The 273,525-nt window shown below is 45.6% G+C and overlaps 13 protein-coding genes across 20 annotated transcripts in view; 12 read left to right on the top strand and 1 right to left on the bottom strand.

Moving 5' to 3' along the window:
- Positions 1 to 9,673, top strand: part of CCAR1 (cell division cycle and apoptosis regulator 1) — a 28,256-nt gene extending 18,583 nt beyond the window's left edge. For 3 of the 6 annotated variants that reach the window (XM_068416579.1, XM_068416576.1, XM_068416577.1), the window contains 11 exons: positions 412 to 597; positions 2,205 to 2,396; positions 2,876 to 3,109; positions 3,448 to 3,559; positions 3,818 to 3,859; positions 5,261 to 5,343; positions 6,423 to 6,569; positions 6,977 to 7,100; positions 7,672 to 7,857; positions 8,243 to 8,448; positions 9,223 to 9,673. In XM_068416579.1, the coding sequence (XP_068272680.1) occupies positions 412 to 597; positions 2,205 to 2,396; positions 2,876 to 3,109; positions 3,448 to 3,559; positions 3,818 to 3,859; positions 5,261 to 5,343; positions 6,423 to 6,569; positions 6,977 to 7,100; positions 7,672 to 7,857; positions 8,243 to 8,448; positions 9,223 to 9,282 (1,572 nt within the window). In that variant the 3' untranslated portion in view covers positions 9,283 to 9,673. The remainder of the gene's footprint in view (positions 1 to 411; positions 598 to 2,204; positions 2,397 to 2,875; positions 3,110 to 3,447; positions 3,560 to 3,817; positions 3,860 to 5,260; positions 5,344 to 6,422; positions 6,570 to 6,976; positions 7,101 to 7,671; positions 7,858 to 8,242; positions 8,449 to 9,222) is intronic. The other 3 variants (XM_068416578.1, XM_068416583.1, XM_068416580.1) reach the window with 3 other exon arrangements.
- Positions 9,674 to 31,830: 22,157 nt separating this feature from the next.
- On the top strand, positions 31,831 to 37,384 carry STOX1 (storkhead box 1). Its single transcript, XM_068416698.1, has 3 exons — positions 31,831 to 31,977; positions 33,909 to 36,231; positions 37,345 to 37,384. Exons 1-3 carry the CDS (start codon positions 31,845 to 31,847, stop codon positions 37,382 to 37,384), a joined length of 2,496 nt encoding a protein of 831 aa, XP_068272799.1. The 5' UTR covers positions 31,831 to 31,844.
- Positions 37,385 to 38,884: 1,500 nt separating this feature from the next.
- On the top strand, positions 38,885 to 54,774 carry LOC137672363 (nucleolar RNA helicase 2-like). Its single transcript, XM_068416523.1, has 17 exons — positions 38,885 to 39,026; positions 39,585 to 39,848; positions 40,191 to 40,457; positions 40,798 to 41,064; positions 42,361 to 42,436; positions 43,150 to 43,328; positions 44,573 to 44,690; positions 45,598 to 45,783; positions 47,056 to 47,201; positions 48,206 to 48,355; positions 49,327 to 49,488; positions 50,250 to 50,369; positions 51,274 to 51,347; positions 51,545 to 51,704; positions 52,017 to 52,151; positions 53,517 to 53,561; positions 54,417 to 54,774. Exons 1-17 carry the CDS (start codon positions 38,922 to 38,924, stop codon positions 54,618 to 54,620), a joined length of 2,658 nt encoding a protein of 885 aa, XP_068272624.1. The 5' UTR covers positions 38,885 to 38,921; the 3' UTR covers positions 54,621 to 54,774.
- A 495-nt stretch (positions 54,775 to 55,269) lies between these two features.
- LOC137672361 (nucleolar RNA helicase 2-like) lies at positions 55,270 to 69,361 on the top strand. The gene is made up of 15 exons (XM_068416518.1): positions 55,270 to 55,650; positions 55,829 to 56,101; positions 57,566 to 57,641; positions 58,649 to 58,827; positions 59,996 to 60,113; positions 60,780 to 60,965; positions 62,356 to 62,501; positions 62,759 to 62,908; positions 64,185 to 64,346; positions 64,925 to 65,044; positions 65,375 to 65,448; positions 66,601 to 66,760; positions 67,600 to 67,734; positions 68,555 to 68,599; positions 69,108 to 69,361. Exons 1-15 carry the CDS (start codon positions 55,279 to 55,281, stop codon positions 69,300 to 69,302), a joined length of 2,391 nt encoding a protein of 796 aa, XP_068272619.1. The 5' UTR covers positions 55,270 to 55,278; the 3' UTR covers positions 69,303 to 69,361.
- Positions 69,362 to 69,988: 627 nt separating this feature from the next.
- On the top strand, positions 69,989 to 84,654 carry KIFBP (kinesin family binding protein). Of its 2 annotated transcripts, XM_068416711.1 has the most exons (8): positions 69,989 to 70,336; positions 73,097 to 73,195; positions 77,014 to 77,093; positions 77,205 to 77,388; positions 78,539 to 78,623; positions 80,105 to 80,134; positions 81,039 to 81,148; positions 81,863 to 84,654. In XM_068416711.1, exons 1-8 carry the CDS (start codon positions 69,989 to 69,991, stop codon positions 82,739 to 82,741), a joined length of 1,815 nt encoding a protein of 604 aa, XP_068272812.1. In that variant the 3' UTR covers positions 82,742 to 84,654. The 2 variants fall into 2 exon arrangements, with proteins under 2 accessions (XP_068272812.1, XP_068272813.1); XM_068416712.1 differs by lacking the exon at positions 80,105 to 80,134.
- Positions 84,655 to 95,520: 10,866 nt separating this feature from the next.
- SRGN (serglycin) lies at positions 95,521 to 98,154 on the top strand. Its single transcript, XM_068416705.1, has 3 exons — positions 95,521 to 95,635; positions 97,433 to 97,580; positions 97,761 to 98,154. Exons 1-3 carry the CDS (start codon positions 95,545 to 95,547, stop codon positions 97,966 to 97,968), a joined length of 447 nt encoding a protein of 148 aa, XP_068272806.1. The 5' UTR covers positions 95,521 to 95,544; the 3' UTR covers positions 97,969 to 98,154.
- A 415-nt stretch (positions 98,155 to 98,569) lies between these two features.
- On the top strand, positions 98,570 to 110,262 carry VPS26A (VPS26 retromer complex component A). The gene is made up of 9 exons (XM_068416552.1): positions 98,570 to 98,653; positions 101,912 to 102,061; positions 103,791 to 103,866; positions 106,141 to 106,297; positions 106,780 to 106,944; positions 107,411 to 107,517; positions 108,596 to 108,664; positions 109,219 to 109,361; positions 109,946 to 110,262. The coding sequence occupies exons 1-9, from the start codon at positions 98,651 to 98,653 to the stop codon at positions 110,057 to 110,059; spliced, it is 984 nt and encodes a 327-aa protein (XP_068272653.1). The 5' UTR covers positions 98,570 to 98,650; the 3' UTR covers positions 110,060 to 110,262.
- Positions 110,263 to 111,951: 1,689 nt separating this feature from the next.
- SUPV3L1 (Suv3 like RNA helicase) lies at positions 111,952 to 130,864 on the top strand. The gene is made up of 15 exons (XM_068416609.1): positions 111,952 to 112,177; positions 117,466 to 117,543; positions 117,812 to 117,919; positions 119,549 to 119,663; positions 120,257 to 120,425; positions 121,878 to 121,989; positions 122,280 to 122,357; positions 123,464 to 123,555; positions 124,461 to 124,641; positions 125,048 to 125,141; positions 125,803 to 126,022; positions 126,393 to 126,473; positions 128,000 to 128,176; positions 129,771 to 129,919; positions 130,312 to 130,864. The coding sequence occupies exons 3-15, from the start codon at positions 117,856 to 117,858 to the stop codon at positions 130,805 to 130,807; spliced, it is 2,028 nt and encodes a 675-aa protein (XP_068272710.1). The 5' UTR covers positions 111,952 to 112,177; positions 117,466 to 117,543; positions 117,812 to 117,855; the 3' UTR covers positions 130,808 to 130,864.
- A 5,938-nt stretch (positions 130,865 to 136,802) lies between these two features.
- On the top strand, positions 136,803 to 156,660 carry LOC137672488 (hexokinase HKDC1-like). Of its 2 annotated transcripts, XM_068416733.1 has the most exons (18): positions 136,803 to 136,865; positions 140,788 to 140,950; positions 143,469 to 143,617; positions 143,709 to 143,828; positions 144,619 to 144,714; positions 146,059 to 146,158; positions 146,789 to 146,972; positions 147,540 to 147,695; positions 148,465 to 148,698; positions 149,382 to 149,686; positions 149,995 to 150,143; positions 150,232 to 150,351; positions 152,046 to 152,141; positions 152,230 to 152,329; positions 153,296 to 153,479; positions 154,182 to 154,337; positions 155,088 to 155,321; positions 155,976 to 156,660. In XM_068416733.1, the coding sequence occupies exons 1-18, from the start codon at positions 136,803 to 136,805 to the stop codon at positions 156,118 to 156,120; spliced, it is 2,754 nt and encodes a 917-aa protein (XP_068272834.1). In that variant the 3' UTR covers positions 156,121 to 156,660. The 2 variants fall into 2 exon arrangements, with proteins under 2 accessions (XP_068272834.1, XP_068272835.1); XM_068416734.1 differs by lacking the exon at positions 144,619 to 144,714.
- Positions 156,661 to 173,169: 16,509 nt separating this feature from the next.
- On the top strand, positions 173,170 to 212,636 carry LOC137672490 (hexokinase-1). Its single transcript, XM_068416736.1, has 18 exons — positions 173,170 to 173,276; positions 179,890 to 180,052; positions 184,944 to 185,092; positions 190,842 to 190,961; positions 193,581 to 193,676; positions 194,936 to 195,035; positions 195,127 to 195,310; positions 195,529 to 195,684; positions 197,685 to 197,918; positions 199,478 to 199,782; positions 200,323 to 200,471; positions 200,572 to 200,691; positions 201,947 to 202,042; positions 203,039 to 203,138; positions 205,483 to 205,666; positions 207,760 to 207,915; positions 208,464 to 208,697; positions 209,428 to 212,636. Exons 1-18 carry the CDS (start codon positions 173,214 to 173,216, stop codon positions 209,570 to 209,572), a joined length of 2,754 nt encoding a protein of 917 aa, XP_068272837.1. The 5' UTR covers positions 173,170 to 173,213; the 3' UTR covers positions 209,573 to 212,636.
- A 2,458-nt stretch (positions 212,637 to 215,094) lies between these two features.
- Positions 215,095 to 223,663, bottom strand: TACR2 (tachykinin receptor 2). Its single transcript, XM_068416669.1, has 5 exons — positions 223,168 to 223,663; positions 219,830 to 220,024; positions 217,102 to 217,258; positions 216,571 to 216,767; positions 215,095 to 215,290 (listed from the first exon to the last, which is right to left on the bottom strand). Exons 1-5 carry the CDS (start codon positions 223,569 to 223,571, stop codon positions 215,095 to 215,097), a joined length of 1,149 nt encoding a protein of 382 aa, XP_068272770.1. The 5' UTR covers positions 223,572 to 223,663.
- A 5,180-nt stretch (positions 223,664 to 228,843) lies between these two features.
- Positions 228,844 to 246,422, top strand: TSPAN15 (tetraspanin 15). The gene is made up of 8 exons (XM_068416682.1): positions 228,844 to 228,939; positions 233,443 to 233,628; positions 235,403 to 235,477; positions 237,877 to 237,972; positions 239,486 to 239,602; positions 243,016 to 243,063; positions 244,438 to 244,554; positions 245,604 to 246,422. Exons 1-8 carry the CDS (start codon positions 228,844 to 228,846, stop codon positions 245,754 to 245,756), a joined length of 888 nt encoding a protein of 295 aa, XP_068272783.1. The 3' UTR covers positions 245,757 to 246,422.
- Positions 246,423 to 259,243: 12,821 nt separating this feature from the next.
- On the top strand, positions 259,244 to 259,795 carry NEUROG3 (neurogenin 3). Its single transcript, XM_068416713.1, has one exon. It carries the CDS (start codon positions 259,244 to 259,246, stop codon positions 259,793 to 259,795), a length of 552 nt encoding a protein of 183 aa, XP_068272814.1.
- The last annotated feature ends 13,730 nt before the right edge of the window (positions 259,796 to 273,525 follow it).

Genomic DNA, 273,525 nt, shown 5'->3' with positions numbered 1-273,525 from the left:
TATGTGATACACTAACTGGAAAATGAAAGTTCTGCAATAATCTGGTTGTACATACTTGCATTAAAAAATGTGGGGTCTAAAATCCTTTAATGTTAGTTTAAAAAGGCAATAATTATATAAAAATGTATGTCAGGAGACATAATTTTGAGAGGATTAATAGTAATAAACTATTTTACTCTAGTAAAATGCTTTCCCTGCCCCTGTGAAGTCCCTCAGAAAGGGGTTCTTTGAGAACACAATTTGAAATGTAGTATGTTTTCTATCAGTAAATATTAGTGTTTTTCAGTACAGATTTAAAAAATAGAGTTGACTTTTCAGTGCTCTTACTTAATTTTTACTTCACCTTTTCTGCTAATCACATGTTTTGCAATGTCATTGGTTGATACCACTTACAGAGCTTTTATTTACCAGGTAAATGACCTTCGCAAAGAATTAGAAAGTCGAACTCTTAGCTCTAAAGGACTGAAATCTCAGTTGATAGCTCGACTGACAAAGCAGCTGAAGGTAGAGGAACAAAAAGAAGAGCAAAAGGAGCTAGAGAAGTCTGAGAAGGAAGAGGAAGAGGAGGAGGATAGGAAATCTGAAGATGACAAAGAGGTTAGGCTTTGGACATATTTGGTTTAAGTCTTATTAAATACACATAAATAAAATATTATATATAAAATTTGTATAAATATATATATAAAAGTATAAAAAGTACAGGAATATGCCTAGTTGTGTTGGGATTTTGTAGTTCTCGGATGACTTTACTGGGAACTCATGCTGTAACTTGAGCAACTGAATTGGAACAAAATCTGAAATGTGCAACTGCACTAAGGGTGTCTGGATTAATGTCAGACCTTAGATGGAAGGAAAAATAAGTCCCAGACTCCCTGGAAAAACTGTACTGGAGAACAGGTGAACACACTTAACAAGATCTTAACTACTTAAACTTACATGAAAAGCAGCTGCTTAGTTGTACTGGCTTTTAGTGGTATGCAAGCCTAGGGGAATTATTGTGGAAACGGGGGGGAGGGCAGGTTCCAGTCTGTAGAGGGTTATAGTGTCTCAAACAGTCCAGTTTCTTCACATGGCTAATGGTTTGCTTAGGTTTGTTTTCCTTTATTATGAAGCTTTAATTTTTGCTTTTGGATAAAATTCCTGTGTATTGAAGTTTCTCAGTTTTGCCATTGGTAGTTTCAGTATGACTTAATCTGTTGTGCTGTTTCTTGAGGATAAACAAGATCTGTGCAATAAAGCCAAAGATGAACCACAGAAAAGGGGCATAAATGTCTGGAGAAAGTACTGTGTTAGTTGCCCTTAAACCTGCCTTCTTGTGTATTATGTGCTAAACCAATGTGGGATGATTGGAAATTCTATATATCTGTGTAAAGCTTGTTGAGGGAGCAAAGGCCATGTGCTGGCTAACTCTGTCAGCTGCTGCCTTCTCCCACAGCTTGGATGGGCTTCAGCTATCTTAGGGTTTCTTGCCACAGCTTTTTTTAAGGTTAGGGGAGGGAGCTTTGATTGTGCTTGCTTTTTTAAAATGCACAAGCTCTGCCATGACACTTTTCCATACTCAGACTTTACTATTTCTCTCTTGGCAATCAGTAAGCTGCTTGGTATTTTACCCTTTTTAACCTTTTGTTTGATTTGCAACAGTTGTACCCATAGAGATTGCATTTCCCGTAATCAAAACAGCCAAGTAAATTGTCATCTGGTAATTGTTAAAACTGTGTTGGCTATCTTGGAGAAGGTGGTGTACAAAGCCTTTACTCTTCCTGTGTAAGGAACAAGACAGCTTACTGTACTATAGAGTTCTAAAAACACCCCTAAACAAACAAAAGCCCAGTCAGGAGTATTGACTCCTTTGCTAGCTTGCATGCCATTTCTTGAAGTGAACTCGCTTGAGTCCTTCCAGTGTCAAGTAAATACGCTGCGGTTAGCACCATACGGTAGTTGGAAGGTGCTCGTTGCTCTGGGGGCTAAACAACACTGCCTGTCCTGCTTTGTGTGGCTCGAGTTGCTCGTTGTCTTAGGCGAGTGTTGGGACTGGACACAGTGCGCATTCCGGAAATTCTGGTCTGTGACTTGTGTCTTCTGCGTTGCATTCAGCAGCTTAGGCTTTCCTTCACTTTCTTCAAAGCAGTGAGTCCTAGAAACTAATATATAGGCTGAAACTTCAGCTTTGGGATATGCTGTATGTTATATTTTTGCCTCTTTAGGAAGAGGAAAGAAAGCGTCAAGAAGAAATGGAACGTCAGCGGCGGGAGAGACGATATATCTTGCCTGATGAACCAGCAATCATTGTGCATCCTAACTGGGCAGCAAAGAGTGGGAAGTTTGACTGTAGCATTATGTCTCTTAGTGTTCTTCTGGACTATAGGTTAGAAGATAATAAAGAACATTCCTTTGAGGTAATTTAGCTATGCTACTTACAGTTAGCCATTCTTGTTTCTTTAAATTCTTTGTAATAACTGCAGTATTCTTAAGTTCTAACAGTTTACGATAGCGTGGCAAAATAAAACTTAAATAAGTTCATTACTTTGTGCACTATGTAGGAAAAAATTGTCCAGTCTTTGGTACATGGTTTACAATAGCAGTGTAGTCACTGATGATATCCAGAAGAAATGTGCAGGTTTTCAGATATGGAACTGAGTTTATGGTTTATACAGGTCCTAAACTAGTGCAGTACAGGAAAGAAGCATTTTTATAAAGTTGTTTAAGGTTTCTGTATTCAAAGTAGATAGTAAGAAATCTGACACTACATAAAATTCTGTCATGGTGAAAGTTGGTAAGATAGCACCTCATAGCTGTTTAATCATAAGTGTACAGATTTTTAATAGACATTTGAAAACTTTTTGTCAGTTCTCTTTTCATTTTTTTTTATGTACAGGTATCATTGTTTGCAGAACTGTTCAATGAAATGCTTCAGAGAGATTTTGGTGTTAGAATTTACAAAGCACTGATTTCTCTCCCAGAGAGGGAGGACAAAAAAGACAAAAAAAGCAAAAAAGAGGAGAGAAAAGAAAAAAAAGAAGAAAAAGATGATGAAACAGATGATCCAAAACCTAAGAGGAGAAAATCTGGAGATGATAAAGACAAAAAAGAAGATAGAGATGAAAAGAAGGTCTGCAGCTAGCTCATATGAAGTATTATCCTGTCTGGATCAATATTAAACTGTTTCTATTTGAATGTTAATTTATTGCCTTTGAAAAGTCAGGTCTTGTAGTGTTAGTTAATTGATTTGATTCGTTGATATATTTGGAAATGCTTCAATCCTACTCAGTAATTTAAAAATTTTACAGGTGTATTGGGGGCATTTTAACATTCAGCTGTATCACATGGATTTGTATTTGGGTTTTTAAGTGACTAAATATAAATTATGCAAATTTTGAAGGAATGGTAGTGAGGTTTTTATTTTTCTGTTTTCTAGACTGGATAAATTTTTAGGAACTTTTGTTACAGAGGGAAGATAAAAGGAAAGATGATTCTAAAGATGAAGAAGAAACCGAAGATGACAATAATCAAGAAGAATATGATCCAATGGAGGCAGAAGATGCTGAAGATGAAGATGAAGGTATCTTGAATTATGAATTTTGTGGCTTTCAGAATTTATTTTTCTTGCCACTGAATATGTTCTTTCAAGGTAGAGAATGCACTGGAACTAGACAATTTAAAATTGCATTATTAGACTAATTTTTATTTCAGTAATTTGACCAGATCTGCTTAAAATGTAAGTGCCTTTATGCTAGGCATTGTATGAACGTAGTTAATATAAACTAGCTGTGGTACTCAAAGTAAGGCATGCATATAGAAGTGGTTTTATTTTTTTCAGAATGCAGACCACTCGCAACTCCCATTGAAGTCAGTAGGAGATGTGAGTATTCAGCACCTCTGAAAAACCAAGCCACTTTGAAGTGCCTAACTTCCTATTCCTCTGCAATGTCATCCTGTCTGTATTAGGCCAGACTGTAGCGTGGGGTGCTCCTTATGTGATGTTACGAGGAGTTGATTTCTGTTTGGGTGGAGTTCTGTTTGCCTGAAGAAATGGGGAAAGGGGCTGGGGAGCTTTCCTGTCTCCAGGGAGCAGCAGTAGCTCTCTTTCCCTGCTCAGAGATCCAGAAAGGCCTAGGACATGGTGTATGCTTTCTGGTTTGCACTTCTTCGGGGTTTTTGTCCTTCTGTGGAGAGTTTGTGCTAGAGATGTGGGTTTGAACTGCTTAGATATTGCAGTCCCTGCATTTTTAGTTGTATTTTTGGCAGAGTACTGCACTAGCCCTAAAAAATTGGTGCTAATCTGTGGTTTCCAAAATAACTATTATTTGCTTATAATCTGGCTGTGAGCATGCCCTGGGCTGGTTTGTTCTGTACAAGTGCTGCTACTTCCCATAATCTGTCCTTGTGCCATTCCCAGTCAGAGTTGCTGAGAACAACCCAACAGGCCATGGAGGTGCAGGAGAAAGCTATTTGGTCTCAGAAATGTGTTGGCAAAATTAGACAAGTGTTGTGATACCATAGTTTTTTCCAAAGTTTTCCTCACAAAAAAAGGTGAGCTTAAAGCTGAACTTGGCATGTGATTCTCTGACCAAAGACTTGCACATAAGGTACAGAGCTGCATGCCATAATCTGTCCCTGCAGTTGTCATACTCCTCTTTCTCTCTTGATTTTAATTTAGTTTTACTGTACTGTCTACCTTTAAACAAAAAGCCTGCACTTTGTAATTCACATCTAATCAGCGATGTGATCTATAACTTCTTGGAGAATCTGAATCATAGCATCAGTAATATCGCACTCAGACATGAGTATAAACACATGCTTTTGATCACATGTGCTACGTTTTTTATCATAGAAAATACTTGAGAGTAAACAGACTAATTTTGTCCTAATAGGAATAACCATAGCTGGACGCAGACTCTGCCAAGCCTCGTTAGGGAAAATTGTGGTAATTTTCCTGCACACCACTGAAATAGATGGTGGTGCTGGTGGAACTAATTTTGGCCTAGTTAGCATTTATTTCAGCTCTTCTATGCTGTGTGCGTGAAAGAAACACGGGGGAAAAAATTACAAAAGGCTTACGTTAAAATAAGACCAGAGAAAAATCAAAATTTAACAGGACTCACTTAAATACCTTTTTTTTAAAAATTATTTTTCAGCGAAATATATTAATTTCATATATTTGGGGGCTTATGTGAACTTTTTAAATGAACATGAGTATTCTGAGATAACAGTTATAGAATCGTTTGCTGTGGGTATGTTGAGTTTTCTTTCTGTTTTACAGACCGGGATGAAGAGGAAATGAACAAACGGGAGGACAGAAGAGAGGGAAATAGGCATTGTAAAGAGAGGTCATCTAAAGATAAAGTAATTAGCACCTTTCTTAACAACTACATGTAACCTTGTTGGAGGTGTCCTAATTAGAGCTTAACTTTATTTTTATTCTAAGACCAATTTTTACTCCTTGATTCCTTCAGCACTTCTGGACTGAAAGAAACATGAAGTGTATCTAGAAGTTAGGGAACACGTGACAGCTTTGGGTAAAGTGATTACAGCCTACTTGCAGTTACATTTTAGAGTTCATTGGGTGAAAGCTGTTGGAAAAACTTTCTTATATGAGATACTGATCTGTCTGAAAGATGTGAGGACTAACGCTGTATGTGCATGTAAGAGGCAGCAGATGTGATTATTTTATCCATTATTTTCAGCTGCTGTATTCTTACATAAGAAAAGCAGAAGCTTAGCTGGATTGATAAACTGGCTTTTCAGTTGTGAAGCTTGGAATCATTATATGATGTTTTTACATCCCCCTGCAGGAAAATAGATGCTCTGTGCGTAATGAGGCCAATAGCTTCCTTCCACAGTTCAGATTAAGGAACAGCATAAGTTTGATTTGTTACGCTTCAACTTTATAAATGCAGGAATAAGTTTCTGATTCTCTTCATTTTTTTCTTCAAAGAAAAATAGGAGATGTAGGAATAGGAATAGGAATAATGGGAAAACACAGACTGCAGAACTGTTGTAGCTGTGAGAGCTGGATACTCATTCATTACGTGTTTAGGGGGATTTCACTTTGGGAACAGCTGTTCAGTAAAATACTTGATTGGGAGGAGAAGGGATGTTCACTATTACTTGTTTCATTAGGTTAATTCTTCAAATTTTTTGATATATTAGCATGAACAAAAAGAAAGTGAGTCTAACAGATGTTACTGTGCATCGTGCTGTAATTATTTTAAATATTTGAAAGATTACTTGTCCTAAATAGCTTGCTTATGTTATATTTGAGCTCAGTAGGTAAATGCTAGTTGTATTAATCACTCGACTGAGAGTAACAATAAAATGAACAGAGAAAAACTTTTGTTAACTGAAAAGTTCACTTGTTTTTAGTAGATGATGAGAAAATGATGATTTAACTTCCTAATGGTCCCATAATGAATTTCCTGTAGGAGAAAGACAAGACGCAGATGGTAACTGTTAATAGGGATCTTCTGATGGCTTTCGTTTATTTTGATCAAAGTCATTGTGGATATCTTCTGGAGAAGGACATGGAGGAGATACTGTACACTCTTGGACTACACCTGTCACGTGCTCAGGTTTTGTATAGTCCTAGAAATCTCTTTGAAAATATGACAGTGATGTTGTCAGCGGGAGGAATATATAGTTTAGCTTCTAAAGGCTGTTGCTTACATACTTTATCCCTGATTTTTATGTAGCCACTTCATATGTACAATTAAATACTAGTTTAATCTTTTGTAAATTGTCTTGGAATGAAAAGGTGAAGTTTGCAGCTTCTAATACGCCCGTATTGTATATGTAGCTTTTCTCTCAAAATTGTATCTCTTTTTTTGCTAGCTTCTTGTCATTTTAAGCCCCTGTGTGTTAACGTTCAAAAAGCTGTGCAAGTTCTCTTTAAGTTTTCCAAGTTAAAATGTTCTTGTTTAGGTAACATAATGTCTGTGTGTTAAGTAACACTGTATTTCTTTCCATGGCTGTGTTTTAGGTCAAGAAGCTACTTAATAAAGTAGTGCTTAGAGAATCTTGCTTTTACAGAAGACTAACGGATACTTCTAAAGACGAAGAAAATCAAGAAGAGTCTGAAGAGCTACAGGAAGATATGTTAGGTGGTGGTGTTTAGTTTTTTTTTAATGCCACAAACTTCCAGTGAATTAGTTGTGTGCAAATGATAATGAGAGTTCAGAGATACTTGCTTTCTTGCAGATAGTAATTCAGGTCTGCAGGGAACCTGCCAGTTTGGAAAAGTAAATCTTGGGCAGTTCAAAAGTTACAGTATTTCTGGCTTCCAACACATCGTGTTGCATCTATAGGATAAATCTTAATATCTCTGAACAGGAAGGAGAACAGAGGTTAATGTTGAATATTGATGAACAGCATTTCTCATTCACGGCAGTTTTGCAGTCAGGAGGATCAGGGCTGTAGGTAGTAGAACGGAGCCTGATTTTTGAAGACAAATGACTGCAGAAAGGGGACGTAGAAGAATGTAATTAAAGAGCATGCTCCTTTTTGAGGGGGGGAGTTGGGGTAAGGAGGGAGGAGAGAAATGGGGGATAGACCAGGAAACTTGAATCTATATTAATTCTTTTAGGAATGTATTCTTTTAAGAAGTTTTTGAGGTTGGTCACTAGAACTGAAAAATGACAGAATTATTATTTTCTAATGCTACTTAATCTAACACAGGAAACAGATTATTGTTACCATCACCTACTATAAAGCAAGAATCAAAAGCCATAGAAGAAAATGTTGGCCTCATTGTGTACAATGGAGCTATGGTGGATGTTGGGAGCCTTTTACAGAAGCTGGAGAAAAGCGAAAGAGTGCGGGCAGAGATAGAACAAAAGCTTCAGTTACTAGAAGAAAAAACAGGTAGGACATTACTTTGAAGGTGGTACTTCTATGGATGCAAAATGCTAAGACTTTTTAAGTAGATAAACCAATTTGAGTAATATTTGTGATTACATTTCTTAGCTATTTGCTTACCATAAACTTTTATTTTCCATTTCCCAAGCCCTTTGAACTTGCACACCAACTGTTGTTGAGTACCATTGTCACCATGCTGAAATGCTTTTATCTTTTTTATTCAAGTTGACTGTAAGACTTTCAAATGTAGTCAGAATCGAGTGTTATCAAATGGTAATGCAGCTTTTAGTGTTCTTTAAAAATTAATAGTTATGTCGTTGGCATGTAAATGGAATATTAAGATGCAAAGTACACAGCCTTGGAAGTGACTGACCTTTTTTGTTTTCCTAAGATGAGGATGAAAAGACCATACTACAACTGGAGAATTCTAACAAAAGTCTATCTACGGAGCTCAAAGAAGTGAAAAAGGACCTTGGCCAACTGCAAGAAAATTTGAAGATCTCGGATGATAAAAAGTTGCAATTTGAGAGTCAGCTGAATAAGACAATCAAAAATTTAGCTACTGCTATGGATGACATACAGAGTGTTCTTAAACAGGTTAGAATTGTTTAATTCCATTTTTGATTATTGTGTGCAAGCTTCTTGCAGACTAAATTATTAGAATAAAATAGAATTTTCACATGAATTCAGAGCAGTAGTATCTTAATATATGTATAAAAAAGCTGCTCAGTGTGATACTGATTATTTAAAGATGACAAATACAATGTATTTTTCCAAAGCTTGAAACACAGGTTCTTGACTTAAATGTTTTTACAAATCTATAAAAATTAACGTAATTCTCAAACCATTTTAATGTTTTCCTGTCCTGATCTTGTCCATCCCCAACAGTCCAAATCTGCTCTTCTGTTTGATCAGTTAGGAGTAATTTTTCAAGGCAGAACTTAAGTATTTCACTTTATGTGGGGGTATTTCAGTAAAATTAGTTTTAAGCAAACCACCTAATGCTCCAGCGAATTTCTGTCCCTGTACAGAAAGATCCTGTCATATTCCTTAGGAATGCTGTGGGGGCCCATTAAGTAGGGCTGAATAGAAGTAGGCTGTGAAGGCTACTGAGTGGCGAACTGGTGCTGTGAGGGAGCCTTGCTCTTGCTTCTGTCTACATTGATTTTGAAAAGACAATACAGCATCTACAAAAGCTCTAAAAACAAAACCACACACGCACACAAAAAAAACTAGAAAACTTGACAAATGTTAGAACACTTTTTCCCCCTTGTAGGACACAAGTGATGATGTCTCATGCTGCTTTACATTTCACAGCAGAACTATCACTTCTAGAATGCATGTTATCCTCTCACTTTCTTTCTTTTAAAGGATATTGTGAAGATGGAAGATAAAGATCAGAAATCCAAAGAAAATGGAGCAAACGTATGATAAAACTGCTGCTGTTTAGAAGAATGGTGTTACATAATGCGATCTAAATCATGATACCAGAATGTATGGGAAGTGATGCATGTTTGATTTTAGTAGTATAAATATCTTAGTTCCAAAAGATGTATAAAGTTTTATGAACGTGAGTGTCGGCTTCTGAAGATTGCTTGTAATTCTTAGCATTCAATTTGAGACACTCCTCAAGTGAAAATAATTTTGCATTGCAAAATGTTTTAGGATGAACTTTATTATAGTTTTAACCCTAATAAAGTTCATCAACGTAATGAACAGTAGCAAGTATTTAATTACCAAATGTTTTTCATTAAAGTCTAGTGAAATCAAAATTTTCATTATTTATAGAATTGCCATTTTTAGGTTCTTATTTTTATTTCGGTCTGATTAGTCTTTTTAAATTCAAATATAAATCACAAAATAGCATGCTGCTTAATTTTGCAAGTAAAGATTTTTTTTTTAAGAAAAAAGCTTCTTGGATTTTTTTTTTTTACTTGTCACAACTTTCGTTTCCCTTCCAAATATAACTTTTTTTCCCCAAAGCTGCTTGTATTAAAGCCTCATAATATACAGTAGTTCAGATGAGTTAAGAAAGCAATAGAAACCTGCCAAAATACTGGTAGGGTTGTGAAATTTATATGAAAATACATGGGCCTGTTTTAAATGTATGTCGTTTGTGTTCCTTTAACTGTTCTTATCTTTGGATTAATATATATGCTCCTTTTTAATAACAAATGCAGTGTATTAAAATGTGTGGTTGGATACCAGGCCAGTAGATGTCAGAATAATGCCTTACATGGCAAAAAAGCTACCATTGTGAGCTGCCTTTAATTAAATTTGGACTTCTTTCTTAATATGTGTAATTACTTCGGAGACCTTAGTCCAACAAGAGAATGGATACACAAGTATCAATACTCCGTGTTACTAAGGAGCAGGCCACAACTTGGTTTGTTGAATGTGGGTAAGATGGCCTTCCTCTGTGTTCCCAGATCACTGGAGATATAAACTTAGAAGTTAACGTGACATCATTCTCAAAGGCAACTTATATGCAAATAATGTGAAATATGAAAAGTTGGGGTTTGGTGCAACTTCCAGGAAAATTAAGGGTTTTGAAGGTTGGGACAGAAGTGTTTTCTTACAGAAATGGTTGATTTTAGCAGACCTTTTCTTTTTTAGCCTAGATGTCCTAGGTAACGTGTTAGGAGAGTCCAAGTGCCATAATATGTATGAATAACCTACATGGAAACTCATGTAGCTTTACTGAGATCCACATTAAAATGCCTGACTTGATGTTCAGAAGAGTGTAAGCTGGTGCTTTTATCACTTACCTTTCTTGGCTCTTTTGGAGCTTGACAAGTAGAATATCTTTTCATTAAAATAACATGCAGAAACTTCCCCCTCATTCATCTCAGTTGAGTCACTGTATAATATCTTAACTGTTCACACTAAAGTAGGAAGTACTATAAAAACACTAATTATTGCATATAAGTACACAGAAAATGCATGCTTTATGAATTAAGAGATAACATTTCAGAATGAATGAGGATGGTGATAAATTTATCTTACAGAAAGTGTTATGTGTGGTGTACAGATGGTGTTAACAAATTCTTTTGTAACCAAATTATATTTTTTACCTTTACCTTTGTACAAATTGTTGACAGCATGTTTCATTTTTGACGTTGAGCACCGTTTATTTAAATGGACTTGAAAGGATTGCGTTTGAAATACTTTGTTCATTAATTTCAGCAGTGCATATGAACATACAAGAAAATAATTCTAGAATTCAAGATAACATCTTTTTAGGCACACTGAAACATCTGTCGAAATATTTTGCTGGGGTGTTTTTACCTTAAACTGCTGAGCTACAAGCAGGCCTCATCTTGTGTTTCAGTGAGTAGCCCTGAGATAGTTGCTAGAGTGATACAGATTTTTACAGTATTTAAAAAAAAAAGTATTTGTTAGAATGGGTATAATCTTTCTCTATATTGCTTTGATGTAATAGTGTTTCAGAGACTATGTACAGTCTGCATTTCCGTTGGAAAGGAAATTAAAAGGGTAAAGAATAAAGGAAAAAAAAAAGGAAAAGTTTTACAACCTACACAGAGCTTGACCAGTCTCCTGAAGCACAAATAATCTGAGGAAGAACGGACACCTCTACAGCCTGTTTAAGTTGCTTTAGCAAACAGCACAAGGTTCTGTATATACACAGCATCAATGCTGATCATTAGCTAAAGCTGCTTGGTAATATTCCCAGAACTGTAACTAATTCTTAAGAAAATTGAATAGAGTATCAGTAACGGAGGTTTGGAGAAGCAATCTTCTGTCAGTTTTTTTATGAACAATGTTTTTGCATTTTGTGTCCACACTTCCCACCTCATGGGCTTTGCACTTCTAAGTCTTGCATTATGTATCAGTTGCTGGTAAAAGTGAGCCTAAGCTGGTCTTACTCTGATTCCTCAATGTCCGATTTGTTTGTAGTTTTAAAATCATCATAGATGCTCTATAGAAAGTAGTAAATCTCAGACTGCCTTATTCTGTAGAGAAAGCACTGCTACAGCAGGCCAGTGAAGGGATTCTGATCTCAGTTTAGAGATTATTTCCCTCACGTTTTGTATTTTGTCTAATATGGGGGAATGAATGAGTTAAGCCCTTACAAAGTGATATTCAGACTGGTGGATGTCTGTGAATGAGGCTAGGAAGAAAGTTACACGTGATACATCTACATGCAAAATGGTTTCTCTTGAGGCTCTCTTGAGGCCCCTTTGCTTTTGCTCTGGTAATGAAAAGGCAGCAGTATATCGTTTCAGTGCTACATAGTACCAGTGGCAAATAGACCAATAGTGAATTTTTGCCAAAGTTTTCTCAAGTGTTGAGGATTGCATGCGGGATAGTGGAGCTGCTTCCAGCACCGCTGCATGTTTTACCATGATGAAAACACATAATGTGTTCTTGACTCACCCAGTGCTTGCTGCTTGTGCCTGAAGCACCTGGGCACTGCTGCAGAATCGCTTCCTGGTTGTTGCTTGCTTTATCCGGTGTCCCCTGGCTCCATCTGGGGCGCCCTGAAGTGTACAGTGGAGAAGGTGGAATTCTCTGTCTGGTGCCTGTGGGTTTCCACAGATCCAGCATTTACAATTGATTTGTTTCAGAATCTAACAATATGACACGTAGTCCTTTAACATAATGTTTTTTTTCAATGCTTAACTGCTTTGAGAGAGATGAATGGCTTTCAGTCCATCTTTCTGCTGAGTAATGTACTGTGTGAATATGTTTGGACTTATGTAACACAGTTAATTTTCACTGATAATTTTATCAGGAATGTGCACAAAATGTGTTTTTTTTCCTCTTGCTTCTCTGTAATCTTTGTGTACCCAAGTCAGGTTCTTACCTTGAATGCATTTGTTCAGTGCAGTTTATATTTAAAAATATAAAATGTAAAATAATTAATTTTGAGTGACTGAGTCTTACAGCCAGCAATAGATTGCAAAATGTGTAGGTAGCACAGTCAGTACGCTTATGCTAACATTTTCCAGAAAGCAGAAATGGTTCAAGTAGAAATTCAGCTGGGACTTGTATATTGCCACATAGTGCGATAATAAAAATGGCATAAATAATTAATACCTCTACTCAGCTATCAAAACAGCAAGTGTTTTCCCACCAAACTTACGTTTCTGCATAGTGGGTCTCATTAGATTTATTGCACGGAAGTAGTTATAGTAAAAAGCTCTAATAACAAAATGCATCACTTTCAAGCAAAAATAATTTTCCTTTTTTTATTCATCCACTATATAATTCATGGTGTCATGATGCAGAGTATAAATTTAGAGTTTTGGAACACACCAAATATTGCCTGAAGTAATCTGTTTTGTAGTGTTTTAACTATGGTTAGGAATAGTTAAATGAATTTTTAGGTATCTGATACCTGAATTTGTACTGAAAATGTGTGACACTACAGTTGTATGCTGCTTTTGAGTTCTTCTATTCTGCTGGTTTTTAAATTGTTGTTCTCTTTGAGTGAATTCTAACTTGTTTGAGGATTCAGGTCAAGTGCCCTACAGTACATGTAAGAACGAGTATCTTTACAGGTGTGATTCAGTAATCCTGCAAGCTGTTGTATCCAGCCCCATATTAGTTCAGTTCTCTTTATTCTTCTCTCTAAAGTGACAGCAGGATAGTGGTGCTGAGTGATTTGTTTGTTGCGTGCTGCGATTTGTTTTTCTGGCGCAGGGTTATAAGGTGAAACTACCAGAGTTTTTCTCTAGTTCCTGCAGTACTTCACTACACTCTGGCCATCTACAGAGCATGTTAAGCCACAGGTGCATGTTGAAATACTTTGTTGATTGAAATTGTTCAGTGATGTCCTTCTGTTTAGAACTAGTAGTCTTCTCTTCTGTATCTCCCTCAGGCTGAGGAAGGAGGGAGCTAGCTAGCTTTTATTCTTGCTAATAACTTGGTCTGCGGTGTCAAGGCATGTTCGTGGGAACTTCCCATAGGCAAGCAATCTCCCAGTGTGGTGAGGTCTGACCGTTTCATTTCTTTGTGGGAGGCAGTTGATATGGTCCACGTGGTGCCTCTGAAAGTCTCCTCTCTCATATGCTCTAGAATCTTCCACCTTAGCAGATACTGGAGCGTTGTAGTGATCTTTTGGAACAAGTAGGTAGTGATAGTCCTGTGAGGGGGCTCTGAATAGTCGGAGAGAGTACTTGAGCTGGATTTCGGCCAGAATGACAGGTTCCCAAAGCCACATGTTTTGATGGGAAATCGATTCCTAGATTATTTTCCCTCAGTCTAGTGAGGGGCACAAGTAAAAGTATCCTGTTGACTGAATCATTGTTCACATTTCATCACAAACGAAACAGCTGGGTAGAGGGGAAGAGTGGAGAGGAGGAACACCGCAGAGAATCCCAGCCTGAACTCTCTCCACTCTGCTCTTCAGCAAATATTTTTAGAGTACTAATTTGCTTTATTATTTGCTTGCAGCCTTTTTAGTGGTATACAGAAGGATTTGTTTGAGTGTGAATTGGTTTTTCTCCCTGTGTTGCTTAATTCTTTTTTTTCTTCCTGACAGAGGGTCATCCAGTTACATTCCCGTTTTGTCATGCAAGGGGCAGAAACAGCTGGAGAACAGCAACCTTCTTTTTTGGTCCCTTTTTAGCAGAGCTGGATGGTAGCCAGCAGATCTGCATATAAAAAAGCAGAAACTGCTGCCACATGTCATGTCTTAGAAATGAACAGTTGGAGATTATAGTACCTTGCAATGCTGCTCTCAAAAAAACACTTGTCCTGCAGACCAGCTTGATTTACTGTAGAACAGTCCATTGCATGTGTGCAGAGAAGTTAAAGGAGAAGTAAGCAATTTAGAAATGAATTTCAGAAGTTCTCTTAAACATCTGGAAAGACTCCTGTCCGTTTCACAAGAGTTGGTCTCAGTCTCCCATAGGAGACTGTCCTTTTCAGCTTGTCTCCTAATGCCTTGTTTTATCAAAGTATTATTCAAGCAAATTAAGTACTTCTACTAAGTCCATTACATTAAATGTATCTATTAGAACCTTCATGTTACAAGTTGTAAAATCTTGAGGGAGAGTTTCCAAATGCAACTTGAGAGTATTCTTAAAATGTTTGTTTACAGAGAAAAGCTTGTACTTGTCAAGCATCTCCTCTGATATAAGGAAGCCATGTATAATGTGACTAAACAGATGAAAATGAGGATTAGCTGCTTACCAACGTTGAACCTGATTACCTGCCTTAGTGTCTTTCTTGAAATCAAGCTAATGACCTCTTTTTTTTGCAGGGGGGAGTGAGGGGTATCTTTTCATTATACTGAGGAGAGGAAAAATAGATGACCTTTAGTACTGGGACACAATACTGATTATCCATGGGATCCAGTAATATGCTTGCAAGGAATGTGCAGTCAGCGTTTTCAGTCTTGTGATTTGGGCGTGTAATGATGGACAGCACAAAAGGGGACTTGTGGGGGTAATACAATGTACAATAATTGTGATCCATGGACAAAAGCAGAAGTTGTATAGCATGACCTTTGGGTAGCAGGGACTCAGAATAGGTAGGATTGGTAAGAGGTGGCTGTGTGGATACTCTGAGCAGTGAATTCATTCAGATATCTACTTCACGCTGAAGTTTAAAGAAAAGGAAAATTAATCCACTTCAGGTCTTTTTTTTCAATTAAGACAGTTTGAAAAAAAGATTATTCAAATGCAACCTGCAATTTAAGAACCTACGCAAATTCCCTGAAGAACACACTGAATTGGACGCAAAATCGCTTTGTGAGCACCAGGTTCCAAAGTGAGCAGTGCCCTTATCTTGTCTGTCAAGGATTTTCCACAGTAAATGAGAAGATGCCCTCGGTAGCTTTGCAGAATAGGAATGAACTGCGCAAGTAACATGTAAAAACCGTGCAGAGCAGTGCTAAAGCGTGGCCTTTGCACTGGTGCCTCCCCTGCCAGCTCTGCCAGGGCCTCACTTCATGAAAGTGTAATCTGAGACAGGGCAAGAGCCCTGGTCCTGGGGGAGGAAAACACCGGCGTGGGGTGGGGTGAGGAAGGGAGTCTTTTGTCTCTGTGAAATTTTAGTGCAAAATAGAGGCAGGTTCTTCCAGCCCAGAGCTGGATCTTCTGGAGGGAGAGTGCTCCATCCTGGAGCAGCAGGGATGGGAGGGGAGAGCTGGGGCAAGGCTGACCACAGTGGCAGCAGCACATAGCCAGTGCTGGAGCCCACCAGTGCCATTGAACTTATTTGTTTTCATCTTGACTATTTATTACCTTCTTTGCTGCCTGCCTGTGTGATCCCGATGGTGAGATCCTCTCTGTTTTCCAGAGCTGCTGGTTGATTCAAGCCGGGTAGCCTGAGCTACCATCAGAGGCTTTATCAGCTGGAAGAACCAAACCACTCTCTCACGGCAGGTAACTTCTACCTGTGGCATTTTGTGATTAGTGGTATCAGTGTAAATCCTGGCAGGCAAAATTCCTGCAGCCTGGCTGGCAGAAAAGTGGGGATCAAGCAGGACATCACCACCACAGCGTTCTCCAGAGGCACAGCCTCCCTGTCAGTACGGACACTGGGACAAAGTGGGTTTCAGCTGCTGGTGGTCTGGTTTGAAGTCAAGTTGGTGGTGACCCGGTGAGTCATTGCAAGGTAGACTGGGGCACTCGATATTTATGAAAAATGTGTCTAGGAAGCAGGTGTGCTGGTTGGCTTTGGTGTTTTGTTGTGGGTAATGTTGTTTCCTGGAGGAGGCAACTGGATATATGTGTCCACAGACTGATACTGCAGTGACCTGGAAGGTGCATTCATTATGGGGGAAGACCAAATTAGTTTAATTCGTTGTGAATGTTTTTAGATAAAGGATGATGTGTAGAAAGAAACGCTGGGGCTGGATGTTATAGGTCGACTCAGTGCAAAGTTTTATCTGAGAAAGAGCTACAGAACGTGCTGCCACTGGAGAAGGTAAAGGTGGAGGGCACAGCACTGTGGGTGGGGGTGATGGCTGCCTGGGAGGGAAGGCACTTTGCTACCTAACGCAGACATGATGGTGTGAAATCAGCAGCTGCTTTGAGTCCTAATTTCTCTGGAAATGTTGACCAAAAAAAGAGAAAGCTATAAAGGGATCTGTTAAATCTTTTTCTAAAAATGCATAAAAGTGAAATTGATGGAAGATCTAAGAAGAAATCAGGCTCAGACAAGTTCAGATTGCTACCTTAAATATGTAATTATTCACACAAAAAATTTAGAAGATGACAATTTTGCAGAAGATTACATATTGCAGCATTGTCTTGCTTCCTCCCATCATTTGAATGCAATTTATTAACTGTCTTGGGATACAGAGAAAACAAGCTATCAGATCTGGCAGTAGTAACAACAATGACAAAACAACCGCAAGGGAAATCCTTTGAGTATTTTAACTAGATTGTACTGATGGGTATTTAGCCATCATTTCTGTTTGCTACCTGCAATTAGTTCATATTCAATTAATTGTGCTAGTGACCTCTGCAGTCTAATGAGGCCAGGCTGCAATCAAGGGCTTAGTCTATACATAAAAGTACAGCTGCTGGATTATTGAATGCTCTTAATGTAAGGCTGCCACAAAAAGTCCTCTGAAATGTTAGTGGTTGCAGAATACACCAGCCAGCGTGATAATTGTAGTTCGTAAGCAGAGCAGATTGAATTTCTGCTCCTAGTATTGACTGCTGCCTCACAGCTCTTGGGCTTTTACTCAAGGCATTGGTTTTGGTCAGTAAATCCCGTTACTGTTTGCAGTTCTGGAGGAGGGGGGCAGACTTCGGTATGCTGGGGTCATTAATCCTTGAGTCTGTTTTACCCTGGGTCAGTATGACCTGTGGAGCATCCTGGAAAGCTGCTCTTTTCTGACTGACCTTTAGGGACGAGACAATACCGTAGCACTTCTGAAGTTCTTGCAATTTTCTGTGTGGTTTTGACACAGTTAATTAGGATTGCTCTCTGTTGAAAGTGATTATAGGGGATACCAAGTTCTAATTGCCGAGCATAACACAGGTAAGTGATAAGTGAGCAGTGTAGTCCTTGCTTCGTGTCAGCTCAGATGTCTGCTTTAACCTTTTGATGTGAACCGCTTGTGCTTTAACTTTCCCAAAACGAAAGGACTGGAAGCATTAGCAGCCAACCCAGGAATGCTGCTAACAGACTAAGTAGAAGATGCTGAAGTGAAGACGTACAGCTGTTCAACCCTGTAGTAACTACTAGGTACTCGGTGAAGTGCAAACAAATCCCTTTTCAGTTGGATTTCCAAAGGTTAGTAGGGATTTTTTAATACCTGTTGTTATTTGAGAGGTTTATTGTTATTTTTCCCTGCGTGTAGCTCTATAATCCTCTCTGTCCAGGGATGAATTATGTTTAAGTTAGAAGTACATTTTACTTCAGGCAGAACTGGATATAATTAGATCACAAAAACTTTTTGTTGAAGCTAACTAGCAGTTCTTCAAGTAAAAATGCAGTTTTGAATTCTTTCTCAAAGTAAGAAATTTGTCAGCTTTTGGAAGACTTGAGGAATTCTTAATGTTCTGTTTCAAAATTTTTAAACAGGAAAATTTCTGATGTCTAGCCTGTGTTGTCCTTGGCCAGCTCAACCTCTTTATGCTTTTCTTAACACTGGCTTTAGCTTAAATCACATAATTTTTTTTTCTATTTCTGGTATTTACCCTTCTTTCCCACTAATTTGTACAGAATAGCCACTCCCTGTTGCAGCCCCATTTTCTGACTAGAAAATTGATCTCTTCATGCAGTCTCATTTCTCAGGCACTCTGGTAACTTTACTAAACTGGTAAAATCTGCTCCAGCACAAGTTCATCTTCCCTGATCACAAGTAGCCTGCTGACCTCTCAACTCTTAATCCAGGGGAGGTATTTTAAGGAATAACTTACTGGTCTCCATCTAAAAAGCAGTAATATCTCTAGGTATGTTGGGAATGGTTCAAGTTTTCTATCAATGGCGAATATTGATATGTTACTTGCCGGTCTCCTGGGGATGATTTACAGAGAGTCCTTGACTCCTTTGTTTTTTACCTCCTTGCTTCCCAGTAACCTCTTTTCTGATGCATAGCATGGCTGGCTGAATCCAAATGTAAATTACTTTGGTAAATGAATTACATAATTTCCTCTATCACCTCCTCTCTTGCTGCAGTAACATCCAAAGGGGTTTCTAACAAGTTAGAGTTCTCCCACAGTTTAACTGAATGCCTCTGAAACAGCTTCTTTCTGAATTTCACTTTTGCAGACATTTGATGTTGAAGCAATGTTTTCATGGTTTCACTTCCATTTCTGGAAGCTTAGCTGAAACCAATTTGCAATTTCAGTGTCTTTATTTAGGTAATTTTTCTGGTTAAAATTGATGTATTCTGCACCTTCTCTTCAATCAGTTGTCATAATGACCGTTTTCTGCTCTGGAAGACTTTTCTCCCATTCCTTGTATGTATTTTGCTCTAGCAAAGCAAGTGTCAAGTTAAACAACTAAAATGCAAGGGACAAAGGTTTCTTGGTTTTTCTTTTTTAAAAGAATTTACAGTATTTTAAAATGAAGCTATTGGTATCACATTTGCTGTCTTTATTTTAGAGAGAGAGATTTGACTGCTTTTTCTTTTTCTTTTTTATCTACCTGTTCCTATGTTGTTGTTTGCAATAATGTGGAATTCAAGCCACTTGGGTTCCTCATGCTCCATGACTGATGGCTGGGATGTTGGGAACCAAGCAATGTCCTAAGTGATTCTTATGAAACATTTCCTGCAGCACGTAGCAATAGCAGTGTCTGCAAACTCCAGTCGTGTTTGGTGAATTTTCACAGATATCTGGGGGCACCAGGTGTCAGGGGTGGGGATCATTTGGCCTGCAGTATCTTTATCCTTGGCCATGGTACATGAAAAGCATTGAGAGTGAATTTTCAGACTCATGAAAAAAATCAGCTAACTTTTTTGAGTTCTTTTCCTTTTTAATTCACAATTTGGACAGTAAGTGAGAAGCAATGGGCATGTAGCACTGCAGCACTAATTTTGCATTTTCACATTTCAGTGAAGAGTTATGCTAGGGTCTCAGCATGCTCCAGTCCCTGTTGCACACTTATTAAAGCCCTCCGCACTCCGGAGTCCTCCTCACTGCTGTATTTCAAGGCACTTTCCTGGTAATTACTGGTCATTAGAAGACACTGTGGTCCCACAGATATTTGTGTTGCTCTTTATCCCAGCAGTTCAAATGAGGTTTGTTCTAGAGAAACATGTTGGAGTGTTGGAAATCCTGGCTTTATGGAATAGACCACACTTTGACTGATGTCTTCCCCAGGAAGATTAATCAAATAAAGGGAAAATCCAGTCCCAAAAACTTATAAAGAATCACCAACTGTCCTGCTGTATTTATTCCTAGGTAAAATCCAAAATGTCTTTCTCTTCCCTTCTGATGGGGATCCCAGCTCTGGTTTGCATGGTACACCCAGGACTGGGTAGGAGCTGTTATTTTCTCCTCCTTGGGGGATGAAGGAGAAGAAGAAGGGAAAATCATGGCAATTCAGATCGCCCTGAGAGGGTGAAGTAGGGGCTAGTTCAAAAAAACTTTTCCTCTTGATCTGATAACTGGGCAGTCTCTGTCGAAATGCTAACACCTCTGTCGGACCATCTCCTGTGCTTAGCTGAGTTGTTCAGTCAATTGTTAACCAAATAAGGGGCAAACTGTTCCCTCCCACCTTTCCTGTACAGCCAGGAGGGATGCATGCTGGGCAGGTGCTGGGAGGAGGGTAGGGGACTCTTAACTGAGATTAGATACAATTGGAAATACTCAATTTGAGGGCACTGACCTCCAGAACCTTTGAAGAGAGAAACAGGGGTGATCGGTCCAGGAGAATGCATCTCAGTAGCTGCTTGCGTGTTGTCCTTGGTCATAACCAGCTCGTTTCTGCCAACCCAGCCTGCCTTCTCCTTTAACAGCAGCATTTTCCATGTGCCTGAACTGCCTGTCTCCCGTTTTGTGGTTCCTGTTGGGTAGAAGCGAACAACAGAAAACTGAAACATTTTTGCGTAGCCTTTAGGGGCATTTAGAGGCTGAATTTGCTGCTGGTACAGGATCTCTGCTGCAGGGCTTCAAATTACTCACAAGGAAAGCTAAGAAAGCCCTGCACTTTCCAGTTAGGCTGAGGTTGGGATTGGCATGTAGGCTGTGAATTTTCTGTGGTGCCATAACATGCTGATCACCTCTCTTAATGACAGGTCTGCTTGTTGGACTCTACTGAGCCTTTAAATCCCTACTACAGGCTGCAAATTTACCTCACTTGGAAAATACACTATTGAAGAGTGACACTGAAAGGACAGTACTTTTCTGTGAAGTGTTGTTTTATTCATTTTTGCTGGAGATATTGACCGAACTGGAATGAGATCAGACAAGGAATTGTTCTGTGTTCCCATTATTTGTGCATTTTGTGGAGTAATCTGATAGGTCTAGCTCCTCACTTCTCTTTCCCTTGTGTGAGTCTCTCCCAGAACTTAGGGAGAAGTACTCAGAAAAGGAGCTAAAAAATGGGCAGAGATGATCTCTGAAGCTCCTTGATTTTGGGTGGGTTTAGTGCTAATTTGATATTTAGACAGAATCCCTGTGATGGTAGAGGGGTGGATTTGAATCTCCTGAAAAAAGGTTCAGCAACAGCTTGAGGAATAAGTAGTAAAACTTCCATTACAAAAACTTCCTTTACAAAACAGTTACCTTCCGGGGGTGGGCAGGGGGGGCAGTTTTGGGGAACTATATTTGTTCCTGTGTGATGACTCCCAGGTGTAACTTATTTAGTAACCTCTGAAGTGCTGACACGTGGCTCTCCAGGCACTGGCCACCTCGCTGTGGAGGTCCTCGCATGCTGAGCCTCTCTGCATGTTTGTGCCAGCTTTCAGGAACAGTTTTGGAGTGCCACCTGCAGAACCAGTACACCTGGAGTACATCTATAACTGCGTACTTGAGTATTCTCTACTTCTTAGCAATTCTCAACCGTGCTTAAAATGAGAAGCAAATTATTTTCTAAAATGGACCTGACATGCTTTTAGGACAGATTTATTTTCATTTGAATAATCTAAACTTGTTCACAGCAATTAATGTCAGTATCAGCATCATTCTGCTGCGTGTCTAATGAAGCTACAGATTAAATTGTGTGAGGCTTGGAGTAGCTGATTCCTATTTTGCCTACAAAAGGTCGTGACTGGAGGGGATGTTGTTTGGCAGGCACTCTGTAGTTACACACAGGAACACACACTCTTAATGAGGGTGGCAGCTCAGCAAGTGGCTGGGGATGTGCTTCGTGGGATTCCTTTCTTTTGGAGTCCCTTTCTTCCAGCCTCTTTCATCCTGCCTCACAAACAGGGATGTACGTTTGCAAGTCAAAGGAGAATAATTTTGTACTTCAATGGTGCTGGCTTCTGTGAAGTGTAACTCACAGTATGTGGTCATACTTTGTATTGGACAGTTTAGGATTATTTAGAGGGTTTTTTTTCTTTATTCTCTTCAGGCCTGAAAAGAGTGGATGACCTAAAATGGTGCTTTATTTTGCACTGCTTTGTATAGGCTGCCAGAACATGAAGAACAGTTTAATTGTGTTTTTAACTGTTTTATTCTCAAACATTACTTTTAAAGTTATTTTCAGTATGGTATCTGATTCAGAACTTACTAACTTGCATATGCTGTTGTAATTGGGTTTTCCTGCTTATCACAGTTGTTCCAGTGGTGACTCAATATATTTTCAGGAGGAATAAAGGAAGAAAACATTTGTACTCCTCGAAGGACAACTTTTTATCTACCTTGCTATTATTTGCTTATTAAGTTAATTCTCTCTGTGTAATGGCTATGTAAACCTTATATTATTTCATAACACTTAGCACCTAATTTTAGCTGGCATTCAGCCCTTACCACTGACTTCAGAGGAGATGATACCCCTGCATGTTTCATGCATTTCAATATCAAAGTCTTACTAAGGTATTAATCCTTCATTATAAAAGCCTTTTCTCAGTTGAATATGTATTGCATTAAACCCAAATGCTATATTTGAAATACTGATTGAACTCACAGCATCAAGGTACAAGGTACCGTAACGTTCTTCAAAATCCTGATGCATTTACCAGATCTGCTCAGATTGAATTACCTGAAAGGTGTAATCTGCAAAAGCGTTTATGCGTGCAATTTTTTTCACTGTCTCAGCAAGTAGTCTCTAGTCACACTGTTTAACAAGTACCACTGAACAGGACTGTATAATTTTTTTCTAATAAGCTCCATTCTGTTTAATTTACTCTGAATTTTTCTAAAAATAACCTCTAACAAGATTAGTTGTGAAGAACTTGATATATATTGTGTATTTCTCAGTGCTAAAGATTTTCAGCAGAAGCAGCTCTTGCTTCTCTCTTTTGAGTGAGAAAACAAAATTCAAGAAAACAAGCTGAGCTGTGCTATCCTCAGTCTTTTGAATTCTTGCACCTTGAATCCTGAATGGCAGATCTTAACTGCCTTAATGCTCTTTTAGGATGAGGGTGATTTGAACAGTGCTAATTTTCTCTCTGTCTCAGTCAGAAAAGACAACAGTTTGTGTTAATATCATGTAGTTAATGAAATAAATTGCATTAATTAGTAGTGCTTCCGCTATGGTCATTGATATAGTTTCAAAATCAGATATTTCATTTCAAGGCTAGTTTTAGCTTTTCTATACTGCCATCTTGCTTTAGGATACGTCCACTCCATCACTGTGGAGAGCACCAGCTCTAACAACAAGCCTGTGCAGATGGAGCTCAGTTAGGAAAAGATGTTACAAAACCAGTAGCTATTTGTTTGAAGGTTGAAGTAAAACCAATAGTTTTACCATATGGACGCTGTTTTGCATGGCCTCATTAGCAGCATGATGCAAGTGTAACCTTTTTTCTTTAACTTGGTGTAACCCGAAGAAAACTTCACAGCTAGTGGAGGTCAAAAGTGCTGTTGCATTGGGTTACAGAAAGCAGGGTGGTCGAAGTGGGGGGTAAGAGTGGCTGTGGGAGGCACAGGTACTGGCGTCCAACTAAACCAGATGACCGGACTACTGTTTTATTCCTGGGAGCCTGTCCTACCTTCTACTCAAAGCAGGGTCAGCTATGGGGTCAGACCAGGTTGCTCAGGGCTTTATCCAGTCACATCTTGGAAACTCCCCAGGACTGGAGACTGCACAACCTCTCTGGGCAACCTGCTCCACTGCTGCACTGTCCTTAAAGGTAAAAAGGTTTTCCTTATAGCCAGTCTGAACCTCTCCTGTTCCAACTGATGCCTGTTGTCTTTCATCCTCCCACCATGCACTGCTGTGCAGAGCCTGGCTCCATCTTCTCAAGGGGCTGCTGTCAGGTCCCCCCAAACCTATTTCTCTTCCAGGTTCAACAAGACCCATTCCCTCAGCCTTGGCTCACCAGGCAAGTGTTCCAGCCCTGACCATCTTGGTGTCCCTCTGCTGAATTTGCCCCCATTTACACATGTCTTTTCTATACTGGGCACCCAAAACTAGAGTTAGTATGCCAGATGTGGTTTAATAAGCACCAAGCAGAGGTGGATAATCACTTTCTTTGATCTGCTGGCTCTGCTCCTGTTAATACAACCCAGGATGCTCTTGGCCTTTGTTGCTGTGTGAGTAATACGAGCCTCCTCAATACTGTTAAAAGGCTTGCTTTCATTCAATATAAAATAAAAATTGATTAGAAATATCAGCAGAAAGATGTGAGTGGCTTTATTCAGACAGCTTTGCTTCTTGTTTCATACTTAGAGAGCTTTAGTGATCTTTTGATTATACAATTGATGAGCTAAAAATTTGCAGAATGAAGCATGACGTGCACAGAGAACCGAGGTTGATGGCAGCGTGGTTTTCTTTAACCTGATAAAATTGCTGTGGTACTTGCATGAGATTTTTCTTGCTATCTGCTTGGGTTTTTTTTTTTTTAAACACTAGGTTAAAGAAATGTAGGTATCTGCATTTCTAAACCAACATACATCCCAAGCCACTCTGCCAATTCCTTACGATGTTTTATAAAAACACTCCTAGGAGAGCTAAAGTAAAGAGATGCTAGTAGTGTGTATCATTAACGTGACTCGCACAGTGCTATGAAACTGCTAACAAACAAAGCTCGATATGCAAAACCCAACAAACTGCCCTAATTGGTGAGCATACAGTGAAGCCCTTGGGAATAATTAATATATGATGTGAAACAATTTTTCTTCCCTAGTATGCTTTATCTTACGCTGATGCATCAGCAGCAATCCGTGTTCCAATCCCTGGCGGTGCACAGCTGCTCTGTAAGCAGCCTGGTTTGTACTGAAGCAGAAAGATTTCTGGGCAATGAAAAAACTGAAAGTGCAACTGCTGTTTGTTTAGCAAACTCAGTCTGTTTTGAAAGCTGGAACACTGTTTATTTGAAAAACTGAAATAAACTGAACCTCTGTGCACTCTATTCAGCTTTTCTAAAAGAAAAATAAGAAAAGAGCGAGCTTTGTGTTTTGTCTTGTAGCAATGTTGTTTTTCTGGATACTGGATTTCTCTTTTGTGGGCTATAGCCAGCTGTATGCTGAGTTTCCAGGGTTGAAAACTCCATTGAAATTATGAAATATTTCTCTTGTTCCCAAGAAAATATTGCAGCAAAGTTAGCCTGTCATTCAGATCACTTGCTTAGGTACTTCATGAATTGCATCATTTACTTTTTCCCCTGGAATCATTCTCCTACATTTTCAATATCCCACAGGAGCCTGCACATCTAATTTCTGTTGGAGGCTTCACCTTGGTCTGTGCGATCCAACAACTCAGTATTTTCATAGTTAAGATTCTGCTAAACTGGCTGTTGAAAAGATATTGAGTCTTCTGTAATGCAGTGGAGGTGCTCAGTTGCTCTGTCTTCTGTCACTTCCTTTTGGCTGAAATCTAGATTAACTGAAAGGGTGTTTAATAGTGCCAAAGCCATGGAGAGAGGTTTGGAAACTGTGAGCTAAGGTCCTCAAGTCCAAACTAGTGCTGTTTAATCTGCAGTGTCCAAACAACTCCTCTGAGACCTCCTGTGGTGGTAAAGATGCTGCTTTTCATTTCTAAACTTGTTTTTTATTTTCTGTGTGTTGTTTTTTTTTTTTCTGTGGGCCATAAATTCCAGCCCAATGAAACGGTGCAGAAACTTATTTTCTTGCATAGGGAACATCTTTAAAGTTGAATATCCGTTTAGGGAGAGTGGAAGGGAAAGTGACTGTGCACATCCATCAACATCAGGAGCTGCTCAGGCAGGTGTGAAGTTGCCCACATACCATCAAAGCTTTGTTCTCAGCTGAACGAAAAAAACCTCCCTGCAGTGGGATATGCCCTGAAACAAGATCTGAGGACTGCTTCATTCCACCTTAGTGTGTGATGGTGGCTCCTGTCCTGACTGCAAGCCAGGGGCCTGGGTCTGAGGGAAGCTACAACTGCATCAAGCTCTCTGACAGCTTCTTCTGCAGTGGATGGGATTTGGCCAAGTGTTGCCTGGGAGCGAGTTGGACATAATAGCTGTCATGTGTCCCCTGATTCCTGGTTTGCTGGAAACCCTCTGCAGGGGACTATGTTCTCTTTTGAATAGCTCTGTGGGTGCTGTGTCTCTGAAAGACGTGTGTGACTTTCCTTGGCTGAGGTGAATGTGAGCTGAAGCCCGGGAGTGTGCAGAGAAGTGAATTTTGGTCCATTCTGGGGAGGGGAGACATGGCTGTAGGTATCTCTTACTCCCATGACTGTACCTTTATATTGTATACTTTCTGTGACTGCCTTCTGTGTGACAGCACATTTCCAGGCAAAGGAGTCAGCCCTGGGAATATTGCAGCAGTTGGGGTTGACCTTTAGCTGAATAGGCACAGGAATGCACAACTGCATGACGATGTTTTTATAAAAAGTCTTTACTGTTTAGGTGAGTACCTAACGAACACCCAGTAATGCTGTCTGCTTAGAACAAAGTTTTTGACATTAAAGAGCTATTTGGATGGTCTGAGATTTATTGCAGAAGAGAGGACAGGGCTGGGAGCCAAGGAAAAGGCAGAGGTGTTTTAGTGGAGAAATGCCAGGGTTGCGAAGAGGCTTTTTTTGGACCGGTCCAAGTGGAAAAGATGTGCTTGTGTCAAATTCCTGTAGCAGTGGATGGCAACACCTGCAAACAGTTAAAGGAGCCAGAGATGTTGCCAGTGACTAGTTTATTCCTGTTCTGTTGCTTAGCTCCATGGGCTAGTCATTGACAGTTTTGCATCTTACCTGGGACCGTTTCATTTTGTGTAATTTTTATCTCCCTGCAATGAAGCTTTTGAATAAATTTGTCTTTTACGATCAAGCCTGATGCTGAATGCTGAAATGCTTAAAGATGATCTTCCTTGCTATCAGCCGTGCTAGATATGTTCAATGCCTTATGTGAATTGACTTAAAAGCTATCGGCATGCTAAAGTATATGGAAAATAATTATCTTGAGTGAACAGTGGGACTGCCCCAAAGGCAGATGTGTTTATATGGGTTTGCTTGTTGGCTATTTTGCCAGCTGCTGCGTGTGAAAACAGATCTCTACTGGACAACTTGCCTGCTAGTCTTCAAGCAAGCAGAAGTGCTGTTTTCTTTTAAACAGTCAATTTGAAGCTGCATGCTTGCTCATGTGTTCAGTCAGCACCTTTGGAGTTTGAAACCTGCTCTCAAGATGTTCTTGGCGCATTTAGGTGGACATGTCAGTGGCCTCGGTAAGTATTGAAGGGGTGATCTCTCTGAAGGTCAGAGATACACGTTTCAGTGGCAAAAACTTTCCCACTGTGCTCAGCTTAAGGAAAACTGTGGCACACTGAACATGTCTGCTGTGTAACTTGTTCCTGCCTGGGGGCTTGAAGCCAGATTGCAGGAGAGAGCTCTTGCCTTTCTTCTTGAATCCTGCTTTGTTTTCAACATACCTGCCTGTGGGGGTTTTTTTATTGCTGATGAAGGAAAAGATGTCTGTGGGTTGCCATTAGCTCTAAGATTAGAGTAAGGATTTCATGGCTCTTGGCTAGGAACCTCAGAAAGCATTTATAGATCATATTTTTAAAAGTTCATAGCACTTGCAGCTGGGACTAGACTTTTGGGTGTTGTTGGGAAGGCAGAAAAAGTGGTTAGTTTTTGTTTGGGGTTTATTTTTCAAGTTGCATGGTATCATCCTCTGTTTGTGAAAACCAGCAATTGAGTCCAAATGGAGGACGTTGTTTGCCTAACTGTCCTGATTTGGGAGTGTCTGTTCTTGCAGGAATCAGGAGGTACAGAAGTCTGACATTTTGATGTGTTTGTAGCTGCTTCTTTAATGTCAACTGAAGAAGTGTCAGTGACCTTAATTGTTTTGTTTCTCTCTTTGAGAGTTGTACAAAATAATCAAGCAACAGAAAGATATTGCCTGCTGTTCCTGAGAGCTTTTGTTTGTTTCAGTAACAGATTAAACCTTACAAGATTTGACAGTTTTAATGCAATTGAACTGTTTACTCTTTGCTTCAGTAAAAGGATGTTCCTGAAAACAGGATCTAGTACACAATATTTGTGCCAAATTTTCCCTGTTATACTTAAAACTGAAAATGTTTTTAATGATTTAACTCTTGTCTTTATAATCTATATAGAATTTTTATTCTTTAATAAGAAAACATCTTGTAAAATCTTCATTAATGTTCAAAAAGTGTTTTGCTACATTTCCCAACTTCCCATGACATTCTTATTAACTCTTTGTTCCTTAAAATTCTTTGTCTTTAATTATAAAACGTAATTTTTGCTATAAAATGTGACCATGATGCACTCTAGGCTATAGAAAAGCAGACGCCTCGCAGTTCTAGCAGGACTGTACTTGGTTATCACTTGCCTGGTGCATTCCTGTGAAAAGTGAAGTAATCAAACATCGCAGGGCTCTCATGCAAAGAGGCACAGGATCTGTGGGATCTTTTGGATGGTCAACTTCATAGGGCAAACAAAGCAATTCCAGGATAGATCTTTGCAGCTACAAACCAGAGAAGTCAATCATCTTCTATTTCCACGTACTGTGTCTTCTCTGTCTCAACAGATGTAAGTGGAAGCATATAAGGGAGTTTATTCTTGATTTGCATTTGTTTTTTTTTAAAATTAATTTACTGTTAACCCTTTACTGTTATATAAATTGTTTACCTGACCTTTCAAGAAGTAAATTGAGTGCTATTGTAATAAAATGCCTCTCTGTTCACTTCGCCAGAACCAGTCTGGTTTTTACCCAGATAAAACTTGTCTGGTATGTAATTTTTCTTAGAGCCAAAAGATGCAAAAATTCTGCAACTGTTAAACAACTCGGTGAAAAATGGTAAAGCTCACATTGCAGAGCTAGAACAAAAAATCACTTTGTGCTAGTCAAGAATACCCAGAGGCTTTTCTGTGCACTGAGTTTTGTTATCCGATGCTCGTATTACAGGTGACTTCCCCACATTGTGACCGATACCTGCTTCAGACGGGTATTCTTGGGTTTCAGGTGTCCAGGTAATGAGCAGAGTTTGAACAGACAGGTAAACCAAACTGAAGGATAATACTACATGAGTACTGGCAAGCTGCCTAGATTGGCATTGGTAAGCGTGATTCTGTAAGAGCTACGGAGCGTGAAAGGGGAACTGTGCTCTATTTAAATGATCAAGAGGATTAGCCCGAGTTCCTTGACTGCTGACAGGTACCTTGCACATAGGCATAAGCAAGTCCTTTGTCAAAACTATGAAGAAACCAGGAAGATGATTCTCATCAGATGATTTGTGTAGAGTAGGGAAGGGGGCAGGGGATTCTGCAGTCTTTTTTGAGCTGTAAAGGGACAGATACTGAAGAACTTTAACGAGCATGGCGTTTTGGTGATTTGGCATCAGGCCTACAAGACATAGCTTGCACAAAGCGTTAAGACCGCTCCCTGTGCAAATCTAAGCGATGCAGTTTTTGTGTATTTCCATCAAACTTGGGAGAACTTCTGAAGTGCAACCGCAACAGTTATTTAGCTATGGAAAGTAAACCAACAAAGTTTTTAATAAGAAATTGATACACTTGTAGGGTGCTGCCTGGGCCTTTTCCCACATTGCTTATCAAGGTTGCCAATGATCTAATTCTTGCTTTCACTATTTCAGATTTTATCTCAAAGTCAGGAGGGAACGATATCTAATTTTAATGTTGTTAGCATGGGTGTACTCTGGTGCTATTGGTTTGCATCAATCATTTTAAACAGATTTGCGTTTGAACACGATTTTAGTGTTGGTTTTTTTTTCCTTCAGTAAGAAGCTGGCTTTTGCTTAATGCTTTGTTTTAATTGTTCTGAAAGGGCCTTCCCTGAATGGAGACATGAGATTTGAGGCTGTGAGACAGATGCGGACAATGATAGCAAGATAATAATAATAAAGATAATGAATAAATTTTAATTACACTTGGTGTTTTACTCCTTAGCAGTTTGGTGCTCTGCAGGAACAAATGGTAGAACTGGCAGCAGCAGGGTGTGCCTACAGCAGAGACTTTAGACAGCAAACTATTCACAAGAGCTGTTACTGAATGCTGATGGTCTTTTCCCATACAAAAAGAAAGCTTGCAATGGTTTCTGCACCTGCAAGGAGTATCCTAGCAACATCACTGAGGAAACTGTGTGCCAGGATTTTTCTCTGAGTGCTTTTTGTTGAACATAGCAGCAGTTGTAAAACAAAGGTCAAGAGCAATTTAAGCTCTTAAAAGCGCTGTTGCTTAATTCATTTATTCAGAGAAATGTTTGTATTGTAATTTTCTGCCTAAAGGATAAATATCAGGTTACAGAGTCATCCACCAGACTATCCAATTGAAGTTTAGTTGAACGTGAATATCACTTAATCTGTCACTTCTTGCTGGAAAATTACTGTTAGCATTTAACTCTAGTTTTTGCCTTACGAAGTAACCAGGAGTCCCTGCTGCCTTCTGCCTGCTCCGGTAGCTGAGGATAGCCGGGGGCTTTCTGTGCAACACAGAACAGGGGAGCACAGAACACTACCAGGTAGTGGGAACAGACCATTGGTCTAATTAGAAAAAAAAGAAGATTTTTTTTGTCTGAGAAGGTGTATGTGGTCATTGTCTTACTGTATGCACAGATCTCAGGTGAGTCCCTGCTTCGTGCTTTGTCATCAGCTTTCAGGGAAAATATATATTTCAGGTTTTCCTACATCATTTACTGGTACCGTGTCAGAAGTACTTGCTGGGCTTGCTCCTACGGCCGTGCCATCTTGCGAAGGGGAGAGGGCACTGTTTATCTTTGTGTTTATGGGTGGGGGAGTTGAGATGAAAGACTAAGACTCTTTTCAGCCCCCTGGGCTGGGGCTGCAGAGTTACTGCGGGAGCTGGGCCATGTTCTTAGCCCTTCTGAGCTTCTGCTTTCATCATGGAGAACAGGGACGACACTACTGTCTCTCACCAGGAGAGATGGTGATGTAGCCCCAAAAATGCATGCAGTTGTAACAAGTTTTTGCCCTCTGCCCAGTCTAGTACATAATCTCTAGTTCTAGAGCCGGGTCTAAAAATGGAATTTTTACCATTTCTGTTCAATTTTGTGTGCTAGACAAGGGACAAAGCCTGTTGCTAGTCTTTTTTCCCCTGTGTTCTGAGTCGGTAAAAAGATTTTGTACTTGATAAAGGTCAACTTCCAATAATCTCTTAGCTACTTAGAGAAATACAGGTTCTGCATGGTTTCATATGTAAACAGTCACCTAAAAAGTAGTAATCAGAAATAACTCTCTCTCAGCTCCCTGCTTATTAAGCTAAATGATGGTTTAAACTGGAATACCAAACAAACTAACGTGCTTAAGGTAACCTTCTGTTTCCTTCATTACAAAGGCACTTGAAAAATGCTAGAGCCATTCCCTTCTCTAGGAAATATTTCAGAAAGAAAATTAGCTGAGGATAAGGTGCTTGTTCTGAGGCAACACAAGACATCTTCAGTGAAAAACTGTCACAGCTAACAGAAAAAATGAAGCATAATTCCATTCAAACAATCTTTTTTTTTTTCTTCCTCCTTCTGGACTTCAGGTGATGTGACCCTTGTTCTCATGAATCCTCTCTCGCAGTCGCGCTCCATTTCTCTGTCAGAAGGAATATGCCGTACCATATCAGACATGAATGCGGAGCATGTGATGGTCACGCAGGGAACTTTAACAGAGCAGCTGGTGAAAAATTATCCAGGTAATGTGTTCATTCCTCCCTCCTTGTAAAAGCAGCTGTATCGTCAAGCTTGAGTTTCTGATGTTGAGCAAGTGATCACTGAATGTTTACAAGCAAAGCTGGCAATATGAAAGAATATAAATTAACAGGCAGCTGGTAGAATATATGAATATGCATACTATCCTCATCAGTCTGTGAGTGTCACTAACATAGCTTTGAAAGTAATCCTTTTTACAGATTTTAATGAATCTTCTTTGAGAACAAGAGAGGGAATTGAGCGCATTTCTAGAGGGTGGGAAAGCATAGATGAGGTATCTAGGTGCCATTATGGAACAGCATAACATAGACTGTGTGTCAGATCACAAAGACTTTGAGCCCTCCTTAAAGAGACAGGAACATAGCTGACTTTGATGGCAAAAGAACTGGGTAGGAGTCTACATCTGGTGTTTACTTTCAAAAAATACAACCGACCTCAAATTCAGATTCATTGGTCGATTCCAGCCCCTTCCTTCCTGAGAGCAGATTACTTATGCTAAAAGACCTTTATTCCTTCTCTTCTGATGGGGTAGCAGCCACTTCCCTTAAATGCTGCATCTTCTTTTGAATCTGAAAAATGTTCAATTTCCCTTAGATATGCAACGTTGAAGAGTGTGTATGTGCATGTGAGACTTTGTAAAGGCTCGTTACGGCCCTCTGCAGGAGGTTGCTGGTTTGATACTGAGCTTCCTCTTTTGAGTCTCCATAATATTATAGCTCTGCAAATGTTACAGGCTGATCTGGTAGGCATTTTCACTAGGGGGAACATTTTTAAAGCAACCTTATAAACTGGCCCAGAACTGCCAAGAACGTGATGTAGTCTGTATGTGCACTGAGACAACCACAGGTAGCATTTTTAAGTCAGCCAGAAGTAGCACCCTCAAAGTCTGTAGGGAGAGGGTGTATTTCTCGCTGTTTTCACCTTGCTGGAAGTTTTCATTCTTGTGGGCAGGAGATCAGAAGAAACCTGGGGCAGTAGATCAGATGTCACTAGACTAATGACTCTGGGACTGTGACACCTGAGGGGAAACTAGCAGCTGAGACCAGTCTCAGTGAGGTAAACTTTGGTAGCAATTATCATTTGACAAAATTATACCAGAAGCTTCAGAGAGACTGATAAAAGCCACTGTTACATAACCTGCCAAGAGGGAAATGCTTTGAACAACACATTGTTTGGCTTGTACCTGGCAGAAGGTCTCTCTCATGAATATCATATCCTGACAGACACAAAGAGAACATCTTTGCTTATTCGAAGGAGAACATCCTAAGCTCCATCACAGCAGTGCTGCAGTGACAACCAGAAACACCTTCACCTTCTTCCTCAGGGGTGACCTTGCCTCATCAGTGAGGAATGGCCCTGGCAGAGTTCAAAGGGGTTTTACTGATCTGTAAGACACCGGCAGGATTGCACGTACCAGAGCCCTCGGCTGGATGATGTTTCTGTGCTGCCCTCACCTGGCTGGCCCAGGAGGGCTCTCCCTGACTCAGGGCTGCAGCCTGGGCTGAGTCCAAGATTTGGGGCAGCCCTCGCTGCCCTCCCCGTGTGGACACCGCTGCAGGGTGGGGCTGTCCCTGTTGTGCAGGGAGCCCAGGGGTGTGGGTGGGGGACAGCTGGATGCAAACACAATTGCTGGCTCTGCAAGCTTAGCAGTGTGTGATGTATTAAAAAAAAAATCCTGCCTTTTGTCCAGTCCTTTTGTCCAGTGATACTGGACACATTCATGTTGAAATTGAGTGTGCCCTACTCAAACTTCAGTTGCCAGGTGAGTTTCAAACTCCTTTCAGAATTCTGTGAATTAAATACATTGGGTATTTCATGTTCAGTTGCTTCCAGATCTGTTATATGTAAGTTATTTTTTGGCTAGCTCCCATTTTATTTGAAAACTTATTTCTGATTTGAAATATCTTTGTTGTAGGCATTGCAGTTCCTTCCCACAATATCTTATATAATATCCTTGGCACTCTAATTAAAGAAAGGAAAATCTATCATACGGGAGAAGGATACTTCATTGTGACTCCCAACACATACTTTATCACAAATGATGCCACAGAAGACAACAGAAGGGTCCCACTGGAGGACAGTTGTTGCTGTACATCACATTCCATCATTTACCTTGTAAACACTGAGCGCTGTGCAGACCTAGTGAAAGAAAACATTCCTACAGCATCCCATTACAGATCCTGCCATTGTTTCCCTGACCAGAATATGCTCTGTGAACGAAGACATCGGCAGCTAATGAACCATGAACCTAATGGAGGAGGTAAGAAAGGCTGCAGTGAATTGAAGCCTTCAATGCAAACTCAAGGGATCTCCACATCTGCTGAAAACCATTCCTGGGACACCATCAAATCCCTGACATCTGTGAAAAAGAAACTGACATGCAAAAGGTTTGGCCTTGGCTTTTTCTGGAGAAGTGCTTCTAAGAAAGAAAAACGTAAGAAGGAGTACTCCACTTTTTCAGCCCAGTTTCCTCCCAAGGAGTGGCCAGTCAGGGATGAAGATGACCTAGGTAATATTCCCCGTGATATTGAACACGAAATCATCAAGCGTATTAACCCTACTCTTACAGTTGATAATTTGATTAAGCACACAATATTAATGCAGAAATTTGACGAGCAGAAAAAAGGTATTGGTAAGGGTACCTTGGCTGAAGTGTCAACAGTCAGGCAAAGCCATCTTTCAAAGGATTGTGTTCAAAAGACACAAAGTGAAACAGCAAAACACACCAGGAAAACCAAATCAAAGAAAGAGAAGCAGATGAGCAGAAGCAACAGGAAATCTCACGTACATGAGCTAACATCCCAGAAAGAGAAACTGGAAGAGAACCTTTCACTGCCTATCAGAAACCAAGAGCCATCTGATGTAGCAGTGGAATCCCATGTCATATATAAAAAACAAATTAAGAACCCTTTTCAGGGTCTGTCATGGAGACACAACTTTTATGCGAAAGGGTACAAAGGTACTATTAACAGTCAGCTGAAGGCCAGGGCTCGGAAGAAAGGAAGGGCTTTACAAAGGTCATGGTCCTTGGACTCCTCAAAAACCTTTGAATATGAAACTGAACAGCTGGCTACTGAGACGCAGGCTGACAAAGCTAGGCAAAACAAACTACTCCATGCTAACAGGTCTTCTCTCCGACCAAAGAAAGGTAGTTTAAGTGAAAACTTTAATTATCCACATGGCAGTACTTCGGAAATAGATAATAAATGCAAATACTTTCTGGAGAGTAATATTTCTGAAGAAAACATGAACAGAAGAACAGTAAAAAAAAATACTGGGGGTATTCAAAAATCCCCTCACTCCTACACTGGAGATAATGGTGTGTGCAAAGAAGATGCAAAACTTTCATTAAATCTGAAAGATGAGTATTGCAGGTGCAAAGCTGACACTACATGTGAGTTATTAGATCAAACAGCAAATGAATTTCAGAATGTCCGTCTTTCAAATTATACAGCCAATGTTAACCTGCTAAAAAAATCTGGTGTGAAATACAGACAAAAGACGGACAAAAAGAGTGAACTTATATTTAAATATGACTGTGCCAGCCATCCTGGATCAACGAAGCTGGAAAGCGAAGGATTTACTGAGAACTGCCATCTTCTGTACCAAAAAGCACATGATGGTGACACCTGTAGCTCGTTCCATCGGGATGACAGTTCTGAACGCAGTGAACCATCTCACCTGCTTCCTGGCCATGCTTTTTCAAACACAAGGGACTGGAGTAAACCTGTGCAAAAGCTGGGGACAGCTATGTCCCTAAAAAACTCTAAGGTTAATGTTTATGCCGCCCAGTACAACACAACTGTAAATAAACATGACTCTGGACAGCATGGATGTAAGGAAAGTGCTAGTTTTGCAGAATCACTAGATGGCTCAAAAGAGCATCCAAAATCAGATTTCACAGAAGAAGGTTGTTTGTGCAGTCAGGTTCTTCCGACAGTTCACAGAAAGGAAGAAGAAACTGGCCTTACTGAATGTGCAAAGGCTGCAGCTGTAGCAGATTTCTGCCACCCTGATGAGGCTGGCTCAGATGCTGACACTTTGCAGAACTCTGCCTATGAGACAGGTGAAGCAGTGGCATGGAGTGGTTCGGGCCCACAAGCCAAAGAAAGAAGAAACTCTCTGGGAAAAGAAGATCTGTTTTTTAAGAATGCATGTACTGTGACATCAGGACAGAAACACTCTGAAAGGGCAGAAAACCACAGCATTACAGGAGACAGTGGAATTGACTCCCCAAGGTAAGAAAACACATGTAACTATGTTAGATGTTTTATCTTCAAATTAACAATCAGATTTAGGCAGAAATGTTGCTGTAAATTCTAACCCCCCCCTCCCCAACAACAAAATTCTTATTATCTTTAAAAACTTCAGTGTTATGTCCTGGCAATACTCAAACTGTGTAGTTCTACCATTTCTTTTTACATGAACATTCCCTCTACATCAGCTATACAAATGCTGCTGTTTATATTTTGCATTTATTTTCATGAGGCAAGAGAATAGTATGAGCTCTGCCTTGCACATGGAGATGGCCAAGTGCAGAAATGTTAAGAAACATGGTGATTGATAAACTCAGTGTTAAACACGGGGATTGATAAACTGCTGTTAGCGGGCAGGTTCAGCTCGCTTTGATCTTGCCATATGACATTACTGGTATTGTCATAGTTTCCCCAGTTGTAGATGAAGAATAAAAAGTGCTTTATAGAGGTGTTCAATCAAAATTTAAAGTACAAAATACCATCTGACTTGCTTACAATAGACAGGAGAACCTGTACATCACTTGAGCTAGAAGTTTCTGCTTCCTTTCATAGGGTACATTTTGCCTGTAACGACACTTCAAAAATCCCTTAATGGAAAACAAATTCATATGAAACAATTTTTTACACAGTTGCATGTGGAGATACACCTACAAAACCGTTAACTAAATTGGCAAGAACATAAGTTAAAATGCTGTGAGGGAAAAATCATAACCATTTTTTTAATAGCATCACATATTAAGATCTTAAATGACTGGTATTTAAGTCTAATTAGACGATTGGAGTTCTCATTAGATATGTACTGTCACCTTGAGAAGCCAGTGTATGAAGGAACAAATCACATACTACAGTTTTTAAGGAAGTTCTACTGATTTTTTTTTTTTTCCCCTTAAGCAGCTTTTGGCTGTGCACTCTTTCAAACATGTTTCTAGTGTATTACATGAACACTCGAAATCTGTTGGATGCTCTTTAGCAAAATATATTTCAAAGGGTCATTTTGATTGTTTGTATTGATGCCATCTGTGGTACCAGAAGCTAAGCCAACTCAGTTTATTTTTAGAATGTGAAGTCTGATGTGTAATAATTCTGTTATTTTAGATGGACTGAAAAGAAAATGAAGCTTCCTGCCAAATTCTGAAAGCATAAATACTAATGCAAAGAGGAGGACAAAGCAGAAGGACAATTGCAACAAAATTCCTTGCTTCAGCTAACTCTGGTCATGAATATTTGATCATTTTTTTAATGAGCTTTGTGAACTTTCCCTTTGTAACAAGATAACCATACTGTAAATAGGCAGTAACATCTGTGAGGCTCTCTCTAAATCAAAGCTGTTAGTTAAAACTTTTGACCGTAGTATTTGGAGAGCTGATGTATATTTCTGTTGCTCTCACCTTTAATTAGTTTTTGAGTCCCTGTGAAAATAAAAGTGAGAACTGATATACTTTATTCAAATCACACCGTTAACCTGGAAAGGGTATGTGTTGCTCTAATAGGAACTGTATCAATTGGACAGGACTGTTTTAGACCGTAATTCTTAAAAGTATTTCCTACTTGTGCCACAGAAATAACAGCACGCTCCATCTCCCCTGTCAGGAAACAAAGCAAATGAACTAGATTGGCACGCACCTTGTTACTACAAAAATTCCTTCAATCCCAAGGTTCTCTCACTGTGTCCTGAAGAAATCTCGGCTGTCCTTCCGAATCTGCTTGGTGTGTTTATATCTGGCAAGCAGGATTTAAGTCTTTGCAAATGAAAATGGGTTGGTGCAGGAGACAACAGGTAAGGTCAGTGGCATTGCTTTGAGAGAAACCCTGCTGCAGGCCAGCATGCTTCTGCTCTGCTCCTGACCACCCCCTTCCTCCTCTTAAGGAAAAAGCATCCTGGCAGCCGTCAGGACCACTTCACAGCTTTTAGTTCACAAGACTAACTTTGACTTCTTAATCCTGATTTCTTCCTGTAGCTAAAAGCAGGCTCCACCGGTTTCATGATGCTAGTCATCAAGGGTTTGTGGTCCTTTTAAATCTTACAGAGGGACTTGCTCACACTGTTACCAGGTTAGGCCGTTGCTATTGAAAACTTGTCTCCAGTAGTTACGGAGACAGAAGGCTAAAGTTGTAGTTATCAGTTTTTAAAGCTATTTGAGATTTCTTTTAAGGAAGGTGTCTCTGGCTGTGAAGAAGTGGAAGAAACTGCGTTAGTGCCGGCTGGGGCTGAGCAGAGCCCCGCTCTCTCCGTGTCAGGCTTCAGTCACGCTGGTACCGGGATTTCCCCCTCAGGCTTCTCCAGAACCTCTCTGCCCGCGGCGCCTCACGCTGCCACCGCCTGCCAGCAGCTTAAAAACCCCTCCCAGGGGCTTACACGCGCAGCGCGGGTACGGCACAACGCAAGCCCTGGTGGGAAGCCGGTGGATAATCAGCAACCCGCCGCGCCCCCGCCCGCCGCCGTCATGGCGGCCGCCTGACGGCGGAGGCGCGCGGCAGGCTGGGGCCTGGAGTCCGCGCGGGAGCCCCGGGGCATGCTGGGACTTGTAGTGCGGCGGCGGAGGCGGCAGCCTATTGGCTGCCGGGCGGCCCCGCCCCGCCCTGCCGTGTCAGTGGGCGGGCCCGCGTCCCGAGCGTGGCATACCGCGGCCGGCAGCGGTACCGGCGGCGCGGCGCGCTAGTGGCGAGCGGAGATGCCTGAAGCCGCCCGGTTTAGCTCAAGCAGCGGGACCGAGTCGGATTCCGAGTGCCCTATGGAGAGCAAGTCAGCTCCGGAGAGCAGCCGGCGGCAGCCCAAGGTACCGGGGAGGGCTCCGGAGCTTCCCGCGGCCGCGTACGGCGGCGGCACGCCGGGGCTCGTGTCCGGCGGGTCTTGCCTCGGGTTTCGCCCTTCCGGTGGCGTGGGTCGGGGTGGATCTGCGCGACGCGGCCACGGGGCGTGCCCGGCCGACCGGCCGGCCACGTGCGCGGCGGCGGCGGGCTGCACGGCCTGCGGCGCCGGGCCGCGGCCCCCGCCTGGTGTCGGGGCGGCCCCGCCTGGCGTGATGGGCCTGATGGAGCGGGCGTGTGGCCGTCCTCGGCGCGCAGCGGCCCGGGGAGCGCTTTGGGGAGCGCCCTGAGGGGGGAAGAGTCCCGAAAATGAAGGCCCGGGTGTCTCGTGGTCAGGAAAATGCCTCCTGGCGGCACCTGCGCCGCGGCAGGGAGGGATCTGCTGCTTTACACGAGCCTCCCCCCCGTCGATAACTAGAACACAGACTTTTAGTTTTAACTGTTCTGCAACGTCTTCTCTGTTTTGTATCGCGTGGATCATGTGCGTGTGTTTTCATTGACCGCTGTGTTGCTCTGTGCCTTACCAGAAGGAGAAAAAAGAGAAATCCGGACACAGTGACAAATCTCGGAGGAGAAAGACTGAGACAGATGAAAGCGAGCAGTCAGAGGATGGGGATGATTCCCCAAAACTCAAGAAGTCGAGGAGTGTAGTTAAACAAAATGGTGCTATGAGAGAAGAAAGCCCGGGGAAAAGGAGGTCGTCTTCCTTGAAAGTTAAATCCAGCCACCGAAGGCAGTACAGTAATTCTGGTGAATCATCAAGCGGTGACAGCGACAGCGAGCGAGAGCAGGTAAAACTAGCATTTGATGTAGTTGTAGTGATGTACAACAAGGGTGGTGGGCCTGCTGGAGCCGGTGTGTGGCTGTCCTCTCATGCAGCAGCCCAGGGAGTGCTTTGGGGTGCACCCTGAGGGGGGAAGAGCCCTGAAAATGAAGGCCCAGGTGTCTCGTGGTCAGGAAAATGGCTTCTGACGGCAAGGGAAGATCCGTTGCTTTACACGAGTCCTGCCCCGTCAATAACTAGAACAGAGACTTTTAGTTTTAACTGTTCTGTGTCATCATCTCTGTTTCGTGTCGCATGGATGCTGTGCATGTATTTTCATTTACCGCTGTGTTGCTCTGTGCCTTACCAGAAGGAGAAAAAAGAGAAGAAATCTGAACACCATGACAAATCTCGGAGGAGAAGGACTCGGACAGATGAAGGCGAGCAGTCAGAGGATGGGGATGATTCCCCAAAACTCAAGAAGTCGAGGAGTGTAGTTAAACAAAATGGTGCTATGAGAGAAGAAAGCCTGGGGAAAAGGAGATCGTCTTCCTTAAAAGTTAAATCCAGCCACCGAAGGCAGTACAGTAATTCTAGTGAATCATCAAGCGGTGACAGCGACAGCGAGCGAGAGCAGGTAAAACTAGCATTTGATGTAGTTGTAGTGATGTACAACAAGGGTGGTGGGCCTGCTGGAACCGGTGTGCGGCCATCCTCTCGTGCAGCGGCCCAGGGAGTGCTTTGGGGTGCACCCTGAGGGAAAGAGTCCTGAAAATGAAGGCCCAGGTGTCTCGTAGTCAGGAAAATGCCTTCTGACGGCAGGGGAAGATCCATTGCTTTACACGAGCCGCCCCCCATCAATAACTAGAACACAGACTTTTAGTTTTAACTGTTCTGCAATGTCTTCTCTGTTTTGTGGTGCGTGGATCATGTGCGTGTATTTTCACTGACCGCTGTGTTGCTCTGTGCCTTACCAGAAGGAGAAAAAAGAGAAGAAATCTGAACGCCATGACAAATCTCGGAGGAGGAGGACTCAGACGGATGAAAGCGAGCAGTCAGAGGATGGGGATGATTCCCCAAAACTCAAGAAGCCAAGGAGTGCAGTTAAACAAAACAGTGTTATGAGAGAAGAAAGGCCAGAGAAAACGAGATTATCTTCCCTACATGTTAAATCCACCCATGGAGGACAGCACAGTAATTCAAGTGAAATGTCGAGTGATGATGGCCGCAGTGCGCAAGAGCAGGTAAAACTAGTATTTGATTTAGTTATAGAGACGTGCAACAAGATTAAATTTAGAACAGGTTATCTTTCCTTTTTTTTCCCTCCTGATCAGTGGAAAGACTGCTGTAAATTTTCAGGGTTTAAAACTACTTGAGTTGTCCCTTCTGTTGATTATTTGCAAAAATTGTAAATTATGAAAGTCCTGAAGTTCTACATCAGCACATCATGGTTTCCTCACTTCAGCAGTCCTGTACTGTGGTAGCTGTTGGCAGACAGACAAGCTGCAGTGAGATGGTGCTTTAATGTGGATCAGCATCATTAGATATGATTGTAATTGCCACAAATATAGTTTAATTGACTTCTTTTTGGTATTAGGACTGCTTCTTCAGTGAAATAAGAACTATTTGGTTTTAGCTAGTGTATGTAAGTTATGTATTAATATGCTTTTATGTATCATCTTATTAAGTAGTAGTTGTTAATGTGATAAGATGATCCTTAACGTAATAAAATATCACACTGTGACAGTTTTTTAAGTCTTTTTAAGCCTTTCTGTAAGAATGCTTTTATTTTGTCTGACTATTTATATTTGATTTAGGTTCCTTTAAACTTGTTTGACATGAACCACGTTTTGTTTTGAAGGGAAACATGCCTTCTTGTACCCAGGATTTATTCTGAAAAGTTTGTACACCTGTATGTTCTGCTGTTGCTTGGTTTTGTTTCGTGTTCCAATTGATGCTTCACAAAGCATCCAGGTTTTCCATGGTTTCCAGGGTTAGCATTCTTTCCTCACACTTAGTATGTTAATCGCAGTACTATTAAAACGTGTATGGGAGTGATGCGTTACTAAGTAGGTGCGTTTGATGCTCTGCCTCACAATGTTATTCTTTTGGGGGTCAGTTTCTGTATCTGTAAATCATGGTGCTGTATGAGTTGTGAAGTAGGAAATAGGCTAGATACCACGCCAGATTCTTGTATTTTACAATGTAATCTGTTAGGCCATTGGTAATTATTTAAAATAGAATGTTAACATACTGTAATTAAGAGTTTTCAGAGGTTTAATTTGGGTGTTTTGTATTTACACGGTTATGCCATTAGATATGAAACAGTCTTATAATGGAAATTACATATCACTTTTGTCTAACTGAAATATGGTAGTAAGTAAAACAAAGAAGGCTCTTGAGCTGCAGCTGAGATACTGTCACTGAAAATTTGACCCTTGGGTATGACACCAGTGCCTATGCCATTACGTTGAATTTTCTGGTGGTCAGATGATATTCAGGCACGTGGAACGCTATCTGATTTATTGTTTACCTAACAGGGGATGACTGAAGAACAGAAAGAGGGTGCTTTCTCCAATTTTTCTATTTCCAACGGGACTGTTCAGCTTCTTCAAGGTAAATTTCTTGGCATGATGTGACCACAGAAAGTAAATGATCTCTGTCATGTGTTTTTATGCTCAGCATATTCAATCAATGAGCTTTGAGATGTGCTCTGCTTGTGCGTACGTGAGCACAGATGCTATACGGAAGGCATATTATTGCCTACTCTAAATACATCTTTGAATGTAGACTTTTCTGTTTGCAGTATTGCTCAGTTCAGCCTTTACAGTAGAATTTTAAATGACATAAACTCAAAAAAAATATAATTCTGAGCAAAAATTTTTCAATTAACAGTTATTTCAGTGTGAGTAAAGGAAACCCAGTTATATTTAGTATCTGACGTTAGTTTGTATATGACTTAATATGAAATTAAGAGTAGAAGTGGTTTTGACATGTGTTTTATTTGGAAGGAAGAGATTTTCATAGATAGGTGGGGAGTATTGCATAAATAAAGCCACAGTACTTAAAAGCTTTCATTAAAGGCTAGCAACTTCATCTGTCCCAGCTAGCACTATGTCTGGTGGTATGAAGTGGGAGAATAAAATGCGTAGTCCCAGGGCACTCTTTACAGATGACCTCTGTGATTAAATAAATCAGAGGAGGTGATGATATAGTCCTGACTTACTTTAGAGTTGATGGAAGTTCTGCTTGGGATAACTTCCTCTGAAGAGTATGCAAGAACACTTGTAAAATGATCGTATTAAGGAAGTCTGTTGCAATTGTTACAGCTCGAGGAGTGACATACCTGTTTCCCGTGCAAGTGAAGACCTTCAACCCAGTATATTCTGGCAAAGATGTAATTGCTCAAGCACGAACTGGAACAGGGAAGACATTCTCTTTTGCTATTCCCTTAATTGAAAAGCTTCAGGGAGACTCACAGGAAAGAAGAAGGGGCCGTGCACCAAAGGTAACTGTGCTTAGTTAGAATGCTGACTTTGCTTTGTCTTATGTCCGAGTGATTCAGATTTTTAACCCGCGGGAAAAGTTCTTCAGGTTTGTGCAGGGATAAGCTAACCCACGTTAAAGATAATTTGGAAGCTGTGTTCGTTGGGCTTTGCCTGCATCCAGTGCTGCTTCATCCCCACTGATCGAGAGTGGAGCGCCCAACAGCACTATCCACTTGTCAGTTCCTTTTTCTGCTTACAGGGGGACCGAAACTACAGGTGTTCAATGTGTTCCTGTTCAAATTTGTTCAGTCACCTTACCTGTTCAGGTCTGGTGGTTACTAGATGCTTGTTTTTCTCCCAGATTAGTAACAGATTAGTGACCTTTTCTGATTGATAAAAGCTGTCTACTTAAACATGTTTGTTTAAACGTGTTTGGAGTGGAACGTTTTAAAAATAGGCTGGGACCACCTCCAGATATTGAAGCTTCTGCTCCAGAGAATGCAGATTCATTATGAGCTGTCTGCATTCTGCTAGGGAATACCACGTATGTTTTTGCACCAAATTCTGAAGATGCTCTCCCAAACTAGATAGGCCAAAGCTTATTGTATCCCCATTAATAGTGGAATTTTCTTTGTCAGTTTATTTCACCTTGTCGCCCATCTCATAGATTACCAGAAGCTCACTCCAGAGCTAGTACTAGCTGTTTTATTTGCATCTGCCCATCATGTTGGCTGTCTGACTGAGAATGCTGGCTCTAGATTTGGCACAGCCTTGCAGAGAAGGGAAAGCTTTCTTTGAAGGAGTCACAAGTCTTCAAATTGAAAAAGATTTCAGGCCTCGCTCTACCATAGTACACTACTACTTTCTTTTTTGTAATGTGTTTCAATGTTGAAAGAAGTAACAGGATAAGGATTTTAAGGTTCCTTTTGTCAAGCCACTGATGCCAAGTTTGAGAGCAGTACTACAAGAAAACTGGTAGCTGATCTGTTCAAGAGCTAAAGTTAAATAAGATTTAAGTACCTCCCTTCCATCTCGTTTAAAAATAAGTTAGCCTGTCCTAAATGAGTATGCACTGAAGGAGACTAATGATGTTACAAGAGACGTAAGCAGTGTGTTTCTCTAATCTTTGCTTAGATAATTATTTAAACCAGATTTTTAAAAAAACTTATGTAAATGGTCAGACCTAAACTAATGATTAGAAGTCTAGTGATTTCTTGGCAGAAGCCATGCTGAGAGAACATCTGTTTGTCTGCCTTCTGTCTAGGTACTAGTTCTTTGTCCAACAAGAGAGCTGGCAAACCAAGTTGCCAGAGATTTCAAGGACATCACAAGAAAGCTAACAGTAGCTTGTTTTTATGGAGGAACTCCATATAATGGACAAAGTAAGTGAAACTTACTGCTAATAATTGAAAAGTTGATTGACTGACATATTTGAGAAATGCTGTTGGGTCCTTCCAAACACACACTTTTAACTCAAGGACTGGAGAGTATTCATGGGGAATTCAGCAGCTCAGAATATATCTTCTTCTGGTGAGAAATAACCGTAGCTCTCAATTATATTCTTGGTGTTCCTTGTCTACTCATGTACTTTAAATTAAAGTGAAAGAGATTATACTGTGTGTATACAGCGTATTTGGGTTTAGGTTCTCATAAACATTTATATTTTTTTAAAAAATGTTTAGTCTCAGAGCTGTGAGTGAGTGTGGAGTTTTTGGTGTGATATGGGATATCTAGAGGGTTTGTAAAGTGGAGAAGAATTTCTTTATTGTGACAGCATAATTTACCATCTTGGTAGTTACAAACAAGGCAGATGAGAGCAGGAATGACAATAAGCTCTTTCATCGTACCATATCTTGAGATATTAGGGATGATTTTTTTTCCTGCAGAACTTCAGGAAGGAGGTGATTTCAGTAATTTGGATAGTCAAAGTTTTTTTTAAGTTTCCGATTAAGCTAGACAATTTGGGAAGAGCTAACTATTTCCAGAGTATGTTAGAAGCAGCTCTGTGTTTGCCACTTTATTTAAATTATGAGGAGAGGGAAGGGAGATGGGGAATCTTTTTTCCTTCAGGAAGAACAGAAGAACTTCTGCCTTACCAGTTTTGTGGGTTTTTTTCCCCCAAGTTTTCTCTTCCTGTTCATCATTTGTTCTCACTTATATTTGTAAGGAGAGTACTTATGAATGTTTTAAGAAGCTGTTTCTTTATTATTTAGCTACCACGTATTCCTAATGTAGATAGTGCTCCCTAGTTCACTGCTAACTCCTCTACTGCTCTTTTCTGTTTATCAGTTGATCTCATGAGAAGTGGCATTGACATTTTGGTTGGGACACCTGGTCGAATCAAAGACCATCTTCAGAGTGGCAAGCTGGACCTTACCAAGGTGAAACATGTTGTACTTGATGAAGTCGACCAGATGCTGGACATGGGATTTGCTGAGCAAGTGGAAGACATTTTACGAGTTGCATACAAGAAGGGTAATCTCAATATTTAAACAAATAGTAGGAAATATTACTAATAATGTAGTTTGCTAAAATTCAGATATATTTTTCTGAAAGTCGCAAGGTGGCTTTGTTTAGAAATGACTGCATACTATATATTGTGGGGAGTGTACTGTGAACGCAGTACATGAGGAAGTGTTGAGAAAGTGGGAATCATTCATAAGATCTTTGCAAAGCTTAAAAAAATACCTAGGGTTCTGTAAATCACTTCTTTGACACCTATCTACAACTTGTAGTTGGATTTCTTCCAGTTAAAAGGAATTAGAAGCTTTTTACCCTTTTCACCACTTGAAAATAGACTGGATTTTTAGTCATAGTAACTTTTTTCCTAATCTTGAAAATATTTAGACTTTCTAGAGTATTTTTTCTCCAGTTGTCAGTAATGTATAAATTTTAAAAGCAGAATTGCCTTCTTTATGTTATATACTGATATTTGTGTTTTATACATATATTTTATATATGTATAAAACATATATATATGTTTTATATATATATTTGTGTTATATACTTATATTTTTAACGATTTGAATAATCAACTTGTGTACATCTGCAAGACCACAGAATCACAGAATCAACCAGGTTGGAAGAGCCCTCAGGGATCATCGAGTCCAACTGTTGCCCTGACACCACCCTGTCAACTAGACCATGGCACTAAGTGCCATGTCCAGTCTTTTCTTAAACACCTCCAGAGATGGTGACTCCACCACCTCCCTGGGAAGCCCATTCCAATGTCTAATGACCCTTTCTGAGAAGAAATTCTTCCTAATGTCCAACCTGAACCTCCCCTGGCGAAGCTTGAGGCTGTGTCCTCTTGTCCTATCACTAGTTGCCCAGGAGAAGAGGCCGACTCCCACTCCACTACAACCTCCCTTCAGGTAGTTGTAGACTGCAATAAGGTCACCTCTGAGCCTCCTCTTCTCCAGGCTAAACAACCCCAGCTCCCTCAGCCGTTCCTTGTAGGACAGACCCTCCAGACCCTTCACCAGCTTGGTCGCCCTCCTCTGGACTCGCTCCAACACCTCAACATCTTTCTTGAAGTGCGGAGCCCAGAACTGGACACAGTACTCAAGGTGTGGCCTCACCAGCGCCGAGTACAGAGGGACGATCACTTCCCTAGACCGGCTGGCTACACTATTCCTAATAGAGGCCAGGATGCCATTGGCCTTCTTGGCCACCTGGGCACACTGCTGGCTCATGTTTAGCTGATGAAACATATGAAGTTTGTGAAACATTGTTCTGTGTTTTAAGATTCTGAAGACAATCCCCAGACACTACTGTTTTCTGCAACTTGCCCAAACTGGGTGTATGATGTGGCTAAGAAATACATGAAGTCTAGATATGAACAGATTGACCTTATTGGGAAAAGAACTCAAAAGGCTGCTACAACAGTAGAAGTGAGTAATCTATCTAATGTGGAATGTTTTCAAGCCTCTTCCCTTTTCCTTTATGCTACAAACAGTCATCCCATCCTAAGGTACATTATCAGGGAGATGTTGAAAGTTGTTTTGAGTATTATTGTTTAAGCATAAGATACATTACAGCTTCTCAAACCGTTTCTAGGTTTAGGATCTGTCTGTCTTCTCACAGCGTCCAATAGCCTTATAGACAGCTTGGGTAGAGTGAGGGTTCAGTTATCAGTTAGTTTTGTTGGTTTTCAGAGAAAAGAGGTATCTGAATTTATCCGAGTTGGAAGCAAAAGGCACACATTAACATCAACCTGGCCCTTTTAGATCATCACAAACATCACAGTCAAATTCTGCTCTTCTGTGTACAGGAGGTTTTTTCAAACTTCCAGTGGTATCTCACCTCACTAGGCCTTAGCTTGCTGCGCAGTAAATACCATAGCAAGGAATACAGTACATACATGCTAGAAGCTTGAATGAATTATCTTTATGTGATAAAATATTATATTGTTTCTGCTTAAGTACTGCTTAGCGGTTACTTTGACAAATCAGTTGGCCACATCATAATTGTATCAGTGGGATTGAAAGAATGTTAATCTTGTGCTTGAAAAAAAGCTTTTAACACACTGTATTTGTTTCACTTTATCTGACATAAAGCTTTAGTTGATAGAACTGTGATAAAATCTTGCACCCATGATTGTCCTCCAGAGAAATGGTGTAACATCTCCTGCTTTTTTTTCCTTGCTTTAAAAAAGTGATTTGTAGACTGTCATCTTTTTTTCCTCTTGCTGTAATTATTTCGATGAAGGTTAGACTAATCATGGTGGACATAAGAGCCTTATGGATTTTGCATGTTCCAGGAACATGAGTTAGCATATTTTGCCCATCAGGAAACTGTATAGCTCTTTAGTATTACTGGATTTCACAGTTTCAAATGTATTAAAAAAGAACCTTGTGTTTTTATGGAAGCTAAACACTGAAATTCTTTTCCATAGCATTTGGCAATAGAGTGTCACTGGTCTCAGAGAGCTGCAGTTATTGGAGATGTCATTCAGGTCTACAGTGGCAGCCATGGGAGGACCATTGTCTTTTGTGAGACCAAAAAGGAGGCAAATGAACTGGCTCTGAATGCTTCAATCAAACAGGTATTTTATCATCTGTATAGAGTAACAAAACCTGTCAGAGATGTATCAGCTCTATGTTGATACCAGACCTATGCTGAGTAAGTTTTAAAGAGAGACTTTCAAAGTCGATAAGGAGGCTTTTGCAGGTGGTCAGATAGCTTGAAAACTGCCAAAAAGAACCTTTTTTTAAAAAAAACAAACTGGTTGAAAGTTTACAGCATTATAGTCTTCAGGACTGGGCTGCACTAACAGATACTGCGCTACAAAGGATTTTTTTCTTTAAAAAGAGTTCTCGTTGACATTAAATGAAACAGTTGTGAATTACTTTTTCTGTAGAGAGGACAGTCTTGGATTAAAAAGTGGTGGTACACTTAGAGAACTACTAGGATAACAGGTCATGGTACTGGAATAGCAGTTACTGAGCTGTGATGCTGACATTAATTAGGGTTCTTGGGGAGGGGGCAATTAGGGTTTAGAGCTGTAATATACGAGAAGCTATATCTGTATTTTCATTAAGGTGTTTATTAGGTGTTATGAAGAGTTTAAAGATGTTTTAATCCTTTAATTCATACTGAGGGAAGTTAATATATTAAGGGAGATTAAGAAGCAACACTGTCTTGGAGAAGATGCCTAAATGAATACTAAGAAAGCCTGAGAAAATTGTCGATGACTATTTTGAAACAGCTAAGCCTTGCAGAGATGGTGTGGATGGCAAATTACCACATTGATTAGGTCACAGTAATTAGAGGTGGAGATAACACACATGTTGCGATTCTGTTTTCCTACTTTTGTTAAAGGTCTTTGAGGTATATGAATAAGAAGTAGTGAGTAAATGTTGTAAGACACCTAAAACATAAACTCCGGTAATTCAGTTCTTCTGTATCTTGCCATACAGTATCTATCAAATATGAAGATATTGTACCCGAAACTGACCATATAATGGAGTATTGTCTTGGATTTTGGTACAGTCCTATAATAATACTGTTTTTCAGGATGCCCAGTCGTTGCATGGTGACATTCCTCAGAAGCAAAGAGAGATCACACTGAAAGGTTTTCGAAATGGTACATTTAAAGTTATGGTTGCCACCAACGTAGCTGCCCGTGGTTTAGATATCCCTGAAGTTGACCTGGTTGTACAAAGTTCTCCACCAAAGGTAGGAGAAGGGTATGTTGGGTGTATTGTAATAATTTATAGTTTTGTTTTCAAGTAGTAAATGCTATCAGATGATGGTATTCAGCACACAAAGTGTATCAGCATTGCATTTAAGGGTAAGAAATGTCCTGATATTGAGAAGTAGTTTCTTAGAGGATTTTTTCAGAGCGTGTCAGTCCCTAGTATGTTTAAAGATGGTCTCCTTAAAATGCCTTATTTTAAGGCTGTTCAGAGCCTCTCCCTTCAAGGCCACATATGGTGATTGCCAGTCTGGAAGCAGTGGGAAGTGAAGAAAGGCTGTTTGTCTTGCAAGAACGATTCGCTAAGTAGGGGCATATATAAGGAGGGTACCCCAACAGTGAGAACATTGTCTGAGCTGAGAGCGTTTAAAAGAAACAAGATAATTTTTCAGTGAATTTGCTATTAACATCTCAGGAACCATGCTCAAGTTGATATGTGGGAGGGTGAGTGGCATTGTTATAGAGGTATACGCACTCAAAATGTTTTCTCATGTTCTCTGTGGTGGTGCCAAAACAAGACTTAGTTGACACATACTCACGGGTCTGGCTTTCAAGCCATGACTTTTAGAGGGTTATGGAAAAGCTTATGCATTTGACTTTAGTGAAACAATGGGTTTTAATTTAATTCTCTGATGCAGTTATTGTGTATTGTTCAGGCTTAACTGTAATAGCTTTTTCTAAGTTATGTGAATTGATTAAATGACAATAAATTAGGTAAGTCATAAGGCTCTTGATTTTGAAGGATGTGGAGTCCTACATCCATCGTTCTGGACGCACAGGTCGAGCTGGACGGACTGGGATCTGCATATGTTTTTATCAGCGGAAGGAAGAACATCAGTTAAGATTTGTGGAACAAAAAGCGGTAAAGTACAGTTTTCTTCTAATCTCGAGCACTCAGAGGTAATGTGTTAGGGTGGCGTGTAAAATCGTCATGTTTCGTTCGATAGTTCAATTACAGAATATAGCTGATAAAGCATCCAGCTGAGGTTCAGTTACCTTGCAGAGTTTGGGTGTGCTGTCAGTTACTGTGGAGCAGGGAGCGCGCTGGAGGTTCTCATGCCCACGCTTTTTCAGCAAATGCCAGTAAGATTGTACTTGTGGAAATGAGAAAAAGGTAGCAGCATTTCAGTTTAGTGTTCACCCTGGCTTATTGTGTACATATAGCTTTACTGAGAAGTGTTACCTCCCTTTTTGCACTTTGTGCACTGTTCCATATGGTAGTTTTCTCACCATTTAAGTATTCAGTTGGGATGAGATGGTTTAGTCTTGGCACAAAAAACTCAGACTTACATTTAGAAAGGCTGGGTAACTTGTACTTAAATCATAGAATCATAGAATGGTTTGGGTTGGAAGGGACCTTCAAGATCATCTAGTTCCAACCCCCCTGCCACAGGCAGGGACACCTTTCCTCTAGACCAGGTTGCTCAAAGCCTCATCAAATCCAAGTAAATCAGACTAAAATTAATGATTTAGAATTTGTACGGCTTTTTTTCCCCTCGAATCTGCAAAAACGGTCTCTGTTTATTTCAGTTTAAGGTCACTGGATCGTTTAAACTGTCCTGGAACATAAAAGGCTTTTAAATGTTTCCCATTTACTGTAAGCTTAACCTTGTAATTTTCACTAGCAAAAGTTGAGAGTTAAAATGTGAAAAGTAGAAAAATGATAGATTTAAATGCTTGTTTCTTTGGAGTCCAGTACTGTTTCTTCAGAACAGAATTATTTATGGTCTGCAACTTTCATATGTATTTTGCTTTTTAAATTTCAGGGCATTACATTCAAGCGTGTTGGTGTTCCTACTGCAACAGATATAATAAAGGCTTCCAGCAAAGATGCCATCAGGTGTGTTCGGTGACTCAAGCCCTGTTGTACCTTCCTAACTTCCTAGTTCAGAAGGGCTGTTTGGATTGCCCGTTGCGGTCTCGCTGAGCTCTCTGAACTGATCACTATTAAAGTCTTGGAGCGCTGTTTTTCTTCTATTCCAGAGCCTAGTAGATACTAGTGTATATATTATTTTTTTTTTTGCTTTAATTACTTAGGTGTCTGGACTCTGTTTCTCAAACTGCTATTGATTATTTCAAAGAATCTGCTCGGATAGTAATACAAGAAAAGGGACCAGTGAATGCTCTGGCTGCAGCTCTAGCCCATATTTCAGGGGCTACTTCCATTGAACAGCGCTCACTGCTGAACTCGGATGCGGTAAGGGTGTACGGCTTAACGTTTGTCTTGAATCTGAGAAAAACATCACACCTCTGTGTTGTTTAGATAGAGAATTATTTGTCTCCTTATGGTTTTGTTTATCATAATCCTAGTGTACTTAAGCCACTAGGAACTACTGATTTGGTTAAAAGCAAGAATATAGTGGCTATAAATGTATTTGTTCTCCCGTAACATTATCCACTTGAAAACTTAGTTTATAAACTGTAAATTAGCAGGTTTCTCGTGTCCGATAGATGTGCTGAAGCTTATTCCCCTGACTGAATGGAGCACACCCAATTTCTTACTTTTTAGGGCTTTGTTACAATGATACTACGCTGCTCTGAAGAAATAAACAATATGAGTTATGCTTGGCGAAGACTGCGAGAAGTGTTGGGTGACGACGTTGGTAGGAAGGTGAACAGAATGTGTTTCCTCAAGGGAAGAATGGTAAGCCTTTTTTCTGTCTCTGCTGCTGAGCTCTTCTGGTTGCAGCCTTTTCTCAGCAATTGTAAGGGGGGATATTCGGTCTTTTATTTCCCCATTCCAGGCTCTGTCGATAAGGATCTAACTCTGGTAGAAGGATTGGCCTCAGTCTGTTTTGTTAGGGCTTAGGCATCTCAGGGGCTTAGGGCTCTGCTCCACTGACATGCTAAGGAGGTAGTATAATGCAGTCTATAGCATGGCTATAGGGACAGAAGACAAGTAAAAGGTACGAACTGTATTTACGGTGCCTGAATGACAAAACAGAACAGTAGCAAGAGGAGAGAGATGTAAAAATGGCTGGTGTTGATGGCACCTAGTTTAGCAAATCATCAAAATCACATCACATCTATATGCCAATACTGAGGATAGCCAGACTTGGTAAACTAGAAGGCCTAAAACAAGGGACAACCTACACTTGAACAAGAGTTTAAAGACTTTAAATAAAAACAATTCTTGTCTTAGGTGCTGTGTCTATTCTCTTCTACATTCCATCTTTGTGTAAAAGTTAACCTGCGTGTCTTGCTGTATGAATTTCACACGTAGTTCACAAGGTTTCTTGTCCGGACACTTCTGATTTTAAATTTGACTTGAGGACACTTCTTTATGTCAGTGAACTATTTTTACTATTTCCATCTCTGAATTTTTTTCTTGATGCGTCCTTCACACATCATATTTGATATTGCGTTAATTGGTAAGGTTTGTTTTATCGTCCTTGCCTCTATCTCTTTATTCACATCATTGTTCTGTATTTAATGTGTGGAACACCATCTATGGACCGTTTTCCCTACATCAGATTTGTAATTCTTAGTATCCAGATTGCTTATTCAGACAAAACATAGTATTTTTACATGTGAATTATGTATTGTACTTAAGCATTCAAGTCGTTTAACTTCAGATTTTTAGCCTGAACCTGAATATTCAGTTTACTGGGTGTATATATTTCTTAGTAGAGATTAAAACTTCTGATTTGAAAGAAGTTACAAAGTGAGTAATGCAGAAGCCAATAGGCCCCAGGTTAGGATGGAGAGGGTTGGTTAAAAGCTTATTGTTGAAGAGCAAGAAAATGTGAATTGGAAGTACTGGCTATGCAGAGGAAAGAAAAATGTGTATATCTGAGGAAACATTAAGGAAGTGCAAGTATTAGTGTTTTGAGAAATACTGATGCAACTCAATGTTCAAAGATTTTGCAGTATCTTAAATCTATTAAAAAAACACTGAAATGTAAACCTGTTTGTTCTAGTACACAGATTTGCAGGCTCTATTTTTTTTTTAGTTGCAGTCAATTATAAGGCTAGAATTGTATCCATTAAAATTATTCTCTCTCATTAGGGTGTGTGCTTTGATATTCCTGCAGCAGACAAAAAGGAAATAGAGGTACGTTCATTGAAATTTCTGGTTACAGCAGACTGTAGATGAAACCAGCTGGACTGTGTTAGGCAGAAAACATTATGTAGCCTGTATCCTGCCTTTCCTAGTGGCAAAAGGGATGGCTTTGAAGGAACTGAAGAACAGACCAAGCATACAGTGTTCCTTTCCTGAAGTATTCCCCTGTCTCCAAAAATCTGTAGCTTGAGACTTTTGCACTGAGAGGAGTGGTGGTGTGAACAATCCACCCCTTGTTACTGCTGCTGGATTAATCTTTGTAGGCAGCAAGTCTCGTTACGCTATAAAATCCCCTTTTTTCTATTCCCCATCCCCCATTCTTTTCACCCAGAATTCTGTCCACAGGAAAGTGAAGTCCGGGTTTTTGCTTGGCAGAATTAGTATTCCTGTGCCAAAATTCCTTAGACTTCCAATCTTTCCTTCAGGTATTTCTCCCTTAGTGCATCTCCATACCCTCATGCCCTGGCATTCATTCACTCCTAACACAATGTTTGGTTCTGGATTAGAGGGGAATTGAGGGGAGGGTGTGGATTTGTGATCAGTGATAAGTATAGGGGTATTCTTCATAAATAAAAGGTGAGGGAAGAGTTTACTGATGAGGCTGCTCTGTAAAGCTCTAAGGTGTGTTTCCATTCTGCTCTATGGTATTTGAGGTGTACTCAGGCAGCTGTAGCTCTTACACTTAAAATTCTGAAACCGGTATTGACCACTTCAGTTAGAACCTTGGATCCCCTATATTAGCTCACAATTTTGCCTTTTTTAGTTGAGCAAATTTAGCAATTATGAAATACCCTGTATTTGCATTCCTAGAATTTAACTTGCTGTGTCCCAACATTGTTTCAACAGGCAAGATGGGAAGATTCAAAACAATGGCGTTTATGTGTGGCGACTGAATTACCTGAGTTAGTGGAATCACAGCGAGGAGGAGACGGTGGAGGAAATGGCCGAAGCTTCTCAAGCTCCAGGAATGGGCGGCGTGGTGGCTCTGGTAGAAACAGATTCAGAAGCAGAGGGCAGAAACGAAGTTTTGACAGAGCATTTGCTCGTTAACTTCGACAGTCCAGAAGTGGAAAAAATGGGATTGAGGTATATTTCATTTAAAATAGGCTGTTCCTCTGTGTCTGTACTACCTGGAAAAATCTGTCATTCAAACTTTTTTTCCCACTAGTACTTTGGTAATAAACAAGATCCTGTTCACTTTAAATACAAGAAAAAAAACCCCAAACCCTTCTTGTTTCCTTCCTTTCTTTCTTGTGTCCCCATTTCAACTGTAAGACTTAAATCTTTATTCCAGAATCTTGTCGCATTCAAAACTGTAGCCGGGCTCACTGTATAATATATAGACCTTAACTGCTGGTCAAACCTGTACATTTTCCAAGAAAATAAAATATTATTTTACAAGTTCGTATCCTATGTTAGAAGGTTTTAAAAACCGTGTGTGTTGGGCGAAGGTGAGGAGCGTAGGCTGCGTATACACACGCGGGGTGTATTTTTCACGATGCAGGAGGCATTTCCATGCGTTATTACAGAGGGTAAGTATTGGTTTGAAGGTCTAGAACCCGGCAGGTGGCTTTTGAAGCGTGGCGGCGGCGGCAGCCCCGTGAGGGGAGGAGGCGGCGGCAGCGCGGCCTGGGCCCGGTGCGCGGCGCCGCGGACGCCGGCGTAAGGGGCGGGCCGGGGCGGGCCGGGCCGGCGGCGCAGCGGCTGCATGGGCGGTGTGTGGTGCCGCGCGGCGCGGCTCGGCTTCCCCGCGGCCCGGGCGGCGGCGGTCAGCGATCGGCGGCGGCTGGGCTGGCTGAGCGGCACCGGGGCGGGCCCGTCGCTGCTTCTGCTGGCGGCGGCGGCGTTGCCCCGCGGCCCGGTCCGCCCGCCGGCCGCGCCTCACTTCCTGCGCGCCGGGGCGGGGCGCGGGGCCTGGGGCCGCCGCTGGGAGACGGGCAGCAGTGCCGCCGCCGCCGCGCACCTTCCCGGGGAGCAGCCGGCCGCCATGCCCGCCGCCGGCCCCGCCGCCGACCCCGCCGAGCCGCAGGCGCCGGCGGGTGATGAGTCCGTCCGCCGCGGCCGCCGGAGGAAGGTCAAGGTGGGAGCGGGCGGCCGCGCGCCACGTGCCGCCGCGGGGGCGGCCATTTTGCACGGCCCGGCCCCGCCGCGGGCTTGGGGGGCCCGGGGGGGGGCCCGGGCACGGGGGTTCAGGCCTTAAAGTCGAATAACGGTGAGGGAGGCGGCTCCTCCGTGTAACGGCTGCTCTCCCTCGGCAGGAGGAGAGCCAGGAGAAGAAGCTGAAGCGGCGGGAGAGGGTGAAGCGTCGCAGTAAGGCCGAGGGCGAGCAGGCGCAGCCTGAGGAGAGCGGGCTGGGCGACGGGGACCTTGAGCCCCCCGTGCCCAAGAAGGCAAAAAAAATCAAGGAGAAGAGCGACGGCTCCGAGCCTACGGTGAGACCGTCCTCCGCTGTAAGCAACGGCGTGACATCCGCGGCCGCCCGGAGCGCGTCCGGCGACGCAGCCGCTGGAGAGCAAGACAGCGAGGCGGAGGTACTAACGCTCTGCTCGCGGAGCCCTTGTCTTGCTTAATTAAAGCCCCACTGCTAATGAGTGGGCTTAATAACACGTGCTGGGTGCTGTGTGGAGCTTGGCGTGTGAGGGCTGTGGGGGCGTTAGGCTGCTGTTCCCCTTGGATTTCCAGCGCCCGGTCCTGGCCCTCGGGGAGGCCCCGGCATCACGCCCGTTTCCACCCAGGCTGGGTGGGTGAGGGAAGCGCAGCAGCACACGCACCAACACGTGGTAGCTGTCTCTCCTTCTTGTGCTTTCCTCCTCGTGGTCAATGCCAAGCCGTTTGGAGACGCTTATCCTGCAGGGGAGGAGGCTAGATAGCAGGGAGCAGTTTCCATGTGCTGGCTCGTCTTCATGTAGCGACTTGGTTTGTGTCTTGCAGCGCCAGGGTTTCTCCCTGCTGCACAGGCAGTGACCATCCCAGTAACGTGCGCTGCTTTGTGTTGTGACAGTGCTTTCTTTGCTGCCAGGCCCTTTGAAGAAGTGTTTGGTAGGGTGTCCTGTAAGGGAAGGTCATGGGTATCCTCATTAATTCCCGCTTCTGGAGTTCTGCCTGTTCAGGTTTCACCCTTAGCTTCACATGTGTGTGAGAGTGCTGGGCAGCTTGGCTTCCCCTGTATAGGGTCTTCTGTGGGTAGTTTTCTCTCTTATGTTTAAGATAGGAATGTGAATCAAGAGAGTGCTTTTGGTACAACAATGATGTTATCTGTTGGATCTTTGAAGTAGAAGATAAATTGTGAGTTTTAAGTAAGTATCTACTGGCGTGCAAGGTGAAGAAGCTGTTTGCGTGGTGTACTGAGTAGGTGTGATTTAGAGGGATATTCCTGCTTCACACAGGGAATTGTGATGCCAAATATGTTTTGCTGTGAAAAACACTCTTCTCATTATTTCAGTGGACTCCAGTTAAGATTTTTAACAGGTAGTTTTCTTTTCCTGTCTTGCCGAGCGTATGTGCACGATGCAGTAAGATCACACGGAAGGGGCAGTTGTTCCTTTGTTTGCCATGGGTCTTAAAAGGTGGTGCAGGTATATCTGAATTAGGGATGAGGTAGCAGTCGTGGTGGTTTTGAACAAGTTGTTGCAGGTAACAGGAGCAGGAAGACCTTTGACAGGAAGTGTTTACTTAAGACTGATGTAAAACCAGGATTCGCTTATAGGAATTCTGTGGTACTGAGTGGTGCAGCCTGGGTCAGTGTGTCTTGTCTTCTAATACAGGGTGGCTGGATTCGTGTTTCCTACTTTATGCTGTGATGACGCTTTTGTTTGTGAAGTACCTGCATCACAAGGGTTTTCTTTTTCTTTAAACAGAAAGGAGGTGGCTGGTAGAATTGCGGTGGTAAAGCAAATGCACAGCTTTTCTTGTGTGCCCATGTAGGGTATGTTATTTGCTCATCTCTTAGGGCTAATAGTTTTTTTTTTCTTTTTTTTTTTCTTTTATCCTGTTAGGAGCTGACAGAAGAAGCAAAAGAAGGCGCCTTCTCCAATTTTCCTCTCTCCCAAGTCACCATCGACCTTCTCAAAGGTTAGTTGATGTGGTAAAAGAAATGTCTGTAAATATTTGTTCAGAGTTGCTCTCTGTTACCCCTATAAGCAGAGACAGAAGCCAAGGGTAAATTGTCCTAAATCATGTTACGTTTATTGTGTGCTAAGAATATGCACATGAGCAGTCACTGTAGATTCAGAGAACCCACTGTTAGCAGGAACGACGATTCTGTTTTGTTGAATTTCGGGTGCCTTAAGGTGAGTTTATTCTTCCATGCTGTGGTTATTCCTAGATATACGTTCTAGAGGCAGGATTTCTCTTCTCGTCAGGATCATTTTACTTACTATGTATCTTTACTTCAATTCCCGTATCTGCTGTCTATAATATTACTTTTTAAATAAATGTGATGGTGTTTTGTGTATGAAGACTATTTGGCTCCTGTGAACAGGTTGTCTATGATTATTCTCACAGTTTTGGGCATTTTCATATCTCGATTAGGTTTGTTGAGGGAGTGATCACTGTACTCTCTCAGTTCATCCTCTGTGTTGGGAACCTGTGCGATTCTTGTTCCTCGGACAAAATTCTCTTTGTTCCTTTATGTTTTTTCTTGCTTGGAAGTTTCTCTTGGATGGGTTGTTTCACTTCCACTATGTAAAATTTCCGAAGTTTTAGAATGTTTTGAAACAAACACCCTCGCCTCCTCCTTACCTTCAAAACCAAGCTACCACAAAATCTTGGGTCGTAGCAGAAAAAATGTGTTTGTTTTTTTTTTTTTGTGTGTTGTTTTATGCCGAACATCACAAAGAAGGCTGTATTTCATTGTGGATACTCAGCTGTGTGTTGGGGGGGCATACCTTTTGATCTAGGGTAGGAATAAAAACAAAGATATGTGGTTCTCTTCGAAGTTCCGTCTCCTGTTGTGTACAGGATTTGACATGATGTGCCCTACGTATTTGGGCTAGTTATATAGGAGGGCTTCTAATTGTTTGTTCAGCTTGTGGTAGAATCAGCACCTTTTAATGAAGCCTCCTTGGATTATGTTACAGCTCGAGGTGTAAAATACTTGTTCCCTGTGCAAGTGAAGACTTTTCAGCCCATATATGATGGCAAAGACCTGATTGCTCAAGCTCGAACAGGAACCGGGAAAACCTTTTCGTTTGCTCTTCCGCTGACTGAAAAACTTCAGAGTGTCTCACAAGATGGGAGAAGAGGCCGTGCACCAAAAGTAACTTACCACTTCAGGGTTAACGCCAAGTTCTAGAGTATGGCGGTGTTCGAAAGTGATTTTGTAGTTGCTTTAGGTAGTTTTGTTTGGGATTTCTTTCTCCTTTTTTGGTGTTTGTAATACCGAACACTTCCCTCAGCTCAGGAGCAACAGTGTGACAGAGGTTTTGCAGCATTGCAGTGGTAACAGGTTTCACATTTAGGGCTCCTTTTGACCTTATTTGGGAGAATGGTCAGGGCACTGCAGTAGTGGACTTCTAGACTGCTCTCCTCAGGAAGTTAGCTGCAGCTTTGGGGTTGAATCCTCTGCCTCTTCTCAGGTAGTGGCTGAGACAGCCGGACTTGTCTCCGTTCACTGAGCTTGTTTCTCACTATAAATTCCCTGGTGATAAGTGACAGGTTTTGTTTTTTTAAGTTTCCCTCATGTCTGGAGACTCAACTTAATGGATGCAAATGGTGTTTACGTTTCTCCTTAAGTGTGAGATGGAATAGGTAACCGGATACCTGTGATCAGATACCATATTCCCGTGCAAATGAAGTGTATATACTTATCATTATACTGAAAAACTGTTATAGTCTGCAGATTTGTTGCCTGCGTCATCCTTCTATTTTATTAACTTTAAAGGCGATGTAAGTTTTAAAATCTTATTGTCTGAAAGGTTTCTAGACAAGAATTCAGCTCTTTGTTTTATTGTTTCGTTCCTGAAAGAAATGGGAGGGGGGAAGGATAGATACCGGAGGAAGGCAAGTAGGTGGAGAAGGAAGATATATGGCTAGATTGCATCATGCTATGTATCTTTTTAAGATCTTACTCCTCCAAATTGTTCAGTGACCGTTCCTGTCCTTTAATGCTGAACTGCACCTTCATTGTCCTCGATAATGTTACTGAGTGTCTATTTTATCTGGCATTAACTTAAGAAAAAGAATATTACAAGGTAACTGATATGTAGGACAGCAATGCTTTGCCTTGTTTCCTCTTGCTGGCTGTGAGGCTGTGTTGTGCAGGCTCCAGGTGGCAGGAAATACTGCTGGGATGGTGAGGAGCTCTGGGCACCTCTGCAGCAAGTGTAGAATAAGAATGGGAGCACAAGCTGTTTGACGTGAACACTTTTCTTCTAGCACCCTCTCCCAAGCGCAGCTGCATTTTTGTCTCTTTTCACTCCCTCCAGGTGCTGGTTCTTGTTCCAACCAGGGAACTGGCCACTCAGGTAGCCAAAGACTTCAAGAATCTCACCAGGAAATTGTCAGTGGCTTGTTTTTATGGAGGAACTCCGTATAAAGCACAGAGTAAGTAAACACTAAGGAATTACGACTGGTTTGGAGTTGACTTTCTTCAAATGCGTTCCATAAATAAAACTGGCTTTTTTCCCCCCTTAGAGTTTCCCTTTAGTCAGGACCCATGACATTGCTTTCAAAGGAAGCATGCAGCTTGGGTTGAATTATTTTAGTTCCAATAAATCCTTATTTGAAAGAATGGTTGTAGGTCTGCGAAGTGACTAGTCCTTTTAGTTTCTTCTTTATTGCATTTTTATGTGGACATATACTGGGATTAGACAACTGTCCAAGGAAAAGAGGGCACTGCATATGTGCGTGTGGCTCTGTCTGTCTCCAGAGGTAACTGTGGAAAAGAATTTAGCTGAAAAACTGAAGTATTTTTCTGTATTATAGCTCTGGAGGTTTCTAATGCCAGCTGATTGCTGCTTGGAAATTGGCATATCTTACGGTAACTTTGCTTGTGGTTTAGCTGGTATTCCTGACAGAAGAGCAACTTGGACCACCATTAGGCTTGCTTGTTTGTTACTTGGACTGGACACAGTGCTTTATTCAGAGATTAAAGTGAAGGACAGTAGCTTTTTGGTTCTAAAATTAGAAGTGTTACTGTGTACTGGTAACTTTTTACCTTCTTGTCTCTTAGCATTCTGACACTGTCCTTGTTTTTCTCTTTTCTTCCAGTTGATCTCCTTAAAAGCGGCATCGATATTCTAGTGGGAACTCCTGGACGGATCAAAGACCACATTCAGAACAGCAAGCTGGATCTTTCCAGCGTGAAGCATGTTGTGTTGGATGAAGTTGATCACATGTTAGACATGGGCTTTGCTGAACAAGTGGAAGAAATCTTAGGATTTGCTTATAAAAAAGGTAAATTCTGACATCAGGAGAGGAATAGCGGACAATGCGGAAAACACAGTTGTGCTACTTTGAAAACTGCTGGTGCACCCCCAGCTCGAATCCTTTGTGCGATGCTAGTATTGCACGTCAGAGAAAAGGGAAGGTAGAAGTGGAAAAGATTCAAAGCAAGGTGGCAGATGGCTGAAGGGCTGGAATGGCACCTCTGGAAGGAGGGGATTGAAAAAAGGAAAAAAAGCAATAAACCCAGCCCAAGTCCGTAAGCTCTAGTGTTCTTCATCCTGAGAGAGGTGACTAAGCGTAGGGTTAGGGCTATGGCGTGTCTGTACACTCATCATCACACAAAGTTGACAGCTAGGGAATATTTCTTCTTTCTGATATAGTGGGCATTCAGCAAAGCCACCAGGTAGCAGGTACGGAGCCGAAGGAGGTTATTTTAGTACGAAATACCTTTCTGCGTTGTACTAATGCCAAAAGTTTTGAAAAGTGACTTGATGAGTTACTGGAAGTAGAAATATCAAGAGTTACTAAAAGCAAGGTTCTCGCTTCTGGCTCTGGAAGCCACAAAAAGCTGGCTACTGGCAGAGTTTGTTCACATCTTTAACTACACTTGACTACTGTTGGAGAGAGTACGTGAGCTTCATGGATCTTAGGTTTGAACCAGTACAGCCACTGGCATTTCTACTTGACTGTTATATTTTCCCCGTTTCTGCAGAGTTGGTCTTTGTCCTGACAGCCGAAAGCACAGATAATCTTCTAAAAAAGGAAGTCTGTATAGGTTTTGGAAGAGTTGTCATAATTATTCAAGCTTAAAAGTTTTCTTCGTAACTGGAAAATAAATTGTAGGGACTAATAAGCGTTCTTTTGCAATGTGTGTTTCTTTCTGTCTGATCCTGTGGAGCTATGAAGGTAGGTTAAACTTTTTCAAGATGCTGTTTATTAAGCAGTTCTTATCTGGGGTAATCTATCTCATTATATAATTCTTCCCCCTGGTCGTAGTGTCCTGTTTAGCCTGCCTTTTTCCTTTGCACATAGCCATGCTATTCACAGCTAGTTAGTACTGAAATACCAGGCAAGGAGGGACTGAGATGAGAGTTCTTTCAGGTATGTGGGAGGACTTCAGGCACAGTCTAAACCATTTTTAGCAGATGATCTAGAAATGTGTCTTGCATTTCTTCTCAGGCAGGATAAAGGCTCCAGTTTGGTCCAGTTAAAATTAATGTAATTTTCCTTTGGTGTATAAAGGGTATTAAAAATGTTTTCATTTCTTCTGAGTTTTCTTGTAGCTGACTTAACTGCACATATAAACCTCTCAATTTGAGAGCAACTCTCTTGCTTTTTTATCAGTTCTCAAGTTTCAGAGTCTGTTGTGATCACTGAAATCAGTGGCCTTTCCTTCCAGGTTCTGAGAACAACCCCCAGACACTGCTGTTTTCTGCAACTTGTCCACGATGGGTATATGACGTAGCAAAAAAATACATGAAAGATGAATATGAACAGATTGACCTGATTGGAAAGAAGACTCAAAGGACTGCTACAACTGTGGAAGTGAGTGATTCTGCTGCAGAGCAGTGCAGGTCCTGAGAGCCTGTGGCCTGGATGAAGTGGGTTCTGCATTGACTTTACAAACGGGGGTGTGGAATGACTTTTCACATGATTGCCACACAATTTTTTTTAAGCAAAACTCTCATATGGGGGCAGTAGTTTGCAAGCTTAAAAAAAAAATTAATTCTGCATTCATTTTGTCTGTCCTGCGCTTGGCTTAGATTTAACATAAATGCTTATCGTGTTTCTTTCCCAACCAGCACTTGGCTATACAGTGTCGCTCATCTCAGAGAGCAGGAGTTCTCGGGGATATCATTCAAGTCTACAGCGGCAGCCATGGGCGGACCATTGTCTTTTGTGAGACCAAAAGGGAAGCAAATGAACTGGCTATGAATGCTTCGCTCAAACAGGTACCGGGGTCTGAGCGGAGAGCAGCAGTCACAGGGCGTTCGTTCAGGGATTGGATGCCCTGAAATAAATATGAGGTTGCAGCTATGTGGATGAAGTTGTTTCTGTGGAGTGGTTTTAAGATTTATGAAAGCTGTTTCTGAAAGTAGAGCTTTGCAGTTAAAATACTTTCTTGGCTGTCATTATGAATTTATTCCTTTGGCTTTAAAATCATGCAGGACGGGATCAATGGAAAATACACAGCTTATGCTGAATAACCAGGAGAGAGTAGTAATGGTAATAAACAGGAGCTGGTATAGTGCACATATTCCATCTCACGTTAGCTTGCTTTTTGGATGCCCGTCTCTTAATAGCATTTATTCTTTGAACAGTCAGTACTCAGGAAAATCCAGCTAATATGGTAGAACGGAATGTCTTGTCGCCATTGGAAGATAATTTAATAGTTTGTTCAGAACTCAGGTGATATATTGAGCAGGTTTGCTAAGCTTGCTTGAATTATTACCCTTTTTTTTGAGTGTGGGAAAAGGTGCTGGATTTTTTTCAGAGAAGATCCCGTTTGATACTAGTTTATGGAGAGAGAGCAGTGGTGGGAACACATGATTTACCCAGTATTTGATAAATGTCATGTACCATCCACATTAAAATCTTGCAGCAACAATTTTTGTCTGTTGGCCCTGCTGCTTTCACAGTAAATCCAATGACTTTGTTCTTGTGTCAGTACGTGATACGTTTTTCTCTTCTGCTTGTAAGTTCTGCTTTAGCATGTTAGTCGTTTGAATTCGGAGCTTGTGACTCCCCTTTCTCCTTGTCAAACACTGGGTCTGTTTCTTGCCCCGTTAGAAGTGGAGGGTGTTCAGATCCACCTGTAGGGTATGGGAATGCCTTGAAAACCTCACTTCAGCTTCTGTGGGTTTTGGGATGGCTTCCCAGGGAAGGGAGCAATGTCTCTTGCTAGCTCTTGACCAAGCACTGCTTAAGTAAAGTTGCCTCCATTTGTTCCAGTGGAAGTGAAAGCTGAAGTGAGCCCTTTTGGCATGGCAGGCTGCAAATTGTAAAGTTTGATGTTGGTATGCTACGGTAAACCTACCGTATGCGTATCATTGTCCCAGAGAAGGATCAAACCACAAAGTAGGATGCTTTATATTCCTTTGGTATCAGCTGGGTAATTATTTTCTGTTGCTCTGCGCAATATTTTGGATTTTGTAGTTAGATGTCTTTAGATACTGCAGCCTAGACCTCGCCTGTTAATGAAATGTTAATGGTTTGTTTCTGTGACAGGATGCCCAGTCATTGCACGGTGACATTCCACAGCAACAGAGAGAAGTTACATTAAAAGGCTTCAGAAATGGCGTGTTTGAAGTTCTGATTGCGACAAATGTAGCTGCCCGTGGTTTGGATATTCCTGAGGTTGACCTTGTTATACAGTGTTCACCACCAAAAGTAAGGCATTAGAGGAAACTAAAATTGTATTTTATTTTTTTGTGACAGAACTTACTGTGGGTTATTTCTCTGTTTCGCCAGCAGTCTGTTCTGATTCACAAATGAAGTGGATTTTTTGTAAATGCAGGCCTAGGATTTCCTGGTTAAGCTTTTATATTTTGAGCTTTGACTGAAGTGAAAGTGATGGTTTTCGGTTACTCTGGAAAGTCGTAAGATAGCTTTTGACATTGTTTCAGCATTTCTGAATCCCTTCTGAACGTTGTTGAGTTTCATAACAACTCTAAAATACTCCTGCTGCTTTTTTCTTTTGAAACTCCAGTGGAGCTTTTTACTGAAAAAAAAAAACCCACTTACGTCAATAGTGTTTGTTAAACCTGAGTCAGCGTACCTTGGGCAGGGTGACATCCACGAACCCAAGTGGTTTGTGTGTAGTTACAAGTTTGGGTATAGAGACGTAATGTGTCACTGCTTAGACTTCTAAATTAGAATTTGGCTTGCATTTTCTCTCTCTTACAATGTATAAATGTCAACAGTTTGAATGACGTAAGGTTTTCTCACGTTAATCTGAATTTCTGAAGGACGTTGATTCCTACATCCATCGTTCTGGACGTACGGGACGAGCTGGCCGGACTGGGATCTGCATTTGTTTATTTCAGAGGAGGGAAGAAGATCTTCTGAAGCAAGTGGAGCACAAAGCGGTGAGTTGTATCTCAGACCTCTGCTTAATGAAATTATTCAGCTCCTAAAAAGACTCTGCCACTCAGATTTTGTAACCAGATTTTGTCAGCAGGCAGACTGTGACAGGAATGCCTTTCGTTACAATCTGCATGTAGATTGCTGTAAGGTAGCTCCAGGTAACAAAGGCAGGAACTTAAAGCTTTATTGTAGCTTTAGAAATAAATTAAGTGAAGACCGTGGTGATGTTCTAAACGGTAAGTGACTAGAGATGGCAGTAATGTGCCTTAGGTAGGGTTGAGTTGTAGAGTGCTGAAAACACCTTTAACTGTAATTTGTTTTCTTGATTTCAGGGGATTACATTTAAGCGTGTAGGTGTTCCCTCTGCTACAGATGTAATTAAAGCTTCAAGTAATGATGCCAAAAAGTAAGTTTATTTGCCTACTCTTGAAAGATGTCTAGAGCTGTTACCAACAACAATGCTGTTAAGGCAAAGCTTTAAAGGGATCAGACATGTAGGTGAGCGTGTCTTTGCCTGTGTCATAGAAGTCAGCTGGTTTGCCTGTAGACACTGACCTGTTTTCATGAGATGGTATCAATAAACCCCTGTGTGCTTGTAGACCTTTTCATAGAACGTAATGTTCTCTTAAGTTCTTGCAAAAATTAACCTTGGCTTATATCATCAGAAATCAATAGCAGAACAGGGAGCTACTGTCATGTGGGGAAACTGATGTTGTCCGCTCAGGTGATACAGTAGTAGTGTGTAAAGAGCACTTTACTTAGTATAATAAGGAGTTACTGTACAGTAGTGAGAGTGTTGTAGCCCTGTCCTGTGTTTCTTTGTATTGTTTTATTCTCAAGGGTGGGTTTTTTTATTCCATGCAGTTCTGTTTACATTTGTTGCCCCATTGGTGGAAATTGCATTGATGGGGATTATTATAATTAGCGAGGATTTGACCAGTGTAAAGGAGATCATGGGCATGATGTTGGGTTCAACACATACTGAAAAATGGTGGGAGGTGCTGGTGTACCAAAAATACCATTAGAGAAGTAGCTGTTCTCAGTTTCCCAGCTTGTTTTCACTGCCTCTCCCAGAAAAAAAAAAACGATTTAATCGGCTTGTACTGAGAGCAAGAAGTGCCTTGCCCCAGCCCAGCAGTGGCATTGTAGTGGTTTGCTTCTTTTCCTTGTGAAGTAAAAGCAAGGGATTCTTGGATCTGCTGGCAACACTTTCTTGTGGATTCTTGGGCATGGCCTTAGGAATGCTGATATTTTAGAGCCTTCCCTTGATGTTTTTATCAATGCTCTTCAAATCAATGCTCTTCAAACATGCCACGTTGTACATCCTCAGTTTTGAACACGTGGTTCAAGAGGCTTGGCTTAATGAACAGGGGAGGTGGGTATTCAGCATCCTGAAGGCGATGAGTTAAATGAGTGGTAGTGAAGCACGAGCATGATAGCCAAGGCTTTTGGAGATCATTCGTTAGTCTTGAAAGTTGTCTGAAGTCTATGTCTTAAACATGAGTGCACTTCACACTGGCCTTTGCTGATCTCTTAAACTTTTGTTGTCCCCATGTAGGTTGTTGGAGGCTATTCCTTCTTCTGCAGTAGACTACTTCAGAAAATCTGCTCAAGAGCTCATAGACGAAAAAGGGGCAGTTGCTGCCTTGGCTGCAGCTCTAGCCCATATTTCTGGGGCATCTTACATAGAGCAGCGCTCCTTACTCAACTCGACTGCGGTAAATAACACTATACCTGTGTTAACAAGAATGGATAAATGGGTTGCTTGTGGCCAGTCCAGCTGTGGCATCTTCTTCTCGGGCCCTTTTAGTAGGGTTTCTGAATAGCTGTTATCCTGAATAGCTGGTTTGTTGCTTGTTCCTTAACTGAAATCAGCTCTCACTGGCACTCAGCAGGAAATCAGAGAAATTCAAAATCAGTAAATTTTCTTGTAATGGGAGTTAAAAGAATTTCTCCAGGGATGTCAGTGACAGAAGACTTTGATGCTCTAAGAGAGTTTAACTAATGACATTTTACAAGCTAATAGGTTGGTTCGTGCTGTTGTAGTTTTCCCTTCCCAGGAAGCTTTTACATTTCTGTAATACTTCAAGTAAGTCTAGCATGTGAATACCTGATTTTGAAGAGATCTTGGCAGAAGAGAAGTACAGCCCTTCCTTGTTCTGATGCGTTTAGGGAGAACGTAGCCCAGTTCATTGTGTGGTAACACGATTTTGGAAATAGCATGTGACTGGACTGTGCTTCTTGTATCAGTTTGGTTTTGGTTTTTTTTTACCCATTTTCTGGCGGTAACTTTCTGTATGTATTGAATAAATGTGTCTGCTTCTGGCTAAAATACAGAAGTGCTGTTGACCTTTATATCAATGGGCAGTCCTAGGTTAGATGGATGCCTTCAGCTTCTTAGGAGGCTTTTTGTTGCTTCACTTCCGGGAAGCTGATTTCTTAGGATTAAATACTACATTACAACAACAAGTTATTGCATAGTTCATTAGTTAGTGAGTTGCAGGCTGTCCAACCAAATGTAGTCTTGTAAACATTTTTCTCTGTCTCTTTCCTGAAGGGCTTTGTGACCATGGTGTTGAAGTGTTCAATAGAAATGCGTACCATGAGCTATGCCTGGCGAGGACTAAAAGAGCAGCTCGGTGAGGAAGTAGATGCCAAAATATCTGCAATGCGTTTCCTCAAGGGGAAGACGGTAAGATGGCCCAGCCTCGAGGAAGGAGAGGGGCTGTGTGTGTACATGTATGGCCAGTTTTTGCAGTGATTGAGGCAGGAGTTCTGAAGGACCAGGATAGAAATGTTGATACCTCACTCTATCCCTACTCAATCTCGTTTCTCAGAAAATGGTAACCTGTCACGAGGCCCCCTGAAACTGCTGTTTATGTATACACTGTTTAAAAAAAACAAAACAAAACAAAACATTGAAGCCAGTCGAGTGTTTTAAAGACACTTATTTGAATGGAGACATCGCTCCTAAATGATGATGCAGGAATTCTCTCCTAAAAAAAAAAAAGTATCAGAAATATATATATAGTGGGAGTGGTTGTTGTGACCCGTATCCTTTCTTTGTGAACTCATGCTAACACTATATACTGCTGCATTGAAAAGATAGCTGTAGTGTAGGGCAGTGACTGACTGCCTGACCTGAGCAGTACAGCATTCATCTGTCAGCCTGGCTCCTGACGTGTCTGACACTTGTCTCCTGTGCAGGTATCTTCTCAGAGAGTTCGTGGTGCCAGATGACGCCTGTCTTGCTTTTAAACAGACAGGCTGGTTGCAGGCAATGCTGCTGTCAGCACAGAGCGTTGGAGTCTGCATTTTGTTTTGAGCTTTTGTGTTTTAACTGCTTTTTTTCTTCAGCTTATAAAATCTTCCCCCAAAAGACCATGTTTTCTGCCACTCCTGGTTTCTGCACTTAGCATGTATGAGTTGCAGGTGCTGCCTATCTGGAGTGATGTGTCTCTGTTCTTGGATATACTTCTGGAAAGCAAATGCCTCTTCTTTTTTTTTTATAGGGGGTGTGCTTTGATATCCCTGTTGGCGAACTGAGTAACATACAGGTATGTTTTTGTAGCCGGAATTGGCTTTGGAACCTGGTGATTTGAAATTTGGTGATAGCCCTATATAGGATTGAATATAGGGTGGTTTGGGAGGGTAAAGTTTGTGTTTTAATAAGGATGTTGCATAGACAACACGGTCATTAAAGAGCACAGCAGAGTCATTAGAAAATACCCTGTCATTCCCCTTTCTCATTTCAGTTCTCATTGTATTACCTGATTTTATTAAACAAAATCCTGTATTCTTTGGCTGCTCTGGGTTTTGACCTCTCCAGTGTATTTGAGAGTTAACCAGTTTTCTGTTGACTTCACTCCCTCTTTTCCCTTTGTGATCGTTTATCCTTTGTCACAGGAGTGTGAGTTCTCTCCTGAGAGGGATCTGCCGACCTGTTTTGGCGAGGGTGGGATTTGTCTGGAAAAGCCTTTGCATTCAGTGTTGGTTTTAATGATAGAGGGTACCTCGGGCACACCTGCAGGCACATAAAGTCTCGTTGCATTGGTCTTGTTTCAGGAACAGTGGAGGGACACCAGGCGCTGGCAGCTGTCGGTGGCAAAAGAATTGCCTGAGCTGGAAGAGTACCCCCAGGAGGCGGGACGAGGGTTCTCCAGGTTCGGAAACGGGCGGCAAGGTGACGGCGGCTTCAAGAGAAACAACTGGTTTAAGAGTGGAAACCAGGGACGGAATTTTAACAGGTCTCGTGATTAACCTCTGGTACAGATATGGGACTGAGCTCGTTTTATGAAAAAGTAAAAGCCTGTCCGACATTCCTCTTTGTCTTTATTCCTCGATCAAGCAGGCTGTCTTTGAGGATGGCTGAAGGTCACGTTTGCTGAAATGGCTGTGTTTTTGGCAGATTTTTCGTTTTGCCCAGCTGCTGCCATTTTCCTGCCGTTAAACATCGTGGACATCTCCAGGGGTGAGCGTTTCGCTGGAAACTCGGCGCAGTGGGAGACCAGTGCTCTTCCGAACGTGTAGTTACCGCACCCTGCCTGTTCAGCAGCCCTCGCGTACAAAATCTAGGTCTAAAATAGAATTTTTCTTCAGAAAAATTTGAGCTCGAGCCCCTCAGCGCCCTTCCTTGGGAGCAGCCTACGGGTGCCGGGGCTCTGGCGGCCGCGGGGGTGCTCCCGCCTGCTGGTCGCCGTCCGCTGGCTCCGCACGCTTGGCACCGTTTGCCCTCAGACACGGCACGGGAGGGCAGCCCGGGGGACCCCGGCGGAGCCCGCACGGCGCCGGGGGCCGCTCCCGGCCGTGGCGGCGGGGCGGGGGCGCGGGCGGGGCGGGAGGAGGAGGGGGCGGGGCCGCCGCGCGGCGGTGATCGGCCGTTGCGCGTCAGGGGGTGCGCGCGTGTGTGACGTGGGGCGGCCGGCGAAGGGAGGGAGGGAGGGAAGATGGCGGCGGCGGGAGGCGGGTGGGCGGCGGTGTGCGAGAAGTTCCGCACCGCCTGGACGCTGTCGGCCGTGGAGTCGCGCAAGGACCCGGAGACCGAGCCCTACCGCTCCAAGTACAGCGCCCGGGCGCTGCTGCAGGAGGTGAAGCAGCTGCTGAGCGCCGCGGAGGAGGGCGGCGAGGCGCGGGTGCTGGCCGTGCGGCGGGCCGTGCTGGAGTACGAGCTGGGCGTCAACCACACCCACACGGAGGAGCTGTCGGCCGGCGAGGAGCACCTGCAGCGCTGCACGCAGCTCCTCGAGCCCCACCGCCTCTCCCCGGACTGCGTCTCCCTCTACATCCAGGCCCAGGTGGGCTGGGGGTGCGAGGGCCGAAGCGGGGGGGGGTCTGTGGTGCGGGGCTGTGAGGTGTGGCGAGAGGCTCTGAGGGCTCCTGGGAGGCCGGGGTGGGCTTGGATGGGGCCACTTCGATCCCCCGGATGGGTATGGCTTCTTTAATAGTAATAAACGTCAGGGCTGTGGGCGTTTATTTCATGCTGGAGGAAATAACTGGCAGGTGAGGGCTGTGGAGGGATGCTGTTCTCTCTCAAGCTTGCTGCTGATGCCTCTGGGCATGAAGAGCGTCCGTGTTCTCTTAATGGAAACTGGGTGTTGACAGAGCAGTGCACTCTGCACAGAATTACAGAATCAACCAGGTTGGAAGAGACCTCTGGGATCATTGAGTCCAACCGTTGCCCTGACACCGCCATGGCAACTAGAGCATGGCACTAAGTGCCATGTCCAGTCTTTTCTTAAACCCCTCCAGAGATGGTGACTCCACCACCTCCCTGGGCAGCCCATTCCAATGTGTATTGACCCTTTCTGAGAAGAAATGCTTCCTAATGTCCAACCTGAACCTCCCCTGGCGAAGCTTGAGGCTGTGTCCTCTGGTCCTGTTGCTAGTTGCCTGGGAGAAGAGGCTGACCCCCACCCTGCTACAACCTCCCTTCAGGTAGTTGTAGGCTGCAATAAGGTCTCCCCTGAGCCTCCTCTTCTTCAGGCTAAACAATCCCAGTTTCCCCAGACGGTCTTCATGGGACATACCCTCTAGACCCTTCACCAGCTTTGTTGCCCTCCTCTGGACTCGCTACAGCCATAGGATAGACTGAGACAGAACTTACAAGAACTGAGCAACAATAAATGAGTAGAAGACCTCAATGTGCCCAGAGCTGATTTGTGATTCCTTAACTGTCATTTGTTGTCAAAGTAAAGTTGAGGGGTGCCTTTATTTATACAGTATCCTGAAAAGGTAAAGTGTTTTCAAAAGTTGTCACGTGGTTGCTTCTCAGCCTCGCCTGTTATATATAAATCTATTATATTTTATTCCGGGTAAGTAAATAGTTTTGTAGAGCTAGAAGTAATAATATCCGCCTCTTTATACCAAAGAAAGTGATACTGTTAACAAAATTAGTACTTGTCATATGAAGATTCACAAGAGGGCTGGGTCTTTGCTCAGCCGCTCCATCGTGGCAGCTGATGTATAGTTACGTATCTATCTCTAGAATTTACGTTAAATAGAGCAGTTATTTAGAAGTCTCTGTCAAAAGTGACTGCTCTAGTTAGAGAAGGCCCGGTGGTGCTTCCCTGTCAAACATTGTAAAACTGTCTAGGAATTGTGTGTTCACGTGGAAGGGCGCTAGTTAAACAGTGACTTGTCTTACGTTGGTTAAATTATCTCAGTCATCTGAATTTGTGAGGTTACATCTGCTTCTTGTCCTTCAGTGTGACGGTTTGGGTACACCACTACAAATCTGTTACCCATTATAAGACTGGAGATTGCTTCAGAAGCCAACCAAAATAAGATAACATCTTCCCAATGGGTATTCCTGGGGAATTGTTGCTTTTGGGGCTGAGGGCCAGCGATTCCACTGTGCTTTTGAGCTGGTGTGTTGGAAAGCAGTGCTTGATGGGACAGATGCTGTCCTTTGCGTGGACTTTCCTGTTTTAGGGCCTTTTGGAAACGGCAGGGTAAAATTTCTGTGTTACACCTGTGAAGTGCTGTGGTCCAACAGAAGACAAGCCTACTATCAGGCACGCAGCTGAGAGCAGTGATGATAAATGAGCGTGCCCTCAGCTTTCCACCCCCAGGGCTGTAAGATTTGAGTATTTAATTAAAAAAAATTCTGATATAAAAGGAATAATTGTCAATGGTGGCCATACTTCTCCTTTGGCATGTTCTAGGTCGTATAGAGTATGTTATCATGACTGACTTCTCTTTTGAAAGAAGGAGCATTCTTTTTCCTGCTGGGCCTGTTTCTGTAGCCCTACTTCTAATTTCTGAGCTTCTGCATAAGGACGTGTGTGACAGTTTCTGTCTAGTTAAATTTGGTCCGTTCCGCTGCTTGGCTGCGGGCAAAGTATTTCTGTTCATAAACATGATGCTATGTGGTGCTTTCTTATGAAAATAATAAAATAAATTGCATTAAAAGGGACATAGGGCTGGCACACAATTACACATTCAAACTTTTAAAGTTTTTTTTTTTGGCCCTGTTGGATTTTATAACAACGCTGCCTAGGAATTAAATTAGCACATCAGACATGGATTGTTATTAATGCTTTTATCTTTATTAATAAAAATTAGAGGTACTTTTTTGCAAAAGGTGGGTTCACAGATGCAGTAGCAAGTTACTATGTACACTGACATAATTTAAATTTGAAGGCAGAATTAAATTCCTGTTAAATTCTTCTGCAGAGTCTTGATGCCAGGTTTCTAATTCCTTGGCTCTTTTAATGATATTTGTATGTGATGTAAAAGCTGCATGAATCAGGTGCAGAATGTACTGTGTGGAAGCAGCTTGTTATTTGAACACACCAGTCCTAATTTAGCAGAGTAAAGAGAGAATACTGCAGTTTGTTGGGTGACTTGTGTGTGTGTGCTGCTGCGTGAGAACTTTTCTTCTTGAGCGACTTGTGAAAAAATGAGTGGGCACAATTATTGCTTTTTAATATCCATTGTCTTAGGACATCTATATATATATCAGGATGAAGACTGATAAATTGTTTGGAGAAAATGTGTCATGTAAATGGAACATAATGGGAAAATAACTGTTTTGTTTTTCCTTTTACCTTCAGAACAACCTCGGTATCCTGTGGTCTGAAAGGGATGAAATTGAAACTGCGCAAACTTACTTGGAATCTGCAGAGGCCTTGTATAATCAATACATGAAAGAGGTACTGTGTTTATTGATGCTGTGGCAGGTCGTACTTTGACGTGCCACTTATCATTTTAGTAATCTTTGAAAAAACAGACGGTGGCATTTGAGTTTCTGAGCTTGATACTGGCTGCTGGGATACTTTTGAAGTGTTATGATTTGTACTGCATAGGAAGAGGCAAATTAGAGGATCGCTTCCTAGTTTCAAAGTGGACTTATTCAGGAAAATAATTTTGCTCAAAAATAATGTTACTTTTTTGAAAGCTCTTTGAAATGATAATCCAAAGTTGAAGCCAGGTGGAATTTGGCTTTTAATTAAGACTGTTCTTAATCTTGTATTGGAAATGCTGTAAAATGTCAGTCCGTTGCTTCCAGTGGGAAAAGGAAACAAAACTGTCATCTTTGCATGGTTTGCTCTGACCTGACAGTACTGTGTAGAGACAAGTGGTTTAGTTCCATATCCAAGAGGACACTCTTATAAACAGCTAAACCTCTCATGCATATTAAACAACCTTTTGAGTTGTGGATTCTGCTCTGTATCAACAAAGACTCCCTTGTGCTATTTTTGAGCTCTTTGCAAAGCTCTTCCTACACTGACTTGCCTCAGGGACAGTTTGTGAGTGAGCGAAACACATTTGTGGCCTTAAAGGAGCAGTGTCTGTGTCTCAGGTCAGCTATAAAGATTGGACAGAACTTAGTTTAATGAAATTGCAGTTGAGGGTTTACATGATCTTCATTTATGGCATGGATTATTCTTGTGGAGATTTTAGAATGGGTTAATCTTTATCCATTACTTCCTGCTGTGTTACCACCTTTCTAGCCATGCTGGCCTACAGTGATAGGAGAGGTAGTGGATCTGGGGAAAAAAAAAGGCAAACCCACTTGTGCTGAAAAGCTTGTCTGTTTATTTTCTGCCCTCTGGATCAGCTGGTCTGACTAGAGATACTACATCTCTCTCTCTCCAGACCCTCTGTCTAATTAATTCCTGATGTTCAGCTTAGATATTTATACCCAGCCAAGCATGATACTGTTGGCTTCCATGTTGCCTCTAAAAGACCCTGGCACTTGCTCCAGTGATTATGGAATTGTACCGGTACTGCTGTATATTTCAGTGGATTAAACAATGCTGCCAAATGCTTCACGTTTTTACTGTGGGCTTTTCTGAAAGGGTTAATTTTTGTTAGTTATCTGCATTTGTTGTTGGTAATGGCTAGTGAATATTCCTCCTGGGGCTTTGCTGCCTGTCTAGGGTATGTATACGTGACTGTCAATAAGTCCACATCAGATCACTTGTCACATTTTTTTCCCCAACATTGTTTTATTTGCCACTTGTATTTTAGGGCATTATATAGTCAAATATATCTATGTCTAAAGACTTTTTTTTTTTTTTTTTCTTTTAAAGCAACTACACCAAAAGACTGTTTCTGTGGTAACTTTATTGGCTTGTGTGATGTTTGTCCGAAAAGACTGAACTGTATTTGACATAATCTGCAAAGAATTAAAAAAAAAGAAAAGCAGGGGATGAGGGAGCTTGTCTGGCTGCTTTATGGTTTATAAAGAGAACTCGAGTACCTTGCAGTGGTGTTTGATCTTTAGGATTTGTACAACTACGTCAACATTTATATTCACGTTTTTAGAATTTCTGAATGATGCTTTTCTTAATGTTCCCCATTTTTAGACTATCAGGAAGCCTTCCTGTCTGGGAATCTTTGGTAGACTGTTGGTGGTTGAGGCATTTTCCTGAACTGATGGATTTAGTTGTTTACTAACTGGATCTCGTTAACTTCCAAATTGTGTGGGGTTGTTCCCCCCCTGCCCCCTCCCCAGAGCAACTAGAGCATAAACAAGGCAATTAGAAGAAAAAAATTGTTTTGGTAGAGTTAAGATTCTTTTACTTTCTGCTCCTGAACGCTTTGATTTCACATCTATTTTTAAATTATTTTCAAAAACTAACTAGTCGTTGTAACAACATCTTGCTATTAGGAAAGCTGTTTGATTGTTTAATGCAGTGCAGTGAAAATCTGAGGGTGCTAAACTCTATGGGCCAGAGCTGGAGCTAATGAAGTCCACCTGGAAGAGGAGGGTTGCAGAGCTCTTCCTCGGGATGATTAAAGGCACAAGGCTTGATATCTGAGGATCAATCTGTAGCTACAGGAAGGAGACAAGGGTCTAGCTTACTGTGGCATGTCAGTTGCTTTCTTTGCAGGAATATCAGCTCTGGTCTTGCCAGAATGTACTGCAAATCTTGTTGGAAGGTTTGGGAGCCTTTGTAGGGTTGTGAGCCTTTGTATCTCTAAAGAAAACAAGATGGAGGGTTATAAATTCACAACTTGGAAACTCATGAGGTATAAACAGAAAACCCTAGAGATTAAAAGGTCATATATAAATTTATACCTCTCTAGTCAAACATTTATTTGTCACTGTCTGTTTCAGACCCGTATTTTCATCCTTGAAGATGAATAAAAAAATCCATTAAAAGCAAACAAATCCTTTCATTTTTTTTAATGAGAAGAAATGCTAACATGAGAATATGTTTTCTTCCCTTAATGCATTCTCTGCTGTTGCTCCTGTCCCTGCTTGAGTCACTATTATCTTATGAAAAGTATTTCTCTGGGCTGCTGCTTCTTTATTGCCTTACTTTCTCTTGGTCTAAGATATGAATGGGTTTAGGGAAGGGCTAGGAAAATTACATCCCGAACTGGGCTCTGCTGCTAGCAGACGTGTTGAACACCCTTCAGGATGCACTGTGTAATGGTAAAAAGCCACCTTTAAGAAAGACATCTTCATTTGAAGTGTGTTGGAATTGGCATCTGAACTTATTCACAATTACAAAGGAAATTAGTTAAGCACGGACTAATGAAACTTTGCTATAAGCAATGTGCATCTGTTGGGTTTGCCAGTTACGCTGACTAACTTTATTGCCAGTTGTTCTAAGGAAAGGTTGAACAGAGCACTGCTGAGAGCTGTGTAGTTGTCACCGTTCTGCGTTCATCTTGGAAACTGATGTCACAGAATGCACAAAAATAAGTTTAAAATCAGAGTTACTTCTGTATGCACAGCAATATCTTACTTTCCATTCTTGATCAAGGAAAATAAACTCTTGTATGTGTCACGAGATCTGTCTCTGTATAAGGATTCTGACAGAACTCATGATTTAAAAACCAAAAAAGCACTTCTAAATGAAGTAGTTCACATCATTAATAACTTGCATGTAGGTTGTGCCTTATATCAAGGTTTAGCAGCTTCATCCTGCAGAGACATTGCCTGTTGTCTCATCCATATATTTGAGTAAATAATCTTACCAGCTTGTGAATAAAGGGAGTCATTTCACAGTGGCAAGCACAGTTTTTACAGCAGGTCTGCTGAACATTCTGCACATAATGTTCTTTGCAGTACTTCCTGCAGGATGTTTTCTTGTTACTGACTAGTGCAGCTGGGCAAACGAATATTTCACACTTGAAGGCATGCTTAGTATTAAGTTGATGCTTTAAAAACCATTATATTATTGTACAAACTAAGGACACCTGATTATAGTCCTGTAGGATCCAGGTTGGGTATTTCTGGTGCAGACAGCATATGTTACCTTAAAGCATGTGAGCAGAAGTTGCAAACCTTGTAATTCCGTGTGGAATTGTGGCTTTCATCCTCTAAATCTCCTGAGTTTTGTGGAACTGCTCCAGAGATGTGACACTGAGATAGGTGTAGATACATTATGTGAAGTTTCATTGAGTTTGGGATTGAAAGATCATAAATCACCTGCAGCCAGAAGAGGGAGCGCTATGTTACAAAGTAAGAGAAATGTAGTTTACTGAATAAATATATAATGTACTCTTGCAGGATGGGAATCCTCCCCTGGATCCCAGTGAACATTTCATGGCAGAAGAAGAAAAACTCACAGATCAAGAAAGATCCAAAAGGTGGGTGCGTAACAGCATCCTGAGATTATTATTACTTTTTAAATTTGTGAGTGTGTATTTAGGAAGGAAAAAAAAGAAGAAGAAATCTAAAGAGACTGTTGTTTTTTCCAGATTTGAGAAAGCCTATACGCATACTCTATACTACCTGGCACAAGTCTACCAACACCTGGGGATGATTGAGAAGTCTGCTCAGTATTGCCATACTACTCTTAAACGACAGCTTGAGTATTGTGGCTACTGCCCAGTAGACTGGGCACTCAATGCTGCTACTTTGTCACAGTACTATCTCTCTAAGGTAATATACCAAATGTTTTTCTGCTGTAATTATATCATAAATCTAACTATCAAGTAAGACAATTGTTTAAACAACTGTTTGAGAAAGGGTACCATGTTGAATTAAAAATGTTCTCCTGTAAAAGCACAAGTTGTCTTCTGACATGAAACATCTGCTAGTTTTTTCTGAAGAGGATACGGTGGCTTTGCGTTCTCACGGTGTTGTGATGGCAGTGGGAAAAATGAGCAGGGGTGTAGACGTTAGAAAAGCTCTGTAGTTGATGAAGTCTTAGCAGTGATGCGACATGATGCTTGTAAGTAAAACTTAAGCAATCACTTAATTTTAAATTGTTTCTTACAATCATATTGTTCTTTTACAATACAGAATTTAAAACTAAAAATATCTTAGGACTGAGGTGTTGCACATTGTATGTTTCCTGTAAATTATTGTCCTTTGTACTTTAGCATGTGCTTAAGACTTATTTGAGCCTATGTGAACATTAAAGCCAACATGTAAGATGGTGGCTGTTTGCTTCCACACCTCTGTGGTGACTCTAAATAATCCACTATGTTAGGAAATGCTTCAGTTTTATTTAGGAATTTCTATATTCCAGACTATTCAGATGCTCTTCTCTGATGCTTAAAAAACTTCTGCCATCCCTAAGACAGCTAATGCTAGTTTCAATAGTAACTTGTAACTTCCACGTCTCTTTGATGCATTGATAGCACTAATCATTAAACAACGCATTGCCAACTAGGAGGAAAGGAATCTAAATCTGACTCATAATGTTGACTTCTGTGTCCAGCTCATTCTGACTAACACCCCGTGATACAATCGTTACCACAAGACATCACTTCCTGCACCGCAAGGAAGCGATAGTAGCATAGATCAGAACAGTGAAAATGTTCACAGTGTACGTATCTAATGTTAAAAGCAAGGCTCGCTCTTGTGGCTGTGGTAGAGAGAAAATGGTTGGTTAGAAAATACTGTATTCAGTAGCAGACGTGGAAAAACTGTGTGTTTTCTTCCGGTGTCCAGGGGAACGTGCTCCAGAGCCTCTCGGTTCTGTCATTTCCCTTTTACTATCGGAGGCGAGGGGTTTAGCCAAGCTGGAAGCAGTGCTTGGGCTGCTGCTACCAGTGATAAACACTGCCATTTCTGTTTCTCTCAGCAATGCTTTATGGAGTCCCGACACTGTTTAGCGGCGGCCAGTGTCATCTTTAGCCAAGCTGGACAGGTGCCATCTGCTGAAGACAGTAAGTTCATATAAAAGCTTTGAATAAAATGTTGTGAATTAAGCAGCATTGATACATGGTGTTAGAAATGAAGTCTAGCAGGATGTACCAAACTTATCCCAGTGTTAATTTTCTAAAATCTTTTTAATTAACAATAAAGTGGAATGTTTCTGAAGAGCTGCTACTACAGCCTAAGGTTGGCTATGCGTAAACCCTGTGAGGAAAAACTCAAGTGGTTCTTGCTGGTGTTTCAGAAAGCATGCCAGAATAAAAGTGAAATTTAAAACAACACTCATTTCAGCAGTGGCAATGTCTCTGTTCACCCATTTGTCCTTGTCCATGTGTTTATGGTGCACCTTACCTTTGCTTCTCCGTGAGCAGAGGTCAATGATTCAATGAAGCAAACCAGATGCTTCTTGGGAATAGTTTTAAAAGAGGGAGGGAAACTGCAGCTCTTAAAAAAACCCCAAATCCAGGAGTTACTTGTATTGTCTTTTGCTGGATGCTGCAGCCTCACTAACAGCTATTTTTGGAGTTGTAGCTCCCCTCCTTGTTGTTTTGGGTATTGATGCAAAGGAACAACTTTGTGGTTCGGTGCAAAGATCAATAAAAGAAACTTTTAGAGAACTGACCACAACGTTAAGGAGCTGTGGTTACATGATAGTGTCAGTACTCAACATGAATCCTCTGTTTCAGGCTTGGTCTTTGCTTATCTACAGCCCAGCCTTTTACATTCTGTGTCTTGAGCAACTGAAATCTTCAAATCAATAGAGCTTTAACTCGTAGCGAGTGAGCAAGTACTCAGGGTAGACCCTTTGTGGGTTCGTAACTGACTTTGAACAGTGAATATATTGGTGAACTTCTAATGGTTTGAGCTGTTTAGAGCACAAGCTCTTTAATCCACTGATGTTATTTCAGGTTAAAATATAACCTGAATAGACACAACTGAGTTTTGTTTAATTGAAGCTCAGTGACAGTACATTAATTTAGTTGCTTTTAGTGTTTCTCTTAGCTCAAAAAATATAGAACTCTGTGCAGTTGCCTTTCTTACTATTTAAGTACTTTGAGGATGATGACCAAAAGCTTTTAGTTTCAGGGAAACAGGGCTGCCAGGAGTCAGGTTATGCTAATCTGTTATGCTGTTTGAAAACAGTATATTACGAAATACTCAGGAGGTCTGAATCCGTGTTTATGGGCTTCCGTAGCTACCTGGCTGCACAGTTGTCAGGGTTCATTAATACAATACTTGAGCTGAAAAATGAGGTTATGTTTTCGGTAGGTGTGTAGAAACATGCAGTCAGCTATGGTCTCAAATTCAGGTGCAAGACTGGAAGTGGTAGATGAGAGTCCTATTTTTAATTATACTTTATAGATTTCCTGTGTGAATTTTGGTCAAGTCAACTAACCTCTATCTTGGCTTCCGCCTACACCAAACGGGAGTAGTGATATTTGTGTTTGTTCCAACGGAGTAAACGTTTATCCTATTTTCCCTTCCTTTTCAGGGTCCAGAGAGCTGGGCTGTGGACTTGAAGGTCATTATGCAGAAAGTTCTAACTTACAGAAGGACTAATACACAGTCAGCTTTGGCCACTCTCAAGCCCCCATTTTATCACATTAATCGGAATATAAACAAACACAGAGACATTTAGTAAAAGTGCCTTTTCTTAGATGAGCAACAGTTCTTATTTCCTTAATAAGAACAACTTGATTGGCTCTAATGGAGGATAATGAACACAGTGGATCTGAGTCTGAAGTTGGCTTTTTATGTGGTGAACAGGAATGCTAGCGTCCCCTCGCTCAGCTAACTCACTGCCTTCTGCCTACAGACTGGGAAAGGAGATCGCTTTGAAATCCATTTGATTTCTGAAAACCTTATCTTGAGACATCAGCAGTGCTGCTGCTTGTAACAGTGGGGAGACTGTGGGGAGAAAAATACAGAAGTTGTAGAGCTAATAAATCTTATGTTGGTACCAGGTAGATGAACCAGAGGCAGTTTCCCCTACTTTTCTTGCCTTTTTTGGTAAGTCTGGGGCCCATTGCAATGCAGATCCCCTAATCATCCTCAGAAACACTTACTGGGCAGGCAGCTGCCTATCAGAAAACAAATTATCCAGGTTTCTTTCTCTTGTTACAGAGAGACAGGAAAATCTTTTCCAGTAAAACACCTCCAAGATCAAAGGTCTTCTAAAATACACGTTATGATCTGTTTTTTCGGAAGAATTCAAGCATGACAAATCCATGTTAATATGGGCTTCTACCATAATGGCAGTTTACAAAATTATTATATAAACTAACACAGAGAACATAATTTCTGTCTAAAAATGAGGAAAAATTAATTAAATACAAGTAACGTATTCTTTTCTTGTAACATTTGAGGTTCTTGCTGGAGTGCTTGACTTCTCTTAAGGCTTTTATGTGTTTATGTCCATTCAATAGATGAAACTGAGCAAGACCAAGAGGCCCTTCGGCAGAAAAAAGCTAAAATTGCAAGATACTGGATTAAGTATTGCCTGAATCTCCTGCAAAGTGCTCGGAAACTGCTTGAGGTAACAGAAAATCTGTTCGGTAGCTGTCAGTGTTGAACAACAAGCAAAGTCTATTTTGATGTTTGTAACAGGAATCGATTCATAGTTGGTAGCAAATGATAAACAGTTGCCCAAGGAACAATAACAATAGATGCTTGTGACAGTAGGTGTTCCATAGTATGCTTTGACTTTAATGCAGCAGTTAGGGATAAGCACAGATAGGAGATCAGCTCTGTAGTGTCATCAGGGCACTGCTTGTACAGCAACTTCACCAATGTCTCTCCTCCCTGCTGCATTTTCTTGCCGCTTGATTTGGCAGATCACTACTTATTTAATTGCTAGTAAGAGCATGTTAATATGTAACAGTTTTGTGTGCTGGTGTTGTCATTCATTCAAGCCAAGTGTTCATTTCATTCATGTAATCATTAATTTGAATGTTTAAAACTCAGCATTTGCTGAAATGCTTTGCAGAAGCGGGGCCTTTGGGCTTTGTGTTTATTGTTTTGGCTATATTGTCACATAGGATAGGGAGACTAAATTGTCTTAGTCTTATGTTTTACTGAAGAGAGACATGATATTTTCTGAACATAAGGTCTAATACGCCAACATGTCTTCTCTTCCATCTTTATGCTAACTAGTTTGTATTTCAAAGGTAACTTGTAATTAAAATGATTCGGTGTAAGTCACTCTTCGTAAGCCACCTGCATTGTTAATTAGTATGCTTTGTCATTTCAGGATAACATAGGAGAACTGGATCCAGACAGGCAGCTGGAACTTAAAGCCCAAAGGGAAAAAGAGGAGGATGAAAAAGAGAAAGGCAGGAAAAAAGCTGTCCTGTTTGGGACGAGTGATATATGCGACTCTGTCTTAGCCATGGAAGAGAAAGTGAGCAGTGTGTATCCTTTAGATTTTCAAGAAGCCAGAGAAATCTTCCTAGTTGGTCAGAACTATGTTCAGGAAGCAAAAGAGTTCTTTCAGGTTGATGGTTATGTTACTGACCATATTGAAATTGTTCAGGATCACAGTGCTTTGTTTAAGGTACTTGCTTTCTTTGAAGAAGACTATGAGAGACGTTGCAAAATGCACAAGCGTAGAGTAGACATGCTGGAGCCTCTGTATGCAGGCTTGAATCCGCAGTTCTATCTGTTGATTAGTCGGCAGCTGCAGTTTGAACTAGCCGACACCTATTATGAGATGATGGATTTAAAAGTAGCTATTGGTAACAGATTAGAGGAGCTAGACTCCCACACAATTAAAAAAATTAATTCTCTGGCTCAGTTAGCGATCAAATATTATGAACTCTTCTTAGATTCTTTGAGGAACCCAGATAAGGTGTTTCCTAAAGTGCTCCAGGAAGATGTTCTTCGCCCTGCAATGGTGGCTAAATTTCATATTGCACGGCTGTATGGGAAGCTTATTACTTCGGATAGCAAAAAGCAACTGGAGAATATGCAGACATCATTGGAATATTACACATTCCTGGTAGACTATTGTGAGAAGCACCCAGATGCTGTCCATGCCATTGAAACCGAACTAGAACTCAGTAAGGAGATGGTGGGTCTTCTTCCAACAAGAATGGAGAGGCTGAGAGCAAAACTGTGTCTGTTCATATAAATACTTGCCTTGAAGGAAACGTGCACTATTAAAATTATATCTGTCAACACCAGTGCTGTCACGCAGCTTCCGTACTGATTGGGAGAACTAAGGTGCCCACAGTTCAGCCGTCCTCTTAGAGCCTGCAGTAGTCACAGAATCACAGAATGTTAGGGATTGGAAGGGACCTCGAAAGATCATCCAGTCCAATCCCCCTGCCGGAGCAGGATTACCTAGACCATATCACACAGGAACGCGTCCAGGGGGGTTTTGAATGTCTCCAGAGAAGGAGACTCCACAACCTCTCTGGGCAGCCTGTTCCAGTGTTCGGTCACCCTCACCGTAAAGAAGTTTTTCCTCATATTTATGTGGAACCTCCTGTGCTCCAGCTTGCACCCATTGCCCCTTGTCCTGTCAAGGGATGTCACTGAGAAGAGCCTGGCTCCATCCTCATGACACTTGCCCTTTACATATTTATAACATTAATGAGGTCACCCCTCAGTCTCCTCTTCTCTAAGCTAAAGAGACCCAGCTCCCTCAGCCTCTCCTCATAAGGGAGATGTTCCACTCCCTTAATCATCTTCATGGCTCTGCGCTGGACTCTCTCCAGCAGTTCCCTGTCCTCCTTGAACTGAGGGGCCCAGAACTGGACACAATATTCCAGATGCGGCCTCACCAGGGCAGAGTAGAGGGGGAGGAGAACCTCTCTCGACCTGCTGACCACACCCCTTCTAATACACCCCAGGATGCCATTGGCCTTCTTGGCCACAAGGGCACACTGCTGGCTCATGGTCATCCTGTTGTCCACTAGGACCCCCAGGTCCCTTTCCCCTACGCTGCTCTGCAACAGGTCTGTCCCCAACTTGTAGTCATGCCCGGGGTTGTTCTTGCCCAGATGCAGGACTCTACACTTGCCCTTGTTATATTTCATTAAATTTCTCCCCGCCCAAGTCTCCAGCCTGTCCAGGTCTCTCTGAATGGCTGCGCAGCTTTCCGGTGTGTCAGCCACTCCTCCCAGTTTGGTGTCATCAGCGAACTTGCTGCCAGTGCACTCTATTCCCTCATCCAAGTCATTAATGAATATATTGAATAGAACTGGTCCCAGTACTGACCCTTGCGGGACTCCGCTAGACACAGGCCTCCAACTGGACTCTGTCCCACTGACCACCACTCTCTGGCTTCTTTCCTTCAGCCAGTTCACAATCCACCTCACTACCCGATCATCCAGACCACGCTTCCTCTCTTTAGCTGCGAGGATGCTGTGGGAGACCGTGTCAAACGCTTTACTGAAATCAAGACAGACCACATCCACAGCTTTACCATCATCTATCCACCGGGTTACGACCTCATAAAAGGCTATCAAGTTGGTTAAGCATGACTTCCCCTTGGTGAAGCCATGTTGAGTGCCCCTAATGATCCCCCTGTCCTTGATGTGCCTAGAGACAGCACCAAGGACAAGTTGTTCCATCACCTTTCCGGGGATGGAGGTGAGGCTGACTTTGTGAGAAACTCAGAGCTCGCCAGTCCTGTAGCTCACCCACACTAATGGTATAAACTTTAAATGTGAAGTAAGTGTCCAGCTAATGCTTTGTATTCTTTGTCCTGTATGTAAATATAAACCTTTTCTCCCTTACGGGTTTTTCCTTCGGCATATGGTTCAGTTTCTAAGTGTAGTGCTGTCTGAAAATTGTTTCTTTTAAGAGAATCTGTTTCTCTGGGAAAATTTTTCTAAGAAACCTGAGGCATGTTCTTCCAAGTAGAACATATTTTAACTCTTCTCCCCTTTGTCCCCAGAAAACTCTATCTGTATGAAGGGAACTTTATGTTATTTTCAGTATTTATTTTGTATGTTGCTCAGTATTTTCTTTTTCACCCCTGTTAATCAAAACCTAGTTGATAGAGGCTCAATAAATGGACTAGCTTGGCTAAATGTTTTTTCAGAGTCCTTAGAATTCTGTTTCCTTGTGTCTTGCTGAGATATGATATATGTTATAACTTTGGCCAAAATAAATAGTTGTGAAAGTCTTTCCACAGGAGTGTCTTCAGTAAAAACATGAGAGCAATGGAAGTGCCAGAACTGAGAGCAAGAAAGCAGCAAACTTTCTTGCTTGTTGTGGGAGGAGATGCCCTGCTCTTAATACACCGTAGAGAATTCACAGGGTAGAGGTGCTGTGCTCTAGTGCTCCAAACAGTTGCCAAATACTGCTTAAAGGCCTGGGGTGCTGTGGAAGGCTTCTTACCTTGTGCTGGTCAGGGAGCCCAGGTGCTGCCTGAGCAGGAGCTGCAAGTAGGGACCTCTCTGAAGTTGCTGCAGATCCCAGAGCTGCTGAGGGGCTATTCGAAATCTGCCTGTGTGCCATCGATTGCTGACTTCCCTATTAAAGCTGTCCTGATTGTCATGAAGGACCTGCTGACTGGCAACGTTCCTGCTCTTACACAACCTGTTACCTTTGCCTTGTTCTAATTCAGCCACCTATTTACTCCTTGTGGAAAACCAGGCTGCATTTCTAACCCAAAACGTGCACAGAGGTGGTCTCTGTGTTCCTGGTGTCTGTAGAAGGACGATGAACCAGGACCTGTTTTAGATAAAATGTCAGCTGAGCACATTGTCCAACTGTGCATTAAAAGATATTACGGTCAGAGACGGCAGGGGATATGGGGAGAGTTCAGGGGAAGATGTTTACAGCAAGAGAGGGCATTGAAGGAGAGCAGTTAAACAACTGGATTCTTCTGGAAAACAAGACGGGGAAAAAAACGACGTTAGCTTGGAGGGTGTGAGGGGGAAGCACGCGCAAGCAAGAAAGTGTGTACGTTGTACGTGTGTGGTAAAAATCTCTAGCTTGCAGATTCTCTGCAGGAGACTTCTAACCACAAACAAATCGGCCACCACATGGCGTCTGGAAACGAGAGGCAGCAAAACTCAAAACTAGACCAGCTACCTGCATGCATATAGAATAAGGGACAGAGTGTGTGCACGTGCATATGTGCGCTGTTTCTGTTTTACTAAATAATTGTCTAGTCAGCCCCTGGGAGCTTCTTTCTGCTGTTCTATCTTTAATTTGTTTTTTCCCATGGCCTGAAGGTAGGGGCGGCCCACAGGTTCACAGTGAAACAGTTCTCAGCAGGCCGTACTGTGCATTATTTTTGTCTATGATTTCAGTTAAAGCCAGTGTGCACTTTTACCATGAACTCATAATTTGACAGTTAATTTTTTTCTATTAACTTTTAGCTTCGTATGCGAGCAGAACAAGGCAATAGATGGAGTGGTTTTTTTTTCTTGTATACTTCAATATTCCACCCTTGAGGGCCTTTGAGCAAATTCTTTAGAGCAAGGATTGGCTCATTAAACTTAGTTTACTTGTAATTTGGGGAAGGAGAGGTTGTGGGCTATCCCAGCATGCAAAATAACTTTTTTTCCTGTCATATCCTTCAAATACTGGTCTGAAGTGAGCGTTAAAAGTTCCCTGCAGGGTAGGCGAAGCCAAGTGAAGTGTGGGGCAGTGTGTCCCTTTTAACGAGCAGTTGTGGGCAGAAGAACACCCTGAATTCACTGAAATCCTAGTGATTTTGCTCAGCAGACAGGTGGGAGCGGGTCCATATGTCAGAAGGCCTGGAAATAAGGGGGATCGGAGCTTCTTCAACACAGCTGTGTGGTTTGGAGACCTCTCTCCTCTGAAGATATTCCGAAACGCTTCAGCTTTGCAGCTGTTCTTAAAAACTGTGCAGTACAATGTAAATACATTTCATATATGTTAAATATATACGGAGTTACAGAAACAGATGATGGCAATTCTTCATCTCCTATAGTAAACATTCAAGACTACCAGCAGCGAAGTATATTTTGTTACTGGAGACTATATCGTGCCAGATGCTCAGCACAACACACTACGGTGTGGTTCTTTTAAGGCATGTCTTTTTAAGGAAACCTTTTGAATAATTCCTGTTTGTTCGATGATGTGAGAGAATGAACTTAAGCAAGATTGTGTATTTAGTTAAAAAAAAAAAAAAAGGAGGTGGTGAGCTTGTTGGATTAGACAGCAAAGCTCCCTGCAGGAATGTTGAGTTTTAACTGTGTGAGGTCAGGCATTTATTTCAAAGATTAATTAAAGATTAGGTTCCTGTGAACTCCATTTAACCTGCATTTCTATTCCTTTTTGTACGGCAAAAAACATCTTACAACTGAAACCTCCTTTCTGTGGTTATGCTAGGTTTTTCTCCTTACCCAGCATAAAGCAGCAAGGTTCATAAGAAGCCCACGTTTGTGCAGAATTGGTATCGAGTGTGAGATTTCACCTCGGAGGCTATAACCTCGGCGTGCATCTTCAGATAGTGCATAATACTCACCAGAAGTAATTTGGTTTGATTAAAAACACAGTTTTGTTTTAACTGAAATGCTCTTAATTCTCATGCTGGCTAGAGACACGGTGTGTGTTATAAAATGGGTTGATCAGGAAGGTTGTGCTGTGCTTAAATATTTCAGGAGAGAAAGAAAACAGTGCCTTGTTCTCTGTCTCTCCCTGCAAGCCCATCAAAGGAGGCTCACTCGCTCTTTCCCTGGAGGGGACCGGACCAGAGGAGAGCGGCAGGAGGTGATTGCCAGCTGAAATACCGGGGGAAGCAGGCAGAAACGAGCCCTCACTTCCCCTTTGCAGCAGGAAAGCGGGTCCCCCGTGTTGCAAGGGGAGCAGCCAGTGGCGGTGGCTGCCTCAGTGTGGCAAAAGCAAAAGTTCCCTGGGCTGGTTCGCTCTGTTCGCCGGCCCAAAAGCTCCTCTGCTGGGAGTTTTGGTCCTACCCCAGCACAGGCTCGCGTGGTCGTGGCGAGGCAGGTGGTTTCCTTCTCTGTCTGCAAAATGGAGATGCCTCAATGTATCAGTGCAGCGCTGGGTGTGATTGCTGCTGCACTTCCACGTCCGGAAATATTGCAGGAGCCTGATTAAGCTCGACATCAGACAATGAGAAACAAGCCTGATCTTGTTAAAGCATGGTGTTACACGTTTCATTTTTGTTTGGTGTTTTCCTTTCGTTCAGCACTGAGAGGGCAAAGATGAGCTTTACTCGTGTGTTTCTTTTAAAAGACTGAGATAGTGAGTGTTACCTGGATGTTTTCTGGGGAACTTTTCATTATAAGATGCCCAGAAATAGTCCTGTGAAGGAGGACTTCGCTAGGCCGGCCGCTCACAAGGCCAACCATTCTGTAGTCTTGAAGTTACAGAACTAAAGGCTGTTATGTTAAAATCAAGTGCATGAATTTGTGGTGAGAAGCATTTGTCAACTTTCTTTCCTCTTCAATTGCAACATCTTCGGCTACATTGGATCTCGCCACAAATGACTAATGCAGATTTTAAATTTGGTTTGAAAATTGCTTTGCTGTACTTCCCAGGAACTCTGCCCAAAGTGCCTGCTAGTACTTTTTAATTTTGCAGTTTGGTTGGTGGTTTCCAGCTCTTCCTTGTCACGGGTGGGCGCGCAGTCAGCGGTCTCCTGACGAGGACTATTTGCCTGGCTGCCTGTTCTCCAAAACCATTGTATGATTGTGTCTTTACAGCTGAAGATCTGGATGATGTGCCAGAGGGAGTGTGGGGCAGAGAGGCTACTAAACACAGCGTGTTTTGCAAACATGTTACTTGCCTTCAGAATGGAAAATGTCCGTGGTATCGAGTGTTTGTTTAGAGAGAAGTGACTGATAACAACGTGGTCCCATAATGCCAAAGACCTTAATAATTTGGATGTTTTTAGCAATAATTTAAATTTTAGTGCTCAAGTTTTTGGTATTTGGTACACACAAAATACTTAAAAGTCTTTTTATATGCTCATTGTCACTGTAAAAGAAACTTACTAGTTGCCATCAGACAGGATGCAAGGATTTCGCTGTTTGAGGTTTTTAATGCAATCTTCTGCTGAAACAGAGGAATTGGATGAGTGATGGAGTGAAAGATTGCGATGGGCATGTGATGGAGTGAGCTGGTGTTAGTCACTGAACGCTGTAAGAAGAGTAGAAGTGCTTGCGTCAGAGAGCTACGCTGAGATCAGCGGGTGAAATGTGTGGGGCAAAGAAAAAGGAACTAATGCTAACTGTCTTGGAGGGGAGCAAGGGTAAGCAGTTCCCAGGCGGGGTCTCAAACCGCTCAGAGTGTTGGCCGTGAAATTCCTCCTGCTCTCCTGGAGCCCATCTCTGGGTAGCCAGTGCCTTCAGCAGACACCAGAGAAGTTTCGCAGCAGCCCATGAGAGGATGCAATCAAGTGGGCCCAGAACCTCCTTCCATCAGAAAGCCAGGACTTCTCAAATAACAGAGGTAGTGACACCCTAGAAGTGATGCCTAGTACAGACAAGGAGAGGAAAGTGGTGATGCTGGATCTGATTGCCAGCACGTGGTCTGCAGGCGAGGAGGGGATGATAAAGAACATAACCTCCTACCAGCAAAGTTTACTCTGAATACCACATATTTACCGATGGTTTGTGCATGGACACCTGGCCCTGGTGAGTGTCACACATTGCTATCTGTCCTGCCTGCCCACAGCTGGAAATTTGGCAAATAACTCTTAAATCCTTTTTATTTTAACTCCTCCGTGTGCTTTGCCTTAGTGTTTTCTTATGGCACCGAGCTGCTGGTGTTACACAGGGCTTGTGGAAAAGACACACTTCACTCCCTACACCCTAAAGGCACCAGGTATTGCAAGTGCAAGAGTCTTGTGAGTCTTACCTTCCTGGCTTCCCTGTCCCGGCCTCCCCGCTGCGCTCTGCTGCGAAGGTTGGATGAGACAAATCTTGCCCCAGGGTTCGGCTTTCCTTGCTGGCTGACCCCTGTCTGAGTCCTCTTCTGTGCTAAAAGAGATTTAAAAATAGAGTGATTATAGAGCCCGGCTCTTTGAAGTAGGAAAAGGCAAAAAATGCTTTTTTTCCTAATTAATGCAGATTGTGTTTTCTGCCAGGGGCAGCGCAGCTTCGTCAGCACCATGGGCCACTTCCGAACCCGAGGGAGGGCCGTTTGTAGGGTGCCGTTCTGTGCCACAGCAGCGTCCACCCCGGGAGCACGGAGCAGATCCTTCACAAGGGGCTCAGTGGGCTGGGCTGTGCCAGTCCCGCTGGGGAGAGGCTCCTCTGGCAGGCCTGCTTTTCATGCCTTTCCTCATTTTTCTCTTCTGCGTGTCACATTTTAAAACAAAAGGATATTTCTACTAAACCAAACACACTCAAAATGAACTAAAAAATGCCCAGTTCCTTTGATTGATAGGAAATAGAAAAAACTTGTTCTTTTTTACTCTAAGTGTAATTTCGCCTCTTTCCCCAACAACTCAGTGAAGATCACAGAACTATGACTGTAGGGAAAGGGTTGGTTACCTGGGGCCCGAATGCCAATTCTGCTCTGGTTTACACAGGGGATGGGAGAAGCAGATCTGGTTCACGAGGTCTCCACAGGAGCATCTGTGCTCCCCCTTCCTTTTCATCGTCCTAAATTTACTGACGACCTTTCGCCCTGCACACGGCGTGAAGTTTTTACGTGGCACTGGAGGTGCTTGTGCTTAGAAATAGGTTCACACTCGTGCAGTGAGTGGAGGCAAGGTGAGCTGCTTGGGGTGGATCTATGGGGGAAAAGCCCAGGCTTGATGAAAAGCATCTAAAAGCTGCTGAGCAGCTCACTCGTGCGAGGTTGTCCTGTGCTGGAGAAACTTCTGGAAAAATATCTGTGTCTAATACCCAGGTAACAGAGATCAAACCAGCTATGTGTGCGGCAACACCACCTGGTTTGCAATGAGAAGACGCTCCCAGAGAAGCAGTGGAGGAACAGGGCACCAGGCTTTGCTCTTAAAACATGTTTCTCCCATGGTCCTTCTCTCCCTAGTTAAGTCCTTGTGGTTTTAGGGGTGTTTTCCCAATAAGCAGCAGGGTGAAGGGGACTCCTTTCCCCTCGCTCTGCTGTGCAGGTCCTGCTCCCAGTGAGGGCTGGGCGCTTCCACTGCGGGGCTGGTGCTGCTCTGGGATGAGGTTTTAAAGAAGGAAGGACGGCTACTGAAATTGCCTCCCTAATCAGAAATCGGAGCTCGGCTGCTGTGTCACATCTTAACAAGTTGTTGCTTTTAAACTATAGCCCTGAATTCGCCAGCCAAAACCTCCTGCTGCGCCAGGCTTCAGCACCTAGAAGCAGAAAGCATCTCACCTCCCAGCACAAAGGAAAGCTGCTTTTTTCCTCCTGAAGGACAAGCTCATCACCCGGGTAACATTTTTGGCAGAGGGGTATTGCTGATGGGGAAAGGCCGTTGGCATCTTCCTGTCGGTTGGTGGCTGCGTTCGATCTCGACACAGCTGCGGCTTTCCAGCGAAGATCTCTCCCCGTGCCCTTGTTGACCTTCATCATGGGAAAAAACCAAGGAGTTGTTGTTCTGTGGGATCTAGATGGCAGCGAATGTCCGATTTCTGCGCAACGCACGTGAGCATTAATGATTTCTTGCAAGATCTGAATCTTATCTTCCTGGGCCAGGTCCTGATACTGCCCTCGGAGGCAAGAGGCGGTGGCACGAGAGGCTGAGTGATGTACCACCCTGCTGCACATGCCACGATGCGCTGGGTGTGTGGGTGAACACGGGGGCCAAGCACTGAGCTCAGACATGACCCAGGTTAAGAATTCATCTTTGCTCAGGGCTGGACTTAGAAATCCCCCCAGGCTGACCCAAACCTCCCTCCCTGGGTTGCCAGCTCTTTGCTACTTTGAGGCAGGGCATGTTTTTGCTCTTCAGTCCCCAAAGGTTGGTTGGTCAAACACAAGCTGGTGACAGAAAGCATCCTTAAATCTAGCTGGGCTGCCTGCCTGGGGGGAGCTTGCTGCTGGGGGGGGTCAGGGTGATTTCAGTGTGTCTTAACAGGGCAGCTCATGGGTTATCTCTGAGATGGATCAACGTGCTCAGCGCCTATCAGTTGTCCAGGTCCAACGGATCTCGTTCCACCTCAGCAGTGAGTGCTGGGGAAGAAACCTCTTCTGCCTTCCCAAAGACCAAGACAGGCAAAAAAATGCTCCTCGTGTTCAACCCAGCTGCCATTCAGACACTCTCCCCTTCCCCTCTGCTCACTGTCTGACCTCGTTTTTTACTTAACTGTTGCCATCATTCTCCCTTTACCCCCTTTCCCAGCTCTGCTGGTAACAGATGCAGCCTTTTCCATACCAGCTGCTCCCTAGAGCAGTGATCTGCACAAAATACGTATTTCCACTTTCCCAGCAGACCAAATAAAGAGCTGAGCATCGCAGGCAGGGCTCAGTGCTTCAGGACCCACGGCTGCTCCAGCCGGCTTTGCTGCTCCGCTGGGGAGGAGCGTTTGAGGGGTGCAGGGGTCAGCCTGGACCCCCCTGAAGCCAGGACCGAGCTCCCACGGGCTGAGGCAGGGGAAAACCTGACCCCTGAGAGCAGAGCGACCCTGCAGCAGTTAGGGTTTATCTGATTTCTGAGCAGTTATGAATGAGAAACTTCCTTATCGGGACCCCCGGTCTGGACAGATACCGCCTTGCCTGTGTGCCTTGCTGATAAGCGCCGGGACTGGGGGTGCCCACGCACCCGTGGCAGCCCATCCACCCAGCTGGCTGCTTGTCAGAGACAGGCTGCAAAGCAAACCTGCACTACCTGGCGAGGAAAAGCAGCCTGACGTGGGAGTGGCTCCTCCGGACCCAGCTGCTCCGGCAGCGTTTATCAGGGCTAGCGCAGGGCAGGGGTTGGTGTCCACCACCAATTGACCGAAACACCCCCATGATGCCCCTCTGGGTTACTGAAATGGACCCACTGGGAACTGGTTTTGCCCTACATCCCCTGCCCTCGACAGCAGGATACCAGGCACTCCTGTGGTGCGGTCCCCCTTTAATGATGTTACTAAATTACTCATTACTCCAAAAGCCAATTGGGAGATAAAACAGCCCTGACAGTTACGCCCAAGGAGCAGTTCACCACTTCAGATTTTGAAGTGTTTATTGCAGCTCAGGGGCTCCTCCCAGATTTTTCAGGCGCATAATGAAGAGTCCTGGGTGTCTGGCCAAGGCACACAGTGCTGAGGTAGCCCACTCCCTCTGCCTGCCCCCCGCTCCCCAAAGTAATGCCTTAGAAAAATGCAAAGCTCTTAATCTGCTTTGTGTGTGATTTGAAAATAATGGCAGCGCTTCAGTTCAGTAGTTGTAAGAAACGCTCCAGGAGTGAGCTGTGTTCTCAAGTACCTGCTCCTCATTTATTTTCTTCTTTTTATAGGCTTCTTCTGTTGGTGCATTTAATCTTCCGGTCTATGCAAGAGGAGCATTATCCTATGAATCTTCCTGGCAGTTTACAGGAGGTGGTAGATACGAGGTAGCTGAACTAGGTATGGTGACTGTCCTCTCCTCTGTGGATTTAAAATATTTGACTTAAAAAAAAAAAAAAAACTCTTAAACTCTGACAGTCATGCAATAGCATGTTTCAAGGTTAGTGTTCCAATATAGTATAGCTTGTGTGCTGTTCTCTGTTTAAAAAAAAAGTGTGTTAATGTTCAGCAATTTGTGGCCTCTAGCTCAAGATGAGATTTTTTTTTTTTTCACTTGTGCTGATTATTTGCATTTTACATCCTGAGTAGTTTACAGAGAGGTAAGTAATGGCACAGCGTTCCTCAAGCATCCCATGGCACTCCCCAAAGGGCATGTTTTACTCTTAAGACCTGCACATCCCAGATTGCTTGAGATCCAGGTCTCCAGTATCGCTTCCACGTTCGTAGGAAGGTGGAAAGCTCTTTGCTTGCCAAGCGCAGCGGGGTGCGGGCAGCGGTGGAGCGCAGCAGGACAGGATGAGATGGGCACAGGCTGATGCTCCCCACAGGCTTCTGGCCCCCCCATTACGCAGGTGTACGTGAGATGGGAGAGTGGAAAATATGCTTCAGCCTTCCCATGGTTACCAATCGTAAAGCAATCTCATTTCCTGAGGCGCGCTGCTGACACAGAAGAAAATAACAAAACCATGTGGCAAAACTGCCAGCACTACGAGTTCCCCCACTGGCTGATGGTACGAGACTGATAACTCGGCTCTGCGAGATCCCCCTCCAGATACGGGGGGTTTGCAGCTCCCACCTACCCCCGGCAGCTCCCCTTGCTCCTCCAGGATCTCCGACCCCCCATGACCATGCCTGCTGGTGGGCACTGCTCCAGCTGCAAGCTGCGGGGGCTTCCAGTACCGGGATGGAAAAAGCCCCAGAGTTGGTACCAAGGGCAGAAATAGCCATCAGAGGGGCGCTTCCCCCCGTGTGGGAGTTGTTTGCTCACGCCGGAGGGCTGTGGAAGGGATCGGCACGTGCCCGTGACCAGTGGAAAATGAGAGGTGTTATTGCAGGAACGGCTTCCGCAGCCTGCAGCGGGCGGAGGCTGATCACCTCCCCGCACGCGTTCGCCTGGTTTCCTATTGATGCTGAGCACCACCTTAAAAAAATAAAAAAGAAAAGCAAAAAAGAGTTGATGCTAAAAATGCAAAGTAGAAAAGAGGTCGGCAGGAATAACCACTGCACGTGAGCTCTTCTGCAGCTGCGAGGTTTGAGTCTCCTGTTTTTCCTGTGCTGGAAAAAAACCCCATGGGTGATGGTTCATAACAAATTGCCTCGATGCCAAATGTGCAGCTCAACCCCTCGGTCCTGCAGTAAATCCCAGCCCAGAGAGGGGAGCTTCTGAAGAGGTCTCCTCTGCCCGTCATGGGGTTTTGGTGGAGCACCGTGCCCCAGGGAAAGTCACCACTCAGCCCAGGTCCCCACTGGGGGCCTCCGTGGACTTTCCACCGTGTAAAAATAGATTTGCCACAGACAACTTACACTGTTAGCCACAGCATCGCTGAAGGTGCTGGCAGCACCTTAGGCCCACATGTCGGTACCCCAGTTAATCCAGCAGCTAATGGTATGACTAAGAAAAACCCCCACTGCTTAGATAACCTGGTATGTAATTTATTCTTAAGTGAACTCAAGCCTGGTTTAATCCCAACGAAAAGGCAAGCTAAAAGGTACGAACGAGCAGAAAGGCAGCTTCTATCTGTCTATAGAAGGGCTTTCATGGCTTTCCCAGCCGGGCTCCTCGCAGAGCCACATGCTGTCCAACCCCTTTGCCACGCTCCCCAGGGCGCTCGCACTGCGTGGCGATGAGCCGGCTGCCCCGCAAATCTGTTTTGCCCCTTCAGAAAGGAGATGACGCTTTTCGAACAGGATCTACTCTCTAAATTTTTTCCATTTTTTCACTTCTACTATGAATATCTAAGATCCTGCTTTAAAAAAAAAAAAATTGGTGTGAGATTCCTCAGATAATTGACTTTTGTGGAAAAAAAAGATTATTTCCCAGTGGGTGAAACTTGCACTGACTGCAAACAGGCAGCTTCTAACCCTGCCGGGGCACTGACGTGGGCTTGAGGCAGGGAAATTGCTGCCGGTGCCAATGCCAAAACCCAGTTGGCTGAAAGCTGGGGGACACGAAGTGTTGCTTTTTTTCTCCGGAGAAAACAGCAAATGCCCCGGAGCCCCCTGAGCATCGGGCAGGCGCTGGGCGGGATGATGCTGAGCCACGAGCTGCCGGCAGCGAGCACCTTCAGTCGAGCTGGTTGGTCCTGGGTTTGCTTTTCTCCTCTGGCAAAACTGGAGACGAAGGCAGTGGGGATTTTTTTTTGGAGTGATGAAGGCCGGGAGGCCAGAGTGCCGGGCTTTTCTGTAGATGTCTCACTGCCGTCAATCAGGAAGCAGTGACGCAGGTTATGGGTTGGGTTTGAGGTTTCGGAAACCTTTTCTAAAAGTCGGTCTCCTCGCCCTGTCGTATTTCTCAAGTGTGAAGCTGTGGTGAAAGCTGGTGGCAAGCGGGGGGATGGCGGCCAAAATGCAGCTCCTTATCAGATGTAACGGGAGGATTTTCCTGGCTATTTGTTTAATCCTCTTTGTGGGATACACAGCACAAGGTAAAACGGGGCGGTTGTTCTCGGTAATCCTCTTTCTGGGCTACGCAGTGTAGGCCAAGTAGGCAGCCTCCAAATTTTTTCGAACTGACCTTCTTCTAGGGGTAATGAGATCTACTCAGAATGTTTTGCTAACATTTTCTTTTCTGGAGAGGGAGTGGTGAGAAAAGGTGCTTTTGCTAGTAGAGCATTTCTGTGTCCCTTTCCCAGCCCCGATGAGAAAAAGACTTCATAAGATAAGTTGCCGTATGTGGGTGTATTTTCAATCCATATATTTCAGTATGTATTTTTTTTAACTGACCCTTTCATAGTGGTCTGGTTACATACTGTTATTCAGTTATGTAGTTACAGACAGAGTATGTAACAGTTCCCGTGTCATAACTACTTTGGTCTACTCTCCTGGGGGGGCAGGAAAGGAAACTAGTTATAAGTATGAGGAAATTAAACGGTTTATTCGGTACAATATTGCAACACGCAGCACTAAAACAAGTGAAAGGAAATGTTGGTTCATGATGATGTGTACCCTGTGGATTTGTTTCTTGTGAGAGAGAAGCGCTTTTCAAGCATGTAGAGTATAATTTGTCCCCAGAGCAAGGCTGTGATAGTGACAGGCTTTCATTAAGTATCTACCTTGAGATTATGGCCTGCTTTTTGTATGTCATCTGTTTGCAAATTATTCAGCTGCAGTCATTTATTTTCTTGCCACTGTTGATGTTAAAAACCTTCTTAATAATATGCTAAGAGAAGAAAATAAGTATGAAAAAGGAATACGCTGTAAAAGGAGCAGGAAATAATACCCGTGACTCTTACAGAAGAGTGTAGGAGGTAGCTGAGTGTCATCTAGTACATTATGGAAATATACAGGGCAATAGAGAAGTGTAATTACAGAAAGATATTCCCAAGAAGCTGAGAAAAAATAAAAGTGCCAACAGGGGGAGAATGCGCCAGGAGGCTTCAGAACAAATTAATTACATGAGACCAAGAGGAAGGACGAAATGCTGCTGCTTTTACCTTTACTTTGCGATCATTAGTTTCTCCTTTTGGTATTTTTTGAAGACTCGCTTTCAGCGACAGCCCCCATCAGGCACCCAGGGCAGCACCAGAACCGAAACCTTGGGTTTATGTAATCCTGAGCTGTGTCTAGGAGATGCCTGAACTGTCTCTCCTCTGGCAATGCGCTCTGAGAGCCCACATGATCCGCAAATCTGCTCCTGCGGCAGGCAGCTCTTTGGTATGCCTTGAGTTTCCAACCTCCCCAACAAGACTCATCCTGTTGAGCTCAAGAGGCTGAGCTGAGATAGGCAAAGCTGAAGTGGGGTCGGCCCTGACCCTTGCTGGAGTGAACAGAGAAAAGGAGGGCACAGGAGCCAGCTCTCTGCTGGGGTGGCCTGTCCCCAGGAGATTTTGAGATACCTCCACCAGCTTCAGGGAGAGCTTCAGGTGGCCAAGCCCGCAGGTCCCCCGTGGCCATGCCATAGCCCGAGCTGGGGATGAGCCCTGCTGTGACGTCGGTGTGAGGCAGTGCTTTCCCATGGGGTTTCCATTTCTAATTCCTGTGGACTTCCTGGTGCCGTGTGCGAGATGCACCCAATGTCTCTGACAGCAGAGATGTCACTTAGGATATCAGCAGTCATTTAAAAAAAGTCTTCAGGGTTAATTTTGTTTTTGGCAGTTGAGCAATCAGGGCCACACAAGCTACTTTCTTCCGCTCCTTTAAGCTTTACTAGGTGCTCATAAAGCTACTAGGTCCTGTGAATAACGTGCTGGTCCCGGTGAATAACGCACGGCTGGTTTGATCAGGTGCTCCGGTGCAGAAGGCAAGGTACAAGAGAGTGAGGTGCCGGCCCGATGCCTGGTCTGCTAACTGCATTGAAGAGAAGGGGCCCTGGTTTTACATGCCCACCGGCGGAGCCAACAGGATCCTTCCTCCCATGGCAGACCCGTCCCTGTAAGTTCATGTGCCGCACATCTGTCGTTAATGCTGGCGCCCAAAATTGTCTGATAGTCCCGTCTCGATGGTGCTGTCATAGCGTGGCTCACCCATGGGAACGTGAGGCTTCGGTGCGTTCACTTAAGAGATAATAAAGTAATAAATTTGGAATAAACTAGCTGCCACTGTGTGTTTCAGGATGAAGAGCTACCAGGAGCTGAGCGACATATTCCCGCTCTCGGATGAGGAATCCGGCTCTGGGTTCGACGCCGCGGTGGAAGCGGAGCCAGCCTCTGGGTCGGGGCTTGGCGACGGCTTCTCCGAGGCAAAGCTGCCCGTCTTCCTAGCGGGCCCGCGAGGCGGCGAGCTGAAGCAGAAGCTAACGGAGGAGGATTTGCTCCTGTAGGCCTGGAGACGTCGTCGGCTCCTCGTGATGGCGGCGGCAGCCTCCCTCGCCTCCCGCACCCCTTCCCCAGTGCCTGACCCGACGCGACGGCCACGAAACGGTTTTAAACCAACTCCAAATCAATAAAAACTTTGCCTTAAGGCCTTTATTGCTTTCACTCACTGAAAATCTTGATTTGGTCTGAACGTGCTCTTAGCTTTCTGCGGGTGGGGCAGCTATCCCGACCGGGGGGAAACAGGTTTCGGGGACCCTGCCTCATCTGTGTGGATGTTGTTGCAATAAATTAAAACCCGGGAGTTGCCTGCGCTTTTACAAAACTCGGCGAACGACGGAAAATCCGCCCTAAAAAGCACAGAAATCCGGCGGAACGTTTTGGGGCCGGAGGAGCCGCTATTTCCCGGCAGCGACCACCGCGCTGCCTCCCCGCCGCTAGGCGGCGCCCTCCCGCGGCGCCGCGCATGCACCGCCATCACGCCGACCTCCCCCCGCCCCCGGGGCGGCCCCTCGGCGGGCGCGGAGCGGGCGGTGGCGGTGGCGGTAGCGGTGGCGGTAGCGGCCGGGGGGGGGGTGCGATCACGTGCGGCGGGGGGGGCGGGGCGTGGCGGACCGTAAGGTCACATGACAGGGGCGCGGGCCGGGGCGGCTGGTGCTGGCGGCGCGCGGCGGCGGAGGGGCACGCACCATGGTGAGTGCGGGGCTGAGGGGGGCGGCGGCGGCCGTTACCGCGCTGCTGCGCGCGCCGTTACCCGCCAACCGGCGCTCCGCGCGCGCCCGGCGCCTGAGGCGGCAGCGGCGGCCTGAGCTGGCCTGGGCCGGGCCGGGCGGTGCCTGCTTCCCTCGCTTCCTGCCTCCCCACCTGTGGCTCTGGGCTGTGCGGGAGGACAGCCGCCCCGACGGGCATGTTTTCCACTCAGCCCCGGCCCGGCCGCGGAGCGCCCGGTGACCCCCCCGCCGCCACCACCGCCGGCCTGGCCGCCCTCTCCCGGGCCTGCTCCCCGCCGCCCGCCTCGCCCCGAGCTATGTCCGGGCCTGATGGCGGCCGCCCCGCGCTGGGGAGGTTCGCCCCGCGGAGGGGGGCGGTGGCGGCGGCGGCGGCTGCTTCTCTCCCGCGGGAGCCGCTGGTGTGCGGGGCGGGCTCGGGGGAGAGCTGGCAAAACAGCGCTGGGGCGAGATGGCGAAAAACAAAGGTTTGGGGTGTTCTCAGTGCGATTTAATGGAGGGAGGCTCGGGGTGTGCCCCTGCCGCGCACATGCCCTCGCCGGCACCGGGCTCGGGCGTGAAACGCGGCTTCCGTGTGTCCTACACAGCTGCTGTCGGAGGGGCTTTGGGAAAAGTGCGTGTGAGAGTCCGGGAAACGTCAGGAAATCTGTGAGCAGTCCCGTAAGGCAGCGCTTGATGTGACAGCGGTTGGTAGTAACCCTTCGGGGCTGGTGGAAGAGTGGCCGCTGGGTGCTTAGCAGGTTTGGCCTAGGCAAAGTGCTTGGGGTGCTGGGATGTATAGATTTAAAATACGTATATATGTTAAAGAGTCAGCTAGATCAACGTGCTTCGGGTTTCTGAAGGGTGTGGATTCCTTAATGTGTGTCTCTGTCTGTGCTGGACGTGCAGAAGCTCTTTGTGGCTCCGCGTGAAGCTGAGGCTGGGACTTCTGCGCCGTTTATCAGCTGCTGGGAGCCCTACGAGTCCCTTAGTACAGCAGTAACCCATAAGGACTGAATGCAGATTGATTTTAGTCCTGACATAGCAAAATCTTCAGCGCTTGTCTTTTGCATGAAGTCAAGAACGTAGCCTAGTGTTTGGCTGGCTTCGGAAAACCTTAGTTCTCTATCTTAATTTTCTTAAGCCGTAACACAATAAGCCATATGATGGCTTCTTAAAATACTTCCTTCTTGTTTTGCGTAGTTTCCCCGCAGCAGTGTCTTCAGTAGCAACTGGAGGAGGTACCAGCTGTTGATTTCTTTATTCCATATGTTCTTGTCCTCTCTGGATGAGATCATGGCTAATCTCTAAGGGGTACAGTTAAAATATCATACACGGTGTCTTGAGAAGTGATGTGTGTTACCAATGTTAGTGTTTTAAGTGATTGTACAGCTTCATAATCTGGAAGACACTGTGAGACTGTCATGTATAATGTTTACTTAAAGGTAATGTGCTTCCTCGTTTGCTTGGGGGAAAAAAGTATAAGGCTAATCTGGAGAACAAATGCAGAATTTCTGAGGAAAAAAATATGGGCATGCACAAAAGTAATCTGTGTAACAGTTTAAAAGAGTCTAAAGATTTGGAATTCTTGTTGAAACTTTCTTCTTTCTCTCTCCTCCTTCCCCAGGAGCCAAAAATCAAGAATGGTTCTAGTGTGCAGTCATTTAAAAAAAAAAAAGTTTTATTTTTTGTTTCAGCAGTTAAAGCGAATACGTGCTTGGCAGAGACTTGGAGGAGCATTCGGTCTTAGTTTGACCACTTTGTTGGTCACCTGCTTCTGCTTTCCTGTGAGAATGTGAGGTAGATGTAACTAGGTCTCAGTTAGTTATATACATCTTTATGGATTGAACTAGGGCCGCTTGCTATCTGAACAAATACAAAGTCGATTTAGTCTTGCGTGAATCGCTGTTTTATAGCTCAGAATTGCACCATGTCTTTGCTTGACCTGTGGGGGTAAGCAAAAAGTTACTCAATGTTCCTGCTGCTAGACAGCAGCATTCAGATCCAGCTGCTAGACTTTTTGTTATTAGTGCTGCATTTCAAACTTGAGGTCCCCAGGATGTCTTGAAATGTGTTCTGACTCAGTTTGAGATTAAATTGCCGAATGTTTCATGTGTACCAAATTCATCCAGTTGAAGCTCATGCTCTCATTTGAGAACATAGTGTAATTTCTCCAAAAAAACAAAATATCACACTGAATTAGTGAAGTGTTGTCTGCTTTAGTACATCAAAGCAGATCAGTGTTTAATTCTTGGGAGAAAATGTTGACTTTTGTACTAATCTTGTTGAGTTTCCCATAGAGCCGCTAATGTGTTTTGCAGCTTCTGGTAAGAAATGTTTGTGCAAGGTCAAAGGATGATCTCTCCTAGTTTCTTGTGTTTGATGCTGGTCAAAAGTTGGTGCCTAGGGAACGCTGTTGTAAGGTGAGGACAAACGTTTAATGCTCATAATGGATTGGTGCCTGGAGCAGTGTTGTGGGTAAACTATCACATCCACTCTATCTGATGGCAGAGTTGTGTAGCTAGTGTAGGCTGTATGAAGAACCACTGCCTCCTGAACCTGGTAGTGCTCCCTTCATTTGCTAAGGGAACTATGGGGTGTAGGGAGAGGCAGCAAATAAAAGTCCCTGTTCCCTTTTGCCAGCCCGGGGGATGCTTTAGGCTTTGTATTATGTCCCCTGTTGTTGTTTCTTTTCGCCCTACTTTGTTATTCCTCCTCCTTCTCATAATCCTTATTACTGCTGTTTATGCAGTAAGTTATAGTGGGTATAAAGCAATATGTAGTTTTTGGCATAGTGCCTGAAATCCTAAACCAGATGGAATAAATTTGTTAAAAAGATTTCTTTTTTGAAGTGTGGTTTGAAAATTGATTTTTTTAAAAAGTGAAATCAGTGATTGGAAACTTTACAGTGACAGAAACTTAAGTTCTGTTTGCAAGAGTAGCATTTGAAATATTTATTAGTATTTTAGTGTCCTAGTAATAACGGTAATTACACTGTGTACTTTTTTATAAATCTTACGTTTTGTAAGAGCTGTCGCTGCTTGTTACTGACTTGATTTCATTTATTTGCTAGATGAACAACTGTCTCTTGTCATCGCTCTTTCTTGGGTTTCCAGTACATAATGGCTTTGTAACTTCATGGGAGCACAAATGTTTTTCCCCAATGTATAGTGTACAGCTGTAAGTAAGTACCACATTTAGAGTGTCCACTGTGTAGTAACTTATCCAATTCTTGTTCTTCCAGAGTTTTCTTGGAGGCCTTTTTGCTCCTGTTTGTGAGATTGATGTTATTCTTAATGATGCTGAAACACGAAAACCAGCAGAAATCAAAACAGAAGATGGTAAAGTAGAAAAGCATTTTCTCTTCTATGATGGAGAATCTGTTTCGGGAAAGGTAATTTTTTTTTTTTTAAAGTGACTATTAATTATTGTACTGATTCTGGCATGCAGAGGCATATAGGAATTTAAATGAAAAAGTGATATAAACAAGAGCTGCAATTTGAGCTTGCGTTGTTATTCAAAGAGGAAACAGTGTTTTCCTATATATGGTCTTTTTAACCATAGTTATTCAGGCAGCTGATAAACCTGAATATTTTGAACAGTAGCTGTTTATTTGTCTCCGGTCATCTTGTATTTATGAATAAGCTTTTTGTGCAAACATGTGCAATCCTGTGCAATATTTTTGCTTCTGACAAGAAAATTATTTCAAACTGGCTCCCCCTGCTTCCCCTTCCCCTTGAACTCCAGGATCCACAACCTGACACGTGTAACAGTAATTTTTGGCCGGTGCAGCCAACCTGCTTTGCATACTCTGAAGCTAAGCCTTACGTTTGATGCCCTGAAGTGGTTTCTGGAATTGCATCAGAGGAGCAACATATGAAGTTCAGCTGGCTGCTGAGTCAACAAGAGTTTTTCTTGTTGGAAAAAAAAAATGAAGTTGAGATTGCCAGAGGGATTCTACTTTTAGTATTGCACCTAGGAACTCCTTGCCATCTCTCTGGTTTTGCTGGAGCTATTCTAATTCTCTGAATATTTCTGTTATGATTTGCTTTTCCTCCAAGAAATGTGAGCCAGGTATTGGATTCTGAGATTGACTTCTAAATACCTACTTTGATCTTGACCGACCTATTGTCACTGGGTATCTTTCTGCTTTTAAGATATCTTCCCATGCTAAGATCTTGGTTCTCTAGAAAGATCCTTTAATGGGTGTGAAACTCTGACAAGATGGGCCTCAAACTCAGGAAACTGAAGGAACTAGCACTTGTATGTTCACTGGCCTGAGCACTTCTTGCCTGTATCAGCAATGCCTGAGAGGTGCCTGATGAGTTTTGGCTAACACAGGGGATGAGGAGGTTTGGAAGACCAGTAATTTATTGGACAACTTCCCCCTACCTTTCTACTCCTCCTTTTCACTACAAAGATAGGTTATTGAAGTGGTTTACTTCCTACTCAGATATCAATGATGTACTGGATTTTAAGGTACAGGAATTTCTCTGGTCATCGCTACCTCATAAGGAAATATGATATATGCTTAATATTTACATGCTTCCACAGAAAGTAACCTTATGGAATCTTTTCTTGTGAGGCAAGGTCTGATAGAATTAAATTCACAAATGCAGATCTTGATAGTACGTTTCATTGTCTGTTATTTTTCATTGACTTCTCTAACACCAATACTCAGCTATCTGCTGAGTTCACTTGACTTGAAAGGAACGCATCTCATGGCAGGTTCTTTTTTGGACTTCCAAATGTGGCTGACAGAAGATGATTTCAAGCTCTCTGCCTTCAAAGATGGGAAGGGGGTCAGGACTAGCTTATGTGAACTCTGCTGAAACTCTGGCTTGGGTTCTTAATTTTGGGACTCAAAAGTTTCAAGCTTACTTATTAAATTCAGTCTCATGGATGATTAGATTTTTCTTAAATGCTTTTGTGGCACCTGGGTAATGCATAATTTCATAATCAGCTGTTTGATTTGGTTGCCTTCAAGCTCAGTTGGTGCTGTTGAGAAGAGGTCTCAGTTTTCATAGGCATGTAGGTAGTGATGTACTTTCCTTTTTATTAAGATAATATATTAGAGTTAAAGTGTTGAAAAGTTTTAACCAGTGTTTTTTTTGCCTTGGTAGGTGAACATCTCCTTTAGGCAGCCTGGGAAGAGACTAGAGCACCAAGGAATTAGAATTGAATTTGTAGGACAAATTGGTAAGTTTAGAAGCTATAAAAGGGATATTAGGTGTGTGTGGGTTATGGAACTTAGGACTTGTGACTGTCAGCAGTTTGGCTCAGACATTGCAACCTGATTGGGTTAGTGGATGACAAGTGCCAAAGGAAGAAAGTATCCTACTCATTTTCAAGTGATGTACTAATTTGTGCTAGTCAGAAAATCATTGGGAGGGAAGATACGTACATGTGAGGGAGAGCTGGGATGGTGAGTATTCTGTCTGTCTTAAAACGATTAAGAGTTTAAGAACCACTAGAGATTTCTAAAAACTGAACTTGTGATCATGGTACATGTAGTTTCTGCTTCGTGTATTTCACGCTATTAATTTTTAACTTAAACGTAATCTTCCCTCTGGCTATAAATGATGAATGACCCTGATGTAAAAAGCAAAATCAAAGTGCTTGATTATTTTTTTTTTTCTGCTTGTGCCTTGTTTTGCTTGTATTTAAGCTTCCAAGCCAAAATATCAGGTATACCTACTGTGCCAGACTTCTTAATTCTTGTCTTTAATTCTGTCTCTGAAAGAGAAGCAGCATGAAAAAGAAATGATGGGGCAGCCTATAGGAAAATGCTTCTAAAATAATTATTTGGTCGTTGGTTTTCTAAAACATAGTTTTTATAGTATTAATAGAAAATAGTATTGAAGCTTCAGAGGATCTCTGTGCTTTTCAGCAAGATAATGTGGTTTTGACCTTAAAAATGTAATTTTCTCATAACTGTATGTAAGTCTGGTTAGATTTGAACTATGAAGAATCTTGATTACATCTAACTTCTTACCACTCGAGGTAATGTCTGCACCCTTAGGCTGATGCTAAAATTCCTTCCTTCTGTTAGAAGTTGGGGCTGTAAAAGCAAACTTTCAGAATAAAACAGCAGTGTGATGGGAACGAGGCATTTAGAGGTGGGGAAAATGCAGAACTCGCATGTCAGCTTCATTTAGTCTGTTGTCCTTTAATAGCTGTACAGGCTGTTCTTCATCTACTCTGCATCAATTTTATTCTCTGAATTACTTTAATTTAACGTAGTGTTTCTTGAATTTTGTGTGTTTCTGGGACTTTCTGTTCTGCTACCATTTAGAAATCCTTGGAGTTGTGCAGAGGGGGTTTAAGCTACTGCTTTTTGTACTTGTCCACGTTCTCTTGCATGCTTTCAAGTTTTAGTAGAGTAATACAAAAAGCATCCCAGTAGCGTGACCTGTCTCTGCACTACTTGGAGACTAGCTCTAGCTGCGTGTCAAAGGCATATTTTAAATCAGCTCTTCAGAGTAGAACTTTTCTGACTGGTACAAAAAGTATTGGATATGCAACAGTAAATAAACTTTGTTTTGTATAAATGCTTGTCATAGCAAACAAAGTACACCTTAGGTAATTTGTAGTCATATTAGAAAATAAGCAGTTACTAGTTAGTGTCAGTTTCTACCAAATTGGCAATGATAAACTGTGAAGTTGGTGTGTCCAGTTAATTTTTTTTCTCCTGAAAAGCTTCAGCATGTGTAAAACCAACTACCACTAATGTTCTTAGCTGATATTTTCAGTTGTGAATTGTAGAGAAGCTTGGTTTTATATACTAAAGTATTTGGATTTTTATGGTAATGTTAATTTTTTCTAACTTTCTAAGTTTTTATCTTGATGTGAATTGCATGACATGGATCTAGGGAGGAATAATAATGGTGCTGATCTGGGGACAGGAGATGCTGTTGCTGTGAAACTGGTGTGTCTATGCTTATGTATTAAGAACTTGTTTCCAAGTGACTGACTTAGACCAGTGGTCGTAGTAAGCCATTGATTGTAGACTAGTAGTAATAATGAACCATTTGATAGGTGTTGTTAATCTGTGGGAGACCAGTTGGGATCACTGGCCTGTCCTAAATGAGCCAGTCTTGATGTTGCTTAGATTTTGTCCCTTCAGCAGTAAATGCTGGAAGCCAAAGTTGGGCAATGCTAAAATTACAGAGAATGCAAGGCAAGACATACTTACTAGAGCTAGGTGAACTGTCGTTAAAAAAAGATGCCATGCTAGTGAAGCTTCAACTATGTGTTCTGTTCATTGTGGTTAGCTCTGTAGGAACGCTTACTGGAGGTTGCTGAAACTGAAGATAACTTTGAAAAACTGGATAAAACATTTGGTCAAATACATGTAACTTAAATTAATTGCTTCTGTTGTCCCCTCCCACCTGCTTCTGCCAAATTAGAGACAGTTTTGTTTGCTAAAAATATACACTGAAACATGTTTTCCTTTAACTTCCTCAACTCTAGAACTTTTCAATGACAAAAGCAATACACATGAATTTGTAAACTTAGTGAAAGAACTGGCCTTACCCGGAGAACTGACCCAAAACAGAAGCTATGACTTCGAATTCATGCAGGTTGAAAAGCCATATGAATCCTACATTGGTGCCAATGTCAGACTGAGGTTTGTAACTGTTAAGCCATCTCTTCCCTCCTCCCCTGTAGCAAACTCATAATTTAGCAATCATGCTGCCCCCTCTCCCCGCCTTTCTCCTTTTGCATTTCAAATCAGACATGTAACAGCCAGTAGCTAGTATGCCTTGATTGGAGTTGTTGAGATTGTGTTGTAATGTAGCCTTTTTCTCTTTATTTGGAGTTGCTCAGTGTTGTTTGTATAGATAAAATTCTTTCACTTCAATCAAGTGAAGACAGCCCATGTATCTCCTTAAAAAAAACCCCCACCTAACCAAACAACCACAATGAAAGAAAACACCCCCACATTTCTACCTATAAATGTTTGTCTTGTATTTTGGTGTCTTACTCTTTTCTGCTTAGTCTTAAGAGAATGTACTCTTGTCTTTCAAAGAATACCTGTACTTCAGAACATGAGGGCTTTTACTTAGCAATTCTGAATAATTATGGCTAACTTGGTGGCTTTCTTCCTAGGTATTTTCTAAAAGTGACAATAGTGAGACGGCTGTCAGACTTGGTGAAAGAATATGATCTGATTGTTCACCAGCTTGCTACGTACCCAGATGTAAACAACTCAATTAAAATGGAAGTAGGCATTGAAGACTGTCTTCATATAGAGTTTGAATACAATAAGTCAAAGTAAGTGTCACTTAGAACAAAACACATTCAAGTAAATATCTCAGGATAAAAGGGTGGAGTATGTAATATTTGATGAACAACCTGGCTTCTGGAGATCTACAATGTAAAGCAACCTTTTCAACGATTATTGTGTTGAGCTGTTTGGTTACTAATTACACAATGGCCTTTTTGAGGAGTACTTGTCTGTTCTGCCTTCAGTACTAATAGGAGGGTCACTAGCAAATAATTAAGACTTGATTTCTGCATTTATGCTTTTTCAATGTGACTATAGGACTTCCTTTACTAATACTGCAATGATGGAAAGGTGCTAATTTCACTGGTCTGTCTGAGATGCTCAGCTCAGTGGGGAAGTAAGCTCTAAATAATTAACAGGCAGATAGGGTAACTACCTGTGTAACTTGAATTCAAGAAGGTGTAAGAGTTGTGTTTATTCTTTAATGAAAACCTCCATTCTGTTCTTTTAAAGGTATCACTTAAAGGATGTGATTGTTGGAAAAATTTATTTCCTCTTAGTGAGAATAAAAATTCAGCACATGGAGTTGCAGCTGATCAAAAAGGAGATTACTGGAATTGGTAAGAGAAAGAAAGTCTAAAAGAATTGGCAACTTCTATGCGGGTTGAGCCTTGTGCAAACCTGGAGAGTGAAGTCAATAGTTGCAGCTTTGGCTACACCAATGCTCCATGTGCTTCTTTGTCACTGGTGTTTGAGTACTAGTTGCATTTTGTGCTTTGGTAATCATACTTAGTAGTCAACATTGTCAGCCTGTAGCATTGTTCTGGGGTTGTGACTGTCAGGCTAGCTTCACAAATGCAAACTATGGTAAATGGAATTTGGGCATAAATATGCAGCAGCTTTAGCAGCTGTGATTGATAACGAACAAGAGAAAAAGTGTGAAGTGCATCCTGAAGACCCCTTTGCCTCTGCAGAGACTAGCTGGTAAAATGGGCTTGGTAAAGATTAGCATGAATCCCTCATGTTGTAGAAATGTGTCATTTTCAGTCAGCCTAAAACTGATATGATGGGAATATCAAGAGGCTTTGAAGCAGAAACAGCTTGTTTATTGCAGATCAGGCTTGCACACCCTGGAATTAGGAAGACAGTAAGAGGCTGTGGCTCCTGACTTCATTCCCCACTGGCTGGAGCCCTAGTGAGCTGCTTGTGTGGAGAATGAGAAAGCCTCCATAGCAATAGAGGAAGGGCAGAGAGCTCTACTTTATTGTTGGCTTTTGTGGCTGAATTAGGTACTCTTGTTTCTTCATCCTAGGCTCTGGAGAAAGGTGGCTCTTGTGCTGGCTGATAGTCCGATTGTGGCTTAGCAGTATCAGTCGCCAGCACTGCCTGCCAAACAGAGCTGTTTCTCAAGTCCTACCCTGCATGCTTGTCTCTTACTTAAAGCCTGCCTACCCCGGGCTCCTTCAAAGCACTGGCTACTGCATCTTCTGTGTCAGCATGGGGAGGAGAGAGTAAGAGAGAGATGCTCTGCCTGGATGAGGGTTTTGCTTGCTTTAGCTGTGTGTAACTTATATGCAAGACAAAGGCAAAAAATGCAGTGTTGTGTCATTTAAATGCTGCAGAGTAGAAATTGCTGTGATAAAGCTTTGTGTTTAAAACTGAAGTGTGTGTTCTCACAGTGAAAACTTGTTTCACCAGGACCCAGTACCACAACAGAGACGGAAACCATTGCAAAGTATGAAATAATGGATGGTGCACCAGTTAAAGGTAAATATCTGTGCTCGTTTTAAAGGGTAAGCATTTTGAGTTAAAACTGTATTTAAAAAATTCTGGAGAAGGGATGACATGTATAAATTTTTCTTGGAGAAACTACGCTGCTTAGGTTGCTAAAATGATGGTGGGTTTTCCTATTCAAAGCAGACATTTTTATTGACTTAGGGCATTTCACTTGGGTTCCTAGTAATTCTTACCCTTATTTACCATTGGAAATACAATGACTGATCCTTCTATCACTTCGGTTCAAACCTGACGCCATGGTGTAGACCAGCTCTAGAGAGTTGAAGATACTGATCCTTTTGTCTTGCCTGGCTACCATGCTTCCACTGAGAAAGGGTTCCCACTTTTGATTTCACGCTTGCCTCTGTGCTCAGTGTTACGTTTGTGATGTTTGTTTGATGGTGTGTTTTTTTTTTTTTTCTTTAACCAAGGAAGGGGCACAGACAGTGCTTGGGAAACTGCCTTTATTTTGCATGTCTTCTGAAACTGCATTAATGACATCCAGTTTTAAGGAACTAATTGAAACTTTCTTTTTTTTTTTTAAGGTGAATCGATTCCTATAAGACTGTTCTTAGCAGGCTATGACCCAACTCCAACAATGAGGGATGTGAACAAAAAGTTTTCAGTGAGGTACTTCTTAAATCTAGTGCTTGTGGATGAAGAAGACAGACGGTACTTCAAACAGCAGGTATGGTCTATAGGAACCTTGTTGCAGAATTATCTGGGCTGTTGTACGTGCTGCTTTGAATGTTCAGCACCTTAGAAGCCACCTGTGCTTCGTGTATGGCATAAGCATTTCTGCTGGCGAGTGTATTGGAAACTGTATAGAAAATGTTAGCTTGCAAAAAGGAGGCAAGGGGGATGATGGATGCTGTTTCTACAAGGATAGGATGCTCAGTGCCATAGAACAACCTTGTATTGTGAATATCCAGAAAAAACACTTTGTGGGTAAAATGAGCTGCAGGTGCATTTTTTTGCTTGCTTTCTTAAACTACTGCAGATGGATTTCCCCTCCCAGCACTAGCTCAGGTTCAAAACTGCAGAATTGTAATAAGGGCTAAGACACTTGACTGAAAACGTTACAAAAGTTGAGGTTACTTTCTGTTACTTTCCATATGTACTGCACTGTTGTGTAAGTAATGCGGATGCAGCGTTTTTTGTGGTGTGTGGGTTTTTTTCCCAAAAGTCTTTGTCTGTCAGGGACTTAAGATACTTGATGCTGCTGGCTTAATGGTAAATGGTGGTTTCAGAAGTGTTTGCTTCCTCAAACAGGAAATAATTTTATGGAGAAAAGCTCCTGAGAAGCTGAGGAAACAACGAACAAACTTTCACCAGCGATTTGAATCTCCAGAATCACAAGCATCTGCTGAGCAACCTGAAATGTGAACTGGTATAAGGTGAAAAACTTTGCGATGCTTTCAGCAGGTTAAAGATGGCAGCAGCCTGTGGGAAAAGAAGGCCAAAATTCCCATTACAACTGTCTTCCTTCATCTTGCAGTGCTGCATTTACCATACTACTAAAGCGTTCTTCATTAAACATTCAAGTATGTATATACATTTAAAATAAAGTGCTTTCTCAAACACTGGAACTTTCTTAAGCTACTATTTTATACTGCACATTTACTTTTATTTGATAATGTTATATGCACTCGGATACGCATAAGCTTAAATCTAGTTACTTCCATGCATGGTAGGCTGGTATATTTGATTTTTGCTGATCACCTATACAGTGTAGACAAAAGCATTTCCCTTTTCTCATGTTGTTTATTGCATGTTTCTTTCCAATGTTGCTTATTTGTGTTTGTTTTGTTTTGAAACTACAGTAAGACACAATTGACTAAATCACACTAAAAATTGAGGTTTACGGTGAATTTGTCCGAAGACTTCTAATTACTATGTTAGACAGGGTTTAACTGAAACTGCATGTATATGCACTATGACTGTGATAACTGTGGAGCCTTCAGACACCTTACCAAGGTTTCTAAGAAGCTTTGAATCTGTCAGTAGCAAAGAATGTTAAGAAGCATCTTTGCCCTCCCTCCCCCAGTTTTCTCTACCATACTTTTCTCAGCCTTTCATGCGAGTGAATCCTGACTTGTGGGGGTTCGTTGTCCAATAACTAGTGACTGTAGAGATGTTGTCATGATTTCACCTTCAGGTGCCGAGTGGGTAAAGTATTTGAAAGTAATTATCTCTTTTTGATGAAAAATATGCTGGTAACATTGGTTATTTTGCAAATACGTGAAACTATGTGGTTCCTCCTGGCTTCACGCTTCCACTGTCTTCACAGTCTGTCTCTTCACTGTCCTGACAGGAGAAGCAAAACATCCTCAAAGGACATCCTCCTCCTAGTCCATCTGGGCCTGTTATGAGGGCAAACAAGCTTTTTTGTGGTCTTCTGGAAAGGTATTTTGAAGCCAGGCAAGCCTCAGAACTTAGAAGCTTGTCTGGCACAGCAGATCGTTTGTCTTAATCATCTCGTATGCATTTAGTGTTTGAAGAAATAGCTTAAAGGAGTTAGCCTTCATCTATTCACAACTGAGCGCGTAGTCCGTTATCGGACACGTGGCTTGGGCATCAAACGAAGCCTGCTGTGTGGAAGGCTACTTGCGCTTGTAGTTCACTTGGCCTTTAAACCAAGACTTCTCAACTCCGGTGCAAGTGTCATTGGTAACCTTACTTTATGAGTAAGTAAATAATCGAATTACATTTCTGTAAGAACTGTTTTATTACTGTGGCACTTTGATTAAAGCAGACAAAAGACTGTGTACTTTATGCTAGGGTACTTCGAAGGTGGGTATCTTTGGATGAGAGCAAATCTAACTCCCTCATGTAAGTGCCTGTTCAGAAATTTAGAGAATAAACTAAAAAGCCAAATATTTTCATGGTCACTTGCATGGAAAATGATTCCAAGAGATTTTGAAAACTTGATTGTAATTTAACCAGCCTCAGATTGTGCAACCATGTATAATAAACGGGAAACATACTGAGCTGCTCTTTGAATTATTAAAACAGCTGTATTCTCACTAACATCTGGGTCGTTTCTGTTGCTTGGCTCTGCCCCTCGCTTCAGGCTCCCCTCGCGGCACAGGGAGGGAGGCGCCCGGCGGGGCGGGGCCCCTGCGGCCGCTCCCGCCTTGTGACCCGGGCGCCGCGAGGCGGGAGCGGCTGCGCATGCGCGGCGGAGGGCGGGGGGGGGGCGGTCGCGGCGCGATGACGCGCGAGCCCAGCGCCGCCGCTGCCGCCCTTCGCTGCCGATGAGGCGGTGCGCGTGGCCGCTGCTGCGGCTCCCGGCGCGCGCCGGGCTCGCCCTCCGCCATGGCGGGGCCGCCGCCGCCCGGCTGCGTCCCGCTGCCGTATCCTCCTCTTCCTCCTCCTCAGTCGGCGGCGACGGCAGCTCCCGGGCCCCCGACACCTCCCTCTTCGTGCCCGTGCCGCTGAAGCCCGTCGGCGACGCGGCCGAGGAAGACGTGGGGGCCGAGCTCACGCGGCCCCTCGACAAAGGTGAGTGCGGGCGGCCGTGAGGCGGCGGCGGGAAGCGGCGGTGCGGACCTTGCCCGCCCTCTTCCCGGCGGGACCGGGGGCTGGGTCCCTCAGGCTGCGGCAGCTGGGCCCGTGTGAGGGCTCAGAGGAATTGGCGGGCCCCGCCGGGCCCATGAGCCCTGAGGGCGAGCGTCCTCTGGGCTCCCCCGCGGGGCCCGCCGCTCCCTTCGGGGTGTTCCCTGGGGTTTTATCTCTTGAGAGAAGGGGGGTCTTCCCTTGCGGCTTGTCCGACTGGCGTAGCTGCTTGTGCCCGCGAAGGTGAAAGTGGGATAAAAGCTGCTGGGGGAGGTAATACACCGGTAGTGAAGTTTATACCAGGTGTACCCTGTGTGGAGGGAAAATCCCTTGGCCTAGTTCCTCCACTCCCTGTTCGGTGCAGTCAGGATAAAGGTGCTTGGCGTGGGGGCCACAGCTAAACTGAAATCTTGTGGCACTAAAACTAACATATTCTGAAACCATAACCACATCTGCAATCAGAAGTCGTCGTTTCCTCAAATACTGGCATTGTAGAGAAGCATCATTATCTGTTTGTGAACGTGCCCAGGTCACAATTGGGCAAAACATTCGCTATTTCTAGTTATGGGCCATTGGTGTTATAAACTTAAATATAACTTTCAGTTAGAACAACGCAGGTCTGTTTGTATATTCTTGGTTTTGCGTATCTCAAAGTACGAGCCAGTAAATATAAGTGTAGGTTTCTGTGTATCAGCTGGGAAAAGCTGTATCAAGAACTATCTTCCGTGCTCTCTGTGTTATGAGAGCTGCTGAGTATGTCAGAAGCAGAACAGGAGTTTGAACTTCAGTCTTGAAGTGAAACAGCATCTTTCTCAGATTTTTTTATGTGTCTCTTTTATATATCTGCTATGTATATATCGTGTCGTTTTACTTGACACAGTAATTTTTTGACATTTAAGTAGAAACAAAAGAAATTCTATTGTTGACTCTTAGATGCTCTACACTTCTGTTCTTTGATGTCTATATGTAATTATATCTCAAGAATGATTGAGTGAGTTGTAACTTCTTTTTCAGTGTTTCCTTTAATTACAAACCTCACACCCTGTTCGTTCTTCATCAGTGCTCAGTCTTCTGCTCGGGAATGGTCTTATTTTATCTAGCTGTGCCAGAACACTATATTTAAAGACTCGATAAATAAGAAACAAGTTCTTGCTCATTTTGATGTTTGGTGATTCCAAAGCATTGAGGGTGTAAATGGAAACTTTTTTTCTTCATATGTTCTCCTGATTAAGTGTTCTGAAGGCATATTATTTGTATTAACCCCAAGTATAGGAAACATGGGGAAATGATCTTAACTTGTTCAGAGCCCTTGAGAAAGGAATACCTGGCCCTGACATCTCAAAAGCCTAGCTAGGGGGAAACGGGTGAACGGCTGTAATGCAAAAAAATCTGTGTTGTTTGCAGACTTGTCTTTGAGTGTTGGCTTCCATTAGCAGTGCATTCCTCAGATGCCAATAAATACGAATGGTGGCATCTTACTTGTACGTCGCTCGTTGTCTCCTTTATTAGATAAGCGGTTGTGTTGGATTTCTTCAAAGTTACAACTAAAATGCTTTGGGAAAATAAGTATAGATTCTCTTTGTTCTCTGCTAGCTTGTTGAGAGAGAACAGACTGGCTGAAATTATTGATGTTCCCACAGGTGAAAATTAACTGCTTCAAACAGCCTGAAGTTCTTTCAGGTGGGGCTTGCAAGGAATACCAGCCTGGTGATGAGCATGGTGCTTGTCTGCCTCATTGGCCTGTAGTGCTCTCTCTCTGTGTTGCTGTTAGTAGTTTTGTATTTTGAAACCCATCAATAATGTTAAAGAGGAAACTGAATGAGACTTTCCTTAGCAAATACCATCCATTCTTTTTTATGAAATAAAGTCTTCCTCTGCTTCCCCCCCTCAGATTCTGCCCACACACCGTATCACGCATCTGTTTTTTTGATATGTTGAATGAAGATACTGTGTCAGATTCTACTGCTCAATACTGAACTAGATTCAGTAAGAAAAAATTATATTTACAGGCTTTCTGATTACAGCTTGTGAAAAAACTTTGTTACTTACAGTGCACAGAATTCTAGTGTGAGTCACCTTGTTAGCTGGCTACTCACTGAAGTGAGAGCGATGGTAGTTTTTGTGCTAGTCAGACACTGTCAGTATAACAAGGCTTTTTAGAAGCTTACTTTTGCAAAGGCAGTTTTGCAGAACCTTTGTGACAAACCTGCTGCTTAACGGCCTGTAGTGGAATTCATTCACAGCTGCATCTGTTTTCTACAACTGCGTGAGAAGTGGATCCTTGTGAGTGGGGATGTATACTTTGAATTTTGGTGCATCAAGTAGGTTACAGTTAGAAGGAGCTTTGCTATCGAGCTTTTCTTAAAGAGATGATGGCAGAATCTTTCTGTAGCCTTTCATTGCTTTTACATTAGTAATGCTTCTGATACATTTGTGTGATGACGATGTCCTTGTGAAAAGCCCAGATGCACAGTGTTAATGGGTAACAATAGAACAATATGAAATTACTGTATGATGGAATGATTTAAGATCTGAGTAGGTGTTTGCTAACCCCCTTGTACATTTGCCTCATTGAACAAGCTAATTGTTGAGTGACTAGGTGATACATGAACACATTATAGTGAAATATCTAAGGAGCAGTTATGTAAGAAAAAGAAAAAAACTGATATTAAAATTAGATGGGGGGTGAAAGGGACATGAGGCCTGCTCATGCGTGTAGTATCAAAAGAAAGGAGTGTAAAGAGCAATGAAAGAATATGTTGTAAAGGTAAGTGATCTGCTATCAGTACAGAGGTTGAAAGATTGGTACCTGGCTTCATGATCTTCAGTACCAGGCCTGAATCTTGCCAAGTCAGTGGGCAGCACAGATTAGGTTTGGTTTGAATGTGGACCTCCTGGTATGGAGATGATCCATTAACAATCTTAAAATGAATATAATCAGAAAAATCTACTGTATGAAAGATAAGCACTTTGTGCCATGTGGCTTCACAGAATCCTTGATACGGTTGTTGATTTGGAGCCCTAATGCTCAGTTGCCATGTTGAATGTCAGTTCTGTGGTTTCAGTTGTCAGACCACAGGGCTGTGCTTACTGGTGAGAAATGTAAGCTAGGAAAGATGAGGTGGTTGTCAGGAATTCGTGCATCAAAAACAGGAGGTGCGTGAACAGGTGGATAAGATGCACAACGTCACTTGGACTGGACAATAGAAATCAAATAGTTCTGAAGGAATTTTAAAATAAAGCATTTAACTGCTCAGTGGTAGCATACAAGCTTACCAAAATGGACTGTTGTTGTCTCAGATGCAGGAAAATGAAAAGTCTTCTTGCAAATGGGGCTGAAACATCTAAATGAATGGGATACATTGGAGGCTAAGTGCATAATTTCTGAACTTAACCACAAGAGTCAGGCCGTCTTTTTGTACAGAACCTTAAAAAATACTGCTGAGAAGTCAAAGTAATGGAGGACTAAGAGCTAAAATACTTTTCTAGAATGTGGAAATGGTGAAGAAAGGGGACTCTTAAAACAGGAGTGAATGGTAAAAGAGGTAATGGTAGAGGCAGGACACAGGTTTCCTGAGTATGTACCCTGACTGCTGGCTGTTGCTGGAGAAATAGTACTATGTGCAGCTGGATTAAGCTAATGTCGGCATGTCTAGTTGGACTGCAGTGCCAGCTTTGTTTTGTTTTGATATACCTTATTGTTAAGACAAGTATTTGTGCTTAGGAAGGATCATGACCTTGGATGTTGAGGGCTGCGATGGTCCCAATGTCATGTTGCCTTGGATAGTAACAAGCGTTCTGGCATTGACCTTTTCCTCTTGTAGTAAGGCCAGTAGGCTGTGAATTTAGCTACGTGGCTGATGATGTGTGAACTGTTATAACTTCTTATGGAAGCTCTGATGAGAATTTAGCCCTGTGCTTTCTTTTAATGCAGTGTTTTCCAATCTGTCTTTGGTTTCCTTAAACATTTTCTGCTGAGAGTATGGCTGCCTGTGTAGTAAATTTAAGTCTGCTGACAATCTTGCTTAGTTACCTTTGTGAACATTTCAGACTGTGAGTTAATCCATTAATAGACTATTGTAACCATGCACGGGGTATGGGATGTAGCCACTGCTCTTGTGCTTCTGGCTTTGCTTGCAGTTGAACTTTGCCATATTGTTGTCACTTGATGATTTTCATTATACAAAGTGGGTTATCTCTGTTCTAGAGTGTAGTTTTTTTAGAAAGAGGCAAAGTCAATCTCATGGGAAGCTTTCCATGTCGTGGCAGAGACTTCAAAGAGTTACGGAATTAATTGCAGGGAGCAGAGGTTGGCAGTGTGGTGTTCAGGACTTGTACTGGCAGACCAGGGGTGTGCTGCATTAAGTGTCAGTCCTAGCATTTGATGATACAGGGTTTGTAGACTTGAATTTTGGGAATAATATAAGCTGATGGATATGTGCTTATGGTATTTGCTAGATTGGTGTGAATTTCTGATCTGCTGTAGATGGGGAGGGGACACAATTTTGCCGTTGTGATTTAACTAACATTTAATAAACTAAATTCAGAGTGTATGTTAGTAAATAGTTTTGTTGCAACTCTGAACTTGCCTTTCAGGGAGGGAAAGCATTTATTAATAACTTCATAATAAGAGATTTTATACAAACAGATCTGAGTAATTTGTGATATATATGAAGAAAGTCCATTATGTTTTCTTCTCTCCTCCTTTATTTAACCTGAGCAATAGGACGAATACTGCATCTGGTTTGCCTGGTCTTTCTGGAGAGTGTGTCTTGGAAGCAGTGTGGAGGGAAGAAGGTCCCTCAGGATGTTTAGTAAAAGCTGTCACCAAGTGTTTTAAGCAGATTTACTTTTCACATTAGAACCTGCTGTTTCCTGATAGGTGCTGATAAAAAGCAAACAAAAACCACCCCAAAACCTTAATTAGTTTGTTCCATAACATGTTGGCTGCAGGTTCCCACCTTTATGCTTTCCTGTCAAGTACCAGGGAGAGTGTCTCAAATACTGACCTCATCTTCAAGGCAGTTCTTACTCTGATGCAGTTTACACTTGTCCTTGTCCACAACAGGCTGAATCGTTTATTGTGTTTAATTTAGGGAGAAATCATTTGAGTCTGTTCATCATGGCAAAGACTCCCTCTCTCCAAACTAACGAGACTATGAGCCATGATCATTTGGTCAGCAGAACTGATTTAGTTTTGAGCAAACTAAAAAAATGTTACTCTCTTTCTGCAGGTGAAGTTCTAAAAAACTTAAATAAGTTCTACAAAAGAAAAGAAATACAAAGACTAGGAGCAGAAAATGGATTAGATGGTAAGAAAATGTTCTAAGATTTTTTTTTCCAGATGTGAAATCTGTTTTTATTTGGGTATGGTATTAGGTAGATCTGATCTTTTATGGGTCTCATGACACTGCTTATTTAGGTTGTCTCTGTCACTTGGTTCAAATAACCTTTATATTTACTCGTAATATCTCATCTTAAGGTATAGGTTTTTAATGGACTACTTCAGTGTTTTGTTGGGTGTTTACAAATACGGTTTTGTGATCCCAGTCTCATTCACTTTGTTCCTTTGTTTTGCAGCTCGCCTGTTTCACCAAGCCTTTATAAGCTTTAGGAAGTATATCATGGAATCCAGTTCTGTGAGTGCTGATTTGCATATTATTCTCAATGATATATGCTGCGGTGCAGGCAAGTATCTGGAAAGCTTGTAAAATAAAATATACTTTTTTTTTTTCTTGTTTTTGACCTATATGCTTACCTAAGTAACTGTGGGCCCCCCTACTATGCTGTAAAAGAGGTTAAAAATCACTCCTTACTCCTCAGAAACATCCCCATCCTATGGAGTGTTATGTCCTTAAATCTTCTGAAGTGGAAACAAAAGAGGTGGAGGTCTTGTCAAGCAGCAGCCTGTTGTTTTACAGCATCTGTTCATTGCTGAAATGAAAACAGTACTGTTGCATTTATTCCACTCTTAAAAATTCAGTAGTCACTAGGGGGCACTTTGAGAGCGTTCTCCTGGCCAGGTGGCCTGAAGTAGTTGGGAGTGTAACTCTATGGCTGTGCTCTGGTTCCGTGTGGCACTAATAGAAGTGAGTGTTGTTTGCTTGCTTACTGCATCGTGTGTTGTAATCAACGGCAATTAACTAAGAAGTGATGCTAACTGGTAACAGCAGAAGCAGCTTTCTCCACAGTTTGAGCTGCAGAACTTTGGCATAGTATGTGTTTTTAATGATGGTAATTTAAAGGTTACAGTGGCCGTTAGTTTTGTCTTAAAAGGTAAATGTGTAGATTTTAAATGTTTACTGTCTTAGGAAATTTAAAGTGTCTTTTTTTTTTTATTAGTTATGCATAAAATCTTCCACATGATTTCCTCACTTCCACTCTTTATTTACTTATATATGTGTTGTTTATGTATGCCTTAAAACTCAGGCATACATAGAGTGTAAAGAGTTGTTTATTGTGGCAGTTTTGAAGTTTTTTAGTTGAGTTTTGCTTGTCCAAAGATGATAATTAAAAATACTACAATATTTAAGTTCTTTAAATTTTTCCCAATAATTTTGATTCATTGAATACTAATTCTCAATTTAAAAAACAAAAAAAACACCCCAAAACCCCACGGTTTCTTTTTTTTGTGTGTGTATGTTTGATAATAACCATTTTTTAGATCCAGATAGTTCTTTGAAATTCTATGAGAGCTGGACAATTGGAAATTGAAATATGAAACCTTTAAGGCCACACGTCTACTTCGCAAACGTTCAGAACAGTGAACCTGGATGTCTCTTCTGAGTTGATTTTTCTGTTCTTTTCTCGCCTAGGGATTGGAGGCTCACAATTTTGAACCAGCATCCCAAGTCTTAGTAACTTAGGGAAGCTGCAGACTCTTCTGTTTTTCTCTGTTTATTCATAAAAGCATTTTAGAAGCTTTTATTTTATTTTGTTCCAAGGCAGCACATCAATTTAGGAAGAAAAGGCTAAAATCTTCTTAGGACAGAAAAGCAATTTCTCATCCAGCTTTTCCATAGCTTCTCATCTTATTTGGAAGTTCTCTAGACACATAGGCTAACCAGACGGAATATACTGAATGAGATTTTTTTTTAATACTATTGTATTTGCATTATGTTGCTTAATGAGTCTGTGTACTCATGTTAGTTTACTTTTCTGCCATTGAGATAATTACTGAACTTTGTAGAGAGCCAGAAGTTGAAAGAATTATGTAATCATGTGGTGGAAGTAGTAGAATTTTTTTTTAAAGTTTATTATGAAGATACACACCTTCAGACAAGCATGCAAACTTTCTTAAAAGGGTTTGTCTTCTAGGTCACGTGGATGATCTCTTTCCATTTTTCCTGAGGCATGCAAAGCAGATCTTCCCGATGCTGGACTGTATGGATGATCTGCGCAAGATCAGTGATTTGAGGTTGCCACCAAACTGGTCAGTGTGTTTTAAGTGTCACAGTGTTTTCTTTTCTTAGTGTCATAGAATTTCATAGTCTCTGAATTTAAGCTTTATGATATACAATTGCACTATATTTTCAGTTGCATTTCTCTGTTTTTGAAATAATTTGTGTCAGGAGCTCTTAATCTTTGTTACAAGATATACTGCAATCAATTAAAAGGAAAATAAGATTATATCAGCTATGAAAGTCGCTGAGTTAGTACTGGCTTTCCAGAAAGCTGTCTTCTGGCTGTATCTGTTTAGGAGGTAGCACGCCAGAACATTAAAATGCTTATATACCCAAGGAGAGAGACCACAGTAATGAGAATTATTTTGAACACTGTTTGAACAATGTGTGAATTCCACTCGAAATCTTTGAAAGCATTGTATGATTTCGAAGATGAAGGTATAAGACATAGTAATCTCTTTATGCTGTCTGTTTTTAAGAACTTGATCTTTCTGCTTGCAACACACATTAAAAACTCCATTAATAAAATAAGTGTTTAAGCTAATTTGCAATTTCCCCTGAATCAGCATCCAGAACACTAGATAAATGTTCAACAGATCTGCTTTTTTTGTGTATGTTTTAGGTATCCGGACGCCAGGGCTATTCAGAGAAAGATAATATTCCATGCCGGTCCTACAAACAGTGGAAAAACTTACCATGCTATCCAGAGATTTTTGTCAGCAAAATCTGGAATATACTGCGGTCCGCTAAAACTTCTGGCTCATGAGATCTTCCAAAAGAGTAATGATGCTGTCAGTATGTTATATTACTTACCTACATCCTTAGTACTGGAACAGTCTCATGAATGCATGTTTGTAAAGTACTGCAGTCCATGAAGCAGTGTGCTTGAACGGGTGCCTTTGCTTTGCAGTAGTGTCAGCTTATGTGAATACCAGTTGTGCATTTCTGCTTTAGGCAGATTTCCCCAAATGGAACACTTTTCCCAAAGCAAAGCACATGCTGTGCTATCATCCCTGTAACCTGCCTCCATTTTCCTGTAATTTTTCCCTCCCTGGGTTTAGCCAGGTTCTACTATTAGCTTTTTCAGTGTGGAAACTGTGGCTTCTTTTGCCCACGACCTTTATTTTAGCTTGTACGCAAGAAATTACCCTTCCTTAACTCCCCTCAACCTCCTACTTCAAAGTTTAAATATATTTCACTCAACCATCTAATAAAAAGTTTTGCAGCTTCAGATGTGTTGAGTTGAAGAGCAATGCCCTATATCAGATCCCTAGAGGAAACTTTCATTAATATCTTTTTTATTGTTTCCAGTGCCTTTTTGAAGGCTGGTTTGTTTCCAGCTGCACAGAATCACACCAGTTCTGAAGCATTACAGTAACACATCACCTGCTAATGCAGCATAGTGTGTATGTACAGTAGTGTTTACCAAATGATCTTGTGACTTCTCTTTTTTTTGATAAGTCTGATTTAGAATTTGTAATTCCTATTATTGGTTTATCAAAGCAACACATAAGAAGGATTGGCTTGTCCTAGGAGATATCCGTAACATTTTTACTGCATAGTGAATGTGGATACCATATAGTGATGTTCCCTGTTAGCAGAGTTACTGCACTTTTTTCCCATGTGTTTAGTGTGTGAGGACTTTTCACTTGGCAGTTCATGGGTCATACATAGCCCTTGAGGCTTAAACAGGGCTTCCTGCATGGCTCTACAGGTGCATATGGAAGGAACAGCCATCTGCCTGAGATTCAGCGAGTACAGAGGTGACAGAGGGTGGTGGCTTCTGGTGTCTATCACAGCTAGTCCTCATGAACTCTTGCTGCATGAGTATAAGGCAGCAGGTGAGGCACCCAACAGGCCAATCACCAAATGAACTGGAGGAGGCTGGAGCTTGCAAGGCTCCTTCACTGCTGGGCCTTGCTTTGTGAGCCCCTTGCACTACAGCTCTTCTGACAGTGCTTTTGTTGCAGATGTGACAGCTCTGAAATGCTCAGAGGAAGATGTAATCACCTACAGGAGTAGAGGAGGGCATCTAATTACAGATACTACCTCTTCATTACACCCTTCAGTCTGATAGGACTTAAATACAGGGCACAAGTCTCAAAAGGCTGAGTACTTATTTTCTGGATAGCTTCCATTATACTGTCTTAGAATGTACTTTAAGAAACTGATTTTTTTCCCCTTTGGAAAGGGGATTCTGTTATAATAAAGAAACTTAACATGAGTTTTCTGAATTCCTTTAGAATGTGCCATGTGACTTGGTGACAGGAGAAGAGCGTGTGTATGCCAATGAAGATGCCAGACAAGCTCCTCATATTGCTTGTACCATTGAAATGTGCAGCACTAATACACCTTGTATGTATACATAATTGTTTCAGTCATATCAGTGGTATCTTTATGTGTATTATTGCTTGGACTCTGAAGTAGCTGAGCTATTCCTTTTCACTCTTATTTGAACAATTTCTGAACTATGTTAGAACAGTTAATAAAACCTGGGTCATCTTAGAATAGCTTTTTGGTGGTAGGGGATTAACTGGATTTGAGCAACCTTTTTTAGAAAGCCTTCGAGTTCCTTCCTGTGTTGTATTGCTGTTCTAGATGCTCTTGCTTGGTGCATCATATCTTTCTTTTTTTTTTGTTTTAAGATGAAGTTGCTGTGATCGATGAAATTCAGATGATCAGAGATCCTGCCAGAGGGTGGGCTTGGACAAGAGCCCTTCTAGGTAAGCTCGTTTGTGTTGAGAAGGAACTAGTTTAATGTGACTATAAATGGCACATTAAATTCAAGCTTAGCAGTCAGTATATTCATAAGTGGTTACAATATGGGATGCAAAATAAAAGCGAGTATTGTTTCTTTGTATGTCTTCTCACAGCAAGTTAGAGAGATAATCTGCCTCAAAAGATTTGTCTGTGTGGCAGCAAGTTACCTGTCATGTTTTATTTAATGAATGTTTTTTTAAAATTTTATTCTCTGAGTTATACAGATGCCTCTTAGTTTTGCTTCCTTGGATAATATGGGGTGTTTGTGTTGTTACACCATGCTGCTCTTTTACATTGATTATTTTCTAAAGGTATGCTTTTTTTGCTCAATTAACACAATTTTTCGTTATGAAGAGGTACTGTTAAATGTATGGCAACATGGTGAACATTAAATATTTTATAGTGTTAATTTCAAATGGCTCACTTATAGAGCTGCATTGATCTGTTAAATTCTTAGAAGAATGCTTCTTTTGATAATTTTTGAATTTTTCAAGAGGCATTTTTGAAATTTGTCTTTTCTCAGATTTTGAACAGAAGTTTGGAATCTGATTTCCCCCCTGCCTTTCCCTTCACTGCTTTTGATGCTAAGTTTAATAGGATGACTTGTCATACTTCCCCTACCTCCTATTTTTTCCCCTTTTTCTGTTATGACTGCAGTAGACACATTCATAATTTTAGAATGTCATGCAGAAAACAAAGCTCTTCAGTTCTGCTGTGGTTTGGGAGTTAGTAAAACATTAGTAGTAAATAAAATATACTCAAAGCTTTGCTCCATTCATTCAGTGGTTGAGGGTGCCTCTTGTTTTGGCTGAGAGGGTGCAGCAAGGTATTAGCTGCTCTGATAATCACACTAATGCCTTTCCAAGCATCACTTGCTGATATGAGATCAAGAGCAGCTCTAAGGAAATAGTGTATTGTGACAGAGGCTTTAGGTACTGATTTGGGATGTTGAAGGAGGTGAAATACAGTCCTTGTTGTCGTGTTTTAGGGTAACTTAGAAGTCAGCTAAAGCTACTGTTGTCTATAAATATGTAATGTTTTGCATTTTATTTCATTGGATCTTGTTCAGGACTCTGTGCAGAAGAAATCCACGTCTGTGGAGAAGCTGCTGCTATTGACTTGGTGACAGAGCTCATGTACACTACAGGGGAGGAAGTTGAAGTAAGCTTTTTAATTCTGTGAAGTTATGAACAGAACATCAGGTTCTCCTTGCTGGAAAACAGGCAAAAATTTAGGGTCTTTGGGGGATATCACTGATCAAAGTTATTCTTGCAGGAGGTCTTCTTAAAATGTTTCTCAATTCCTGGAAACCAAAGGAGATTTTTTTTTTTAAGTAGTGGTATTGTTTTGCTTAAAGAAGATACATGCTTTGCTGAGTTCCCCTCAGGGAATACTACAGCTGTTCAGGGGCTTTCTTTACAGTTCTGTTCTTCCTGGAGGGCACAGTGCCCTCGAGTTTGCTGAGGTTACTGAATCTGTTGATAGTTATCCTCCATGTGGTGAGGAGAGGAGTTAAAAGATCTAACGCCTCCAGAAGAAAGTGATTGAAAGATCTCTGAAACCCAACTTTGCTGTCGTAATTTTTTTTTCTTGGGAAGATTCCTTTATGAAGAGTATATAAAAATATAAAATTTGGTCCTAAGAAAGTCCAACCTGCATGATTTCATGATGAATTAGCTGTAGCTTTATATATCTGTGCGTGGTGGGGCTTGTAATTCTGAAAGATGACCAGTTACAGCATTCGGATGACTGAGTGAAAACAGGCTCTCATTTCTTGATAGAATTGGTACATAGCCTGTATACATCTTTTCCTGAATCTAATCTACATGTATAAATACATAGTTCTTCTCTTTCTTGAAAAGGCTGTATAGTTCTCAGCTTGGGAAGTTCTTGCAAGTATGCAAGTGCATAAGGTGTAAGTCAGCTTCTCCCCAGTAATTATCCCTTCAGGGCTGTAAGAGGTCTCTCGGTGTTACAACAATTGTGGTAATAACCCTGCTGACTGATATTCCACAGGAATTTTTCATTTAAAAACATGCTATCTTTGATGAATCCTTTGATTCTAGGTCCGAAACTACAAAAGACTCACTCCTCTTACTGTGCTGGATTATGCCTTAGAGTCTCTAGATAACCTCCAGCCTGGGGACTGCATTGTCTGTTTCAGTAAGAACGACATTTATTCTGTCAGTCGACAGATTGAAGCCAGAGGATTAGAATGTGCTGTCATATATGGCAGTCTGCCACCAGGTAAAGCTCTCTTCCTTTTGTTTTTAAGGGAACAGTCTGCTTCTTGCTGCTTGCTTAGAAAAACTTTAGAAATGAAGCAGTACAAGTTTTCCTAGTTTTGCATCTCTGTATAGTTAGAGAAAGTAATCAGCTTTCATTGACTTGTGTTTTAATCTTGGGATTAGACCTTTATTATGTACTTAATATTGATCTTCAGATAGATGTAATTAAATGAGGTCTATCCACAGCTCTGGGAATGATTTAAATCCCTCCTGTCCCCTTCCCCCAACAACAACCAGATACCAATCAAATACCAATTTTTTTTTTTCTCGGCCTATTATAAAGGTATTGTGCTTAGTGATACATTGTCTTTGTTTTGTAAGAAGATTTTGCTATGTGAGTGAGGTGTTTTGTCATTCTGTTTTAGGAACAAAACTTGAACAGGCAAAGAAATTCAATGATCCTGATGATCCATGCAAAATCTTAGTTGCTACAGATGCAATTGGAATGGGTCTCAATTTGTAAGTACTTGCAGCAGGTTATGGTATGATTTTTTTTTTTTTGTGGGTGTGATACCTGCATAAATTTCCTCACTCGTTTCTCCCCACTTTGACTAATTTGGCTAGATATCTGCTATGTCTAGATAACACAGTACATACATTTTAATTCTGAAGTAGTGATCAATTTTATTCGGTGGAACTAAGCTTTAATTTTAAAACTGATTCTAAGAATTAAATGGCTCACTTGGCCTAATTCTATGTGATAGTAGGCACTGTTAAGGTACTTTTGATTCACTGGAGTCAGCTGTGCTAGATTGTCGGAGTATGTCTCTTGCATTTCTGAAATACAGAGCAAGTTCAGTCCAGTTTCAGATGTGTTTTATTGCTGAAGGCGAGGCAGTCACATTGCTATAAACTACTGAGGCAGGTGATGGTGAATGGATTGTGACAATATTAGAACACGATTGATGTGTGTAGGGATGATGATTCTCCTGCAACTAACCAGTAGTCTTATCCTGCCCTTTTGAATATGGTGTGTCCTTAAGTAGTATCTGTGGTCTCTTAATTTATAGAGGGGAAAAAAGCATTAAAAAAAAAAAGCTGTCATTGTTCTCTAGTAGGTTGTATATTGGAAATAATTTGCAAAAAAGAATTCCTCTTTGTTTTTGTTCAAATATTCCAGGTGTATAAAAAGAATAATTTTTAACTCTATAGTAAAGCCAACTGTCAATGAGAAAGGAGAAAAGGAAATAGACTCCATTACAACCTCTCAGGCTCTGCAGATCGCAGGCAGAGCTGGGCGTTATGGCTCATCCTTCAAACAAGGAGAAGTCACTACAATGCATCGTGATGACCTCGTGCAGCTGAAGGAAATTTTGAGTGAGACTGTGCGCCCTGTGAAGGTGAGAGGCTCAGTACCCAGTTTGTACAGATGTGCTCTGGAGCTCTTTTACTGAGTTCTGATCCCCAGTTATTTTTCCTTGTGTCTGTTTACAACTTAGTAATAAAAATGGATTGTGTCATGCTGGAGTGACTGACTATATGTCCCATTTGGAGGCTTACAATATTTCATTTATATTGAAGCTGCTCTTTTAAGAATTAAAAGCTCAAACACGGAAGTTCTGAAGTTCCACATAAGTGTGCTAAATAAACTGGACTCTGCAGGGTGCTTTGGTTTCTTGTGTTTTGTCGTTCTAGATTATGTTTCTGATGCACTAACTTATGGACAATATTGAGAATTAATGGAAATCTTTTTCTTTATTTTCCCTTTAGGCAGCTGGCCTACATCCTACTGCTGAGCAGATAGAAATGTTTGCGTATCATCTCCCTGATGCCACTCTATCCAATCTAATTGTAAGAATGATCAAAATATTAGCTCCTGCTTTAAAAATTAAGCATTGCTTTTATAGTCACTGCTTTTGTACGAAGATCCGCTTTGGGAGCCTAGCAGACAGCCTTGTCTTGTCTTTTATCCAAGATCTTTTATCACTTGGATTCTTCTCTCTACCACAGCATCGACTGCAAATACATTTAGAATACTTAACTTTTCTGTGTTATAATAAACTTGAAAGCTGTTGAAGTGTGTAAATATGTTTACCTGTGTTGAAGAGTGTGCAACAACCTTCTCGTTTTACCTTTCCTGTATTTTAAATGTGGACTTTTTGGTTTGAGGCTGAAAATATTAGAGATTGCAATTTTGATAAATTTATGTGAAAATTCCTGGGAAACTGGTCTGGTCATGTCAGATCTCTGTACATCTGAGAGCTACCTGATTTTTTTTCCTGGTTCTGTGGACTTTATGGAAAAACAGGGTCTGCTTAACTTGGAGAGAACAGGTATTGTGGGATCTACTTGATCTCATCATTAGCTGGACAGTAGGATTTTTGGAAGTGCCTAAACCTTTTAAAGGAGAAGTTAAGCTTCCAGTGCTGTATTTAAAACATAGTATCACGTTTTTTAGTACACTGAGAAATTCTTAGCAGCTTTCACGGATTTAAATGCATGTTATTGTTCTCTGCTGATGTGCTGTTTTGTAGCACAGTGTATGATTTCTAACTTCGTGGTAAAAGATTATAGTTGGAGACCTCCTGGAAGACTTAGGCTGGTAGGGTAACAGCACGTCTTTAAAATTTTACTATTGAGAATTTCTGGGCTAGCGTAGAAGTATTAAGATAAAAAACCCATGTTATTATCGATCTCTTAAGTATTCAGTCACGTATTTAAGAAACTAAGTGTTTCGTTAAAGATCTTTTAAAAAAATCTTTCAAAGATTTACACTAGAGAAATAATTTTGGGGGCCCATAGAAATTCCCCCTGCAATGTGCAGTGGCATCTCCTGTTTCTCTGAGGCACAGATGTATTTCAGGTGTTCTTTGAATTCTTCAATTGCAATACCGTATTTATCTTGTGGTTTCTTTCTTCCTAAAATAGATCTGTTCCTGACATTGGGCTAAAAATACCTCAATTATTGAATTTTATGCTGTGAAGTTAGCTTTTTGGGTCATGCTAAGTGGCAAACCTGGAATGAGTTCTAAACATAGTAGTAACTGGTTCCTGTGGTGATGTTCTTTGTAACTAAAATGTGCACTTCCAGAACACTCTGTTTGTTACTTAGGAGACTAATTGAAAATGCTTAAATAAAGCATAGTGTGTTATGTCTTCTTCTCTGATTCTGTGTTAGAGAATTTAATGAAAATACTGTTAATAGAGGGAACTCCCCTGCCCCCTTTTTTATTACTGTAGTCAAATAGTGTATTTTTTAACTGTTCTTTTGGCATAACTAGCCTTTGAAACACTAAATCATTTTTTGGTTTGGTAATACAAAGTTTAACAACCCTCTCCTGTAATAACATCCTCTTCATTTGGTTATATTTTCACAGGATATTTTTGTGAGTCTCTCACAAGTCGATGGGCTTTACTTTGTCTGCAATATTGATGACTTTAAATTTCTAGCAGATATGATTCAGCACATTCCACTAAATTTACGATCACGATATGTCTTCTGCACTGCACCCTTGAACAGAAAAGAGCCTTTTGTGTGTACCACGTTGTTGAAGGTCAGTTATTTTTTTCCTCCAAAAAATGTGGTATTTATATTGGAGCAAGCGGGTCTTGGTGCATTGAGACTGTATCTAGCTGGTATATTTGTTGTAGGTTTTGTCATTAGATCGTTTGAGAGCATTCTTAAAGTGCTCACAGGTAGTAATATAAACCCGCTGGAGAGAGATCTATTTTTTTTTTCCTTCAAATTTCATTCACCATTTTTATTGGCCAAAGCTTTTAACTTCTGAGAACTGATTCTCATTTTGTGATGTAAATGAAAATTTGGATAGCTTTTCTGCTGTTTGCCTCAGAGAATCCTAGTGCTTGCCTTGCAGGTGATCTTTGAACTGGGAGAGATCAGAACTGTGTTAGGTGGTCACTTGTGCACTGTTGAGCTTTGCACTACAGCATGTCTAAAAGTAGTCCTTAAAAAACAAGATACCGCTGCTTCACGGTGTTAGCTTGTCAACGGAAGAAAAGAATGTGGGATTAAGTGTGATTGCTGATGTTATAAAACAGTTACAGAGAATTAAAACCCCAGAAAATACAGTGCTGTAAGTTGCTCTCAGAATTACGTCATTTCACTTTTCAGGCCTGGATGAACTGTTTTCCACTGTGCCCCCGGAGTGATTATTTTGAGGAATTTGTAGTCAGCTGATTTCAGTTTTTCAGGATTAATAATTTTGTTTGGGGTTGTTAGTTTGTTAGACAGTATTGCCTTTGTCCCCTTTTAGAGACTGCATTGAACATTTTTAATAAAATAGTGTAAAAATGAAACTGATGTGATGCCCTCATGATTTGATGCCCTCATGTCACAGATGTTAGACCTGTGCTTTTCAAAAATGGCTAATAATGTTCTTTGAGTGATTGATTTGAAGAGTTAAAAAGAAATACCACCTCATGAGGAAAATTCTGAGCATTCAGATCCCAAGTAATGAAGGTGAAGATGGTCGTGATGTGATGTCGGAGGGAGGGAGGCTGTTGTGAGTGCCTGTGTAAATTTAAGCCCAATCCCTTGGCAAAAAAACCCAAAAAACTTCTGGTATCAGCCAGTTAGGAAGCAGTTCAAAGTCATCAGTGCTCCTGAAAATGTTAAATTTGAATCTTATTTGGCTTGTTTATGTATTAGTAAAAGCTGAGACGTCTGGGTTTCAGAAGGGCTGATTTCTAGCGCAGATTAATCTGTTTGGGTTGTGAATAATGTGTTTCCTAAGTCAGGGAACACATTTAACATTTTCTGAACCCTGGAGATTCTGAAACAAGATGATTAACAGAATAGGAGCAGAAGAAAAAGACACAAAGTCCATCTGCTTTGCTAGATGAAATCATATGCCTCCAAGTGTTATGCTTTTCTGGATAGCTCTATACTTTTGTTGCTTAACTCTGTGCATGGCCCATGGACAAATTGTGTTAATGAGGCCCTGGAAAGGAGAGGTGACTCCTGTATTGAGTAATTAAGTAAAAGAATGTGTGGCATTTGGGCTGTGTAAAACAAAGCAGGTATTTTCTGGAGTATTGTGTGTATACAGACTTAAGGGAATTTAACTCATTTGGGATTTCTTCTTTCGTGACTAACTGAGGACTTCACTGAATCTGCTTGTTTTTCAGTTTGCAAGACAGTTCAGTAGAAATGAGCCTCTGACGTTTGACTGGCTCTGTCGGCACACTAAATGGCCGTTAGCTGCTCCAAAGAACATCAAAGAACTTGTACACCTTGAAGCTGTTCATGATGTTTTTGACCTCTATCTGTGGTTAAGGTATTGTCTTTGTGCTTGAAAATGATTTGTATTTTTTCCTAATATTTATGACTTGCAGTCCTAGAAAAGCAGTGTCTTCAAGCCCATGTGTATGTGGTGCAGTATGGGCTCCTTTGGCCCTTTAGAGGATCTTGACAAATGCGAATGTAGCTATGTTGTGGGAGCAAGTCATGGGTTCTGCAGAGAACAGTTTGTGACTGACAGAGAGAGAAAGTTAGAAACAAGATCATCCTGGACTGGAGCAGCTGAAATGCCACTTAAAATACAGTGGCCTTCCCATGCAACATGTAATAATTTTTTTTTTACTTTACATAGTATGTGTCTCATTTTCGTCCCAGTCAGCAGTCCTTTAGTGAAAAGGTTTAATTGTGTGTTGTTTTGCCTCTCTGCAGTTACCGCTTCATGGATATGTTCCCTGATGCTGTCCTTGTAAGGGATATTCAGAAAAAACTAGACAACATTATACAAGTCGGTGTCTGCAACATCACGAAGCTGATCCGAGCTTCACAATCTGCAGCTGCTCTTGCCACAGCAGAAGTTGTGTCAGAAGACTTTCCTCTTTCAAGGACTAAGAGGGATACCAGGATAGTTTCAGACCGTCGTGGTGCAAGATCCACAGATGCACTCTCTGTTGCAGTGGAGGTTCCGGGAGAAAGAAGAGCAAAGAACTCGAAAGCCTATCGGTCTGCTACAAGGCAGGAGGATCTGAAAAGCCATGGACGTGGGTCTCTTGCCAATAGGTTGCTGCGTGAAGGACTTCTAACACAAGAAATGCTGAGACAGCTGGAGAGTGAGTGGCAGGATCAGCACAGGAATAGTAGATACGGCCTTGGTTCAAAAAGAGATGATCAGAATAGTTCAAAGGAAACGGGGAAGAAGAAAAAATAGAACCATGTCCTAATTCTGTTTAGTTTTTATTCATAAAATAAAATACTATTTTAATAACTTCTTTGGCATTTCGTGTTTACACTGCTGCAGCTCCTCAATGGTTTTCCTTCTGCTGTGACCAGTTACCTGAAGCACTCGGAGAAATGGACTCTTAAAAGCTCAGAGGCCATAAGTTTGATCTTACCACTCAGCTGTACGCTTTTTCAGTCATGGTGTTCAGCGTACGTGTATGACCTACTGCTCTGTGAAAATTTGAACTTGATGTCTTCTTGCAAGATATCTTCACATCATTAATAAACGTCAGATGTTTCACTAGTAATGAATTAGCTACTCATTCCATCCCTTCCCAAAGGGCAGAGTTTAACAGATAACGAACAAGTAATGAACAACTTGGCAGGAAATGAGGTCAGAATGGTGATAGGAGTCATGCTCCTCTAACCTTTGTGTGCTGTGAAAATGTGGAAGGAGGTGAAAAGCATTTGTGTTAATGCGCTGGGGAACGATGAACTTCTGGCCACAGGAATTTTTGAGTAAATTCCAATTCTGTCATCTGAGGGGTAATTACTGAAACAAAGCAAAATCTGTCCTTGCTCTTTGAATTGTATTCTTTCTCCTAGGAAAAGCTCATCACACTGATTCAGGCAATGTTTGGGAGAGGGAGTTGGATTATGATTTTTGGGGGGAAGGAGAAGATGTTAGAGGCACAGGTATAATTTATTTACTTTTGAGAAATTCAGATGTCTGTTTCTCCTTGACTTTTCTAGTTCAGTTTCATACAAATTATTTTGTTCTGTTGCACTTCATAAATGCGTTGTTGCTTCACAAGCCAGTTTTTGTGCTATCTGAATTTTGAGAGGAGACATAAAATATTTTACTTAAGCTCACATAACAGCTTATAGTTTAAGTAACAGCTTGTGGGTTGATAGTTGTACCAGTAGTATTTCCACATACGTATTTTATCATGGCTATCATAAACTGGAAAAGTTAGGTGCTTACCACCTGGAGGAAGGTTTAATTTGTTGGAACTAAGTTCTTGGGAAAAGGACCAGGCTATGCCTCTGTCATACACATGCAGATGCTCTGTTATTTGTTTTCAGTGTGAGCAGCTTTAAGATATGCTTTTGAGCTCCCAGTGGGGATACTGGAGAGTGGAAAGTGCTGAAACTACTGTGTATTCACAGAAATGACTTTCAGCGCTAGGACACGTCGCAGGGGCTGGCTGAGGAGAATAATGTGCAGCAACAATATTTCTGGGGTTGGCTACATACAAGTCTGCAGACCCTGCTTGTGTTAACGTTGGGATACTTGTAAAAGCTGGGTTGAATTTCACTGTGTCTAATACCTGGCTTTCTAAAATGATGAACGACATATTTCTGCAGGTTGAAAGTTTGCTCTGAATCCCCTTTGCTTCCTCCTAGTATCAATCCTTTAAGCTACTGTGTGGAAACGAGTTTGCAGCAGTTTGGGTAATGTTTTTAACAGCTGTTTTCAGTGTATTTCATGTCCTCTTCCCCCATTATTTACTAAAAAGCAAGCAGTGCATAAACGTTTCTAGTCCACATGATCTCCTGGGGATTTCAGTTACAGACTGGCAGGGAGGGAAAGTTTTAGGTCCTTCCCCTGCAAAGCCCCATCTTTCTTTCCTCCCCCAAGAACAACCAAGCAGCTCTGTATGTGTGGCAGTGGCCATGTGAATGTTGTGAATTTTCCGCTTTGCGGTTGAGTAATTCTGCTTTGCTTTCCCAGAGTCCTGACAGCCTCTGCTTAACAGCAACATGACTTGCACAGAATGTGAGCTTGCAATTAACCCTTACAAATGTATTCCCTTTGATACTGTTGAAATAGCTTGTGTGATGTGGATTGCGTGATTGAGTGGTATCAATTGCCTCCTTGTGTCTTTTGCACTTGACAGACTCTGAGGGAAGCTGTAGTTGCTCGAGCCTGCAGACGGGTTTTGACAGCACGCGCTTGCCCACTTACCTCTTGGGCTGCCAACTCCTTGCTGAATCTGCAAACTGCTGTTTAAAACCACGCTTGTGCGAGGACGACTCCTCTGTTTTCTCTCCCCCAATGTGTGTGGGGTTGGGTTGCAGGAGACCCACATTGCTACTGTACTTTGCTTCTAGTCTGTTTTGATAAATTTATCCTTTAATTGTATGCTAAGCTGCGTACTAGTGTATATTTTTGAGCAAGGAAAGAGTGGCTGGGACTTCAGGGTACAAGCCAGCCTTGTGTTTGAGCAGCAAGCCTTGCAATAAGGAAGCTAAATGACTATAAGCATTCTTTTTTGTATTTTGCTGAGATTAGCACTTGGCTTAACCCATTGCTTGTTTCCATAGTGACTCCATAGTAACTGTTTTAAGAGCTCTGAAGTTTATTCAGGCGTTTCCAGGCTGACTTTTTATGAAAGTTTTCTTTTCTTCTGAGCTAATGATGTGGCTGTCATTGACTCCCATTGGAATGGCTGCCAGATTGGTCCCATGTGGTATAATCCGGACTGGTGTGGGGCAAAGTTGTGCCAGCTGCACATTTTTAATGTGCCCTGTGCAAGCAAGCCCCTGGGGGGAGGATTGAGTGGCCTCTTGCTCTTCTTCATGAGGCTGTGCCGAAATTTTTTAAACAACATCGTTCACTTGATCTGAGAATCACATTTGCAAAAGTTTTTGTTTCAGGTTAATTTCAGGCATTCAAGTTACAGATGTTTGGAAGTTTATTGATTTCATGATGTATTTTTTGTTTGTTATGTTTGAAATGTAAAATGCTGACTGTAACAGCCTTCTTTCTCTTAAGCCAACGTACTCTTTTCTGTCTGTGCTGTCCCCATCTCTTCTAAATAGTGTCTGTCCTTGGAGTGGATTTTCCAGTCAGTCTTCTCGGGTGTTCTGCCTTACTTTGTAGCCTGATGTTGGCCTAGGAGGGGCAGAGGCAGGACGAATGCGGGGACCCCTTTCTGTTCTGAGCTGTGATGAACTTGTGGGAATATCATTGGGAACAAAGCTGCTGCAACTGGGAGGGGAAATGTGTTCTGAAGGTTGGTCTTGGAAGCATAAGCTATAACAAAGAAGGATTTCTCTTGACTCACCTGTAGCCTTGTCCACTGTCTCCTTGTTAACCTGGGGGCCAAACTCAGCAACCAGTGTTGCTGCTGCCTCTGACACCTCACCAAAGACAGATGTGCTTCTCCTCAATAAAATGCCTATTAATACAGTACCTCTTTCTGGAGATAACTGGTGCATGTTTAGCTGATGTATTCAGACATTTATCTGAATTTCCCCGTTGTAGCTGTGAGATTCTCTTCTCTGCAGGCCTTTGCAAGGCTGTGGGAGGCGGGTGGGCTATGTGAGCACCAGCCTCTTCAGGGTTCTCCATCGTGCCACAATTGGAGGGAGAACTGCAGGAGAAGAAAGTAGAGAGAGGGATATTACAACTTTGAAGTCTCATTGGCCCTTGCAAAGGGGGAAGGGAGGGTTTGTGACTAACTTTCATTGGGTGCAGCTCTAACAAAGGGAAAAAACATTGCCTCAAGCCTCCAAGCTGCATGCAGTTGGAGCTGATCTGTTCACTTGGTCCCGGCTTGTTCCCCCTGTACTGGCCAGAATACATACAAAATGGCTGTAACATATTTGACTATTGGGTCCTTAGTGCGTTGAGCTGCTGTCTGCGTGGAAATGAGATAATGTCTTTTCTTGCATAACAGCCTGCCTGAAGCTAGGATGCACCAGGGATGAGCGAACAAGTTACGCAGCGATTCTGACATGTCAGGTATTTAACAGAGCTTGCTGCCAGTTTAGTAACATTTAGATCTTTGAGACCCTTTTCCAGTGGCATCCGTTAGAGAAAGAAAGAAAAGAGAGAATGAAAAATAAATCTACTGTATTACAGACACAATGAGCTCTGGATCAAAGTGGGATGGAGCTTGAAAGGTGATGTTTTCAATTTTGCTGGCCAGAGGGGTTGTGACTCGGATGGCATGGGTAAACAATGAGGAAAGAGACAGTCCCTCTGGGAGTCAGTGTCTGACTTAACGAGCCAGCAGTTATTAAAAGATGAATACAGGAGAAGTGAACCGTGCTTTCTGGCTGGTAGCGTGGCTTTTTTCTTCTTTCTTTTCTCCCTTTCTCTTGAAGATCAAAGGCCTAATTTTAGAACAAGTCCTATTTATGGACTGTTCAGCCACTCTGTCTGCTTTACTCTTGTTCTAGAATAGTGGAAAATAAATAGAGCTGGCGGGATCTCCCAGTGTCCAGAGCTCATCCCTGATGCAAGGCAGCAGGGGGTGGGGAGGAGGGAACCCTCAACCTTTCCTAGCAGAGGTTCTGTGTGATTTGTGTCTGCAGAGGGAGTTCCCTTCCCCTCCCTCAGCTCTTTCAGTCTTTCCTCGTGATCAGAGGCTGAAAAAATGTAACCTGTGACTGCTCCTGATGTTCAGCAGAGCTGCCTCCTCCTGGTCCGTGCCTTCTTGATGTGCAGTAGCTGCCGGGTTTGGGCAGAGTCCTCCTGAGGCTGGTGCTGAGTATAGAGTTGAGTGTTGTTTTGTGTGTCTGTGGATTATACCCGTGTTCACACAGCCCTGCATGATGATCAGTCGTACTTTTTTTACAACAGCATGAGATTGCTGGTTCCACTTTAGGCTATGAATTGATACAGCCTGAGATCCTTTTCTGCTGTCTGCTTCTGCCCTGCTCTGGGTCTGTGAGGACAATTTTCCTCCCATTACTTGGCACCCCCCGCCTTCCCATCTCCCTCTTCTCCCCCTGTCCTGAGGCTGGTTTTCTGATTTATCAAAATAATTTTAAATTGTAATCTTGTTCTGCAAAATTTTGGGTTGCAATTATCTGCCTGTGCAATAAATATGCTCAGTTTCAGCTGAAATACTGAACAGTAACTGGGGGGAAACACACCGAGTGTAGGTGTAGTTTGTGAGCCTCTACCCTGTGAGAATGTCTTTTTTGTCTGTTTGTGTTTGTTTCTCGCCTTTGTATCAACAATTCACCCAGTTCTCTTTGGATCATATTTTCATAGTCCATATCACTTGATACAGTGTCAAAATCCTGGAAACACTTGTGTATTCAGAATGAACTTTTGAGAGTAATAGTTAAAGGCTGTGTCAGATTCAGCTCTGATGGTGTAAGGAAGCCGCTCCTGCTGCAGGCACTCTGTGCTGCCAGCTAAAGGCATTTATGAAGTGAGGCAGTCCGGTATCAACACTGCTGGCTGCCAGGTAAATCTGTCCCCTCCCTAGGTTTTGCAATACCGAGGATCTGCGTTGGTCTGAAACTTTGTCTTCAGGAGGGGCGAAAGGAGAATAATCTGTACAAAACCTCTCTGCTGGAAATTGCACAAGAGGTATGTTAGCTGGGGGCAGGGGTCTGTGTGTCTCTCCGCTCCTTTACACGGCTGAAGCTTAGTTGGAAAAAAGCCGCAGATGAGGGTGCACTGTGTGGAACCAGAGCCGAGTTAATTCATGCAGAAGAGCTTGTCTCGCAAGTGGGAGTGCTGAGCAGAGGGAAGAAACCTCCTAAAATTGTAACTTTCCAGATTCCCTGCAGCACTTTGTTGCACGCTGTGCTGGTGGGACCTTGTCAACCCCCCCCCGGGAACGAAGCGGGGCGAAGCAGGGCAGGCTGCGTAGCAACTACATTGCGAAGTGGTAACAATTCCCAAGTGGGGCAGTAACAACATCGATTTTTCTCCCCTTCAGCTTGGCAGCTCTCCAGGTGCCTGCTCTGGCACAATGAAGTGTGTAGCTGGGGAGGGAGGGACTTTGGGTTGATGTGGGGGGGTGATACAAAGAGACAGAAGTTTAATCATTGAACCGATCACACTGGATGGATTTATTTCTAGACTCAATTTCCCAGGAACTCCACTATCTCACCCTGAGGGAAATGCCTCAGCTGAAGTTTCTCTAGCTCCAGCTCCGTGAATAAAGACCTGTCGCTTTGGAGTTACTCACAGCAGCTCCGTCACTACTGACTCATCCATCCGCTTCAAGAAAATGTTTGCCGTCCACTTGCTAGCTTTCCATTTCACAAAGCTAAAAGAGGATCAAATAAAAAAGGTAAGATGCAGCATTAGCTGATTCCTATTTTGAGAACTGCGTTACTCAGATACTGTGGGGTCTGCAGTACGTAATGCAGACTAGATAATGGCATTATCTACTAAAGCCATACAGCCAAGTGGGGTAAGAGGTATTTGGACCCTAAACCATCTGATGAGTGTGAAAAGAGGTCTGGTTAGTGCTTTTCCCTGCACACTTACAAGTTCTCTTCCAGAAATGGAGCAAATGATCTTCAGTAAGGAAAAGTGGTGCCTAAACTTTATCTGGCATGGTGTGGTGTAGTCCAGAGGGCAGAAAGGGACCTCTGGCTGAATCACTTTGCGAGTGTAGCGTCAAGGATGGGATTTCTAAAACTGAGTAGGAATCAGAGTCACTCACATTGTAGCAGGGAAAACTCCTGGGGTCTTTGGGCCACGTCTTCTGGGACTCAAGAGACAGTTCCAACTAGTGTTGGTGTGGGAGAAGTGCCTGTGCATCCCCTCTGGTTGTCCAAACCTGGCTGATCACTCTGGTGTTTATGGATGTGACCTTTAATTACAGTCAGAAAAGCTCAAGATGGCCCAGATCTGAAGCTGTCAGTACTGGGAGTGAGCTGCCTAATGGTTGCTCTTCCTTAATCTGCTTTCATGGCCATGCTGTAACAGGTTTTTGGCTCTCCATCATAAGACCACGTGGGACCTGTAAGCTTCTTGGGTCAGAGGTCCTCTGGTTTCTAGACACGTCCCCTGCGGGTCCTCTGTTCTCCTGGCGTCTCCATTGAGCGCTTTCTGGTGGCCATTGCTGCCAGGCTCTGTCTTGTTTTCCAGCCAGCTGGAGGCGGGGCTGTCTGCAGACGCGTGGCAGTGCGGGAGATCCAAGGTCTTCGCGGGTAGATCCGCCTGCACTGCTGAGCTCATCAGCAAAGCGAGCAACACTGGCTTGTCTTCTCTGTGCCCTTGCTTAAGCATGGAGTGGCTTGTTCTTAGGGGGGGCTTCTTCTGCTAATTCTGCCTTGAAGAGAAGCGTTCCAAGAGATGTTCTGATATCTCAACAGTCTCTGACTCTCAGTCATAGTCCTTCTATCTCCAGGGTTTAATAGGATCAGAAGAGGGCCCCAATGCCCTTTCCTTGTGTGAGAATCTCATCTAAGACCTCCCACCTAGACCGTGCTATTTATTCTTACTTTTTACTAAGAAAGGGGGAGACCTTATGGAGCAGGGCTTGTGTGGAGTGGGCTCTTCAGAGAAACATCCAGAGCGTAGTTGAAGGAGGACTTCCCTGAAGTGAGGACAGTAGAGAGAAGGGGGCAGAGGGATTGTGACAAAGCTATTTAAAAAATTAAATCTTTCTGCTAGATGCAAAGTAGCCCTGCCTGAAGGCAAGAAACCACATGCTCTTCAGAGTTCTCTTTTAAAAAGCCCAGACTGTATGGAGCAGAGTTGGTTTCTCCCTAATTAGAATGAAGGAATGCCTTCCCAACTCCCCTTCCCCAGGCTTATTTGCTCTCTGGTGGCACAAACAAGAGCCTCCCTGCCATGAAAACAGTGTTGTTTCCATAATTGAGGCAAGTCACTTAAAAACAAGGACTGTCCTTGTGCGGTGGGAGGGAGGCAGCGAGACAGAGTTTGGTGTTGCACAGCCTGACCATTCCTGTGTTTACAAGCAAATGGTATGTGAGCGGGCCCTTGCTCTGGGTGTAAATCAGGCGAGGGAGTCAGCAGGCGTTCCTGGGCTCTGCCTTATCTAGTTGCTTAGGGAGGACCGTCTGCTCCTGTGGCTGTAGGTAAACAGGGTGGGGAATGCAATTTCTGTGGGGAGCAGGGAGCTCGTGCGTGTTCTCTGCAGACATGGTCATTATTATTACTGTTCAGGTTGTTTTCCACAGGGGCTTCTGTCACAAGGTTATTGGGGTCTGTGTGGGAGTGAGTGAGTGCTGCATGTCTCCAGTCATTGTATTTTCCTTTTTTTTGGCATGCCCAAAAAAGCAGTGCTGGTGCTTGGGCTGAGGTGATGGATCCTACACAGTGATGGGGCCTCAAAAAAGGCTTGGAGGAAATGAAGTGCTTGTGCAAACAAGGGCTACAAAGACAAATCTAAATAATGACCTTTTCAAGGCACAGCTGTATCCAAAGGCAGCTGCTGCTTCTTGCCAATTGCATCTTGTAGTTTAAGACACTCTCTCTCTGTGGGTATGTTTTGCTCTTAGGTAAGTGTTGGCATTATTTTACAGTCCTGGCTCTTGCAGGTGGGTCGTTGCTGACCATCAGTTTAAAATGGGGCTGTGAACAGGTAATTAGTTTGTGCCTCATTGATATAGGTGTCCAGTCCAAACTGTAGAAGAGGCTAACTTATCTACACCCTGTCTTCTCCTCTATTTAAAAAATGCTACCTTTTAAATCCTGCCTTGTTGCTGGTGGGACTTGTTTTGTGCATGTTCTCCCGCCTCTCCAGACCTCCCTATGTAAGTGGGACTGACGAGATGCTCCGAACAGATAAAGCAGCGTAATAATGTAGCCCATGGTGGAAGAGCTGAGTGTCTGTACTAGTGAAGCGCTGGAAGCTGTCCCACCTCTCTCCCCTGCCCACTGCCTCTGGCCCCGAGTCTTGTGTCATGGGAAGTGGGATGTCAACACAGGTTACCTTCCAGGGGACATCCAGCTGTTTGGAGCACAGAATTGTCATGCCTGCATCATGTTTGTTCATACAGCACCAAAGTCTGGCATGGTGCAAAAGCATTTGGATGTTGACAGATTCTTATTTTGCTGCATTAATCCTTTGTTGTACCCAGCTGTGTAGTTTCTAGGCCACCTTCCTTGCAGCCCCGTATCCAGCCCTGCAGGTAAATGTCAGTCAAAGCAGCGTGTGGTCCTGAAGAAGAAAACCTTAAGTTTTGCCTTGATGAAGCTGTACAGAAACACTGATTAGCTTCTCTGCTAGTTTATCTGGATGAATGTCTGCTACTTCATAGATGCTTTTGATTCCCTTTAAATTCAACTGGCTTTTATTTTGATGGATGCTATTATAGTTATGTAACATCCTTAAGAAAGGCTGGTAATTGCACCCAAAAATGTGTTTTAGATGTAATCCTAGAATCACAAGAGAATGGAGGGCAGAGCTGGAGTGAGAAAAAGGCTTTGAGCTCCAGCCTGGCCTGCCAACAAAGTTAATTGTCTGTGGAGTCAAGCAGTAGCTGAATAGATGATTTCAAGTTGTGGCTGACACGCTTGGGTACTGATGGCATTTTCTGGACCTGACTCAGAGAGGTCAAATTCTCACCAGGTTGAGATGCTTTGCAGTTCTAGTTCCTGACATGTGTAGGAGGAGAGGATGGTGTAAAAACAGCTTGTCAGGGTCTCAGGCAAGTCTCATGGGCTTGTGTATGTAGGCAAGTTACTGAGCCATCAGAAAAGATGGCTAACTTTTTGACAGTCATTCACCAAAGCTGCATTAATCATTTTCAAAACAAAATTTTTATACGAGTAAGTGTTCTGATGATGTTCTGGAGCTTGCTTGCACTGACCATCACGGGAGTTTAGGTGCTGAGGTCAAAAATGAAATGAACTTGTAGAACCAGAGGTGTGGGATTTGCGTAGGTGGTATGCGCACCTTCAATCTGTTACATACGTGGAACTAATTCTTGTGTCTCCTTAGGGTCTGTTTAGCCTCATGCTCATCGAGTGGGTGGGAATGAGCAAAGTAATTCTTGTCCAGCAATATGCAGGGGTATTGCTGGAACTGGAGTCAGGCTTCTCAGATCCTTCATGCATGGCTAGAAAACTAGCACAAGTGGCTTGGAAGTTCCTGCATTTTCTCTGCGTGCAGGAAGCCTTCCAAGTACACATGGGACAGTCCTTCTGTAGTGTGAAAGCAGTGCTCATCCCGGCCAGCTGCTGAGCACTGAGGAGCCTGCGTGCCTCCCGAGTAACGCCTTTCATCTTTCCAGGTCGACAGGTACCTCTATCACATGCGTCTCTCCGACGATGTCTTGCTGGACGTGATGGCTCGCTTCCAGGCCGAGATGGTGAAGGGCCTGGGGAGAGACACGAACCCCACGGCAACAGTAAAAATGTTGCCGTCGTTTGTGCGCTCGCTTCCCGATGGCTCAGGTGAGTTCCCCCTGCTCCATCACAGCGGTGCTGGTTTAGGAAGATGATGGGTTGCTGCCAGGACTCAAGGACAGCACGGCAAAGACACGGGGCAGCCAGTGGCTTCGCGTTACTGCCTATCTCATGTTGAGAAAGCAGGTGTGTATTGAGGAGACAACAGCTTGGGGGAGTGCTGGCAGAGGGTTTTTTCCCTTCACCAGTTGGATTTTGACCTAGTGCTGCTTGTTTGAGGAAAGGAGCTAGTAAGTGCTCAGAAAACAGCCTCTTTCATCTGCAAATGTGGCTGTACCTAGTGCAGGCCTCGCTGCAGGAGCTGTGGCTGGACACGGCAAGGGCAGCCTCTACAGCCCAGACCCTGCAGTGCAGTGTGCTGCAGGTGTGGGGATGTCGGCAATGCTGTGCTGTGGTGTTGGTGGAGCTACAGGGAAGGCAGGATGCTGCAAAGTGACAGCAATGTTGTGTTCTGGGAGCTGTGATCCCCTCCTGGCTTCTGACATCAGACTCTGCACTGCTTTCTCTGTTGCCCTAAAAAGTGATCCCCTCCTGCCCTTGCTTGCCTTCTGCCTTGGGAAAATCTGCTTCTGGATGGGGTCTACCAGGAAACAGCCTGCTCTGCTGCTGGAGCTGGATCCTTCTTGCCAGTTGCCCCTGAGGCTTAAACAGAGAGGGAGAAAGAGCAATGGTGTCCTCTGGGAGGACGTGAGGTATAAAAGCCTGTCTTCTTTGGAGAAGTGTGCACATCCGAAATAACTCTCCTGGCTCACCTGGCTCCCAGCAGCACAGGCTGACAGAAAATGATGTTTTTTTCCAGGTTTAACCAGGTCTCTGAATTTGTGCAGTACTCTGTGTCTGGCCTAGGTCAGGACTTGGTGTATAACAGCTGTTTGTGCAGAAAACTTGAGAAATGTTTGCTTTGTACCTCATTTCCACATGACTTTATTCCCTCTGAAGGTAATTTTCCTACAATTAAATGAGAAATAATGGCTTTCATGGCATAGAGGGAACATTTGGAGGCTAGACCCTTGAAATGAGGGATGTCTGAGAGAACTTATACACAGTCCCCTCAAACTCCTTGGCGGCAACTGGGCACTCTTCCTTTTGCTGCTACCTTCATCCAAAAAAAAAGCAATATTAGCTTAACCTTTGCTATCTCAGTGACCATCACTGGTTCTGAGGTCTTACATGACCCTGAGGTCAGGAGACTTGGAAAATTGCCTGTAGTGTCATCACTGTTGCAAGATGTCATGTTCCTCAAGGTCAACTTTGGACAATGCTTTCCTGGCCCGTGTGACCTTTCCACTGTGCCAAGGACATGCTGCAGAGTCAAGCTGGGCTCTGTCTTACTAACACACTGCCTATTTTAAGTGTCACATTGATTTTTCTATTTTTGCTCTCTTGCAAAATCCTTATTGGTTATTTCGCTCCCAGACAAAACTTCCAGCAGGTTTAAACACCTCAAACTTGGCTGGATTTTCCCATTTGCAATGGTAACAAACTTTCAGATTTTTCCGTGCCCTCAGTGTTGTTCCCTGAAATGACCCATATGGAGCATCATCAGTTTTTAATCATTTAGGGATTAATGGTCTGACTAATGTGACAGTTTACTGAGTAACCCAGTTTGCCTCCTCTCCTTTGTGATATCTGACCATGGTCTTCCAGGTAGCATTTCCTGATTCCTTCCCTTTCAGGGACAGGTTTGATAAATTTAATCAGGTGTTTGGACTGTGGAACAAAGATCACGCAAGGCTACGCACATGCCACTGTGGGGAAGGGCCTTCTGCTGTGCGTGGGATGAATAGATAATTGCTTTATTGTAGCAGCGAGGCCAAAGTGTCCTTCCATCTGAAGTGTCCTGCTAGAGAAGAACATGTTTGAGCTAAGAGTGCTGTTGACTGAGAAACAGAATGGTACTTTTGCAGAAACACCTAAAGGCATTTGGAAATGCTTGTGTTGGTTGACTGTGTGGCAAATTAATCTTGCCCCGCTTGGAAGTTGGCTTCTGTGGTAGGGCCAAGTCTTAACATAGAATCAGAATTGTTTTGATTGGAAAGGACCTTTAAGATCATTGAGTCTGCAAATCCTGCATGCCTTACTGGACGTAGGTAATGCTCTCAAACTCCCATTTCCCCACATTTCAGGTGTACGGTTTTGCAGCCCCTGTGTGCTCTGATTGGCTTCGCAGTTGCTTTGGTCCTCTCTTGCTGAAAAGCTTATCCCTCTGCAGCTTGCAAACACGCTGCTGAAGGAGCAGAGTGGGCAAAACTAGACTGGCTAAATAAAAATGAAATTAGCTGCTGCACAGCAAGCTAACAGGAGGGCTCTGATACCCTTGCTTAGGGGTGCCAGCTCTCAGCCTCCCTGGTGATGCTTCCAGGCCCATAGGATAAGGACCTGCCATGATGGAGCAGAAGAGCCTGTGGCCGCGGTGAGGCAGGGGCCCTGGGCTGTGGCCTTCAGCATGGCATCTGGGCCGTGCTTCTCAGCCATCACCGGTGACGGTTGCCCACTTGTGTTGCAGAGAAGGGTGACTTCCTTGCTGTTGACCTGGGTGGTTCCCAGTTTCGTGCCCACCAGGTGAAGGTGTTTGATGATGGGAAGCAGAGCAGCCAGCTGGAGAGCAAGTTTTACCCCACACCCAAGGATGTCATACAGGGGAACGGAGCCGAGGTAGGGCACACATGGTCTTCTGTGGTGGTGCTATGCTTGAGTGCGTGCCTGCCGGACGCAGCCTGACTCTGTCCTCTCCTTTCTCATGCAGCTCTTTGATTATGTTGCTGACTGTCTGTTAGACTTCATTGAGACCAAAAACCTGAAGCATAAGAAGTTACCTCTTGGCTTCACATTTTCTTTTCCATGCAAACAGACCAAACTGGAAGAGGTAAGATGCAAAAAGAAATATTATTGGCAAGCCTAGCTCCTTGCAGAACCTGGAGAAGCTATTGCATGGCAGTGTTACCCTGTGGCCTTTCTGTGGGCCTTTGTTTACATAGCGCTCTGAAGAAGGTGTGGATGACCACTAGCATTTAACTAGACTTGACTGCATTCAAACACTCATTTCTGATCTCAAGGCAACATGATCTTTAAGCTAAAGCTATTCTTTTACTTAATCAGTACTTGACTCCATAGTAAGCATATGCCCTTGTATGAAGACTGTTAGACAGTAAAATACATACTTTTTTGACCTGAAGCATGTTTCTTTTTTAATCACTCATTCAATTTCTTTCTCACAGTTGATTCTAAATAGGAAAGACCTGTAGCTGAGCTGTTTGAGAGGCCGCATGGGGAAATGAAGGGCTGGTTGCAATTATTTTGTGGCCTTGTATTCTAGCCTCTCTTTTATTTCTAGGGATCTGTGCTTTGGGTCCCAGACCTGCAAATGCTTTGTGCTTAATGCTATTAGTTTGTGATGAGCATCAGTAAAGCCACACGTGCTTTAAACAAAGCACAGGGAGATGCATTTGCAGGACTGGGACTTTGTTACTGTACCTGTTTAGTTGTGTTTGTACTGACAGGCACCCCAAGGTGGGATGTTCTGCTGTGACTTACTGTGGCCCACATTTTAATGTGTGGAGAAACATAGTGGGCACAGACTTTGGTCTTGGCTATCTTTGTGGCAGGTTTGTATGCTAAAGTTGGAGCTGTTGGGTCACTGGACTGTTTCTTTGCAGGGGGTTCTTCTTGCCTGGACGAAACACTTCAAGGTCCGAGGAGTTCAGGACACAGACGTGGTCAGCTCTCTGCGCAAGGCCCTCCAGAAACATAAGGCAAGTTTTGTACCTGCAGGAGGTGAACTTGAGTGGCCCCAGATTGTCCTCCTGGGAGATCAGCTCTTGGTGTGTGGGTTGTTTTGGGAGTTGTCAGACATCCTTCAAGGACAGCCAGTAACAAATGTCCAACATGGCTGTATATGTAGTAGATCTGTGTCTCCCTCAGAGCTGCAGCCATGGAAGGGGACATGCAGCTGTAACTCGGGCTGCCCCAGGTCAGTCTGACAGTGATGGCAACTGCACACTGATAAACAGAGCTAGTCAGTATGGCCAGTGGACCAGTATGGCCCCACTGTCTGTCTGAGCTAAAGGGAGTCTGGTGTGAACCTATTTGGTAAGATGTGGATACACACTGTGTTTGGTCGCCTGGCTTGTGGAATGAAGCAGGGAGGAAGCTCTCATCTCAAAGTGGCACACCTCCTACCAGGGCTTGTCCGTCCACCTCAGCCTGCGGGATGGAGTGATTGGTGGTAGTGTTTAAGGTCAGCTGTAAGACATGATTAAATCTGCCCTTGAACTGGTGTATGTGTTTGAATAACATTATGTTTTAATATTTTGGAAAGCCTTGTTGTTCATGTTTGGTGCTACTGGTAACATCATCTAAGAAATAGAAAGCATCTTTCCATATCTTGACATCTTTGTAGTAAAGAGGAAATTCTTCTGTTTTCTCACGTGGTAAAAACCCAACCTTGATTTTGGTTCACTTCTTTCTTTGTGTCAATCTTGCTGTAGTTAGCAGGAGCAAAAGACCTGAGACTTCCTGGGTGAAGTCTGGCCCCCTGCTAGTGTTGGCATCTGAGTTACAAGAATCCTTTCATAACTTTGATTTTACTTTTATCAAGTTACCTCAGTGTGAAAGGAAAACTGCACAGCTTTGATGGAAGGGCTTTTCACTTGAGTGTGGTGTTGGTGCACGGCCTTGCGTTGAGTAGCTGCATTTATGTATGCATATTTTCTGTCCCATTTGGTGGAATCTGCTCAGGGCATAGGACATTATCCTATCATGCAGCCCCTAAGGACAGATACATGGGTGCTGGTATATCACAAAATTCAAACCAGTAAGACGTTGCTTTTCTGGCAAATGGTTGGATTGGGAAAAACAAATCCTGCAAGCAAAGATCCTGGCTGGCCAAGCACTTACGAATTCCGGGGTGTTTGTTACTTTACAGGGTTGTGGGGATAGTGTTATAAAAGGAAGTGGTGTGTCTTTCAACTGAAGAGCTTTCCTGAACCAGGCCTTCAACGTGTGACCTGGGGAGTATGTCTGCATGCTCTTGCTTTAACACACAGGAGGCTTTCTAGGCTTTTTTTTCTGTTAATCACCCACCTTTATGCTATTAGGACATAGACGTTGATGTTTTGGCACTGGTCAATGACACTGTGGGAACCATGATGACTTGTGGATATGATGATCAGCGCTGTGAAGTTGGACTCATAATTGGTAATTTTTTCTGTTCACTAAGTAGGTATTTTTCCCTTCATTTGTTTAATCCTAACAAATCTGGAGTAGAAGGGAATGTCCTAATACAGGAAAGAGCAGGAAGAAAATGGAAAAAACAATGGTCAGATTTTCAAGCCTGGCTGCCTTCTGTAAAGCAGCTGTTTTTATGCTGATCACATTGCCATCAAATACCACAGTCCCCATTTTGTCTGGGTTCAGTTGTGACCAGCATACTAAACTTTCCTGCTGACTCTATAGAAAATTACTATCCGTCTGTCCAGAGAAAGCTGAATTCCTCTCACGTCTGGTAGTTAGGATCAGCTGCGCTTTCCACAGTGTCTCCACTTCATGCTCTCTGGTGGCTCTTTTAAGGCACACAGAAGTATATTTGAAAAAGAAAAAATGTTTTTAAACAAGTCAAGCCTTAGACTAATTTCTCATACTTTCACTGTGAAATGATTATTTAACAAGTGCAGGTGGCTTGATATTAGCATCCTGTACCATAGGGTTATGTATTTGTATTTTGTTCCAAAGACAATATATTGACTTATTCCCAAACATGTAGACTTAAACAAAAAGCAAACTTAGGACAACAATGTAATTTATCCGCATTGGCTCCAACACACACAGGGACTGGCACCAACGCGTGCTACATGGAGGACATGAGGCACATTGACCTGGTGGAAGGTGATGAAGGGAGGATGTGCATTAACACAGAGTGGGGTGCCTTTGGAGATGACAGTGCTTTGGACGACCTCCGCACAGAATTTGATCGGGAGCTCGATCTGGGATCTCTCAATCCTGGAAAACAATTGTAAGTGATTCCCTGGCTGATTTGCCTTGGCAATCTGAGTTCTGTGAGCACGTTTCCAGCGTATGCCAGAAACCCCCTTGGAACAGGAATCGAGTTCAGTGAACCTGAGTTGACTTGATCCTGGTCCTGTCCTATCCTGACCTTTCCCTTCTGGGAAGGGTGGGTACCTTTCACACCTCCCTGCCTCACAGGCCAAAGAGTTGCTGCTGCAGTTGCTAATGTGTCATTAAAGATAGATGGTTGCTCTGTTGTGATGCTGTGGAGGGATAAAGAAGGAGGAGGAAGGTAAACGAAGGGCATATTTAAAGCCTGGTTCATCAAACTGCTTCTGCTTGCTGAGCTGCTCACAAGTCTTTTGAATATTCTTTTTAATCACTCAGTTGACCTGAGGGACTGTTGTTGGGTCCCAGGACCTCAGGATGGCATCCCATCTACAACTTAGCTCCCAACCCCCTTTTGTACATGCTTAAATGTGATCAGCCTGCATAAGAACATAAGATACTCTGAACTTTTCATGGCTCTGGCAAGCTGGTGAACACCTGTAATCCTTCCTGTGCCCCATTCCAGGTTTGAGAAGATGATCAGCAGCCTGTATTTGGGGGAACTTGTAAGACTCATTCTCCTAAAAATGACAAAGGAAGGTCTGCTCTTCAATGGGAAAGTGTCAACAGCTCTGCTTACTAAGGGCAAGATCGAAATGAAGCATGTGTCTGCAATGGAAAAGTAAGAACCTGCAATATGCTGTTTGAGAGTGGCTGTTAGTCTTTCACAAGCACAGCAATGATAATTAACGTGTAATTATAATCTGTGAGTACTGGGAACAAACCTGAACTGTTCAACTTGATTTTGCTTTTGCCTAGGAGAAAAGTTGATCTTTCTGTAAGTGGGAATTGGTGGAAGATCAAGTTTTAGCAGACTACCACAGTAGCGAATGTATTATTAACCATCACAGATGCAGGTTGTTTAAATAACCTCTTTGGAGACCTGAGCACATGGGATGATTGTTGCAGTTTTCAGCTTCTGTGATGTGGGAATACTGGGGTTATGGAGATGTAGCACAGACTCTGGATCACCTAATGGATGGCTACATGGAAAAATGACAGACTGTGGCGCTTTGAAGAGGAATCCTGGTCCTTGTTGTTACTCCAGGAATAATTTTCTTTGTTGTATTGAGTGAAGCTGTACCTCTATTACTGTGCTCTCCTATGGACTAAATATTTTATCCCGTTCTCTTCTTGGCCAGCTAATTGGTATGTCTCATCAAAAACCGAACCCCAGGAAGCAGCCTCTTAAAAGTCTGGTCTCTTCTCTGGGTACTTTTGGGAATAGTGCAGGAAAGACATTACTGGTTTATGGGAACCAATTATGACGCTGCCTGAGAGGTTGTGTCCTGATTTCCTCTCATTTCTTTTTGAACCAATATGCAGATATTGATTTATGTGCTGCCTTAATATCCTTGCATTAGGTGATGTATTCTTTTGTGTTGGGGTAGATATAAGGAAGGTCTGAGCAACACAAAAGAGATCCTTACAGAGCTGAACCTGTTTCCCTCTGAAGAGGACTGCATCGCTGTTCAGCACGTCTGCACCATCGTTTCCTTCCGCTCGGCCAACCTCTGTGCTGCCGCCTTAGCAGCCATACTGACCCGGCTGAGGGAGAATAAAAAACTGTTAAGGATGCGAACCACTGTTGGGATTGATGGAGGACTCTATAAAACCCACCCCCAGTAAGTAACTAAAGAAGATCTGGTAACTGGTGGCCACGTGTGGCTGTTGCAGAAAGTCTCCATCTGCGTATGTGTGGCTTTTCAGAGAACTGTTGGTTTTACTGCAGGGTTGGGGTGAGATCTGATGGAGTGTGGAGGATCAGACTGGGTTAGTTATTGCAAGGTTGCCTCAGGAGCTTTAGAAGTTGGGGTGAGAACCACATGACACATAGGATAATGGGGTCTGGGGAAGAGCAATTGATTCCTCAAGTGCCTCCTGGGCCTCAAGCGCACTTGCAGTTCATTGTGGGTTTTTTATTTTCTTTTTTTTTTTTCTTTTTTTTTCATTTTTGAACCTATGCTTTCCCAAACTGGAAACTTTCCCAAACTGGATGGAGACTCTCACCCTCTGTTTGTGATTGTGACTCCCCACTGTTGCCTGGCTTTTCTCCAGTGTCTCTCTCTCCCTTGGCACTGGCACATGTTTAGAGGTATCTTCACGTTCCATAGATGTACAGGTTCTGCAGAACAGTCAGAAATCAGGAGCTTTGTACCCGTCTCCTATACCAGTTTCTAACCTTGTGCTTGTCTGGCTGTGCTTCAGCACTTGTGCTGTTGGATGTGCACATGTAGTGGAAGTGTGTGTGAAGTAAAACATGCATGAAATGCCTGTGAGAGTCTAAAGAAGCTGTTTGTTCCTGTAGATATGCCAAACGTCTGCACAAGGTAGTGAGAAGGCTGGTCCCAAACTGTGACGTTCGGTTCCTCCTCTCTGTGAGTGGCAGTGGGAAGGGGGCTGCCATGGTCACAGCGGTGGCATACAGGCTGGCCGCTCAGCGCAAGAAAATCGATGCCACTCTTGCGCCATTTCTACTGTCCCTGGAGACCCTCAGAGAAGTGAAGAACAAAATGAGGACCGAGCTGGAATACGGGCTAAAGCGGGAGACACAAGGCAGTGCCACAGTGAAGATGTTACCCACATATGTCTGTGGGACACCAGATGGAACAGGTGAAGTCATTTCGTGATCACCCAGAGGTGGTGCAGGAAAGTTGCTTGTCTGTTTTCTGGGGTGAATATGCCAATTATTCTGGTAAATGCCAGTGTGATTTATGTTGGCAAACTGGTGCTTCCTGCGATGTTCTCTGGCTGGCCCTTCAGCCCCATCCTAGCAGACTAATGGGATAAATGCCATAGGGAGCAGTGTGCTGTCATTGGCCCAGACGAAGTTTCTTGGGGATGTGTGGCAGAGTATGCCATTCTGACTGGCAAACACGCTACAAGAAGCACCAAAAGGAAATACTTTTCTTCTCTTACAGAGAAAGGAAAATTCCTTGCCCTTGATCTCGGTGGGACAAATTTCAGGGTTCTGCTGGTCAAAATCAGAAGTGGGAGAAGAAGATCGGTGCAAATGTATAACAAAATCTTTGCCATTCCTTTGGAGATCATGCAAGGGACGGGGGAAGAGGTAACCTCTAATGAGTGTTTAACTGATCCAGCCAAGGCCCGTTGCATGGGATTACTGTGAGATTTATATGTGTTTTCTGTCCTTCCAGCTCTTTGACCATATTGTCCAGTGCATAGCAGAGTTTCTGGAGTATATGGGAATTAAAGGTGCTCGACTGCCTCTGGGCTTCACCTTCTCCTTCCCATGCAGGCAAGCCAGCATTGACAAGGTAAGAACTGCAACACAGATGGGTCAGATGGCAGCTGTGCATCTGCTTGGTAAATGACATCATTTTGGGTGAGGGTGATTTGTTGGTTTGGAGATGGCAAGCAAAAAGCTGTTCTTCTAAATGTTTTCTTCCAAGTAGGACTTTACAAGGTTGAAAAGAGAGAGAGAGATATTAAAATATATATACATGCGTACAAATTATTCTTTGGAGAGAATATTTCACCTGTTTTACGGGGATTGTGTTACTCTTCTGTGCAAATTAGTTGTGTATCATGAGATAGTTATCATCCTAGATGCATATGGGAGGTAGAACTTTCACCTCTTGTATCTGATAAGAGATGGATGTTACTTGCTTTTATTCTATAAAGATTAAGACTTTATGATATTGAAATGACTACAGGAATCTCTTAAGCTGCCTTAACTCTTCAATGGCAAGAGATAAGATGCCTCCTGCTACTTGCTCAGCTACAATCCCAGGGTGTTTTCCTAACTGTGCTGCACAGCTCCAACTGTATAACTTCTACACTACATTACTTTCTTTTTGTTGAGTGTCAGTGGGCAGAGCTGAGCTTGCTGGTTCAGCTTGGAAGGGTTGGACCTGTCAGATTTGTTAATTTGACATATACAGCTTATTGACAGATATCATCTCTTCATCTTTCCAGGCCTGATGTAAGAAAAAAATTAGAATAAAACAATCAAATTCAGGAATAAATAATTCTCAATTATTTTGATGCTTTTCCAAAGAGGGACGGGGGAGGTTGTGCTGTTTAATTCTAGTCAAATATGTAGCACATTGGAGAAATGAGAGACTGCTATTTTATTGAATGTTTTTATGTCCTGGTGGTTTTCACAATAGCTTCTAAGTGTAGAAGCTAGTCTCAATTTTCAGATCACAGTTGAGAGTATAGCAATAGGACGTGGCTATTTGTGGGGAGAACACTCAATACGCCTTCAAAGCCTACAGCATATTATTTAGGTCTCGACAAATGCTGAGGAAACAAATTCCACAGCAGTGGTGGTAAACTGAGTGAGACACATCTATATCAGGGTCCCATATTATGTCGTCATGTGTGTTTGGTGTCTTACTGTTGCTAGAACTTGAGGGTTTTTTAAGAGCAGCTTTTTTCCCAGTTGTCCTCTTTTTTTTTTTTTTTCTTACTTGGACAGACAGCCCAGAGCCAGTTACCAAGTGGAAGGCTAATTACTCCATATAACCTGGAAAACTACTTCTGTCAGGCCAGGTTGCTCTCCAAAAAGAAACAAATCAGTGTTGCCTGGAGTAGTAGGATCATACCAAGTGTCCTGCAGTAAACAAGCCAAAAATTAACAGTAGATGTTCATTAATGTTTAATTATTTACAGCAAAAGCATTTTTTACAGTCTTTTGCACCCAGATAACGCAATGGCTATGTGCACAGAAGAAGGTGAGATGAGGTTTTCCAAATGAGAAAAGAGTGTTAGAAGGCACTGAGTTGGCAGTGTCTTGCTGAGTAAATCTGGAGTCACTACCATCAGCAGCTGAGTAACAAAGATGCACGTGCACACACTCTGCACTAGTTACAGTAACCTGTCCAGGGAAATACATTATTTTAAAAAACCAGGCGGGAGGAGGCGGGTGGAGAGAAGAAAAGACATGCTTGGAACTTCCAGTTTTCTCTCTGTCTTCACTTAAGGTTTTCTTCCTCTTCTGTTTCAGGGAACACTTGTGGGATGGACAAAAGGTTTCAAGGCAACAGACTGTGAGGGGGAAGATGTTGTTGATATGCTGAGAGAGGCCATCAGGAGAAGAAACGTGAGCTATTCTTTTCTGCTCTTTTTGGTGTGTTTAATGCACACTCCTTTCTCCGAGACCCCACTACTGATTGTCACTTGTGTTTTAGGAGTTTGACTTGGACATTGTAGCAGTGGTGAATGACACTGTTGGGACAATGATGACATGCGGATATGAGGATCCAAACTGTGAGATTGGCCTTATCGCAGGTACAGTGATATTGAAGATACAAGAAGAAAGCATATATGCAGGTGCTAGGCTTCACACCCTATTTTGGGTTTGTTATATAGTTACTAGTCACTTGGAGTTCTTGGCAGATTTGTATGGTATTCAAAAGAGAATGTAATAGCACCTGTAAGAGATAGGATCCTGAATCTGTTGGACTTTTGATCATGTCTCTGGTGGTGCCTAACAAATGAGTGCCTGGTAAAAGAATATGGGAACAGTAGACATAGCACGAATCCTCATTTTGGCAAGTGTATTGATATTTGCTGTGTAGCCAGGTCATAGGCCTTGGAACAAGAAAATATTTTTTAAAATTTGAATGAATTCTTTTTGAGCTTTCTAGATGATTCCCCCAGTAGATCCCTCCAAGTTTTCAGCTAGGAATACATCTAAGCATGTAAGGTCTGGAGTCCCAGTTGGCAAATAGACTTTTCTGGCTGGCGAAGTGCACCAGCTATCTCATTTCGTTTGGAGAACTGGTGCTTATATTAGTTAATGTAACCCATGTTGCAAGTGGCCCCGTTCACCAAATCATTTCAGACTTGGGGGCTGCTTGACTGGCTGCTAGGCCCTTGGCAGGGTTTGCTTTTGGGAGCATGCTGTCATGCAAGATGATTTGTGGTGCATTACTACCAGACTGGCAGCAATGGGTGATCAGTGCTTGCCAATGGCTGCCAGAGCTGTTTCTGACCTGTAACACAGAGTCTTCATTCCTCTATGCTGGGGGTTTTCTGTGCAGGACTCATTTTACTTGGTAACATTCTGCTGTTATAAATTACAGAGTGCTTAGCATTACTGTCTAGTGCTTGCTTCTGGAAGATAGGGAGAGATCTTTGAAATTTGGGATATGGAGAAGAGAGCTTTTAAGATGAGCACTGCAATCATCTTCCACGTGTTTCAGCTGCTACTTTACTTTTCTGGCTGAAGCCTTCTTATTTCTTTCCTCCTAGGAACAGGCAGCAATGTATGCTACATGGAGGACATGAAAAACATAGAAATAGTGGAAGGGAATGAAGGGAAAATGTGCATTAATACAGAATGGGGAGGATTTGGTGACAACGGCTGCATTGACAACATCAGAACAAAATATGATAAAGAAGTAGACGAAGGCTCACTAAACCCAGGGAAACAGAGGTAAATATGATGGTCCTGATGCTAGGAGCCTGACTAAGTCAGTCTTTGAGACACACTGGCTGCTTTTTAAAATGTGCTGAGTGAATGAATAATCAGAAAGGAAATGTTAATAGTACATTTCATTTGTTGCAGGGTAAGTAATGCAGACATCCAGACAAAAAACAAAGACGTACATTGTTTCTGTTACCACAGCACTGTTTTCACCTTAGGGCAGTTACCAAACAGTGCAGCTTTTAAGATTTCCCTGGAAAGCATAGGCCTTGCTGTGTTCCTCCTCTTGGAGTGCTTTTTAAAAGGTAAAATACAACATATGCAAGAGGATGAACTGAACTTGACCGTTCTTCGTTTGGTAAAGACAGCATTGATTACATATGACTCACTGGTGAATGCATGGGAGGGACAGGGAAATGTTTCGCTTCAGTCTGGACTCTGGCTTTAACACTATCTTCTGTTTAATATTGCAAGTTTTTTTCCTCTAATTCTGTTACGTTTTAACATAATTAAATAATTTGTAGTTAATGTTTGTGCTTGAAGTTGCTACAACAGATTTTTGATGGTTGAGAGATAGGGTTCAATGGCTATCGTTCTGCAACCGTTTACTGCTTTTTCAAGAGTTGATAGGACATGTACATACCACTCATGTTAAACAGAGCCAATATACCATCTCTTTAAAAGCACATTTTTTCTTTTATAACATAACAGGTATGAAAAAATGACCAGTGGAATGTACCTAGGTGAAATAGTAAGGCAGATTTTGATCGACTTAACCAAACAAGGACTGCTGTTCAGAGGACAGATTTCGGAATCACTCAGGAAAAGAGGCATATTTGAAACAAAATTCCTGTCTCAGATTGAGAGGTAAAGTTGCTGGTTTTACACGGTTTAAATCCTTAAGGTCTTCTGGGACCTTTAGAAAATAATCTTCTGCAAGTGTGTGGAGCTCTTTCCTTCGAGAAGTCAATTAATAAGTTTTCTTCTTTGCACTCCTCCTGCCCCCCAGCCCCAAAATAAAGACCAAAAACAAGGAACTGGGGGAGTTCCAGAATTATTCTGTAATTATATGAATTATCATTTCCTGTCTACACAGCTGTGTTATCTTGGATGCCTTAACCATCAAGCATGATTATACTTGGAGTGTTTCTTGTAGGACTTCATACTTATTTAAAAAATAAAATGTCAGTGATTTATGAATAGCCCATGAATATGTACTTACCTACATATCTGTGCATGATTGCAATGGTTTTCCAGGCTATTTGAAACCCTTTCTACTGTTGAAAACCTTGGAAGGTAGTGTGTCTGTCTTGAGACAAAAATAATGCAGTCAGGTGACTGATCTGGCTCAGCTTCCTCATGGCTTTGGGAGTTAGGTGAATAACTACTGTTAGACTGTATTTCCAGAAGGCACAAGCATAGCAAAGGGCAGCCAGGAGCAAGTTTTCAACCTGAATTAAGACTGGAATCTGCCTTAAAACAATTGGAGAGTGTTTGAGTTGAAGTGGTCCCATTTCCTTTGAACCATGGCAGAGTCTCAGCTGTAACACTTCCGTTTACCTGCCTGCTGAAGCCTCCCCTAATGCCTTGCTACTGCCTGTGTTTCCCTCTGCCCAGTGACAGGCTCGCCCTCCTCCAAGTCCGGCGCATTCTGCAGCAGCTCGGCCTGGACAGCACGTGCGAAGACAGCATCATTGTCAAAGAGGTGTGTGGAGCTGTTTCAAAAAGGGCCGCCCAGCTCTGTGGGGCAGGACTGGCAGCTGTTGTAGAGAAGAAGAGGGAAAACCAAGGTGTGGAGCACTTGCAAATCACCGTTGGAGTAGACGGGACTTTGTACAAGCTCCATCCACAGTGAGTATCTTGGTACTACTTCCCTTTCCTATGCTTGCTCATTTCCACTGTGAAAATGTACCGAGCTGTACCAGCTTTCTGCCGAGATGATAAAAAATGAGAGAGGGGATGAAGATATAACATGTTTCCCTGCATCCTGTCATTTCTCTTGCCTAGCCAAAAGATAGAAAATTGCCAAGTCAAGTCCACTTACCGCTGGGAGGCTCCTTTCTCTGGGATGTTGAGCAAACTTACTCTTGTAATATATATTTTCCAGTGTTTTGGGGGATTTCTGTAATATCTGAGTGTCCCAGATAGAAAGCTGTGTTGAGTTTTTGGAGTTGGGTCATTATTTTGTGAGCAAGGCCTGGAAGTAAATGCATTGGCTTTTGAGTTGGAAGAAGAGAGCCTACTCCATGATCTCTAAAGGCAAGGGGGGGTGTCTGGCATCACGCTGAACAAAATTGAAGTGGAGAAATAGAAATTAAAATCTGATCATGTACAGAAAAGTGTATCTTTCATGAATAGGAGGAAAAACAAACAGAAAGGGATGTTGTGGAGAACTAGTGGAAGATGTTGGTTGAGGTTATGGTTCCTTGCTAATAGATAAATACAAAGTTCTCAGACCAGAAGAGGCTGCTAAAACGTTCTGTTCTTCTCTCCCTTTACTTTTAGTTTTTCTAGGGTCCTGCGGGAAACGGTGAAGGAGCTGGCACCTCGGTGTGATGTGACTTTCATGCTCTCTGAAGATGGAAGTGGGAAGGGAGCTGCCCTCATTACTGCAGTAGCAAAAAGATTGCATAATGTTGGACAGAAGTAAAAATGAGAGGTCAAGTCATTTCAGCACTGCCAGGCGTGTGCACTAGAGGTTTGCTGAGCGGTGATTCAAGATAGCTTTGCCAGACACCAGTACACAGGTACCTGTTTTCAGGGAGCAGCTGGTTTTTGACCAATCAGGATTGTGGATTTTTTCCTTTGATAACTTGGATCGGGTGTTTCTGCTCCCTACCAACATTATGTCTTTGCACACCACAATCTACTCAGTTCTGTACTTCCTGCAATGCATCTATAATGCACATGGGAGAGTGAAAACAAAAGAAACAAACAAAAAATCAACCCCAGATGTGTCTTTTTACAATGGTTTAATTAAGCTACTGCACCACAACTGAGTTTATGACCAGTTTCTTAGGATTTGTGTGTGTTTTACTTTTGGCTTGGCCTGGCTCAAGGAATATTGAGATCCTGGTGTTGCACCTATCTAGTGGACATATTTGTTCAATGCTTCACAGGTTTTACAATAAATCTGCAGGCAAAATAAATTAATGGACTTTGGTCAGTGATGCTCCCTACTACTCCCTCCATTACATTGGTTGCAAGTGTACTGTAATGTAATACTTCCCTGAGTACGGGAGGCATGTTTAATAAATGAATGTAAAGGAAAAAAATATGATTCCACAAAGTATCAGTTTGTGTCAAAATATATTAGTGCATCTGAGTGCACATAAACCTAAACCAATGCTGGATGGATTCTGACTGTGACTAATTATTTTGATTCTGGGGGAAGAGAGGATGTAGAAGTAGCTACAGGGTTTGCTATGTCTATGTGAAAGCTATGTAGAGAGTATCAAATCTGTTCGTTTTTGGGCTGCCACAATAGCTTTGTAGAGAGAAAAAAACAACCACCTGAATTTCTGAAATGCTCCTCTTTGTTTTCCCTCAGTTATCTCCTTGTCTGTTCATGCGAGGATAGTTTCCATTCTGTGGAAAGGAGTTTATCTTTGTTTTTCATTTTCTCTTGCCCGCTGCTCTGCTTGTCTGCAGTCTGTTGTAAATAAACCTGTGGTGCTGTGAGCCTTTGCTTCTCTGTGTAGTGCCTCTTCTGAGTTGTGGGAAGAACATGCAGGCAAGTGGGAGCTTCCTTTAAGCCTGTCTGTAACAGTACTCAGCAGCACTGCAGTTGTTCAGAAGGTGGCTTGTGGTTAGGGCCCGTGACCAAATGTCCCTCACCTGATTGACCCATCTCAGAATAAACCAAACCAAATATGGTACAGAGAAGCAGCAAACCTGTAGCCTACTATTCTCTGTTCTCAAGTATTCTTGTATCTCCTTTAATCCTCTCTTCTTGGGTATTTGCTTCCTTTCAGGCTCGCAGCAGAAAGTGGGGCCAAGAAATGTGCTTTAAGCCTAGTTAGGTCAAAAGTAACTAGCGTGGAGGGGGATAAGCAGTTGGGTTTATATAATTATGTGTAACAAGGCTGACAGGTTTAAATTTAGCAATGGCAAATTCAAAATTTGAGTTGGGAAGAGACAAGTTGTGAACTCATATTACGTTTAATGTTTTCCTCCTTTTGTTAAGAAACTTAATATTTTACTTTTTCTTTATATTTCAGAATCCACAGAACTACAGAAATCAAAGCTTGCTATGTAGTGGAGGCAGAGTTATTTGGAACGGATTTTTTTTCCTTGTGATGAACAGGCTAAATTTGGAGGGGCAGGGTATAGAAGAAAAAAAAACATGAGGGCTTGGGGTTATCCGGGGCCTAGAAATAGCCTAGGATAGCTCTTCTGCACTGGCTATTTCTCCCCTCGGCGCTCTGAAATCTTACACTATGTACTTTTGGGTCCTTTTTGGGGGAGTGGATTGTGCTAATCTGCAAAAGTGCATCTGTGGAGGAAGTATCTCCCTGTATAGCTGGAATGAGGTGATGAGGACTTGCCCCAGGATGGCCACGTGAGTATGGTGCAGAGGATCTTTTCCACTTTTATTCTAAAGTCTGTTCAGCACAATTGGAATGCAAATCAGTAACAAAACGAGGTAAACCCCTTCCATGGATCCTTGCTTTAAATTTAGAAAGGAATGCTCTATTGCTTTGATTTTTCTTTTTAGTCTTTTTGTTTTGGAAATGAAATATTCGCACAGAGTCGGTTTGCACCTCAGCTGCAGTTATTCCTTTTCTGCAGTAGATTAGGCCCACACAATAATATTTTTTTACATCTGCAGTTTTTTTCCAGTGAGTCTGTGGGTGTCGTGGAATCTGATCACATGAACCTGAAAGTGCTCGGCGACCTATGGCTCTTGTTGAGGTCCCTAAGGCCCAGGACACGCATGCTCTTGCCTTTTCTGCAGGCTGCTGGCTTGCTCTGAAGCCAGGCAGCTCCCACGCGGATCTGATGTGCGTCTGGTGGGCAGGGAGGTGGCATCCAAGCTGGGAACGCTGCTGCTTTCTGAAAGGGGAATGAGCAAAGATTCGCTGGGCAGCCCTGGAGAAAGGAAGGATTGGCTACTGAGGGATTTTACCAGGGGTACAAACTTCACTTGTAGTTTCCCAGGGATCCCGTAAACACACTGATGCTTTCGGCTGACTCTAAAACAGAACGTTCTCCATCTGGGTAATGATGCAGCATCATGTTCCTGATTATGTCGACATGTGGAAACTCAAGGACTGTTGCAAACTTACTATCTCCCTTCTATAGATTTTAAGCTGCTGAATCAAAACCCTCCTCTGCACATCGTATGTGGTGATTCAGTTTAAAGCCCTCGCTTAAAATAAAAGTAGAGGCCTTCCATTACGTGTAACACAGCATACCATATGCTGAAAAATACGTAGTACAATTGATCACATGAAGTTGTTAGTCAATTTAAAATAAAATGAGATTCTTCCGGTTTCATATCTTAGATGTGCTTTTCTGCTGGTTTTTGGATAGCTTTGTGATGCTTCATTTCTGTGCATTTTGTGGGTCTTCCCTCCAATCAATATGCTTAGTACTTCTTGAGTTTACTGATTTTGCTTTGATGCTTCTTGAAGACATGAACATCCTTTTTCAGATCAATCTCATACACTTGACTTGGAAAGTTGAAAGATCTTTAAATCACAGGTGTGATAAGAGTATTACTGGGTGGAGGTACTAAGGTTTGTGCTTCTTGGGAACTCCCAGTAGCTGGTTGCAGTTACCCTTTCATCTGTGGGGAAGAGATGATCCTAAAGATGTTGGTTTGCCTGCTAGAGAGACATTTTGGTGGCTATAAATTTGGACAGCACTGTTGCTTGACTTGTGATCCAGAGAAAATTGCAGCTGGGTAGTAACATATTCCCTTTGTCACCCTGACAAAGTTCAAAAGTAAATATAGGATCATGTGTAAATCCTTCAAAAATCCTGATTAGCATAATCTCCCTTCTTGGGAAGTCAATATTATATAGGATTAGCAGATTAGTGTAAAGGAGTTTGAGGCCGAAATGTAGGTAATACCAAAATGAAAGTAGTGTTGTGATTTTTTTTTTTTTCTTTGTGTTTGGTGAAATTTTGTTTGAGGGTCTCAGATACAACGTCACTGTAGCAGTAGGTGGAGAGGGAGGGAGGCAGGGAGTGAGGGAGACTCAGTGAAAGTTGTCCAGCTATAGGTAAACTTACAGTTTCTCTACAAAGGGCTTCCACGGCCTTGGACTGTCATTGAGGGCTTATCCAGAGCATTTCTCAGACTTGTCAAGTGGGTAGCTTGTCAAGTGATATATATATATAAATTTAAAAAATAATAATAATAAAAAAAGACCTATTCCTGTACGAGAGTGTGGATGGCCTTTTGGGGTGAGAGTGGGAAGGGAAATGAGATGTCTGCTTTGTCCCAGCACTTCATCCCACTCTGTAAAGCTGATGTAAAGCAAGATATAAAACCACTAAAAGTTTAATTAACGTTTTCCCCTCTCTCATTGATCCTATCACGTTGCAGGTGCACACTGAAGGTGCTGTAAACATGATGGGTCATGTCTGTCTGAGAGGGGAATGCCAAAATAATTTTGATCTTGCGTGCTTTTTAACATCTTCCAGATGCCAGCCCATTCCCTACCCAGCCTTATGCTTCGTCTGCACTCTGTGTCCGAGGCCCTCGTGCAGCCTAGGCACCTCTAGAGATAGAAAAAGCTGCGTGCTGTGAAGAGGGAACAGAATTGGTAAGAAACCTGGTAAACACGGGTTCCTCCAGAAAACCATTGCCACTGGCACGAGGAATTGGCTACAGGAAAATGGACAAAGGGCTCCAGGCTGTGGAGGAGTTGAAGACCCAATACTGGGGAACCTCAGCTAGCAGGAACTTGCAGGAAGGAGTGAAAGGAAGGTCCTTTCACTCTTGATCTTTCCTGAGGGGTTATGAAAAAACCCCAACCAAACACCAAAAAACCTCCCCAAATCCCCCAAACTCAAAATTCTTATTTTTATCTAGAAAAGCATAAGTTAAACCCAAACAAACACCAAACCAAAGCTATATTAAAAAAAAAAAAGCAAGAAAGGGGGTGGGGGGAGGCTGAGACAGTTTCACTGCCACTATATTTTCTTTTCTCCTTTTGTTGGGAAGGATAAAAGCTGTTGGAAGAATAGGGGAGAGATGAAGGGAGAGATGTGTGAAGAGTATGGCACGTCAACAGTCGAAGCTTCCCCATCAATTTGTTAATGCAGATTGGAACAACTTTAAAGTAAGTCATAATGATGGGGGGAAAGGGATGACAGCACTGCAAGGTGTGATATGTTAAAAGCAGTGAATTACGAGGATTATTCGAGGGTGTAACTGAGTTAACTGGTTCATTTTTTTACTGTTCTGTGGGTAGGATAAAAGGGGAGGGAGGCAGTGGGGTTGGTAGCATACCAGCATCCATTTCCTTTGGACTCGGAGGCGAGATGTAGCTCTCAGCCCCAGCCTCAGGCATTTCAGAAATACCAGGGTTCAGTTCTCAAAACCACCAGTGTTGTTGCTTCAGTTTACTTTTCTGGAGGGCTCTTTTTGTTGTTCTTAATTTGCTGCTTGCTGTTTGGATGTTCAGCTTGCCAGAGGTTTCTGTGCACCTGGAAAGTCCCCGTTCCTATGGGGCTGGCTTGGCCCGTGCCAAACCATACGGTGATGCTGAGTCATCTGTTTAGCTGTGGGACTGGAACTGCTGTGTGCGAGGCTGTTGTAGAGGACTGTCCTGACTGTCGCAGGCTGTGGCCCCTGCCGGGAGCGAAAAAAGGCTGTCCTCTGCTGCCACAGAGAGTTGGAGAGCAGGGAGATGTGGAGGGGATGAGACCCGCAGAGCTGAGCTTAGCACAGGCGCTCCCTCAATGTGGGGAAGAGGCACCTCATGGGGTGAGCTGGGATCCTGGGGCAGCAGCCATCTGTGGCTGCGGTTGTATGAGAGCAGAAATAGAGCACGGTTAGGATGACGAGAGCGGTTATTGGAACGTAAGCGGTTAACGGAGCAGATTAGCTGGTGATGGACAACTTCGTCGTAGAGGGGAGCTCTCTGCAGGAGGAGAAAATGGATGGCGGAAGGGCGCGGAGGGAAGGTCTGTGAGGGTCTGAGCAGGTAAACAAGGAAGATGCTTTCCCAGCAGGCGTGTCCTGAATACTTCAAAGTGGAAAGTTACGGACGCTGATTTGGGAGCTGCGGCTGATTCTGGAAACAAATGGGATAAATACTGGCATGAGAAAAAAAAAAAAAAAAAAAAGTTGAAATGCCTGAAGGGCACATCTGCTGTGGCCAGCGATTCTGCAGGAAATGCACTGAAACCAGAGAGAGACGAGGAAGCCGGACATAAACACGGTTCCCAGTGAAGCCAAATGACAGCCACGGGCCTGAGAAGCGCCTGCGATAGCGTGCTGAGGATTGGGCTTGCTTTCCTTGGTTCTCCAATGAAGTAGCCGTGTTTAACGTGGGCCCGAGTCCGGCTGTGCTGAATGACTTGTAAAGGTGTTTTGCGTTCTGAACTCGGAAATTCTGCTCTAGAGACTTTTCTGTTGCTTTCAAGTGTGTGTTTTCAGAGCAAGGGAGCGGCGCTGTAGGTCTAAAGCCCAGTCTGTTAGTTTGAAATTTGAATAATTGCATGGTCATTAAATTTTGCACAAAAAGGAATTGACTCTAAAAGCAGCTGATATGTTATCACGATTAGAGCAATAGCAATGCCTTCTTTCATCACAATGAAGTTACATTGTTAGCATAATTGACATTTTTTTATTGAAAGATTAAGAAGAATTTGTTTACAGCTTGCAAACAAAGAGGTTTTAATTCAACGAACTGCAACAGGAATAAGCAGTAAGTGACATTTTCATCTGCTGGCCGGCTAGCGGTTTAGCTGCAGAATGCTGTGGATAGAGAAGTATGAAGGAATTTGCAGCTCAATATCTGCCCAGTAAAGCGTGCACCACGCTGGCAAATACCAGAAAGCTGACAGGGAGAAACCTTGAGTGCAAAGAAACAAAGGGCTATAGTTAATATTAGCACCTTTTGGGAAGACGCTACTGGTTTTGGAGATCAGCTTCATGCCGCCTGTTGTGCAAAGGTGGAGGTATGGCATTTCTGAGGATGCTTTTGCCACGGAGCCCTCGGGATAACACCTGTCAACTCAACTGGGTGCTAAAGTAGGTATCTGGGTTATTTTTGTTTCTCTGGGTTTATTGCTTCATGGTCTAATAGACTCAGGAGCTAAGTGGTACTGGCATTTCAAAGTGGCATGTTGTGATTGGAAGGGGGTGCTCTGTGAGTGTTTGGAAAGCAGATCCAAATTAAGCACCATCGTCACCCGACTGCAGAGAGGCTCTTTTGCTTTTTAAATATGTTTGGGATCCTGTTTGTGCTGGTGGTTGTGTCTTACTGTCCAGACTGCTCTTCAGATAAAGCCAGGGTTATGTGAAAAATTCAGGTTTATTTTAAAGCAAATTCCTCTTTCGCAGTTGGAAATAGTTTGGATTTATTGTCCCAGCTCTGGTCAAAGTTTAAGGAGTCCAAGTCGAACCCTGTTGTTCTGAATATGCAGTGCTGCAGACAGAGGCAAAAATCCACTTAGGGTACTTGGGGTGCTGATAAAGCTCTGCAAGGAGGGTGCTCGTCCCACCGGCCGGGACAGCATCTGTTAAACCACGTGCAATGACAGTGCTGTGCCAGGGGGAAGGAGGGGGTTGACCAGGCTGATACTGAAAAGCATGAGACCTCCTCACCTGCACCTTACCTGCATCCCTGCAGATTCATGCTGGAAACCTGAATCAGTAGCATCTGCTATTAAGGGCAGGTGATAAAACAGCTTGAGGGTATTTTCCGGATCTCAAATGTTGACTGATAGCCACAGACTGTTGTTGCCATTATCTGTTCACAACATGGTTATAGGTAAAAGTTGTGATTAAAACATTTGTTTGTATTGATGTCAAACGTCGGAGCAGAAATATCTGTAACTCTGCTGGGAGACAGAGATGCCCTGAGCAAGACCATGGGTCTGTTGCTGCTGGGTCAGGCCCTCATGGCAGCTATCCAAGGAGCTAGCAGGGGACGAGTTGTAGTGGCCTGAGATGTCGGGGCTTTTGTGAGGATATTTTTGCATTGTCAAATATTCTGTCTTCTTCAGGGAAGGAAGGGTGAGACAAGCAGGATGGGGCTATGCGTTGCTGCAGCGAGTACTGGGGACTGCTGCTGAAATCTGGTGCCAGAGCTGTCGAACAGGAAGCCCATAGAGCTGGGTCGCCCGTTTAAAACACTGAGATGACACGAAACACATCTTGTTCTAGATTAAAAAAAGAAGTGATTCTCCATCACCCATCTCTTGTAGCTACGCTGTGAAGCCAGACTCTCAGGTTTACTACCAGGAATGAGTCAGAGGGATGGAGAAACCTATTTAATTAAAATAAGGATTTTCTTTCTGACATATACTTGAATTTTTTAAAATTGTTTATTCCCCCTCTACTTTTTTTTTGTGCATGTGAAAATCTGAGTATGAAAATAGGGGTCCAGAATCTCTTCTAGATTTGTATTTGACCTGGTGTGGTGGGTTGACTGTGGCCGGCTGCCTGACGCCCACTTAGCCACTCTCACTCCCCTTCCTCAGCAGGATGGAGGGGAAAATAGGAGGAAGAAGCTGGTGGGTGGAGACAAGGACAGGAGATCAGTCACCGGTCACCATCACAGGCAAAATGGAGTCCACCTGGGGAAAATGAATTAAAATAGATTTAGATGGCGAGAAACAAAGACAAAATTAAATCAACACCTTCCCAAGTGTAGAAGGGTTACCAGCGTGCGCCAGTATCCACCAGTATGGATACCTGCCTCACCACAGTCTCTCCATGGGCTGCAGAGGAGTCCAGCATGGGGCAGCCCTGGCCTCTCCTCACAGCAACCCCTCAGCCCTTGCTGCCACCCCTGGGCACGGGCACCCCGTACACCTGGGAAAGATCCAAGAGAGACAGAGCAGCTTGAGGGAACGTTGAGGTGGAGAGGAGGACCCCGAAGAGGCCATATGGATGCCCGAGGACCTGGCCGGGGCTGGCCTCATTGGGTTTTTGACCCTACCCTAGAATGTTTCGTGACAACAGCCTGTAAAATCACAGAAGCCAAAATTTTGCTCGGAGGTGCCGTTTGCATGCTGCTCCAGCCTCTGGTGAGACAGATTTGGACTTCGGCCGGAAAAAGGTATCACCAAATAATCACAGAGCAGCTCAAAATCTGTGGTTGCTCCTGGACGATGCTCAGCTGCAAGTCCAACATCTGTGATCATCTTCCTGATTTTTTAGCTTGAATATTTTGTATTTTCAAGGCCTAGTGGCTTCTTCTAGTTAGGATAACAGATGGTTAGCTGGACTCAGGTGTTTTATTACACAACATTTGCTTGCTAAGCCCTCTTTCCCTGCGCATGGCAGGAATCCCATGGCACCGCTGTAGCTTGGAGCCATGTGAGGGCCAGTGCTTTGCCAACACGTTCCCCATTTCCACCATTATTCTGGGTCACACCTGTGGTCCGTAGCCCACGTGGCCCCCATTTCCCATCTCTTTTGGGGTGATGCTAACCACGGGTCTGCGTCTGCTGTACCCCAGCCACTGGATGGGTTTTTAAAAGAGGGCCTGTCTGCGGGGTGTGTGGTTTTCAAAGGCATCCTGAGCTTGGGGGGAGGCAGATGTGAAAACCTACAATTCTGCCTCCTTTCTTGTTGACAGCCCCCTGTGATGACAATGTGACATGGCAAGAGGTGCTCCTGCTATGGCCACATGGACGGAGCCGAACGCCCTGGATGTGCCTGGCCTCTGCTGCTCCCCGTTGTGCAAAGTAAGTGCCTGCTTCGTACCCCTTCTGGGCTGAAGGATGGGGGTCACTAGCTTAGTATGGGGGAGAGCCCTGTGTTGTGAAGATATTAACCTGACTTGGAAGGAGAGTCTCTTATACTGGGTCTTGCTGGAAAAGGAGCACGAACCTAAAGCCTCTGCCATTAATGCCTGCACCGCTGTGGGTTTGGGATTCACGATGCAAACTGGTTTTTGCTAGCATCAAATGCTGGATCGAGGAGAAAGGCGTATACTTAGTGGAAACTGGCCTCTTAACCTGGATGGAGAGGTGTCACCTTGTTTTGTGGTAGTGGATGGCCAAAAGAGAGGGGCAGGTCCCGTTCTCTGTGCTGTAAAGTACAAGCTCTTCGTTACGGTTTTACTGCTCGTGTAGCAAAGACACACTATAGTTAAAAGCACCAGTTTGGACTGTGCCATTCCAGCCTCCTTGGGATGGTACATACCAGTGCACAGAAACCAACTGTTTGCTGGAGGTTAGCTGCTTTTTGCAGGGATGAAGGATGGGCTTTGTTTTTGTAAGTCTTTCCACACAGTGGGTGTTTTCGAGCTAAACTTTGATAAACGAACTCTAGGATCTGTGAGGAGCTGAAAGCAGATTTAGGAAAGCTGTTTCTATATAGTATCATAAATTAGGTTATATTTTCCTTCATTAAAATAATTGTAACTGCCTCATCGCTTAAGTGATGGCTGGTTGTGCAGACATCCTTTAATTGGCTTCTTCTCAAGAGAAAAGATTTGAATCGAACAACTGCAAATACTTTAAGCTTACCCCTTGACTTCTGAAATTTTAAACCAGTTTGCACTCTATATTTTATCCATTTTCCAGTGTCATTTCTTTTAACACTTTTTATTAGGATTGGAGATTTAGTAGAGTATCAGAAATCTGCATTTCTGCTCATTTCAGTTTGCTGGAGTCAAGAGTTGTTTTATGAAATGAAACAAATGCTTCACCTCCTGGTTAGGAAAGGCAACTCATTGACAGTAGGTTCATTACCTAATACCACAGCCCTTCCATTGCCCTGTAAACTGAGTCTGTTGATATACTTCTGTGTGTATACACATATATGTGTGTGTATGTGTGGTCTGCTTTATATGTATATCATCTGCAATAACGACTTACCACCAATGCACTACAAAAAGCGGTTGCTTGATGCAGCAGTTCTCACCGCAATGGAAAAAATGTTAAACTAATGCAGGGCCCCAAGTTGAGTCAGAAAACTGGGACGGTTATTGCTTTCCTTTGCAGAGATGTAAACCGAGTTGTAATTCTGGCACTGGGGAGAGAGGAGTTGCTGTGGTGAATGCCCAGGGCTGGAGGGGAAATAAGAGAGAGATGAGCTTGGATGGGTTACACTTGTATTTCGTTTGTAGTGTGTAAGGGAAGAGCAAAGTGAGCGGACTTGCATGCAAGTGCCCAGGGATGTGAGCAGTCTGGATCTGTGTTGGGAAACCACAGTGGGTTGGAAAACCTGTTGACTTAATTCATTGTAACTCACATTAATACATGACATAGCACCTTGCATGGCCAGGAACGCATTGTGTTCCGCGTTGGCTCTTACTTTTAACCTGACATTGCTTTACCCACACGCTTCCTTGGCTGGGATGGATAAGTAACGGCAGCATGGCTGTTGGCAGTGTGGGTGGACAGGGGCTTATGCCTGCATTCCCTAGAGCTATCACTGAACCAGACACGTTGTCGTGGCTGGGAACTCTTCTCTGGGTGGGGGGAGATGCCTGTAATCATCCACAAAGCATTTTAGCACAATAGTGACTTCACTTTCTCTGCTAGGGAATGAAAGCTTTTTGGGAAACAGTTCTCTGGTTTCCCCACCAGCCCCACAGCAAAAGGGGCTGTCTCTTCCAGTTAGTGCCCAGGCTGCTTTTGGGGATGCCTGCGGCACAAGGGAGACGGTGCTCTGAGAAAGGTGCCACTTTACTACAGCTGCTGCACGTGGGAGCTGTTGGGTACACCGCTATGGGGAAGGAATCTGTCATGGGACAGTGTTTGAGGTTTCAAGTTACTTTTAAATATTATAAAATACCAGAAAATAGACTCCTGTTCATACTGTAGGGAAACACTCTCCTCATCCCACTTCACCTCCAGCCAGCAAGGGAGGCTTGGATGCAAACAGTGCTGCTCATCCTCCCTGCAAGTCGTGACCCTTCAGCTGTGCTGCCTTTACTGCTCACTCACATGTAGTAAAGCATTGGGTTTTTTTCTCTCTTGAAACACTGCGCAAGAAACCACTAAACAACTCAGAATTTTCAGCGTCTTCCTCAGCTGCACAGAGTAGCTCTGCTGTGCTGCAATGCAGGAGCTAGAGGTTAAGTTTTGTGATGGTGTGACTCTGGGGAGCTGTTTCCTCTTTTCCCCACGTAGGTGAGGAATTGGGTAGAGAAGACCTTTGCAGTGTGGCTCGGGCAGCCCATAGCTTTTGGAAGTATCAGTTAACTGGAGATGGAGTAATCGGGTTTGCCCCCAATTTAATGCAGCTTGCCATCACTAAGAGGTTTAAAAAGAAAACATCAGCCAGGCCTACCAAATAGCGGGGCTTTATCGTAAATCATGGGTTTGGGGCTTATATTTATCTTCTTTCTGGTTTGCATCTCTTGGTTTCGTGGGGGTTGTGTACTTTGAAAAAATAAAAGCAAACACAGCCGCCCGATGCCCAGATGTGGGGAGCTGAGACAGGGAGCATCTCCATCTGCCCCAGGAGTCTCTGTTCCCGTGCTGAACCAGTAGACAATGCTCCTCTTCCGCTGGATTTGTTTCCTTCTCCACTCATGGCTGTTTGTGGTCCTTAGTTGTGTAGTCTGCAGCTGACAGGAACACTGCCTTGTCTTTGGAGGCCGCTGGGATTTAAGTCATTAGAGCCATAGCCCTGCCTAGTGTCATTTGGCCCTCAAATGACATTAGCACCTTTAGAATGGTGCTAAAATTCTTCCAAAGGGACTTTATTAACAAATAGCTCGCCCTCTCCCTGGAGCCACTCCAACAAAACAGGGCGGAATCCCTCCTTGGCCTTTGTGCCCGAAGCACGGCTGGGTATTGCAGCGATCCTTTGGAGAGGCAGAGCACGAAGCACACGGGATGATTCTTGTGTTACCCCCGACATCACACAGTCTCTGCGCCCTGTCCCCTCCCTGGGGGACCTGATGAGGACAGTGTTGTGACTGGGCACAGACCTGTGTGTGCTGTGCCCCTGCCAGCTGCTGCGGCATGCGATGACAGCGGCGTGCGTGTGGCACGACAGTCCGTATGCACAGCCAGGCATGGAAAATGCTGTTAGCTTTTTAATTGAATTATTTGAATTTAATTATAAGTTATACTTTTGTTAATATAAAAATATTTATTTGTATATTACATGTATAAAATAAATATAAGTTAGAAATTCAAAAGATAAACGAGCTGTTAGGCTGCCAGTCCGTGCCAGTTAGCACTGGCAGTCCTCAGCCTTCGCCGCCGGATGGATGGAGAGGGAGGTCCTGCTTCCCTGGTGGTCATCCTCCCTCTGACCACGTTTGCTGGAGCAGGGCCTGGGAGCCTCACGCAGCCCCTGGCTTCAAGCCCTGCCAGCGTTTGGGTGCAGGTAAAACGCGTGGCGGCGGCGGTGGTTAGCTCAGCTGGACGCACTGAGCCTCTACTGGCCCTTTGTTATCCAGCCCATGGCTCCATGTTTCCCAGGGGAAGCGCTCGTCTTTTGGAAACATGCTCCTGGTGTGCTGTACCGTGAGCATAAAACGCACTTGGTAAGTGCATGCTGCTCTGTCTGCGTGTGGCGTGGCCTTTTCTGTGCGTGGAACCAGCAGGCATTCCTCTAATCTTGTTTCTTAGTAGGGGAAACATGAGGTAAAGCATCCTGGCTGGCTGTGTGGCAGGGCCTGCTTGCTGTGCCTCCTGGCAAGGTGAAATTGCATAATGCATTTAACCTTGTTCGGCTGAATTGCTTATCAAATCGATATCGCTGCTGCTTTTAGATTTTTTTTTTAGTAGCTTCTGCACCAAGTTCAGCACAAATGAACAATGATTTCTTCTGTGCAAACACGGAGTTTCCTACCCTGGAACGGGAGCTTCAAAGGCCACTTAAAAATTCCCTTGTTAGTCAGAGATGCTGTCACAAACTGGGAACTTAATGGTTCTTAGAGATGGTGCTTGCTTTTACTGTGCTTTAAGTGTTGTGAAAGGGAAATGCAACGTGGGGAAAAGCGGATCGATCATTTTCCAGACACTTAAAAGAAGAACAACAAACACAATTACAACTTCATTACAAAAGTAGAAAGCATCTAGCAACTGTGTACCTCAAAACTACGTGAAGGACATGATTAAAACAAAATCCCCTCGTTGTATAGGAGTTAAATCTGAATGCAGACCTGTATAGATCAGTAAACATCTAATGAAGAAATAGGAAAAGCAGAAAGAAACACCACACAGGAGACCTGATGCACTGAATTACTTCAGTCAGCTGAAACACTTCAGTCCAGTTAAACCTGGACAATAAGATCAGAGCACAATTAAAATAGCTGCAAGTCATCGAGTGTCGCGTTCAGCCTCCAGTAATTTGTCTTCAAGGACGGTGGCTTTCAAAACAGCCTGCTGGATGCCTGGCAGCATACATTAGGTGCTGGTAATTAATTGGCTGCTGAATTGATCTTTTCCAGTAAAGCAGAAGGGGAAACCCAGGGCTAGGCAGTAAGGAGGTACAGAGGCTTGCAGAGGCAGAGATGAAGAGCTGGTTGGTCGTGCCGGGGCAGCCTGTGTGTAGCTCCTCCCCGGCCCTCCAAAAATAACACCTGCCTGCTCACTGCTGGCCTGGCAATGCAAAGAGGGCTTGCAAATGGTTTGGGTGTCCACAGGGATATTTAGCTGCCCTTCCACTCTATGGTAGGAGGAAAGCTTATTCATCCCACTGCTGGTTACAGCAGCAAAGCTGGTCATACGCTCTTACTTATCCTTGCAAGGTGCAGTTTAAAAATACTAAATGTTTAAACACTGCAGCTGTTTTGCCTTGGATGGACTGTTACTTTTTCTCTAACGGCTTTTCGGTTGTGGAGTTCATTTTTCCCTGTATGCCACACTCAGTGACTGAAGACAAACCAAATTATTTGCAATACTTGTTTAACTGTCCCTTAATTGTTTTTGACTTTGTCACATGAACCGCCTCCTGCTTAAGTGTATACTTTACTCTTTGCCACATGAACCACCTCCCACTTAAGTGTACACTTTATTCTTTAATTTATTTGGGGTTTGTAATGTGTGTGGGTTTTATTTTCATTGCACAGAACCAAGAGGGCTTCAGAGTAGTGATGTTTTGAACTTACTTCTTGCTTTTTGTAGCTTAAAGCAAACCTGGGGCAGTTGCTTCTGGTGAGTTTTGAAATATGCTCTAACACAGTCAGTGGAGCCAAAAGCCACCTTAATGATCTGTGACATTTTCAATTCAATTCTAAGTCACAATTTTGGCAGATGAAGAAAACAATCTTGTCCTCCTCTTGCACATTCTTAAGACAGGATAGTGTTAAAGATAAGACCATTCATATTCGTAACCACTTTGAATATTTTGGACTGCCCAAACTCCTGGCTGGCTGATTCAAATTCCTTGAGAGCCAGAGGGGATGGTTTGAATTGCTTTCATTTGGTCACAGATTAGTTGAAAACAACTTGAGCTTGTGTTCAAGTGTTCTAACTGAGTGAGTAAGCATTCCTGCAGCGAGGTAACTGAGGCGAGTATCTTGTATTTAGGTGGTGTTTAGGTATGTGAGCTGGAGGGCATAGAGGGTAGGGCTTGTAAACCTTGTGTAGAGGCAGCTCTGTGAACACAGAGCCTGCGGGAATTGAGCAGTGCCAGGCTGTGTTCGTACAGCAACGAAAGGCAAGTGTAAATGCACACGTGCAGAAAGCGACTTTTTGCTTTTGATCTGGGCTGCTGCAGCTTTTTGGTGAAGACCTCTCTGGCAGCCAGGACTGCATTGGCCATGCTGGGGAAGCAGGAACAGGGATGTTTTTTGGCATGGGGTGGAAAGTCTGCTGTCTCCTGGGAGCAGTGGCTGATGGCGTGGAGTAGCTTGGTACCCCGGTTAAGCTCGGGAGCCTCAGGGTTTGTGCTTGTTAATGGGAAGGGGTTTGGTGACGTATTTCCAGTAGGAGAACTATGAATGCCAGCACAGGGGTTTTGACCTTCTGTGGAATAACTTACCTGATTTTCGCTGCTGTGTTCGATAGAGATGAGTTCAGGCTGGAGTGAGTGTGGAAAAAGGCTGCTTAAATGAACCTGGGCTTTTCAGGGAAAGGAGACCAAAAAAGAGCTAGGTCTGTCTTCCCTAGTGAAGCCAAAGCTGAGGATGTGTACGGTTACTTTCCTCTGTATTTATAGAAAGTGAATACCCAAGAGCGAGGAGAGCAATTTCAGCTGAAGGACAAGGTTTAGGAGATGACAGATGGATTGCAAACAGGAGCGAGCCTGGGCTGGGAATTAAAGATCGTTTGGAACCAGCAGAAGGGGAGGAGCATGGCTGAGCAGTGAATTACATCTGAGTGAGAGCTCGGTCAGCCTGGGTAAGGGAGTGGGTGACGTTGCCGGACGCTGTCGGGACGATGCTGCTCAGCCCCATGTTTCTGTGCCGGCTGCGAACTCCGACTGCGCCTGGTCACAGGGCGATGCTGCTGCGCCTGCAGCGAGGCAGCCCGTCTGTGCCGGGGACCGCAGGCGTGCTTGCTGGTTAGCTTGCCAAACAAGTGAGCAGGAGTAACACATGCAGATCAGTGAAAGGCTTGATGAAAATCTGAGAATGAGCTTAAAGCTAGTGCGGTGAGGTGGAGAAGGAAATCCTGCCCACCCTGCCTGCCTGCAGCGGCTAGGGCAGTCCAAAGGAGGCTGTGTCTGCCAAAGCAGCGCGTGATTTTGGCCAGTGCAACCACTTAATTAAAGCAGCGCTGAAAAGGAAGCTGGAAACTCAAGAAACAGGTTTTTAATCACTTGGACTTTGGTAGACAATCTCCATGCAAATCACGCCTCCGGCATCACCGCCGTTTCCATGGGTGTGGGGTGTGTGTTCCTGTCCCCACGGATGGACAGGGCAACAGGCAAAAACCCTGCTGTCACCTCGGCATCTGCGTTTGGCCTCGGGCTTTTGGAGGGACAGTGCATCTCTTCGCTTGTGCAGATGTGAGGCCCTCAGGGGCTTCACAGCGGTGGGTGCCTACTTGGGGTGCTGGGGCATGCACCCCAACATGGCAAACATATGGGTGGCACATGCGGGGAGGGGAGGTCCTGTCCATCAGTGTGTTTGATGTGGGGATTTTGCTGATGGGATACGAACGTGGGATCCCCAAAAGTACAGCAGTTGAAGCAGTTATCCTCCTCTCATGGCGCCCTTGCAAGTCTCCCATCAGCTCAGCTCCCAGCCCGTGGGGTCCCCGCTGGGTCCTGCTCGCTCGGGAGGCGGCATCGCACCCGGGCAGGGGATGCTCGGTGTTAGTGGAGGTTCCTGCAGCTTTGCTGTTTTCTCAGAGATTTCCGAGTGAAGAGGCTCTTCTGAAAACACCTTTGGTTCAGGGGGTTGTTTTGGGGTTTTTCTGCAGTTTGCTCTCCCCGTACCGCAGCCGAGTCCCAGGAGCGGGGGGAAGCCTCCAGCGGCCTCCAAGGCTGCTGTATAAAGCCCTTTTGGGGTACGGCAGGGCATCGCCCTCCTCCTCCTCCTCCCCGCTCTGCCCGCCGGGAGCCGCCGCCACGTCCCCGCCCGGCGCTGGGCGGAGGCGGGGGCAGGGGCGGCGCTGCGGCGGCGGCGGCGCGGCCATCCCCGGGCGCCGCATCGCTGCGTGCGCCGAGCCGCCCGCTGCACCGGCACGATGATCGCCGCCCAGCTCCTGGCCTACTACTTCACGGAGCTGAAGGAGGATCAGGTCAAAAAGGTACGTTGAAATCCCCCCCCCGCCCCCAAGCCGCATCGCTTTTTCTATTTTTTTTTTTATTATTTTTTATATTTTTTTTTTCCCCCCCTGTTGGTTTTGTCGCCTTTGTCCCCATAGTGACCCTGCTGTGGGAGAAAGGGGAATAAACCCGTTGTTAAGCCCAGCCAAAAGGCTCCCGAAAAGCATCCCCGGTGGAGAGCGGAGCGGGGTTTCGGTGCGGAGGCTGCCGGGCGTGGGTGATGCCGGCGGCGGGTCAGGCCGCGGAAACGGAGCTCGGCAGAGCCAGGCAGGAGCCTGGGGGGCTTTGGCAGTGGGATTGGTGGTGGTGATGGTGATTTATCCTTTCAGGCTTTCAGTAGGCACCAGCATCCCTGGAGAGGGGAGTGCCCCTTCTTCCCCAGGGTGCCTGTGGGCATCTGTCACTCCAGCACGGGGGTGACGAGGACGAAGAGCAGATATTTTTTGGATTATGTGTCACTGCAGCTTCTGAATTTACAGGAAGTGGTTGTCAGTTGTGCTTAAAAAGAAGAAGTATTTTCTATGGGCTTTTCTTTTCCTTTAGCATTAAGGAAACGCTGCTGATGGTTGGTATAGCCCTGGGGTTTAGCACTGCCACAAGGAAATGGGTGCAGAGCACAGGATAAATATAAACATGGCAGTTGGGTCCTGGCTGAGCATACTGCAGAGCTGCGGGGAGCGGAGAGCCTGAGGCTAGGGATGTGGGGACGCAAATTGGGAAAATAATTGCAAATATCACCGAGCCTTGTCACAGAGCCGGGCTGACGTCAGGAAGCAGAGGCTTCCCCTCTGCTGCCGCCTCCAGCAGTGCTGCGTGACCCACCTAGGCACATGGCTGAGCGCCTGCTGAAGGCATCCCTAAAATGTTGTGGGGAAGCCTCGGTGGCAGTGTTAGCAGGGCTGGTTTGTCGTGGTCTTGGGGCTTGTCCTGGTGGGAGGAGAGCACCCCCTCCCTTTGGGCTCATGGCTGCGCCTGGGAAGACCTTAGCTCCTGTGTGTGGGTGACCCGTCCTGCCCCACTCAAGATGTGATCACCCATACCCACTCCTCTTGGATAAAGCGTGAGACAGCACCCCATATTTTCCACATCTCCTTCCATGGTTTAGCTCTTGTTTTTCTGCCCCGCGGTTTTCACGAGGAGCTGAAGTCCACGCTCAGCCGGCAGCTTTCTGCACCTTCTGGCACCACGTCCGTGGCTCTTCCTTTTCCCCAGGCCCCTTCTTTTCCTTTTCCCGGAGGTTTTGTAAGTGCTGCTGCTGGCGCCAGGCAGGCATGCCTGGTAAGGCCTTCTCTGTCTCTCTGGGCCTGTTATATTTAGAAACCCAAGATAAGCACAAGGGTGCGCGCTGGCCGAGGAGCCGCAGAAGGGCTGCGTGGGGAAGGCACGGTGGGAGCATGCAGGCAGCGGGGAAACTCTGCGGTGTTCCCCGGGGGTTACTTATTGCAGGCTGGCTTGGCACCATGAGGCTGCTATTGTCTGACAGCACGGGAAATCATTTGGCCAGGGAGCTGTAAAGCATTCTTATGCATCGATCTGGTTTTGTCTGAAAAAGGAAAGTATAAAAAAAAAAATCCAATTAAAACCAAAAAAAAAGCAGGCTACTGGTTTTGGAGGATGTAAGACATCGTTTGCTGTTTGTATCCTTTTGGGATGGATATTGATTGAGCCCCTGCACTTTTGGCTGTCCTGTAAGGAGGGTTTCTGCAGCAGTCAGGGGCTCTGCCCCACTGCTCTGCTGCCCCACAGCCGCTGGGAGCTGGTGGGCTCCGCTCCCTGGTACCCCGCGGGGCAAAGGGGGTTTTGCTCCATCTCGGCGTGCCGCTTACGGGAATACGAGCCTGCATGGCTTCATTTCAGGTCCCTCCCTCTGCTCTCTGCTTCCGGCAGAGCAGCACTTGCTGCTGGTACGTGTTTGTGGCCGGGGGCTGCCGACCAAGGCGTTGCCCCCGCTCGCCGCTCTGCCCCGTGGGCCTCCTGGCCACGGTGGCTGCTCCTCTGCCTCGCTGGTCCGTGGCAGCGACCTTCACGGCACTTGGTGGCACAGGTGGCAGGTCACCTTGAGGATGCTGCTGAGGGTCACAGGAGGGGTGTGAAAGGGTTAAAAGTACTGGCGAGGTGAATTTGGGAATGGATTTGTTACCGGGGTCTCCCCTGCTCCCAGGCTGAACGTCCTCCTTCCCTTGTCACCCCGTTTCCTCCTTTCTGGGGTTCCCATCCCTGTGTGGCACTAGTGCTCAGCGCTGCCTTTCTATGGTGGGATCCCTGCCGAGGGGCACAGATGGGGCTGGTGGTTTCAGGCACTCAGGATACCCTGGGTCTGAGAACTGGTGTGTACTGCTTCCATACTGGTTTTGCTGGATGTTAGACACTCCCTTAAACTTAGTCATTTTTTTTCCACTTCGCAGTTTCTGGAGCATTTTTCAAGATGAGTCGTGGCGAGCGGGAGGAATAGGCAGGGTGGATGTGTAGTGTCAGAGATGTGAGTGGTTCATCACGCCTTGGCAGCCCCAGGGCACAGCAGCCCCGGCAAGGGGGCATTTTCCCATGAAACCACACATATGTGCACTTGCATGTGACCCTGCTGTGCAGAAGCAAGCTGGTGATGTACGATGCCCTGTACCATATAAATAGGCTTGTGGTTTTACTCCAAGCAGGATAAATAACCCAGATGTTTTTGAAAACATCTTCTTCCTGAACGTTTGTGATCCTGCACGGGCAGCAGCTTGAGCTGAGCATCCTCGCTGTGACAGAGGACTTTGCACAGCCCGAACCGAGGCCTCGATTTCTCTAAGAGGCTGACTTCCATCCTCAGGGCCACCAGCACCACGGAGCATCCCAGGCATCTGTGCTGCTTTTGTAAAACCGCCTTTGAGTACCTTTTGTTTCCAACAGGTTTGTACCTGCGGTAGCTGGCCCCAGCAAAGGGAGCCTCTAGGTGTTGCCTGGTTTCTGTCTGTCAGGGAAACAATACCTTTTTGTCCTATTATCTGGTGAGTGAAGAAAAAAATCTTGCAACCCAAGAGTGACATTTAAATGCTGTTTAACCCTGAAAAGAACATGATGGAATGGGGTGTAAAATGTAGCAACTGGCATAGAAAAAAGCCCTGTGGTGGTGACCCGCCTGTGTAAAGGCTTTTTAGGAACCAATCTGATAAATCATAAGTAAGCAGGAACAGTTTCAGGATGTCTAAACTACTTGTTTTAACATGCCTTGGCTCTTAATGAATCTTCCCAATGCTGAAAGGAGTACGGAGTTTGATTAGCTCTGCAGAAAAATGCTTACATGCTGAAGGGTTTTCGTGCAAAGGCTGCGTCTAAAATAGGTGCTAATGATTTCTGAAATTGTTGTGGGAGTGCTCTGTTCTTGGATACCATGGACTGTTGTCAGTGTCAGGGGAATAAGGCATGAGTTGACGGAATGGCCCTCCGTGCTGCCCGTTTCATTATGCGCTTATAATTATTCACAACCTCCCGGAGAGGCTGCTGTGATGGCTGGATTTTCAGAAACTTCTTTTCCCCAAGTACAAAAAAGCATCTTTCCTATATGACCAAGAAAAACTACGTGCATATGGTTTGGATTATAAAATCCTATTTTAAACAAAAATTGCTCACAGATTCCGTCTGGCTTTTTTTTTTTTTTTTTTTTAAAGAAAAACAGGGGGAAAAAAAGTGATTGAGCTCTTGGAGGGCTCCCACAGTGGCACTCTGGGAAGATGCCCTTCCTAGGGGGGATGGCTCTGAGGTGGCAGATAAATAAAGGAGCATTTTCTGCTCCTTGCCCAGACAACCGCCAGCCTGACATTGCTCCTGCTCTCCACCCATCTCCCACGGGAGCCTCAGCAGGGCTGTGTGTCCTGCTGGGTGCTGCTGGCAGCTCCCGTCTCTGTCCCTGCCGGCCCCTCCGCTGCTTCCCTTCGGATAAGGCTGAGATTTGCTTTCTGATCGGCTTTTACCGCAGACAGAGCAGGGAGTTATTAAACCTCCATCCCATAATCCAGCCTCCAGCTCCCCCACCCAGTTATTTATGGCTATTTGCCCTTTCTAGTTTGGGAAGCTGTCACACACAGGAGTGATTTTGTTTCAAACCGAGGTTTAGTCCCCATCTCCCCCCCCCCCAGCCCCGTGAGTCTCAGCGGTGAAGAAGGCCTCGACGCGACGCGATGATGCACAGCGATGCAGCGCGAGGTGATGCTCCCCAGGCTGGAGGGTCCGGCCCCGTTACGTAAGGGCGCTGGCGGCGCTCGCTGGTTTTCCACGGGAGGAAAAAGAGCCCTCCCTCCTGTTTTCCCTCACTGGTGAGGGCAGCGTGGGGCAGAGGTGGGGAGAACGGGCTGGTCTGGTCCTGACTGTGCCAACGCCAAAACCTGCGTTTACAACAGGGCTTGTGGTGGTGGGGGCGGGCAAATCCTTCAGCCCTGTTTTGGGGAGAATGCAGCAGCAGGGCTTTGCAGAGGGGTATTTTAATTGCAGAGTGAAGTCTGACTGTGTGAACGATGTGTTAGCGTAGCTGTCACTGGGAGACTGGGGAATCAGGCCTCTGAACAGCAGGGTGAGCTGCTGAAAGCTCAGCCTTAAAAAGAGTTCCCCCCGCTTTAAAAGGGAACAGCCTCGTGCTCTGGCATCATGGCTTGACAGTCGCTGCTAATAAAAACCCATGTCAGGGTTTGCCGCGGAGAAGAGACATTCCTGCCCAGCCCAACACCAGCCTCTGCGTCCGTCCCCACACTGTTTGGGGCTGCAGAGGGGGTGCATCCCGTCCAGGTTTTTGTTCTTGGAGTGAAATGACACCAGTGGCCGGCTGTGGTTGCCGCTGCGACAGGGCTGTCAGCGCATCGTGGCGGCACAGGACACAGCTGGGATGTGGGGATGCTGCCCTGGGGTCTCACATTTGTCCTCTGCCAACAGAGAACCTGGGCTCAGCGCTTCTGCTCTTCAGCTGTGCACCTGCACCTTCACCGGTTCGTGGAGCAAAGGCATGGTATCATTTTGTTGCACTCTGACTTCCCCTTTGCATCTATTTGATGACTGTTTTGCCCTTCCTCTGCAAGTGATGGCACTGAACACTTCGCAGCTTGGGCAGCCTCTGGCTGTGGCCCTGCGGTTCGGGCTCGCCCCAGCCCCGCAGTTCAGGATCAGGCCGGGTAGCTGCGCCCAGCAGCGCCGTCCATCCTTGCCTTCCTCCCTCGGCTCTGTAAATGCTTGGTCACGGTGGGAGGGCTTCTGGCTCGGGGAGATACAGTATCTTTGGTGCAGGCGTGCGGGCAGGAGTACTTTCTGCAGGAGCAATTCAATTGGCGCTGGTTTTACGGGCAGTTTAGGGTTTAATTACATTTTGATTGTCCACATTTCCTTTGCCAATGGCATTGTTCATCGCTTCCTGTCTCAAAGTCCCCGGTATATGGAGCACTTGCATGCATACATTTCACATGGAGTGTTTTATTGTGGCATTGGTCCTGTTAGGACTTAATGCCAGCTGAGAGATTAGTTGCTCTCAAGGCTTCCAGAGCAGCAAAGGAGACACAGGTGGCCTTGGCACAGAGCTGGCCTGAGGTTTAAAATGAAGTGGCTTTTCCAGTTTTGCTGAGGATGATAAACATGGGCAGGGTTTTATTTTCTTGGTCCTACTAAGCTGGAAGCAAAAGTTGATCCCAAAGGTGTGGCTTCGATCTGAGCTGTTTGCAGAACCAAATTTCCAAGGCAGGTAAAGAGACAAGGCAAGAATAGACTGGCAGCTGAGGTAAAAGGGGTGGGACATGTGTGTTTAGCAAGAACCCCCCGAGGCCAAGTTGTATTTTTGAGGCATCAAAGCATCTCTCACTCCTCCTGATGCTGAAGATGGGTGTAATATTATGGAGAGCAATATTGTTGGAAAACTGGAACCGCCTCCTTTTTCCAGGGAGGTAAAGAAAGTTCCTGTCTTGGGAAGCCACAAGGGAGAAGTCAACAACTTTTAATTTGATGTTTTATCTTGAGGAGGAAGACGTTACCTGCCCACAGCCAAGTTCTGCCTCTCCTGACCCTCTGGCTGTGGATAGCTTTGGAGTGGGATAGGGAAAATGGTCTGCTGTGCAGAAATCATTTCTCAGCCTGGGACGTAGCCCCAAAACTGCTGTGGCAAGTCCTTCACAATGAAAGACTTTAAATACAAGGCACCTCTGTGGACTGCAGTGACACCCGCATCACCCCAGCTAGGACGAGGTGCCAAAAGAGGGATTTTTAGCTTCAGCTGTTCAGCTTATGGACAGTCAGGAGAGCTGAGAGGGGAGGCGAGGGCTGGAGATAGTGATGTGAGGCTGTGGGCGAACTGTTCTGTGTGGAAAAGAGGAAGCAGAGTGATGTGGGACTGGGTTCTTGCCTTGGAAAGGCAGTGGGATGGGGGCTTCAGCTCACGTAGGTCCTAGCACTTGCATATTTTCCTTGATTTTTGAGCCAAAAGACAAGGCGTGAAGCGTGTGGCTGTGTTGTCAGCTTGGCCAGAGCCCTGGGGCCGAGCTGGGGCTATAGGCTATTTTTGCAATTAAAGAGAGGTATAGCCCCACTTGGGCACCTCAGGGCAGTCTTTCACTCCGTGGTGGTGTTTGCCTTTTTCCCCAGATTGATAAATACCTTTACGCCATGCGGCTCTCTGACGAAACGCTGCTAGACATTATGGCTCGCTTCAGGAGAGAGATGAAGAACGGCCTCTCCAGAGATTTTAACCCAACGGCTACAGTGAAGATGCTTCCTACATTCGTCAGGTCCATTCCTGATGGTTCAGGTAAGGAGCTGAGTGTTTGTTTTCCGTATTAAACATGGTGTGCTTCGTGGGAAGTCGGTTAGAAATACACTGATGTGCTACCAAGAACAAGAGCAATTTTCTTTCTGGCGAGTCCAGACAACGTTTTGAAGACAGCCTCCCCTCTGTGTGCAGGTCTGTTCCCACAGATGCTGGAGGATTTTGTGATTCCTTTGTCAAACCCACTCTGTTGCCAATGGAAGAGCCCTTCCTAGCAATCAGTCCACTAACAGTCAATACGTTTATGCCGAGATTTGTCTGCCAACAATCAATACTTCACATAGGAAGATTTCTGATTTATGCAATTCACACTCGTGTGATCCAGAGCCTTAACAAATACAGTGGCTTTTGGTCATTTGCTGTTTGACTCAAAATCTCTTCTCCTTATTTTTTCCCCAGTGGAAGTGTGAACCCTTATTATGCTGAATTTGAGTTCCCTGGTATTTGTTTTGCTTTTTGTAGCTACCTCTTGCAGACTGTCTTAGGGCAAACTCACAGAACTCCACGGGACTGCAGTGTGTGGCTCCAAAGCTGCTGCTCTGGTGTACTGAGCTGTTTCTATCCAGGTGTAGGTGTTGGTTTTTCCGTGCTCACTGTACCTGATAAAAGTGGCACAAAGAGCTATCAGAAACCAAAAAGATGTTGTGTTGGTATTTGAGACCAAGATCGCCCCTATTATTTATTCCAGTGTTATAAAAAAAGAAATACTATATAGAGTATATAAATATATTTATAAAGAGTATGTAATAGTGTGTTTATTACTGAGTGGTAACACTGGATTTCCTTCTCATGTAGCATGAGTTTGGTTGACTGTAGTTTGATGCCCACCACAAATTATGTCCCTGTGTGCAGAAATGGCCCAGTTGCAAGAACTGCGTAACACAGTTACCTGTTTTGATGCTTTTTTTTTTTTGAGTTAAGATCAAGAATTTATTGGGTGAAGGAACATGAAGCCTGGTGCTTTGTGTCACTTGGCGCTGTCTGGCAGGTGGAAATCTTTGATAGTTCTGCTTTGCCCGGTGGCTTTCTGCCACCTTAAGCTTTTTAATTGAAACGTGATTCTCTGTCTAAAAAAAACCAAAGGGAAAACAAGCTTGAATCCTGTGTTTCCTTTAATTTAGCACTGCTGGCTGTTATGTTGAAACGTTGTGTTGAAATTCGGAGCATGTTGAGAAAGTCAGGAGCTGCCACACACAGCTGGGTCATGGGCAGGCGTTGCTCCAAGGGGTTGCAAGTGAGGTGGCTTGAGGGCTTTTGCATGGAATCCCAGCAATTTTACTGACTCTGAAATCCCTGTTTTTCCTTCATGTGTGTTTGGGTTCCGTTGAGTACAGACCTGTCATCAGTGCCCTGGTCTGCCAGGCACTGCAGGTTAGCAAATCTGAGCTGCTTATGGTGAGTCAGATAATTTTGCAAATTGTTCTGTGGCATGAACTGGGGAGGCTTTGAGATGCAGTATGGCACAGGGAAAGGGGATCTGCACCTGGCCAGGAGCGGTGGGAGAGCCTGCTGAATGCTGCTGGGATCGAGCACGAGCCAGAGCAGTGAGTAGCCCTGGTCCAAGCGTATGCGTATCTGCACGTCAAGGCATTAATTTCAGATCATGTATTACACACCTACTTAAAAAAGAAACCTTGTGTGTTGTGCACGGGGTGCTCAGTTCTTGATCCTGTGCCCATTTGGCTCCTGCCAGCCTCTCCGGGACAGGCATGCTGTGGGCAGTGTATTTGCAGCACGGATTAGAGCAAGGCAGTGCTTTGCCCTGGACAATTTCTGTATAACACGATAATAATCTGTATATGCATGTCCTGAGCGTCTCTTTGGAGAGCTGGTAGAAATGCAGGCAAAACCATTCCATCATTTGCCTAGAAAAGCCGTGCTCTGACCCCAGTTACGAGCAATATCTGCTGTGGGTGGGTGTCGTGGCATTTCTTCCCCTGACTCACCTGCGTGTGCCTGCCGCGTCCGGCTCAGCTGCCGCACAGCAGCCGGGGCAGACGCGGAGCCCCTTCCCTCTCCCTCCGGAGGGCTCGGGGGGCCCTCGCAGATGGGTCTGCGTTGCTGTACCCAAAGCGTGGGCTCGGCTCCTGGCCGACGGCGATTTCTGCCTCCAGCTGTCCCTCCGTAACAGCCAGGGGCTGAAAGCCTGCCCTTCTCTCTGGCCCGTCTCTAATTACTGCCTTGTAAGCTCTTTCCTCTGAGTCTGATTATTATTATGAGAGCTGACTATTCAGGAAGATACTGTTGTTTCGTTTCAGATTTGTGCTTGTGTACTGTACTAACAAGGAGCTTTTGAATAATAATTTTGGAGACTATGGAGACTTTGGTGTGTTAGCCAAGTTTTTTGCTTAGTTTACGAAATGTTTTTGGTCCAGAGTGCCCAGGACGGTATCTCAAGCTAATTCAAAACACTTTCAAAGGATTTTCATAAATCAATTGACAGCAGGTTTGATTGCTTTTTGGTGTTACAAAGCATAGATTAAATGCTGCTACTTGGGTTTAATTCCTGAACTACACTGAAAGAAAGCTGCTACTTTGCATACAGAAAGTTTTACATTCTAGTTCAAGAATTCTTTCTTCTTTTTAACTGAAAAGGATAGTTCTTAATAAATTTTATCTTGCGATGAGCTTGATGGTGCTGGAAATGAAACATGCTAATGTGTTAATTTACTGCCAGGGAAGATACTTCTGAAGTGCAGTATTTGTTTGAGGTACATACCAAGGTGCATTGAGGCTTGAAAAGGGGCCATCTGGTCCAGTGTTGATTTTTCCAGTATTTATTGGAGGTAACGACTTTCATTCGACAAATGATACTCATATGATAAAGCTTATTCGGGTATTTGGCTTAATGAGACACTTGTGGTGGATGTTTTGCTTCAGCTCGTGTTGCAGTGAAGGGAGCTATGAGTTACTGAGTTTGTTATGCCAAACCTGACTGTAGAAGGGAACTGCATCTACAGTTTGGATACGTCCACGTTTTAAATGACTTTCATACTGGAGCAAAGGGATGTTTAAAGCCACGCTGTTCAGAAGCGTGTAGGGAGGCGCTGCAGGATCCGTATTTAGGCCAACTCTTGAGTTTGCCCGTATCTTAAGCAGTGAGAAGGAAAAGCTGCATTGCAATGCCCTACAAGTAGGAGGATTGTTAGGAGTTCTGGGCTCTGTCGTTTTGCTACTTTTTTTTGTACAGGGGTTATTGTTCTTTGTAGTTTCTCACACGACAGTGTTTTGTTTCTGTATTACACTGCAACCTTGGAAAACCATAAGGGCTTTTGCAGTGTCTTTGCATCGCTTAGGCTGTTCCTGCTAGAGGTCCTGCCCCAAGGGATGCCTCATCCAGCTTTGCTGAGCAGGATGGGCCTCCTGGAGGTGCATGGGGCGATGAGGAGGAACAGTTCACTGGACTGTAGGAGTTTTGGTCTGAGGTTGGGCAGAGCAATCTCAGACGCAAGCCTGGGTCTGTAAATCCTCAGGGAGAAATTGCATACCCGATATTTTGGTGACAGCGTGGGGTCAGAAGTCTCCCAGAGCTGAGTCGAAGTTTGAGGTAACACATCAAAAGGTACCAGTTTTCCCAGGTGCTAGAGGTCTTTCCACATTGAATTTAGGTAGAAATGGAAAAACGATGATCTTGGGAATGGCCTTTCCAAAGTCATAGTTTGAAGTTGGGAGGCAGAATGAAAAGAGGCCAAAGAGCATCGCAGGATGGGACTGGCAATATGCATCAGTGGGGCAGGATGTGGGGGAGACAGCTCGTGCCACCATGGTGTGGGGTGCTTCTGACACCACAGAAGAGTACAAATTGAGGAGCAAACCAGGATGAGAAAGCGCCGTGCGCCTCTGCTTCATCCTCCTCGGTGAGCCCGGGGATGCAGTGCGCAGACATGGGTGCTTGCAAAGAGTCTCGGTGATCAACTGCAGCCTGGACACGCGCTCCTGTGGGATGAGTTGTGCACGCTGCTTCCCTAAATATTATCTTTTCGCAGACTTTAACAATCGCTGTCTTTGTTTGCTCCCTCTTTGATAAGGTGAGATAGCGGAAGCAGTTCGGTCAAATATGTTTGCTTTGCTCTTCAGGGGGTGCTGAAAGTGTCATTCCTCAGATAGCCAGACCACGTGTTGCCTGAATTACACCCTGAGGTCTGTGGAGGTGAGGGGGTAGTGGATTTGGCTTCAGACCTTAGAAATCCAAATCCCTTTCTACCACAGGGAGATGGAGGTATCCTAACTCTTTGCCTGGCTCCTGGGGCGTTATTTAGGAGCTCTGTGCAAGGGATCCCAACTTCTGAATAACTCTCGCAGCAGTGCAGGGCCGCCCTGTGATCTTTCAAGCTGTTGTTTCCCTGACTTCTGTTACCTGACTGCAGTTTGCAGTGAATCTCAGCTTCCAGGGGAGAAATAAGTGGTTCCTGCTTTAACTACATCTGTGTGTAATTTGTTGATTTTAGAGGAGTGCACAATCCAGCACTCCTTCATTTTACTTCACAGCAAAAGACTCCTCATCAATGGTCTGGCATCCTTTCATTTTACTGTCTCTGTTTTCAACATCTTTTTGGCTTTCTCCTGAGATCTCTGCTCTGCCAGCTTCATCATGAGATCTGGAAACAGACTGTCCACTGTTAGTCCCTTCTTTTTTGGATAAAGCCTCATGGCAGTTGCCTGTGTATCAGTGGTGGTTGGCGTTGCCATTGCACCAACTTCATTGTTAAATTGTAGGAATCAGGGTGATGCCTCACGTGGATGCCCTGCAGCTAGAACTTCCTTGCTGTAGGCACTGGGCATTTGCTGTGTGTTATACTTAACAGAGCTTGATGTTCCCCAGATTTGTGTTGCATACAACTTTTAATTGCTTGTGTCTTGTTTTTCCACGTAGAGAAAGGAGATTTCATTGCACTGGATCTCGGCGGTTCTTATTTCCGGATTCTGCGGGTGAAGGTATCGCATGAGAAGAAGCAGACGGTACAGATGGAAAGCGAAATTTATAATACACCTGAAGATATCATGCACGGCAGTGGGACGCGGGTAAGCACCTCTTCCTTGGGACGTCTCTGTAAAGATTAGCTGCTGTCACACTGCCGTGTTAGAGAAGCATCACAAGAATGACCTTAGCATCCTAACAGTTGCACCTACAGCGTGCACGGACTCGACTACAGCTCTGTGTCGATACTGAAAATAAATAAGCAGTAATTAGTGTAACAGAGCACACATGGATGCTGGAAATCTGCTGTCATTGCGTGGGAGGCTTTTGGCTGAGTTGGGGAAAAAATGGCCTAGAAGTAAAAATTCTGACCTTTATAGTAAAATTACTTTCCACAGGTGGGAATGGAGATCAGGAAAACAACTTAGTCTTTGTAAGCCACGAGCATGACCAGCCCTGCAATTGTAGTGTTAGATGAGGGATAGAAATACCCATGACAGCCACATATCTGTCCTGGCAGTCTGAGCAACTCAGCATTCGTGGAAAGTACAAGTACATTAGAAAAATTACAGGAAGCTGATAGAATGTTTTGGCACAACTTCAACTTGATTTTTGCTGAATAAATGATAGAGTTTTTTTTTAATCTCCCATGTTCCAAGAGTAGAAAAAGTATGGATCCATTTACTTGGATTTCAAATTGGGTTCTTAGGAAAAATTTGTTTTCTTTTTATGATCAGGAAGTGGATTACAATGAATATTTTACTGACGGATTTGTCTCCGTGTCAGTGTAAGACAAACCAGGTAACTTTCATTGTTGGGAAAAGCAAGTTTTTTACACTTTGTACTAGAATGAAATGCTATTTAGGAGTATGAGAGACCTGCAGGAAACTTATCGCTTGCTTCAGAAGAATAAACAAGAGAGGGGAAAAAAGAAAAATTGTGCAAACAGCATTTCTACCCTTAATATGTTTTCTGTAGTCACCTTAATAACCTTAATGTCTGTATCTAATAACTGCTGCTGCATTCTGATGCAATGGTGAGTGTAAGATGGCAGTCACGACTTTTAAGTAGCACTGATATAAGCATTGCTGCGATATCTGAACCACAGCAACAAAATATCTTTCTTGTAAAGACTTTTCCTAACATTATTGCTTTGTTATCTGACCAAAAGGTCATGCAGCGGCTTTCCCACGGAAGGGTTTTGGAGGGGAGCTGAGCTGAGCTGCCTGTTGCTGGTGGAAGCAGGGAAGTTAGGTGGGCTGCCCGGAGGCAGGTTTGGAGCACGGGGTTGCTTGTCCATCTAGGAGTGTCAGGAGCTGGAGACTGACAAGTAGCAGGGCTACCCACACACCCAGGGGGCAAGTGTCTGTCCCAGGGAGGCCAGGCAGGCTGACTTGAGGTGAGACTTGATGGAGACATGATAAGGGTGGTAAGGAGAAGCCAGGAAAGGAGACACCAGGTCTGCATTCCTTCTGGGGCTTTGTCGTGTTTATGTTTTAATTTTTAAATATCCAAAGGCTGTTTGGCTGTCGGGAACCAGCAGCATGGAGCTCAGGCTGATAGGCTTTGTCATGGCTTTTAAACTGAGAGAGAGGCGAGCAAGGCTTCCACTGACCCTGGGGGGACAGTTGCTCCTGGTGTTTAAGTACCAGGAAAAGGAGAGGAGAACTGGAAGCATCATCAGAATTGCATCCGGGTTTGAAGTTGTCCCATGACAGTATCCAACCACAACTCAAATGCTTGCTGTGAGACATCACAGGGAGCATGGCGGATGCCCAGGAGGTGTGCAGGCAGGTGATGATGTGGTGCTTGTGACTGATGCGTACGGTTGAGGTTCTCTGAAATCTCTGAGCCAGATTAGTGGAATACTTGGACTGAACTGCCCGTGCCGGGTAGGCTACTAATATGTTTTTGAGCAAGCTGTGTCACTAACTTCAGTGAGTTATACTCTTAAAGCCTAATACATAATGTGCTTATTGGAGGGATTGCAATTTATGGCTTCATGCCTCGCTGGCACAGTTCGTTTTGATATTTTCTGCTTCGTTGCTTTCAAACTTCTATTTTTGCCCATCTGTCAGGCACGGGCTGACAGCGTTGCCAGTCGGAAACAGTTCCCTGTCAAAGGCAAAACTCTCATTGACTTCAGCAGTGTAATAACAGGTCTAAAATTTGTAAGAAGCCCGTCTTCCTTGTCAGCTCAGCGAATGGGAGCGTGCCTGGAGGCTTGATTTTGGTGTTGCTTTTTGTGTTCTGCCGTGAGCGGAGGTAGGTTACAGATTTGTGACCGTTCTCCCGATGTGAAGCCGTGGTTTCCTTGCTCCTTAAATCTTCCCCGTTCAGGGGCTTGAGCTTGAGCTCAGATCTTCAGCTGCTTGCCAAAGTCTGCCGGCTGCCAGCCAGGTGCATCCTTGGGGAGACTTCTTGGAGCCCAACCTGAGCAGGCAACTTCATGGCCAGAGGAAGTAATGAAGCCTGATATGATATTACTCAGTGTCTCGTGGTTGTATTGCTTCAGGTCTATAAAGGTGTAAAACCTGGCTGGTCCTTCCCTCTTGGCTGAGGCGTTCACTATGGCTGTCTCTGACATTTGATGCAATGCTGGGCTCACACTGTTCCCTGCCACACACCTGTGGGTGGGCAGGAATTTGGATTTATCCTCAGTTCGCCTGCCCTACTTTAATTAAATCACAGAATCACAGAATGGTTAAGGGTTGGAAGGGACCTCTGGAGATCATCTAGTCCAATCCCCTGCCAAAGCAGGTTTACCTAGAGCACATTGCACAGGGTCATGTCCAGGCGGGTTTTGAATATCTCCAGAGAAGGAGACTCCAACCCTCCCTGGGCAGTCTGTTCCAGTGCTCTAGCACCCTCAAAGTAAAGAAGTTCCTCCTCATATTCAGACGAAACTTCCCATGTTTCAGCTTGTGCCCATTGCCCCTTGTCCTGTCACTGGGCACCACTGAGAAGAGTCTTGTCCTCTCCTCTTGACACCCGCCCCTAAGGTATTTGTAAGTGTTGATAAGATCCCCTCTCAGTCTCCTCTTCTCCAAGCTGAACAGACCTAGCTCTCTCAGCCTCTCCTCATAAGAGAGGTGCTCCAGCCCTCTGATCATCTTTGTAGCCCTTCGCTGGACTCTCTCCAGTAATTCCTTATCTTTCTTGAACTGGGGGGCCCAGAACTGGACACAGTACTCCAGATGTGGCCTCACAAGGACCGTGTAGAGGGGCAGGATAACCTCCCTTGACCTGTTGGCCACAGTCTTCCTAATGCACCCCAGGACACCATTGGCCTTCCTGGCCACAAGGGCACATTGCTGGCTCATGGTGAACTTGTTGTCCACCAGAACACCCAGGTCCTTCTCTGCAGAGCTGCTCTCCAGTAGATCAGCCCCCAGCTTGTACCAGTGCATGGGGTTATTCCTCCCCAGGAACTTCGTAATGTTGCCTCTACTGTCCTGTGAAAGTTATTTGGCATTTGTAAAGTCTGGATGTTAATATGGGCGTGGGCACATACAGATGCTTCCTTGAGTCTCCTTAGGAAAAATTCGTCAATGGTGGCAAAATTAATAAATGCCTCTCTCTTTCTTTTCTCCCTTAGAGCAGTGCCTTCCCTCTGTGCTTTATGAGAAACAGTAGCGCAGCCAGACCGTACATCACTGACCAGGCACTGCTACTGTAGCCTCAAGAATGTGGCTAATAGTTAACCGCGTTTGCCCGTGCAGGCTGCGGCAGGGGCTGCGCTGCCAGCGCAGAGCCCTACTGACTCACGGCGCGTTGCTCACCGAGGCAAGCTTCGGCAGGTTGTACCAGCGCTTCGTGGGCACACGCCGGCAGGTGCACGGACTTTCCGGCGTGCATTGGGAATGCCCAGGGGTCTTTTGCAGTTGGACTCACAAAGCAAGTCCCCTCTCTTCTCTATGTGTGGTTCATGGCATGAGAGGGATTTTTGTAGGAACATCCACAGTCAATAGTTCTTCCTGCTTTCTGAATTCCTGAGGCGTTTGAGCTTGGCCCCTGGTTATCGTTTGTAATCCTGGGAGCAGCTGAAAGTTTAGTAGGATTGAGTATTTAGCAAGATACTTTCAGACATTAGGAAGCGTTTCTTCTCAGAAAGGGTCATTAGCCATTGGAACGGGCTGCCCAGGGAGGTGGTGGAGTCACCGTCTCTGGAGGTGTTTAAGAAAAGCCTGGACATGGCACTTAGTGCCCTGGTCTAGTTGACATGGTGGTGTCAACTATTGAGTTGGACTCGATGATCCCTGAGGGCTCTTCCAACCTGATTGAGTCTGTGATTCTGTGAGATGGAAACCGTAAAAAAAACATACACCCCTGTTATTTCTGTGGTCCTCCTGGAGAAGTTGTCATATCTTATTACTTAACTATAGTTCTTCTTTTTGTAACTCCTTTTTCTCTCTCCCTCGTCTGGACAGCTCAAAATAGCCTTACAGCAGTGCAGCAGCGTGGGTTGCTTTCCCATGCCATTTCACTGCGTGCGCTCAGTGAACTGTCCTTGATTTGCCCGGGACAATGAATGTCAACATTTTCCCTGGGAAACTACTGTACTTCTGCTTAATCAAATCTGACCTCGTTTTAGGAATGAGTTTAAGGTGTTCTGTTAAACTGTAACATTACAGACACAGCTGCTTGATCTGCTTCAAATGGCAAAATATTCCTCTTTATTTTTTGCAATTGCTGCAGCCTGCCTGTGAATTGTTCTTAATAAAGCTGTGCAGGCTAATTGCAACCAGTGGGTATCTTCTTGTACTCCCTCCCAATTATCCCCAATCTTCTGAGCAGTTTTCCTGGCCTCATCCCACCAGTGCTGCAGATAGAGTTGTTTGTTTGTTTGTTTTTTTTTGCAGGGAGTTAAAATGTGAAGCACAGTTATCTTCTGGGGCAGGCGGTGACTTGTTAATAGGTTTGACATCCATTTCTGGTACGGGTCAGTCCAAGGCATGTCTGGCTTTTTGGTACAGGTAGACAGAAATTTTGTTGCTTCAATTGCCAGGGCTTGATTTTGGCTTTGAGTGTTGCAGTCTACCTGAGGTGCTTTCCAAATAGCTTGGTGTGAGAGACATCCCTCACCTTCGTGGCCACACACTCCTTGGCACGCCTGGCTGGTGGGCACACGTGGTACCATTGTCCCAGGGCACTGCCAAGGGGCCACCGAGGTGGCTAGGTGGGAATTGGTACCTGCAAGCCCGGTGCAGGCTGCCTGCATAGTCCAGTGTTATAAAATGTGCAGAAAATGTTACTATTTTGGGTTGTTTCTCAGAACATGTAAAATATTTAGACAAATCCCTTGGTTTTCCTTTTTGTTTGTTGTGTGCTTTAGAAATAACTTTGAGGTGATGTCCTTTTGGGTGGCTTCTGCAAAGCGCTGGCTTCTTTGGTCTCAGCAATGCTTGAGTGAAGCAGATGTTGATCTTCTCTGTGTAGCTGCGAAAGTGCTCAACCTCGTCTGGGACTGGATCCCAAATGTTCTTTTGAGATGCTCCTTCCTGTTATTGAAAGGTTAAAAGAACATTTTTGTTCTCATCAAATGTTAAGTAGAAGGGTTATGGCAGGCTCTTGTTTCAGGAAAAGCGTTTTTATATGGGTGTAAAAGAAGCCGTGCAAAATTAGGTGTGTAAAAGGACAATGTATTTCATAATCTATTAATTATTGAGGTGTTAATATACGCTGCCTGAGAGAATTTTTATAGCTATGTCATTTATATATCTTTAAAAATTCGGAGCAGGTGTTTTCCCCTTTCCTCTCACCCAGTACAGTTTTCTTGTGCAGTTTGAAATATTTTCTCCCTGAAACTGTATCTCTAATCAGGGTGGTTTTATACCTTTCATTTTCTTACAGCTTTTTGATCATGTTGCTGAATGCCTGGGAGACTTTATGGAGAAACAACAAATCAAAGACAAGAAATTACCAGTAGGGTTTACGTTTTCTTTCCCGTGTCGACAATCCAAGCTAGATGAGGTAAGAAGATTTCACAATTTTCATCATATGCAGAAGAGGTACCGTGTTATTAAAACACTGCTATGAAAGCAGTATCCCAAACAAGTCTCATTTTTGGGGTAGATGAGTGTTAGACTGTCAGACTTCATTTTTGTGTTTATGTTTCTGTCTGAAAGAGCTGGTTAGCAGATGACGAAGAGGCATCTGATGTTTTGTACTGCCTCTGCGTGAGCTCCTGGGTATTATGGTTGACCCTGTAAACACGGCAGCGGTTTTGCCTGCCTCCTCTGCAGCCTTTTTCACCTCTCCATGGGGTATAACTGGGAAGGACCCAGCCCAGCAGTGTTTGCTCAGATTTTGCTGAGCTTCCTGAGTGCACACACCGATCCGGAGCAGGGTCTTCCTCCTGAGCAGGCTGGGTGCTCAGCACCAAGGAGGGGATCGGGCAGGGTACCTGGAAGCAACATGCTTTAAAAAGGGATGGAAATAACCAGCCTTGTGTGAAGTGACTGATGTGATTCCCATGACAAGGATGCTACGATATTTTCCTTCTTTTGCTCGTTATATCACAAATGACTCAGCAGGCTCCTGGTACAGCATTGCTATGGCAACGGTGTAGCAGATTAAGGCCGGGGAAATTAAATCTACACAAAAGGCGAAGAGGTTGCACCCTTGAAGTACGACCTGCTTTTCTAGCTTGCAGGTCTCTAGGTTATAGCCTGGTGCAACAGCTCCCCAGGTGTTGGTGCCAAGGAGGCCCAGGTGAGGCACAGTTTTTATTACATTCCATACTTGCTGAGCGATGCTGAGAGCTGAAACCAAGGGTGTTTGCTAACTCAGGGTCTGAATGTAGCTAAGAGCAGAGGGCTGCCTTTGAGAAGAGTTGATTTTGGTGCAGCTCTGCGGTCTGGCTGTGCTGTACGGTAAGGCTCAGACTCCTGACCGCACCAGAGTCACGTTGGGGTTGAGACTGTGAATTTGAGTTGCCCTTGTGAAAATCTGGCTGTACAAAAGGTGCATGTTTGTGGGCTGGTTTGCTCAAGCTAACCGGGATGAAGTTACGCTTGTGTGAGGCAGGGGCAGGGAGCACGTGGGATGGGCTGGGGACACCTGTAGAGACTTGGAGATGAGTGGTGGCAGAGTGGACTCTTTCTGAGAGTTTTTGTGATATTTTGGGTGTTTGAAAAATACGTTTTTCCGGATTCTGTGGGCCAGATTTGTTCCTGGATTGCTGCTTCTGCGAGGCTGTGCTTGCCTGGGTGCTGGTCTCACGCTTGGTGAGCAGAAGGAGGCAGGGTAGTCCCTGATTTCTCTGAGAGTGACAAGGTGGCACCGCATGGTTGAGACCCGCTCAACCCTGCTGTACTCCAAGGACTCCTCCCTGCTGGCAAAGCAGAAAATCCTTCCAGCACAGTGGCTGCTCACATTGAGAAGGGCTGCTCTTTGCCAGTGTGGTTTGACCGCTTTCCTGAATGATAAAAATTACATGGACCAAGGGGCCTTTTTGACCATTAAAGCTGTGCCTGCAGGGTGGGCTTTGCCCATAGTTCTGCACAGCAGCACAGGGCTTTGCAGGGTTTCTAAGCAGTGCTAATGAGGATAGCACAGTGGCAAAACTGGTGCAAGCTGAGTTTATGGTTTAGTGGTAGGAATTCCTTCTGGTCTGGAAAGAGCTGCCCTAATCCCTCTGTCCCCTCTACCTTTGGGGCTAACTGCTATCCCAGTTGGGAAGGGGAACATGCACAGGAGATCTGGTTGATTGTTAAGCTGAGATAAGGGCAAACGTACACCTGCACAGTCGCTGCTTGTGTCTATAGGCTTCAGCTTTTCTGTTTTTTAGCTTTTTTAACTCCCGTTGTGATAGATGTGAATATTGTGATGGGTGTGAAAAGCTGAGATGATTGGAGTAGTCTTCCCTGTTGACTACTGTCAGCGTTCTTTTCTTTCTTTTATTATTACTTACTTATTTACTGAGTGCTCTGAATCAGCCAGGCATTATCTAAATAGAAAAAAACAAGATGTAGTTGTTACCTTGGGGGATTTGCAGCCTCTTTATGACAGTTTGCAGACAAGGCATTCGATACCAGGATTTCCTTTTTCATCCATGCTGTAAGCTGGGGACAGACATTGCTACATTTCCAGTATTTCCATTTGCCTTAGCCCATAAACATGATCCCATGGTGAAACAAGCCCGGATATTTGGGACTCCAGGCAGCAAACATGCAGCAGTCTGATCCCCGCTGCAGCCGAGTCCTGGACGTACAAACATCACACCCCATCTCTTTAGTCAGTCCCGCACAGTCAGCTTTTTCTGAAAGCAGCCAATTTCCATGGCCCAAAAGGATTAAATGGTTTTCCAAGAAAAACTGTCGAGGAGTAGCAGGGAGAAGAGAGGGCTGGAAGTACAAAATGCAAACGAGCCATTTTCTAGCAAGGGAGGGGTAAACAATTTCCCATCTTTCAGCTTACTGTAATGAGAATCAAAGCCCACCAGTTGTCTCAGGTTGGGTTGTCAGGTCATATAAGGAAAGAGACTTGAAGATGCATTTGAAGTATAAAATCTTGTTTTTAAGGGGAAAAAAAAATCAGTTTGTGTCTTATGGCGGCATCGTGTTGAACGTTGCTCTCTTGTTTTATCAGGGTATTCTGATAACCTGGACGAAGCGCTTCAAAGCAAGCGGAGTGGAGGGAGCAGATGTTGTGAAGCTGCTTAACAAGGCCATCAAGAAACGTGGGGTAAATTGGCCTTCATTCTTTTTTTAACTCTGTACCGCAGCAAGCTGGTGTTTCTTTGTCAGGGACCACCCTTCACGTCACTGACTTGACTGTGTGAACTGAGCGAAGGTGCAGCTCTGCTTTCTGGTGTGAAGATGAGTGGTTTTGCCATTTGCTGGGAAAGTGGAGCGGCATCAGAGCTGCTGTGTGGAAGCTGTGATTTTCCTCGTAGCGCAAACCTGAGTTACTCGGTTGTGGTTTGTCACTGGCAACCTTCAGCACTTTTGTCACTCTACAAAAACTAAGTGCTGTGTGTCGGTGCTGCAGCTTTTCAGTGGTACCGACACATCCCATTCCTGAGAAACTGCTCTCATGGTCTGGGCTCAGCTGAGTTGTGCAGCTGCCTTGCCTGGGAGCAGGAGAGGAGCACAGTAGAAGAGAAAGGAGATTTTGAGCTCAGTGAGCTGTGTTGCTCCCTGCAGTTTCTCACTGCTGATTTTATAGACGGTGAAGGTGACCAGGTTGCTGATTTGAACAAATAAAAAGGCACTGAGCGTGAGATGGAATGAATTTGGTTTGCGTAATGCTTCCAGCCAGGTGATATGTTGATTACTCAGCATCCGCATTCACTGGAAACTGGACAGTATTTACTCTATTCAGGACACTTAAAAAAACCTGAGTTCTACTGTCATCGAACAACATTACTATAGTCAGTGACTATCATCAGACTTGGTATCATGTAGAATAACACACTGAAGAAGCTGGAAAGGAATGAGTGCGTGTCGTTTGGATAGCTTTTTAAAATTGCATTATTTGCTTATAGGTTTGTATTAAAATCTTCACTTGAAATAAAACTCCTAGATGTTTTAAGTGAATTCTGTGAGAGAGATGTAACTTGGGAATATTTTCTAGATTCAAGCAACTGCATCAAATTACTCCATGATGTTTAACTGCAGAGTTCCTCCCTTGTGTATAGCTCTTCTCTTTCCTGCCTAAGGGTGCTTTTGTGAGAGCAGGTCTTTGCTCTCTAGAATTACACTACTGCTGTTTTATTGTTTGCCTGGTGCGTTAGTCTGCTCTCATTGTCTTCTTGGGTACGTGGGCTAGGGAACTGGCAGATGGAGCAGGTGATATTTAAAAAGATGAGCTGTGGTATTCAGACAAATTATTTGTCTGCTATTCCTTGTGAAATTAGTCGATAGAAGCAAACCGGTGATAAACACAAGCCATGTTTTCCAGAGAAGCCATATGGTCCAAGTCACGTTTTGTTCCTCCATCAGGACTACGACGCAGATATCATGGCTGTTGTGAACGACACCGTCGGGACTATGATGACCTGTGGTTTTGATGACCAGCGTTGCGAAGTTGGCTTGATCATTGGTAACGCACCTTGCTGCTGCAGCATGCACGTGGCTTTTCTCCCTTAGCCTGGCCTCTTTGGTTAGCACCTTCTGATGTCCTTTCCCTAAAGGCACTGGCACCAATGCCTGTTACATGGAGGAGATGCGGCACATCGACCTGGTGGAAGGGGACGAGGGCAGGATGTGCATTAACACGGAGTGGGGCGCCTTTGGAGATGACGGCTCGCTAGAAGACATCAGGACCGAGTTTGATCGAGAGATCGACCGTGGATCCCTTAATCCTGGGAAGCAGCTGTGAGTGAGGCAGTTATTTGTGAGCTTTGCTGCTTCTGTTTTCCACTCTGTGCTCCCTTTTCCACTTCTGTTATGAATTCAGCAGTTCAAGAAAGCTCAGCTTTGCCCGTGGTGAGGCAAACTGCAGGCTGGGCTGGGTGGTACAGTGGCACAGCTGGGCTCTGCCTCCCAGTGTTGCCCATGGACAGGTGGGTGACTGCTGCTGTCCTCTTCTGCAGGTTTGAGAAGATGGTCAGCGGGATGTACATGGGGGAGCTGGTGAGGCTCATCCTGGTGAAGATGGCCAAGGAGGGGCTGCTCTTTGAGGGGAGAATCACCCCCGAGCTTCTCACCAAAGGGAAGTTTGAGACGAAGCACGTTTCTGCCATAGAAAAGTGAGTACCTCTCTCGTTTCACCCCCTGGGGTTCACAGTGACTCTGAGTGTTAATTTTCCAACATCTCTTTTCACTTTGTGGGGAGGTGTGCTGTATTGGGGGTGGCTGCCATCTTCCAGCGCAGGTGCAGAGCCAGCATGTCGGGAGCCCCAGGAGACAGCCTGTGCCCTCCTCCCTGAGATTTCTTCCTTTTTCTGTGTTGGGAGGAACTATGAAAGCCTACCAGTCTGTGCAGCCACAGGGTGTTATGCACTGTGCTACCTCTCACCCTCCTCGAAAAACTCTGAAATTGCTACCCTGCAGCTAAACACGGGAGTGAATTGGCTTAGTGCCTCCTAGCAAATACTTGTGTTGCTCCTTGCTGTATCCACGGGATCGCTGGCAGAAGGAAAACAAGCGTGACAAGGCAGAGCATTCAGTCTCGTAGGCAGTGCCGGGTGCTACACGGCGACCTCTGAGCTATGCGCCAGTTGGTTTCTTATGGTGTCATCACCCCTTTGGTCAGGACTTACTGGCTCTTTCCCCTGCATTTTTAAAATTCACATCACTGGGATAGTTTGTACTGTAGTCACAGGGGTGGCTTTTCAAAGTGCTTCTGATTTTGGTGCACATGTATAGAAGTACCGTTGATTGCGAGTGCAACGCCAAGGGAACAGCCAGTAAATTCTGCGATGCCTGTTGCCCCCTGCCCCGTTTTACTCCTGTTCCTGCAGACCGTCTTGCTTGAACAGCTTTCCATTAAATGTGTGTGTTCATTCGTCTTAACCACAGAGGTCCATGTAATGAACCAATGTGATGTTGAACAACAACGAGAAAAACGCAGTTATTGAGAAATTAAGTTATTAAGAGCAAAATTTGCCCTGAAATCCCACCTCACTCCCTGAAGAGCACTTTGGTCGTAAGTAGGAGGCACATCCCTGTGCAGCTTCAAATTTCTAGCTGATGCTAGCAAGATGCAAGAGTCCTTAAAAAGATGTATGGAGTGCAGCTAGCAGTGACAAGATATACTCCTTGTGTTTTTGTCTGGGAAATAACTGAGCTGGACGTGGATAAGTTTTGCCAGAAACTTTGCTCTCAGGCTGGGTGCTAATGTGGGAAAAAGCCGTGCAAGAGGCAGAAATACAGTGAGGTTGTAAAAGCCTGAAAAGAGACCCATTAGGGTGAAATCACTTGGGCAACCTTCACTCAGGGTTTTGTTTTTCACACTGGGCTTGATTCATTGAGACATATGAACAGGCAAGCATGGGATTAGGTGTACCCTGTGCTGAATTGTGGGGCTGAGGCTTCCTGCTCTGAAGAGCAGAAGCTGTTTGAAGTCATCAGTGTCATGAAAAAGCATTTAATTCCTCCAGGTCTGTAAAAGTGCTTGGAAGTTGCTGACTTTCTTGGGGATGCACTGAAGGAGCTGTCATGGGGTTGCTGCTCTGCTTCGGGTCTGGTGCTGTTGGACCAGCTGCAGCCTGAGCTACGTGCTGTGCTCCTGGGGGGATGCCTTGGCTCCGCAGGACGAGGCTGGTCCCGGTCCCGTGCTTCGTGCTTTCGAAGTACAGGAACCTCGCTTGGTATGAGACTTGGTCTGACCATCTGGCACAACGAAAATGTGGTCTGTGTTGGAGAGATTATTGTTCAAGAGGATTCCAGTGACACGATGTACCTGTTGCCTTGTGGGAAGTGAACTTGAAGGAGGGCAGGCTCTTGGGTACGTATGGGAGTAATCCTGCCCGTAGGGCGGCTGCTGTAGTACCTGGAGCTGCATGGTTTGGAGGTGGCAGGTTTGCAGCAGGCTTTAATGGAAAGCTGTTTCTATCTGTGAATGAATGCATATTTAGAGCATTTTATTTCCAGCCTCATGGAGCTTCCCAGTCCAGATCCCTAAGAAATTTTCTTTCTAACCCCTTTCACAAAGCCCAGGCAGGGACACCCATGGTTGGATGCGCCTCAGTCCTGCATTTTAGAGCTCCCCCACTAAGGAATACTCTTTACTGCTCTCTCTTCATAGGAGCAAAGAAGGTTTGAACAAAGCCAAAGAAATTTTAACCCGCCTGGGGGTGGAGCCGTCCCACGAGGATTGCATCGCCGTCCAGCACGTCTGCACCATCGTGTCCTTCCGCTCGGCCAACCTGGTAGCCTCCACGCTGGGTGCCATCCTCAACCAGCTGCGGGATAACAAAGGGGTCGGCCGCCTCCGGACCACCGTGGGGGTTGATGGCTCCCTCTACAAGATGCATCCACAGTGAGTCCCTCCGCTCCTGCTGTTAATACTCTTCACCTGCCATGGCCTCCGGTTTGCAAAGGGTCGAGCATGTCACCCCCAGATGTCACCCAGGCATGCGGTTTGGGTGTGAGATGAGGCACCTAAACGTGAGCGTGGGGGTTTAGCATGAGATGGGGAGCGCAGTGGGGAGGAGAGATGTCTTTAACTGAAGAAGTAGGGTGAGATTTAAAAAAACCCAACAAAACCACAAAGAAAAGAACCAAAACCTTGAGTAACTGGATACTGCAATATCCATGAAAACTATGGAGGTTTGAATACATTCCTTAAGGGATCTCGATAGACATCTTGGGAGGAGAGTTTCTTCGTACAAAATATTACTTTGTGCATGTGAATTGGGCTTCGAAGAGACCTGCATTAATGCACCTTGATTTCTACTTTCAGTATAAGCTCAGTTGTTTTGAAAATGACTGTGCTGAACCCTATTTTTTTCAAGCTTTTCTGAAGATATATGTGGAAACCAGGGGGAAAAAATGGTGCTTACATTTCCATGGCCTTTTAAAAACTGGCTTTGTCTTGTTTTTCCCCATCTTGAAAGTTACATTTTTAATCAAACAGCTTTTTAGATTTATGTAGAAATTGGAGAGGAAGTTGAGCTCTTCTGCTGTGGGTGTACCTGGTCCTTGTAGCAGGGTTTGATGTGAGTCTTAGTGTCAAAAATAAGCCCAGTGCCCAAGCCCTAATGCTGTGGATGTTTGGGAGCAGCAGCTGCTGGCCTGTGTGCACTTGCATGAGGGTTTCCAAGTTAAGAATAAGGAAATGGAAGAAGTGTGCAGGTGTGGTTTATGCACACATAGTAAAAGGCTTTTATTTAGTAAATAATAACGTGATAACAAGTCAGTTTCCAGTCTTGGCTGTAGGATTCAGCTGTGGGTACCGAAGGGGAGGAATGCACAGCATACAGGACATAACCTTGGCATTGGAGCTGGCTGGCAGGGCTGAGTGTCATTTGTGAGGAAACTTTTGGAAGGAGAAATACGTTTAACGTTTCATTTTCAGTTTCTCATTATTTTGTTGAAAAAAATATTTTCCTTCGTTAAAGAAAAACATAAAATTTTGGCAAACACAAAAATTTCCAAGAATGCTGTTTTGACTGGCTTTTCCAGATGGGCAGGTCTGGTGTGTGTTAAGATAACATACATGGGCAATTTCTGTTTCTGAACTGTTTCTCCACACCATCTAAACCAGTGGGTTCAGGACAGCTTGATGATGACCCCAGGAGGGGAGATTGGAGCAGCGTTGGAGCCAGGGGGTTTCTCCCATCTAGGGTCAGGTTCAGGGGATGAGGCTCTGATGCTCCCCCCTACTTTTTGCTGGCTTTTCTTAGAAATTCAGGAGAAAAGAAGCCACAGGGAAGAACTGCTCTTCCCCGGCAGTTTTCCTACTTGGGAGGCTGTAGCTAGTTTGGGCATGATGAGGCTCCCTGCTCCCCTTGCAGTCTCTCTGTGTCGGTAGCGTAGATTTTGGGGCCGTGGGGGAAGCAATGCAGACGGCAGACCTGCAGCCTCCCCTCCCCACAGGTACGCCCGGCGCTTGCACAAGACCACCCGGCGCTTGGTGCCCGACTCGGAAGTGCGGTTCCTGCTGTCGGAGAGCGGCAGCGGGAAGGGAGCGGCGATGGTGACGGCGGTGGCGTACCGGCTGTCGGAACAGCACCGGCTCATCGACGAGACGCTGGCCGAGTTCAAGCTCACCCACGAGCAGCTGCTGCAGGTGAAGAAGAGGATGAGGGCGGAGATGGAAGCAGGGCTGAAGAAGAAGACTCATGAGATTGCCAAAGTGAAAATGCTGCCCACCTTCGTCCGCAGCACACCGGATGGCACAGGTAGAGGCACGCCCTTGCTGGAGTGAGGGCACCGGCTCAGCTGTGGGGTGCCCAAAATGGGCTTCCAGCAATGGGGTTTGGGTTTGGTGGAGAGTGAGAAGATCTGGCGTGGTGAAGGAGGAACCCCCTGAGCTGTACAAAGGAGGAAATCCCAGCCTGTGCTGCCCTTGTGCTGGTTGCTGGCAGCTCGGCCCCACATCCTTGCCCCAGGGTGCAAGCAAGCCAGGGCCTGGGGGGAGAAAACCATAGCTGGGCTCCTGGGTAGTTCTTTGCATTTCAGGGTAGCTGGCCAGATTTCTGCGTTCTCTTAGGGAACAGTTAGGTGGGTCCTTTTTCCCTTGTTGGTTTAAACCAAAACAAAACTAAAAACCACAAAAAAAAGGGCTGGAAGAATCAGAGCAGCACCTGTAATCCCCCTTTGATGAAGATCTTCCCAACTCAGAGTTTCGAAGAGATTTTATATCAAAGCGCTTTCTGGGAAAAGCACATTTTAAGATTTTGCTTATGGTTCTTTAAATACACACTCATATTCTTTTACAGAGAACGGAGACTTTCTGGCGCTTGACCTTGGAGGGACAAACTTTAGAGTTTTGCTGGTGAAAATCCGCAGTGGTAAAAGGAGAACAGTTGAGATGCACAACAAGATCTATGCCATTCCTATAGAGGTGATGCAGGGAACGGGAGAAGAGGTGAGTATTTGTGTTTCTCTTTTGCAGCACCGTACTTTTTAAATACCTTCTTAAGAGCGTGTAACGTGCAACTTCCAACGCCTGACTTTTCTCTTCAAAGCTGTTTGATCACATCGTTACCTGCATTTCTGACTTCCTGGATTATATGGGGATAAAAGGCGCACGTCTTCCTCTGGGCTTCACGTTTTCCTTCCCTTGCAAGCAGACCAGTCTGGATGCTGTAAGTTCCTTAGTACCTTTTGAATCTGCTTTTGTGCTTACGCTAGGCCTGATTCCTCTGCCTTCGTGTCATCTATGTGATGCTTACAGAAGGTTGTACAAGGGGAGGGTTCGTGCTCTGACCCTGACTAGTACAGCTGCTCCTATAAATAGTTCCTTTAAAGGTAGTAATGCAAATGCTGCTCAGCCCACGGCTGTGACAGAGAAGAGCATTTAGATTTTCCATGGTGGTGATTTCCCTTTTTTAAGGTATCATGTTTTTCCCAATAGTATAAACCTGCTGGACTGTGATACTTCCTGGGTTTTGCAAGCAGTGAGCAAAAGTCCATCCCTGCTGCCAGCTCCAGCTGATCTGGTCTCCCCGGATGGAGTGGATGGACCAGGGTGTGCTTGGCTGTGTCACCCTGCGGGTGACAGTGTAGCCTGCAGCGTACCCTTTTTCTCTTCGCTTTCATATTTAACTTCTTCACTGCCACGTACTTCCACCAACCCCACCTGTGCAGCTGTTAACAGTTTCCTGTCTACTTAGCACTTCTTTTGAAGAAAGACATATTTTCTCTTGCACTTTTTTTTTTTGAGTTTGCTGTTTCTATCACACTTTTTTTTTTATTTCTTGCATTGCTCTGGAAATTTGGAGACCAAGCATGATTAGTAGTTTTAGATGCAAATTCCACATGTATAAAGAGATATTCCTTTTCATAGAGACTCTTCTGTATAAACTCACACTAAAGCATTTGAAATGTCAAGTGTATAGAATAATGTTTGAGTCTTAGCAAAAATAAGATCAATATTCATATATAAGGAAGGAAGAAATAGGCAGTGATGTTAGGAGCAGCACTCAAATGTCCAGCTCTAAAATGCTGTCATCTTGCTGATGCTAGGAGGCTTGGTCAAGCCAGGGAGGCTTCGGAGTGTGACTGAGAGAGTAAACAGGTTGTTCAGCAAAACGTAGCACCCATGTTGGTGAAAACCGGAGAACCTTTTTGAGCTGAGGGCTTCTATGAGTCTGTGTACTGACGAGCCATAAATATTCATGGCCATTTGCTGCGACCGTGGGGTCGCAGCAGTGTGCGATAACCTGTCGTCACCTGTGTGAAGCGTTGTGATTTTGTGCTTTTACGGGCTGGGAAGGTGAGCAAATGAAGGGAAGTTATTAGGTAGAAATGCTCAGTGATCATCCCTTAGAGGATTTTAGGATGTTGGGGGCAATCTGTAGTGCACCAGGAAACTCAGTAACGTATTTTCTTTCTTTTTAGGGTATCCTTCTCAATTGGACAAAAGGCTTCAAAGCTACAGACTGCGAGGGAGAAGATGTGGTGTATTTGCTTAGAGAAGGAATTAAAAGAAGAGAGGTGATTTTTCTTTTGGTTTTGTTTTCTTTTTCTCCTCCTACTTCTCTCTCCCTTCCAGACTTGACAGACCTCGTGGGCCAGGCTGGTTCCCTCTCGCAGGGTTTGTGTGCCTTGAGGAAACGGGCTGTGCCTCCTGTCTTGCACAGAAGGTGTTTGCCTTGCAGCAGGTCCAGATACAGCAGCCCCCGACGCCGTGTGGCTGTGCTGGCTCTGATGCTGGCATGTAGCCTGACCACCGCGTAGGATGGTCTAGAGGGTGTGCACTGGCAGTGGGAGAGTTCAGCCACCAAACCAAAATTGCTACTCAAAATGAGCCACACTGGGGATTTTGTTTCATTGCTTGTTTTTTTTTACCCCAGAGGCTTCTAACTTGCTAAATTTGGCAGAACTTTCAAGGCTTCTTTCAAACCCTGTGGCAATTTTCACTGCATCAGAGCATGGAGAAGGCAGTTTTCAATGTAGTGATTGCAGGAATCTACCTCAGTGCACCCTAAATGACAATTTACCCCCCTCCCAACCCTTGTTCTTGAAAAAGCTTCAGGCAGCTTAGTTGCATCTTTCTAGGAAGGGAAGAAAAATAGCCTGAGGAGAGCATTAATTTTAGCAGAGTTTTATCAGAAAGTGAAAAGAGGATCTTAAAAACCTCTGCTACTGGGTTTGCTACCACGCTGCTGTACTAGAGAATGGCGATAGCCCTCTGCTGTGTGCCTGTATACAAGATCTGTACTGAAAATCTAAGCCAAAGAGAACAGCCAGGAATATACTTTTTTCTGAAGACATAGTCTATTGTAGGTAGAGCGTGTGAGGAGCCTTAGCTACCTGCTAGTAGATTAAGTTCCTATTTCTGCATGTGTAAAATCAGGCTGGTACTTCCAGTTCTTTGTTTCCAGTGTACTTTGACAGAGCTCCCAATGTTGTACTCCTTTCGTGTCCCCTTTGGTGTGAGGGGTTGCCACAAAGCCAGAATTCTCACTGTTTTATTTCTCTCTTCCAAAGGAGTTTGACTTGGATGTGGTGGCCGTGGTGAATGACACAGTGGGTACAATGATGACTTGTGCTTATGAAGACCCAAACTGTGAAATCGGACTCATTGTGGGTATGTGTTAGAACTGCTTTTTATTTGGCATTTTGTTATTGAACAGCACGTTGACACATCTGTCTGTATCCTTGTGGAGACATCCCTGTGGTTAACTGAAAGTATAGCTAGGGTGTCCAGGAGTGAAAGACTTTGAGATTAACAGCTATCCCTTCAGAAGCAAGCTGCGTGAAGGAATTAAGAGCAAAACTCAACAGCCGGCTTAGTCCTGTGCATGATCAGTTGAGATAAGCACAGGCTGTAATGCTGAACAAATCCTGCCTGTTTTAACTGCGAAGGCACTGTGCCACTTGGGAAGCGAGCAAACGTGGGCTTAGGTAGCCTCACCAGCTCCTGGAGTATCTGTTAGTTTAGCCCCTAAGAGTTTTCCTGTGGGGATGTGCAGGTAGCCTACAGCTTCCCTTGAGCATGTGGTCTCTCGGAATAAACTTGTAAAGCACAGCCACAATTCCCAAATGGCATGTGATGGCAAGCTCTGACAGACAAAGTGCAGCGACTGACAGCTCCCTTCCCAGCAGTGAGACAGCTGAAATAATTCCACGGGCGACTGCCGGTGCCTTTGAAAATACCACATTTGGGGTGCCTGTGGCACAAGGCGGTGTGAATTCCCAAAGCTCTCCAGAGAAATGAGCTTTCAGTGGGGGAGAAGGGCACAAGGCATCTGCAAGCTTTAAGAACACTTTCAGTTGCAAGGTGGCTTGTAGGAAAATAAAACACCACCGATTTCTCCTCCAGACAGTTGGAAAATATCCAGGATGAGTCAGCACAGTGCGGTGTGGGTAGGAAGCCGTGTCTGTGCAGCTCCGTGGGTGGTGTGTTTTCAGGGACAGAGTTCCCTGCAGGAAGGACAGCGTGTCCTTGGGGTGCTGAGAGCATCCTCTGAGGATGGTCTGCTGCAGCCCTGCCAGCTATGCTCTCCACCCAGCGTGCTTGTGTGCAGAGCAGGGGATCGGAGGTGGCCTGGGTACATCTGGGATAATGAGAACGAAAGCCCCGGGGCTCTGACAGCTCCTTCTGCCCTGCCTGAATTGCCTTGGCCAGATTGACGGCGCTTGCTGAGGAGCCTGCACAAGCCAGCGGTCGCCCTGCTCTCCCCAGTGCAGGGAGGTGGGTGAACTTTCCTGCTGTTGCTTGGCAGGGAAAAATATTCTTGCAAGTGTGACTATTCACGTCACACTGGTGCCCTCTCTCTGCCCAGTGCCACCTGTCCTGCCTAGGAGAGCTGATGCTTTGAGTCTCCACTGCTGAATACTTTGGAAACTGCCATTGATGAGACCAAGTCTCTGCTTTTCATCTGCTGGCAACAGGAGATCATCTAAAAGCCTGTCAGCCTAACGGCCTGTGTTTAACAGGTATCCACCTATTCAGACAGCCCTTACTTAGCTCGTTCTGGATGATGAGACAGGGTTGGTCTGGTTTGGTCCTGCAAGCCCAGACTTTCTGCCCCCTAAACCCTGTGCTGTGGCTCAGCTCTCCTGCAGCAGAGGAGTACTGTGGGAGGTTCTATTTTTGCTCAGACTTTATTGGTATATACTGTAAAAAATAGCAAGGGAAAACAGACTTGCTGATATAATTGGTGCAGAATCTGTGATGCAGGGTTAAATGAGAGTTCAGCAGGCAACTTCAAGAAAACTTTTGCCCCAGGTAGCAGCAAAAGCTGCCTCTCTTTGCTAATGAAGCTTTGCTCCCTAAGGTCTCTGTGTACATGGAGCACTTCGTAATTGCCACGCTCCTTAGGATCCCCCTTAAGCAGCATCAGATATGGCATCATTTCAACGTGGAAGTAACCTTCCTGCCAGATAAACTATTTAAGCAATTTGAATCAGGGAAAAAACAAGCACGAACTGAAAAATACCCTGCAATCAGCTGGTAAAACCCCTGGGGTTTTCTTTGCCTGATGCCTCAGAAGTTGCTGAGGTTTCAGATCAGCAAATTTTCCCCTGAATTTTGTGGGTCCATGGGCTTTGTGGAAGGGTGGTTCCTAACTTCAAAATCCAGCTGGTTGCTTGCTGCGCTTTTGGGTTCAGAAGCACATGAGGACTGGTGTGCCAAAAGTACCGTGCTGCTGCTCCTCCCTGTAGAGTGGGACCCTCAGCCCAGCTGGCCTGGGTGAGCCTCTTCTCTGAGCCACCCTGAGCAGTGCCACCACAGCAGTAACATTCTCCCTCAATTCAGGATTATTGAAGAGTGGAGTGTTTTTGTGACGTTTCAAATGATGATTTGACTTCATCATTCAGAAAAAGCACATTCAAGATCCCCAAGAAGGTTTTGTCAGGGTTGTCGTGCTTCTTCTGGTGTTGTTTTGTTCCAAACAAAGAGTCATCTCAGTATTTTCTTCTTACAGGAACTGGCAGCAATGCCTGTTACATGGAAGAGATGAGAAACATAGAGATGGTGGATGGTGAGCAAGGACGGATGTGCGTGAACACAGAGTGGGGAGCGTTCGGGGACAATGGATGCCTGGACGATATCAGGACAATATATGACAAAGCGGTTGATGACTATTCACTAAATGCTGGAAAGCAAAGGTACTGTGGGATAAATGGTGTGCTAAGTGTGAGCCAGGCTGCCTTAAGTGCTTTTAAGAGAGATTTGGATTTCTCCCAGTCGGAGAAGGGAGAGGTTAGGAATCAAAAATGACTGCAGCCCTGCTATCCTGTGGGATCTCCTTCTTCTGTGCTTTCCCTGGTCACTCCTTTTTTGCAACTTATTTGCTGCCATGGGACTGCAGCGGGGTTTTGGTGAGATCTTCAAGAGTCTTGAAATTACTGAGACCCTTTTTCTCATCCCGTGTTGTACTGAGGGAGTTAAGATAGCTTGTCATTCTTTTGCTCTTGGTTTCAGTTTAATCTCGTTTAGCTGAACTCTCTTTGTAGAGGGCTCTGCCTCTATAAACCCTCAGCCTAGACCAGCCAGCATGGCTGGAGCTTGGAGCTGCTCACTGTAAAGCAGACAGGAGCTTTGTAGTAGTTGCAGCCAGGTCTTATTTCAGGCAATTTTCTGGATGATCTATGGCATGTTAGAGGACCTGCCTTTACTGGCCCTGGAGATTGGATCCCATTTTGGGGGTCCAGCTCTTGTTTGGGTAAGTCCTTCCCTGCCCCCTTCAACAAAGGGCTGACAAGGAGGTGTATCCAGTGCTGATTAAACTGGCTGGGACTTCTCATGCCATGACTGCGATTTTTCATAATTTCTCTGCAGCAATGCTTTGATGCCAGGAGCTATTAAAGAGATTTTGTGACTAGAGTAAATCTGCCTGAAAACCTGATGGATGCAGACAAGTCGGCAGGTCCCTTGGGAAGCTCTTTAGAGGTTAGGGCTCAAACAGACCCAGAGAGGTGGACGCTGAGCAAGCCTGGTGCAGCGGCAGAGTTGGCATGGAGTAAGCAGCCAAAGGCAGTAGCAGAGGCTGCCAGGGGGAATAATTTATTCCAGAGAGAGTTAGGCACTCAAGAGGGAGGACACTTGCTGGGTACAAGCCTGAGAGCACTCATAGTATTAAATGGACTAAGTGGCGTGCTTCCAGCAGGATGACTTGCTGGGCTCTGCTCAATCCAGGGCAGAAACCCTGCTTCAGAGCTTCAGGAGGTGAAATAAAGGGTGCATCACCGAATGCACTTTTCAATAGATGGAAAAGCGTTCGGTTCTCATCAGTAAGGGCACAGCTCAGTCACAGACTCCAAAATGCTCCGTTGAAACCAGAATGATGCTGGAGGGGAAGGAAAGCGAAGCAGACTCCTGCCTTCCTCGGCACAGGGCTGGTGCCGAGCATCGCTCATGGACTGCTCCGTGTCGTGTGCCAGGAGAGGTCTGCAGGTGGAAGATACTCCCTCTCTTTATCCTGGGGGCAGGCCTGCAAGTCGGAAACACGGGTCCTGTGTGCAAAGTAGGGGCCAAGAGGGGTTCAAGATAGCTTGGCTCCTCCCTGTGGTTTTTGGACTACTGGTTCCCTACTGGAAACCAGGTGCTGCAATTAACTGAAAAGCATTAACCACCCTGGGACCCCCAGCTTGCTAGTTTACAGGTCAGTGACCCTGCGAACATGCCGGACGTACCTTTTCACATCTTTTATCTTTCACAGGGTGTTGCAGCACAGGACCCCCTTAAAAACACTGCACAGTGACTGTACCTTGTGGTTTTCCTGTAATTCTGCTGCACGGAGCCACTGAGCTTTTTCTGTTGAAGGTCTCAGTCGTGCTTCAAGAGGGCTTCCAGACACTGTGCAGTGGAGATGAGTTTTCCCTGAGATCCACTCAGGGCTGTCACTGGGGGATGCACGGCAAATTTGGCTTTCAGCTGGGCACCATTCTGCTCTATGGTGACAGGTTTTAATTTCTTCCATCTGGGAGAACTACCAGCCATCATTAACAACAGCCTGGCTGGGGGAGCATGGTGGTGAGGAATAGATGTGCCTGTAGATGGGTTCAAAAGGCACCCCACTGAGTGTTCGTGCTTTTTCTTGCCCAGTTTTTCTAGTAAATGGCTCTTCTGTGTAAATTGTTTTGCATATTTCATGTCCCAGATGTGTGCAGACAGGACACCTGGCTGGTAACGCAGCTGTGATGCTGCTTTTGCAAATGTGAGCGGCGTCCCTCTGAGCTGCGTTGCTCTTTCGTTGCAGGTACGAGAAAATGATCAGTGGGATGTACCTGGGGGAGATAGTCCGCAATATTTTGATTGACTTCACCAAACGGGGGTTCCTGTTCAGAGGCCAGATTTCAGAGACGCTGAAGACCAGACATATCTTTGAAACTAAGTTCCTTTCTCAGATTGAGAGGTAAGAGGGCTGCAGGGGAGGCTGTTCAGGGTGAAATAGTGTGGTGATGCTCATCTGGTGACACTGCTGGAGGGGAGGGACAGCGGGAGAGCATTGCTTGGGTCTCCAGAGATAATTTTGGTTTCAGTAAGAGCCTGTGCATGTGTAGAAGGACTCTACAAAATCATCTGAATTTCTAGCAATGCTCACTGCTAAGTCATGGGAAGGGCTGTCAAGGATTCCCTTAGAATATAATTTTATTTGCTTACTTGGCAAAAATCAAGTATCACAGGAAATCAAGGCATTTCCCTGTGCTCCTTGTGTGTGTCTAGCTGTAATTGTTGAACTGAATGAACACCAGCTGAACGAGCACTTCTTTACTGGATATTTTTGTGTCTTTATTGCTTGAACTCTGTATTTTGAAGTAATCTCAAATGGATTTGTGTTCCCTGAGGTCTCTTGCGCTGGCAGCAAGGGCGGCTGCCTCGTGCGGGTGCGGTGGGGTTCGTGGCAGTGGCTTGACTGAGGGAAACCTTTAATTTTAATGCCATGCTCCTCTGCTTCTGCAGTGACAGGTTAGCCTTGCTGCAGGTGCGAGCCATCCTCCAGCAGCTGGGGCTCAACAGCACCTGCGACGACAGTATCATTGTCAAGACAGTGTGCGGAGCGGTGTCGAGGCGAGCAGCTCAGCTGTGCGGCGCTGGAATGGCTGCAGTTGTAGATAAAATTAGGGAGAACAGAGGATTAGAGCACCTGGAGATAACGGTTGGTGTGGATGGGACTCTGTACAAACTACATCCACAGTGAGTATTCACCTTCTCAGCAGTTGTTTGCCTGCGATCTGTAGTGCGTTGCTTGTACATCCTTCCTCTTGATGCACCAAACTGGTCTCTCTTACTTGCTGGGATAAGAGCCAGGGAAAACAAGCCTTAATCAGGGGGGGTCAGGGTTTTCTAAAGGGCAACAAGAGGATCAAGGAGGACTTGTGAAGGATTCTTGGGCCGGTGACAAACTGAAGGGGACGCAGCTTGCCGAACAAGTTGGAAGCTGCGCAGGAAGGGAAGGATCTCTTGGCTTTGCAAAGGCAATGACAGAGCAGTGCTGAAATGCCTGCTGCCTCTTTGGAGGATGTTTCTGTTCAGTGTGCAGAGAAGATGGGCTGCTGCGAAGCCATGGCAGGTGAGGGTGGGGGTCTAAAAGAGCTGGCAACAGGAGGAGAAGATTAGTGCCCATCTCTGGTGTGCAAGGAGGGAGATGAGTAGGAAGGAGACAGCTGTACATGATCTCTTCTCTCCCCTTTGCTGTGGTACTAGCAATCTGGGTTAAACCACGCAGACAGAGAGGCAGGGCTGGGATGCAAGTGCTTTTTTCCTTTAACTCCCACTGTTCCCAGTCTTCAAATCCACCCTAGTTTCCAGCATTTTAGTTTTTTCCCCAGTGAAAAGGGGAAGCACTGCGAAGGCCTTTGGCAGCGCTACGCTCTGCAGGTGCTGCAGGACCTCCCTCACCCACTACCATTGTTTTCTTTCGCAGCTTTTCGAGGATCATGCACCAAACAGTCAAAGACCTGGCACCCAGCTGCGACGTGACCTTCCTGCTGTCCGAGGACGGCAGCGGGAAGGGGGCAGCGCTCATCACAGCAGTGGGATGCAGGCTTCGCGATGCCGAGCAGAACTGAACTCCACAAGCCCGGCCCCGATTCTGTCTTGTGAGCACTTTCTCATAAAGCAGCGACTGCATAGTCAGAACTGGTAAAAACCCAGAACTCACTGCTTTATCGGGGAAAACGAAACACAACTAATGACATAAAAAATAGGATGCAAGATAGAATGTGTGCTGTTAATAATATCTCCTGTTTCTGGACCCCAATCTGCATGTTTCTTATTCACCTTGTTGGTACCTTCCCCATCTGTAGGTCATGGAAAAATCAGTCTATAATTTCTGCAGCTGTCAAAAATCAGTTGTTGTCTGAGACGAAATTGCCCCCAAGTGATGTGCGTTGAGAGCTACCGTTGCACCGTACCAAATGTGTCCTTTGCAGCATCCCTGTTAAGCGCACCGCCAGCACACTGACCACCAGACCTGGGTTGTCGATGCTTTTAGTGAAGGGGAAGCAACAGTTCCCTCCTGCATATCTACCTGCTGTTGTTTCGTATAAAGCGATTGTGAAAACATTATGGTGTGCCGGCACCGTGCACGCACGTAACTCTGTAGTGGGACTTGACAATGCGACTTACTCGCTTCCTTGATGCCTGTTCTGTCATGGTAAAAGTAAACGCCCTTGTCCCACAGATCTGGTTCCACTGGTATTTCCCATTGCTTCTGTGAATAGTGTTGTGTTACTGGGCGAAACCTGTCACGTTTTGGCAAGAAATCCCTCAAGAGTAAAACAAAGTGGTTGGCGATTGGGGTAATCCAAATCTCCAGACCCGGGAAGTTGGTAGATTTATGGTCCCTAGGCGGGCTGTGCTGTATTCTTCTGTTTAAGAGTTCTTATTAAAAATATTTTCTATCTCTTCTTGTTAGTCTGGATCAGGGCACTGCAGCTGCCCTCCTACCGGATCTGCAGCTAGGCAGTGTCACTCGGATGTGTGTACTTCCGTCTCTCGCCTTAAATGGGTATTTGCTTCCACACAAAGCTTTAATCTTTAAATACTGTTAAGCAGCCACTCAAAACACAAACACTCAGCTAGAGTTAGCGATCAGAAAGGAATATGAGGGTTTGATTTTGATCTTGCCTTTGAGGACCCGGGTGCATAAACTAAACAAGCCACAAAGCCAAAATCAGACCCAGCTTATTCCAAGAACTAAAGCAACAACAAGGATCATATACACTCGGTGTATCCTGTCCTCTGTCGAGCTGATGCCATTATAATATTTGCATACCAGTTGCGTCCCTTAAATTGAAAAGCAGTTAGGAAGGCAAACGTTGAATAACATTTGCAAGTCACGCCACTTTCTGCAAAGAGGGAGACCACACAGTAGTCCTTAATTCCCGCTCTTCTACCAAAAATGAATTTAAGATGTCTGCATGGTTTTCCCTGCTGCCTTTTCTTGCAGAAACTAGATGGAAATTTGCAGGCTACTCCTCTTTGTCCTCGTTCCACTCCCCTAAGATTTGGATTGCCCTACCTATCGATGACATTTCAGTATGCATTATGGTGCACTGTGAGTGAATGTTGTAACGTAACATGTGAGTCACAAGCAGTCATTGCAGCTTTAAGTGTGTGTCTACCTGAAAAATTGCATGCCTAACTGGTTTTGCAAAGGTAGAGAGTCTTTTTACTTTGCACACTAGTAGCTCCGATACTAGTGTTACGTGATACTTGTGAAAATATTAAACATTTTGATGTGCGTTAACTGGTGTTTAGTGGTTCTTTCTGGAAGAGGTGCTGTTGGCTGGTGGCTTAGTGCTTTGGGAAGAGCTATTGTCTAGGGAGAGCTGCAACCTAATCCCAGTGGTGCCTGTGTTTTGTGTGTGTGTTTTTATTCCCGGGCATTCGGGGTCAGATTCAAACAGGGTGGATTTCACCCAGGTCCCCATGCCTCGCGTTTCCTAATGCAGTTCAGCAGAGGCACAGGGCTGACAATACCCAAATCTTAGGGCACATGTAGTTTGTCTGGGTGCATCTCATGCCCTGTCTCATGCAGGGGAATCTGCAGTCCAGGAAAACCTCAGCCCACGGCATCAGAGCCGCCGTGATTATATTAGGCTTTGCCAGATACACAGTGATGGATATGTTACGGTCACTGTGTCCCCGCAGAAGTCTGATGCACATTGGAGTCCGTAACCTCCCTGTGTGCATAGGGTTAATGTTTGCAGAATCACAGTGTGAGGTGCTCAGCCGCCCATGGTTGGCACATCCTGTGTTGGAGTTGTATATGAAAGCCCCTTTTGCATACACTAAAGTTGTGCTTCTCCAATAACCCATCTTACGTTACAGCTTGGATAGTCTCTGACACCCTTGATGTGCAGCTATGACCCCAAACAGGAGACAGAAGAAGGTGAGAAAGTTTTTGGGCACAGGGGACACGTTGCATTTTAATTGCTTGAAGATTTGCAAATGTTACGCCTGCCGCCGTAGGGGTGGTGTGAGCCGTGCCTGGGGTTCAGAGCTCTTCAGCATCTGAGGGCTAGGCTCAGTGCAGGGTAGAGGATGAATGAGAAGTGGAAGTTAAACTTGGTCTCAGGGTGACTGTGAATTTTGGAGATGCTGGCATAGGTCGTTTTGTTTATTGGATCCAGCTCATAACAAATAGGGAGTGAGTTTGTGTTTCTAACAGCGCAACTTTTCCTACTGTGGACCATAGGTGATGTACTCGATAAGACACAGCAGTTCTTTTCCAAAGGGAGACCTGGTGGGATTTCCATTTCCAGGCTGCTTCTTACCCCTAGGAAACTGTTCCAAGTGAATCACAAGCTATAACTGTCTGAAGAAATGTCTCCAATGTTATCCAAGCAATGACTGAGATGTCTTACCTAAAGCTTTTAGGCTTGGTGAATAAAATCATAGTCCTCTTAATTGTTAAGCTGTAATTACTGCAATATGAACACAAAGATCTTATATTTCCTGGGGAAAAGACCATTTGCATACCACTGTTGTAATGTCATCCGCTCCTTACTCCTCTGGGGGTTCTCTCAGAAGCCTTTTGAATGGGTTTTAAAACAAGCAGACTTTGTTTTGTTTTGTTTTCTTAAGAAAATAGCAGAAGGCAAAATAAAGTGTTTCTGAACTTCTGAACCCCGTTCTGTGCTTTTTGTTCGTTCCTTTGCCATAAAAACGACATTCTTCAAATGTTTTTCTTTACTGACTGCAGGGTCTCCATCGCTGCTTAGCGCATGAGTAACTGATCAGAGGAGGGATTTATTGCTGACCTGGAGGTGTTTTACTGCTGCATGGTATTTAATCATGTCTATATTTAAATGAAGAATTGCATGTATTTGCTATGGAGCCTGGTGTTCCTGTTACCTCGTATATCACAGGAAATAACGTAGTCTGCCTTGGCATGCCTTCGCTTCCAGTATCTAACGAGGGCTCAGAGCGTCTCTGCTTTCCTAACTGTTGCTGTTTCTAGCAGAGAAACTTCTCAGGATCTGCAGTGTGAGTCCTTCAGGGCACCAGGAGTTTTGCTTGCAGCCTGAAGAAGTCATCCTCTGCTTTCTGCACCCGAGCAAGAGAGAGACGTGCCCTGAGCTGTCAGAAAATGTCAGTGCCTGTCAGGGACTGCGCAGGGCGTGACACTCGTGCATCTGAAATAGGCTCTGCCCGGCTGTTAAGCTGTGATGGAAGACGGAGGGGAAGATGGGATGCTCAGGACAGGCCTGTTTGGTCTAAAAAGATCCGCATTAGAAAGCTGCAGGATTTAAAGGGTTTAAAGGCCTTGCAATCACATTGGCTGGGCATGGAGAGGTACAGTTTATGTATATAAAATAGTGAACTCTGTGTGTAGATGTCCTCCAGCTCCTCGGAGCAAGAGTCTTTGCAACCTCTAGTCTGATCCCAGAGATGTGTGCCTTGCAGAGTGTCCCTCCCAAATTGTTTTGGATCCCTTCAGGAGAAAGACTTGGTGGTGGCTGTCTGTAAATGCCTCTCGTTGCTCTCCCTCTGCCCTGCACGCACCCCAGCGGTGCAGTCTGGGGAAGAGCAGGCTGGCCAGGTAAGAGGGCTGGCCAGGTAACATCTAGACTATAAACTGCCTGCTGGCATTATTTAAAATAATGAACGTTTTAAGGAGGGCACACAGCCCTGTGCTCTGTTGTCCCATTAGCGAGACAAGTTTGTTGGGCCTCTGTGTAACACAATTGTTCCCCACAGCAGCCAGGGAGGTGAAGAAGGTTAAGTGGAGAAGGAAGATGCGTTTGCTAGTACCTGTATTGAAACAGACCTGGGAAAATCACATCCCTGAGCGCTCTTCCTGTTCAAGCCACAAATCTTTTCTCTGAATTTACTCCAGAATTTAAGCCTGGCAACAGTTTGTAGTTTTGCTTTCACAGAGCAAAGGGGAATATTTCAAATCACTGGATCTTGTCAGTGTTGTAGGAGCTTTTTGTCTGCTAAGGTATGGCTCTGTGATATATAGAAACCTGTCATGAAAGGTGAAGGTGATTGTGAGGTGCTACTTATCACACCAGTATTAAATGCTGTGTTACTTTTATATAATGTTTATATTTCAGCTTCTCCTGTTTTGCATGCCTGCATGTAATGCCTCAGGCTTTGAAGATGACATATTTCAGCCTTTATTTTCGTATCTGAGAAGAGAAGAACAGTGCTGATAAAAATGGTAAGTCTGGAAAGGGAAGATGAAGGGGCTATCTGGGAAAAGACAGCGATGGGTCAGACTGCAGTTAGGGCTAAGAGGAGGTAAAGGAAGGGGATTCGGATTGGATCCATGAGCCCCGACCATGAGCATCCCACACCTGGCTACCGACCCTTCAGAGAGCCTTGCTTTCCAAATTAGGCACCATAATTAACTATGTGAAGTTGGAGGAATCACTTGGGCACAGTTTGATAGGAAAATGACATCATATTTTGGTACAAGGTTATACAAATCCATGCAATGACAACCTCTTAAGGAACTGTTTCTCACTTTTAATTGATGAGAGATGATGTTGACAAAATTGCAGGTCCGAAAATCCTGGAATTCAGATAAATTTCAGGGCAGGCTTTTCCGTCTGGACACGTTAGTGTTTGCCTTTGTCGTAAACAAACTCTGCGCCACAGCCTTGTCTGCCTTGGTGCTGCTGAGCCTCGAGATTTAGCTGCCCAGGCAGCCCCAAGGGTCCATCCAAACTGGGCCAGATGTGCCCCAGCCTTTCTGCTCCATCACCTCTTTTCCAGATTTAAGTGTCTTGGTGGAACAGAGAGAGGGGGATCACTATCTAGAAGAGAATAATTTGTATTCTACTGATTGGCACTGCCTGAGGTCTGCGCCGTCACTTTTTTGACCTCGTGGGCAGAATCCCTCTGTTCTGTATTGCAGTTGTTGGTGTAAGGGAGGGCTGAACTTGCATCCATAGCTGGGTGATATTTGGACCTACATGGATATAAGTATTATCAGCAGACTGCTTTCAATGCTGATGGCACCTGAAAAAGTCCCGTAGAAAACGGTTGCTTCAGAAAAGAGAGCTGCCTCAGGCTTCCACAAATCTGCTGCCTTGGTATGGTGTATTAGGATGGAGCCAGAACCGCGAGGAGAAAATCAGAGTGTTAGGTGGGTGAGGGCAAATGATGTCTTCTCTTTCTCGTTCAGTTGAGTTTCTGTGTTGAAACTTGTTGTTCTTGACTTCCTGTGCGTTGTCTGGTAAATGGAGGGGGACTTAAGTTTAAGTTTGTCTTTCTCAGTTGCTTGTATGCACGGACACCACCGGAAAGCTAATTTGAAGCCAGAACGAAACCTGTAAATATAAGAAAAGAAATTAAATGGCGAAATGATCTTTTTAATTGCACAGAGAACAAAACGCATGACTTGGTTCTACCTCTGAATGACCGTGGAAATAAAAGGTTTCTGTTGAAATTAAAGGAGCTGGTTGTAGAGCTAAATGTATAAATCTATAGAAGGAAGAGCAATAGGAGAGATTATCATTGGATTTCCTTATATTTTAAGTAAATACATAAGATCAGTTAAATGGCAGTATGTTTGATGTTCTCAGCAGATGGTGCTGACCATGCTGATAACACCATTCATGAGAAGCGGAGCATCTGAGGAAAATATGTGTATTTTACCCACTGGAAACTTTTTTTAAAAACATGAATAATTAAATGAGGAAGCTGTCTGCTTTCTGAGAGAGATGGAGGATGTGTCTGGGTATTTTATGTTAAATGCAGATTGGCTGAACGGGCTGCAAAGCTGCCTCCTTGTGCGAGCTGAGTGGCAGGATGCTGTTTGAAGCGCTCGGAAGGAGTGAGCCTCCTGGCATCACTCTGGAGTTAGGTATTTTGGCTGGTGGAGTCCCAGTGAAACTGCACTGGAGGTGCTGGAGGAGGTGTGCCGAGGACTATTTCTTACCCTTAAAGCTCCCTGCGCATGCAGCCGGGATGAAGAGATGTGGGTTAGGGAGAGGTCTGGCAGTGGGGTGCGCAGGCAGGAATTGGCAGGGAGACCTGCAGGGCAGCCAGGGCAGCTCCCCAAGCCCAGCGTCCCGAGAGCAGCCCGTTCTCAGCGCAGAGCAAGAGAGACATCTCTTGGCACGACGGGGTTGTGCTCTGCCAGCTGCTCACTTGTGGCCGTGTACCCGGACGGGAGCCTCGGCAGGTCACCCGTGGGCTGCCCCTACTCCTCACAGCGATGAGCTCCGTGCCTGCATGGGGGGCTCAGGGCTGCGCTGGGGCGCGGTGGCACAGGAGGAGCGGGTGGTTAAGGCAGCCCGGCGTTAGGTCAGCAGATGCACTGTGGGGATTACAGAGCCCTCCCTCCTTCCTTGGAAATGAAGTAGTCTGCGTGTGGGAACTGGTGCAGATGTGGCTGCGCTGATCATACACCTGCTGCCTGCACTTCACTCGGAGGCAGAAAACCTTAAGGGTTGAGTTAAAACCTCACTTGCACAGCGTGGCTCATCTTGTGTTATCAGCATTGTCTACCCAGCCTGTGGACTGCAGTTGAAAATCGCAGTTATTATTATGCTTTTTCAGATTGAGATTTTCCTTTTCTCTGCGTGCACACGTGCACGCTACTCACCTTTGGTTAAGGCAGCAGTATATGATGGGGTTGTACATCGTCGAACTCATGGCAAGGAGAAAGATGGCAAGATAAACCTGCTGAATGTACTTCTGCTGATAGATGTCTTCCTTGAAGCTCCCCAGGATGAAGTATATGTGATAGGGCAGCCAGCAGACAGCAAAAATGATCACGACTACCACCATGGTCTTCACAAACTAGAAAAAACAAACCCAGTGTGTTATTCCTGGACATGGTTTATCCTGCGATGTGCAGATTCACTGGGCACCAGGCTTTACTCTCTAAGGACTGCTGGGAACTGGCCCACCACGTAGTAACGTGAGCCTTTCTTCCTTGGAGGCTGGTTGGTGCATCTAGACCATCATTTTTTTCATACTTGGGTGATGCCCTTTTACCCCCAGCCCAAAATATTTTGTCAACATTTTGTGCCCAATCCCACAAGGTTTTGTATCAAATGCAAGCTCTGCTTTGGAATTGGAGAAAGCAGGGCTGGTGCGCTGAGGGTAATTATCTTTAAGTTTCACTTCTGACCTTTTTTTTGGCGTTAACTTGGTGTTCGTAGCGGACTCTGTTAAGGTGGTTGCCTGGAATTGCACTGCTCCACAGAGTAATTCCTATAATGCTGTATGCAACAAACATCACCAGTAAAGGCAGTAAGTAAATCAAGACGATCACCGCAATGTGATACCTGAAAAAGAAGAACAGGCACGTTTTCATGGTCAGTATGTCTCTTGAAGGGCTCTTTCAGAAACTGTCTTTTGGGTGTGTATGTCTGGCTCCCATTAACTTCAACCCCAAAGCATAAAGAAGCAGAAATTTGGCCTACAAACCAACTCGGTTAGTGCTCTAGCCAAAAGTGCTGGCATCTCCTTTGACTGTGTTCTAGCTCGACGCTTTCTATCTTCCCATGTTACCCCACAAGCTTCTGTTGGTCCCCTTGTGCTGGGGGTTTGATTATTTTAAGCGACCACCATTTATGGGGAGGGAAGAACCTGCTCAACTCGGTTAGAGCAGCTGTCAAATCAACATAAACAGTGTGAAAACTGGGATTAGGCAGGAGGGCTCTGGCACACGCTGCTGGCAGTGACCACAAAAGGCTGGGTGCAAATGGTCTTTCTCAGTATGACGATGCTCTGGAGTTAACTCGCTGCGTGAGCGAGCGGGGTCAGCTGCTTTGCAGGGCGCTGTATAGAAAAATATTATATTTGTGACATGTGGCAAGTTTATCACTGCCTGTTTTCCACCCTCCCTGAGTCTCCTCAGATTGAAGGTCTAATACTGTGTGTGGAGCACAGCTGAAATGCAAAGCCCTGTTAGAGTTCCCATCCTGGGAGGAGGAGGAGAGGATGGGAGCCTAAGCTTGGGCACGTGGCAAAAAGAAACTTTTAGTCTTGCAGTTTTGCTACTTTGCTGGAAATTTAACCTGTCACCAGAAAAAAGTCCTCTGTGGTTTAAGGTTCTTTATTTTGGTTAAACTTCTACAAGTTTAGTCCCTTCTTATCCAAGATTTCTCAGGTGCTGGCAGTCACAGTAGTGCATTGTTTGGGTTTTTTGGACTCGTTTCTATCATAATTATAAACACTTTTCCTGCAGAAAATTATTTTCCTTTGTTCTGAAGTCTAGAAATCTTGAAAGCTGATTTTAATTGACTAAGAAGGATTCGGAGGGCCCACTGTCAACAGAGGAACCCGGTTCTCCATTTCTTTGTTTTTGCTTTGGGTTTCTTTTTCTCGGTATTTGGAATAGCACATGAATGGCTGCACGTGGCTTTTTCTCCCTGGTCTGTATTGCAGGCGTTTGTCCCGTCAGATCCATCACTCAGGATGATTTCTGGGGAGCGCTGCTTCCAGCTTCCTTTCTAGGAGAGCTGCCGAAACCTGCAGACCTGAGGCTGTTCAGGGGGAGTGAGCTGGTGAATGGAGTGATTGATTGTGTTCGGGAGCTGCTGCTCTTTAGCTGGGGATCCCAGAAAGAACCTGCCCCCTTATTTGCCACGTTCAGGACCAACCTTTCCAGCCCGCAGAGGTTTCGCCGGCATGCTGGGAAACTTTTGTTTCAGTCCTTCCCAACCAGTGGATGCAGGAGAAATAAACCTCATGCTTTTCATCTGAATGAAATAGTCATCAGTGACTTGTAAGTGATTATCTACTATCCCTCCTTCTCAATCGACAGGAGCCTGGCATACTGTGTTCCCCTGCGTGTGCCGTGGGGTACCAGCCAGGGAGCCCTGGGAGGAACATCACCCAGCATGATGTGAGCCTGATTTTAGCTCTTCTGTGACTCCGGAGACTGAGGACAACTGACCGCCAGTGGCTGAACATGCTGCAGCTCGGCCAAACTTACATGAAGCTCTTGGAACTCGGCACATATTAGTGTGAAAAATGGTTAGTTTGGTAATAACTAACTGCAGGAGGCATCCAGCTGTCTGCCAGAGATGAAGATGGAGAAGGGAAAATGCACGTAGCTGGGCAAAAACGTTCACAGTGAAGAATGGACATGGGGAGCTGAGCACTTGGGTTTGGTTTGAAAAATTGTTTCCATTTCGTTAATCAATTTGTTCCTTTTCCTCAGTTCTTCCATTACTACTTTGTATAAATATGTTTTGCTTGATAAATTTCTCAAACTGCTCTGTGTATCACGTGCTTCGAATAATGATTAATCACAGCAGATCCCCTAAATGCCGGGTATGGCTTGTTTCATCTGTCTGAACAATCTTGCTTTAAAGCAGGAGGAAATTGCTGTGAGGGCTGGCTAGGAGCTTTTGCAAGGGCAGATGTGTGCCCAGATAAGTCAGTCTATAAAACTTTAGGATGTTTGAAACATGCTTCTCCCCACCCCCGCCAAGAGCAGCGTAATTTTTAGCTAATTATGTGGCTTCTCAGCATTAAAGATACCCAGTTTCTTCCTGCCTGATGGAGAAAATCCAAAATCTTTGGAACCAGGATTTATTGCTGGTTTAGAGACTTTTCATGCTGTTTTCTCTTAAATCCTGTATCTAGGGTTTCTAGCTCTTGTAACCACTTTTCAAAGCAGGGGAGGATGGTGCATCACCCTTCTTTACCCTAAGCCAGGATCACCTGGCAGCTTTTTCCACAGCTGGCTTAAGCTGAGCTTAGGTGGGCTGCCCCAGACCCGTATTCCCCTGGTGCGTGGTTCCCCCTGCCCTCTCCCCCAGTACTGCCTGTAACCAACAGTTTGGAGATGAAATGAATGTCATAGTTAACTTTTGCACGAACTGGGAGTTTTTTGTTTCTCTTACGTGAGCTGGTGCTTGGATCCAACGTCATCGGGCCAGACGACGATGCATTTTGTCGTTCCGTTGTCCGTCATGATCTCGGCGTAGAAGCACTGCGGGAAGGCGAGCCCAAACGCCACCAGCCAGATTATCCCTATGATGACTCTGGTGCTTCCAGCAGAAAGCCTGGGCTTGAAGGGATGAATTATTGCCACGTACCTGCAAGAAAAACAGGTAATGCTTTTGCATTTGTAAACTGCACAGCAAATATAGCAAGTGTAAAAAGTCACCAGACAGTATGGTGGGCTTTATTTGTAGACATTTTGACAGGTTCCAGGCTACAAATAATTGGAAGGAGCTAAATCCTTTCTAAAGAGAACAATTGCAAGTCTTAAGGCAGAATATATTAAACCCGTGTGGATGGATGCTTCTAGTGTGAGGAGGAAGCAGTCATCTATGCCTTCTGCATATGGTCCGCACAAGTATTCCCCTTACTTTGAACTTCTCTGTTTTTTATCTTTTTTTTTTTTTAAGTTAATTTTTCAAATGCATTATGTGTTTGGTCTGAAGTTTCATGCTGTGGACTGTTCATGTTGGTTTGGAGTTATGCACTGTTTAATACCATGCCCTTTTCTCCTTCTGCTACCAAAAAGCCTAAACACCCTGTTCCCCCCCTAATTATATCAGTCTCCTCTGACGCCCCGTGTTATCACAACAGCAGACTAGGGTCTCAAGTATCCTTTACCCTGGATTTTTTTCCCCTGATATTTAGCCATGGAAAACTCATGTGCCATCCACCTCCGCTTGTAAAGGCTGGAGCACTTGGAAGGGGAAGGCTGACCCTTCCATCCCACACCTGCTCAGAGTCCTCACGGCCCATCTGACTATTAGATTACTGGCAAGCCCGGGGCGGCTCTCTGGTTTTAAGTTCCCCGTGTGGAAATGCACAGTATCGTAACGAGCACATAATCAATTATGCATTTCTTGTCATGCTCTCCGTACTCTCTGTCATGGTTGTTACCAAGGCAGAATAGAGTGGAAAATGCCGATTGCCTTCTGGTTTTCATAGCGCAAATCTGACAAACTCTGTGCTGTCTCTTGGCCAGGCCGTTGGGAGGGAGCTCTGCCCGGCTGCTGCGGCAGGACGGAGGGCGGCTGCACGGACAGACGGCACCGTGAGTAAGCCAGAGCTGCACGGCAACAGAGCCTTATTTAGCTATAAAATGTTCATGTCACCTCGCTTTTCTTCAGCTCGTCGTAGGCAGTATTATACTGTGCTCGAATCTGGTCAGGGAGGAATCGAGCGGAGAATATTCTCCAGAGTATTTGCCCGCAGAAGTGCCCAAAGCCACAGTCTGTGGCTCTTGGTGGATGGCAAGTCCTGGGTGTAAACGATGCCACGCGCCGCGCTGCCGAAGCAGCCTGACGCAGCAGCCCGTGTCGCAGATACCACAGGTGTTACAGGGCTGCTGGGTGGAGGCTGTCCCACTCAGCCAGGGGTGCACCCCCGAGGCGAGGCGTGCACTTAGGCAAGCTCCTGCAAGTTGGGAGATTTACCCAATCTGCTGAGATCTGTGTGGCAGGGCTGCCTTTGTGCCCCTGCTGCTCACGCTCCCTGTGCCCTCTCTCTGTGCCCCGCTCCCTGTGACGTCCCAGGATGCTGGAACCACACTCTTGGCACCCTTCCTCCAGTCCTCACTCCTTGCAGGCAAAACGAGCTGAATTTTGGGCGCTCTTGCACACTTTCCACAGAGGGCCTAGGAGGCTTTGCTAACTGGGGTGTGAAACTCAATCTGATCTAGTCCATTTCTGCCTGGAGCGCTGCGGGAAGCGTGCAGTGGAAACAGCTGCTCCGGTACGCAGAGCAGCTGGAAATGGGGAAACGGAGTGGTCCTAAAGCCAACGGTGAGCAACATCGCCAGGGCCTTTTCCACTGCAGACAGAGATGACTCATAGAGCTGTCACTTCTCAGCCTCCTTCCTTACAATAAACCACTTCAGAAGACATTGTTTTATCGAAGTTAAACAACGGAGCCCACGTGAACGCAAGTTCTCATAACAATAAATGGAAGCCGCGAGTTTCCAGGAGACAGTGTCAGGATCTATTTTAAGGTTAAGCAAAGAATAGCTAAATATGGTTTGCAGTGAGATGCCAAGTTTTCTTTCTGATCTGTGCCACGTGACTGAAGAGATTTTGACTCTATAGGTACTTTTCACCAAAAGTCCCTAAGGAACGAGAGTAGGGAGATGTGAGGACAGGCCGAAATGGATTTTTTAAAAGTTTTTTAAATATGTATACATGTGTATAAAATAGCAGTTTCCAACAACCCTTGATTTAAAGCCAGGAACAGCAAAAGAGTTGCTGGCTCCACTCCCGAGGGAGCTGGAAGGGCCCTTTGTGGATACGCGCCCTTGATAAGGAACGGGGGAAACCTGAAGGAAACTGCAAAGTCAACAGGAGGGCTTGATAAAGGACCGCCAGGTATTTCTGGACGCTGGGGGGAAGACCTTTGCCGTGGAGTTGCGGCAGGGACATAGGATGGAAAAGATCCAGATGTTGCCAGCACCAGGCAGAGAGTGGAAGAAACAGAGGGAAGACAGGGAGGATGGAGGGAAGGAGAGCAGAAGCCTAGAAGGGAGCTTAACCTCCTCTACTTCTTTTACATGCCATTGCCATTAGGAGAGGAAATTCCCATGGACTTTTGGCCACTTTCTAGTAAAAGGAAAAGCAGCGTCGCGCTACTTAACAATGAGCTGTAAACACATTCAGACTCCACAAATTTAAGCTTGAGTAAGAGAGACTTGGCAGATGTGAGTACTATGAAAATACCAAATTGCCTCAAAAGTCAAACAAAACACTGTAATTACTTTCCTCTCTCTTGGAACAAGTCATTCTTGTGAACTATTGGAGCAGACTCTGCCATTTCTGATCCAATTCCCATCATTTCTGGTGGTTTGCTGAACTCACAAGAGCGGGGTGGTGGATGCTGATCTGTCAGCATCCTGCAACATATTTGTATCGCTCCAGCTCTGTCCAAATGAGAAATCCTTCTTGTGGTTTAAAAAAAAATGAGTTTGCAGCATGACTGGGAAACAATTTATGATCAGGAACACGGGAACAATAAAATACCAGCCCCTTGTTACGCATTCAGGTGTGATTCAGACCAGGGATAAGACGGAAGAGCCTTCCTTTCATGCCATAACTAGCATCTAACCCCGTAGTCTATTTGCCTGGCACCCCTCCCACTTTGTTGATAAGGCACCTGATACGGTGGGCGGGGGCCAGTTGCACAAAGTATTGCAATAATTCTTTATAACTCACAGTGCATTTTTTGGACCTTATCTTCTCCGTTCGCCTCTTACCTCTCTGCAGCCACGGCTGTCATGGAGTAAATGCTCACAAACATCGCGGTGATGGGGAACCAGTTCTGAAACCTGCAGAATTCCTCGCCAAAATACCAGACGTTGTGACTGGCGTAAATAAAATTGAAGATGGTGTTGAAAGTGGACATCAGCAAATCCGAAAGAGCCAAATTAACAATAAAGTAGTTGGTAGCAGTCCTCATTCTCCTGTGCGCAAGGATAATCCAGATGATGGTGACGTTGCCAACGATGGATGAGATAACGATGAAGGAATAGGTGATAGCCCACAAAGCGATTTGCCATCCCGGCTGGGTGAACTGGGTTACTGCTGTCCAATTGCCGCTGTCCTCGAGGGAGTCAGCCTGCGAGACGTTGCTAGCATTTGAAACGGAAAATGGGCTCATGGCTTTTTTAATTCGGCTAAGAGTAAAATAAAATCTTCTGGCGTCTGCTCATTTTCTTGCAGTAGACACTGGTGTTATGAATCCCCATGCATACGACTACGTGTCGTTAAAGAGACATCGGGATGAGATGTCTTGTGTCCTCTCGTCCTGTTTTCCAAGTGATGCAACGCAGTTCCAGGAGGAGATGAGCGATACCGAGGGCCTCCTCCTTGCCTGGCATCTTAACCTACGCTTGAAGAGCAAAAAACTAAAGAACAACTCTCCCCCCCTTGAGTTTCTTTTTTCCTCTAAAAAAGAAAGAAAAAAGGAAGAAAAAGATAAAAGGAAGGGGAAAAAAAAAAGCGGGGGGAGGAAGGTGTTTTCCAGGTCAGTCACAGGCAATTTTTAGATTTTTTTTTTTAGGGCCAAGAAAATATAAATGGAAGTATCAAGCCAGAAAACGCTGCAATCCGAGTGGAAATCCTTTTTCAGGGCAGCGGTTTTCCAAGGCACCAGGTATCTGAATCCTCCACAGTGGGACTGAGGACATTTGGTTTTCTTTGCCTGTGTAACTGTTAAGTGCAAGGCAGGAGCCGTACTGGGATGAATTCTTCACAGGGTTTAAGGGGACTTTGAAAGGAGGTGGAGTCTCTCGCAGGCAAAAACTAAACAACTAATTTGACATCAAATGAAACGCGGCAAAGTGGTACTTGAAACTTTTTTCCCCCCCTGCCTCTCTGTTTCTTTTGAAATAATCTCTGAAATGGCCATGCTGCTCTATCAGCGTTTACAGGCTTAAATGCAAGGGTAGCTCCTTTGCCAGGTTTACCAGTCCTGCAATCCTTGTGTGTCCAGGACCCTCCCTGACTTCGTGCGAGCTCTCGTAGCAAGAAAGAAACAAAATATATTCAATGCGTTTTAGCAAGGTGGTCTTGCTCCCTGCAACTATTTGGAGGCTTATCTGTGCTTTTAATACATTTTACTTAGTGGTGACTGCCCTATGTTATGTGACTCGACTAGTCATATTTAGTAGGTTTGGTATGATTTAATTTATTTAAATTGCAGCAGCGCATCCTGTTGGTGCTTGAAGGGTCGCTGGTGAATAATGCCAGGAGAGAGGCATTTGTGAATGCCAGACCTGAGCTGGGACTTCTCATAAGGCTTCAGTGGGAAGCTGGCACCCAGGGTCTCATCCAGAGCTCCAGAAATCCTTCTCTGGCTGCTCTCTGGCATAGAAACATCCAGATGAGCCTCAGTTCCCAGCCTGCATGCTCCATGATGCTGAGGGGCTGAACGAGGGGCATTCCCCCTTTGGACCGCTGCATCCCCTTTCCCAGGGTGTGCTGCAGAAGGTTATTGGCCTCATGCGTGCAAGAAGGAGTATCTGTTCCTCGTAGGAAAGGGGAACCCCTGGCTCCCATCTCTGCTCAGAGCACAGAGCTCCTGCTCGCTCTCAGCTTTGCAGTAAATGACACAAACATAAGCAACACATCCAGGCTGAGATTTCAAAGGGTACTTGGCACTGGCTCATGCCTGCTCTGCTGGAAGCTAAAAGCGTTTCAGGTGTTAAAACCTGTTTCCAGATACTAAAAGCTGTTTGCAGGATTCAGAAAGCTCCTGATGAGTAACATAAGGGAAAAGCTTGCCCTGTGCGTGTGGCGCTGGGATGGCCGTGGTTTTCCAGCTCCCCTGGTTCCTGGAGCTGCAGCTGTGCCAGGCTCCCCTGTAACAGGGCAGCATTTACTGGTTCAGGATCCTTCCCACCAGCTCAGCCTGGACTTTTTCCTTGGTTCATTAATTTCTGGAGGCAGCCTTCAGTTAACCCATCACCTAACCGCCGCAACTCTTCTCTGGTCTTCTCTGATACACCCAAGTGTTGTTTTTTAGAAATTAATACCTGTAGTACTACATGTAGCATCTACTTCTCATGGTGGACTTCCCTGCTGGTAATCCCTCTCACTTCCCTACCCAGAAACTGCAAAAATACACTTGCACGTATCTTGCCATGTGCATTGCAAAGCTATTCCAGGCTCTTCTTGAAAGTCTTCCACTGACACCTCATTAAACAGCTGATGAACCTTACGCTTTCTGTATGCCATCCAGGAGGGCTTTTCATGATTTGCAATATGAATTCAACGGCTAATAGTGTTCTTCAGATTTTTTTTTCCTTCGGCTTGCTCAAATCTCTTCAAATTCCAAGGAGAATATGAGCAAAAACCTCCATCTGGTTTAGCTGAGAGCGCAGCTGAAGTGCTTTATCGGTCTTTGTTATAGAAAGCAGAACATAAGCAAGCGCTTAGAAAAAGGACTGTACTTCTTGATGTTTCAGTGGTGAAACCATAACCTCTCTTTGGCAGACTTTGAAGATGGCCGGGGTGCCCACGTTTGCTAGGATGCACCGTTGCCGCCTTCTGAACCGTCCGCCCCGGTCCCTGATCTGTTACTCGGGTGACAATCGCAGAGCAGCCACCCTTTGGCCAACATTTCGTCATACAAGTCAGCAGGTACTTGCTTTCGTTTATACACACCCACACCTTTTATTCGTTTGCTGGCCCTGCGTTGGCGAGGTTATCGTCCTGGAGCTCCGCCAGCGACGTAGCCTGTGCTATCGGCCTTCTGACTCGCAAACTGGAGCGATTTTTTACAAAGGCAGGCTCCAAATTCCACAGGAGAGTCGTACTTGCCTGGGACTATGGGCAAAACCCGCCTCTCCGATGATTTTGGAGTTATACCAGGGAGAGGGACTATCTGAGGGCAGGGGTTTGGGGTTTGGCTGGTTTCACTGTTGTTTTTATTACGGGCAGGATTGTTTGAGGCCAAACATTGCTGTGCTGAATCACTGATCCCAGGCCTGAGCAAAGGGTGAGAGATGCAAATAAAAGATGCGGGTCTGGAAGGGTGAATAAGGTGCATTTTGTCTTTTGGAAAAATAATACAAGGTAATATGGGCAGTAGAGGCTTTAATCATATTGCAGGTTGGACTCGGCTCTGGGTTGAAGGACCTTTGTCCAGGGAACAGCTCTGAGAGCAGAACCATGAGCATCCACCTTGGGTGGGGAAACATGCAGCTGGACTACAGCTTTATCGGCCAGGCTTGGGCTGGAAGAAAGCAGCAGCAATGGTGCTGGTGGCTCTGGAAAGCTTGGGCTCTTTCTGACACTCCTTGGTGCAGGGCTAGCTGCAGGTTCACTTCCCTTTTCTGCAGACCTCCTAAAGCTCTGCAGATCATGGCTTTTGAAGGCCACTCACAGGATTTACCATGCCCTGTACACACTTGCAACAACCCCGGTAGCCCTGAAGGTGAGGGAGGAAATGTGGAGGTTACTGAACGTGAACAAAACCCCCACTAGCTGAGCCATCGGACGCAGATGCTGTGATGCACGATCTGCCCCGACGCTGGCAGAGGTGCCAAGCTCTCGGTTGTAAAACTGTAGCTCTGTGCTGCATTGGGCTGAGGTGGAGAGAGCACAACCCAGAAGGACCCTCGGCACCAGAAGGCAATTCATAATGTCTTACTTTAAACCACCGTTTGCTGCTCAACTATACTAATTGGGTGCAGAAATCTTGCCATTTCATTGTCTAGACAAAGCCTGGGATTCAGACAAAGAAATTCAATTATTTTCTTACGGTTTTGTAACAGAAACCTGTTTTGACGTATTGGCTCAGTTCAGAGTGGAAACAACAGGAAAATGGACACTCCTTTTAATCGGCTTCCTCATCCAGCCGGTCGTGCCCTGAAATTTTATTTACGGAAATCAGAGCACAAACAACAAGGTAAAGCCATTAGGCAAGTCAAACCAAAACTACTAATGTAGTTAAATACACAAAAAAGGAAAAGGCGTAAGTGAGAGGGACGTGTTTGGATGTGAACGACGCCCGTGAGACACACAGAATGTGTGGCAGACTCTAATTCCCAGCGCCTACACGATACGTGATGCCATTTCCAGCCCGCACGCCACTGGTAAGCATCAGGGATATTTGCAAGTTTGTCTGAAAACTGAGGTTGTTGATATTTTAGTAGATGAATGCTCTAGGACATTGTATTACGTATTATTGTCGGAAATGTAGGAGGTGATGAGGTGTTCTGTCGCTGGCAGGGACCCAGGCTGGATTATTTGTTTCCCAGAAGCAGCATTTAGCACCGCATGCAAAAGCAATTGCACATTTTATAATAGAATTATCCAGGGATATTTTTTTAGGCTTTATAAAGAGGTTTTGGTAGCAGCTACTGGTTTATTGTACGTACCTAACAAAATGATGCGCAACCGACTACTTATACAGCTTTACATACACAGCTCAGAGGTTTTCCAGTCTCTTTGCTAGATAATTTAACAATAAATGATGCTGCACTTCATCTTCTCTGGTACCAGACGCTGATTTTCAATGCTGTCTTTCTCTGCCTTGGGCCGGGATGCAACAACCAACTCTGTGACAGTTGTCTGCCCCTTTGAATGGGACTTTTTTTCCCCGGAGGAAAATAGTCCTTTTGTGGGACAAGAGTGCAGCACTGCGAGCTTGAAAGGGCTTATTTCATCCCGTAGGCATGAACGGTGTTTGCAGTTCACCATCGCTGTGTAAGACCCAACACTGACCCACTGTCGCGGCAACGGGACGGCGGATAAATGTTGGCGTAGGCAGAAAACGCGGCCAGGGCACTGTGCCCGTTCCCTGTTGCACTTGGGCCGTGTTATTTGCGGGTCGGGACCCTCTTTGTGCGCCCAGTCGCCTGGGTGATAACGGAAGGTGAACGCTCTGGTGTCACTTGACTGTGCTGCCGTGGAGTGTCGGGATGCCGCTTTGCCACGTTCGTGTGTGTTTAACCACAACAGCAGCGGCATCTCGTTTATATGTTGTTGTCCGTGTTGTGTTAAGGGCGGTTGCGGGGGTCTGTAGGTGCCCGCGTTGCCCCGGGCCCCGGCGGCGGTGTTAGATGTGTCCCGATTAGTGACCGAGAGGCCATATATATTTTTTTTCTGGCGTCTCCAGCTGTGGGGTTAAGCCCCGAAGGAGCAGCCCCTCGGCAGCCAGGCGTTTGTAAGGGAAGAAAAAGCCCTTTCCGTTCCGTTCCCCACGTCTGACCCCCCGCTTCTCCCCCGTCTTCTTTGCGTGTCTCCGCCGTGCTCCGGTGCCACCCGCCCCCGGACCCGCCCGGCGGGGCGGCCGCTCCCTCCCCCGGGCACGGGCCGCCGGGAAGCGGAGGGGAGGGACGGGCAGGGGCGGAGGGAGGGGAGGAAAGAAGGAAGGAGGGAGGGAGGGAGGCTGCGGGCGGCGGCAGGTGCTGCGGGGCGGGAGGATGGCGGCGGGGGACGCGGAGCAAGTGCGGTACTGCGGCCGGCTCTCCTACCTCTGCCTCAAGCTCACCCTCATCACCTACTCCACCACCTTCTGGGTGAGGGCGGCGGCTGCCCGTGCGGGGGGGAGAACGGCGGGGGGGGTGGGGGGGGCAGAGCGGCGGAGCTCCCGCAGCCCGCGGGCGGCCGCGCATCGTGCGGGGGGTCCCGCACCGGGTACCCCGGGGAGCGCCGCGTCCCCCCCTCCCCGGGTTTTGGAATCGTGCCCGTGGGTGTAGCTCCCCGGGTACCGACAAACTGGTTTTGGCGGATGGGGGACTCGTAGGGGTTCAAAGTTTGGCAGATAAAACAAAAAAATAATCATTTATGCGAGTATTAAAATGCTGCTTTTTTCTCCCTAGGGGAGCTGGGTAGATTTTTGCCCTACAAAGGCAGTCGTCAGTGTGTAGGGTAATTCCCTTTCCGAGCCTTGGCTAGATGATACTGTGAAGCTTTGAAACTTAAAGGCGTTGCCACACTTGTTGTTCTCAGCCAGGTGTCAGGTAAAACCCACGTGCCATCTCCTGGAAGCGACAAAATCCCAGTCTTTGGGTCCAGCCTACTACTGAAATGTGGCAAATCTGCCCTGAGCAGCCACCCCCCAGCTGGAAGGGGCTGGAAGGGGCTGGCAGGGCTCACTGCGGTTTTTAAAGATGCTTTTCCAGGCTCTGGGATACTGGGGTGATGCTGCGTGGCTGTGCTGGCACCAGTCTGTACGGATGTATGAGATGCTTAGGCGGGGTTTCTTTATGGCTCTTGCAGTTTAAACACCGCCTAAGCTTTTGTTTTGCTGGTCTGTGCTTCTGTCTTGGTAGACGCGGTATTTGCAAGGTGGGAGCGTAAAGCTTTTGGCACGTCGCATGGGAGAAGAGGTTTAGATCCGCCGGGTTTGATAGCAGGTGTCTGATTAAAGCTGTGATTTAAGGATGAACAGAAATTGAAATGCGAAGCGTTTGGGTGTAATTCAGACTTTTTGCGATCCTGGGTATCTTTTGTCTGTCTTAGCAGACAAACCAACCAAGGAAAACCCTTGGGTTTAGACTCCTGAAGTTCTCTGCGTTACTCCACAGCAGGTGCGATTTTTCAGCAAAGGCAAATTTGCTGCATTGTTTTTCAGACCCTTTTTTTTGCATTGTGTCCCTCATGAAGGACTGTGCGTGTTGTCTACTCCACGTTTTCCGTTGGCAACAAGGGCCCTTGCTGGTGGGACGTAAAAAATTAATCCGGTAGCAGAAAAAGGGCCCTTCTGAAATGTTTCTCCGAGCATCCCTGGAGGACAGAGCCTCTTTCAAGCGGCCTGAGGATTTTATTTACTCTTTGTAGTTGCTTGCTCTGGATTTTCAACGCTCCCGTTTATAACCAAGCGCTTCGGTGGAGGTGGTTTGCGCTGGGAGGGAGGGCGGCAGGCGCGACGGGGGCTGCGGGAAGGGGAAGGATGGGGGCTGGCGGCGTTTGCCTTCGGGCCCAACACTCGCCGTATTGTGTGAGGCACGGCGCGTGGGTTTCTCTCTCGAAATTTTCTTTTATTCTAGTTTAGTGAAGCAGATCTAATTAGCCCTAAATATCAGCCGTCCAGTTCTTTTTTCAGCGTATTGTATTACTCTTCCTGACTTTTTTGTTTTTTAATTGGTGTAAATGGGAGTAAAGTTTGTCTGTGGAGTATTGGCTTGCTTAAATTTGGGGTGATTTGTGTTCTTTTGCTGCTTTTTGGGGCTTTGATGTACGGGATGCTGAGGCCATTCGGTTCCCTCCCTGCTGTTGCTTTTCCTCCGGTGCATTTGCGAGTGATGAATGCCCAGACTGGAGTCCCCAGGATTGCTTAAAATCACCAGGAACTAAACATCAGCCTTATCCAAAAGCAGAAAGGAAATGAAAGCATCGCTGGGAGGGCCAGAGGGGACGTTTGCTACAGGCCCTGTTGCTGCTGTTTTCCCATGTCACCCGGAGCTTTTTTAAAAAATAGTTGTCGCTGTAACTTTTTCGGGTGACTTTTGCTGGTGGATGAGGCTGTAATGTGATTTTTCTCGCCTGGCTGAAAAAACATCCAGCATTTTAAACAGAAGGTGCTGTTGTTGAGCAGGCGTTTTATTTGAGACTAAATCTTGTAAATACAGGGTTAAAACCACTACTTGGAAATAAGCGCTTTTACTGTCTCTTGGGAAAGCAACGTCTGTGCGTGCAAAAGCCCCTGGAGAAAGTCCCTGGTATTTGCTGGTGGATACTCGTTTAATGTGAGTCAAGGCCAGATAGTTTTTCCTGCGGGCACGGCGTGAATTACCAAGTTGGGAGCTGTTGTGAAGGCTGCAGGATGTAAACAGTACATATGTTTGTGGGCTACCTACGGAAAAGCGGCATTTCCACCCCTAGTCGCAGGAAGAGACACGGGTGGGATGATTGCTAAGTTAGCACATCTGCTCGGCGTAAATAATTGCTGCTCTTGGTTTGACCATATTGAAGGTTTAAAAGATTTGTATTAAATGCTTTAAAAAATAGAAGATAATAAAGCATTGTACACTTAAAATGCTAGAAGTAGTCTTGGAGGGTGCAGGAGCAAAATGCAGATGGAAGGGGATGAAGATACGTATATAAATATCTCTATATGTGTCTATATATCTTAAGCTCTTAAAGTGGGAATGTGTATTGTATTTCTGCTCGCAGGCACCTTTGAATCTTTAAAACCACCTTAAATTGAATGTTTCAATGAGAAAACTAGGCTAAGGCAGGCATTTCAATAAATACTCTGGTCTTGAAACAACACACTTCTGAAATTCACATAATCCCCGTCAAGCTTTAATCCCTGTGGTTTATGTCCAATGTTTTTTGTTTGTTTGTTTGTTTTAATTTTCTAAACAAAGAATCTACTGGGCAAATGTTGAGCTTGTTAACGGTGCTTTAGTGTTTGCAGGATAGTCTCTCTTTAACTTGTATTATCTGCTGCTTTCCGAGCAGGGTAAATGCGGTCCTGACACAAAGGTATCAGCGTTTTAGGTTTTGGGGTTTTAAAAAAATTTATTCTTTAAAAATAATAATAATACTAGAACTCCTGAATCATGTATACATGTACAGTCACCAATTTTATATTCTGTAATTGTTCTGTATGGTTCTGAGACTCTTTCCTCGATGGTTATATCTGTGTTTAAAAATTTCAAACTGATTTGTTTATGTTGTCTTCTGCTTGAAAAGTAATTTATAATTTATTACCCAAATAACTGATTTTTTAAAGAATGAAGCTAACAGTACGAATTGACCATTTAGTAGTAAAAAAACCCTAATTATAGTTTTGCAGTAGAAGCATATAAATGGTAAAGTTGGGTACCTGTTATTTGTCCACCGTGTTTTCTCTCCTGCCTTCCATAAATTTCTGAATTTGTCAGAGGGGGAGTTACTCTGAATTTGGTTGTGTAAAATTTTAAGTTGCTTTTTAAATAGCTTTGGTATATTTATTTTTATGGGTGAACCCTTCTGAGATTTTTCTTTTTTAAATGACAACTTAGTGGCGTTCCTCACATAACATCCTTTGGGTTTTTTATTCTTGCCTGTAGAACATCAAGAATTTCCAGTAAGTTGTTACTTATTTTAAGATATCCCATAATTAAAAAAAATATTTCAACTGTTGGGCTCACGATCTTGCACTAAACATGTCGTGTGGCTGTGTAGACCTTTGCCTGGGATATACCGTGTGATATCCCAAAGCCTCGTGAAATTAGGAAGTGTGCTCTCCTGACTCGGGGTTACTGCCGAAATGCCGGGTCAGAAAAGGGAAATGCTGTTTATCAGGTTGACAAAATGATTGATTTGGATCTGGGTTTTTCCCCAAGGGTGTGCCTGGCTGTTGGAGTCGGCAATAAAGTTTTTCCACTGCATTTCTCATGATTAAGTGTTGTGGGCTATTTTTTTTTTTTTTTCAGATTTAGCATAATTCAAAACGACCGTCGGTTTAATACCAAATGATTTTGATTTAGCCGTAATTATTTCGATTGAAATATCTTTACCTTGTTAAATGAAATGCATCACTTCTTGCTTCGCTTGTCAGCTTTGTAGCGCTCAAGGAAGTGGCATAATTTCAAACTTTTTGGTTTGTTTTTGTTTTTTTTTTTTAAATCTGATGCATTTCCCCCGACGGCAGGAGGAGCGGAGGTATAGGATACACCTGGCCATGTTTACACACACACATACATACATACACACAGAGAGGGAAGGACGGACAGACACGCAAAGGAGGAATATTAATGCCGTGGCATTTGCTAGTGTATGTAAGATCTGTGATCTCAGATGGGTAATAAATTACATTTCAACCAGTGACGTATGTTTCAATTTGTTTAACTTCCAGAATGTTAAAATATTTTTGAAATGAACAAATCTCAGTTTTTTTCTAACTTGGCTTTTTTCTGCTTTAGTCTTTGAGGGTTTTTTTTAATCCACACTTCTGATTCGAGTGTTTCATTGTTTATAATTAATTCCGAAGTGAGTTAGTCACAGGTTCCTGTGTACTCACAAAATGTCGTCTCTGTGTTTACTGGGAGGAAGGGTAACATCTGTGCTCTTCTCTTTTTCTGCTGCAGGTGATCGGAGCCCTTGTCCTCGCTGTTGGGATTTATGCAGAAGTTGAAAGACAGAAGTACAAAACTCTAGAAAGTGCCTTTCTAGCCCCAGCAATTATTTTAATACTTTTGGGCATTATAATGTTCCTGGTATCTTTTGTGGGTGTACTGGCTTCTTTAAGAGACAATTTATGCCTTCTTCAAGCAGTAAGTGTTGGGGTTTTTTTATTCTTAACTTTGAAGGCTCACGGCTTTTGCTTTTCAGTGTCACCTGAATTCAAACCCGTAACTATGTATGTATTGAAAAATATTTTCCTGGAACCTGATGGTTCTCCCAAACGCTTCTCATTTCAACCCGGGGGATGCTGCTGGAGAGGGTCAGGCTGGTGGTGGCTGGGGTCTGTCTGGGATATAGGGGGGAGATGGAGAAATGGGCATTACGACGTTAGCTGTGCAGCACCGTGGGGCTTTGAGAGAAGGGCCCTAAGGGGGAAACAGAAGGGACGCAGTTTTTTCTCTCCAGTGCCTATGAAAGGGTAAGTTTTAGGGAAATTCCTGTATAAGGCTGTGGTTGCAGACAGCAGGTGCACATACGACTGCTTAAAAATAAAGCATGAAAACATACTTCTCACCTTTGTGTCAGTTCGATGCAAAGAAATGCTAAATATGTGTTATGTTACGTAGGACAAAGCAAGAGGTAATCGTGGATTTTGAAATTAGGCTGGAATTTTACTGGGAGTCTGTCCTTAGGTGGTGGTGGCTTCTTTCACTCTGAGTGTGGTGGTGTGTCCTCGTCTGGTGCCAGGGATGTTTTCTGTTCCCTTTGTGGTAGCAAACCTGGTCGGGTATTTAAACAAAGAAAGCCCCTGATGTCTGCTTCTCAGGCTGATTCCAGATTTAGCAGGAGCAAAGATATCTGTCTGGTGAATTCGTGGCACTGATACTGGGATTGAGAGCACAGAAATTAAACCAGCTTTCGGGGTGGAGCATTAGAGATTATTTTCAGATGAGAGATCCTAAAACTTATTTCCTGACGAAGCTTGTCGTTAAGAAGCAGACCTAAATTCATGTAACAAGCATCTTTTATACCTAAAGAATCCTTTGGGTAGGAAAAACATTTCAAGTACTGGCATGTCGCAGTTATCTTGTGGTGCTGCTGTGGATTTCTTTGTTATTCGTATTTTGCATGTGCTTTGATAAGTAGCCACAGATGCATATGTTGTGGTTGTGTGTGAGTGCGTTTGTGAGCACATACATATACACACACAGATGAATAAATAAACAGAGCGCTAGCATATATAATTTTTCTTACCACTGAGCATAATAAGTCCTATTAGTGCCCATCGTGCAGCCTCTGCGCTTAGTGACACAGTACTGCTCAGTTCCCTCTTCTGAAGCAACACACTACAAGGTACCCAGCCCAGAATTTTGCTTTGATTTAGCGCTGACAATTGAGTAGAAGATGGTTTGGATTATCTTAAAGCACTGCTTTACCCAAGAAATGAAACCTGGCAGGTAGGTGCTGTTCTGTGTAGGAAGCATAAAAACACTGTGTTCGGTGTGGTTTGTAGCAGTCCGTTAATGTGCTTCTCTGGGATGCTGTTATGGAGAGAAGTATCTTGGCATGATAAATGCATCTGTCAGTTCTGAGTCATAGAATCATAGAATTGTCTTGGTTGGAAAGGACCTTGAAGATCATCAAGTCCAACCGTTAATGAGTCCATTCAAAGCAGAAAAATAACGTGTTTGCCAGTTGGGCAAAACCCAGAATGACTCAAGTGAGGGGGAAAAAAGACTTTCTCGTGACATGAACAGTTTTTAAGAACAAACCCATAATTTTCTATCTTTCTTTAACGTGACATCTCATGTGCAGAAAGCCAAGTATGTTGGCAATTGAATGTTACAGACTTAAGCACGCTAATTGAAAGAGTAATTGGGGTTTGTTCTGTTTAAGGTCTCACTTGCAATTGTTTTCCTGCAGTTCATGTACATTCTCGGTGTCTGCTTGCTGATTGAGCTGACTGGCGGAGTGGTGGCCCTGATCTTCAGAAACCAGGTGAGCTGCTTATGCTCAGGTTTTGGTCACCAATAGCGTTCCTCACAATCCATGATGTGATGGCTCTGCTACTGAGCAAATAAAAGGTGTTAAATTTGTCACCCGAGCACTAACTGATGGAGTCTGAAGGCAGGTCCGGGCTTTTCAGGGCATTTCAGGTTCGGGGATGGGTGGGACTGGCCACCTGTTCTGGAGAGGAGTTCCAGTTAAAGAATTTGCAGAAAATCCGGTAACTAAGAATGTGCAATACAGGCAAAACGAGTTTCCAGCTCTTAATATATTACAAAGTGCTTTCTTCTCATTTGCCTTCTGCATCTCAGACTGCTGATTTGGGAAATTTCCAGCTGGATTTTAAGACTCTGTTACTTTTTAGGGGCTGGAATTTTAACCTTACCTAAGGGACATCTCTTCCCTGCCCACGTCCATTGGCAACATAACTGATTTCTGTAGGAGACCCCATCATTGACAAGCATGCTATAACTACTTTAAAACCTTAATTTTTCCAAACAGAAAGCAGCAGACTTTTTTTTTTTTCTGATAGAAAAGTTTTAAAACATAAATGTGTTCACTGTAGCAAGTACTAGATTTCTGTGCTTTGATTTTTTTTCTAATCTGGCAAAATACGAGATGCTGAATAATAAGACCTCTTCCCTCCCCACCCCAATCCTGCCGATCTCATTTCCACAAAAAGAAGTCGTACATACTATGTTACATATGTTATTGGAAAAAAAAAACTTTAAAAAAGATTTTTTAAAAAATAACATCTCGTTGTTACTTTGAAGCAGTATTATTATAGAATCACAGAATGGTTTGGGTTGGAATTATGGATTATGTTCTCCCTAGGTAGTGTTTTCTTCTTAATCCATGCTGGAGTCGTGGACTTGACTTGTGAGAGCAGATGATGAGTTGTCTTCATTTCCAGAAGCCATCGTTAGCCATCACCTTGGCCCTGCGCAAGGGTTCATTCTGAATTGTGGTGGGAGCACCAGGCTCATCCGAAGGGAACAGATCAGCCTGCCCAGTGTAGGAGCGTGGGCGTCACGGGATGCAGAGAATTTGGTTGGCAGAAAATTAAGTAGATGCCAAAAATGGTATTTGCTGAGAGGGCGAGGAAGAATTGCTGTTGAGTTTCAAGCAAATAAAACGTATTGTTGGGGTTTTGTGCACTAAGTGTTTTCCTGAGATGTGTCTTGGGTGTCTGAGCAGGACAGCTCTGTCAGGGACAGGTTGGTTGGTTGGTTTTACGAGGTTAGTGGAGAAGTTGGGGTTAGTAGGGGGAGGAGAAGGAAGTATTTTTAAATTGCGGATTGTTTTACACGTCTCATTGGTTTTTCCCATTTCTTTCTCTATTTCCTTCTCAAATCTGTGGAGTCTGAGGCGATACAGGCAGTGCGAGAGGAGTCAGTATTTGCTACTGTTTATCCTTGGCCAGTTAGGATAGTCCTGCAAAATCCCGTGTTTTCTAATCATCATTGGGATAATCGTTTGTGTTCTGTTTTGTTTTTAAGTGTTGCAGTTCGTAATGCTGAGAAAATGAATAGGTGTACTTCAGGTTTCTTTCTGACCTGCTTTGATCATTTATGGGTTGAAAGGGAAGTTGTTACTTTCTGGTTATGTTTAGTCTCGATTTTTGCTATGCTGTGATGGTGCTGGATGTTGAAAACTAAATATTTTTTTTTGCCTCTTCTGAACTTTAAAGGTGTTTTGTTGATTTAATTTCTAATATTCCAATCTGAGGAGGTACCGTTTTATACCTGCCACTGCTCTACTGCCATTATTTCTCAAAACCATGACTGTAAAACATACAGATATGAGATCTTTTCCACTTTTTTCTGCTTAAAGTGGAATAACGCTCATTATGTGGCAATTAGGGATTCCTGGGAAAATAAAAGAGTGAAAATAAGATTAATGGAAAATAGAATTCATGGAAGACGGTGAGCAGGGAGAGAGTCAGCTCTTGTCGCCCAGGGAGTGGTGCAGACCAAGACCCATCACCCAAACCTGCCGTTCTGTTGCCCAAAAGAAGCCAGGGATCCCTGGTGCCCAGTGGGAGGGGTCCTGCCATCCCGTTCGCAGCCTGGGGGACAACGGGACCATCTCTGGGAGACTCTTGGAGAGCCTCAGAGAAGCAGCACCTCACTGGAGAGGTGTCATGCTGTTAGCACTTCTCAGCACAAAACCAGCAGTGAGGCTGCTGCCTTAAGAGAGAACGGCTGGTCAGTCCCTGTAGGACTGTGCCAGCAGTGATTTTTAACTGGTATTTGTTTTTTCTTTTTAAAAAAAAAATAAAAGCGCCTTTCCTCTTGTGCTCATCAATTACACTTGTCGCTTTATCCTGTTCTTTTAGTTTTGTTTCGATGTGTGTAACCCACGAGTCTTGGTTTACTTCTGCCTTCTAGACAATCAAGTTTTTGAACGATAATATAAGAAGAGGAATTGAGAATTACTACGATGATTTAGACTTCAAGAACATCATGGATTCTGTTCAAAAGCAGGTTTGCGTTTGTTTTTTTTTTTCTTTCCTGGGACTAATTCAGCTTTGAGTTTTTTCAGTGGTGTTCTTATTGATGAGGGGGATGAGATCTCAAGTGTCATCTGTTACGGCAGGGCTCCTCCAGCATCCCAGCTGGCGTTTGAAGCCCCCTAAATCACTGCAAGAGGAGGGGGCAAAATGCAGCTTTTGCCTTGGTAGGCGTGATTCGGATGCTCAAGACCAGATCATGCAAACTTATAGGCTTATATGAGCCCTGCAGCTGGATTCAGACAAATTCAGCCTAAATTCCACACAAGTTCTTACGCTTAGCATTTCTGCTGGCTGGTCCAAGACATTCAAAAGCATCTCGTTAACAGCAGGCACTGGATAAAGAGAAATTAGGTGGCAATTAGGCTGTTGGATTCTGGACCATTGTATTTTCACTCAAGGGCACATACCAAGCTCTTTAACAAGGTGGTTATTCAAAGGAAATGCCCGTGGAAGTGTATTTACCTGTAATTAAAATTCAGAAATTGTGTGGAGCCCAGCTGAGCATTACTTCATGGCATGTGTAGTTGACTCACAGCCTTTTCTTTTTTTAAGGCTGGTGTGTTGAAATGTTTATTGGATTATTGAAGAGTTCTGCTGTGCAGTTCAGAGACTATAGGAGAAGCAGAAAATGTTCAGAAATGTGATGTCAGGGTCCACGTGATGTCAGTGACCATGCCAAATAATGATTTTTTTTTAAAAAAAAAAAGTTAACTTAGGAAGTGATATGTGTATTTTATGACATCGTTATGGAGATGGCAGCCTGCTTTGGCAAACAAAGTTAGCATGGAAAGTCTGTCAAAAGCAAACCATCCTGAGGAAATTTTGTCATTAGACTTCATAACGCTTTAAAGTTTCCATGCACTGCCCAAAATTATGTATACGTACAGCGAAGATACATTTCAGTGATTAAACAAACTGTTCCTTTTCCCTTCGTTTAATATATAAAGTGGATATTTGTATTAACTCAATGTAAACTTACAGTATTTGTTTGCCAGATCTCTGTTCTACTAAATTACAATAGAATTTAGTTTTGGTGAGATGTTTTTTATGCCTTATAGCAACACTTCTGTCTTTTAGACTCATTTGGAAATGTAGTCACAATCCTTAAAAAAAAAAGATTGAAGTAGTATATTACAGCTCGAGACGGAGGGAATGTAAAAGCATTGCTTAATGATGTCCAGACCTGAAAAGATAATTTTTCAACTTGGAAAAAATGGGAGGTGGAACTGAGCACCGAGTACTTTGCTCTGACACCCTGGGTAATAGCTCGATGAGTGACTGGGGAACGCTGCCTAGATCTTTAATTCTTTTCAGTTGTGTCTATCATATACATTCATGTGTCCCTTGCTGATAAAATGACAGAATTGCTGGGTAGCTCAGTGCCCTTAAAATTGCTTTATTCTTACTTTGTTTTCTAGTGATTTGAAGAGTTTCTGTTAAGATACAAATTTTTTTTCCTTTGCCTTTTGTGCCGTTTTCTCCAGTTTAAGTGCTGCGGTGGGGAAGATTACAGAGATTGGTCACAAAACGTGTACCACAGCTGCGCGGCGCCGGGACCGCTGGCCTGCGGGGTGCCCTACACTTGCTGCGTCACAAATAAGGTAAAAAGGTGCCTTACTTTAGAAAGTCGGGGGGGGAGAAGTGAAGGAAGATGGGTCCCTCCCGAAAATGGGAACTATGGATCCATGGGTCTTGACAGCTTGAAAATAATGAATTAGATGTGTTGGCTCTGGTCTGTGTTACTGTCCCGCTACACAGTCCTAGAAACGCAGAAGGGATCTTGGGAGCTTCTCTAACCTCGTGGCTTGCCTGGACCAGGTCTGCTTAAAGTTCAGTTTTGCTGGTGTTTTCCCCAGGGTTTGCTGCTCCAGCTTTGCCAGGGAGCCTGGGCCCCGCGGGTGGGGGTCGGAGTGATGCGCACCAGCTGCTGCGGGAATTAAAAACCAAACAGAATGACCCCATCATCCAGAAATGTGGGCAGATGACCTCAGGGTCAGCGTGTCCTTGTGGGTGCAGACCTAGACCAGAGCTGCTGCTCTGCCCTAACCCACCCCTGAAAACTGCCCACCTTGCCACCCTGCAGAATCCTCCTGGGAAGGACACCCTGTCAGCTGGAGTCTGGACCAGTTTCTCAGTCTACGATGAACTGGTATTAACTGGTGCGGGCAGCACTAGGTGCAGGCATTCCATGCAAATGATTTTGTGCAGACCCCGTGTTTTATATAAATTTTAGCAGTTTGAATTCATCGCTCTTCATTTGAGGGATGAACGTAATGCTGAATTTGCTGTAGAACCGGTGCTCAATTTAAAACCAATGTGGGCAACCCCTGCCTCACTGGGTTTGGGTTTTTGGTCCGAACACAAGACAGAGAAATCGAGTACGGGTTAGGAGCAGACGTGTGTGGGTGCTTCTGGAGGGGCTGCGTGTTTGTGATGGAGGCCTGTGGATAAACCCACCCCTGGTGTGATACCCAGGGGGTTGCAGGTGGGGGTTTGGCTGGTGTCAAAAAGATGCCACCGGCGTTTGCCCTTGGCATATGCCCATTTGTGTGAGCCCTTCGCTGGTGTTCACCCATCTTGGAGAAGTGGTGCCACGTCACCTTCTGCAGCCTTTCACATCTAACACCCAGGAGCTTGTGTGCTGGACCCATTTCAGTAGGGCTCGTGATGGATAGCCTGCTGGCGCCTGCTACGTGCTGCCCTTTCCATGTCTGCCTTGAGAGTGGCTGTTTAATTAAAAAAGGGGAAAATAAATGCAATAGCTGTGTCAGTAATCCTGCTAGGTGTTGCTGAGAGATGTGTATAATATGAAGGTGTTTATTACGTGCGCTTACACATTTTTTGTGTATGAGAAAGAGTCTGTTTAAATCTGCGCTGAGCTTTGGTTTATTCCCAGAAACCAAAGCTAAACAGTTATGCTTTAAGTCTTAGGTGTTTCAGAACAAGAAAGTCATGTATATGGAAATAATATCTGCTGATCCACAGCTGCACTGAGCAGCAGAGCTCAGGATTTTGCCCTCAGCTGATGGTAAAAGGAAGATAGAGCTGGCTAGTAAAGAGCAATCTGGCTTTTTTAGTGGTCATCCAAAATACTGCTTGTTTTCCTGTCGCTCTCATTTCTCTGTTGAAGTCTTACTTTAAAAGGTTAGTTCATGTGTGTGGAAATACAGCAGTGCTGTAACCAGGGACTAATAATGCCAGCCATGGCACAAATAATCAAACATGCTGAGGATTTCAAATGCAACCTGTCAGGCAGGAAAGCGCTAAAATAAAAACTTCTCCGAGGAAAACAGGGAGTATATTCTCCATTGGCAACTGTGGAGGGGGGGGATGAGGCTACTTGCAGCCTAAAGGTAGCCTGCAAGGCGTTATGGTCAGGGAAGTTAACTGAAAGGCAGGGAGAAGCCCCAAAATAACAAGCAAACTTCTTATTTAAGGGTAGGCTGTTCAGTGGGATGCTGCAGTACGTTAGGGCTTGTGGCTTTGCTGCCCCGGGATACCGTTGCTGTGCCTTGTGAAGTCCAAGTGGCACGGATGCGTGTTGGGCAGGGTGAGACTAACACCGTGGCTGTATGGCCAGCTGCCTTGGGGAAAAAAAAAAATCCCAACCAGAAGATGCATAAATCTTGTGTGTTTGACAAATGCTTCCAAATACAGGCTGGTTTCTGTCCTGGAAAGCTACAGATATGGCTTGTGATTACTCATTGGCTTTGTAGTCATGGAAAACTCACGACAGTGTCAGAGGTTGGATGCTGATCCTCTGAAAAAGCCCTGTGCTGAGACGAGCTGGACTCATACTCGGGGGGCTCTGAAGGGACTATTTTCAAGTCAAAGTATTTATTAAATACTTACACTAGTGTAGCAGATAAAAATGAGTCCCCAAATGCCTATAAACTTCTGTTCCCAATGCATTTCTCTCTGCTGCGTACGTTCTCTTGTGCCATGATGTCCCGTTAGCAAATGCTGTGTTTAAAATTAAATGGTGTGACTGTGTTCCTTGTTGGCAAACATTCTGTGGAGGGTTGTGTGTTTGTCTGTTGGGCTCAAGTGTTCTGTAAATGTGAACTCGCTCACAGCAGACACAGCAACGTGCTGATGTATTGCAAACTTTGACGTCTTGCACGCTTTGACTTCCAAGAGCCACTGCTCAGAGGCCACCAGCATTTAGAATTCTCATCTCTACATCTTGTCTTAATTTAGTGGGTGGGTATATCAGTACACAAGAGTTTGCTCTGCCTTTTTTGCTCTGTTCTTCTCCTCAATTGTGTATTCTCATTTTCCTCCATGTCTTGGGCTTTGTTCGTTGCTTCCTTTGATGCTGGTGGGCTTTCCGTTGGTTGACTTGCAAGTGAAGAACAGCGTTTTCATGTTAGCTTTGCCAGGCCAGGTAGAGCTTTGGGACACAAGCAAAATAGTAAATGGCTACAGAAAATGCATTAGTAATCTGTGATGAATGCAAGCACTCGGTCTTTTTAAAAATGTATTAATTTTACATTCATATGTATTAAGGTATATAAAAATACATTATAATAAATTTGGTCTTGTAAAATGTTCATGTGAGCATTCATAGTATTGGATGTTATTTGGGTTTCAGGGATTTCTGAGTGTAAATTTGTCATCGTGATGGCTGTGTTAACCCCTGGCTTTCTTAAGAAGAAGCGTTGAGTTATTAAGGCCTTAAAAGGGAACCCAGCTGTTGGTTCTGTGGAAGCAGCTGTGCTTACAGCTCTTTGTAGCCAGCTTTTGTTTCTGGTGCCACGCTGGTTTTGCTGGATAGATGGTGTTCAAACGTCTTGTGTCGTGACACACTGGCAGTACTGATTTCTCTAGAATCACGTAGAGCTGTATCTACACCTGACCCTGGGGGTGCTGGGAAGAAATCGGTGTTGGGCTGGCGAGTAACCCCCCGTTGTTGCTTTTAGATGAGCTGTGGGTGAACACAAGAAGAGTAAGAACTTTTTTTTTGGTGATTTTTGTTTTCTGTTATAGTTTATATTTGTTGTTTTCTTTTCAGACAGGCATTATCAACACTATGTGCGGATACAAAACCATTGACAAAGAGGTAATGTAACCAGCGTCCATCCTGTCATGGCAGAGGGTTGTGCTTCTCTGCTTTTTTTTTTGTAGTTATAAAATTGTCTTCTGTGCACTTAAATCTACCAGACAGTCTAATCAACAATTAAAATGATTTTATCTGGAATAGCTTCCATGTATTAAAAAAATTAATCTTGTTTGATTGTGGTATCTTCCCTTCCTTGTATCTTCCACGTTTCCTCATTTGATGTGTGTGAAGTGTTACTTCCCAAAGCTCACCCCCCTTATGCTAATTGTCCAGTTAATACAGAGAAAGATGCTTCAGTGCTTTTAAGTGGTGACTTGAGTTGGGGAAAGCTTTTAATGCCTAAAAGCCAAAGTTTCTCACCGAGTAAAATGGTTTCGCCAAAGCCAACTGAGCTGTTTCTAAGTATTTTATATCCCAGCAGTGGGTGTTTTATTTTGAAGCCTGTAATAGTTATTCCTGGAAGAGGAGTGGGACTTCCCAGGCTGTGTTGGCAGCCCTCTCCTCCCTCCAGGAGCAGGATGGGGCCTCTCCTCCTCTGGTTTTCCCTTTTGGGAATAGCCCCCATGACTCCAGAGTGGAGACTGCTGGCTCAAGGCACTAATTGCGGAGTGATTAAAAAAGGAAATCAGTAATTGGATCTGGTGCGAGTTCTCCACCCCTGGCTTTGGAGTGCTGGTGGGGGGGGCTGGTCTAAGCAAACCCCTCTCCCCAGCTCATTGGAGGCACTTGGCACACAATGCCAGCTTCGGGTGTTGGTTTTGGGGATTACGGTTATCCTTACATATGACCTGTCTTCATTGAGATTCATTGATTTATGGCTTAATCACCTAAACGCTCCAGCCTGGCTCTAACACCCAGAGCACTTAAGCATGTGCTTAACTTTCCCCCATTCATCTGCTTAGGACCCTCTGCAGCCTCAAGTACTTTCTGTATTATGGGTTGGGGTCACGGTGTGGCACAGCTTGCAGGACCGAATCTGAAATCTTCTCGTTCCTGCCCTTTTTAGAGTCCGTTGCAAAGCAGTTGGTCCGCAATTTATATTTTTTCACTGCTGTGCTTTCAACTTGGAAGCGGAGATAAAAGCTGAAGAGAGACTTCTCTACAGCCCAAGTGGTCTAAAAAGAGAATGGGATGCGTTTCTTTTAGAAAAGCAGTTGAAAAAAAAAAAGTTTAAAAAAAAGAAAATAACTTGTTCAGGTGTGGAGCAACTTAAAAACAGAAGAATTAGTGATGAGGTCTGTGTCAGACTCAGTGGGTTTAAAGAGATGGGGAAGAGGGACTGAATTTGCCCCCTTGAAATGTGAATTATCACGTGTTACTGCATCATTCACCAGTGCAACTGCCTGTTTGAACATCACCTCTGTTGTTTTGCAGCGCTTGAGCGTTCAGCACGTTATCTACGTCCGCGGGTGCACGAACGCTGTGCTCATTTGGTTTTTGGACAACTACAGCATCATGGCTGGCGTGCTGCTCGGCATATTGCTACCCCAGGTAAGAAGGGGCCCGTGCGTTATCCGTTAGAGGGAGTATCTGATGTGCTGCTATGGTGTGCAAAATCCTATTTGACTGTATTTAATTATAATTTTTAATTTAAATTTAATGTAACTGATAAGGTGAGGTGGCACTCTGGTAGTTTAGTAGCGTCACTGTGATGTATTGCAGGATAAGAATAGTGTAGCCAGCCGGTCTGGGGAAGTGATCGTCCCTCTCTACTCGGCACTGGTGAGGCCGCACCTTGAATCCTGTGTCCAGTTCTGGGCCCCGCACTTCAAGAAAGATGTTGAGGTGTTGGAGCGAGTCCAGAGGAGGGCGACCAAGCTGGGGAAGGGTCTGGAGGGTCTGACCTCCGAGGAACGGCTGAGGGAGCTGGGGGTGTTTAGCCTGGAGAAGAGGAGGCTCCGAGGTGACCTTAGTGCAGTCTACAACTACCTGAAGGGAGGTTGTAGTGGAGTGGGAGTCGGCCTCTTCTCCCAGGCAACTAGCGCTAGGACAAGAGGACACAGCCTCAAGCTTGGCCAGGGGAGGTTCAGGTTGGACATGAGGAAGCATTTCTTCTCAGCAAGGGTCATTAGCCATTGGAAGGGGCTGCCCAGGGAGGTGGTGGAGTCACCATCTCTGGAGGTGTTTAAGAAAAGCCTGGCTGCCATGGTCTGTTTGACAGGGTGGTGTCAGGGCAATGGTTGGACTCGGTGATCCCAGAGGGCTCTTCCAACCTGGTTGATTCTGTGATTTGGTGGGTTGATTTGATTTTCCTTGGGTTTTTTGAGTCCTCTCCTGCCACTTAGCTGCGTCCACTAAGACTTTTCAATGCTCCAAGGCACAGGGGTGGTGATTCTGCTGCTGTATTAGCTCGTCACAAAAATGATCCGTTTACATCCCTATATGCCAAGAAGAATGACAATGGGACTTTCTGTCTGTATGTACACCGCGTTCATGCCCATACAGCTGACGTACGTACATGCAGTTTGTAAAACCTGCTGTAAGAAGCGCTGGATAAGCCATACCTGGTTTCTGACCAGAGATGCCCCTTCCTTTCGCAGTTCCTGGGAGTGTTGTTGTCCTTGCTCTACATAACCCGGGTGGAAGATATCATCACCGAGCACAAGCTGAGCGAGAGGCTCTTTGAAGAAGCGCAGCAGGGATCTGCCCCTGAGTTCGCTGGAGCCGGCTGCTGCATGTGCTACCCGGGGTGACTTCAGAAACCTCAAATACAGTTAAAAAAAAGGCAAATCCACCTGTTCTGGTTTGTGCTGGCTGTGACAGATTGCGGGTGTCACGAATCAGCCAGCGGCGGGTGGGCAGCACCTGGTACCTCCGTAGCCTCGTCCCTCGTGGTGTGTCGGCTACCAAAGACACACCAGAAGGGCTCCGCGCTGATGGAAGGTGGGCTCCTGCATCATTAATATTTTTTTTATTTTTTGAATGATTGCTGAGTGATAACGCAGCTGGGAAACCTGTCCCAGGAAGATTTGAAGGTAAATTTCTAGGAGAGCCTTTGCATCTTGGGATGTCATGTTTAAATGTTCTTCCCAACTTTATTTTCTTACTCCTTCCGAAAAGATTTCTTACCGACCTACATGGTGAATATTAAACATGTGTTTAATAATTTTTTTTATGCTGATCTTGATGAATTTACTGACAATAATGGATGTAATGCTGAACACTTTCATTGCTCAGTCTTTTGTGCCTTTTAATAATGGGGCAAATGCCAATGTCGAAGCAGTCAGGTAATGCTTGATATATTTTTAATGAAATTTATTACTGTCTGGCTTTTGTATAAATGTACAGGATGTTTGTGTCTCGTAGGTACTGTGTTTTTCCTCTTTAGTAAATTAATTAGGTGATCTGTGATTATTTTTTGGAGTTCTGTATGTTGAGATGTTTCTAATTTTATTATTATTGTCAAAATAAAATCAGTAAGTTTTTTTTTTTAAAAAAGCACAAAGATTTTGTTTAAAACGCTTTTTATTTTCTTTTCAAAGTTAAGCCTGTCCTTCAAACGCTGAATCAAAAGGTAGAAATACCTTAAGCTGTGATTCTGGCTTGGGCGCTGACTTGCCTGGGGTTTTGGACAGGGACTGAAGGTCTGCGCCTCGCTCCCTTCTCTTAGTGAATTGGAGACAATACTGGGGAAGTCACAGAGAGCTCGGGGTTGGCTGTTGTCGCTTTGTCCTGAGCATTTCTCTGCAGTCTTCCCAGCCCCAGCTGGGCTTGCAGGTGAAATGCAAAACCTAATTATCGTGATGCTTCAAATAAACAAATTCAGGATGAGAATGAAACAGGTTTGGTTTATACCCTGTCTTTGTGAATCTCATCTCTCCTGATGCTCCACTAGGCAGCGCACAGGGATATCTGATGCCATTCTCTCCTTGCTGCTTTCCTTCTGTTGTTTGATTTATTTCCTCGTCCTGGACGTGTCTTCTGCTTCCTTCAAAACTCAGTGGTTGCTGCTTAGCTCCCAGCCTTCACCAAGGATTTCTGAGGAAGCTTCATGCTTTTCCCGGAGCCAAAAAATGACTCATCCAGTTCTTCAGTGTTTCCGACGGTGTCTAGAGCCGGAGATCCTGCGGCGTTATCAAGCCCATCGTTAGCAGTGTGAGGTTATTTCCTACACAGCACACTCTAGCGTTGGGTCCCTTGTGTGGTTACCTATTTAATTGCTCCATATCGTCGTCACTGAAATTTTCCTGGTCTCTGTCCTGAATCATGTGTTTTGGTAAGTTAAGAAGCAAGGTGTGTTTTAAGGGTGGATTTGTGTACAAAGAGAGGAAGGGGAAAAGGAGGGTGCAGCCTTGGGTGACCAAGCTGACTGCTGGTGAAGGAGAGAAACTGCTTTATTGTGGAGAGTGGGCTGGGAAGGTGGGAGCTGAAAGCATCAAGGGTGGTGGTTTGAAGTACAAGATACCTGGGAAAGCCGGAGATGATGGAAGCGTGGTTAAAACGGGTGGTTTAAGTGGAACAGGGAGAGTATTTGGGGATACCAGGGAGCAGTTCTTCTTCAGCGAGGAAATCTGTGGGCTGTACTGAGTTTTCAAGCGTCCTCAGTGTCCTCTCTGTCATACGCGGTGTTTGAGGGGGGAGTTTAGCTGACAGCCACGGACTAAATGTGTGACTTTGTTTAATAAATGATTGATTCAAATACTGTTGACCCTTTGCATTCCCTCAGATCTGAGGAAATTAACTCTTCGCTTCACAGGCCCGTGGTGACCGGAGAGAAGGATGATGCTGATTAGGAGGTGGCTGGAGAAGAGGGACGCAGCGGGTCTCTGCTCAGCTGCCTTCCAGGCACCTGAGATGATGGGGACACCGTGACGGGGGGGTGAATTTGCTCCTCAGCATGAGGCTTGGCTCTTCTCAGTGTGCCGTGCTCATGTCCTGTTAGTAGATGGGTTTATGAATGGGTTTGTAGTGTGCACAAGGTGGTTTGTGTGCTCACGAGTAGCTGGTTTTATCCCGAGCTGCTGACCCCGCAGGGGTGTGCTCTGTCCTGCTTGGTCCATCCCCACGAGCTGGGTCTGGAGGGGATGTGGTGCAGCGTTAGTGACCCTGCGGCTCATCTCCTGCCCGTGCCCCACACACAGCACTGACACAGCTGCCAGCGTTTTCTTTTTAAATACGCACGTCCCCCTGCCTACAAGCAGAACAACTGCAAGCGTGTGGAGGGCTACCCTCAAAATGTTGTCCTGGACTGACTTTTGGATTTGGCTGTAGGGGCAAACCACTGTGGCCACACTGGTGAAGGTCGTCTGGGCTTTTCCAGACAGCTGGTATGAAAGCTGATTTTGAAATGGGTGAAGAACACTGATCTAATGCAATCCCTGCCCTCCTGGCAGGAGCAGCCACAGCTGGACCACTCCTTGCAGGTGCATCCTTAACCTGCTCTTAAAAATGCTCCTTCCTGCTGTTTAAGAGACCGAGGCAGCTCTGCAAAAGCCCAGAACTATTATGGATTTTTTTTTTTTTGCGTGCATGTAATTTTAAAGTACCCTGATGGTGGGCTGAGGGCCTGGCTGGAGCATCGTGCATCGTGTGTGCTGTGTGATGATGTCACCCAATAAAACCCTTTAATTAGCACAGTTAGGGAGGAGAAATGCCGCACAGCTCTCCCTCTGGTGGTGTGGGCACGCCGGATCGCAGGGCACTAATTAAATCTCCGCTCACCGCGAATTAAATCTCCGCTCAGCGCATCTGTACAGCACCGGGGTTCCTCCGGCCACCCTGTCCCCTGCCCTGCTTCCAGAAGCCCCTCGTGCGGGCACAGCTCCCACGGGCTTTGTCCCCCCTGAAGCTGGAAATCCCTTATTAGCCCCGAACCTCTGCAGCAATTAGCATCTGTTCAGAGGCAGAGAGGGGCACTCGGGATACGGCTGCTGGTTACAACCGGACCTGGAAAACCAGCCTTGGAGGTGGGATGAGCTGATTTCCTCCTGATGAGGAAAAAAAATTGGCATTTAAGATCTAAAAAGCATTCAGCTAAAAGTTGTTTTGCAGATTTGTGTTCCTAAGGCCCTTGTCTTCCTCGCTAGGACTTCCCAGTGCCTGTGACTTTTCTGCACAAGCCGATTATTGAAAGGTGCTTGTGTGGGTTCAGGAGTTGCTTTTTGGTAAGAAATAATCTGGTGGGTGTTCAGCCGCAGAGCGCGGGTGCTCCTGCTCCCCGGGACCCTCTGGGCTCCGCTGGGCCAGGGAGACCAGCTCGAGCCCGAGCACATCGGTGGCACGTGAAGCTGCTTTGGGTTTGCATCCTTGTTTGATGCCTGCACCTTTCTGGGGAGAGGGGAGAGAGGGCGGCATCTTCATCTGCGGCTGCGAGAGCAACGCTGCTGTTTAACTTGTGAAAATTATGTTCAGTCCATCAAGCTCCTTAAAACTGACTCAGCCCCAGTCTGTTTTCGCACTTGGGATGGGAGTGCTGTCCTCATTTGGGTTCGGCTCCTGGCCTGAAGTCTCTCTCTGCAGCTATAAGGGCTGAAATTTTGCCTCGCAGAGGTGATAAGAGCCCTTGACAAAGGCAGCTGTGAAATCCCCCAGGAAAGTGGGTGTCCTGCCCGTTTCGTTGAAGGAGGTACTTTTTCTTCCGCAGAAAGTTGTTTTCCTGATGGAAGAGGTGGAGGTAGGTGAAAGCTGCTGTCCTGGAGAGGAGAGAAGAGGAGCTGATCCGCCTGGGACACACACAACAGCAGAAAGCCATCTCGTGCTTCTGGGCATTGGGTACCGGTTTGCAGGTCACAGCCTGTCCCGGTGCTCAGCCCTCCCTGGAGATCTCTTGTGGGTCAGTGCCAAGGGCCAGGCTGTCACTGCCGGTGGCAGGTTTTGGGGATGGGGAGGCTTTGCCTGGGGAAGCACAGGAGCTTCCGGCACCGGCTGAGCATTGCTCGCTGCAGCGCTCCCGGGATGCTCAGTGACCCCGCAGTGGGAACCGCGCAGGGCTGATCCCTCGGCCGGAGCAAAGCAGAGCAGCACCGTCTCTTCCTTCTTGTTGAGGTGTTGGAGCGAGTCCAGAGGAGGGTGACCAAGCTGGGGAAGGGTCTGGAGGGTCTGACCTATGAGGAACAGCTGAGGGAGCTGGGGGTGTTTAGCCTGGAGAAGAGGAGGCTCAGAGGTGACCTTATTGCAGTCTACAACTACCTGAAGGGAGGTTGTAGTGGGGTGGGAGTCGGCCCCAGGCAACTAGCGATAGGACAAGAGGACGTAGTCTCAAGCTTCACCAGGGGAGGTTCAGGTAAGACATTAGGAAGAGTTTCTTCTCAGCAAGGGTCATCAGACATTGGAAGGGGCTGCCCAGGGAGGTGGTGGAGTCACCATCTCTGGAGGGGTTTAAGAAAAGCCTGGACATGGCACTTAGTGCCCTGGTCTAGTTGACGTGGTGGTGTCAGGGCAATGGTTGGACTCGATGATCCCTGAGGTCTCTTCCAACCTGATTGATTGATTGATTCCTGCTTGAGGCTACAGCTTGCAGGGTTAAAATACGTCTAACAACGCCATGGGGAGTTTGGAGGGTGCTGGGCCAACCTGCTGGCTGAAGGGCAAGAGCCAGGGGGAGCACGGGCTGGGGCTGCGTGGGTGGATGTGGGTGGCAGACGCCTGAGCGAGGAAGGAGCTCTTTGGGAGGTCCCCGGAGCTATGTGCACACTCTGGCAACGTGGTTGAGCTGCTGGAGAATATTGGCTCATGGAGAATTTTGTGTGCAGGTCTTTGAACTTTCTGGTTTGTTTTTTTTTTTTTCCAAATGTAACTGGGTTTTGCTGACCAGGGGAGCTCCCCCTCCTCATATTTCCCAGCGCAGATGTCGGGCACTCACTGGTCCCACGCAGCACGCTCTGTTGCTGGGATGGGTAAGTGTGAATTCAAAGGGCTTTGTGCCAGTGCTGGGAGAGGTGCCTGCGGCAGAGGAGTCATGCAAGCAGTGCCCGAAGCCTGGCTGCAGTCTGCGGTGAGCTGGGGAACACGGTCCTCTGGGGGAACGGCCAAGTCCGTGGTGGGAGGGGAGAAGATGCAGGTAAGGAAGGTAAGCAGGAGCTCTGAAAGCCTCGACCTTTCTGATCACAAGAGTAGGGAGCCTGCAGCGAGGTGTCCCTGAACCCGAGGCCTTTGCTGCTGGTGCTCGCCGTGAGTTTGGCAGCCATCACGCTGGAATTGGGCATGTGTAATGCTGCCGTCGGGATGTGCCTTTGCCTCCCTTGGGTCTTCTCCTTGCCCTTCTCTCCGTGCTGAGGGGCTGTGCAGCTGCAAGCCCTCCTGGCTCATCTCAGCGCACCTAAGATGACTGTGATGATTTTCAGTCCCCTGGCTTCCCCCAGCGTCGGACGTGTCCCAGGCTTGATGTAGCTTTGCTGGCTCACTGTCCTTGTAAGATGGCATCACTAAACACTGCCCTGCACAGGGCTGCTGCTGCCAATGGTGCTCACAGCCCTCCCCGGGTCCCCCTCCCTGTGCGTGGGGCTGGGAGACGCGCGGGTGCAGCTTTGGGAAGAATCCTGTCCCAGCAAAGGGGACAGACACTGGTGCTGTGCCCCTGCTCGCCTGAGCTGAGACCGTGGCTCAGGTAGAAACAGTCCATGCCCTGATCATCCCCAGCTTCCCGGCATTTGGTGCCTCCTAAAATAGTGTCCATCCCCCAGGAAAGGGAGGTCCAAGCCCCCCAAAACAGCTCCGTCTCTGGGCTTAGTTCAGTTTGCAGCCAGCTGTTAGCTTATTTCCATACAAAATGTATTTGTGCCACCCAAAGTGTCTGATCCACCTGAGGAAAGGAGCTTTGTCAGAAATACCCTCTGTCTCAGTGGGGGGGGGGTTTCGGGGGGTCATCCCACAGCCCCCCCTCCCAGCAGCGGGGACAAAGGGACTGGGACGGATGGGATGCAGCTTTTGAGCATCCCATTGCCCAGCAGTGGAAGGAGAGGCCGTCAGCACCCAGGGGGTGGCTGAAGCACCCCTGCCACACCTTGCCCTGCCTTCCCAACCCCAGTGCCCTGCGAATGGGGCAGGATGAGACCCTGCCGCCCCCAGCCCGGCGGCAGCAGCGGCAGCACGCCAGCCCCCGCCCCGATTATTGTTGGGTGTCGAAAAAGACATTGAAAAGCAAAGAGGAGAGCTGTGAAGAGGGTCACTTTAGTGGCTCTTTCTCTATTTTTTTTTTCCCCCACCCGAGAAGGAAGTTAGAAAAGCAGAGCCCTCAAAGCCGCATTGAAAGGGTGACAGAGACGGGATAATGCGTAAGACGGAGGGAAGGAATCTCAGAGCACTCGCCACGGTGTTTTAATGATCTGTTAACAATTGCCCCTTTCAGGGGAGAACATATGGTAGATGGTTTGCTTTAAAAAAAAAAAAAAAAAGGACAAAAAAGAAAAAAGAAATTACTTCAGAAACTTAAATGATGGTGGAAAACGGTGGGGATTGCGGTGAAGAGCTGGGGGAGGGAGGCGTAGCCCCTGGGACAAGGGGATGTCAGATGGGGAGAGGATGTCAGATGATGAGTCTCTGAGCACGGGGGCTTTGCTGGAGCCTGAGACCCCCGAAAGGTGCTGGTACCCGGGGGTGGCTGGGGCAGGGCACCCGAAGGAGCCATAGTAGGTTTGAAGAAATGTGGTAGTGAAGGAAACTGATAAGGGAGCTGATAAACCCCAGGAAGCTGCTGGGACCCCCAGACATGTGCATTAATGTAGGGGCTGGCAGCCCTGTGCCCGCCACGTCCCCTGTGGAACATGGGACGGGACCCAGCTCAGACCGTCGTGTGGCTTTGAAGGACTCAGGAGTGCTTCGAGGGGCGGCTGGGGGTGGTCTCCGTCCCTTGAGGGGTTTTGTGGGTGAGAGCCCCATCCCTGCGGGCTGCCCTTTGGGCTGGAGCATCCCCCCTGGCTTGGACACGGCCGGTGCTCCCCTCCCTGCAACTGGGGGCTGGCGTGGCCACGCAAATGACTCAAACTCTCTGGATGCACCCAGGTGGGTGCGTGTGCTGAGGTTTCCCTGTGTTACCTGCCAAGGGATCGCTGCCTTCCTCCCACTGTTGGTGTGAGGGTCCCTAAAATCCTATTGCCAGGGACGGATACAGGCTGGTGGTAACTTGTCGTGCAGAGCTGAAATTCTGCGTTACGATTGCACAGTGTTTTTTGTGAAAATGTCCAGATTTTTTTTCCCTTTTTGTTGCAAGTACATCATTTCTCGTTGAGATACAGAAGTCAGGCTTGGCCACTCACCTTCCCAGAGGTCCCAGTGTGGGCTGGCAGGAGGGGCTGTGCCTATGGGCTCCCCTGGTTCATTTTACACCGCATCTCGGGGAAGAAAATGGTCCCTCCTGGATATAACCTTGTCTTCTCCTCAGCACTGTAGTAGTGCAGGGCAGGAGAAGGCTCCAATTCAAAGGTCAGGGTCTGAGCAGATGGACCCCAGTGCTGGATGAAGGGTTGGGAGAGGGGTGCCAGCATGGGGAGCTGGGGTGGGGTGTGTGCAGATGGGCAGGGATAGCTGGGGGAAGCTGGGATGGGTCGCTGGGGCTGCCTGGGGGGGGGAGACCAGTGCAAGATGTGCTTGGAGAGGGGCACAAAGGTGTGGGGATGGCAGCGAGGGGATGGCAAGGCTGGGACAGAGGAAGGTGGGTGAGGAGGGATGCTGCTTCTTGAGACTGGAAGGAGGGAGCTGGTACAGGCATGGCCAGGGAGGGGATGGGGTCATGTGTTGGGGGTACGGGCAAGTGAGCTTGGCAACTGGTGTTGCTTGGGTTGGTGTGGGGGCTGTGACTGCATTGAACCCCCTGGGGCGGCTGGTACCAGAACTGTCATCGCAGCACTGCAGGCTGCCAGATGTGTACGGCACAGCTGGGAACGGTGCTGGGAGGAGCGTGAGCTGGTCCTGGGCAGATCGCGGGGCCAGCGGGCAAAATATCCACGCCATGCCTTTGTGGGTTACATCCCTCCTGCCAGCAGAGGTCTGGCTTGAGGAGTGACACCAGCATCGTGCTGGGCCCATCACCCAGCAGTGGCAGAGATGTGGCGGCAGCATCAGTTTGCAAAGGAAGGGTCAAAGCCCCCACGTCTCAGCCTGTCTCATTTTGTGGGCTTCGATGAAGCTCTGGAGAGAGTGCGTGTGTCCCTCAGGACACCTCTGCCCTTGTTTCCAGGCCAGTCGGGGAATTTCCTTCCAGACTCCTGGCTTTTAGCAATTTTTTCACTTCTCCAAAGGCAGCTCCTGGTCCCTTGTGGTATGTTCAAAGTTTGACCAGTGAAGCCTCTAAATCGGAGAGGAAAGCACAGCTTTAATTATTTTTGGAGGTCGGGAAGCACCGTCTGTCTGTTTGATGGGCAGCTGGGGGGTGAGGAGTTTCAGAGCGAGCCAATATGACCAGTCCGCACCGCTTATAACCTCACCACGCATCAAAATGCCAGGAGTTAGATTTTTTTTACCCTTGCAGGAGAGAAAAGCCACTCAGGAAGATGGCAGTCTGAGATCAACATACCCATGGCCCATGACTATTTATTGATGGCCAAAGGAGGGGTGATGCAAATGAATACTGGAGCCTCAAGCCTGTGTTGTCCATTTGGTAGCTGAAGACAATCACTGCCAGCTGATGAAGTCCAAGGGCTGGAGACATCCTGCCATGAAAGCTTCCTCCTGTTGAACTGTAGCTGTGGAGATAGTAAATTTCTAACTACAGTTATTCTTTGAGATTTCCATCCAGGCAGTTACACAAGTTTCATTCAATCATCAGAGGAATGTTGCGGTGGTGGTGGCTTCTGCGAGATCTTGCCAGAAACTTGCTGTAAAGCTTAAAGCACTTGGAAAACTTGAATGAGAGAGTGTGCTGGATGTGTAACCCACCCTGCCTGCCCAGGCTGTCATCAGGGTAGAGCAGAAACCCTCTTTGTGGCAGGTGAAACAAACTGGGGCAAGGAACCACTTGCCACAAGCGGAGAGGGGAACAAGCCTGGCAGAACTGGGAATGGTGGGAGGTGACCGGCTCCCAGAGAGGTGAGGACCATCTTTCCTTCCCTGGGCAGATACTCGCATGGTGGGGTGAATAAGGTAACAGGTTTCACAGCAGCCACCTGTAGGCATCACAGCCCAGTATCTGACCGGCCCTTTTGTACTTGGTGTTTGTTCCCTGCCTTTCCTTTCCTTTCTTCTCTCCTATCCAGAGATAATCCAGGTTTTTGCTATGCTCAAGATTGTTGCATTCTAACCCAAAATACGTTTCAGTGTCAGAAGAGCTGTCTGCTCTTGCAGCCTTACGAAGCCATCTCCTGTCAGGCTGTGCTTTAAGGGCACAAACATGGAGAGAGGTTTATTGTAGAGCAGGGTTGCACACTGGAAACTCCTGAGTTTTATTTCCCCATGCACCATCAGGGCTTCTCCTCTTCTGGTGCAGTGACAGCATCCCTCACCACAGGGCTCTGTCGGGTTATTCCTGCACCTGAGTAGCCTCAGCCCCCAGCCCTTGTAAGTCGGACTGGGTGAGGTACAGAGCCCGGCTCCCGGTGGGGCTGGAGGAAAAATCCGTCAGCTCGGGCATGGCTCAGACTTTGGAGGCAGATTTCTGCAGCACAGAGGGGGCGAGGGCTGCCGGGTGGGTTTGGAGGGATCGGTGTTGGCAGCTGGTGGGATTGGTGCTAGTGCTGTCCATGGTAGGAAGGGCTCCAGCCTCAGGGAGATGTTACTCCTTGCACAACCTCGTCTGCCTTGAGTAGAGCTCACTGTGCCTTCGCAGGGAGGGACACAGGGGGGGGACATCCTTTCCAGCAGCCCTGGCCCAGACCGGAGAGACCTGTTGCTAGCCAAGCCCTCGGTGCGTGCGCCCGTTGCTCTGGACTCTTCCTCTTGTGCCAGACCCCGGGCACAAAAGGTGGGAAGATTTACGGTGCCGAGATGGGCTCTACCGTCCTTTTCCCTTTTCCCTTTTCCCTTTGCCGCTCTGCCCTTTCCCGGCCCCGGGGGGCCGCTTGCTCAGCGCTCGCCGAGTAATTAATGATTTCCCGGGGAGGCTCCTTTCGCCCCGGCGGGCAGCCCCGGCCACCTTCCCCCGGGGCCGCGGCGGGGTGCTCCCGCAGCGGGGTGTCCCCACGGCGGGGTGTCCCCGCGGCGCTGCGCTTTCCCTGCCCGGGGCCGCGGCGCTGCGCCCGGCCGTGCGCCCCGTCGGGCGGCTCCAAGGGGACGCGCTCCCGGCTCTCCTTTCTTCTCCTATTTAAAAAAAAAATATTTTCCTTTTTGCGCCCCTTCTCCTCTCCCTCTTGTCGGAAAAGGAGAGGGGAGGGGGAGGAAGGGAGAAATATTGTTTGGATTCACAAAGGGGGGCATCTGGTGCACCTTGCGCCTGGCATCTGTGCTCCTTGTGTCCCGAGCAGCGCGCTCGCACCGGGGCGAGGGGCAGGAGGGGCAGCCGTGCATCTGTTGGGCGCCACAATAAAGTCACAAAACAGAGGCGCGGAGCCGGCCCAGCCGCTCTTGCCCTCTCAAAAGAGGGGGACGCGGGGCCGAGGCTCCCAGGTATTATACGCCGGGTAGGTAGGGCCGGGGCCAGCAGCTGCTCCCGCTCTGAAGGGCTGCGCTCCGCCGAGCCGCTCGACATATGGCACGGCAAATCACGGTACCTCCTGAGCAGCCCCGGCTGGGGGGGAGCGGGGGAAGGAGGGAAGGGGCGGCCCCGCCGCAGGTACCCCCGCCGTGCGCCACTCGCTGCCGCCGCGGCCCCGCGGGGAGGAGGCGCGGGCGCGCACCGGCGGCCCCCGGGGCGGGCGGAGGGCGCGGAGTGGCCGGTGCCCCCCCGGTCCTGGGGGAGAGGGGTCGGGAGCGGGCCCGGCTTTAGCTGCCCTCCCTTCTCCCGAGCAAACAGCCCCCGGCGGGCAGGCGGGCTGCGGCCGAGCCCGGCTCGCAAAACGGCCCCGACGCCTGGCAGGCGAGAGATGCGCCGGGGCTGGGCTGGTTACCATATGTTTTCAATAAAATAAGACAAATAGGGCCGGGAGATAGGGCTTGCAGTAAACCTGTTATAAAGCAGCACGAACTAGGCCAATGTAAACGGCAGAAGGGCCCCTCCTGGAAGGGCCGTTGGGTGCCAGCTCCGTGCCGGGGCCGCCCGGCCAGGTGTGAGCGGGAGCCCGCCGCGGTGCCCCCGGAGATTTTTATTTTATCACGTTTGTGGTATATATGGTGCTTGTTATGCTAACTATGAGTAAACATACCCGGCCGGGCTTTGTGGGGACGGGAGGGAGTTATCGGAAAGCGGCGGTGGGAAGGTGATGTAACAATAACGTTGTCTTGTTTGCCAGCAGGTGATGTCTGCCCCCAGCCCCATGATTAATGCTTCCCAAAGCACTCCACTTTACAATCTCTTGTAATTATTTATTAAACGAAATCTATTTATTATTATTTTAGCAAACAGCGGTACCAGGTGGGGCTTTCTTTTCCTCTTCAGCTTTTGTTTGAAGGACGTTTGAAGTGGGCAGTCTGAGGCTTGGAAACTCGCTTGCCAGATTTTTTTTGTCATCCAATTGCACAGGCACAAAAAAAAACAGCAACAAAAAAAAAAAAGCCCCGCCGGGCCCTTCCTATTCATCCTCCCCTGCCCTCCGAGCCGCCCCTCGAGAAGGGGCACCCGAGCCGCCGCCGTGGCCGGCCCCCCTCGGCCCCGCTCCCCCGCCCTCCGAGCGCCGCCGCCGCGGGGGAGCGCGGCTGCCCGCCCGCCGCGCCGCGCTCCTGGAGAGGCAGCGCGCACCGCCCCGCACCGCCCCGCACCGCCCCGACCGCGGCCGCCCCCGGGGCTGGGGACCGGGCCGGGCCGCGGGAGCTGCCCCCTGGCCCGCCGCGGGTCGGGCGGGCCGGTCCGAGCGCTCCCGGCACCGGTATCCCCGGCCGGGATCCGCTGCGCCGCTTTGGTGAAGGAGCGGGGGGCTCCCGCCCCGCCGGGGCTGCGCCCTCCCGGCGGCCCTGCCCGCACCCCCGGGGGCGCCGCGCCGTGCAAGGGGGGCCCGGCCCCACCGCCCCCGGCTCCCCGCCCTCCGCTGAGGAAAGGGGCCCCGGGACCGGGCCGGTCCCCGCCACCCGCTGCAGCCGGTGCGCAAAAGTCCCCGGCACGTTTTGCGCACCGAGCCCCGGCGGCGGAGCCGTCCTCCCCGGGCCCAGCGCCGGGCTGGCGGGGCGGGGGTGGCGGGGGGCTGCGGAGGGGCCCTTCCCCTCCCAGGACCCAGCCCCCGTTTCCCCGGGGGGAGCAAAGACACAGAGCGGGAGGCAGGAGAACGGTGTGTCCCCCCCTCCCGGTGCCGGCGCTCGCCGTCCGCAGGGCAGCGCCCTCATCTCGCCAGTCGGTTGACCGGGGGGCGCGGGGCCGTCCCCGGCGCTGCGAGGGCGAGGAAAGGGGCCGAGGGAGGTGGCGGGGTCTCCTCGCTCCCCCCCAGAGGCGGAGGGGGGGGGTTCCGGGAGAGCCCCGCAGCGCCGGGGCGGCGGGAGGTGGTTGTGGCTCTGCCAAGGGGAGCGGAGCTGGAGCGGGGTCGGGGGGATCCCCCAGGGCTGGCACCGGGGGGTCCCCGCCTGGCCCGACGGTGCGTCCCCGGGCACCCCGGGGCGCGGGGGCCGGCGCTGCCCCGCTTATGCGCAGCCGGGTCCTCAGGGCCCCCCCGTCACCGCCGGGGCCTTCGGGGCCGCCCGTGCCGACCCCCGTCGCAGCCCCCCGCGGAGCCCCGGCGTGCGCGGCCGCCGCGGCCGAAGTGCAGCTCCCCCGGCTCGGCCCGGGGGTCCCGTCCCGGGGGAGGGCCGGCGGGGGCCGGGCCGGGGAGAGAGGGGGCGGGCGGGGGCGGGGGGTCCCGGTGCGGCGTGGGAGCCGGCGGGGTCTCGCGTGGCGGGGCCGGGGGGGCGGGCGGGGCCGGGCCCGGCACGCTCCCGCCGGGCTGATAAGATAAAAGCGTGCCAAGGGGGGGCGGGGGGGGCGCACACGCCGCCCGGCCGGGAAATCCCCATTGTCTGCCGGCCCTATATATATAGGGGCTTTAACGGCAGTCGTGTGCCGGCCGCGCAACCCTTCCTGCCCGCACTCGAGGGAAAGCGGGGAGGGGGGAGCGGCGGGGGGCGCGGAGCCAGAGCCGCCCGCCTGCCCCGCAGCCTCGCCGGGGCTCAGCAGGTAGAGCGGCGGGGGAGAGGGCTCCCCCGGGCCGGCCCCCGCGCCGCTCCCCGCCGCCTAACGCGGGCTTGGCTTTGCAGGATGGCCCCGCAGAGCGACCGCTCGCCGGGCGAAGGGCAGCCCTATTTCGGCGGCGCCGAGGACACCCCCTCCGCGGCCGGCGGCGGCTCCGCGGGCAGCCGGGGCTCCTCGCCGTCCCGCACCGCCCTGGCGCCGCGGGAGGCGGCGGCCCGCAGGAAGGGGAAGGCGCGGCGGGGCCGCGGCAAGGCGCGGAGCGAGGGGCTGCTCAGCAAGCAGAAGAGGAGCCGGCGCATGAAGGCCAACGACCGGGAGAGGAACCGCATGCACCACCTCAACTCCGCCCTGGACGCGCTCCGCAGCGTCCTGCCCACCTTCCCCGACGACGCCAAGCTCACCAAGATCGAGACGCTCCGCTTCGCCCACAACTACATCTGGGCGCTCACCCAGAGCCTCCGCCTGGCCGAGCAGGGCCTGCCCGAGCCCCCCCCGCCGCCGCCCCCCGCCGCCGCCGCCACCGCCGCCTCCCCCGGGCCCTGGGACTCGCCCTGCCCCGCTGCCCCGCCGCCCGCCGCCCTGCGCCGCGGCCCCGCCGCCTTCCCCGCCTTCCTCTGAGCCCGCCGCCCGGCTGCTTGCCCCCCGCTTTTGGCCTTCAAACGGCCGGTGGAGCGGAGGGGTCGGGGTCCCCGCGCTGCGCGCCGGGGGGGCGGCGGGCGCCCCGCTCCCCCCCGCCCCGTCCCGCTTGGCTGAAGCGCAGCGGGAGCGGGCGGACAAAAACAAATCACGGTTTTGTACTCGGAAACGGTAAATTATATTAATTTGTCGCTATCGGTATTTATTGATTATATTTCGTAACAAATATATATTTTGTATATAAGAGTATTCTTGGCAGCAGTGGTCCGGCTGTTTGTACCGGCGAGGGGAGCCGCAGCTGTATTTTGGGTTTTGGGAAGAAGAAGAGGAGGAGGAGAATAAAGAGTGTCGCGGTCAGACCTGTGCAACACTGTGGGTTTTTTCCACCGAGGGCTCTCCGGGGGTTTCAAAATCGCGCGCAGCCCAGGGAGGGCAGCGCCGGCGCTGCGGGGACTTGCGTGGAGCCCCGGGCGGTGTGCCCGGTGCGGGGATGGTGTCCCCGGCGCGGGTGCACTCCCTGCGCGGGGAGGAGCGGCGATAGAGAGCGGCGCAGCGGGATCCTGCGCCTGTGCGCACGCCGGTATGTGCCCGTCGGGGCCCACGGCCGCATTTAAAACCGATCTCTCTTTGCAGACGCCCTTTCCCCGCAGGGCTGCGGCCGGCCCGGGTGACACCCCGTCCCTCCGGGCAGCAGCCCCGCTCGGCCCCCCGCGTCCCGGCAAGGTGCGCCCGGCTGCAGCCCTCCCTACGCAGGCGGTTTTTCAGCGCTCGGCTCGGCCTTGGGGCTATTTTGGGGATGTCCCCGGGGCACAGCGCTCAAGCTCCCGGGGCGGTGAGGGTCCTCGGGGCAGCGTTGCCCGAGGCCGACCTCATCCTCCCCGCGAAGGGTTTAGCCCGGGCAGGAGCGGGGCTCGGGGGGCAGCGGCCGCAGTCAGCCCCTGCAGCCCTGAGCGGGGGGCTGGAGGGGGGCGGTTAAAAACGCAGGAGGTGGGCAAAGCAACACCTCCCACGCCACGGCAAGAGGAGAAGAGAAGCCACATGAATGCCGCGAGCCCTTCCCGGCCCTCTCCTCCCATAGACTCAATTTGTAGCCGGTAGATTTACGGCCGGGCCGCCTCCCCTGGCCGCGCTGCCCCAGCGGGGCGGCAGTCGCTAGACAAAGCGGCCCGCGAGGCCAAAAGCCCATTGTGATGCTAATTGTTCTCAGCTGAGCCCGTTTGCCCGCGGCAAAGAGACGCTATTGAGGCAATTTGTAGAACAAAAGAAATTTGGTTACTGGAAACAAAGACGCACGCACAAACACCCTCCCCTCCCCAACTCAGCACCCCCCCCTCCCGCACCACAACAAAAGAGGCGAGAGTGAAACCTGACCGGGTACGGGATCCCGGGGGCGGCTGCCCCCTCTGCCCCACCGACGGAACGGGGGAGCATCCCCCTCCTTACCCCTTCCGTACTGCTCCCCGGGAGCCGTGGAGCGGTCAGAGGTGGGGGAGACCCACCGGTGTGGGGAGGGGTTGAGGGTGGTGGGTGCGCGGTGCGCGGAGAGATGCGCGGAGCGTCCCCCGCGCCCCGTCCCGCAGCGGCGCCGCGGGCTCTGGCCATGGTGCTGAAGCCGGCGGCGGGGCCGGGGCCGAGGGCGCGGCGCGGTGCTCCCCCCGCCCCAGACCTCCGTGCCGGGGCTCAGCCATCGGGGTCTGCCCTGGCCGGGCTGGGGGTTCTGGGGGGATCCCTCCTGGTGCGGACCCCCGCCCAGCGCGCCTCTCCTCGGGCTTGCCGGGCTCGGCCCAGGCGCAGGGGAGCTGCGGAGCGCTGTGTGTTCAGGTGGGCTGTGGGCAACATGGCCCTGTCCTGCGGCGAAGGGAGAGGCCAGCTTGGCCCCAGTGCTAACCGGACACTTTGCAGCTCAGGAAACTCATGAGGCTTGGTGGATTTTGGAGCAGCAGTGATCTGTTCTTGTGCACTTGATCCAGCCTCGGTCAATGAACTGTCTCACAGAGAGGAGCTGCAGGTGCCCCATGCACCCAGGAGAAGGGAGCAAGGGCACCACGGCGCCCACGCTGACAAGCAAGGTGAGCAGGTCTCACTTTCTACTTGAGCTTTTTTGGAGATCCACTCTTTCTGCTGCCTCCTGGGACCCGTTCATCCGTGCAGAGCACCCCTGCTTTGCCTATTCATTGCTTTGAGAAGCAATACCCACATTTCTGGAGAAACACAGGCCATGGGGCAAGGTTGAGGACTAGGAAAAGGCAGTGTGTGCCTATCTCTGTGTGTGCTGTTATAGTCCTGAACGTGATCTATCTGTGTCGTAGATCAGATAGGCAGAATGAAAGACCTAATAGTATTCCTCCCCCTTCCCCCCCTTCCTGGCTGAATTGTGTATTGTTTTCATACTCTAACAGTTTGCAAAGTGCTCCAAGGCCTCCCCTCCATGTGTGGCCACAGGCGAAACACCGTGATTATTTGGGTGATAAAATCATTTAATGTTTTCCCTGCTAGTCCAGCTCCACTCTGATATCTCCCTACGGGAGGTATTGCCTTGCCCTGGCTATCTGTGTGTGCCGTGGCACTGAGGAGAGTAACACCACACTCACTTAGTCTGCAAAAGTAGCATTTTTGGCAAAAAATTGCAAAAGGGAGCTCAGGGTCTATACAGGCAAGAGAAGGGGCAAGAAGAACCTGAGAGCCCCGTGAAGAGCATGTGTTACAAACGTCCCAGAAGATGTCTATACAGCTGTGTTTTTGGGAACTGGTCACTTTAGTGGGTTTTACTGCTTTACAGATTCTTTTCTCTGGAGGCTTAGCATGCTTCTGGTCTTCCAGCCATGGGGCTATATGGTGTATGGCGGGGAGGGGTGGGGGGGGAGGCGGGTGGATTTACTACTTCTGGAGAACTAGTGACTTCTTTAGGGGCTTGAATGCATTTTTTTTTTCTTTGCCTCCACATTATTAGGTTAATCATTGCTTGAACTGGTTGCTATGGTTTTGGCAAACCCATGGAAACTTGATAATGAAGACTGAAAGACTCCTTTTCCATTTATCTTTTCTCTATGTTTAGTGCATGATGGTCTCATTTCTCTTGACGGGGCTGTCCCAGCGCCAGTGCCCAGCCTTTATAACCACGGCTGCTGTAATGGCCTCCGGACTTTTTGATGTGGAACAAACAGGTGGCTGCTGGGACCACGACCGTTTCAGAGATGCAGGCTTGTGCCCTTGCATACTTGCAGGCGACGGGTTGAAAACAAGCTTAGCCTGGCTGCTGCCAGGTTTGGTTGCTGAAATCTCACGCAAGGCGGACTCAACTTTTATTTTTGCTGCCAGGGGAGACCCCCTTGCTATGAGCTGATGTTTTCATGCCCCCAACACTCAGTTTTAGGTCTCTTTCTGTTTAGACAAGAAGATTTTTGATTATGTGGTATTATCCTCTATTACAGAAAAAAAGAGGCTTTAAACCTGTCTCCTCCTGAACCTTCCCTCTCCTCCAAAGCTGCATTTCACTGCCGAAGTCTGGCTGTAGGGATATTCAGCAAACTCTGGCCATGCCTTCAAAGCGGAGTCTACTGCAACCACCTCACCAATGCTCTGTTCTGCTCAAGGTTAAAATGGGGGATTAAGGATAACAAACAGTAGAGAACGGAGCCTGCAAATTATTTATTTGCATGGCTCAGAGAGGCCAGGCTCATTGCCAGGGCCAGGGAAGGGGAAACACCGGGGTCTTTTCCTCAGTGACAGACTCATCCCCCTCCTCCTTGCTCCTGGCTGGCTTCCTCGTGTCTGAAGGCTGGCGAGAAAATGAAGGTGATTCCCATAATCCCAGGGCAATTCTTTTGACCTCAGGCCTCCACTCTGCGCTCTAAATACAGCTTTAAGTGAGTCGCCTCCTGCCCTCTCACATTGTCTGCCTCTGACATCGCAGTTGGGTTTCCTGGCGGAGGAGGCAGCAGCCGGGGCTGCGACCCACCGCCTGTCCCCTCCACGCCGCTGGGAATCAGCGCGGGCTCCTGCAAGGGGAGCAGACCCTCTTGTCTCTTCCAACGTGCATTGGGGTGTGCCGGTGTCCCCCAGAGGTGCTCCTGTGCTGGGCCATGGTAGGATGCTCAGCTACGGCTGCGTGCTCATCCTTCAGCACCTTTCGGTGTAGCCACGCTCGCCGGCAGAGAAAAGGCGAAGAATCGGGATTCTTTCACATGGTCAGCCCTCAAAAGTCTGCCTTTTCCCCCCTCCTCCCAGCTATAATGACAATCCAAAGAGTTCCTGATAGGGTTTTAAAAGATGCTTATTCATTCACTGTCCACCAAGCATGAAAATCCAGCTCATTTGTTCATTTGTTGCCATTCTTCGCCCAAACGACCCCACAGGGGCTGAAGCCTGTTGCCGAAAACTTGTCACTCACACTTTTAACTTCTTTTTGTTGTACTTCTCTTTATTTCATTCTTCTGGGTCCCCACCTCCGCCACCACCCCACCCTCTCCTCCGGTCACAAAGGCAAGTCTGGGAAGCTCTTTAAAGCCGCAGTGCCCCCTTTTAAAAATCAATACAAAAAAATGCAAGGGCTGAAAGGAGATCCCAAGTTTGTGTAAGGAAGGGGGGAACTCCATCCCGTCTGCACAGCCTGGATGGGGAGGGCAGGAAGGGGGACGGTGCTGGGTGCCAGTGCCCCCAAACTGCCTTCAAGCCCTGCCTGGGGTTCATGTAGTGCCCTCGCCAAAAGAGTCGGACCTTTTTTTGTCAAAGAAAATGTAACTGGAGGGTTTAAGGGGCTTTTAAGGAGGGGGCAAAAGCACCAACCAAGCAGGAGGTGTGAGTTTTTCCACCAGGCACTTGCTGGTCCCTCTACAGCTCTGGGCACCCTCACGGCGGTGCTCACTGAGGCACGGGTGATAGCGGCGTGCAGGGGATGAGGCACTGGGACCACCTCAGCCCCCCCAATCACCGCTGGGGCTCCTGCCCTGGCCAAAGCGTGGGGCTTCCCTCCCTGAGGGAGGTTTAATGGTCCCCACGGGCATTTCTGATTGCATTTAACCCTTGCAGCCAGGAGTTATGCAGCTACAGCCACGGAGAATTGCCGCCTTTTGTTTTCATTTCAGCCAGAGCTGCGACGCTTTACCTCATTTTTCCAGAGCCTAAGACATGAGTTTTGCCTGGACTTTGTGCAGTTGTGCCTGGAGCAGGCCTTGGTGTGAGGAACCCCATCTCCAGCTTCACCCTGAAGGCTGTGGGTGAAATGGGGGCTCCTTGCTCAGGTTCAGCTCATTATTTCAGATAGCAATTGCAGGGAAATTACCTCCCCCTCCCTTCCCACCCTGTGTATGCAAGTGGATCTCGTTTTCTCCAGAAAACCCAGATCCCCAAGTCTTCAGTGCCCAAATGTCAGTGGAAAATGCTGCCATCAATATATCTGGGTATAAAGGCACCTGCCTGCCCACAGTCCCCTTCTCAGGGCAGGGGCAATGGCAGGAGCTACAGAGAAACAGAAAATCCCTCTCCCTGTCACCTCCCAGGTACCGATCCATCATCCCCCAGACCCCGGGCACCAGCAACCCTCCCCGGGCAGGTCGTTTCAGCCACCGAGACCTCGCGCCCAGGGGACAGGGGGAAGATTAATGGGGCAGGTGCTGGTGCCCGGAGCTGGCCCTTGCCCTGATAAGGTGGGAGCTGAGATAGCGCTGGGTCAATACTCAGCGGTGGCCACCTGGAGCTGCGGCTGGAGCCACCTGAGGGGCTCCAGGGAGCAGAGGACACGGGGAGTCCTCCCCCCCCGCCACAGCCCAGCTGTGTCCCAGGGGAGACGCAGCCGCCATACCCCACCGCAGCCCCCTGCGCTGTGCTGGCAGGGACCCCCTGCTCCCGGCCGGACCCTCGGCCTCCCCTGGCCATCTGCTCCCCCTGCCCGCTCCCGCCCATCGGCTTTCACCGCGCAGCCCGGCTCCTGGGGCAAAGCCAAGGTTTCAGCCTCCCCCGCCGTTAATAATTCCCGAGGGAGCGCGGCGTTCCCATTTATCACCCTTCCTTTAAACCCCAGCTGTTATTTATGTGCGTGCCCCCCCACTCGCCTTTCCCAGTGCACTGCTATGCCCTCGCCGCATCCCCCAATGCCCCAGCGTCCCTTCATTTGGGCAGGAGGGGGCTTTGCATGCGTGGGGGGGGTCCCACATCAATCCTCCCACCCCGCTTTAGCCACCAGAGCTTGGAGATAAATGGTACGTCTGGCTGCACGCGTTAAAACTGGGAAAGGGCACCTGTTGCTGGAAAAACTGCAACCCAGGGTCAGCCCAAATCTTTTGTGGTTTGAAAAAAGCTCCTCTAGTAACAAACCCTGATGTGGTTCATCCTCACCTGCTCCTGGAACTGGGCTTTTGCTGAATACTTGGTGGCGGGTGGATGCCCTGGGAGGAATCTGCCAAATTTTATTAATATTTTCTTTCAGGAGCAGCACGCTGCTGGCTGCAGGTTATTATTTACCCCGCTGCCCTCGTGCTCTGTACCTGGGAGATGCCCCTGCCCTGCCCGGCTCACTTTGGACCACTTTAGCTTTATTTCAGTGACCTGGGAGTCATATGGATGGGACACTGGGGGTCCGAATAGCAGCTGTCTTTACAACTACATTTTTTGGGTGCACTTCAGCAGCCTGGCCATCCTGCAGTTCGGCCTCTGCAGTATCACAGGAGGACGTTTTTTGGAGGGTTTTCTTGTTTTCCCATGGTCAGTCCCTACTCTCCCGCAGCACGCTGTGCCATCCTGGCTGCCCCGCGCCAGGCTGCACGGCCCATTAGGGACCCCCTTTTGTCACCTAATTGGATTTTTCTCCCCTTGTTAGCCCGCAATGAAAATGTCATGGGCGGCAGGGAGGTGCCCATTCATCTCGAATTAAATTCAGTCGCCGCTGCTATTCACCCCGCAGCAGGCAGCTGCCGCTCGCCGGGGGATGCGACTGGGGGTCCTGCACCCGCAGCCACCCCGGGGCCAGCCGTGGTGCCGGGAAAAGGGGAAAATACCCAGGCTTGCACAGACATGAGAAAGGCTGGGGTCCATGCAGCCCCTGGTTTATCTCTCCGGTGGTCCCCATGGCTGGCGGGGGGGTTTTTGGTCACATCTGGAGCGCGGGCAGTGCATGGCGGTGCGTTGCCAGGAGGTGGTGCTGGGATCCCGCGCCCTTGGCCTTGGCCGGACATGGGCCAGGCTGCCGGGCTTGGGGCACGCTGTGTTTTCCAGGGAGCCATCGGTTGTGGGGGGCTGCGAGGGGAGGGGGGAGGCGATGCTGGGTGATGGGTGGCGAGGCAGGAGCCCTCTGCAAGGTCCCGATGGCAAACCAGGGAGCCACGGATCAGACTGGGAAGGACCCTTCCTTGGGAGCAGAAGTCACGGAGAAGGACAGACCACAACTTATGCCTAAGAAGTGGTATTTTGGGGAGGTTTTCATTGCCTAAGCCTGCCCGTGAACCCCCAAACCCCACTGCGGTCCGGGACCCCCAGGCAAACCACGCTGCAGCCAGCATGGGTTGGAGACAGTTTCTTAGCTGAACTTTTGCGCTCCGGGCTGCAGCAGGGTGTTTCATAAAGAGCAATTAAAGGGCCGTCAGCCCCATAAATGCAGCTCAGCTGTAAAAGCAGGGCTCGGGTCAGGGCTTCTTGGCCACAAGGTGCTGGGAGCGAGAAAGCCATGTAGAGGTGATGGGAAACGGGCTCTGCCGTGGGGTGGGTCTGAGCCGAGCCCTTGGGGCTGGCCGGGGGCGAGCCCAGCTACGTAGGTGCTACGTAGTTGCTGGTACATGATGTTAAATAAGAAAGAGGAGGGCTTTTTTTGAACACACCATATGACTAGAGAAGGTGAAATTATTTGTGGCAAACAATGGCGTTGAAAACTTTTTCCGTTCTTTGCTTTCCTGCGAGTAAACATCTATTCTTCTTACTTTTGTAAAAGCGCTCGGCCAGGATTGTTTCTGTCCTGACTGGATGCCTCCCAGCCGGGGAAAGAGCTTTCCTGTTGCCTGTCCAAATTCCTCCTCAACGATCTGCTAAAGCCGGAGGTGGCTTTGCCTTTCCCTGACCGCGCTTGCACCCGAAAACCTCCCTAACCTAAACTTAGCAAAAAGCAGATGAAAGAGCTCCGGAGCTCCCCAGGGACAATTAATGATCTGCAAACAGATGGATACTCGCAAAATGGTTTTTTTTCTTGTTCTCCTCCCCTCTCTGCTGCTGACTTATATATTTGGAGAGATGCTTGGAAAAACGTGGCCCTGGGTGTAGGGTCCCCAAGGGAGAAGTTTCGGAGTTTGCAGGGGTTCACCAGTGCCACAAGCAGGCGATGGGCAGGGAGGAGGAGGAGGAGGGGGCTCATGGGAGCGTCGGGAAGGGAGGACCATTAATTTCCTTACTCAAATGGCTTCTGCCAACTCTGCCTGGGAACAGTGGGGGCCTCAAAATCCACCCTATGGGAAAGCAAAGCCGAGCAATGCAGGTGAGCTCCCCGCTGCCTTGGCCCACACCCCGACTCCGTCAGTGGTCGAGCTGCGAAGCTGGGGCTCCTGCTCCAAGATATTTTTATTGCCTGGGAACCAGGCTGAGGAAAGGTGTGGCCTGCTCTTGTTTTTTTTAACTTCCCCCCCTTTATTTGGCTGAATCCAGGAAAACGCAGGGGATGGCTTACGTTTTGGAGCAGCACGATGGGCTCTGCTCTGCAGACAGCTCAGTCCAATTCACAGGGCCACAGAGATGCTGCTCATCATCCTCTTTCCCCAAAATTGTTATTTTTTTTATGTTGCCTGACGCTGTTAAAAATGAATGCATCTGGTTCCCCTGGGCCAGAAGGTGGGGGATCCCCGGGGGGGGCCGCGCTTCCAGCTCCCCGCAGGAAGGAGCTGCTGCTGGCAGTCTAAAAACAGGCTGGATCGTCACGGCCAGAGGTTTCTTGGCACATGCTGGGAAACCCCAAATAAGCTACGGGACAATACATCAAGAGGGCGAAAGAAAACAATAATATCTCAGGAAGCAGCCTGGGATACTGCAGGGGAGAAGCTCGATTTAGACCATTTCCTGGCCTGAAGGTCCATGCCATGGTGTGGCCATGGCTCTCCTGGCTGTACCCATCGCTGGAGGGCCTGAGCGAGATGGTTTGCAGCTCCCCGCATGCTCCTTAAGCTACTTATTTGCCAGTTGTTTCTTATTTTGGCAAGTTGCTCAGTTTTTGCATTTGCCCTGTTCCCGAGCAGCCTGGCCGAGGCAGAAATGAGCCCTGTGACTGATGAGGGGGGTAAAACCCGAAGGAGGCATCTGAGTGGGGGAAAATATGCATTTCTTATAGCACTGGCCAAATTTGCCCAGTGGCCATTTGCCCAAGCTTGCCCCCTGATGATGCTGTCACCTCTCCTTCCACCCCTCCTGGCTTTGGCGTGGGAGGGCAGCGTGTCCAGCCCCTCCACCGCCAGCACCGCTCCTCCTCGCCGCTCTTCACTGACTCTCATCTCTCCTTATCACACCCAAACGCTGGCCCCGGGAAGGCCGTGGTGGTGACCCAGCTTTGCTGCAGAAGCAGGGATTTGCAGAAAGCAAATTAAAAATACAAGCAGGCGGGAGGGGAGGGGGCTGCACTGCCTTCCCCGCTGCTCCCCCTGTACTTTTCACCCCGGCGAGGTCAGCCCCGTAAAACACAGACGGGGGATCCCCGCGGATTCTCGATTCCTGTTGGTGTAACGCCTCGCAGGAAAACCTCACCGGTGGGAACAGGGTTTGGCAAGGCCCAAAGCGGGGTCAGGGAGCAGCAGCTATAGGGGTTTTTGTTATAGGGCGCTTTGGAGTTAAGCACTATTTCCCCCCTCAGACCCTTGCGCTACTCCAGGATACCCCAGCACAGCCCTGCTCTGTAGGACACCTTGGAGGGGCTGGCTCAGCGTTTTCATATTTCTAGAAGCCAGGTTGTTTTCCCAAATCTTTATATATTAAAAAAAGATTTAAAAAAAATTAAACTTTAAAAAAAAACGTCGTGGCCATGGGGCTCAGTTCTCCGGGGCCAAACCTTGTGGCCTTTGCCAGAGCAACCTGGGATGGGTTCCCACCACGGCAGAGCTCCCCGGGCCAGCCAGCAGTGCAGCTCGCTGGGCAGGGTTTTAAAGCCTTCGTGGTTTGGAAAGAAGAAATCAGTAAGATGGGTGTACTTTAGCCAGTAATGCACTGCAACACACTTTGGGTCCAGTGTTTGTATTAAAATAGGAGTTAAAGAGCCCTTGCTCAACATTTATTACTCTTTATATGGCTTTCTTGACTTTATTAACTCCAGTCAGCATTCCTAAGTAGCTTTTTTTTCCTTATTTTTCAACAGAAAAATATTTTCACCTGGACTGAATGGCTCAGCTCCTGCTCTGTGGGAGTCTGGGGGCTTGTAAAGGCTCCGACAAGCCGGTGAGCTGGGTTTTGGGGCCGAGCAGCCCATGGCAGGCTGCACCAAGCCTCTGCCAAGGGCTCCCCACCTCACCTCTGCCTTGGCTCCATGTGAGGGGGCTTTGCTGTGTCTCCAAAAGGCTGAGAAACACTTATCGGCCAGCCAGAGACTTTTCCTGCCCGGCTGAGGTGGGATGGAAGCTCCTTTCCCGGGGTGGGGGGGGATGCGCCCAGAGAGGCCCTGCACATTCCAGTAATTCCCCCCAATTACTTTAATTTCCCTCCCCACCCTTTTTCTGTAATTCTGCTGTGCTCTTTGCGACGACGAAAGGTATTTTAATTCCCAAAGAAAAAACAGACCTTGGAAATCAAAGTCCCTTTTTAGAGCTTCTCGGAATCGGGGTGGCTGGGGGCTAATAAAATCCTGAGTTACGGAGTGCCGCGGAGGCTGAAACCCTCCTGCTCGTCCCACAACAGGAGCGAAACAGGGACCCATTCATCGCGGGGCCATCTCCTGCAGGAAAGCCGAGAGGGGAGCCCAGTGATGTACGTGGCACCGGTGGGAAGGCAAGGAACAGGCTGGGCTTTGTCGGAGGTGCCGCAGCCCGGGCTGGGTGGAGAGGTGGCTTTGGTGATGCTGGGATATGTTGGACCTGGCTGGGATGAGTTTTGGTCTGTGCTTTGGGGGCAGGCAAAGAACGGCTGTGTGCACTAATCCTGCGCTGGATTTAACTGCCCAGCGGGGCTGGGTGCAGGATTAACCAGGGCACGGTGAAATACAGTGCAGTGGGTATGCACAGTGCAGGGGCAGGTGGCACTGTGAGCCTCCCGAGGACAAGCCCCAGTAGGGTTAGGACCCCTGGGTTAGTTATTAGTTGTGTCTCCAAGCCTTGAGGGCACTAATTGGCCTTAATGGCCCTGAGCAGCCTCACCTGGGGCCTCCCCACGCCCATGGGCTGGCTCTATTTAAACCCAGCCTGGGGTTGTTTCCTTTTTTGCTTCCAGGTTGGGGTGGAAGGATGTTAGTTTGGGGGGAGAGCTGAGCAGTTCCTCTCTCCTGCTCCACAGAGGTGGGTGCACAGCCATGCTGAAGGGCTGTTCCATGAGGTCCCTTTGTCTCCTCCACCCTGGCTGTTTTGAAGATTAAAGCCCCTTTCTGGGTCCTCGGCAGCCACTTGAAGGAGGAGCAGGTAGGAAGAGGCTGGGTGGGGAAAAGCCCTTGTGAGGTGGGGGAGGAGAGAGTTTCATCCAGCAAATGCATTTTTGGGAATGGTGAGCTGTGCCTGATGTGAGGCCAGTGGTGTGGGGGAGTGGGCAGGTGGGACCCTCTGGCTGGATCTTCCTCTTCTTGCTCCTGGCTGCAGCTGTGTGGGCAAGCCTCTGGGGTGAGGATGTGAGGTCCAGGATTGAAGCAGGATGGCTTTGCTTCTGCTGGCCATGCTGAGTGAGGATGTAGGGTGTGTGTGTGGGAAGCTCTTTTTTTCCATTCCCTCCCCAGCCCTGGTTTGAGTCCCTCTCCTCTGCTTGGCAAAGGGCCTCACTGCCACTTGCACCCCGAGGAACATGTGCAGGTCATGTGTTTGGCTGTGGTAGTTTGCAGCCCTCAATGGATGAAGGTCTGTGGGGTGAAGAGCTGGGCAGCCCTTCTCCAACCTGATCTGCTGTGTTGCCACCGTGGTCAGTGGAGGTGGGAAAGCTCTCCTGGAGAGTGGGTAGGGACACCAGGTGTTCCCCTGAGAAGTAGCATTGCCAAGGCACCGCTTGGCTGGTGACCTCTGGGTTTTCTTTTGTTTCCTCTCATCTGCATAAATACCCAGGAGAGGTCTCCAGCAGCTTATTTCTCTGTTCTTGTGTGCTCCCATGGGTCTTGCCTGATGGGCAAGGAGGTGTGCTTTGGAGGCAGGATGTAGAGGTAAACTAAGGTAACGTCGTGTCAGCTGGGCTGTCCTGATGATCCTGAAGTTGCTAAATTGCTGTGGGTTGTGATATCCAACCTAATGCGGGAGATTTACAGCGCATTAGTTCATATAACCACCTTTCCAGAGCCTTCCCCATCCACCCCTCCTCAGAGCCAGGCAGTGCATATATGGGAATGAATTTGTGTGGAAAAAATGTTTTGTTCTGTTGAGAGCCCCAGGGGGTATTTATTTTATTTTTTTTTATTTTACGACATGATATTTTTCTATATTCTGTTTTTGTTTTTTTTTCTTTTTTTTTTAAATTTGGCATCAGCCAAGGAACGTTGCCTGGCTGTGCTTTGCAAGGCTGAGTGTGCATCTCCTGGCACGGGGCTGCTTTCTACGGTGTGGACTATGCTGGACAAATCTGTCAAGCAGAAGGTGCTGGAGGAGGAATTAACCTTTAAAACACACACAACGTGCACACAAAATATTCCTCCCTGATGCAGCGCTTGGGATCTGGGCAAATGACAATAGCAGAGCAGTGGGGCTGTGTGGGATGCATGACTGGCCTGGCCTGCATGCAGCAATGGTTTAGCCAATGCAGGCAGAGCTGGGGAGCCGCTGGCAGCCACTGAGGAAATGCTGGGAGTTTTTAAAAATCATTATATTGGCCGACATGGTTCTGGTTTCCTGATGGTTCTCTCCGCCTGGGTACCCTGGGTCTGATGTGTTCCCCTATGGCTGAGCTGGATGTAAGGATTTCGTGAGCAAAAAGTTGGATTTATGGATTTTATTTCCCCCCCCCCCCATACTTATTGCGTTTAAAAATACATTTTTGGTAGCGAGTGGGGAACTCTGCCTGGCTGAGCAGGGGCTGCTCTGTGATGTGCCCACCACCAGCAAAACCCACCTGGCAGAGAGGGTAGGGGGAGAAATTAACTGCTAAAACACACCCATGTACAAAACCCCACCTTGCAGGTGGGCTCAGCCCCTGCCAGACAGGCAGTGCCCATGGGGAACTATAACTCGAGAGGCATTTGGGTCCGGTGACAAGGATGGGAATCCGGGAGCCGCTCTGGTGATGGGCTGTGGGGCAGGTGCAGAGGAGCAGCACCATATGTTAAACAGCCCCGAGGAAGCTTTCAAGCCTCCGTTGTAAAAATCCCCCGTCTTTCTCCCTGTATTTAATGCATCTTTGTACGGACACTAATTCCTCAAGTATCCACGCCAGGGTTGACTTTTAGTATGTTTGTCCAGGCAGGCTGCCAGCGAGCGGTTCCTACAAGGCTCCCAAGCTCTGACATTTGTTAACGCCGCAGTAAATCACAGCGGCTCTTTGGGCAAAGTTTTTCTTGACAAAACGGCGGAGGCGAGAGAAAGAGAGAAGAGACCACAACAAAATGCAAAGGGCTTATTTAGGCTGGAGAACAGTAACCAGCC

Source organism: Nyctibius grandis, chromosome 20, assembly GCF_013368605.1.
Source record: "Nyctibius grandis isolate bNycGra1 chromosome 20, bNycGra1.pri, whole genome shotgun sequence".
Taxonomy (NCBI): Eukaryota; Metazoa; Chordata; class Aves; order Nyctibiiformes; family Nyctibiidae; genus Nyctibius; species Nyctibius grandis.
Note: the sequence above shows the minus strand (reverse complement) of the source record. Positions and strands in the feature narration are given on the sequence as shown.

Coding starts and splice junctions, on each gene's coding strand:
- STOX1 (XM_068416698.1), top strand. CDS start 31,845: ATGAATCCTCTCTCGCAGTCGCGCTCCATTTCTCTGTCAGAAGGAATA. Junction 31,978..33,908: donor GCTGGTGAAAAATTATCCAG/GTAATGTGTTCA, acceptor TCTTTGTTGTAG/GCATTGCAGTTCCTTCCCAC. Junction 36,232..37,344: donor AGTGGAATTGACTCCCCAAG/GTAAGAAAACAC, acceptor CTGTTATTTTAG/ATGGACTGAAAAGAAAATGA.
- LOC137672363 (XM_068416523.1), top strand. CDS start 38,922: ATGCCTGAAGCCGCCCGGTTTAGCTCAAGCAGCGGGACCGAGTCGGAT. Junction 39,027..39,584: donor GCAGCCGGCGGCAGCCCAAG/GTACCGGGGAGG, acceptor GTGCCTTACCAG/AAGGAGAAAAAAGAGAAATC. Junction 43,329..44,572: donor GAAGGGGCCGTGCACCAAAG/GTAACTGTGCTT, acceptor CCTTCTGTCTAG/GTACTAGTTCTTTGTCCAAC.
- LOC137672361 (XM_068416518.1), top strand. CDS start 55,279: ATGGGCGGTGTGTGGTGCCGCGCGGCGCGGCTCGGCTTCCCCGCGGCC. Junction 66,761..67,599: donor CCTTACTCAACTCGACTGCG/GTAAATAACACT, acceptor TCTTTCCTGAAG/GGCTTTGTGACCATGGTGTT. Junction 67,735..68,554: donor GTTTCCTCAAGGGGAAGACG/GTAAGATGGCCC, acceptor TTTTTTTTATAG/GGGGTGTGCTTTGATATCCC.
- KIFBP (XM_068416711.1), top strand. CDS start 69,989: ATGGCGGCGGCGGGAGGCGGGTGGGCGGCGGTGTGCGAGAAGTTCCGC. Junction 77,389..78,538: donor CACAGTACTATCTCTCTAAG/GTAATATACCAA, acceptor TGTTTCTCTCAG/CAATGCTTTATGGAGTCCCG. Junction 80,135..81,038: donor GCTGGGCTGTGGACTTGAAG/GTCATTATGCAG, acceptor TCCATTCAATAG/ATGAAACTGAGCAAGACCAA.
- SRGN (XM_068416705.1), top strand. CDS start 95,545: ATGGCGGCCAAAATGCAGCTCCTTATCAGATGTAACGGGAGGATTTTC. Junction 95,636..97,432: donor TGTGGGATACACAGCACAAG/GTAAAACGGGGC, acceptor TGGTTTGATCAG/GTGCTCCGGTGCAGAAGGCA. Junction 97,581..97,760: donor CCCATGGCAGACCCGTCCCT/GTAAGTTCATGT, acceptor TGTGTGTTTCAG/GATGAAGAGCTACCAGGAGC.
- VPS26A (XM_068416552.1), top strand. Junction 106,298..106,779: donor GGTGCCAATGTCAGACTGAG/GTTTGTAACTGT, acceptor CTTTCTTCCTAG/GTATTTTCTAAAAGTGACAA. Junction 107,518..108,595: donor AAAGGAGATTACTGGAATTG/GTAAGAGAAAGA, acceptor TTGTTTCACCAG/GACCCAGTACCACAACAGAG.
- SUPV3L1 (XM_068416609.1), top strand. CDS start 117,856: ATGGAATCCAGTTCTGTGAGTGCTGATTTGCATATTATTCTCAATGAT. Junction 117,920..119,548: donor TGATATATGCTGCGGTGCAG/GCAAGTATCTGG, acceptor TTTGTCTTCTAG/GTCACGTGGATGATCTCTTT. Junction 122,358..123,463: donor TTGGACAAGAGCCCTTCTAG/GTAAGCTCGTTT, acceptor GATCTTGTTCAG/GACTCTGTGCAGAAGAAATC.
- LOC137672488 (XM_068416733.1), top strand. CDS start 136,803: ATGTTTGCCGTCCACTTGCTAGCTTTCCATTTCACAAAGCTAAAAGAG. Junction 136,866..140,787: donor AAGAGGATCAAATAAAAAAG/GTAAGATGCAGC, acceptor TCATCTTTCCAG/GTCGACAGGTACCTCTATCA. Junction 148,699..149,381: donor CTCTATAAAACCCACCCCCA/GTAAGTAACTAA, acceptor TTGTTCCTGTAG/ATATGCCAAACGTCTGCACA.
- LOC137672490 (XM_068416736.1), top strand. CDS start 173,214: ATGATCGCCGCCCAGCTCCTGGCCTACTACTTCACGGAGCTGAAGGAG. Junction 193,677..194,935: donor AGGCCATCAAGAAACGTGGG/GTAAATTGGCCT, acceptor TTCCTCCATCAG/GACTACGACGCAGATATCAT. Junction 195,311..195,528: donor CTTAATCCTGGGAAGCAGCT/GTGAGTGAGGCA, acceptor CCTCTTCTGCAG/GTTTGAGAAGATGGTCAGCG.
- TACR2 (XM_068416669.1), bottom strand. CDS start 223,571: ATGAGCCCATTTTCCGTTTCAAATGCTAGCAACGTCTCGCAGGCTGAC. Junction 216,768..217,101: donor AAGTTAACGCCAAAAAAAAG/GTCAGAAGTGAA, acceptor TGTTTTTTCTAG/TTTGTGAAGACCATGGTGGT. Junction 215,291..216,570: donor TACTGCTGCCTTAACCAAAG/GTGAGTAGCGTG, acceptor TTATATTTACAG/GTTTCGTTCTGGCTTCAAAT.
- TSPAN15 (XM_068416682.1), top strand. CDS start 228,844: ATGGCGGCGGGGGACGCGGAGCAAGTGCGGTACTGCGGCCGGCTCTCC. Junction 228,940..233,442: donor CCTACTCCACCACCTTCTGG/GTGAGGGCGGCG, acceptor TTTCTGCTGCAG/GTGATCGGAGCCCTTGTCCT. Junction 235,478..237,876: donor CCCTGATCTTCAGAAACCAG/GTGAGCTGCTTA, acceptor TCTGCCTTCTAG/ACAATCAAGTTTTTGAACGA.
- NEUROG3 (XM_068416713.1), top strand. CDS start 259,244: ATGGCCCCGCAGAGCGACCGCTCGCCGGGCGAAGGGCAGCCCTATTTC.